Here is a 288,358-nt window from a genome sequence, read left to right on the forward strand (position 1 = left end):
AATAACTTTGATCCATGTAAAACATTTTTTATAAAACTGATATATATTACAAGGATGCCATTCTGTAAGGGCAATGGACTTTCTGATTAGCCTGGGTTTCCCTATGCTGCCTTGTGCGCAAATTTATTCACGCTGCAAGTCTAGCATGGAAACTATGGACCTTTTTTGCCCTTTAGGGAACCAATCACACAACGGGGAGGAGGCAGCAAGACGATGACGACGTCTATGCGACACAATGAAGCAGTTTTGTTTATCCAATGCGGCAGCAGATGCAAAGTTACTTTTCAAAGCAGCCTCTGACAGTGTTCGAAGTAGTTTTGAATGCAAGTTTATTTTAAAAAAGAGCAACTTTTGGTATTAAACAATTTCATATCCAAGAAGGATGTTTGAATATGGCAAGACTTTTATAGGACCAAACTGCTAGGCATCGTTGTAGACGAAGTACAATTAACTTATAAATGGTAAGTGGTATTTATTAATATCATATTTTCATTATGCCTGTCCTGTGGTTGTCACAGTGCCACTAAGTTGTGTTGCTTTTCAATATCAACATACAGCTACCGGTTTTTAGTTGCATAGCTTTCAGCTGTGTGCACACGCACCTACCCGATAATAGTTGTTTACGTTTGAATTGATGTTGCTCTACATACGTCATCTGGTATAATTGAAAGATTGGCTATGAGCTACGTATAGACGCATTTGATAGACATTCTTAGCGCCCAATAAATGGCTCTGGGCATTCGTAAACTACGCCTCAAATACGAGAAAATGAGCATAGGGTTCCCAGACCACATCTCATCCTCTATGAGACTGGTCTGGTGTTAGCCAGGCTACTTTCTGATGGGAATAAAAATGTATATCTTTTTCTGTAAGAATTTACAATATATTAAAATCAAAAGTTATATCTGATAACAGTAGTTAATAACCATGACCAAATAATAAATGTGTATTTGCATAAGAAGTTGCTGCTGGTGTCTAGACCATCACCAATTTAACACTAACTAGCAAAACCAGCTTAGATCCACATGGAAACATGATCATTTTTTTCCAGCAGAGCAGCATTTAGCATTGTCCATGTGCGATTGGATCTCTCGAGACGGACGTCAAACGTAATATATGAATGTCTGTGCGCTTGTCTATATGAGAGGGATTTGAAAGCATGGACAAGGCTTTGAATTGCTTGCTGCTTATGAAAACATGAAAACATTTTTAGAGTGGATTTTCTTCTCATCTATCATTTGTTGTGAAGCCTGAACAAAGTCTAAGAATTCACAATGAGTTTAGGTAAAAAAGAGTTTAGTATTATATTTTCTTATGCTGGTGATATGTGTCATTGCTTAAATGTGTTAAATTAAATGGTGCAATAAATGCATGCAAATGCAAAATCCTAAAAATTTCTATTCTTAGCTCAGCAAACGTAAGACTCCCATGAAGCATTCTGTAACCTTTTATTGTATCCAAACCATTTACTGTCAAATTTGTGATTCCAACATGCCGATTAGATTGACAAGGTGAAGTATTTGCTCTGTTAATTAATCTGATTGCAGACTGAAGAGACCCCAGTGCTTCAGATTCCACCCATCATGTTTGTTTCTGGGCTCTGAAAGGCACCCAATGTCAAGAGCTTTTGCTCTCCATGCATTTGTCTTTCCCTCACAGCCTCTTTGTCCAATCACGGCTTCATCAGGGCAGCGTTTAGTTTGGCTGACATGTGTTAGTGAAGCATTAACACAATTTTCTGCCTGGAGGAGAGAGAGAAAAGATCTACTGAGGAAAAAAGTTAGGACCCCTTCGAGGCGATTTACTGTTGATATGCCGGTCAGATCAGCTCACAGTTCGGTCACCATCCCCTAGTCTTTTCCCCCTTCAATTTTCTACCTTTTCTGGATGAATATTTTCACCTTGTGCTGTCACTATAGCATAAAGGAGATGTGATGGGTGTCTTAATCAATTTCTGACACTGGAAGGCGAGCCCTGCGAGAGTTGCCTTGATGGTTGCCGTGGAAACACCTGTAGAATGCAGTAATGTGGTTTGACTAATCTCCATAATCCAGTGATGCTGAAGCTGAGAGCAATGATGCGCCTGACGATAAACCTTTGGATGTAGTTATCATCACTACACTTACAGTTATGCATTTGGCTGATACTTTATTTCAATATATTATCGAATTATCTATACATCTATCAATATGCAGAAAAATTGTTACCCCAAGCTGTAACTGGGGCATATGTACCATTTAAATACAGATACAATACAGTACATTTGGTACTAATATGTACCTCTGAGGTATGAATATGCACTCTTTGTTACCAATATACCTTTGATATATTACTGTAGTATGAACTCTTGTGCAAAGTTATACTTTTTGTACTCAATTGGTTTAAACTGCATTAAACTGTTAAAGACGCTGTAGTTTACAGCGGCCTCTAGCTGTGATGTTTCAGATTGCAACCATTAAGTTTACAAGCGCGTGCTCGAACTCATGAGCGACGGCCATACTGAGATGTAACACACCGGAGAAAGCATCACACAACATGCTGAAACTCAGGTAAACTCCCCAACGTTTAATTGACTGCATTTAGCCTATGTAATGTGGTGTTACGTAGGTAAATTTACGGTAAGATAATGAAAACGATTAGTGAACTACACTGAACAATTTCAGTACAACAGTGAAGCTCGGTATATACTGTGCTATTTTAAATAGTCCTTTAGGGTTGTTGCTTGCCACACTGTACGAACAATATCGTAGTTAAGTCCATGTCACACTGTATAATCCATCAATGTCAGACTGTACGAGTTTAAAGACTTTTAAAAAGCAGACGCACGCAAACAAACGCGTCTGCAGTTTTACGTCATCGATCGACGACGGCTGGGCAAACACGCTAAAGCGAAGGCTAGCAAACCGAAACAACATCTAAAAAACTAACGCACATAATCGAAATATATTTTACATGCTTTGTAGTAATGTTAGCTTACCTGTCCAAAAGGATGAAAGCCAACTCCGGATCCGTTTTTATACCCAAAACAAAGCGTTGAGGCGAAGAGGTTTCTCCATAATTCAAATGCCCTGCCAATGTTAATACGTGTTTTTGTCCGAAGTTGATCCGATTCACGTTTGGCCTTACGAGCTTCAGCAGATAACGTTTTTTCTTCACAATCTGTGAAGTTTGTGTTGGAGTCTGTGTTTTGCTGGGAGCAGGTCGTTTCAGTCTGTTATCAAACAGTGTCGTCACTGTTGAGCGCAAAGTCAGAAGATGAGGCGAGAGGCTCGGGAAGCCGCATGCAGGTGACGTCACTGGATTTCGTGCCAAATCCGGCCCGGTACTTTCACATAAAAATAATAATCTTTTTTCATAGGTAATAGCAAAACCCGCAAAGTGGATCATTTTAATGTGAGATTACAACCCCTTCACACAAAGTAGAAACACTGCGGACAGCTATTTTAATTGTTGGGATCCATTAAAGTCCATAAAAATGAGAAAAAACATGGAATGTTTTCTTCAAAAAAACATCATTTTTTCTTGACTGAACAAAGAAAGACATTTTGGATGACATGGGGGTGAGTAAATATTCTGTTTTTTAAGAAAATGGACTAATCCTTTAATATCAATATTAGTTAATTCTACAAAGTGTAAAAATGTAACCAATTAGTTGCTTTGAAGTAACTTCTTCCAGTATGATTAATTCAGCAGGTTAAGCCCAAGGCAACTGAAAAAACCCCAAGTGACACGGGTCCTAACATCAAACAAAATGTTTTATTTTACGATTTCTACTTCAGCTGAGACGTGAGAAAGCTCATTAAAACATCTACGTATGGCTATAAGTGAAACACATTAGAGCTAATTAATCGGTTGACCACAAAGTTCTTTATACGTTCTTGAAGTCATTACTTTGACCTCATCTCTTTTGAAGACTTGGAAGGACACAAAACTGGGTTGCAAAAGTGTGTCACTTCACCATCAACTTTTTAAAGAAATTTAATGTTTTGGACAGAACAGTGATATTTTATGACTCCAAGCCCATGCTGCAAGCAACCCAGTCTAAGACGCCTTAAGAAATGTACCACTTCCACCCCTTCAGTCCCTCCAGCAATAAGAAAGGCGCCTCCGGATGCAGACTGCAGGCTTTTGTCTCAACTAATCAATCTGCGTGGTAAGCAGTCTTTCAGGCTATTAGGACAAGCTGCACTCATCCGTGGCTGGAAACCTCAGGAGCGAGATCAACAATCAGACGGGTTCACTGTAAAATAAAAGAACAAGAGGTCTCTAAAAAGACCAACCCATAGCACCAAAGGGAAGGTTTGTCGATTAATTAATCCTGTTTAAAGAAGTTTGAAATCTATTGAAGTGCAGTGTAATGTGGTGCTAAATGAATAAATGTAAATAATGTAATCTACGCCGGTTTTACACTGCAAACGTGAGCAGCGCGTAAGTGCCGCTTGTTTTTTTTTTTTTTGCCCATGTTAACAAGTTAAAACATGCACATCGTATCTGCGTCGGCTCTATTTTTGCTGCGCTGCTCACGCTCAATTAAAGTGATAGTGCGTTGTTTATGGTTTAAATGGTCCTGGATTGACGGGAAAAAGAGTAAGTCTACAATAAAATCATGAATGTGACGCCAAGTGTGAAAACAGTCATGAGTTTGAGCAATTTTAAAGAAAGCATTTAAATATTTAAAAACACACTGTAGCCAGAAGAATGCGCTGTCATTCACTTTCTGCCCAGCACTAAATGAATCCTCATCTATCTTAATAATCTTCAGAGAAATAGATACATCTATAAATCTAAATCTTATGCTTAAACTGTTGAAGGGAAACACGATCGACTGCATCATGTTGTTGTGCATCATGCAAGTGCAGCCGGTGTGAAAGCACAATGGCCACGCGCAGCAAACGCTCTCCTCATGCTACGCATATGCGCTGCTCATGCTTGCGGTGTGAAACCGCCATTAGTTACTTGCTGTTCCCAGCTAACAATTTTACGTTATAAAAACTTACGTTTTTAATCTTACCGTTTTAAGAATGTTATATTACATACACAATGGTAACGTTTTCAATGCTAGGGTGTGTAGAATGTTCTGCTAACAATGCAATTATAACGTTTTTAATGTTACCGTTTTAAGAATGTTACATTACATACACAATGTTAACGTTTTTTAATGCTAGGGTGTGTAGAAGGTTCTGCTAACAATGCAATTATAACGTTTTAATGTTACCGTTTTAAGAATGTTACATTACATACACAATGGTAACGTTTTCAATGCTACAGTTTTAAGAATGTTACATTACATACACAATAGTAATGTTTTTAATGCTAGGGTGTGTAGAAGATTCTGCTAACAATGCAATTATAACGTTTTTAATGTTACCATTTTAAGAATGTTATATAACATACACAATGGTAACGTTTTCAATGCTAGGGTGTGTAGAACATTCTGCTAACAATGACATTATAACGTTTTTAATGTTACCGTTTTAAGAATGTTATATTACATACACAATGGTAACGTTTTTAATGCTAGGGTGTGTAGAAAGTTCTGCTAACAATGCAATTATAACGTTTTAATGTTACCGTTTTAAGAATGTTATACTATATACATAATGGTAACGTTTTCAATGCTAGGGTGTGTAGAACGTTCTGCTAACAATGCAATTATAAAGTTTTTAATGTTACCGTTTTAAGAATGTTATATTACATACACAATGGTAACGTTTTCAATGCTACAGTTTTAAGAATGTTACATTACATACACAATAGTAACGTTTTTAAAGCTAGGGTGTATAGAACGTACTGTTAACAATGCATTTATAACGTTTTAATGTTACCGTTTTAAGAATGTTATACTACATACACAATAGTAACGTTTTTAATGCTAGGGGTGTGTAGAACGTTCTGTTAACAATGCAGTTATAACGTTTTTAATGTTACCGTTTTAAGAATGTTATACTACATACACAATAGTAACGTTGTCAATGCTAGGGTGTGTAGAACGTTTCTGCTAACAATGCAGTTATAACGTTTTTAATGTTACCGTTTTAAGAATGTTATACTACATACACAATAGTAACGTTTTCAATGCTAGGGTGTGTAGAACGTTCTGCTAACAATGCAGTTATAACGTTTTTAATGTTACTGTTTTAAGAATGTTATATTACATACACAATGGTAACGTTTTCAATGCTACAGTTTTAAGAATGTTACATTACATACATAATAGTAACATTTTTAATGCTAGGGTGTGTAGAACGTTCTGCTAACAATGCAGTTATTACGTTTTTAATGTTACCATTTTAAGAATGTTATACTACATACACAATAGTAACGTTGTCAATGCTAGGGTGTGTAGAACGTTCTGCTAACAATGCAGTTATAACGTTTTTAATGTTACCGTTTTAAGAATGTTATACTACATACACAATAGTAACGTTTTCAATGCTAGGGTGTGTAGAACGTTCTGCTAACAATGCAGTTATAACGTTTTTAATGTTACCGTTTTAAGAATGTTATATTACATACACAATGGTAACGTTTTTAATGCTACAGTTTTAAGAATGTTACATAACATACATAATAGTAACGTTTTTAATGCTAGGGTGTGTAGAACGTTCTGCTAACAATGCAGTTATAACGTTTTTAATGTTACCGTTTTAAGAATGTTATATTACATACACAATGTTAACGTTTTCAATGCTACAGTTTTAAGAATGTTACATTACATACACAATAGTAATGTTTTTAATGCTAGCGTGTGTAGAACGTTCTGCTAACAATGCAGTTATAACGTTTTTAATGTTACCGTTTTAAGAATGTTATACTACATACACAATAGTAACGTTTTCAATGCTAGGGTGTGTAGAACGTTCTGCTAACAATGCAGTTATAACGTTTTTAATGTTACCGTTTTAAGAATGTTATATTACATACACAATGGTAACGTTTTCAATGCTAGGGTGTGTAGAACGTTCCACTAACAATACAATAATAACGTTTCTAATGCTAACGTTTTAAGGAAGTTTATTAATTGCAGATAACGTTAGAGAAACGTTCTACTAATGTTATTGCAAGAACGTTTTTGGATAACTAGAGAACATTAGCCAAAGTTACAGGAACGTTCCCTGTTAGCTGGGTTAATGCTAAAAATATGCACAGCCTCCTTTTTAAAGGAAAGATTTACCCATATATGAAAAATCTCATATAATTTACCTACCCTCATGCCGTTACAATGTATATGACTTCATTTTTTTCAGTCAAACACAAGCAAATAATGTTCAACTGAAGAAAATAAGTAATATACTTCTGGGATGGCATGAGGGTGAGTATAGTATTTTATAAGGGGATATTTATATTTTCTCCCTTAAGATAATATGCAAATCATTTTGAGAAATAATAAAAATCTTAAAAGTGTGAATTATTACCTTTGGCTTTTCTTGGGGTGTTTATGAATCAGAATAAGAAGATGCTGTGATTGTGGGTTAGTGGCTTTCTTCTGCATTTTCATATAATCCTGGTGGTTGAAGCCAGAACATCCTTTTATCTGATGCTGCCAGTGCAGGTGGGATCAATAACATCTTGGACTGAGACTGTGAGACAGTTCCTGGATCACAGCCTCTTTCTTCTCTAACTCCTATTGATCTTCATTACTTCCACTGGACCTTGATGTCTTTCCCAAACCCTGACCAGCCTCTGCAACGCAGCATGTCTGTCCCACAAAGTTAACTTCATAATACACCAGTGATTCATGTAGTGATCATTGTGCAAATAAATATTGTTATATTAAGATATATTACTGTGTGTTGACTCTTCAGTTTATAAAACCAAAGATATTGGATATAAAAAGATTAAGCACTGCTATTATATGAATAGGGGACATTGCAACGCTCAAGATGGCCACCCTATAGTGACGCATTATAGTTAACTATTTCCCCGCCAGCGTTTTTTAAAAAAGTTGCCAGCCAGCATTTTTCATGATTTTCACAAAAGTTTAATGCCTTTAATAAAATGTTCTTCTTCAAATATATAAACATACTATATATCAAATGAAAGAACAGACCCTCTGCTTTTCAAAAAAAAAAAAAAAAAAGTTTCATCCTACCTTCAGTAGTTCTTTTGTAATCAGCTTTTGAATATGGGTAGGTTTCTGCAAAAACACCACATTTTGAACAATAAGCAGAGATAATTCCATTTTTGTGACGAACTTTTCATAGAGTTCCCATTCAGAGCGATCTTTAAAACAGACACGGACATGCAGCAGCTTGCCATAGGGCAATACTTCCGGGTTTAAAAAGTTGCGGAACGGCCCCACCTAGTGGATAATAGCGGTATTGCGGAAAGACGGAAATACTCGTCATTGGCGGGGACGCGTTTTCTCTTGGTTGCCAACATGTGCGCATGCATGCGCGGTAGCTGAAATGAACTTAAAAATTTGTTTTTTGCACAATTTAAACATAAGAAACAAAAGTTATGGTACAGTTGATATCAGGTTAAATTGTTGGCAAGAAATATTTTGTTAAATTGTGATTTTATCTGTCTAACCCCAATCGGGTAGATACGACTTTAGTCTTGCATTACTAAAATAACTGCCTGGAGGTGCTGTAAACATGGGCGCCTAGTGGCATGACTTACCTATATTTGTATATTGTGGTCACATGATGCTTGTTTTTTTGGATTTACTTGCGGCATTTTTATATTTATATATGTGAATGTCTATGTGTGTCACTTTGTAAGATTCAAAACAATCTATTTAAATAAAATTTGTAAATAAAAGTTACAAAATCTGATTCATCAATCTAAGTGATGTAAACAGGGTTCCTCCGACATACTGCCATATCGACAAGGTGACTTTCAATATGTGAAATTATTTATGCATTCACAAGGTGGGCCAAATATAAGATCGTACTGCACATAAATCTTGCTTAGTGGGCCATGACTGTCTGAATTATCATGCTCATTTCTTCTTTCACCGTTCATTCAATACACCAGACCCCACTAGTTCAAAATTGACCTAGTTGATAGTTGTACCAAGGCGTGATGTATTGCAGTAAAACCAACACAATGTGATTTTGGCCATTTAATAGCACGGATGGCACCTCGACTTCGCAAAGCGAGAGATATGACTCCCGGAGAAACTGATTAAAATTATGATGACTTTCAGCTAATAAGCGATGATAAACTAGTCTGCTGTGTCTTCAGATTAGTAGTGGGCTCATTCTGTAACCGTCTACTGTATATTCTCCACCCCTGCTATTCTCTTTCTCCCCCGTGCCGTACAAAGACTGCAGCAGTGAACTCACAAGGTGAAATAAAATGGCCGGTTAAAACACAAGAGTGATAACCAGAAGGCAGAGCAAGTAAATGAGAGCAGTTTATTGAATGGGAAAGCTCTAAGGTGCCATTCTGCTTCTCAATGTAAGGCTAATTCAATTCCCTTCGCTGTCCTATCAAAGAGTGCTTAAGACCGCGCCGCATCAAAGCCATTCCGGAAAACACAGAATGATTGTAACTCAATTGTTGCTGGCCTGTCATTGATTGCATGCTGGCATAAAGTCGAGAACAGAGACAAAACACTTGCGTGTCCTTCCCTGGACTTTGTAATCACCCTTGTGATGTTTCAAGTCTGTGAATCATCTGCTAATGCAAATAGAGCATGATGGGAACCCTGAGCGGGTCAAAATCAGCTCTTAGAGAAGAAATAACTAGACATCACATGAATGGAGTCGGTGTAGTTAGCCAGTTCTGAATTAATTGGCATGTTTTACGGTGAATAATAAATGGTGTTATGGTTTATGATATCTCTGGAGTACTACAGTTTTTCCTTTTTCTATCCTTTTTTCAGACCTTTCGAGATGTCCTAAAGCATCATAATATTTTTTTCTTGAACATAAGGCTAATTTTCTTACAAGGTCCTCATGTTTTACCCACTTGATTTAATAACAACTTGCAAAATCCCAGCACGGATGAGTGGATCAGAAGCAGAACTCTTTGACTTTGCACTTTATATTGATCACCTTGGAGTTTTCCATTACTTGAGATTCTACTTAACATGTTGCATGTCTGAACCTGTCTTGCATTGGGATTCATGCAACAAATTATAAACCCTTAAGGAGGATAATTCTGCAGGTAGACCATCCATTTGCACATTTCTGTTATGTATGCATCAAAAGTCATGTACACTGTAAAAACACTGGGTTATTTTCAACACAGCACTGGGTCAAAAAGGGACCCGTTGGGTTGGGACTTTTCACTGATTCCTCACATATGGCACATCTTACAATTTTAATTGCATTAATTTGAAAAATATCAAGTTGTTCCACAACTAATCAGAAATGATCAATACAGCATTGCGAGTGAATCTTTCAAACATGGTAAGGAGCGGAACGTTTCCGGATGAAACACAACGTACAGATTTGCTGGCCAATCTGGGACACAGAGCTTTTCAAATCTGTGTGTTCAGGAAGAAAGTGAAATATGGAGCTACAAAAATGTACGTTGGAAAAAATATGTTTTTAACCACCATGTGAACACATTGTATTAAACGAAATACAAAAAAGAATGTTTTTCAGCAATGAAATAGGTGCTCTTTAATAGATTTATAGTAAAATATATCATACAAAGATGAATAGATGGATCTATATTAAATCTTTCTGGCTTGAGTTTTCTACTGTGACTTGATTGGATATAGCTAATAGGCATTTCAATCAGAAATTGAACTCGCAGCAGACTGATCAGTTTGGGAGGGGTTAAGGGATGCTCCGCCCAGACCTCCAACTGATGTCATTAGAGAAGGATCGCCACAAAAAATTATAGTAATGATCCACATGGATAAATTGTTTATAATAAACATTCCAATATTCTATTAAAAAAATTATCAGTTTTGATTTCATGAGGACTTTAAATATAAATGGTTCTTTCCCAGGCTGTATGGTTCTATTAAGAAGACAAGCAAGATAAGCAATAAAAAGATAAGCAAGGAATGGTTATTTTATGAAGCTTTGACTGAAAGATTCTTTAGGTAACCAGACTGTAAAAAATACTTTGCTGCCTTAATTTTTTTTGTTGAATCAACTCGGATTTACAAGTCATTTCAACTTCCTATTATTTATCTTGAGTTGTTATAACTACAGGTGAGTTGTTATAACTTATACAATTTAGTTGTCTTTTCTCAACTATATTTTATAAGATGTGACAACTCATCTCTGTTGACATGACTTGTAAATCTGAGTTGTTTTAACAAAAAAAATTAAGTATTTTTACAGTGCAAAAATTGTTCTTCTATGGTATCACTGCAAAAGAAACCTTTTAGCACCTTTATTTTTGGAAGTGTATTTCAGTTCATGTATTCATCAATGCATTCTAAAAACTATTAGGCTTGTTTAACCTGTGATTGGGAAAATATTATACAAAACTAACTGTTGGGTTAAATTGTAAATAATATGCATTTGGGTTGAAACAACCCAACATAGGTTTTTTTACAACCCAAAGTTTGTTCTCTCTATTTACCCAACCATGAATTAAACAAGCCTAATAGTTTGTTAGACTGTATGAAAGCTTCAGTACTCATTGTAACTGACAATAACAAATTTTGAATACAATTCTTTGGTAAATTCAAAGTTTTTCCACTTCACTTCTGAAGCCTGTTTATTCAATGTATCTAGAATCATTGTGCTGACTTTAATAGAGGAAACATAGATGTTTATGTTCTCACAAACCCACCCACATCACTGTCTGTCTGTGTCTTTACTTTGACAGCTGAGGGTTGCAGACATACTGAAGTTCTCTTATCAGCTGACTCGGCTGACCGTGTCGCTCTGATTGCCATAACAATTACAAGTCTGGACTCAGATTCGCTAGCTGAAAAGAGAAGGCATAAAAACGATAGTTTACACATCAAATTACAAGGCAAAAGCCTAATATAACACCTTCGAATGCAAGTCTTGTATTTGAAAAAACTTCAACTTTTATGCATATTTAGATGGTACAAAAGAGCTCACTTGAGATAATGGCCTTTCTTGTTTTAGAAATACTGCACTTTTTCACCCTTATGATTTTAGATTGCGGGACATATTAAAGATCATTATTTATTAAACATGTAGTTAAATGGCCAAATAAAAAATAACTATTAGAATTAAAAGTCTTCAAGTGGAACTAAATTTGCATTTCTTGTTAAAAAAAAACATTGCTTTAATGTAGCAAAACGTTTTTTAGGTAAGTTTGGATGCTGCATAAGTTCCATGTTGCAGTTAATGCTACAAGTAATCGCTAAAATGCATAGAAACCCCAATTAAAATGACCAAACATATTTCACTATACAAATATTAATCTGCCTGTAATAATTAAACGCACTTATGTTTCATCTTAAGAAATCTTACGTTTACAAAAACCAAACACAAATAGCAACAGCTGACAATATTTATAAAACAAAGGGATGCCAGATTCAATAGTATTTCCAGATGAATTACTTGCAATTAATTAATAGAGATAAAAAATATTTTATGAACATCCCAAAATCTAAGCAGTATTAAAAGCGTCTGCAACAAAACTCTGGCGCCCGGATTAGGAGTCTAAATGTTTCTTCTTTAGTCAAACATAAACTCTCACAGACCTGTGTTCTGAAAAAAGAGCCACAGATCTGTCACAAAACAGGCCAGCAGAGACATTTCTCCGTTGTCATAGCAGTTCAAGAGTAACTCTGGGTTACAGTTGGCATTTTGGGTTGCCAGGTATGACAAGTGCCTTAGCAGGACACATTCACATTCACCTGAAGTCTGCCCGAGATGCTTTGTGACAGCTTTCCTTTCTTTTCCCCCGTTGATAGAACCCCAACCATCCGTTGAATCACAAATGCACAAACTTTGACTGCTAGTGTTTACAAAAGCGTCTATCAAAAATCTGCTTATTATAGAAACCTGTTATCGTGCGTTTACATGTAACTCAATAAACCGGCTTTGTAGACAACTGCATTTACACAGGATTTGAAAATTTGTTTCTCACAGGCAATGGCAAGACCGCCTATAGTCCCCCTTGTCATTCAAAAAGCTGGTGGGAAATATTTCAAAATCCACAACGTTGTGTATCTTCTTGTGTCTGCAGAACCTGTAAATGTTACATGGGTTTTTAATTTTGCAGTTTCTTTATCAACTCCATGTACACTGTAAAAACTATTTTTTTTTGTTGAATCAACTCGGATTTACAAGTCATTTCAACTTACTATTATTTATCTTGACTAGAGATGAGTTGTTATAAATACAGGTGAGTTGTTATAACTTATAAAATTAATACTTTTCTTATATTTTATAAGTTGTGACTCATCTCTGTTGACTTGTAAATCTGAGTTGATTTAACAAAAAAATTTAAGGCAGCAAAGTATTTTTTACAGTGTACTTTACGCTTCTGCTTCTGACATTTATCTTTTACATGCGGAAACATGCGCACATAAACAAAACCGAGAGAAAGCCAGTTAAGGCGTTTACATATAACGTGGAATCCGAATAATGGGCAGTGCCGATCATATTTTTCTTTAGCCGTTTATGCCCTTTCCCTGATAAAAGAAAGCAGTTTTACATGTTTGCATGACCTTACACGATATCAGTTCATTAAGGATAATTGAAGTAAGACTGTGCATGTAAACAAACTCACTGTCTCTCATAGCCTGTTTGTTGTCAGACTTCTCTTCACACCAGGGTGGCTTGCATGAAGAAATCTTCCTTATTACCCTGCATAGTGAATTGTTTTTGATCATCTTTATCTCAGAGTCATTCTCCCAGTGCTAAGTTTAATTTGTTTAAGTTTTAATTTTGACTTCTGACAAATTAAATTAGCAGCAATAATAAACACTGGCAATGACAGTTTAGCTGCAGCATATGGTTGCATCAGAGATTCTCAAGTAACACTAAGCAGTAAAGAATGTTCGGTTGGGGTTAATACAATTTAGGCTACACCTAGTTTCCAGTTAACAGATGAATTAAAAATATCACAAATGAAATATGTAACTGTGGTTTCCCTTTCAAGGTTGAATTTTACAGTAACCTGCTGGTTTCATAGAAATGCTGATGGCGTGATAGTGGAGCTACAGCTCACTCTAGTGGAATGTTAGTGGAAATATCTAAGATAAATATCCTTGTGATCAAATGCCTTTCTAAATTCTGATCCTGGTGTTAAGATAAAACTAAGTAAAAAGTACAAAAATTAGTCATTTTTATCCACAAAAGAAGTATAAGATAATCAGAAGTCTTTTTTGTGCTAAAGTCTTTATTGAGTCAAATATTGAAATCATTGAAAAAATTGAATTGAATTGAAATACTCTTCTAATACTCAAAAAAATAGATAATGACACTTCAGGATTTTACAAGCAGGTTCACGTATCCTATATTGTTAGCTTTTTTCCATTGTGTGATTACTTTCTTGACTGTTGTTTCATGATCATAGACATAGTAAAAAAGTCATGGCAAAACCTGCTCAGAATATAATCTAAAGAATGTAGGCTAACTTAAAATACAATGACTGCCTATGGCAGGGGTTTTCAAACATTTTGTAAACATTTCTGAAATATTGTAGTGTTGTGTAATTGTCACATGACATTCAGATTAAACAAATAAAATAATTTGCTAGTAACTGTTTTATTTAGATTTTTTATTTTAATATGATTTATTTACATTTTGGGGTGGTTTCCTGGACAGGGCCTATCATAGTTACAGACTAAAATGCATGTTTGAGCTGCTTTAATTTATTTTATATGTTAATTATTTTAACATATATCCGAACCATTGTCTCCAGATGCACACCAGTATAGCTTTATGTAAGATTTGTTTGTAAAAACTACTTGAATGTCCTAAAATAACCAAGGCTTAGTTTTAATCTAAACCATGTCCGGGAAACCGCCCCTTTATGATATAATTACAATTTATTATTTTTTCATCAATACAAATCCTCTGCAATTCCTTTGCGAACCCAAATTTGGGAAACCCTAGCTAATGAAGATCTGCCTTGTGTTATAAGAGTAGACTATTTAAAACAAGCTCATTTAAAAAATCCAAAGAGACCTGCAAGTGTGACAGTGCTTACAAATACATGTTCTGCATATGACATACCTGTATGTATGTATAGATAAACACAAAATTGCTTTATATCTGCATATAAAATTTCACAGAGGGATAAAAAGACAGTCTGACAGCTAGAGCTTGTTGTAAACAAACGCATTTTGACAGCACGGAGGTAAGAGTTGCATCCAATTACGTCCAGAGAGCTTCGCAGAAGCAACATGACAAATATTTGTGAATATTTAGTCACACATGCACTGTCTTTGTTTATGGCATATAAAGAAAAAAATAAAGCATATAGCCCACTGCACTATAAGAAACACTGTGATCATGTCTTTTGTAATTAGATTATTTTTATGGCATGTTCCTTTCACTTTATTGGCCCTTTTCTATCTGTTTCTTTTAGGTCCTTGATATTGAGTGTGCTCCTTGTCAAACACAATGACAATAGGGATCCACCTTTTGGTGGAATGTTGTTTTTGGTCATACTGCATCTGTCTGATTTCTAAATATAGGTCTACCAGGTGTCATATAGATACTTTCATTTTGACTCTTTTGATGTGTCATTTTGTGTTGAAGTAACGCAAAATATGTTGTTTCAATAATAAAGCAAAGATGTGTGGATTCTGGGACAACACATGTAGTGTGTTGTCCCAGAATCAACACTAATGTGTAAACTAAACAGTGTATAACAAAAATATCTCAATTTGCTTTTTAAACTAGATTGAGAAAACTTTATTTTGTTAAATAAACAATTTGTATTGCACATAATAAAAAAATGAAACCTGATGATTACAAACCAAATATGATTGAAATAGATCTGAACACGCTTTCATTTCTTTTGATCTAAAGGTTCTGTTTTTACGCCCCGTAGATCTGATAGGACACGGCCTTTCAACCAATCAAGTCAGTCTGGATTTTCAACCAAAACAAAAACAGCTTTTCTGTTTGATTAGTTACCACTGAAGTCTTCATACAGTAGCTTACAATTCAGGAAGCTGTAAGGTAAATGGACTTATTATTTTATTTGCTCTGACTAAGAGGCTGACTTGCAGATACTGTAATAAAAAGCTTTCCTTTCATCATGTAGTTTGTATAGGTAACATTTTTATTTTTGCCAGCAGGTAACGTTTTAATGCTTGTGTTGCCACGGCCGGGAACAACATACAGTCAGTGGGGCTATAACACTTTTAGTAAGTCAATCTATATTCTGCAATATATATTAAATGTAAATGTAATGTATATACTGTGCACACGGGACACTGTTTTACATCAACAAGCACTGTGTTAAGAGAAAATGAAACTTAAGTTTTTAATTTATGGCAACTGAGGGAGTCATTGTTTCCCGTAAGAAGGTTATGCGTCAAAACAGCAACATTAAATTGTAACTATGTAAACTATTTTAATGTCTAATTTCATGTCATTTAGTTTGTCTAGAGGGTTGAGGTCTTGAACATAACACTTTCAGGACACATTCAGTGGTAGATGCACTAGAAATGCTAAATGCAAAGCTATGGGAAAAATTTATAATAATAAAATAAAGCAAAAATAAAGGAATATGTTCATGCCTGCTTTTGGAAACTTTTACTTTGATTTTCTTAATCATTGGACGCCATTACAAAATTAGTGGTTTTTAATATAAAGAATGAAAAAGAGGCGTCTTTGAATAAACAGTATTTAAATTTTGTTATAAGATGATGACAAATGTAATCTTTAAAAAGCTAAACATCAGTTCCCATGCAGTCTAACTATAGAAGAAGCTTCTTAGTATGAGTAATGAAGAAACCAAAAGTATTTTGTGTGTGTTGTTGTGCATGGCATTCTGAAATTCTTTAGAAGCTATAGGTGCCATTCCTTTGTACTGTTGTGAAATGGCTTATCACAATTACTTAAATGCCCAAGACTATAAGAAATACACAGTTTTTACAATATTAATATTTAACCCTTTGATAAATATATCAGGGTCTTTATAGACCTCTTTTAGGCTGATATGTGTAATGATTGGTGAAGCATTTATGCATTTAAGGGTTAAAGAGAATGTTACATGTCACCCCCCCAAAAAAGAAAACTGGTTAAACAGATTCAATATTTACAGTCAATATTTCCGTGTGTACTTTTTTAGGACTGGAACTCTGGAACTCCCATATTACCCGTAGCAAAGATGAACTGGATGTACCTTCAGGCCCTGTTGGGTGGAGTTAGCAAATACTCCACCGTGTTTGGTCGTGTCTGGCTATCAGTGGTCTTCACATTCAGAGTCATGGTGTTTGTGGTGGCCGTTCAGTCAGCGTGGGGCGATGAAGTCAAAGACTTTGTCTGCAACACGGCCCAGCCGGGCTGTACCAACGTCTGTTTTGACCAATATTTCCCCATTTCCCATATCCGCCTATGGTCTCTTCAATTGATTTTCATCACGTGTCCATCTCTAATGGTCGTGGCTCATGTCAAGTATCGTGAAATGAAGGATCAGCAATATACTACACTCCACAAAGACGAACACCTGTACGTGAACCCAGGGAGGAAGCGTGGAGGACTGTGGTATACCTACATACTCAGTCTGGTGTTCAAAGCAGGCTTTGATTCAGGCTTCCTCTACATTTTGTACATAATTTATGGTTTCGATATGCCAAGGATGTTCAAATGCGGTCAGGAACCTTGTCCAAATATAGTCGATTGCTACATAAGCCGTCCTACAGAAAAGAAAATCTTCACCATTTTTATGGTGGTCTCCTCTTCTGTGTGCATCTTCATGTGTATTTGTGAGATGATCTACCTGATTGTCAAAAAAGTTCACAAGTTCTTGCTCAAACAGCATCAAATGAGCGAGGCCAAATATTCCAATACATCATATAGGAGGATAGACCCAACAGCCTCATCCACACAAAACCTCAGTAACACTGAAAAGGCAAAGGCTTCTGCACAGGAAAAGACATTAGAACAGGCCTGAATGTAATGATACCAAACATGAAAAACAGTCAAAAGACACTTAAGACCATCAGCAATAAAGTTTCCACCAGTGTTGGGGGTAACGCATTACAAGTAACGTGAATTACGTAATAATATTACTTTTCTGAAGTAATGAGTAAAGTAACGCATTACTTTATAAATGCACACATTAATATTTGAGTTTTTTTTTTAAAGTAGTGCAAGTTACTTTTCAGTTTAATTACTTAGATTTAAGAAAATATATAATGCACTGAATTAAACTGAACATAGTCACGTAGAATTACGCACAATATATGCGTGTGCGCCCAAGCGGAAATAGTTTGAGTCAGAAACAGAGATGGCAGGCCAGAGCTCGACATTTGTGCGATAGAAAATGCAACTTCTGAATGCAAAACTTCTCAGTCATAAAAAAACACCTGCAATGCCTGAAAGAAGAAAAAATGTAACTTAAAAGTAACGCAAGCATTACTTTCCATGAAAAGTAACCAAGTAACGCAATTAGTTACTTTTTTGGGGAGTAACTTATTGTAATGCATTACTTTTGAAAGTAACTTTCCCCAACACTGGTTTCCACACTGCACTATGCACACCAAGGAATGTTTTTGAGACTTATTTCTGTAAATAATAAAAATACTGAAACATTTTAAACAAATAATACAATTTTAAATATGTTTATGCCAGACACTCGGTGGGAAATGTACGTACAGGGAAGTCCTATAGTGTAGAGAAAATACAGCCCCTGGAAGAACAACGTGGTTGGAGCAGACATCAGTAAACATCCTGTCATGTCACACTCAGACTGTACAAGAACATACTATTCAAACATGGACAGAGCTACCATTGAAAAAGTGTTATATTATAGCTACTCTCTATAGTATCTGTTTGATGTATATGATTTGCACAACATATATATGTATTTATGTTTGCACTATATATAAATAAAGTTTACATTATGACAAATAAAAATGGTTTAATCTAAAAAAAATTATGTGTAGAGGTATGCATTGACGTCACTTTTCCACGTGACCACGCCGGAACTTGCCCTGTTGAGTGGCAAACGTTCAACAAAATTGCTGGTTTCATAGCGGGTGCTGTGAAAATGCCAGTAAAGCTGACTATTATCAGCTTAAATTGAATTTAGTTGGACTTCATAGCAAAGGTGGACAATACTTAGTTACATTAGTTACATTTTCCAAGCATTTGTGCTTTATTAGGGTGTTTGTCTTAAGAAAAAAATTACTTCACTACATTCTAAAGCATAGAATCATACTGTGTATTCTTTAATATTGCAAATTAAAATGTATTTAATACCTAATGACATTAAAATTTTGTATTTTTACTTGAGTAAAAGCACGTTAAGATACTTAAATATTGAATGTAAACAGAAAAGTATTTATGAAATGTAATAGAGAAAAATTAATCATAATATGCTTTGGAATGTATGTTTTTTCAAAGAAAAACACTGATAAAATACAAATACTTGAAAAAATACTTTTAAGTAGAAAGTAAAACGTATGCTTGATAGTGACCCTAGCAACTTGTCAACCGACCTGTGGTCTGGACGTTGGCATGAACTATCAATTTACTTCTCCTTTCTGTGTTTTTTTGGCAGTCTGTAAAACGATAGCTCTGAATTCTTGTTAAATCTGTTAGTACAGTCTATCTGTCTTTTGCCACTCAGTGGGCCTAACCGCAGTCACTTTCGCCTAACGTCACGTGCATACCCTCTATTAAAATGTATTTAAAAATAAATTACACATAATACAAAATAAAATCCCATCTCATAATATAGTGGTTTAAGTTAAATTAAATTAATTATTCATATGTTGTAACAGTCACGCTTTTATTGTGACAAGCACACACATTCTAAATAATAAAGTCATATAATATGTATTATATTTATATATTATATAAATAGTTTTATATAACATTACTGTACTACGGCAATACTACAAAATTATTTTTTACACAGTTTCTAATGTGACTCATAGTTTCTGAGGTACGCGATTTTCCATTACTTTAACCAATCCGATTATAAAGATAAGGGTGCGTCTGTGACAGACGTTAAAATAAACCAATCAGCTCTTAAAGGCGGGACTTATTAAATACAAGCAAATCGTTCCGTTTGCTCTCAGATTCTGTGCGGAATGAGTTATCAATACGGGCAGGTAAGTGACTCTTCCGGGTTTATTTACTTATTATTTATCTATATTTCTCTTTGTTTGACTGTTTCTGATTCTTGTGTATTTGGTATACGGCGTGATGTAAGTTACAAGGGTATGATGTGTACGTTCCGATCATTCCGATTTTGTGAACTTTTTAGAAACTGCTATGATTTAGGCTAGTCGGTTAGCCGCGTAGCTACATTAGTAAGATGTGAGTTATAACACACGTATGTTTGTTTATCATATACATTTAGGGCGTGAATGCTGCTTTATTGTGGTCATGATTAGTTTGTTATATTTTTATTATGAGTATTATAATATGGGATCACTTTCAAACAGTGCAATACGCCGTTTTCCCTAAAGCTAAATCTTGCGTAAGTTATTTGCTTATTCATTTATCGTTAGTGATAGTGATGTGTATTAAAGTGTTTCTGCATATCATTAAGTAAGTTACAGCATTGGGTTAGCAACGCCACGGTCATGCGTTAGAATTCCATCATTTTATGATTTAATGTATTTAAACTATAACGTAAATAATGTATGTATTTAACGTATAGATAATGTGTAGATTAAATGCCATGTTTGGATAAAAACATCTTCCAAATGTATAAATGTTAATATCATATTACCATAATTTAAATTTACAAGAACTGTAGTAACTTAACTTTTTGTTACAGGTTAGCCAAGGCTAAAATACTGAATGACTTTTTTGATGAAATGTAGTATTTTTCTTTCTTGTTATCCAAAAGGGATATCCAGGTGGAAACCCCCAGCACCACCCTCCTCCAGGTGCACCCTATGGAGGTGGTCCTGCTGGTGGACAGTACGGTGGTCAAGCTTATAGAGGTGCCCCTCAAGGATCACAGTATGGAGGTCAATACGGCTCTTATGGAGGTGCCCCCGGAGCACCATACGGTGGGCAGGCTCCAGGTGGTCCTTACGGAGGTTATGGGCAGCCTCAAGGAGGACATTATGGTCAACAGCCTCCCGCAGGTTTGAAACTTGTTTTGAAACTTGAAACTATTGTTTGTCTGTTCAGTTGGGCTAAGTATAATGTTGGTAGCACATATAAGTATATTGATAAAGTATTTATATGCAAATAAGTGCATATTTTGCCCCCAAAATGAATGTTTACACTATAAATACTATTGCAATACATGGAAAATATCATACCAAATGACTGAAACCAACTTTGGTGGAGCAGTCCATAGGTAATATGATGAACTGCGCCTGGGGTTACTTTAAGAAATTGACTTCTTATGATCTACTGTTATGATCAACTAAAACATGTTGGTTAAAAGTAATGAAAAGTTTTGTGAGAAAACTATCATCATTTGTTATTATATGCAAGTAAATTTGTGTGGCTAAAGTTGGTATTACCATATATAGAATTTATAAATTTTTCCCCCTTTCCCGTTTTAAAAGAAAACAGGCTACATACTTCAATGATTGTCGATGATGACTTGATCTTGATTAATAATTTAAGCATCGTGACACTAAAATCAATCCATCCGACCTAAGATTAATGTTCTGCCGAAGGCCAGTGGTTTGGCATATGTATCATTTTATATCAGATTTTTTCACAGCTTCATACATCCGATCTGCTTCTGCAAACTCCCCATGGGAGATATTGGTCCGGCAGGTGAATTTTTTCCTCATGGTCTCAAAAGTGTAGACAGCCGCCCCAGGCCGGTCTGACAGATGATGTTTGAGCATCAGGGTTGGCAGCCGAGACAGCGAGAGCTGCTGCCGTTCCATCAGGCGTGAGGTGGCTACGGGCGTTGCATAAAATACGAAAGATAGGAATTTATGACTGTGCTGCACTCAAGGTCCTTGATCCTTATGTGCTGCAGCCGTGTCGTGTCCCTCACTGAGTGACTGATGCCGATACACTGCAGGATGGCAGTAGCAGCTTGTACTGATCTGGTATGGGATGTGCCCACGGGAGAATTAGAGTGATGAGTGTGATAATCCTGAGCGAAGGGGTACGAGTGTATGTGTCCGGCTGCATTTATGTTGGGGAGTGTGCAGTAATGTCCTGTGGGTAAGACTGTCAAATTTGCAAACAGAATAGTGCTTATCACTTCCTGGGGATGGATCCATCTGGGTTTTACTGAATAGCACAGTGTATTCTTGTTCCTAATGGGACAGAGGTGATGCATCGCTGATGACTTAAGCTTTGTCGCACTGCACCCAGTTTGGATTTCAAATCTGATCTTTCGGACTGACTTGTCCATGATGTCATTTTGTAAGCGATGAAATTAGTTCTGTTTGTTCAGCCAGCCATATTTACTATATATACAATAGTTGTCACAGTATTGACTCCAATGTCAAGGACATTGATGTATTTACACATTCATGCATGTGCATTGAAGCCTTGTTTTGTAATATCATTGAAGTGTGTAGTGTGGGTTTTATGGATTTATGTGCTAATTCGACCTGATTACAGTTAAGTGATTTGCTTTAAACTGATTGTATTATTTCAGTTCAGCCTTTCAGATGAATGTATCTACATTTTTTAATATAGTCTGTTTTTACATTGCAGGTAACATTCCTCCCGGTGTGAACCCTGAGGCTTACCAGTGGTTCTCCACTGTGGACACGGATCGTAGCGGCTACATTAACCTAAAAGAGCTGAAAGTAGCCCTCATTAATTCAAACAACACCTCTTTCAATGACGAAACGTGCATTATGATGCTCAATAAGTGTTAGCGTTCAAAATGCTGTAATTTTTGTAACTAGTATAAAAATAAAGCTTTATTCTGTTCTGTAATCAGTGCTTAATCCTCATTTCCAGATATGTTTGACAAGACCAGAACCGGACGTGTGGACATAATGGGCTTTTCAGCAATGTGGACATTTCTGCAGCAGTGGAGGGCAATGTTCCAACAGTTCGACCGGGACCGATCCGGTTCAATTAGCAGCAATGAGATGCATCAGGGTGAGTGAGTTAGGGATCAGAAAATGGACCCAAGAGTACGCATTTGCAGTTAGTTAAATTAAATCTGCATGTTAATGCTGTAATGATAACAGTCACAGACACTAAGCTTTAAACTAGGATAGTCCAGCATTCTATCACTATCCTGAAGTATATCAAGGTTTGACCAATGTGTATATCTACTGTAAACCAGAAGTGTCAAGGAATTTGTCAACTGAATATGGTCCAGAAATAAAAAAATAAATGCTATTAATAGTCCATTTTCTTAAAAAAAAAAATCCAGATAATTTACTCACCACCATGCCATCCAAAATGTTGATGTCTTCCTTTGTTCAGTCGAGAAGAAATTTTATTGAGAAACATTCCAGGATTTTTCTCATTTTAATGGATTTGAACTCTTTCGCCTCCAGCATATTTTAAAAAAGTTGCCAGCCAGCGCCAGCGTTTTTCATGATTTTCACAAAAGTTTAATGCCTTCCAGAAAATGTTCTTCTATAAATATATAAACATACAATATACCAAATGAAAGAACAGTCCCTCTGCTTTCATCCTACCTTCAGTAGTTCTTTTGTAATCAGCTTTTGAATATGGGTAGGTTTCTGCAAAAACACCACATTTTGAGCAAAAAGCAGCGATAATTCCATTTTTGTGACGGACTTTTCATAAAGATCCCATTCAGAGCGATCTTTAAAACAGACACGGACATGCAGCCGCTTGTCATAGGGCAATACTTCCGGGTTTAAAAAGTTGCCACCTGTTGGATAATAACGATATTGCGGAAAGACAGAAATACTCTTCATTGGCAGCGAAGCATTTTCTCTTGATTGACGAGATATTTCGTCAATGGCGGCGAAAGCGTTAATATACCCCAATACATAACAGTTTAGGTGCAGTTTGGAATTGCTTTTTCAAAGGACTCTATCTTAAAAAACACGAGGCTTAAGCGAAGCGATTGTAATTTTTGGCAAGACAAATAAAAAATATGCACTTTTAAGCCACAACTTATCGTCTTCCTCCGGTTCTGTGACGCGCCAGCGCAACCTCACGCAATACGTCATCACGTCAAGAGGTCACAGATGACGTATGCAAAACTACGCCCCAGTGTTTACAAGTGTGTTGAAAGAGGACCGTTCTGACGTTGTTGTATGTCGAATGATACTAATTAATGTCTTTGTGTCAGTTTATTGTTTAAAATGGTCCGCAAATGTGCGGTCGCGCTGGCTAATCACACAGCTGGAGGAAGAGGAGAAGTTGTGGTTTAGAAGTGCATATTTTTTTATTTTTCTTGCCAAAAATGACAATCATCTAGCTAGATAAGACCTTTATGGGTCGCTTGGAATCGTTTAGAGTCCTTTGAAGCTGCAATTTTGAACTGCATTGGGGCTTTTAAGTGTTGGGGTCCATTAAAATCCATTAAAATGAGAAAAGACCTGGAATGTTTTCCTTAAAAAACATAATTTCTTCTCGACTAAACAAAGAAAGACATCAACATTTTGGAGGACATGGTGGTGAGTAAATTATCTGGATTTTTTTAAATGGACTAATCCTTTAAAATTGGCATTTGCGAAGAGATTACTTTACCCACTGGGCAAAATCATACCCATAAGAAGTAGCAGTAGGAAATTTTTAAGGAAGAGACACTTACTGGCCCTTTGTTCTCTGCTGTAAACCCCTCATCTAATCCTATTCAACTGAAAGTGCGTTATTCGTAAGGGGCATTTCATTGTTGAGTCGCCACAAAAATTGCCTTTTGAAATAACCTCAACAATCGCAGCTGTTCTCTTGCAGTCACTTTTTTGAAATGTATTGATTTTGTATGAGAAGGCTATTCATGACTGCTAGAGCAATGTTTCATCTGCTGTGATAGTTGTAGCCATTAAGTGTGAATAGGCCTGAAAGTGCATGGATGATTATAGGTGTGGGACAGGGTGGAGAAAACATGGTGAATACGTAGATACTAATATAAACAGAGAAATTGAGAGAAAATTGGGACTTTAAGGAACCATGGCACATTAACATTAATTAAATACCCAAATCTCTCTTCTTTGTATTTGACTTAAAGCATAGCAAAACCTCAGGAATTATTTCCTTTTATTTTCCCCACACAAATGTTGCATATTAATAAAAAATAATTTGATATATTTGTGATATTTCCAGTATAAACCTTTGATTAGAGTTTTTTTTTCTGTTTTATGTAAAATGTAATCTCACAATTTCTATTCTTGTTTTTCTCATTTTTTAGCATTATCTCAGATGGGCTACAATTTGAGTCCTCAGTTCATTCAGGGACTGGTGAATCGTTTTAGTGTACGTAGTGTGAATGGAATCCAGCTTGACCGCTTCATTCAGGTGTGCACCCAGCTTCAAACCATTACACAAGTTTTCCGTGAAAAAGACACCGGTATGACTGGCAACGTGCGGATGAATTACGAAGATTTCCTGTCTGGTGCCATTACTAGACTGATGTAATATATACTGCATAATAGTTTCAGACCTGTTTTGGCTAATGATTTTAGACCACTTTGGTTTGTTGATGAAAACACGTTGCACAATACTTTCGCCTCTTGACACCCTTAACAGTGCCTTTCACTGCAGGTTACCTTGATTTTACCTTATTGTGCTACACAGCCACTTTGTTTCAAGTATTGTCGACAAGCCAAATATAGCACTCCTGTGACATGCTACCTGTAATATGCTTTGCCTATCTGCTTATATATATATAGTTTTTAAAGACTACATTAGTGCCAAACATGCCCGTTGTACATGTGAATGAGTTGCCATTAACTATACAAGGAGCGCTGTTTACAAGTTCATGAGATTATGTAATGGAAATTTGGGTATTCATTATTTCAAATCTTAATACAACTATTTCAGATGGTTTAATCGGGAATGTTGAAGTTGAACTTTCTAAATATTTGCATATAAATAGTCTTTTATCCACAATGCCGTGGCTATATGCTCAAGTTTATTTAAGCTCACTTTAACACCCCAATGCACCATCACCAGAAATTGAGTAAATGTAACTTTTGATTTTTATGTATTTATCTATTTTGTATGTTTTCATTTAAACTTTTTTTTCTATTTTAAAATAAAAAAAATTATGGTAAAATTCTGTCTTTAGTGACTGGGTGAATGTCAATGAGCAATATCTGGGTAATAGTTTGCAGAGAGAAAACAATATTTGTGTTTTTTTTATTAAATAAAGCACCATGTTTATTTAAATAATAATTTTATTACTCTTTTATAACAGTAAAGACAAATCATCCTGTCTGGACGCATAGTTTATAAATGCAGAAATTACTTTATATGTATGGTCCCTAAATTAATTATATGATTAATAAAAAATAACTTCCACAGAGTTCCTGTAGCTCAGCTGGTTATGCATAATGTTGAAAACATTGTTATTGGGCGACATTGTTGTTTTATGGGAGAAACACTTCTGTCAAAATCTTTACCTAAATGGATTGCATATCATTAACATTACATGTATGGCAGACACTTGTATCCAAAGCAATTATAATGCAATACAGACGTTATTTTTATCATAATGTATGTTTGAACCCATAACCTTTTTTTGTTGCTAACACAATGCTTTCCCTACTGAAAAGTCCAGCTAAGATCAGCATAAGCTGGTGAGTTGGTTTTGCTGGTGTAGCAAGCTGGTCTATCTTTGTTTTGGTCACTTTTAAGCTGGTCTAGCTGTGTTTTGGTCACTTTTTAAGCTGGTCTAGCTGGACTTAGCTGGTCAGGCCAGGAGGACCATCTTAAACTAGCTTCCTGCTTATGCTTGTCTTAACTGGATTTTTCAGTAGGGTTACCATTGAACTGTACTAGAGCTTTCAAAACAAGCTTTCTTTTTTATGAACATTTCAGATTTGGACAGTTTAAATGTATTGTCCTGAGATTTTTCTAATGTTTTAACAAAATATTAAAGTTTAGTACAGAAGTACCAGTAGCAAATGTTCCTGAAGACTTTGAGGTTGTACGTCTTCGTGCGACGCTGCGCAGATTGGTCGGTTCATGACATCAAGTACCGCGAGAGCTATTTAAAAGCAATGTTCTTGAGTCGCTCTCGCGGTACTTTGATGTAATACCTCAATCGTAAACACTTCTTTCAGTCGGTTTGTAATGGTATGTTTCGGCATTGGACGCTGGGTGTCAGCGTTGCTCTGACTATACAGCTTCCGTTAAGAACGCTATTTTAGACAACGTGTTAACGTCATACTGACGTTAAGACATAACCAATCAGATTGCTGATGAGGTAGAGTGACGCAATGAGGTAGGAAGTGGAGTCGCCTGGAGGTACGTCACAAGTTTTTATAAACAGATTCAAAGATATATACGGTAAATGATTTAATATGCCTTGTATCGTCAGCATGTTGTTAAGTGTGGAAATTTCGGATAATTTTGGATTCACAATTATTATGTACGAATGCGCTTTTATTATGCTAGTTCACCCCTCGTGCTTTGACTCCGGTACCCTTGTAACAGTTAACTTAACTCGTTAAGTTTCATAAGCACGTGTGGTTAGACATGTTAAAACGATGTTATGTTTACTTTCTTGAAAAAAGCGCTTTATACATTATCAAAATATTTATTTAACAATAAATGGTCATTACATTTGATTGCTTGAAAATACATATCCACTAATGTTTTCAAGCCTTTGATTTTGACCTGCGTAACGGTGATGATAAAACATGTACACATTCAGTTTGTTTAATTACCATATGGTAAACGTTTCGTCTCTACAGGTGTATTTCTGAGTTTGTAATCATGTGGCCAGTAATCTGGACTGCCATGCGCTCATATGCGCCATATGTGACCTTCCCAGTGGCCTTGGTGGTGGGAGCTGTTGGGTACCACCTTGAGTGGTTTATCAGAGGTACTCCTAATGCTCCAAGAGAAGAAAGAGGTATCGCAGAGCAACGAGAGGACAGAAAATTAGAAGAATTGACGGGTCGGGACAGCACACAGGTCATCAGCCTAAAGGACAAACTGGAATTCACCCCAAGAGCGGTACTGGAAAGAAATCGACCGGAGAAGAGTTAGTGTCAAGTCCTGCAAGATTACCACACGATGAACTACAGCTTAATCTAATTGAATCAACGTTGGACTCATCATCTTGTTTCACTGCATGGTACCAGACACGGATGTTTTGGGAATCATATAAACAAACTGAATTTGTAGGATTTGATGTCCAAGCTTATATCACATCGTTTAGCTGCCACTTATGTGGAGTCTTTCCAATATACACAATGTGAGCTGGTAAATCTTGACTGCTGTGAGACGCTTTGTAACATTGATTCATTAAGACGACTTGATATGCATTTTGTGCTTCAGGCATACAGACACATGACTATATGCTTAAGTTCTAAGTTTTTCATTTGTGGTCCCTGTCAGATGCTCATGAGACTCTTGCTGAAAGAAAGACCACTGTTGTTAAGATTTTGTATAGATAATAAAAGTGCATGCATGACGGTGTTTGAGTGGCACAAAAACTTATGATGTTTGATTTTGGGTTGATTCGGGTTTTTGAATATTCAGAAAATGTCTTCATTGCCGTTTTATGCTAATTAGTAATAACAAACCCAGTAAATGGTGCATAATGTTACCTCATGTGTTTATGCCATTTGATGCATTAGTATTTATTTGTCAGGTATGTGGGCCATCAATGCATTCTTAAGAATAAAGGTTTTTGGGGAGGTTGTACAATAAAATGAAGAATCTGTAGTATCTGTTGAACCTCCCCACTACACAAAAGGTTCATTGTGGTAGAAAAATGGCATCACTGGAAAACCTTTATTTTTGACAGTGTATCAAACTAATGAAAAACAACAGTAGTTTATTGTTGCCTTGTTTTACTGGGGGCATTGTAAATGTAGTGCTTTGGTAAGCAATACTGAATGCATTGGAATTATATGAAAACACATTTAATTAAATAAATAGTTTGCTCTTACTTTGTTTAGCACACAATTCTTTCTAACTAGAATTTTGTTGCATTGCCTTAACTGTGCCATTAATCATTAACTTACAGTATACATTATTATACATATTTACAGCAATTATTCATTTTAAAGGTGAATCGTATAATTGCAGCCATAATACTAATTGGTAAAAATATATTGTCAAATATTACATATTTGATATTAATTTTGATCCACATCTATTCTGCCCTACAAAACAAAAAGGCAGTAACTGCATTTTTGGTTAAAAAAAAGGAGTTATTATCATTTTCATGAAATTCAAGACATCCTTTGTTAATGTGACAAAACATTTTATCTCAAATGTGTGTCGTTTTGGAGAAAAATGGTAGTCGTTTGCACAGGCTGGATGAAAGGATAACTTTAAAGTCATTTTTCTCATTTCTGCACTCTGCTTAGCTACTGCCTTTTTACTTTATTTTTGTGAAATGTTTTAATGCACATGTTTTATTTTCAACATTAATCCCACTGCACAAAATTATATTTAATTGCTTTTATCAAGTGTGGCTTAAATGTCCATTGTTTGAGGTCATTGCACATTGACTATAACTTTTCAGAGCAGATGCATCTCTTTTTGGTGTGTGTGTGTGTGTGCAGCATATTATTTTTCTTGCAGTACACAGCTTGAAAGAAACCATAAAGGAGACTTCACCATTCCTCAAAGCGTTTTTAATAGAGGTAACCTTTACATTTTTTTTCAACGTACGTTTTGCTTCACTGCTGCCAACAAGCTAGGGAAATTTTTGAGTGCTGATTTAGATTTACATCAGCAAAGTGTATAAATGCTGATACCAATCACCATCGGCATGACTACACAAACAGTTTTCTTTTAAATGTTATATTTGAAGCAATATTTAAGTCGTGAAACTGAAATAATGGCTTCAAGTTGGCCCCTAAACAATGTACATTTGTTAAAAAAGTGCTATATAAATAGAATTGAACTGAAAACATTTTAACCACTTCGCATTCACAACTAAGTTGACAATACTAGTAAGCCCAACTTCTAGTCCTGGGTTTGGAAAGAACATCTGTGAAATTAAAATGTGTTAAAGGGATAGTTCACCCAAAAATGAAAATTCTGTCATCATTTACTTACCCTCATGTTGTTACAAACCTTTATACTGTTGTTTTGATGATCACAAGAAATTTTGAAAAAAGTTTGAAACCAAACTGTTTGGGGACCCTATTTACTACCATAGTATTATTTTTCCTATTATGGAAGTAAATGGGTCCACGAATGGTTTGGTTACAAACATTTCTCAAAATATCTTCCTTTGTGATCATCAGAACAAAGAAATGTATACAGGTTGGTAACAACATGAGAGTGAAAAAATGATGACAGAATTTTCATTTATGGGTGAACAATCCCTTTAAACAATATTAAAGTTTTATCATTTACTTTCCTTTATGCTGTATTTTTACCTGTAAGATATTATTTTGTTAGATGTTACAGACTGACAGCTTCAGTCACCTTTTAATTACAGTGTCTAATGTTATGTCTTTTGTGTTTCTTGGAGGAAAGTGAAGTTTGGGAACAACATATGGGTGACAAAATTATAGTTTTCATTTTGTCATCAGTTTGTTATGAATACTACACTCTGGTAAAAACATAAAAAATTAACGTGGAGTATTATGAAAGATGACTGGAGGTCTGTGGGTACAGATTGTCTGTAAATAGTTGACATATTGTAAACAGTAGCTGGTACACCAGGATGTCATTCAGATGTTATTAATATCTGCCACATCCTTCCATAGCAGAGCTTTTGGCAAAAATTGACCAGTGAAAGAGAAGTGAGCTATAATTAGGCAAACTGAATCCGGAGAGTACAATTTAGGTCCATCTGTTCAGATATAATGTCCAGATTTCTTTTGGTCAATGAAAGTATTCATATATACTGTCATCATATGTATTCATACTGTTTGAAACATCCACTCAGATCAAATTGTTTTGTATTTGATGTAACAGAAAATGCAACCTTACAAAAAAAGTACCATTGTCTATAAAAGTATAGCATTTGTATGAGATATCTCCTGTAAGCCTGTTAGATCCTGTGTTGGAGAGGATGTGGTTTAAAGATTGTTTTAGTTTGACCAGGTACACGTCTGTGGGTTTGGTGGTTAAAGGTGCTGTTTTATCCCAGGGGGCAAACAAGCTTATTGTTCGTGAGTGATGGGAAAAAGAAAGGACGCCGGCCACCCTGTTTAGTCAGGATGTGCACAGGCTCCTGCATGATTACTGTAGAATTATTCACTAGCGAGTTTCCCATCAGCGACAGAAACAATGGAGAGACGCTCAAAATCCTCCCCTTTCCCATGGGCTTCACAGTTCAGTTCCCACAACCGGCTCAGTCTGTCCCTCTTTGAACCTTTTAAGATACTGTAGTTACAAGAGTGACTTCCATATTCTTTAAAATGAGCCCCTAGAGTCTTATCAATAGCCTATTGTCCCATTCAAGATAAATTACTCTACGTTACACTACTTTTTGGCACATATGCAAACAAATACTTATCTGCTGCATCTCAAACATGTTCTTGTTATTTTTAAGTTCTAAAAACCTTGGTATACTTAAGTAGAGTATTTATGGTAAGCAGGGTCATTATTACAGAAACTTCCAGAACTGGCCGCTCATTAGCAAAGATGGCAGATTTCAAGGCGCCTTCTGAGAAATTTAAATGTAAAATGTGAAGGGGGTGAATGTAATGCTGGTGATTTTTTGTATGAGATATCACAGAATAACAATAATAATTGCCTGATTATTTTGTGTATGAGGCATCAAGCATTGATCTTCATCAGCAGTTTCATATTAATAAGCATTGCTTCTGAGAAACCACGCTGTGAGTCACCGTTTAAAGGTTAAAGATGCTGATGCACAATGAGTCACCGCTGCCCTGTATATGACCATGTCCAAACTCATCTCGGTTTGTCTTTTTTATAAGTAGTGGAGCTGTAGGCCAACATCCACCATTAGTTTTGCTTTAGTTATGCTATAATATGGGGTAGTCGTGGTGGACTAATGGTTAGAGAGTTGGCTTGTAAATCAAGAGTTGCCGGTTTGAGTCTCACTGAGGTGTCCTTAAGCAAGCCACCTGTCCCCATAGATATATACTCTAGATGTCGCCTTGGGGCTCTGAGCATGCGTCAAAACCGCCGCCATCTTGGAACAGGGGTCTTGTCATAGAAAGTATCTAGGTAAAGCTGCTATCTCCGCCTGTACTTCAAATTCATGAACGATGCCGGACTTTTATGCTGCGCATGGATGAAAGGGCTACTAGCACTATGCATTACAGTTAAAAAAAAGTAAATTTTCATAAAATCAAAACTTGTATTTTTTCCAGTACTAAATGCTAAATACATGTCTGACTGTTGAAACGAACCAAAAGAAAGCCAAGAAAACCGCGTTCATTACGATTTATGGTGATTTTATTTCCGTTACACCATTGCCTACAATGATGTGATGCGGGGTTCCCCTGTTTCAAGATGGCGGCTCTTTTTGACGCATTCAGTCCAATGGACTGCCGTAGCCAAGGCGACATCTAGTGTACATATCTATGACCTGTCCTCCAGTGCTCCCCAGGTGCTGCACTAATAGCTGCCCACTGCTCCGTGTTTGTGTGTGTGTGCGTGTGTTCACGAGTCACAACTGCCGGTGTGTGTGTTCACTACTAAGTGGATGGGTTAAATGCAAGGTCACATTCCAAGTAGGGGTTAACATACATTGGTTATTACTTCAGTTTCAGTTGATCTCACAAATTTCCGTGTTATAGTCACTGAATATTTTGCTCATTTATCCGTGTCATTGTCACGGATCTTCGCATGTTTCCGTGTCCGTACCACGGACTTTCTTTTCCGTGTCAGTTTCACGTATTGGTTAATCAATTGTTTTTCTTATTTTCTTACCATTTTCGCTTGGGTTTGGGGTTAGAATGACTTTCTCTTACATAAAATGACATCCAAACCCAACTCAAACCCTAACGTCAGGCGACGATTGTTTAAAAATCCTGAAAAAAGGTATAAACCAATAGTTAAAGTGACATACTAACCCAAACGCCAAATCTAACCCGAAACCCACGCGAAAATGGTTTAAAAATACGAAAAACCATTACGAATAAACATTATGTGAAACTGACACTGTCCGTACCACAAAGACTGTGGTACAGACACAGAAAAATGCGGAGATCCGTGACAATGACACAGATAAATTAGCAAAATATTCCGTGACTATGCCACAGAACTTTGGGAGATCGGATAAAATTTTTTATCTACCGATTGCCTCCTTGACTGTAAGTTTTGCATGCGGCACTCATAGTATTGTCATTTCATGTAATTCAAGGTTTCGGGAGTTGGTCAGGACTTCCTGAAACAGCCGCAAGTGGGATTTGACCAAAAACAATGTAACAATGCCCGTCACTGGACCATTGTAAGAGTGAACAACCACGTTAGCCCGTCCCTGGAGTGACCAATGGCGAAATAAAGGAAGTCCTATTAGCGCTTTTCCTGGTTACCTAATTTATTTATTTAACCATCTGTTTGATCATTTGATGGGAGTGCATTTATGTTTGTAAGCCTATAGACTGCAGTTTTGAAGGTTGTGACAAATATTCAGCTAAGTAACATTAAAGGCATACTCCACTTTTTTTGAAAATATGCTAATTTTCCAGCTCCCCTAGAGTTAAAAGACTAATATTGAAAGTTAACAAGGGGACTATTTTCGGATGCTGCGGAATATCATTGCCTCTGCTGCAGCCATGTTACAGCAGCAAAGTCCTTGATTCTTACGCCAGAATGAGAGTATAGTTCCTAGCCATATCGGCCTAGAAAATCACAACTTTTAATTTTCCGTCGGTTTTAGTACATGATGTAACTACAGAAGAGTCAAGTTTTAAATAGAAAAAACATAGAAACTCTTTGGTTATTTTTTAGCGCAAAGCTAATGGTCTAATCAGATTCAATGTATTATGCTAAGCTATGCTAAAAGTGCTACCGCCAGACCCAGAGATCAGCTGAATTGATTCCAAAACGGTAAAAATCAAATGTTTAACTCTAGGGGAGCTGGAAAATGGGCATATTTTCAAAAAAAGTGGTGTCCCTTTAAGTCAAGTCACTTTAATTTTATAACATAGTATAGAAACTCAGACTCACTCATTTTGTAATGTGCGTTATTGAGTATAGACTAAACATCCTTGTTATTTTTAGGCCTTTATTTTCCCGCTGTGGGATTGTGTGTGACTTCTTGTTATGGCTTTCATATCAGCTGACAGGAAGTATAAATTTGACCGTTTTAAAGCACATACATTTGCACATGTGGTGCTCCAGCCTTTATATCCCCTACAGGAAAAACATTGGCACTCAGGCATAATCCTCCACAGGAAGCAGGTTGACCGGCCATTCGAAGGCAACAAACAGCCCAATCCCAAGATGCTTCTTCATATATTAAAGGTATGTAGAATTCCCATGTTTTAATGTCCACTGTTGCCTGTATGAGAGATACATGGTATTAAGCATAAAATAGAATGCACCAGTGGTCGGCAAAACAATATCAGGATGCAGACGAAGGCCCGCAAGAGTGACAGCTCGTTTTCATTGGTGCTACTTTGTGCAAATCACCTAAGGGCAAGCAAGCTGGCAGTGTCCCTGCTGGGTTTCACAAATAGAATGACCTTTGTCCAATAAAAAAAAAAACTTGTCCTGTAAAAATGTATCTAGCAAAGTAATGACTCGAAGAGAGCAAGCGTGCAGGACTTTTTTGTTATTATGGATTTAAAATGGCACACATTCGTCTGCCTTTGTTTAATGCCTGGGTGTGCACATTAAAGCATAGTTGGCAATGCAACACAGATTTACAATTTCAGGCCGTGATTAAGCTTTTGTAGGTGTTTTCCACACCAAACTTTGTTTTCACTGTAAAACGGCTTTGCCAGCACACATAAAGAGAGAGAGTTTGATAGTGCACCGGGCAGGTCTTTCTTTCTTTGTCTTTCTCTTTGCTTGTTAACTGAAGGAAACTAAAAGGGTCAACCCTCACCAGCTGTTGACTGACCCACACATCTTGTGTAGCACCTCATAAGCTTTGTATTGGAACGAGATGACAGGCTAACGGTTTTTGCCGGCCAACTGCGATAGAGGGAACTATCCATTGAGCAAAGACAGGTTATGGTTGGCAACCCCACAAGCAAAAGACTCATTAATCTTTCATAAACTGGAGCCCAGCAGTGCAGATAACACCCCATAATAAAAACATGATCGCCATTAGCAACATACCATTTGATGAAAAAAGCACTTGTTGAGTGCTTTGCTGAAATGTAATTTTTACCATATTGTTTTGATTTGATTACTAAGTTCACTGAAATTCGCATGTCTGTACCGAACCTTACTGTAAATTCTCATCTTTTCTTGCTATACATATACTTTCTAATCATTGTGGAAAAAGCTCAAACATTGCTGGAAATGACTTCTGTGGACACGATAAAAGAAATGCAACAAGGCCTAAGTTACATACTGTAGGATGGCTGAATTGACAGTTTGATAATTTTAGAGTTAAAACAGTATCTCCATTTTTTTTAATTAATTTTAGCATTAAAAAAAAACTTTCCAGTGTGTATCATGTAATTTATAAAGAACAACTGCTTCATGTATCTGCTGTTCTAAATATGATTTAAAGCATATCAATATTAATTTCCTATTTGTATAACAAAATAGTGTGATAGTTCCCTCATAGAAATCATGGTGCTTTAAAGGTTCTTTATAAAACGGGCAGTTCTGGTTCTACATTCTGATTGGTTGAAACGCATTCTAAGCCGTGATAAAATACCCCGGTAAACCCACGGTTCAGACCGCATTACAGGAGTATCACTGCGCCACTGTTGCTGCGTACTGATTTATGAAAATAAACACCAGTCTTTAATCATATTTTTAATTTGTCTACAATTGCACAATTAATGGCGATATCAAGATAAATGTCAATAAAACATTTTGAGTCATCTCGTCGATAAAGAGAAAACGTTGTCTGAGGAGTTTATAACTCAAGTTCATACGTCCGCTATTATCCACTGGGTGGCGATTTTACCCAACTTAAACACTGACGCATTCACTCAACACTAAAAACAGCGTGTTTTGATCAGGCTCTGAATCTGATCTCTTACAAAAGTTCTTCACAAAAAATTTTTTATCTCCGCTTTTAGCTAAAAATTTGAGAGGTGATAAGAGAACAAATGAAGGTAGGATGAAACAGGGTTTTTTTGTTTGTTTGTGTTTATAAGCGGATGGTCTGTTCTTTCATTTGATATTTTATGTTTATTTAAAGAAGAAAATTTTTCTGCAAGGCATTAAACTAAAACTGGGTTGCAACTTAAAAAAAAAACAACGGGGAAAGAGTTAAGCATGCTTCCAAGCATATTTGATCATAAACGCAATAACCCCCGCGAAGCAGTGTGGTTACAGTGCATTTTATAACAGCTAACAACGGCCCTTAGCTGTTATAAAATGCACTGGTAACCCACTGCTTCTTGGGGCTTATTGCTTTATTATACCAATGCCATCAAACAATTTTTGATTCTTTGAATAAGCATTCAGCAAGGTTCTTAAAATATTTCTATTTTTTACATTTTTACAATCTAAAGATAGTTCAACTTAAAAAACTAAGTCACCTGGTTTCCATAAACATTTTGAGTTAATATAACTTAAAAATGAAGAGTTTAGTTCCAAAACGCAATAAATCAATTTTGATTAATTTGGGTAAAAATGTGTTTTCTATACCAATAAAGTGACAAGATGAAAACCACTATTTTCTGTTACAAACTTTCACATAGCATCTTTAGGTTATAACATAAATTTTCAAAGATAAATCGATTTTAAAAGATTTATTATAAAAACTGAATATTTTTTTTCCACAAAATGCAATAAATCCATGACCATGAATTCAAGTTTTTTTTTCAAAATACTATAAATCTATTGAATCAATATATGCTTACTTTGTCATATTAATAACACTGTCACTGCTGCTGTTATACTTGGGACTTCATCTCTCAACTTTTTTGACAGCGATCAGCTGTAAAATGTTTTGGTCCTGTTCGATTTTCGTTGGCTTTGAGTAAAATAATGGAAAGTTTTTCATAAGATCAATGTGTTAGCATGACAGAAGCTTGAAGCTGTCGGGAGAACAATTAACTGCCGTCATTTTTCTGTCTCCCGAGTGCCCCTCACGTAAATTATTCAGTGTTAATGGTTACGTTTATTTTCTTTAATTGTTTTTTTAAATTCTCATGTATCTTTGTTTTTATTGTGATTTTATTGTGTATCTATTATTTTTACATTTTCTTTTTTCTCTTTTATATATTGTTTCCTCATTTCTATGTAAAGCACTTTGAATGAAATGTGCTATACAAATAAACTTGCCTTACCTTGCCTATTCCCCGTCACAAAATATTAGTGCCGTTTATCGCGTATTGGGAAAAAGGGAGAAAAGATGACAGAATAACACAGTGGATATTGCATTTTGCGTAAAATTTCAGAATTTACTTTTTAATACTGACCTGATACAATACTGATTTTGGCGGTAAAAATGTTTTTTTAAATGGCGTTTATTATGTTTTGGAACCAAACTCTTCAAATATTAGTTGATACAACAATGATTTTTTTAAGTCAACTAATATTTGCTAAGTTCATTTAACTCAAAATTTGAAGGTAACCAGGTAACTTATTTTTTTAAGTTGAACCAACAAATCTTTTTTTACAGTGTACAATGAACATTTTGTGCAACAGAAAGGTTCTTTGGGTGATAAAGGTTTTATATAAAACCGTTCAGACAAAAATGGCTCTTCTATGGCATGGTAAAGCACCTTTATTTTTAAGAGTGTTGTTTAAATATGAAGATCATTAGATTACACCAACAAAGTGTTGTAATAGATTAATAAAACATTTTTAATAAAAGTAGATAAATATGAAAAAGATAAACAATATGAATTGATTTTAAATACATTAAATATTACATTTAGTTCACTTTCACATAATTCACTTTGATCTGAAATACAGTAAGGTATTAATTACCCAAGCTGTACCGTATTAAACATTTGCATTTATGCATTTGGCTGACGCTTTTATGCAAAGTGACCTGCAGTGCAGTACTTGACTTTAAAGCACCCTTCGGTTTGGCGTTTATTAATAGCCGTTGTGCTCGTTTCTTTCAGCTTTAAATATTTCTCGACTTGAGATTCTTTGATTTAATCACTGCTTGAGAGACCTTGTATCTAGTCACTCATCACGGAAGACAGTCCATCCCACTGCTCATTTCCCTGTTTATCCAAACAAAGGAAATGCCTCTCTAATGTACAGTAAACCACTTACAGTTATATACATGTGGCTGACTTTCACTGTACTGTTCCTCCCCAAAATTTGATCCTTGGTTCTCATTGTTCTGTTCTTTAAACGTAATGTTTGGCGAGTCTGTCATTGTTGTCAGTCTTATTGTGTTTTTTGTGAAAATGGTTTGTTGGGGGGCTTTTGTGCGTAGCTGGTTTCTCATTGTTTATGCAGTGTAGGTAGCTAGGGAGCATGTCCTCCATTGAGTGTGCTTCTCTGTTGTCCCATTTTAACCCTGATGCATGGTACCTATCATTGGTTATGGGTAGAAAGAGATGATCCCTCTCTTTAAATGTTGCTAACTGAACTTTAGCTTGTACAGATCGAGATGGATTCCTATCAATACGTTTACTAATGTCCTCCTGGCATTGATATTGCTTCTCTAGGCGGTAAGTTACCGCTAACCGAAGCAGGTGAAAAAGCTCAATGACATTGAGCAGAGCCGAGATCATGGCGATCACTTGCGTGTACACGGTGAATATAGTTTTTTCGGTGGGCCGTGAGACAAAGCAGTCGACTGTGTGAGGACATGGAGACCTCGTGCACTTGTACTTCGGCTCGACTACAAATCCATACAGGAACCACAGACCTACAATGAAGCCGATTTCTAGAATAACTTTCAGGGCTATGCTGGCAGCGTAAGCACACAACAGCCGTCCTTTTAGCTTTGGAGGTTCTGGAGCTCTACTTCTCTTTTCCGATGCTTTGTTTTCATCTTCTTCATCTTCCTCTTTTATGGCCTCCAGGGTACGCTCATTGGTTTTTCGATATCTTTGTCTTCTGCCCTCTTCTACTTTCTCTTCTTGCTTTCTCTTATCTGCAGCCTTGAGGGCCACGTAGCCGAAATAGAAAATAGTTGGCGTCGAGACGAAGATGACTTGCATAACAAAGTACCGGAAGTGGGAGATGGGGAACGCCTTGTCATAACAGACGGACATACAGCCGGGCTGTTTGGTATTGCAAAGGAAGCCAGACTGTTCGTCGTCCCATGCAGATTCCACCGCCGTGCCCAGCACAAGCATTCGGAAGAGGAAGAGCACGGTTAGCCACACACGCCCAATGCCTGTCGAATACTCCTGACCCCCTTCCAGCAGGTGCTCCAGAAAACCCCAGTCAGCTCTGGACATCCTCTACACCGGCAGAAACAAGAAGTATACACAAAATGAACATCTGTAGGAAGAGACAATTTTTATTGTGGGATCTGGGCAAACATCCCTACTGTAAGTAAGCATGACAGAAAACAGCAACATTATACTGAGCGGAAGGTACACAGTGTTCATCAATATTGCAAAACATGTTTTTTTCCTCTAAATTGTAAACATCATGAGTAAGACCACCACAAAAAAATAAAGTCACAGGTTCAAAGATTTAATAGGGAACAGGTTGATTCTGTTTGTAACTTTTGTCCTCCAATAACTAAAGCAGGTTGCATCTGGTAACATACGTAGGCTGTTTTCTATTTATGAGTCAAATTGCACAATTGTTATGGGTAATTTATAGTCTCTTTTTTTCATTTCAAAAGATTGAAAGAGAAGATTTGCACATTACAGTTTCCACAAATTATCCATTTGTTACATTTAAAAATAAACTTAACCCTAATGTGTTTTGTTATTTTTTAGTCTTAATTTGGCCACAACTTTCTCCGTGTTTCAGCAAATTGAATGATTTTTTTCTGACAAATCATATATTTACACATATTTTAAGATTTTTTTTCCCAAAAACTTAACAATATACCGTGGGCACATATTCTACCCTTACGTGTTGTGTACAAACCAGGGCCCTCATTTATAAAGCGTGCGTATGCACAGATTTGATCGTAAAGTGTGCGTAGGCAAAAATCCACGGCAAAGTTCATATTTATAAAAACTGTCTTTGTTGTGGAAAAGTGCTTAGCGCTACGTCAGGGTCTGAGCAGACGTACACACTTTTGCTTGTCCGATTGCTGCAGGTTTTTGGAAATATAAGCCATTCTTGCTGTTTGAAATTGGGTTTAAACATTGACAAGCGCTCTTTTGTATGTCTGACATTAAAGGCGGAGTGCACAATGTTTGAAAAACGCTTTGGAAAAGGAGACGGGCCGACTACCAAAACACACTTATAGCCAATCAGCAGTAAGGAGCGTGTCTACTAACCGACATCCTTGCCGGGTTGCGTATGTGTGGGGCGGGTCTTTTAAAAGAAGGTCCAGATTCTATTGGGGTGGGGGCGTGTTTGTTTAGGTGATTTCAAATATCAACATTGGCTTTCAAACATTGTGCACTCTGCCTTTAATTACACATCGTTTAAAGGCGGAGATCTGAAACTGCTTGGCTGCGCGCACAAGTTCAAGTTCATTTGCGATTTATAGATTTGAAAGGGGTACGTTCGGTTTATAAATCACACGTACGCATTTTGTTAAATGATCGTAAGATCAAATGTAGGATGGTTTTTACGCAGCATTTTATAAATGAGGCCCTAGAAATTAAGCTCTGTTTTTTGCACTTGCTACTAAAGGGTTAATGGTACCACATGGTGTTCAATAGTAAAACTGACAAATTTTACCTCTTTGCAAAAGGAAAAACCACAAAGAATCAAGAATGCATGATTATAAGGTGTCATTGCTTTGCAATAAATAAATGTTGTTATAATGGAAGTCAATGGTGCAAAAATGGCCACAAACCATAAATGAGGGGGGGGAATTTAAATCTGATGCTGCACAAAAACTAAAAATGCATCAAAGCTAATGGTTTTACTAATCTTTGGCATGCCCAAGACTGTGAAAAAGGTGAAAAAATCCAGTCCACAATCACTTTTTATATTGAAAATCAGGCATTTTGTGTTTTTTTTCCCATATTATGAGATTTTTTTAAAGATGTAAACTAAATCTAAATCTAGGTCTGAGCAAAAGTGTGCCGTTTTGGGTGTGTCATTTAAAATGCAAATGAGCGGATGAAGTGCAAACACTGATCACCACGATGGTGGTTTGTTGCAATTGAAACTCAATTGTGCCTTGAATGATTTTCTTTCTCTCTCTTTCTCTCTGTACTAAATGGCTGTGCTGTGGTTGGATAGTGCAGATAAAGGGGGCGGTATTATCCTATTCTGACATCACAATAGGAGCCAAATTACAATGAACTTTTTTTCACATGCTTGCAGATAATGGTTTACCAAAACTAAGTTACTGGGTTGATCTTTTTCACATTTTCTAGGTTTGATAGAAGCACCGGGGACACAATTATAGCAGTTAAACATGGAAAAAGTCAGATTTTCATAATATGTCCCCTTTAAATCAGTGGCATCACTTATGAACTTGGCAATTAAAGAGTTAAAATCATGAACTTTTTGGAAACATTTGGTAGTTTTGATCAGTACTGAGGTTGATTAACAGATTTATGCAAAAAAAATTGAAAAACAATATTAATCTGATACATTTTTACAGCCTTTTAATTTAGTGGCCATTTTTGGCCAACAACACGAAAGGGTAGTGAATTGGAACAATGTATAAGGTTAATCAGTAATATATTTCATATATTAACAAATAAATCAAGGTTTTGTTTTACTGACAAACTTAATTTATCGATTGTAGCCTAATATACAACTTTATACATAAATTATTTGAAATTACTGTCAGAGTTAACTCCAACAAGAAATAGAGACTAAATGACCCTCAAAAGAATGCTATGGAGAATGGATCATGAATCCCGGCAATGACCTGTCATTAGAAATTAAATTATCACAGACAGAAAGTGTTATAATCAGTTTTCAAGCATGAACTTCTGAAGAGAAAGCATCTGTGTCTTCTTTTTGAAGACTCATGGGACTCAGCAAAGCGTTCCAGCTCGAAATGACTCGCGTTTGTGTAAACACCACATACACTGTTCATTCCCAGACTGCTCTTATCTGTTTATTCGTTTATTTTCTTGTTTTCTTCTTTCAGCAGACCTGGTTTGTTTATGTGGTCGATTCATTCAAACATTACATAACTGTTTAAACCTAAATAATAATAGTAAAAATGTGTTATTTCAATATTTTGCCCCCTGGCCACGAGGAAGATCTTAAACAGATAAAGTTTTTGCATTGTTTGGCCCCAGGGGAAAATCAGAAGCCTTTAGATGGCTTATATAACAGAGAAATATGAATTCTCAGAATTTTTCTCTCTCTCTGCCTTTTTGTCTTTCTTCAGCTTAAATGTTTGGTTTTTAAATAAAAATAGCAAAATAATAACTAAAGGTCCTTTATAAATGTACTATATAACAGTCCAATAGTTTTTGTACATTCAATTATTAACAAAATGACTATTTGGATATATGTAAAATGTTGCTATTATTCAAAACTACTATCAAATGTTAATGTTAGTTCAGAAACTTGGTTATATATACAGTATATAGTCAGTTGTGTTAGGTTATTATATAACAGATCAAACTCTACAGGAAAGATGATTTATAAGACATAAGCTTACCTGTAAGCCCTGCGTAATGTTTATCTTTACTATCCGTGTGAGGAGATTCTGCCACTGAGACTCTTACAAGCACTTGCCGTTGAGGCTCTTAATCAGAAAAAGAAACGAATGAGGGAAAGGAAACTTTCCCATGCTTTTTAGTGGCCCTCCCACAGGAACTCGTGCAGGAAAAGGAACGGACGGGTTCAAAAATAGATTCCCTTCACTTTGGAAAGGCCAATCTGGTCATGGGCTAAAGTGCAGTGTTTGAAGACGCATACTTTGGGTGGTAAATAATATTTTTGCTTACATGGTTTAAAATAATAAGTATTATTAGTGTGGGGGTACAATCTCCTCCCATGTGCAGTCTGAATCAAATTACATCTTTATTTTTATTTATAACTATTAATATCACATTTTTTCCAATCTTATTGATGTGTACTATGTGTGTGTGTGTGTATACTCAACTTTACCTCCCTTTGGGTCCTAGGATGTAACACAACCTCTCTAGATGAAGATCTGTGTATTCTTCATAATCACCACTGGATGGCGATATAGACTAGTGATGTAATGACAAAAGGACTGTGAGAATTGTAAAGAAGACCAACTACATTTTAGCATTACCTGGTACTCCAGCCATCCCTGACTATGGCCAATGAGGAAAAAAAATGCGTTATGAAAGTGTGCTACATTAATTCACAGACATACATATTGCTACTCTCAGGCTTATTTTAGCAAATACTTTGTAAAATTTGGCATTCAAAGAAAAGCGTATTTATTGACTCAGGTTGCCTGCATGCCTCAAAGGGCTGTGATCTGTATTTTTAAAATATTTTTCTCATCTAAATACATAAGTTTATACAACTGGGAAAATATCTGTTTAAAGTGATTATTTTATTTAAACCAAGCCTGTCGTGAGCCCGCATGTGAAATTTTAGAGGAGTAATATTAATAATTCATGCGCATATGAAATATTCATATTTACAATGCTTTTCATCCTCAGCCTTTGTTTACTGAATTTTGATAACATGTTAGTTGGCTACAGTTAAAACAGACCATACAGGAGACACCAAGTTTTAAAGTATTAATGCTTAATTTTAGATAAGCCCAAAAAACGTCCCGAGTATTTATTTTATTGAACAACCTTAGTGTTTATTTCCCAGGGTCATCTTTTCCTTTTACTCAGCACTGCAGAGACCACAAGCAGTTTTCCAGCGACCACTCCAATCAGTGCTGCGCCATTAAAACTGTCAATATGCTGATAGGTTACAGACATAAAGACCAGCGTTTAATCTGGAGGCAGGTTACGGGTAAGAAAGCATTTCAAAAAGCTGCTTAAGTTGATAGTGAATCACCCTGGCCAACGGGGGGTGGAGATGCCATGGTTTAAAACTCAACCATTACTGAAATATGTTATTCATCACACGATTTTGCATTTAGTATATCACACCTCAATATTGTCATAGGGAACACTTTATAAGGGTAGTCGCAGCATTATTATATGTTTGTGCCATCTTTTCAGAGAAACATTTAGGCCTGGCGATAGAGAGGAGACAGCTGTGTGGGGGCACACATCCGGGATTGGTCAATAACTATCACTTGCTTCATGTTCGCTGATTCAGAGTACACATGCGAGGTGGAGACTGTGACCAAAAACTAAATTCAGAGGTGACCTTTAGCTGTGATATGACACAAACCTCACTGGAAATTTGATTTGTGTTTTGTTCCATCTTGTGATTGTCAGCATAGACTGTGTGATGGAGATGCGTCCTGTTGTGCATCACAAAGCCCCGTGATTGGTTGGGTAAATATCATTGCCCTCAATCATTGCCTGTCCCATATGTCATTTATGATTGTATGAAATGTGCACAATGTGGAAATATAATCATGTTTATGAATCATGAATAGCTTTGAGCATAACTCTGGTATAAATGTTGTGAGCACGGATGGTGAACACACAGATCACCATCACCACCAGTCTGGTACACGACACAGCACATACGCCGCTCTTAAAATAATTGAAGACCCAATGTCAGATTTCAAAATCGTAGTTTCAATCGCTGTTTCTGCTGACACAGAGCATCGACTACAGTCATACAGTGTGCCAGGGATCGCTCAGCTATGTAATGGTACACAGTAAACCTAACTTCTATAATTATGTGCCTATGACTTCTTTCCATGTGTTTTTCATATTATACAAACCCTGGCCTAGAAGGTAATATCACACACATTTAACCCTGGAGAACCCAAGAACCTTTATCTTAGCATCAATTAACATTGGCCAAATTTGACCAGTGGGTTCTCCAGGGTTAAATTTATTTCTCTAAATGATAATTTGCTATGTCCTGCAATTACCTTCCACCAGATGTTTTGCGCTGACGACTTTCATCCATATAAACCTGTAATCGACAATTATAGTCCATTGTAGTAGTGTTGAGTCTCATGTGACCTGCAACGAAATGAATGCATTAATGATACGTATGCAGTTGCATTGAGTCTGAGCATTGTTTATCACTGTTGCTGAAACTTACATCAGAGATTCATATTCCAAAGATGCTTATTAAAGTTTGGGAAATGGGATATACTGTAATCATATACTGTTGTTTAGTATTGCAAGATATACTGTAAATGCGTATGATGCAAAGCTAGACTTTTGGATTATAGGGACATCTGAGCAATCTACTATGTGACACTCAGCTGACTGTTTGAATCAGCTGGGTTGGTAAAATACTTAAAATGCTAAGCAGGTACTTTAGATTTTTTCAATGCATGCATTAGGTACTGTACTCAAATTTCAAGTTGATGTATGGGCTCTCTAAATCACCCTAGATTTGCATTTCCTTGAGGAAAAGTCAGTTGCATGAGAGGCAGCGAAGTGACGTTTGAACAGCTGTATACCCAAATATAGACAGATGGAGGCAAAGATACAGAGACTCGTCAATTACAGTTCAGTTTTCATCTGTAACCCAGATGTTTGATAAACCAATCACTATTAAGCATGACAACAGTACAGTGTTGTCATAAGTGAGAAGTAACACTGCAAAAAATGACTTTATATGTTGTATTTTTGTCTTGTTATAGTACAAATATCTAAAATGTTTTAAATCAAGATGTATTTTTTAAATCAAGTTTTAAAAAAAATTTAAATCAAGATTTTCTTGAAAAAAAAATATTTTAGACAAAAAATATAAAATTTAAGTGAATTTATGCTTAAAACAAGCAAAAAGAAAAAAAAATCTGCCAATGGGGTGAGACTTTTTTCTTAAATTAAAGGCGCTCTAAGCGAATCTGTGTGACGTTACTTTTGTTAATATTTGAACTGTTTTCAAACAAACGGAGAGTAGCTAACTCCTCCCCTTCCCTCCCGTGCTTTCATGAAAGCGCCCAATCCCCACCTCCAAATCCTTCTTTTCGGTTATTGGCTGGAACACTTTGTTATGATTTCTGTTTGTAGGTTTGGCCACTTTGTTTTTATTGCAGTTTGTGGAGCCTGGGCTGTCTGAGATCGCATTTTTTTACAGTTTACAGGCAGCAAGCAGATAGTGAGGAGATGTTTGCTGTATGTAACAAAAAATGTTTTATGGTCTAAAACGCGTGAATTCGCTTAGAGCACCTTTAAGTGTTTAAAGGTCCCTTTCTTTCTGTGTTTTTAAAGCTTTGATTGTATTTACAGTGGACATTGTGTTCATGTTTCACGTGTAAAAAACGCAGTATTTTTCACACAATTTACTTATTTGTATAGCCCTGTTTTCACTGTCCTCAAAACAGGCTGATGTCTTCCTTGTTATATGAAGTCCCTCCTTTAGAAATATGTATCGAGTTCTGATTGTGTAGCTTGTTTATTGTATTGTGATCATAGACAGTAAAAAAAATGGACACAGCAACCCCATTGGATTTAATGGAGACAAGTAAAGTCAATTAGAAGCACGCACTTCCTGGGGGTCGAGCGTACTGCGCAGACTCAAACTAAGCTTGATGATAGATGTGACGTGAGCAACCTGTCTGACAATTTTAAGTATTCTAATAGCTGTGCCAAGAGAAATCTGAATCACCCACCGAATCCTCAAAACATTGAACAATTTTGTCCCTAGCTTTTATGGACTTTCTATGGGCTTCTCCCTTGACTTTATGCCTCCACGTCCCCCCCGATTGCCTCATAGACAGTAAAAGATTGCCTGTGAGCTTCTCTTCCTGTTCATATGGTAATTTCTCTACTGTGCGACAGGGAGTCAAAGGTTATGACGCAATCGTTAGCCTATTTTTACAAAAACTGCTTCTAATGGTAAAGTTATTCGCTGTCAAAGTGAGGCCACAATGAATGGGAGTCAATGGAATGCTAACACCAGGTGGGGGTCCGCTAATCAATGGCAAGCTTTAATATAATATGAAACCCTGCCCCCCTGGTTGTGATTCGATAGCAGCTTAGCTTGCTGTTAGCTTAGCTTGCTGTTAGCTTAGCTGGCGACTGACGTATTCCTGTGTGCGGAGGTTAGCCAACAAACTGTTCTAGTGACGTCATTAAAGCAGGAAGTAGAGGGCTGTAGTCCAAACCGGCCGTTCGCTGTATTGAAAGGCGAATTCTGTTACAGAAAATATATCACTTGGCAGTGAACTTTCAGCTTTATCATTTTACAGGTATTATTTATGCTATTATAGCAACATTACACACTAACTAGGGTTTAAAAATGGGATCAGAAAGAATGTGACCTTTAATTAAAAAAATGACTTATTTCAAGATTTTTTTCTCACCCCATTAGCAGATGTGCTTGTTTTAAGCACAAATTCACTTAAATTGTATATTTGTGTCTAAAAACTAGACTTATTTTCTTAGGTCATTTTGCTCATTAAGAAAATGCATCTTAATTTAAGAATTTTTTGATATTTGTACTGAAAACAAGACAAAAATGGAGTGTAATGGTAAACGTGTTGTCAGTGTTAGTCAATGGGACTTGCTGTTGTGATGGAGCTTGTGAGTCGCTGGCCAAGGTGCTGAACACGATTAAATCAAGACACAGACATTCACACCTATACATCTTACTTTTCTTGAAAATTTTGTTCCCATTGGATTTTGGCAGTTGACGTATTGTTTAGACTTCCGTTTGGATAGGCATGCATGTTATTATACTGCTTACATATTGATGTCATATTTCCGTAGGCCTGATTACGTGTGCGGAGGTCTGCGAGGTTTCGCTGCATTTATTTGCAGCGAGTTTGTGAATTGACACCAGAGGCTGTGAAAATAACCAGCATTATGGTTAAACGCTGTAATCATTTCTTCTGAATATGAAACGGATAAGCCAGTGTGTTAATGTTACCACATTACAATTTTGAGCGGCGTAATTCCCATTTGGTGTTTTAATGAATGACCAAGATAGACTAAAATAAATAAAAGAAGACAAGATTATTGAAGTTTTGACCTTAAAAGAATCGCTGGTTTATTTCCTTAATCCTTTGGTCTTATAAAATGTATTTATACAATTCTGTTTAGAGTGAATGTAAGTCAGACATTTTTTCTTGTATTTTCAAGGGCGTCTGAGGCGTACGTGTTATTACGTTGAAACAGTAATTCAATTCATTAAAGCTTTTAAACTGACCTTGGTTTTTCTTAGCCCTTAAAAGGGTTAAACCCATTTTCTTTCTCAATTTTTGTAAGATAGAGAATAAAAGGACTTGTGTTCATTTCATGTATTGCATTTGTCAAACTAGCATTTTGCTTTTATCTGGAAAAATCATGAGATAGAAGCACTCGGAAGGCTTTTCCTATACCACTTCTTTGTTTCAACCATTACGAAAATACGAACATTTACTGGTTTAGTATAACCATGTTTTTATTGTTTTGTTTTATTGTAGTAAATGCAATAATACATGTATTTAAACTGTGGTAAATACAAATGATAATCAATTCGCAAGAAAAAGCATGGTTTCTTCACTTTTACTATAATATGGTTCATTTTGCTGAAGGAAGCACTAAACAGTACCAGACAGCCTCCATTGCATGCCCATACATAGGCTAATGGCGACTATTTTCATGTTTAACTTATAAGACACCATACAATGAAAACATATTAATTTAATAGGAAACACGTTTTGCTGTGGATGCATGTGCATGTTGTCGTAGCAAGAGCGCATCTCTGCGCCCCTCCTCTAACTGAGGTGCAGCAAGACCAATGGAAACGCGCGGCTGGGACGGAGGGGAATCCTGCGCGCTGCTGTCAGCATCTCAAACAGCGGCGAGTACCGGACCGTCAGCACGAACCTAATCATCAACCCGGAGGAATATTAATACTACCAGTACGGAAATGCGCGACTGACCCGTTAAACTTAGAAGCAAGGTAAGCATAATTTGGTTGCGGGTTTGTTAACGCATTGCACGAGCTAGTAAATTAGTGCTTTTGTTGCTACTGATTGGTTATATGCAAACATGACTTGGAAGCTGTCACCATGTGTGTACTGAACGAACCGGTCGGTGTAATTTTCCAGAGGTTTAATTGGCAGGGTTGAATAAGAGATCTATGCAGATGTGAACTTGACAGCACTTAGAAGTTTGGTCACGGAGGGAACCGGGCACACACCCGTGGACCCGTGACGAATCGGAGCAGTTTGAGGGCTGATCAAAACGTCAGGGACCTCTGGACCTTGGAGCAACTTAAGTTAATGAATAAATTATTGGTGACCGTGCTTCAGCACAGGGATGCGCTAAGCGGTTTCACACTCACAGTTAAACCATTACGCGTCGAGGTGGATGTTGGAGAATTGCAGATTTTAGTGGGCTAACAAAGCAAAGACTATTGTGCTATTGGCTTGCGGTCTCACTTAAAAGACTGTGTAGTGTAGCCCGCAAATGTACGCATGTGCATGGGTACAGTATGCAAACTGGGCGAATGCTGTGATTTCTTGCATGGTTATGTGAGGAACATGTGTTTATTGCATTAAATACTGTACCACTGCCACGTACTTTACAGTGTTAATGAACTAATTTGATGTTAAACCGGAAATGAGTTTTTTTTTGTGCAGATGTGATAGTGTTTTTTTCTTCAGGTTAGGTGAGATAGTTTAAGATGGACAGTCTTTACTGTGCATTAGGTCCACCAATGTCATGCATCAATCATTTGCATTGATCTCACTTTTGTTTGATGTCTTGATGTTTTGGCTTTCCATTCTGATGTGTAGTTTCAGTGTGCGCCGCCCAAGCAAGGAGAAACTGAAAAAGTAGGTTAACTAACTGCTCATTGACTCAATTATATTTCGCCCTTATTTAGAAAAATGACACACGGACGGACCACTGTGTTTGATTTATTTGGCTCCGCTCCTATAGAGACTTGTGCTTGAAGGGATAGAAAAGAAATACCTACTGTAATCGTTTGGGAAGAAGAAAAGATCAGTGCTAATTATTCGAAGATAAACGCTTTCGTTATTTATATCCATAAAATCCATTTAATTCTTCCCATTGTCACATTAAGACTTAGAAAAAAAGGAGCTTATGGTGCATACATGATTATGTGTTGATCTAATTTTTAAGTCTGGCAAAAGCCCATCCAACGGGATAGGGCCAAAAAGCATTATAGGCCTTGCTGATGGTATAGGTTGGTGTAGAGTTTCTTACATTCCTCAGGCAAACGAAACATTATATCCTTTGATATTGAATTGTACACATTACAAGAAAATGGTTTAATTTGTGTGATGCAGAGATTGTTTAAGCAAGCAGATGTTTTTAATTCATTCATAGACCATTGCCGTACCACCACCTGCCGTTTATAAGAGAAGTCTTTGGGAGCTACAGCAAGCTATCTGTCTGTGCTTACTTATTTTGAACACCAATGAGAAGTTTAAAAGACATTTTTATCGACATTTTTATATAAGGTTCTCCTTCGCTCAAATGTATATGCCCTCATCTTCTCTTAACTCATGATGCCTATTGATTTACTCCAAGTAGTCATATATAGACACACTTATTAGTGCACTTCTGGGATTCGAGGCCATGGATTTACACACTACGTTTAAAGAAGTGATTGGTCCTTACCTAGCCACATAAAAGCCACTAAAACACAATAGACCAGATTGAACATCCAGTAATAAAGAGCCCATTTGGCGTTCTGCGTATCAATAAAAGAGTTTGCTGGGAACCGAGTGCTTTATGAGACAGCCTTGAATATGGAGGGGAATGGGAAGTCCATATATGGGCAGATCATTTTCTATGGCTTACGGAGGGAATGTTAACGATTGCTAGTATAATAGCAGGAAAGGTGCTGCCATTTTGCCTCGTGTTTTAGGTGCTTTTCCATATGATTAGGTTTGCTATTCTGGGTGATGGGAAAGGCTTTGCCAATGACTAAGTGCCATTCATTGACACATCAGGAACTGGCAGCCATTGTTTAACTAATTATTATAATCATGCTGGTGGGTCATTGTGTGGTGTGTCAGGAAAAGGCAGAATACGATTATTTTGATCCCTTTACAGAAACTCATAAAAAGTGATTTCTGGGCTGTAAACTGGCATGTTAAAAAGACAAGAGCCCAGTTAGATGAAAACACCCAAATCGATAGCCTGTAACGGGATTTGTAGCATAGTGCCGTTGAAATATTGTCTAATATTTTGACAGTTTTCCATTTGTGTATTCCGTAAAAAAGCACACGAGTCTCGTACACAGCAAGAGGAAAAAGATGATGTAATATGTGGAAAGATTTTAAATAACCTTCAAACGGATCAAGCGCATTCGGGGAACATCGATACATGACTAGGAACTTAAAGATGCGGTGAATAATTGGCACAAATGTGTCTGCACAGAGAAAACAAATTACATTTTTGTCCACGTGGTTATGCTCTGTGAACTTGTTCTCTGAGAAATCGTCCCCCTTCGCCGTGCCGACACCAGTTCAGTCCAGTTCAGGGCACGTGTGAGCGGACCCAGCAGGCCTTTAGCTGGGATAACTGAGCACTGCAGTGCTACTGATGCACAGTTCAGAGAAACAGGCACATCAGAGGAAGACTGAAGAGCAAAGTGAATGGAGAACGAGTGAGGAGAGTGAAGAAAGGAGGCTGATATGCACGTGGATTGAGAGGTCTGCAGAGAAAACTGGGAGAAGAAGGCTGTCTATATATATATATATATATATATATGAATTACTTGACTTAGAAGTTGATATGCTTAATGGTCTAATTATACTGTGATTATAAAATCGGTTCTGATCCCATAATCTGAACCTTTCTTCACATGCATACAGCTTTAGGCTGTAGCTCAGAAATATGATTATAATGATTATACGGTTACAAAAGGCAATCTGGTCTTTTAGGTGATATATAGTGATGGCCAGGAGAGACTTATGAGACCACTCATAAGATTTCATCTTGTTATTCTGGTTTTGGAATATATACAAAAGTTTATGATTTCTTGCCTAAAACCTCATAAAGAAACAGATTTTCAGTGTGGTCTGAATAAATAAATAACCTAGGGCTGTCTCTGATGTTTTTGGATTTAACTAATATGGAGGTCTGATTATGGAGGTTCTCCTCCAGCTGTTTCCAGGGATGATTAGAAAGATACGGGGAAAACATAAGGGGAAAGCAAAAGAAGTGAGTGAGACATAAAAGATGAAAGGGAGCTGGTAGAGGAATAATAGAGAAGAGAGATTGGCTCAATGATTCAGAATGAAGGGATGACACGTCGAAGTAGATGAATGAAGGATTGAAGGGAACAGAGAGGCTATGAAGGTGAAAAATATGATAGAAAGGAGCATATTCAAGATGGTCCTGCTGTAGTCGTGCTCTCCATTTAATTTCCTGTCTTTTTTCTGGCTTGCTCTCCTCTCTTCCAACCAGGCCATGACAGCACCACATGCAGGTTTTAGGATGGGATTGCGCTAGGATTTAAATAGATAATGGCAGGCTAACGGTTGTTGGCTGATGAATTATTTACTGGAACCTCAAGACATTGTTGCGCAACTCTCAAGCCTACAATATTGATGTCATGGAAGACCCTCCATTTTGGTTTATGCAACGGCCATGATACACAGCTTTGCTGAAAATGGCGCTCTTTGTATTCTGAAGTTGCGACTGCTCTGTATGTTTGTTTTATGTGTGGGTTATTCATGTGATCAGACCTGTTGTTAATAGTTGCACTGAGAACATGGCGCTTCATGCACCGCTTAGTAATTAATACTTTAAATTACTGGCAGCTAGGCTACGTGAAGGTGCAGTAATGGCCACTTGGTTATTTAGAGAGGGATAATGCAAAATTGCATGGCATGTTTGATTGTTGCATTTCCCTAAAGCATCGTTAGCCAACTAACGTCGCAAGTCTATATCCTATGTCCATCATTCTAAATATATACAAAGTCCATTTTACGTCTTTTAGTTTGTAAACAAAATTAAAGTGCTGTTTTTGAAAAGTGTGCATACATGAAACCCTTGGGCTTTAGGACCTTTGGGAATCTCTGGGAGTAGTGAAGTAAGAGGGAATTTGCGCATAAATTAAATTTCTTTGACATAAAATTGATTTGAGAAGATTAATAACTTAGTACACCACCTGTCACATGACATCATCAACTATATTGATGAACCAACGGCAACATGGTTCAAATGATGAATGTTCGAAGATGTTTTTGGTAAACAGTCTTGACTAGGTAGTTCGTTTCTCCTACTATGCATCATACTAAGGTGGTTAATCAGTAAACTACGTCGTTGTTGTGTTGTTACAAAGCATTTAAGGGTGGGATACTAAAATGTATATAATAGTACAGTATAGTATATACAGTAAATATTAAGTATAGTACATTAAAAAACAGTTGAGTAAAGTTGAGCCAATCAGATTAGTTGATCAAAAACTTGGCGTTATGTGGGCATGCCATTTGAGGATAAGTCTACTGTTATCTTATTTTCCCATTTGGCTTCAGTGTTTATTTCTTGTCACTTGTCTACTATACAAGTTAACCTGTGGCATAAACTGTTTATGTTTGAAAGCTAGTTGTGGTAACTTGTGTACTGTGTTTTTTAAAGAGAGATTATTATGGTACACTGAATACCACAACACACAGTTAGGATAAGTAAAATAAGGAGCATAACAATAACAACAGAAAGTCAATTTTTACGGGGGTGTTTTTGTCCTTGGATCTTTTATTTCAGTTTTTACTCTCTTTTACCTTGTTTACAGCGATGTTTAATTCACGGTTAGTCAATATTTTTATGCCATAATAACCCCTAAAGTGCTGCATCTAGTTTTTTAGAGTATTTTAATATTCTGTTTCTGCAAATGTTGTTTCCAGCATTTTCAGTTTCATAATAAGAGTTCAGATGCAAAAACTGCTAAACGCCATCTCTGTCAAAAATGAGATGATGATATTGATCGAATGCTCTTGGCCTGTATTATACGGTCATCAAATACTTTCGCTTCAAATATGCTTTCCAGGCCATTCAGAAATACTAGTTTGATGGCAAAATCTGTTAAACACCATGTCGATTATTCAGCCAAGACCTGCACAGATGAAGAATAGGATGAACAATGGCACAAACAGTAAATCAAGGTGCAAGCGTTTATTACCCAGTTAAAGTAAGTAATATTAAATAACACTCCACTTTTTTTGAAAATATGCTTATTTTCCAGCTCCCCTAGAGTTAAACATTTGATTTTTACTTTTTTTGGAATCATTCAGCCAATCTCCGGGTCTGGCAGTACCACTTTTAGCATAGCGTAGCATAATCCATTGAATCTGATTAGACCATTAGCAGGGCGCTCAAAAATAACCAAAGAGTTTCGATATTTTTTAATATATTTAAAACTTGACTCTTCTGTAGTTACATCGTGTACTTAGACTGACAGAAAATTAAAAGTTGTGATTTTCTAGGCAGATATGTCTAGGAACTATACTCTCATTCTGGTGTAATAATCAAGGACTTTGCTGTAGTGACATGGCTGCGGTAGGCGCAATGATATTACGCAACAGCTGAAAATAGTCCCCTTAGTAACTTTCAATAGCAGGGGACTATTTTTGGGGAATAGGTAATATCATTGCGTCTCCTGCAGCCATGTTACGGCGGCAAAACGATGCTAACGGCCTATTCAGATTCTATGTATTGTGCTAAGCTATGCTAAAAGTGGTAGCGCCAGATCCGGAGGTCAGCTGAATGGATTCCAAAACAGTAAAAATCAAATGTTTAACTCTCAGGGAGCTGGACAATTTGCATATTTTCAAAAAAGTGGAGTGTCCCTTTAAAAGAAGTATATATTAGGATATTGAGCAAATTTGAGCCTTTTACCTTCATTCAGAAAGGACAGTAAAGAGTATCTGAAGACTTTTTTAAAAGTGAACATTTATGCATGTACGTTTTGCAGCTAAAGACTTGTTAAATTTGTTAAATACCAATGAAATGTCTAAAGTGACATTTGTGAAAATAATGCGTTTCAATTACTGACCTTTTCATTGGCATTGAAATGAAATTAATGAACCTAAACATGAGAAAAAAGTCTAATTTACAAGAAACATGTCAGACGCAGTGGGTTTTGCATCTGATCTCTTCATATGCTTTTTATTGTTTTTGAAAAACAATGTTTTAAGAAATGTTTCATTGCTGTAATGTCATTTCAAGCAAACTTTGGCTTGCTTTGCAAAGGTTTGGTTTTGCTGCTCTGTTGTGCCCCGCAGGCCCACTGTATTCTTCACACTAAGTTTAGCATCATGTGACTTTTTTTATTACACTCGGAGACACTCTCAGAACTCCGGAGCTCTGAAGGCAGAAATGAAATGTCACCACATTTATCCAGAACAGACCTTCTTTTTCAACAACCTGTCAGGGTTGAGATTTTTCACAATTTACTCCAGCCTCAGATACTTCAGCTGCCAAACCGCTTAACAGACAAAGCTGGGGATAGTTTTCACTTTTGACCCTCAATATGGCAGTTGTCAAGTTGTTGAAGCTGCCATTAAAATAGAGATAAATTGAGTCTGATGGCAGCCATTGTTTCTTAACCTTTCATCTGAGTGAGATCAGCTTGGAGTGCACTATGTCTGATTTTTGGGTGGTCGTGACCCCACATGCCAGAACTACAGATTGTGAGAGATTTCTACAGCATGTATCTTTTTTAAGGTTGGATTTTTTTATATTATAACCTTTTTATAGTCTCTGTATCAGGAAGTTTATAGCTGTAGGCTAGACCTATATATTATATATGCAGCTTCTTAAAATATTGAAAGAAATGTAGGCTAAAACGTGACTCAACGTACTGTGCAAGCTTCTATACAGTTGAACACAAAGAACTGTCATTGACTGAGTGCCGTAAAACCCTACTGCTTATTTGTGCGAAGACAAAATTAACTTTAAACTTTAATCTTTCTTGTATTAAGACAGAGGTGTGCGTATGCAATCATTTAAGATCCTAAAAAATGGGTCACAGAATAAAAAAGCTTAGGAGTCATTCTCCACCATCTTATTTGCTAGGAAGTATGCATTTGAAATCACATACTAAAGCAGCTGCGAGACAGATGTATACCATAACCAAGATTATGCTATTGAGAATACTGAGGTCGTATGAAAAGATGCCCCCATTAGTAACAGACACCCAGAGCAATGTGCTCTGAAAACACAATAACCTGAAAACCGGTGTGACCTCGTCCCCGGGGCTAGGCCTGTCAATCCCAATATGGGCTTCTGCAGCTCTGTTACCAGCCAGCTGATTGAAGCTTGAACCCTACATGAATAGCCAATGATGAAACTAATAGGACCTCACCTTCAGGAAGGTTGCACACAAAACCAATTGAAGCTGTCAAGATGGCAAATAAGAAAGAGAAAGGTGTGCCATCTAGAAACAGAAAGAAAGGAGAACGTTTGCCTGTTTGGTGGTCATTCTGAATTGAACAAACAAATCTAACCACTCAAAGCTGTTTTCTTGCTACAGATAACAAAGCCGGGGAAGTAGAAAGTTTGTTTTGGGATATTATCATATATTTTCTTTACTTTGTTCTATTTCTGCTCACTTTTTACCAACTAGACTTTTTAAGATATGGCCCACAGGGACACTTTTTCTTGTTTGTGTGCTGTTGGACTTTTCTGTCAGGCGTAGTTGAGTGAGAGTTTGGAGAGGGATGTTCAGTCTCTGAGTTTGATTGCTATTTGATTGGGACAGATGCTGAGTCCCAGTGGGACGGTTTACACAGACTGGTCCTTCAGCAGTAAATCACAGGCCGTGATTTCAAGTGATCTAACAGGAACATGATGAGTACTTGGTTATGATGATCTCTCCATCTTACAATCACAAACAGTTTTTCTTACACTGACACACTCCACCTGATTGCAAGGAAGTCATCTTTAGCCATTGTCTGGAGAGTAGTATTAAAAGCCAAACTGTTTGTTGCCCTTGAAGTTTCTTCACACCGTATAGTCCAATTACCTTACCGTAACTTACATTTACAGTAGTTTTATTCAGCTTTCCTCTTTACTTACACATACTCCAACTTCTTTTACATGAATATGCTTTTAACAGACTAACATTTACACCTTTATCCTGCTTTCCTTTCTTTTTGAAAGGGCAAAGGTAGAGGCCATGTCTTGCAGCAAACTGCAACACGTAGGGACAGACTGTTCTAGAAAAGCTCAAAGTTACGTGAAAACCGTACATAAGAATACATCAATTTCATCATCTGATCTAGAGGTTGGTATAAAATATAAAACATAAAACTGAACTGACTTGTTTTACATCACATATTCACTTTATTCACAAGGATATTTTTCTGAAATTGAGGACATGTCTTTACCAGCAAGAGTTCATTGGTGAAACAGCATCACCAAATAGACCATGCTGGTGTAAGCTGGTGTTTTAGCGCGCTACCTTGTCAATGAGATAGTGGATACCCTATTATCTAGCAACCGGTCTGCAAATGAGCTTAAGTGGGTCAAACTGGTGGAAATAAATGGACTCCCCCCAGACACCCTCTTTCAGTCACATTCAAATTGAATGTGATGATTTGAGTGCGAGCCAGATTTTAACTTAAATTAGGGTGTAGCTACGTCATCAGTGCTGCCAACCTTAGATGTCATCTGCAGTTTTACCAGGTATATGTTTACTAATGATGCAAAAATAATGTAAGGTTACACTTTATTTCGATAGTAGAATGTCTAGAATGTCTAGATAGTAGAATTAGAGTATCAGTAGATGGTTAGGGGTTAGGATTAGTAAAATAAGTTGACATGTAAAGCCAATATAGTGGTGGTTTCCCGAACAGGGTTTATCCTAGTCCCAAATTAAAATGCATATTTAAGCTGCCTTAATTCAAAAACACTTTGCATTGACATATCTTAACATATATCAGTGCTGTTGTTTTGTCTCAAGATGAACCTGTAATGTTTTTTGTAAGGTTTGCTTTTAAAAACGACTTAAATATCCTAATATAACTAAGGCCTAGTCTTGGATTAATCTAAACCCTGTCTGGGAAACTGCCCCTTAGTCATTATAGCCAAACAACAGTCAGTAGTAACAAAAGTTTTAATAATATGTTTACATGCTGGATTATTGTAGCTCTTTTTGAGAAAATGTAAAAAAACACAGATTTGATAAGGCTTTGATGTGATTCACTTTTAATAAATAGCCCAGAACTAAACATAATTAATGTTTTTTTTTTGTGGTAAAAGTGTAGTAACCAAGTTTTTTATTTCCGTGGCATAGTCACAGAATTTTTTGCTCATTTTTCCGTGGCATTTTCATGGATCTCCGCATTTTTCCGTGGCTCTGCTACGGACTGTCTTTTTCCGTGGCATTCTCACAGATTGGTAACTCAACTGTTTTGGCCTATTTTCTTACCATTTTCGCTTCGGTTTAGGGTTAGATTTACATAAAATGACATCCTTACCCAAACCCAACTCTAACCCCAACGCCAGGCAACAATTTAAAGTTTAGAAAATATAAAAGAATAAAGCAGAAAAATAGTATAAACCAATAGTTAAAGTGACATACTAATGCAAACACCAAATCTAACCCTAAACCGAAGCGAAAATGGTTTAAAAATAGGAAAAAGCAGTTGAGTAACCAATCCGTGAGAATGCCATGGAAAAGACAGTCCGTAGCAGGGCCACGGAAAAATGTGAAGATCCGTGAGAATGCCACGGGAAAATGAGCAAAAAAATTCCGTGACTATCCCACAGAACTTTGTGAGATCATGTTGCGTGGTAACCATTGTTTTTTTGTTGTTGTTGTTGTTTTAACTGTAGTAAAACCATGGTTAATTTTTGAAAGGGTGGTAATGGAACATGAGTATATATTGCACCAATAATCAGCCAAACCACAGAGCATTTCACCTTAGAGAAACCGTGGTGTTATGGCTTCTGCATGTGTCCTACCACAAGCAGTGCACAGCAGGAATCCTTAGTTCTGCCTCTGGGGGGGTGACATGGGAGTTGGCTGGACCAGTGAATCGGGGACGCTCTGAGAACCATAGTTGGCTTTGGAGGTGATCAAAGCATGCAAGCTGGCAGGCACCAGGCAGCAAACAGCCCCTCCTTTTCCCAGACTCCTCAGTGACCGTGAATTACATTGACTGGCTGTATCACCCAGGGCATCTGAGCTCAGTACATTAGCAGCAGCGCACAAGCAGCCCTGCCCCCATGACTCGGCCCTAATGGAATATTTTCCTGCCATGTACATGTAGACCCGAGCCAGCTTCAAGGACTGATCTACTCGCTCGTACGCTGTGAAAACTTTGTTAATTATTTAAATGAATTAATATATTCAATGTATTGATTACATAATTTCAAGGGGGGGGTATTGCTATTTCATGCATTCTGACTTATTAACACAGTTTAAGAGTTGTAACCCTCATGCTAAACATAAGCAAAGTTTCAAAAAAGCAGTTGAGCTTGTGACGGAGTATTTCTGAGCCAAACTCATGCCTCCTTTTTCCTACAAGTTTCAGAAAGTTTTTTTTTTCAAACCGGGGTGTCCGTTACAACTGATTGACCCCATATTCCTTTTATGGGCCTTTACCCCTAGAAAAACACGCCTGCCGTACACGTCAAGTGAGAGCGAGAACGAGCATTAGCATTGCTGCGTCGAGTAGAAGTCACCGGTATCACTGCACAGCACGCAACAACTTTGTTTTATCAAGATGGTTTACATAAGAAATTGGTTTGTTGATGTAAAGAGAAGAAAACCTTATTTAGCTTTCCCTGTCTTAAGACAACAGTGCATGCAGTTTGTTTTTCCCGGACAGCAACGTAATTGCAAATGGGTTTATGGTTGTTTCCTGGCTGCATTTTGGAGAGAATTGCTTTACAAACCAGGCTCTAGTGTTGTAGTCAAGACCACCTAAACCAAGACCAAGTCATGACCAACACCAAGACAGGCCGAGACCGAGACAAGACCAAGACTTTAAAGGGTCGAGACCAAGTCAAGACCAAGACAGGCTGAGACCAAGTCAAGATCAAGACCAGTGCAAGTCACTGCATTAAAACACTTATGATAAAATGTGGCATATGCATATGATTAGGCACTTCTTGTCTGTGTGTGTGTGTGTGTGTGTGTGTGTGTGTGTGTGTGTGTGTGTGTGTGTGTGTGTGTGTGCCATCAGAACAGTTGATAAAATAATCAAAGGCATTGCAGATATGTGGGAATTTATCTTTGTCTATAAGCAAATAAAAGTGAACAAACACTAAAGAGCTGAAATCAACTTAACCCTTTATACTGAACTGTCTTTCCCTGGCTTGCCATTCACTTAACACAATGCAGGTGTTTTAGTAATAAAAGTAGAAAAATTGTCATTGGGAGATTAAACTTAAACAATGCTTAAACAATCCCAACATCATATGCCAAACCTGAATAAACTGCATAAAATTAATGATAAAAAATAAATTTGTGATGTGCCATCAGTTGTGGTCTTGACCGGTCTTGAAATAAAATTCCAAGTCCTCTTTGTCTGAGACCGAGACGAGAAAATGCGGTCGATTCCAAGAAGAGACCAAGACCTTTAAAAAGTGGTCTCGAAAACTACAACACTTCCAGGCTCAGTTTGACGCCGAATTCGCCACTTGTTTACAACTGATGGAGCGGTCCCAACTTTAGGAGTCGCAACCACAGGCATAAGTAAATCAAAATCTCATATGTTTTGTTTGCAATCAGTGCATACGTGCATGTAAACAATACGAACAACAGCAAACATTTTCCACCTTAGTTGGCATCGTACTGCACTTTAGAGGTCTACACGGGTCCAAAAATTACCCGATCAGACCCGTAAATGTGCTACACTGAACTGACCCGGACCCGTCTGTTGATTTGAAAGCTGGACCCGGAACCGACCCAGACCGGTCTATTATTTAAAAGCTGGACCCGGATCCGACGCGGACCCGTCTATTATTTAAAATCTGGACCTGAACCCATCCGGGAAGACACAGACCCGACCGGCAAATATTCTTTAGTTAAATGTTATTAATACGTCAATAAACAAGTAGCGAAAATTAAACTTTTTGTCTTACCCATAGAAGTTAGTCTTCTCCCTCCTTACCTGACTGTGTGATGCACAATCCTTATTTCCAAGAAAGTTCCATCCATGTTATTCCTCTCTTGACGATTGAAATGTTCAATGCTTATTCCAGCTTTAAAAGTCCACTTTACAGTCATGATGATTAATAATGCAGGTTTACATTTGTTGTGTATCGGGTCAACTTGCTTAATAATGTTTGCCCATTTGGATTATAATAACGATTGCTCGTTCAGTGCCATGGCTGCTTTCGTTAGCTTTACTTCTTTGCTATCATCTCTGTGCTCTTTGAGCAGAGTCGCGAAAACTTTAGATATAACAGCAAGACGGTCAATTTATAATATTATTATAAAAAGTAGAGAAGTCAGTGCAAAATGCGCGGTATGGCAAAACCCGCCTTCTAAATAAAAGAGCCAATTGTCAAAGGTAAAGTCATTGCGTCTCACTGCAGAAGCTCCTGACTGGTAGCCAGAGAAACATTAAAGGGATAGTTCGGGCAAAAACGATATTAAACCCATGATCCACTCACCCCCAAGCCGTCCGAGCCGCACACGTCCATCGCCTTTCAGACAAACACATTTTCGTATTTTTTATAAAATATTTTAGATCTTTCTGTTGATTAAATGTAATGTTACGGGGTCCAGCAATAGTCCACGACCTTCAAGTCCAAAAAAAGTGCATCCATCCCCCACAAACCAAATCCAAACGGCTCCAGGATGATAAACAAAGTTCTTCTGTGGGTAATCCGTGCGGTGTTGTTGTAGAAATATCCATATTTAAAATGTTATTAACGTAACTAACTTCCTTCCGGTAGCGCCGCCATCATGGAGTCATCCGCATTCAGGATGAGAGCTTACGCAGCGTACATAGTTTCTCTTCTGCTGCACTGTCCCCCCGCCCTCCGAATTTGTCATACGTCACTAAGAAAAGTGCGTACACTACGCTAATACTCTCTCCTGAGTCTAAGATGGTGGCGCTACCGGAAGGTAAATTACGTTAATAACATTTTAAATATGGATATTTCTACAACAACACCGCACGGATTACCCACAGAAGGCCTTTGTTTATCATCCTGGAGCCGTTTGGATTTAATTTGTGAAGGATGGACGCACTTTTTTTGGACTTGAAGGTTGTGGACTATTGCTGGACCCCGTAACATTACATTTAATCAACAGAAAAATCTAAAATATTTTCTAAAATATCCGAAAATGTGTTTGTCTGAAAAACGATGGATATATGCAACTCGGACAGCTTGGGGGTGAGTAAATCATGGGTTTAATATCGTTTTTGGCCGAACTATCCCTTTAAAAGAGCACATGCGCGTTAGCTGCCTGGTTGGAGCAACCAAATATAAACTTTTTAACGCAATTTTAGCGTCATAGAAAAAATGTATGCGACAGTTCATCTAAGTTTTTGTTGCAGTTTTTGAAATATTTTATTTAAATGTGAGTGTGTGTTCTCCGAGTCCGATCGACCTATATCGACCTGTATTACCCACAATGTTAAACAGACCCGGAACCCGAAGTAATAGATTGAGACCCGACCCGGACCCGGCTTATCATTTAAAATATTAAATATTAAAAATTCCGTGTAGACATCTACGGCACTGCACATTTACTCCTTTAAAACGGGCAAATGCAAAAAAAAAAACATTTTTAATAAAATAGCGGATAAACAAATAAGGATTAATTACCAAATAGAGACTTCCAGCTGTAATCGTTGCTGTTGTTCCTGTTGATCAATTACTGACTCGTTATCCGATTGTGTCAGGCTGTATCTGACTGTAAGCCATATTTATTTAAAAAAAGTTTTATTTAAGTTTGATTTCCACCGATGTCACAGCTAGTTAACATAATATTGTATTTATTTATTTATTGCATAGTTTAATGTTTTATAGTTAAAACCATAAAACCATAATTGGCAGACCCCCTGCAGAACCGGCACTGACCCCCTGTTGTGGACCCCTTCCTTAAGCAAGGACAGATGCTATATAAATCAAACTAATAATTATTAGTGTATAACTGTACTGTATGTAATTAACCACTAAAGTGCAGGCATGATGCATGAAAAACATTACCAGTGGACATGAACGGTCATTACTTTATTCAAAACAAATGGGATCTCATTGATAGAAGAAGAAAATTGCAGGGCTTGTGTGTCAGTCTATGGTACTGAAAACTTACTGCTGAAGTGTGACGGTGATACAGTATGTGACCAGCACAGATAAACAGAGGATGTGAGTGCGTTGGTACCCAGCCATGCCTTCAGCTTTCCAAGCCTCCTTCCTCACATATTTGGGTCTGACAGGTGCCACCCTGGTCAACGCCCATCAGCGAGTGGTTTACTTCAAAGCACACTTGCACGTATAGATTTAACTGAGCAGACATGAGAAGAATAGGTATATGTGCTGAAGTTCAGGTGTATGCTTTAAAATATGAGCTACAGGGTATTAATAATTGTGGTTGGTTTGACAACGTGTACTCTATGTGTCTGGGGATAAAGTAATGGGCCCTTCTATTTCAATCTTGCTTCAGGAGGTTGTTTACAGTGAGCGGGGGACTTTAATGATAAAGCACTTCAACCTTCAAAGCGATGCAAAACTTTGCATATTGATTTGTCTCTGGGGTATTGTTCACACTGCACCCAGTCCCAGTGTTTTAGTCATATCTGTATAGGCTTGTTTGCACTGACATTTTACGTTTTGAAATCAAATTAGTTTGTTAAGAGGGTGTAATAGATGTCTGGGATATCTACATCAGTTGCCATGGTAATGACGCAACTGTAATCACAGTGCACATGTAACATTTTACATTATGGTGATATTTTTTAGGTTATGCATCAAATGTCTGGCGTTGTTTCGCTAATGTTTTATTAAAATTTAGAAGCATTTAACCTTACCTGCGACGGAACATGACACCAGAAGGCACCTTAATGGAGAAAGGTTTCTGGAGTTGAAAAATTAGGGTTAAATAATTGCAGACAGGTAACTTAACTGTTGCCCTAGAGATTTATATCGCCATTATTATCTTCCCCATCACGATTGTCCTTGTATGCAGCTCAGGGTTTCTGTATCATCGTGCTGAGTTAAGATCACTGCATTTCTATTATTGCTTTTTAAGTTCCACTCGCCATGTTTTTAATACACTTGCAGTTTTAAATTCGGTTTGGTGAAACAGGTCAGTTATAATTACCGCACCCAAATTGGAATTGGCATTTCAATTTTGATGTAGCGCTGATGAAATCAGCTTTGCCCTTACGAGGGCAGGCGACTCTCCCCGTGGAGGTTATTACGGGTGATGTGTTTACTTTGCCGAACCAAAAACGAGTGGAACGAGGGCTCTGTACGAGCCGGGGAAATGTAAGGGTGCTGCTGTAAGCAGAAGAAATAATGAATATCCCTTTGAAGTTGCGAGTTTAGTTCTTGTAGCATCGTTTCGTAGATGCCAGAGTGTAATAATCATTTCAGTGGCTTTGATTTGAACTTGCTTTTGTGTTTTAATACTTTTGGAGAGGTTTGATGTTATTTTACATGGATGGGGGAAAATCCCAATTTCCCCCTTTATGAAGGCTCAGAGGCAGATGGAAAGTAAACTCAATTAAATTTTCTCCTGTGGTTTATGTTCTCGGCTCGGTCGTGAGGGATTTAACACAGAGCTCTGATAGTGTGTGTCAACCGGTGCACAATGTCAAAGCTCAAAAACTACAAATAGAAATGTTTGAGCTGATAAATGGGGACAGTAATCACTGTGTGTCTGTGCCTCTAGTTGACCCGTCCGCTCAAACATACTTTGTCCGTCTGGAGCTTGCGTTAATGGATACTGAGACCTAATTCAGGGATTGAAGAGGAAATGTCAAGCAGCAGTTGCAAAGATGATTAGGAAGTCAAATGTCAAACTGGGTAATCGTGTTTCTCAACCCATTACTGTAATATATATGGGCAGTGGTCATGACATTTTAAGCAATGTCTTGCAGGTATGTTTTACTACCCTAACACTGCTCATTTTTGTTATTGAATAACTTGTGACAGCACTTGAAAGGGGAAAACATATTTAACTAGCATTGAAATAAATGTTAACATACATCTTGAGATTAAATATTGCTTTGGCAATTAAAGGTAGGGTTTCACATTTTGAAAAATGCTAACGGTAGCCGCCTAGCAATGAAATCCCGATCCCACCCTTCCAGTCAAATCACCATCCAAAGTCACGCCTCTTTCAAAACTCATGAAGACGCACAGATCAGACGGTCACATCTTATGTCTCATTCACCAGTGAGAAAACTTTGCAGTACAACATTTCCAAAATAACCAACATAAACTACTATTTACATCAGAATTAGTTAAAGCACACTTTCGGTTGTGTAGACGTAGTAACTATATTATTACGCTAATCCGTAAACGAACACAAATTTCATAAGCAACACAATGTTTCATCAAAGTAGAATATCTGAATCCATCTCAATACAAACATATCGCGTACCTACCTTACCAAAATAAACAGTGCAACGACCCTTTCCGACCCTTTGCCTCCTGCAGCTGTTTACATCTCGTGGTAAAGCAGTAAAGTTACCGATGTTAATTTGGGTTTTTGCTCTTTGCTGATCCAGGCAGGTTTTGCTGTTGTTGTTATAAAAGATGTCTTTCGTTGTGTGGCTCCTGTCACTTCTGCAGAAAAATTTGCCATTCTAGCTGTTTACAGACAGGAGGTGAGCGCACGTGAACGCGCCGATGACGTATGGTGTCTGCGTGGACTCGCTGCGAGGTGGGCATTCAAATTACGCTTAGGTATGAGGGACAAAAAAGGAAACGTCCGTTCGGACCGAGATCTATGATTGGTCGAACATTTTTTGGTCCTACGCCTTTCACAGATGACATACATTTCTACAAATACATTTAAACAACTTAACACAGTGATTGCTATCAGGATGTGAGGAGACTTTTAACCAGCATAACTAAAAATGTTTCAGGATCAAATCTGTTACCCTACCTTTAACCATATGTATAAAAGTATGAATTAACCTGTCGATTTTATTGTTTTATACTGTTGTCTGAGGTCAACTTATGATGTTCGCATGGTTTTTACATTAAAAAAAGTTCAAAAGCAACAAATAATAGGCTATTTCGTAACATGGTTCTGATGCTGTCTAGAGAAATGGTTCGTTTAAAGGGGTGGGCCGCATTGAATACCTGCATGTAAACGCCCACTGCTATGATTGGATAGCTTCATTCCCCGTCATTACATGTGTGGAATTGTTTTCAAAACATTAATGTGTAAAAATAGCAGCCGAACACATGTTTGAGCCTCAAAAGATTCTGGGTGCTAAAGATGAAAATGACAATGAAGTAGAAACAAAACTTGACGTGACTAAATTACTGTATACAACACAGTAAGCGCGCATCAGAATCTAAACCGTGGCTGATAAGTCCTTATCAATAACTTTTCGGCACGTTCCAGAAACGTCCGTTTACTTGACTTGGTGTGAAAAACTTATATTTCAGTAACAAGGACGTTTTCAGTTCTGAAACTTGTAGGATGTTCATTTAAGTATGATGATCTTTTATATAACAAATTATCAAGTTAAAATTGATTGTTTGATTCACCACTCCTGTAATATATGTATTTATGTATAAATGGTACTCTATATATACTGCATACATACCTCACAGCTACTTATAAACTGTTAAAGCTCAACTCCTTTTTTTAAACTTAAAAAATTATGTTATTTTATATCATTGTGAGGGCAATCAGATCAATATTGGACTGAAGAAACAAACTGCTGTGTATTCTCTGTTGCTTTAGTAAATTCACTAATTCTGTGCTGACACTTAATTTGATTTAAAAGGGACATGAATTGAGAATTTCTTGTTCTTTTGACATATAAGAAAAAAGGTCATTGTATTAAAGCATTCTATAACCACTTTTACTGAAACCCAGCTGGCAAAAAGCTTTGTGTCAGATTTTGTCTCAGTATGACATCATAGTGTGACTGTAATGATCTGGTTTTGTGTTTCCCTGGTACTGTCTCTTATTTTGAAGAGATGTGATACCCATGTGTATTTTGAATGTTGGATGTAATCGGTCTTTGTCTTCGTATTATGGATTACCTGTCGTGGATTATTTAGACCTGCATGGTAAAAACCAATGAGTGACTTATCTGGGTAGTGAGTATATAGCCCCAGTATTTCAGTTGTCTTTGGTCAGTCGTTCTGTAACGCTGGTGAGATGAAGGCAGGCAGAGGCAGCGGATCCAAGTGCAGCATTTATTAAGTGAACATAAAACAAGATAAACAAACAGAAACCCAAATAATCCATGACAGGTAATCCATAACAAGACAAAGAACGGAACCAAACCATTACATACAACATTTAAAATACACATGGGTAAACAAGACAACAAGACACACCTAGGAACAATAAACAAAAGAACTACACAAAACTACAAACATGGACCACAGAATACAGGACGCCAAAATAAGAGACAGGACCAGGGAAACACAAAACCAAGATCAAAGGCCACTTCTACATTACTGCCTATTTAGTCCTGCAAACCTACACTGTAAAAAATACACATTTTTGTAAAATCAACATATATTTTATGTTACTTTAACTTTAAAAATCTAATTAAACAATTTCAACTTGATTTTATAAGCTATGCCAACTTTTTTAAGCCAAAACTTAAAATAGTAAGTTGACTTGCAAAACCAAGTTGTGTTAACTTGCAAAACATACTGCATATTTTTTACAGTGTAGGATTACTTGAGCAATAAAACAATAGCGATGCCTGTACGAGTATTACAAGACATTGTGGAAAAGTGATTCTAGATCTACACTGTTCAAGTGTTTCCTTTATGTTACTTTCATTTTGAAAGACACAGCTCGGTGCAGACCTTTTAGAGAGACTGAAAATAGAAGATGATGCAGTGCCAACTATATTGTGACAACACACAAGTGTCTGTAACAATGTTTTCACCATGCTTGCCGTATTGCTATGTCTGTTACAGTTTAACCTATGAACAGAGTGTTTTTAAACAAAATGAGCCATACTGTTGTTCACGTCTTGAATGCAACACAACTATCACAACAGTGTCTTTTAAAGAGAGGGTCAAAACCACAATCACTTTTTACATTTAAATTATGATGTTTTTGATGTAGCAATCTTTCTAATATTATATTATTAATTATAGTATTAAAAAAATTTAAAAGAAAAAAATGCAGTTCATGACAAGTTTGCGAACTTTAAGATCTCTTTAATTTAAAGGTGCCATAGAATGTAAAACTTTATTTATCTATGCATAGATGAATAATAAGAGCTCTGTACATGGTAAGGACATATCAAGAGCCTTAAATATGATTGTTTCCTCTTTATGTAAACCTTGTGCATGCAAAAGACTGCTGAAAAACAGGCCAATTGCAACATAACACCAACTAGGACACCACAACATTAAAGAGCACCAATGGTCCGATTCACAATTTTACATTTCCTTACATGTTAACAATATGCAAAAGCTACAAACCTCAAAGTAAACAATGACGCAAGTTATTGTTTCCAAAGTAAATCTGTTGTATTTGACTACAAAAAACACACGGAATGTAGGCAACAGTTTACTTCCTGGGATTGGTGATGTAGACAAGACGACATATCATAATTCCTCCCGCTTGGACTTACAGCCTGTAAGTTAACTTCTGATAGCATTGCATTGTGACTGAATTTTTCAAACATGGTAAGGGGCGTCACATTTCTGGCTGAAGTCAGAGGTATTCAAACTTTATGCTTTGTTTGTTATGGTTTGAACTGCTCATCTGTTCATTACCATGTCAACAGCCGGTACCGCCTGTGGGCGTGACCGCATTAAAAATAATGAAGTCAGCCAGGAAAAACAGTACTCTCTTTACTTCAATGCAGATTATATAAACAGGCAATTTTTTTTCGATTATAATTAGCTTGTTTAAGGCTAATTTGGATTTCAGGCTTTCTTTGGATATGTGTATCATGTTTGTGTGAGGAGTATTCACGGAGTTTCAACAGATTTTTGTAGCGTGTTTTGAGAGACAGCTGGCGGAGACAGAAATGTCTGGATGCACACCCTGTTTATTTTCTTTATTTGACAAAAACACAAAGATCTGTTGTTATTGTGAATGTACACTAATTAAAGAGGACCCTTCACAGTTTCAAATGATGTCAAACACGTAAGTGTATGATTATTAATGATGGAGTATTTTAAGTTGATTCTGTTATGATAAGTAGAAAACACATCAAAACGCGGCGCCTTGTTATGGACCCCGGGGGGTTAATAATGTGTTTTTTAACCATAAACTACGCAAACACATTGTATTATACTAAATACACAAAATAACCTTGTTTTTTAGCAATGAAATAGGTGCTCTTTAAATTACACCTTAAATTAAGCACAATGTTGTTACAATGCTAAAAACAAAGTTGTGACTGCTGAGTTGCCGCTATATGCTAGTTAATGCTATATGCCACTGTTTAGGTGGAAGTTCTACTATTGATGTTACGTTTTGCAGGTCCATAATGAAAAAAACACAAACTTACCACTCCGTTTATTTGATTATTCATCAAATTCTGTATCTTCTATTGACACACACAGAGCTACTGGAATGAGCCGCTAGTAACAGCCAATCAGAGCAGAGCTCAACATTATTATTCATGACCCTTTCAAATAAAGTAATAATATACCATTTAATTCTAAGGGCAAATTCTAGGACTGTAAATGGACATGTAAAATGTTTCTGAATAATTTTTGCACTAATAAAGCCACATACCTCCCTGTAGGTATCAGAGAACAATTTAACATATTATTTCAATGCATTCATTGGCACCTTTAAGGTCTTTGTCTGACCTTAGATCAGCTACAATGGCATGTGATAAATATTGTCCTCTTTATCCGTCTAGTGTTGAATAGAAAATATCAAAACTTGTCCTTATTGTGCCCTGTCAATGTATCAGAAATTTTCTCATTCCAACAGAAGTCCCCAAGTGCCCCTTTTGCTGATCTGTGGTAGCTTTCGCCCATACTGATTGGCCAGTGTCGTGCTTTCAAGCAATGTTGCAACATCAATAGAGTTCAAAAGAAAATAAACCCCAACATCTAAGGGAAATACTACATAGTGGTTTAGAAAGGTGTTGCTTTAAAATTTGTGGTTGAATGAAATTTAGACATTAGTTAAAGGAATACCTGTGCAGTTTCATGAGAGACTTGAAAGAATGAAGGAAAGAATAGACATAGACAGTACGAGAGCATTAAAAAAAGTATACATTTTATCAGTATGTGTGTTCCCAGGAAATGGAACCCATGACATTTTCCTCTGCTAACACAAGGCAATGCTATACCTATTAAACAATGCTTAACCTATTAAGATAGATGGATAGATAGACAGACAGACAGACACTGTACTTGTATGTTGATCAAAAGATATCACTATGTTTCCAAAGTTGCGTATTAAATGCATTATTGGAATTTTGCAGTTGCAACACTAAATATCAGTAAGAAAAGTGTAAAGCCGCTGTAATTAACCATTTTCGCATAAAATCACCTCAGAACGTGCAGCCAGAGATGAAACACTATTCAGTAGGCTACACTTTTTAACTGATTTCGGATGTGGATTCCTGCTGTGTGAGTTGATAGTCAAGGAAGACCGTCATGTAGAGTAATATTACCGAACCATTGAGATAAAAGTCTTTACCTGTTCATTTCAGATCTTCCAAAACCGCATTCTAGATGCTGCGCATTTAGAGTTATGTAAGCTGGTTAGTCCATATGCCGTCCAAAGTTACGTGACTTTTTGATGCGCATCTAGGGATTTACGGTTGAAGTGTTTCCATTGTCCATGCACATATTTTCTTATGGGATAAAAAATTTATCAGATTGAATTATGCTCATGAGTTTTTTATGCACACTTCTTCAAAAGCAGTGAATGCTCAGAACAGATTTCAAGTTTGAAAAAAGAAATGCAGAGAGAATCTAACCGCCTGACTGCGCTTTTGAAACGCTATGTCCTCTGTTATCATCTGCCTGCGGTACCCTGCAGGCCATCTCAATCACATCCAATGCATTAATCAACTGAGCAGAATCCCCATTTCCAGTGATTCTGCCCAAATTACAATCTCCTGAAATGGCTCACACTGTCCAGCCCTCAAGTTGGTGTCAGAGACGATTACAATATCATATGCATCACCGTGCATGGGTAAAATCTAAAAAGGAATGTTTTTTTTTACTTCACTCGCTACAGTCAACAAACAAGACCTAGCATACTAAGCGATCCCTTCACTGTCAGTATGTCACGATTGTAAATGGATATGTTCAGTTTCAGAACAGCCGCAGAGAAAGAAAACATCTTTAAATAATGATGAAGATGGAGAGCAGGGTATGCTGATGTGACGTCAATGCAGTGTTGTGGATTATTTACTTATGATATAAAAAGCAAGACCTCAAAGGTATCCGCGAGATTGCAAAATCAATCACACGAGAACGCATTACTCTCCGTTTTTTAATATAAGGAAGGGGAGTGAAAGCGTTCCAAGCGCTGTTTATTTGAACATGCTGCCGGTGTTGTTAAAGCCACAAGTTTTCTATAGGATTTGTGCTAATGAGGTAGCAAATATAGCCCAAAATCTGTGTTAAAGGCTGTTGCATCAAATAGCTTTAGTGGTGGGTTGTTGTTGGGGATGCAGCAGGCCGCTGTTATCTGACACACTGTACTGGGACTGTACAGCATCCATCCATCAGTACGATCCAGGCACCTGAATTGGCTCTTTAAAATGCGCTCGACTACACCATGTATCCGGCTTGGTTGTAACACCCCTCTCTATCATATGATCAGCATTTGATGTATTACTGCTGCCACGGGTGCTGTACGTGAATATCTCTTTTGAATAAAATCAGGCTTGTTTACACTGAAAGAATGACACCTATTTTATATTTATGTAATGCATTCCCCATATAAAGTATGTATGTATGCACATTTATGTTTGAAGGGATGTTTTCAGTGTAAAGATCATATGGTTGGATTCCTAGGAAACAAATATACTGATAAAATAGACCTTCAATGGACGGTAAGTTGCTTTGGATAACAGCACATACCACATGCATCTCTTATGAGAGGTCATGGTTGCACACCATCCTTCCCTGAGTGCATTAAAGTCATTTTCCAATTCCCCCAATCCGGTGAAACATATGTTGTACACGCCCATGTGTTTATTTCACCCACCAGGTTTACTAGAAAATACGTGGTTGTTTGTTTGACCCAACGAAGACCTATACAGGGTAGAAGCGTAGTCATTAAAAGTGGAATGTCAGCAGTGTGCCAGCTCTCTTTCTGTTTTCTGGAGAGTCCAACATAATAAACCTAAAAGCTGGACTGAGAGAGAGAGAGACATAGAGCAGAAGGGAGAAAAGAAGAGACGGATGCGCGCATGCAGAGGTTAGCGGTTGAAGCTCAAAGCCAGAGCGGAGCACTGGATGACTCAGTCAGTCACCATGGCAACCTGGCGAAGACCTGTCCCCGATGCAATCTGAGTCGCTTAGGGTCTGGGGTTTAAAGGCCAAGGTACGGTAAATAATTGGAGTAAACAATAACGAAAGGAAACAAAATGTGCCTGTGTCCTATAACAGATGAAATGAGACGTCACAGGCCATTGGGGAGATACAAATTGGACGAGAGCAACAGAGGTATCCAATGAGAACTCCTTAAACCATGCAAATAGCCACACAAACAAAACTCTCAGTCTTCTTCTATGGTGCACTGCAGCAGAGATCAATATTAAGAAGCAAGATATGCTGCAGACAAATTATAACTGAAATTAAAAGTGAGGCACGCTTATATGGTGACTTGGCTCAGACTTGGAGGCGCAGAAGATGACCTTGGATTGTGGGACAGGTTTTATGGAGAGCAACAGATTAGTGGAAAGAGAGCACTGGCTTTTCACCAGGCTATTATTTTACTTTGTATTTTTTTTTGTTTATCCACACTACTGATATAATCTGCACTACCTAAATATAAGAGGAAATACAGATGCTGAGAAAAGTCTTTTCCTCCTTTAGTCTTAACCTGGACAAAGATGAGAAAAACGTCTTGCAGACATTCATCTTCTCATTGAGTGGCGACAGCACTAAATTTGTGCTGAAGTGGAGGTTTCTGACCTCTGAGGGTCAATTTTGACGCTTGGTTTGCCTTCAATCACTTGTGCACACTGACTGTATCCAGTTACCTCCTTTTGTTTTTCTCACAGTGTTGCCACAAATCTCATAGACTTCTCAAGGTTCAGGGTTTATCTCACCCTGACTGAAGCCACCTCTATGAGGAAGACCATGGCTTAACCCGTCTGACAGTGGCGGCTCGTGACTGCTCATCTGTGGGGCACTAATTCAAAATAAGTGTTCGGAGTGTCATGTGTGTTGCTTGCGTCCTATAAAATATGTGTTTGTTGTGGCATGCGAACCATGTGCATCACGTGTTTTGTCAAAATAAGTGCCTGCTGCACAAGCGTCAAAACTGTTTATGATGAAAGAGATGCTCACATTCACAAAATACACGCAAGACATTCCCTAAACAGTAAACTTTGATTATGCATGAGATTATGCGAGTATCTTGCAAACGCGAGCGTCTCTTTTATCATATACCCTTTAGACGCGTCTGCAGCAGGCACCTATTTTGACAAGACATGTGATGCACACAGGATCTCTTGATGCGGAGAACACATACTTTGAAATTATGAACCACACACATGACGGGCTACATACATGTTGTGACGAACTTCACATCGAGCGCCCTCGAAAAAGAAGTCACTGGTCGCCACTGCCATCTGAGATACAACAGTTTGGCCTGTTTTATTCTGACGGCATGCTGTTTGATTTATCATTTTTCTTAGCGTTTTTGAATTATTTCCACGAGTCTGTTCCATTCTTTGAATAGTTGCATTAATCACTTAGATTTAGTGTGTAATGCAGTGTATTTTTAGATAATAACTTTCATCACATGCAAGAATATTTGTGACCCTGCCTGTGAAAAATCCAGCTAAAGTCATTTTTAAAGTGAAAATATAACTCTTAAATATTGACTGAGTAAGGCCATGCCAAAGATTAAAAATAAAGTGAATTTAATGAGTGAAATTAAACTTTGATGCTCCTAATCTCATAATTAGTTTGTGAGACTTTAGCCTGGATTCACAGACAGAGTCATAAATTATATTGAGTTAATTGTATTAAGTCTTTTGCTTCCAAGATGGAATACAAATTAATTGATCTGTAACATATTTGCAGTGTTTTGTGTGTGTGTGTGTGTGTGTGTGTGTGTGTGTGTGTGTGTGTGTGTACCTGGTAATTATTACGTTGTGGGGACCAATTGTCCCCACAAAGATAGGAATGCCAGTGTTTTTGTGACCTTGTGGGGACATTTTGATGTCCCCACGAGGAAACAAGCTTATAAATCAAACAGAATGATGTTTCTTGAAAATGTGAAGTAGCAGACGGGTTTCTGTGATGGTTGGGGTTAGGGAATGGGGTAGGTAAGGGGAATAGAATATACAGTTTGTATGGTATAAAATGCATTACGTCTATGGAATGTCCCCACAAAACATGGAAACCAGAATGTGTGTGTGTGTGTGTGTGTGTGTGTGTGTGTGTGTGTGTATGTATATACATTCAATTTCTCATGAATGCAATTCATGCAATGCAATCTAATCAACCAATCACATGGCAGTTGCTTCAATGGATTTAGGGGTGTGGTCCTGGTCAAGACAATCTCCTGAACTCCAAATTGAATGTAACAATGGGAAAGACACGTGATTTAAGCAATTTTGAGCATGGCATCGTTGTTGGTGCCAGACCGGCCGGTCTGAGTATTTCACAATCTGCTCAGTTACTGGGATTTTTATGCACAACCATTTCTAGGGTTTACCAAGAATGGTGTGAAAAGGGAAAAACATCCAGTATGCGTCAGTCCTGTGGGTGAAAATGCCTTGTTGATTCTAGAGGTCAGAGGAGAATGGGCCAACTTAATCAAGCTGATAGAAGAGCAATTTTGACAGAAATAATCACTCGTTACAACGTAGGTATGCAGCAAAGCATTTGTGAAGCCACAACATGCACAACCTTGAGGTGGATGGGCTACAACAGCAGAAGACCCCACCGGGTACCACTCATCTCCACTACAAATAGGAAAAAGAGGATAAAATTTGCACAAGGGCACCAAAATTGGACAGTTGAAGACTGGAAAAATGCTGCCTGGTCTGATGAGTCTCGATTTCTGTTGAGACATTCAGATGGTAGAGTCAGAATTTGGCGTAAATAGTAGGGTTGCCGCGGTGACATAATTTTCCCACCGGTTAATCGGCTCGTCACAAACTCGGTGATCCCGGTATCACCGAGTGGGGGGGGGGCTTATAAATGCGCATGCAGACGTGCACATTTTACTTTCACTTTTGAATTACGCAACTGTTTAAATGCAGCGCTTGCGTAAGCTGCGTTAAATCGCCTATGAATTTGCGTGCAATGCGAGTCAATGTGCGCAGGTAATTATCAAAGAACCAGCCAGTCCCAAGCAGAGCAACCGGCTACTTCTCCATAAAAGCGCTGCTTGAATGATGGGTTTAATATTTTTCTTGATGAAAAACACAACAACAAAACGATCTCGCTTATATTAAACATAATATATGTATATTATAACAAAAATGAGCAAAGCACGCGGCTTCTGTCATCATCTGGTCAGTCAGCTCGCCTTGCAAACTCTGACAGAAATAAATGAAATCTGAAACCTGCGGCTGCTCTGTGACGTGACGCGCGTTCAGCCCCGCTGAATTCAGACAACAGACACATTCAGTTGTAAGTGTTTGCTCTCTCTAACGAAACTAAATGATTTAATTACTCGAAAATATCAAAACGACGGTGAAAGACGGTGTCGCGGTGGGCAAGTGATATAACCGGTGAGAGGCTGAAGCACCGGTTATCACCGTTTCACCGACTATCGCGGCAAGCCTAGTAAATAGAATGAGAACACGGATCCATCATGTCTTGTTACCACTGTGCAGGCTGGTGGTGGTGGTGTAATGGTGTGGGGGATTTTTTCTTGGCACACTTTAGGCCCTTTTAGCATTGAGCATTGTTTCTGACCATGTCCATCTCTTTATGAACACCATGTACCTATCCTCTGATGGCTACTTCCAGCAGGATAATGCACCATGTCACAAAGCTCGAATCATTTCAAATTGGTTTCTTGAACATGACATATATATATATATATGCAGACAGTTTTATCCCAAACAGCATTCAGTGCTTTGTGAATAAACATTTTATTAGTTTTTGTTGCCTGGGTATCAAACACATGGCCTTGTCATTTCAAGCGACTACTGAGCTACGGTACACACAGTTTCACAGAAACACTTGTAGTTTGCATGTCAGGAGCTCAGAGGAATTGATATGTCTTTACGCTAACGCTATTTTTCAGCTCTGAGACCCGTGTTAACCCCTCAGCCTTCTCTACGGGCTTCCATTTCCAGATGAATGAGAGAGCGGATATTGAACTGTCAGTCAAATGATTTTCTGTCATTCAGGACAGAAACCTTCAAGTTTCATTAGTACAGAAATCAAGCTGAATCAAGTAAAAGGACCAAAAAGACGTTTGACATAAAGTATTGGTACCTTAAAGGTAAAGGGTGTAATTTATCTGCGACTTATGCAATCTTTCTTTCTATATTTATTCTTTACGCCATTCTAGCATCTATAGCTATATTTATGGCGAGAACTGGTTAATCCATACACAGGTTTGGGGAGAGGCAATTTGCCATCTTCAATTCACCTAACCTGCATGTTTTTGGCCTGTGGGAGGAAACCAGAGTACCCATAGTAAACGCACACTGACATAGGGAACCGGAGACCTTCTTGTTGTGCTGCCTGGCTTATGCAATGAAATGGAATATACGGTATTTACAAATACAATGGTGCATTAATAGTGTATAAAGTCAATTAAAATGAGTTTTGTAAAATCTAAGCCCATGAAAAACTACAGAGACAGAGGCACACATTGCAATATGTAGCATGGGGTTAAGGAATATTAACCTTGGTGGCTTTGTATTGCTGTGTTTTATGGGTAATTATTTGTGCATTTAAATTTCAAATAATGCTGCAAAACCCATGCCAGCCTTTTCTAAATGCACATTGAGTCAACAACCGAAGCGTCTGGTAATGGATCTTTTCGCTACAAGTGAACCCTTGATGTATTCTGTCACAGCACAGACCCCACAGTTTCGCTTTAAAGAGAAAGGAAAGCTTTTTGTATTTTGCACGCGTTCCTGGCCTGCATTTTGGGTTAGTTATTGTTTATGCAGACGGTGATGGAAAAACGAGCTTATTGGACTTTCACTAAACGCTTTATGTTTGTGAGCAGTGTGTTTTCAGTGACTGCGGATTCATTTTTGTGTGAAGACACACTTCATTGAAAACCCATTAGTTGAGAGATCTCATTAGTGTGGATATGGTTTATTCAATAGAGAGCAGGGCATTGTGTACTCTATACTGTGCTACCTTTTACACTTTTAATTGCTAACGGGGACACAAACTCAAACACATGCTTGCAAACATCTTAAATACTGTTTTTATTGCATAGTATAAATTTTATATAAAATTATTGATTTATTAAGATTATATCATCGCTCATTATGTAGTCAATGTACTGTGCATGGGCCCATAAAAAATTAATTGGGCATGTAAAACAGTATAATTTTCAAGTGTACTTAGTAATAAATATCCAGATACACTTCCACATTCAAACAGGGTGTTTCTCAGTCTGTTCCCTTGTTGTGTAAAAGGTGCATTTTTCCCAGAAATACCCAGAATGCATTGCAAAAACATGCTAAGCTGCGCAAGTTTGAAGACATTGGGCTCTTTCTTACACCCGGCTCAATGCAGCGCAATGCGCGACGCAAGTGTCATTTGCTATTTTCCACCCTGCGCAATTATAATTTTCACGTTTGCCGCCGCGTTGTTTAAATAGCAAATGCATTTGCGCCCCCTTTTGCGCCCATGGGCGTTCTGGTCTGAAAACAAGGTGTGTTCAGGCGCATTGTTGGCGCGTTGCTATTTTGAGGCAACTAAAATAGACTACGCCACTGACCAACAAAAACCTGGTCTAAAGTCTAAAGTCAATGGCGCAATATGTTTTTTTGTTATTTAAAGAGCGCATTAGTAATAAGCCCCTAAACGGGACGACAACGCAGGTTTGCTTAACACATACATGAATACATCAAACGCTTGGACATAAATGAGGACTAATTATGAGACGTTAGAAGGCACAAAGAGCTGCTTCACCTGCAGCCTGGTAAGTAAATAAATGCTTTGCTTTAAACAAATGCATCTGTTTTTAAATGTTTTTTTAAATGCTACCTCACAGATTTATTGTATAGGATGACTCTGTACCTGTGGATATGGTGAGATGAGAAACATTTTTAAGTAATGCTTAAAAAATCTTGTGATGCTGTCCAAGTGCAGAAAGAAGAACCGTTTGTAAATTCTTTCTCTCCTGTTTGTTACAAATAAAGTATTTTTAGAGTACAAACCTTTTCTTACATACTTGTAAATAATTTTTTGACGATATTGGATAGCCATACATTTAAAGCAACTAAAAGCCTGCTTTTTTACTTCCATGACTAAAAGAAAACGGGTTTTAAAGGTTTTAATCCAAAAAATAACAATTTCAATACAAGTGAAAACAACACAATTATTTAACATTAATCTTAAACTGAGGACCTTCTTCTTTCGCTTAGTTTTTCAGTTTACAAAGTCCGTCATCTAAATAGGGATTAGACATAGCGCCAGCGCAACAGGCTTTTAAAGGGAATGAGAGCTGAGACTCTCATTGGTTAATTGCACGTTACGCCCGAAATACTCCCATTTCTCATTAAAAAAATTGTGCCAACCCTTTTCGACCATGCGCTCGGCGCACAAACCATTTTTCCCGTCGTTAAATTAGCAAAAGTGGATTCGGACACGCCCATTTAGACGTTGCGCTGTGCGTTTTAGACAATGCGCTTAGATCGTTAAAATAGGGCCCATTGTGTATCATGTGCATTATATATGCAAGCGATATGTTTCACCCAATAAAAAAGCAAGAGCAGTGACTATTTAACTCATTCCCCGCCACTATTTCTTAAAAAGTTACCCCCCAGGCATTTTTCACAAAATTTTCTTCAAAAAATATATAAACATACAATATATTTAAAATTGAAAGAAACAGACACTCTTTTTTTAAACAAATAAACAAACAAAATGGGAAATAGTTTCATCCTATCTCTATTTAGTCTTTATGCCATTATCTTCATCTATTTCCTTTTCATTCATCACCTCTCAAATATGGGTAGGTTTCTTCAAAAATACCAAATTTTGAGCAAAAAGCTAAAATAATTGCATTTAAGTTAAGGATTTTTGTTAGAGATCAGATTCAGAACTATGAGCAAAACACACTGTACAATGTTGTTGGATTCGTTTTTGCTTCAGTTTTTTATCATTTGGGTAATAGTGGATAATAGCGGAATTATAGATTACCAAAAAAAATCATCATGAAAGCGTCACTAACAGGGAAATGTTTTCTCTTAATTGACAAGATAACTCTTCAATGGCAGGGAAAGAGTTAAAAATTCCACTGTACTTTACTGCGACATTAAAGATATATTGGTGAAAAATACCTGCTGCGTTTATCGTTTGGCTTCATAATTGTCTTGTGTGTAATTGATTCATCCATGTATCAATGTTTAAAGAGCACATATTGTCCGATTCACTTTTTTAAATTTCCTTTGGTGTGTAAGTGTGTATTAGTACATGTTAACCATATGCAAAAGGTACAAACCCCAAAGTAAACAATGACGCGAGTTATCATCTCCAATGTAAATCTCTTTTCTTGTACTAAAACAAACACACACCCTGCTGAAAACAATAAAACCATCACAGAAAATTCTAATGGTTTCCATTAAATTACCAATAGGAACCATTAGCTTTCACCATTTAAACCACTACACTGTAGTGTATTTTGGGCCATATTCCATTAGAACCAATACATAGAACCAATAGAACCAATACATACCATTAGAGACCAACAAAAACCACTACACTGTAGTGTGTTTTGGGCCATATTCCATTAGAACCAATACATAGAACCAATAGAACCAATACATACCATTAGAGACCAACAAAGACCAATACACAGTAGTGTGTTTTGGGCTATATTCCATTAGAACCAATAAAATTCCCAATAAAATCAATAGAATTTCTGTGATGGTGTCTCTTGTTTTTTTTTTAACAGGGACAGATTGTAGGCAACAGTTGCCTTCTCGGGATTGGTGATTTAGACAAGACTCACATTTTCATAAAAAATGTACAGTAGGCTATGTGGAAAACAATTGCTGCGTCCGAAACAGCCTACTACTTACTATATAGTACGCGAAAAGCAGTAGGCGAGGCGAGTAGTATGTCCGAATACATAGTATTCGAAAAACAGTATGCGAAAAGTACCCGGATGACCTACTACTTCTGGTTAGATTTTGCAGTGTGTATACGATGGACGCTTCACTATCCCATGATGCCCCGGGAGAGGAGTTATCCAACGAAGAAGACGAGGCATGCGGTTGTTTTCGCGCTGAAATGACATGACGTAATGACGATGTATATCACGTGATGTAGCAACATGGCGGATGTAGTACGTCCGAATCTCATTCATACTACCAGGATTCATACTATACAGTGCCTACTGTTTTAACGCTAAGTAAGTAGGTACTTCATCTAATTCAGTACCTACTATACAGTATGCGGTTTCGGACGCAGCCAATGTGTTTTTAACCATAAACCACGCAAACACATTGCATTATACCAAATACACAAAATAACATTGTTTTAGCAATGAAATAGGTGCTCTTTAATGGTTCAAGTCCCATTCCACTGTCCGGATTTCTGCTCAAGATGTATAGATTCATACCATACAGCACCAGGTAGTGAAATAAGAGAAAGAGACACACACACATTCATGCAGAAGATTCATACACACACAGAAATACCATCTCTCCTATAATGAGCCTGCTGAGAGTGCTGTTTCCTGTGTCAGAACAGAGCGTGGTGGGACTTTAGATAAACAGAATCGCGCTGACTGCTGGTTTTGCTGCATTGGTGAGGCTATGGAATAGGTTATCAGGCTGAGCTCCTGCAACGCTTTCCCTCTTTAATCCACGTATCATTGCCCCTGGGTCTAATACCAGTGCTGCGTGCGAAGAGACCGCAGAGTGGGGACAATGCATCACAAGACACGGAGGGAACAAGCAATCTCTCCGCCGCCCAAACTGAACCTCTGTCACAGCTTCGGACAGGCAGCTCACATTCTTAATCCCATGATTATGCAGAGTGTGGCTCGCCGCAAACATTGGCTTACCAAGTCGTCCCCATACATAGCCATAGCTGAAAGAGAAGAAGAGAGTAAGAGCAGCGTAAATTGCAGATATGACATGGTCGCTTGTGTCTCTCTTATGAAGCTGGGAGAGACAGAGTGTGAAATATTGATGTGTCCTATAATAACAGGCTAGAGAGGAATAAACATGTAAAGGTTTGTTTTTGTACTTATTCAGGATTCGAATTTTATGTTTACATCAAGTGGTTACCCAACATTGTGTGGCATAAATGTGACCCTGCTTGTGAAAGCCCAGCTAAAGTAATATTGTTTTCTACATAAAATTGTCCTACATAATGTAAAGTACATTCTGTAAAATAAAAACATATTTTTATACTAAGATCATGTCAAATATTAAAATTAAAGTAAAATTATTGATTGAAATCAAACTTTTGTGCTCTGAATCTCAATTAGATTATGAGACTTTAGCCTGGATGTCACAGATAGGGTCACAAATGTAAAAACAAAAATGAAATAATAGTGAATCTAATAGTATTATGAACTGCAAATCAAAAAACGATATGCTAAATAATTATGCAAAATAATTTACATATGAATAGCTCAGCTGGTTAGCAGCATAAAGGTCATGGGTGTGACCCCAAGGAATCACACATACTAATAAAATTGTATTTGCCAGTTGCATAAATGTCAATGTGATGTCTTGATCTCCCTAGATGTGCACAATCTTACCATAGATAAGCCGTGAATATAAAAATATTGTAAATGCACTGACGATAGCAGTAGCTTACCCCATACCCATTTTTAAAGGTGCATTGTGGGATTTTTAGAAGGATCTCTTGAAAGAAATGCAAAGTAATATACATAACTATATTATCAGTGATGTATAAAGACTAGAGCCCAACCGATTTATCGTTTTGCCGATTTTATCGGCCGATATGAGCATGTCGCAGATATATCTGTATCGGCGTATAAGCCGCAGATATGCGCCGATATGAACGTTTGTTACAGAACACATTAAATGCAATTGAAAGATGTAAGTACTTGTTTGTCCAGCAGAGTGCACCATACTGGTTGCTAATGGCGACCCAGATCACTCACTGTAGCGACACCAGCCAATCCCCCACCCCCTTCACTTCAGTTCAGTAACATTGTTACACCTGGTATTAAGACGCGCTTTGGTCGATTGGATTATAAATGGACAAGAGAGACGCATTCCCGCTTACATTTGGTGTTTTTAATTCGTCTCTTTGTCGACTTGCGAGTTAAAACGCAAGCGGGAGAAATGACGCGAGACGGAGAAATGACATTAAACTACACGCAGCCGTGCACTTATATAACACTATATGAGATTGCTGCTTGTGTTGTTAGTTAACACACTCATTTCAGAGCAATTGATTCAATAAGCTCGCGCAACTCTATACCCTTGCTAAATAAAAGAGGCGGAGCGAAGACTCATTAGTTTTATTAAAGTCTAAAGTTTGCACGGAACCCTGGGTTTGTGTTATAAAAACGTTGTGCACAAGCACAACATTAAACATAGCGTACATTAGTATGTGCTCCGTCAAGCATTGTCTTCGTAACTGTGAGTGGCTAACTAATTTGTGAAGTACACAACTTACTGTAAAGCTAATATTAATCAATGACTTCATAAGTTTCTCTTTATAACGTTATTCTCGTCAAAACTGCAAATGATGCAAGTTTTATGTATTTTGTTCTCTTTGTGTTTTAAAGTTATTTATAATAAGTCAAGTTTACTGTTTAGTGCACTGATATCCAACTAATTTTGGATAATAAAGTTTATTGTTAACTTCTTGCCTATAGTACATATCTTTGTCACATCAATATAAGTGTTGGATCACCACATTTGTGAGTGATCACCACATTTGTGAGTGATCATTGCATTGCATTGTATTTATTCATAGTATATTATGTTAAAGTATATAGTGTATTCTATGTACAGTACTTTAGTATAATATACTGTAGTATATACTGAACTATAATGTACACATAAAGAATATCGGCCGATATATCGTTATCGGTCTTTTTTTACTCCCTAATATCTGTATCGGCATCGGCCCGAAAAAACGCATATCGGTCGGGCTCTAATAAAGACCTTACAAAATGAACTGTTTATGACCTTAGAATGAGCTGTTTTTATCTACATGTGGGTTTTCTTCCACCCCCGTCATGTTTCTACAGTAGCCCCAATGGACAAACTGTTCTGGAGATCACGTTTTGTAACTACGTTGTCTCAGATGATGACATTTGTCCTATGGCGGCTACTGTAGCTAAACTATGCGTTTCGAAAAGAAGGGTGAGCTGTGGACTGAACCGTTGGTCTTGTTACTTAACTCTTTCCCCGCCATTGACGAGTTATCCGGTCAATCTGCAATACCGCTATTATCCACCAGGTGGCGCTCTCCCGCAACTTATAAAAAACGGAAGTATTGCCTTAGGGCAAACAGCTGTATGTCCGTGTATGTTTTAAAGATCGCTCTGCATCTGATCTCTATGAAAAGTCCTTCACAAAAATGGCATTATCTCAGCTTTTTGCTCAAAATTTTGTGTTTTTGATGAAACCTACACATATTTGAGAGGTGATAAAAACAGAACACATGAAGGTAGGATGAAACAGAATTTTTTGTTTGAAAGCAGAGGGTCTGTTCTTTTATTTATTGTATGTTTATATATTTAAAAAGGAGCATTTTCTGGAAGGCATTAAACTTTTGTGAAAATCATGAAAAATGCTGGCGGTGAAAGAGTTAATGCCGCTAAAAGTCCCACATTGCACCTTTAATGTACCACACAATACTATACTTTATACCACGGGTCAGTTACATGCTTTATTCTGATTGGTTGAGAAGTGGTCCATGGGTGTTGATTATTTTTCAATAACCGCATACCTAACCTTTAAAATGTCTTAAAAATAGGCACCAGAGCAATATTTTTGTTAACCGAAATTAATGCACACCCGCGGTGAAACGGCATAACCACCTGTGCTTTATTTTCTTATAATTCAACGACCCGTCGTCAATTATTCCTTATGTATACTACATATATATAATGCATTTCCAGTAGCATTGTTTTTCCAGCAACCCAATCAGTATCAATGTCATAACCTACCAGTTAAAAAACACTCATGGGTATAGATGGATAACAATGAATCACTGGTGAGCTTCAGGTTCCACCAACGGGATGGTTTATAGCATTGCAGCATGGCGTTTTATCCCGCGTGTTACACTTGACTGTGTGCCGGTGTGTTTTCTGTGTGCATTTGGTTTGATTGTTTACGGCACAATCGCTCTGCACCCCCATTGTCCAATTAAAGTGTAAGAATCAGCGAGTTTAGCTGAAGGAGGAGGGAAGGAGAATAGGCCTCCTTCAGTCCAGCCTTATTACCGCAGAGCTTTGCTAGCATGTGTCCCCTAGGGGTTCTCTCTCTCTCCCAGCATTTCACTGACACCTTGCCTTTATTAACTTCTATCCACATCGCAGCATCTTGCCAAACATTTCCAAAACATCTGGATAATTCTCTACCTGCTCAGCAAAAGTGACATGTTATTTAGACCGAGAGGAAAAGCAAAACAACAAAATCTCATTAGGCCGGCAGTTTGTACAGCAGTTTCGAGCTTAACCATGCCTTTCGAGTTTCTCATGTCTGGTTTTCAGACAAGTCAAATCTGTTTTGCCTTTGATGTCACTTTTTGCCTCTTGAGATTCCACGTCTGATGTTACTCATAGGCCTGTGTCCTGATGAAGGTTTGAGATGTCTAGCATACTGTCTGTGCTGAAAAAACTAAATTATGCTGGTACTGGTGAGGAATGCTGGGGGTTTTGCTGTTATTACATTGCATTATAAGCAGGGGCGGAGCGAAGGGGTGGCTTCAGAGGCTTAAACCCTGAATGTTTTGTCAAAAGCCCCAAATCTTTTCAGATCTGTAAAATGAATTCATCCAGTACGCTAGGTGGCAGCATTCAGCTTTAAACTATCCAGTCCTCCACTCAAGTTAAAACGAATAAGAGTTTCAAGTTGAAGGCAAATTAATTTGCTGAATCTCCCCACAGTAAACACATTTATTTATAGTGTTTATTATTACAGTGCCTTGGTTATTACTGGAAAAGTGTATTTATAAAACGGGCAGTTCTGCTTCTTCATTCTGATTGGTTGAAACGTGTTCTAAGCCTTGATACCCTGTAAACCCACGGTTCAGACCGCATTACATAAGTATCACTGCGCCACTGTTGCTGCGTACTGATTTATAAAAATAAACACCACAGTCTTTAATCATATTTTGAATTTGTCTACAATTGCACAATTAATGGCGATATCCAGATAAATGTCAATAAATATTGTTGAGTCATCTTGTCAATAAAGAGAAAATGTATGAGGAGTTTCTACCTCAAATTCATATTTCCGCTATCCACTGGGTGGCGATCTTACCCAACTTAAACACTGACACATTCATTCAACACTAAAAACACTGTGTAAGTTTTGATCAGGCTCAATCTGATCTCTTTCAAAAGTTCTTCACAAAAATGGAATTATCTCCGCTTTTAGCTGACAATTTGAGAGGTGATAAGAGAACAAATGAAGGTAGGATGAAACAGGTTTATTTACTTATTTATTTATTTGGCGAAAGAGTAATATTTGTACTACTATAATTACAACTTATTTGTTTTTTATTTTAGGAAATCCTGCTATGCATATGAAGTAACCGTTTTTTATAAAAGCAATAAGCCCCGCGAAGCAGTGGTATTACAGTGCATTTTATAACAGCTAAGGGGGTTTTAGGCACTGAAATTCGCAATGATTTTACCTCAGAAATGCACAATTTGTTATGTTACAGTTTCAAAATGATAATACAGAGAACAATTAAGGGGGTTGCACACTGGCAGCACAGCTCAGCATCGCCCAGCGCCATTCTAAAAAACTCAAACACATCCGCCTGTCCGCGCTGCCTAGCTACGACTCAGGAAGTTGCTCAAATCCCTGTCGTGCCACAGGGTGCCAATCACATAGTTTAACATTAAATAACATCATATTTGTCCCAAATCATTAACCATTAACATTGGCTGCTAATGTATATTTTGCATTTTGAAGTAGACGCTATCTGAGATTAAAAAATTGTTTATAAAGCTGCTGTAAATGGAGAAAAAATATTAGCAGGGGACCATGCTTTGGAACCCCTAGATTTGAGTTAAGCCCCCAATGTCTACAATGTCTGGCCCGCCCCTGATTATAAGAAGCTAATATTTTGTTTTGTTTTTTGTCAGGCTGCATGGTTTCATAAACAACATTTAACATCCACAGTACCTTTCTGTTGCACAAAAGGTTGCAAATGCAAACTAGTTTCAGCTCCGTCAATCTAGTAGAAATGTGTCATTTTGTTCATTGAAGGATAAACTGTCCCCCCTCCCAGTGCACACACGGACACACACTTCAGTTGGCAGCTTCTCAGTCCAACTCTCCAATATACAAACAGGCTTAGGCTGACTGACAGCAGGCATGTCTCCATAGCATCCTTAGTATCTCACTAAAAACAGCCTGGATGGATAGCCAGTGTGCCTTTATTCGTTTAAAACCGTTGCGTGCAGTCTGTTTTGTAAGTTATTAGGTGATCTGTGTATGTTGCAGCTAAACCCTGGGCGTTTTAAGGCATGCTGAATGCCTGGAGTTAAGCCCTAACATGAATGATAACCATGGGAACATGCCTGCAGCAGTGACATGCTCCATTTGATGAGCAATTAAGTGCTGCCAATATAAAAGTAAATGATGTGGCATAAAATTGAAATGCGGCAGTCATTAACGCAGTTGACTTTTTGAAAACACTTATTTACAAGGGAGAGAGAAATAATAGTCAACGCATAGACCTGTGATTCGACGGCACCGAAATGTTTTTTCTCGTTATCTTATGGAATGCAAAGCATGCATGATAAACTGAAATGAAGACAATATGAGATGGGTTAACACTTTGGATTTTAAGATAAACTGAAATGAAGACAATATGAGATGGGTTAACACTTTGGATTTTAATTAGAAATGCAAGGTATAACAGGTATGTTTTGTAGATTGCATTCGGCATGATGACACTCACACACAATAAAGTATTTTAAATGAGCAGTTATGTGCTAGGCACTTCAAGTAGCACATATATCTATTCATAAAAAATGCTTACTCTATTGAAATGCAGGCTTGTCACTTTTCTTTGAGTAATAGAATTAAATTACGGTGTTCCAGATTTAAACTGTTACTATATTTTGGAAACCTTGGCACAGAATTTTGTCATCCATCAGTGCCTTTGCAAGTTGGTCTTGCGTCAAGCCCTGCTGGTGCTTCTCCAAATGTGTGGAAGTTGTACATGAAAGAGGGAAGTCTCTAGACGTTGGCTCATTCAGTCTCACTATAACTTGGCAGTAAGTGGCAAGTCCCCAACACAGTACATGAAAAATGTTTCTGCTGTAGTCTACTCCAGGCTTTGGCTGCATTGTGCAGCTTAGGTCCTCTACTGCAAGTAGTGCAATGCACAATAGTGCACAAGCAGTCGATTTAGCTCTTCAAATCCAATACTGCAGACCACCGCTCATTATTTATGATAAAGTAGAGTGGAACCTTCTTTATAGTAAATATAATAGAGTATTTAATCAAAAACTGGCATCAAAATTTGCAAACATATTTGTGCATTATTTACATGCATCTGATTTTCAATATCAGCTGTATTTACTTAGCACTTAGTACTTAAAGTAATGCCCTCAGGTTCAATCAGAATATTATGAAGCGATGAGAATACTCTAAAACTAATGATTTTATTTAACAATTTGTTTTCATCCTTGGCTCGTTCATGAGCAGACTACGAGTTCACCCTTTGATCTCCTGACATAGTTGCCAAGCAACGATCAAACTACGAGTTCGCGCCCGTGAGGAGGTCAGGAGGTCATGGTGTGAACTCGTATGCTACGTCCGAAATTGCATACTGTGACAGTAGGTACTGAATAAGAAGAAGTACATACTCATCAACCATTATAACAGTAAGTATTATATAGTGGTGGGCGATAAACCGCTAGGTATGATAAAACCGGTAGAAATTTGTCAGCGGGTAGAGATTTTGGACTATTGTCTTTGTCGAGGTTATGCTCGTGATTTTAAGCCATTAAAACACAAAAAACAATGCTATATGCACGCACTGTTTTTGTGTGAGAGGAGCACGCAAGTCGCCATCCGCTGTTCATTAAAGGAATAGTCTACTCATTTTCAATATTAAAATATGTTATTACCTTAACTAAGAATTGTTGATACATCCCTCTATCATCTGTGTGCGTGCATGTAAGCGCTGGAGCGCGCTGCGACGCTTCGATAGCATTAAGCTTAGACCCATTCATTCAATTGTACCATTTAGAGATAAAGTTAGAAGTGACCAAACACATCAACGTTTTTCCTATTTAAGACGAGTAGTTATACGAGCAAGTTTGGTGGTACAAAATAAAACGTAGCGCTTTTCTAAGTGGATTTAAAAGAGGAACTATATTTTATGGCGTAATAGCACTTTTGGGAGTACTTCGACTCGGCGCAGTAACACCCTCCCTCTCCCATTATGAGAGTGAGAAGGGGAGCGGACTTTTCAGGCGAGTCGAAGTACTCCCAAAAGTGCTAAAAGTAATATTTTTGCATAATATATGAGATTGTAATGTGTGTAAATATTATGTATATGTATGTATACACACACACACACACACACACACACACACACACACACACACACACACACACACACACACACACACACACACACACACACACATATACATTAGGAAATGTTTTATTTAAATATAATGTTTTTATTTATATATAATTTAGAATATATAAAATAAATATAAATAAATATATATACACATGTAAATGTTTCCTAAATGTATACATGAATGTGTGTGTGTATTTATATATACTGTTCATAATAATTACACACAGCACAAACTCAAATGTTATGCAAAGAAGTTATTTTGTTTTGTGTGAGATTAATCTATGCCCAGCTCTAATTCGGACAAAATATATCCGCCATGTTGATACATCACGTTATAAAATCATTTCATTCTGGAGTGACTATCCCTTTAAATATGTTTATGGGCCTTCTGTAGCTGAAGAGAGTTTCACTTTCACATGTATGGATTTAAGGATTGGTTTTATAAAGTTGAGAAAATGATAGCATTTCACATTTAGGACCTTTGTACCTTCTTTACTAATAAAGCTGCAGGTTCATTTGTTAAAAAATAAGTTGCGAGCGTGATGTCAAAGCAATGTAATATCTCAGCCTAAACAGAGAGTCGGAAATTAGCCGATGTGGTCAGAGACCAGTTTGCATGAAACATCGCTTCTCGCTAATGACAGCAACAGACAATAACTTTTCATTCTCCAGACAAAGAAGCTCTGTTTGTGAACCGATTAGGAGCCATATTATGGCGATACTGTGGACCATTGACGCATACTGTAGTCACCAGTGTATTATGGACTATCGTAATTGGATTACAGTGCCAGGCTTTATTACAGAACCTTTAGTAATATGATATTATAGAACAGCAAGTGGGCCTCTCAAGAACCATTAGCAAGGAGAGATACAAGGATAAATCAATTGTTTTTCGACATGTGCCACCTGGAGGTAAGTAGATATGATTAGAGGATGTTTAAACACATGGTTGTAAGGTAGGTTAAGTATAACAACATAAAAGTAATGTAGTCGGATTACTTTGGTTTGATATGTAAATTAAGTGAAAAGGAAAGCAATATTGGAAAAAGAAATGTTAATAGACCATATCTTATTAATACAGTCTACTATGTAAAGGCAAGCAGATGAGCCCTGAATATGAACATAACCAGTCACGTTAAGCGTTTATCTCCCCAACCCTGTTTAAACTACTATAGTTCGGATAGAGGTTAGAATATTATGGCATGCTGGGATGGCAAGTATGCGATACGGGAAAGCAGGGTTTCATGTGATTACCCAACGGCACTGATGGAGAATTCAGCACTTGCTGTGAGGTTAAACATCCAAGTGGTAAACAAGTAGTATTGCTGGCAGCGGCCTCGCAGCCTTTAACAAAGATACAATAGGACGCAGTGACCTGTGATTCTAGTTTTGGCTACTGAGCTTGGTGTATCTTCAGCTTGCATTTCTTAAGATCTGTCATGTGCTGTATCTATCTAGTGTGTAATTTCACCCTCATGCCCACCCTCTCAAGAACCATTAGCGATAGATGATATGAGATCTCTCGTTGTAGATCTCATATAATCCTCATCTCATCTCCTTCACGCTCTTTAACTGTTTGTGCTGTCGTTTGCTTCGGTGCCCATTTCGGCCTCTGGCTCTCTCGCTCTACCCTCATTTCTTTGCTATCCTCTCTTGATGCAAATTGCTCAGAGGTTGTGTGAACTGGAATTTTTTCGTCATTAACGGAGATTTGATGGGCAATTAAAACCCCTTAATGTCATTCTGACCGAGTTAAAGTTTTTTTTTCGCACTGAAAAGTATGTTAATATTAAAAGAGAAGAAAATAGGGGAATAAAGTGTAGAGCCAAAGTAGCCAAAGAAGTAGGTGATGATTTGAGTAAAAACTGACTTTTATTTAAAAGGTCATAAGTTTGTAACTGCATTAATAAATTAACAATTAAGAATATATTGATGTTAATGAACTCGCCTGTGATTTTATTACCTTTAAAGGTTTTTTTCTTATGCACTGCAAAAAATGATTTTCAAGAAAAAAAATTCTTATCGTAATTCTATTCGTAATTTTGTCTTGTTTTCAGTAGAAATATTTAAAAATTCTTAAATTAAGATTTTTTTTCTTGATGAGCACAACGACCCAAGAAAATAAGTCTAGTTTTTAGACCAAAAATATCAAATTTAAATGATTTTGTGCATTGAACAAGCAAAAAAATCTGCCAATGGGGTAAGCAAAAAAATCTTGAAAATTTTTCTTAAACAGTAAATTCAAGAAAAATTCAAGAAAGATTTGCTTACCCCATTGGCAGATTTTTTTTGCTTGTTCAATACACAAAATCATTTAAATTTGATATTTTGGTCTAAAAAGTAGACTTATATTCTTGGGTCGTTTTGCTCATCAAGAACAAGCATCTCAATTAATTTAAGAATTTTTAGATATTTTTCCTGAAAACAAGACAAAAATTCTAAGAATTTTTTTCTTGAAAAATAATTTTTTGCAGTGTGGTCACTCTTTTTCTCGCTCTTATTTTTACAGTCACCTTATAGAACTAATGTACTATTTTTTTGTTTTCTTTTAATGTGTGGTCATCTCTTCCTCACCTAGCCTTGGTTTAACTCTCTAAAACCCCTTTCATAGGGCACATTGATTCCAGAAAAGTCCCATTAAATTGTCAGTGTGCCTTCTGTGTGAACGCAAACACATCTTTTTTATAACCGGAGTTTTTCCTCCAAAAAAATCCCATCCACACATGCTCGGTTTAAAATAAATCTCTGTCCTCATGAAAAAGCAAAAACACGCTATTAAAAGCGCTGTCAAGAGCATGCCACACCAGCAGGCGGCGATATAACCCAAATCGTAAAGCCACCTTGGCCAATTAGAAGCCTAACATAAGTGACTTCGCAAGGCAAAAACCCTGTTTTTTCTGTCTACACGACAACACTTGCAACCGGGGTTTCTTAAAATCCTCACCCTGGCAGGGTTTTTCAAAAATTTTCAGTTTTAGTGCCCTGATACTGCGTTTTCGTGTGGAGGAACGGCCGAACCGTGTTAAAAAAGTCACGGTTATAAAAATACCCGTGTCTGTGTGGACTAGGCCTGATATCATTCGCCAACAGCACATCATGTGCTTGTTTATGATCGAATCAGAAACAAAATTGCACGTATGTGATTTCTCGAGAGAAAATAAGCAAACATAAGACGCTGCAGGGAAAAAAAATCCATGAAGTGCACGATTGCAAACACAAAACACCTCACGTTACTTGTCTTTACTGGATCTTTACCGGATGTGTGTGAACGCTCACATAGATTCCAGAAAATAATTTCTAGTGTGAATGAACCAAAATCCCCGGACACATTTTTCATGTATTTTCTGTAATCTATATGTGAAAAGGGCTTAGATTTCTCCCTGATTTCTAAGACTCATGGTCCAATGTTCCCTGCATTTGGGATTCACCCAGGGTCCTCAATAATCTCAAAGTCCGGCATGCTGGGTAATTGAAAAGTGTACGGTTGGCAGGAGTCAAGCGCCTTTGGATTTATCAGCCCCATTCTGTGACTGGCCTCTATGAGATGCTAGCTCCCCCTCTTTCTTTTAGTTTATGGCTTGCTTTTCATTTATCGCTCACTTATCGTTTCCCACATCAGAATATTTTTTTATATGTAACTCAAGAGGGGTGGAGAAGAGATAGTACTGTTGGCCAGGTCCTTATTTCATGTGCTGCTTGGTTTAAAGCTCACATAACACACGCTGTTTCTGCATTTCTGATGTTAAGAGTACCTATAGAGTGGTATTACATCCTTTATATCTTTACCAATTCTTTCCGATAACGTATGAAAAAATGAAGAAGGAGGAGTTACTACTGCGGGAGGAGCGAGTACGAGTCATGCAACACTATACAACACTGTTTAACTTATGGTTCACTACATGTTCGTGTCATTTATATAATATGTACGCTCATATTTCCAACATAACACAGAAGTCTTACTTACTACCGGTTGGGACTTTTCAATGAAATCCAGCGCATCAAACACACACCCAAAACTCTGCTGCTACCCCGGATAATAGATGATATCCAATGTTTCCATAAGGCTGGCTTTCTTCTCCTTACATCCAGAAACACACTTTTTCATTCATGCCATTGTTGAGTTTTGAAATAAAGCAAAGCTGTGTCGCGTTATGTGATCTTTGTAAGTTCTAGCGTCTCCCGCTGATTGACGGGTGGGAGGGGTTTTCCGGGGGAAGTGCCCATAAAAAAGTGGTATGTATAGAAACCCCAGAAATGTCAGCTGGACCCGTAATCGAAAAAAAAAACTTTCCGGAACTTGTACGAACCCTGGCAAAGTGCATTCGGCACAAAAAATACTCTGTAACACGCCCAACTTCTTTTTTGACACTTTGCCTACGTTTAGCATGAGGAAACAACTCTATAACAGTGTTAATAAGTCAGAATGCATGAAATACCATTGGACCACCCTTTTAAGTCTGGTTCTGATGTTTGGAAAGCAAAGAGAATTGGGAGTATGACTAAATACCCAGCAAAACTGAACTAAACAGTGTGCAGCAGGTGTACACTGAAAGTGCAAACATAAATCTTGTTGAGCAATAAGCAAGGCCCACACAAGAAAAAAAGTACAAGAAGATACATAAGTTGTCACTGGCGCGCTACATTTTCACTTTTGTACCTAAAAGGTGCATATTGGTACCTCATATTAGGACCTTTTTAAAAGGTACCATCCAAGTGACAACTTCTGTACCCTTATTTCTGAGAGTGTACAGTATCTATTTAAGTGTTCATTTTACCATTTTGTCTCATACATTTCCATATTTTTCTACATTTCCATATTTCATGCACTTTCCCTTAATGGACCTTGCCTACCATTTTCTACATGTCAATTCTCTTATCGACCATCTGCATCTCTTTCCTGGTCTCTCCGGGGGCATGTCAGCTTCAAGATGGTGTTCCACAGTGATATGATGACAGGAGTTGACAGAGAACATTGGTAAAAATGGTGTATGCATATTTGTGTGTATAAATGTTGTGCTTCTAATATCTAATCTCTAGGGAATAGAAAAGTCAACAGTAAAACTTGTGACCAGTCAACAAGGAGTTTCAAGGACAGTGGCAAACAATTTATTAAATAGCATCTCCTGACTGTTTTGCTTCTGGAGGTCTGAAGTTTAGGAGTTCACCAAGTGTAATTAAAATGACTTGACTGAAAGTGTGCAATACCATATTTAAACTCCGTGGGAACAAAACCATGAACAAACATAATAATGCTCGTTTTCCCCCGCTAGCTGGATGCCATATGTAGACATAGAAAAATAATATTTTTAAAGAGGGGGAAAAAAGCACTGGTGCAGAAAAGAAGGCTAAATAGTTTTTTTTTTGAGGCACTGCAGCCAATTAGAGAGAGAGAGAGAGAGAAAAAGAGAGAGTAGATTAAAGTGTCCATTTCTCCATTTAATGGAAGTGTGGTGTATATGAGATCAGTGACGTTTCTGTTGTGCCTGAGCGAGTGTGATTTCAGAATTAATATTCTATTGCTGGCGAAGACATCAAAGACGTCTTTAAAGGCTTTATCTCATTTAAAGCCAATATTAGCTCCTGTGGTTTGTGTTGGAACGTTTGATGAATTGTGAAAACTTTTTTTTTTCAAAATAGCAGTGTGCAAGAGAAATTATTTGGAGAAGCTCAGCTATACCACACATGCACATTAAAACAGAGTAGCAGCAAAACAATTCATTTATTGGTATTATAAATGAAACAATAATGAATAGTCAACGCAGCCTATAAGATGAAATTATTGTGATGTTACATGCAACTATGCTTCTCGGTTCTTTGAGCATATGCATCTAATTATGAGCTACTAGTACAGTAGTAATATTTGTTAGTCTTTTTTGCGCTGTGTACAAGCTCACAGAGTCTTCGTACAGTATTTACTGTACAGTATGAGATGGGAAAAGAAAAACATCAAACCGTCTAATGTACCAAAATGAACCCAAATGTCTACAGATTGTGTCTGTCATTTCTCTGCATGTAATGCTGTTTGTGTGTTGATGAAAGTGGTGAAAAAAGGTTCAGATGAGCATCACATAAGAGTGTTTTGGGATCCTACACGGTGATATTACTGCTGCAAATCATACCACCTGCAGTGTTATAGCCAACAGACTTCTGTTCTTGCTGTAGCAGGATAAAGACCTGCCAGTTGTTCTGGTCTTTTAAAGAGCACCTATGGTCCGATTCACGTTTTTACATTTCTTTTAGTGTGTAAGTGTGTTAGTACATGGTAACGATATGTAAAAAGGTACAAACCCCAAAGTAAACAATGATTTGAGTTACCGTCTCCAACGTAAATCTCTTTTTTTTGGAGTACAACAAACACACGAATTCTAGGCAACCGTTTACTTCCCGGGATTAGGGATGTAAACAAGACCGACATTATCATATTTCCTCCAGCTTCTGACTCACAGCCTTTAAGTTAACTCCTGTTAGAACACAGAGCTTTTAACATCTGTGCGTTTCAGAAAGAGAGTGAAATCTGGAGCTACAAAAATGTACGGTATGTGGTAGGGGTGTAACGGTACGTGTATTCGAACCGGACCGTTTCGGTTCAGGGCTTTCGGCACGGTGCACACGTGCACCGAAAGGCCGAATGCATTTTGTGTGCGCCTGTGCGTTTCCGCACGAACATATTAAGTGGCGGAAGTCTCCGCGTTCAGCGCAAGTCTTCTGTCAAACATATAACATAATTCGGCCCGCAGAAAGATTTTTATTTACTTAGTTGTATATCCGTTTGATTATTGATGTAAACGTTTACGTGCCATATCTAAAAGCGCTTGTTAAACGCGTGTCAACGCGCTGCTTTGTTCTTTCAAAAGTGCGTGAGAGGATGCACGTCTTTCGTTGCTACGCAATCATGAGACGCGCTTTCTGTGACAGGGAGAATAAGGAATGCGTGATCAGATTTTTCATCTGCACCTCACGTCAATCATATCATTGTCACAATGCGATCAGCTGGTCGGGACAGAGAAGAGCTGTAACCCGGGCTTACTCAGCTGTTACTCAGCTGCGGAGGGGTTCGTTAGTAAAGTCACAGGCAGCTTACATTGACAACACAAGCAAAGATTAGGAGAAACGTGCAAAAGATCAAAGATGGCTATGTATGCAACTTATAATAAGTATATCATCATGTTGCTTGCTATGCAGTTACACATAGAGCAGTAATATTATTTTATACAGAGATGGTACATAGCCAATTCAATACTGTGAGGTAAACAATCCAAAATAAATCAAAACAGAACATTTTTGGTGGCAAAAATGTAGGCTAATTGTTCATAAATGTATTCAGGAATTGAATTTGTTTTAGTAGAAAAAGTTTAAGAGAAGGTTAAGAAAAGAGCTACCTTCTGTTATAAGATAATGTAAAAAAGAACTTTGCAGTAGTATTTTATTTATTATTTTTTCATTTTATATATATTTTATATGTTATATTTTAATAAAAAGTGTTTAAAAAAGTGTAAACAAATTGTAAAAAAAGTTTATAGTAATAAACAACCTGCAGTTTAATGTTTACATTTTTCCCTTACTGTACCGAAAATGAACCGAAGCGTGGCTTGAAAACCGGGGTTCGCACCGAACCGTGATTTTTGCGTACCGTTACACCCCTAGTATGTGGAAAATAATGTGTTTTTAACCATAAATCACGCAAACACATTGTATTATACCAAATACACAAAATAATGTTGTTTTGTAGCAATGAAATAGGTGCTCTTTAAATGATTGTTCTTGCATCATTGCAAAGGAGACAGAAAATGTTAAATTTGCTTATACCACTGGTCTGTTGAATGCTGTATTCTGATTGGCTGAGAAATGTTCCGTGGCAACGCAGTCTCACACCCATGGCGTCAATATTTGACGACACTTGACCATGCGTCAATATGTTGACGCGGAGGGTACCCCTTTCGCGTCATTTTTTGACGAACTAGGGACTTCAATACTATGAGGTACGCGAAATTCTCTTTCCTATTTTCTTACCATTTTCTACCATTTTCGCGTCAGTTTAGGGTTAGATTTACATAATGACATCCCTACCCAAACCTATCCCTAACCCCAATGTCAGGTGACAACTGTTTAATTTCGCGTACCTAATAGTATTGAAGTCCCTAGTTCGTCAAAAAGTGACGCGAAAGGGGTACCCTCCGCGTCAACATATTGACGCATGGTCAAGTTTCGTCAAATATTGACGCCATGGGTGTGAGACTGTGTTGTCCGTGGGTATGCATTACTTTCTGATAACTGCACATTTAACTTGTCAAATGTCTTAAAAATAGGCACCAGAGCAATGGTTTTGGTAACCATGCTATAAGAGGAATAATTGACTCCGGTCATTTGAATTATTTGAAAATAATGCACACCCGTGGTGTAACGGCACTGTGGGTGTGCATTATTTTCTTATAATTCAATGGCCCGTCGTCAATTATTCCTTACTTATTTGTCCAGGCCCGGCGCCAGGAGGGGGCAAAAGGGGGCATTGCCCCCTCAGATCTGATTTGTGCCCCCTCTGTTTTATTTTTGTATTTATGGTTACAAATAAAATTTTCATCCTTTTGAGTTAAATAATAATTTAACCTTATCCCCATACGGGATTTTGAATGTTCAGTGACTTGACATTACTGCCAGATTCAAACGTCTTTCGCGTTGGTAGCGGGTGCACTTCTGGAAAAATCAGCCGAAAAAATACAAAAACGGCCGGTTGCCGACCGCGCAAAAACCGGCCGGTCCCGATCTCTGGCCGGTCAACCGGTGCATCCCTAGTTTCAAAGCAGCTTTACATTAAAGGTCCAGTGTGTAAATTTTAGCGGCATCCAGTGGTGAGGTTGTGAATTGCAACCAATGGCTCAGTCCACCGCTCATCCCTCACTTTTGAAAAGCATTGAGAAGCTATGGTAGCCACCACCAGAAAAACATGTAATTGATGGAGACAACTTAGTAAAAAAAGTTTGTCCGTTAAGGGCTTCTGTAGAAACATGGCGGCCCAAAATGGCGACTTCCATGTAAGGGGACCCTCCGCGTATGTAGATAAATACGTCTCATTCTAAGATAATAAAAACATAACTGTTCATTATAAAAAGGTCTTTATACAACCCTGATAATATAGTTTTGTATTTTATTTTGCATTTCTGTCAAGAGATCCTTCTAAAAATTACACATTGCACCTTTAATAGAAGCAAGGAAAAACACAGAAAATTTGACAAATAGCATAACATAATACAGATAGCATAAGCAGCAGAATTTGCTGCAGCTATGAATCAATATTATAAGCGAGCATAATTATTACTAATGTTACGTATAGAAGAGGGTGCTAAGTTAAGCCAATGGAGGCTGACTCCCCGGGTTGAAAAACCCCCATAGGAGAAAAAAACCCAGACTTTTTTTGCCGGTTCGATTGTCCTCGGGATCGAGTACGAGACAGGTAGAGAGAAACAAAATTCTATTAGCGTAGGGGCCGTTCACATGTAATGCATGTAATTTCACACAGTGATGTGGTTTAAGTCAGCTCGGTTCCAGACAGGCTAACTATTGCGGCATAAGTATATTACCCATAGTTGAGGATTTAGCAAATTTGTGGGCCCAGGGCGAATCTATGTATGGGGTCCCCCATCTGATCGTCCTGTATATGAGTCCCTGTTCCCACAAAATGACTTAAAGAGGCAACATTAATTCTTGTTCTCTTTGTACTTTATATTTTTAATATCTGTTTCATGCACAATAGAAATTGTGTTTGTTGTGGCAAAAAGTCTTAGCTTGAATCTTCATAAGAAAAAATACTCAGGAGACAAAGGTTCCAGGTGCCAAACAAAAATTACTTTATTCGCTCGAGCCAACAAAGTGAGACAATCAATACCCCTCATAGAGGCGCTAAAAGATCATCTGCCCTCCCAACATCTGACTCCATTTTTATACAGTAAGATCAAACACTTCTTATCTGAGATGACGTATGTTCTTCTCATTGGTCTCAGTCTGCCACAATTAATCTGTTTGTTTTATGTGCAGCTGAATCCTTCTTCATATCTAAAATGACAGCTGGACTTCTTAAATCTTAAAGTGACGTTCTCTGTTTATTATTTCGATTGGCCTTGGCTTTCCCTGACATAACCAACTTTTTGTTAATGTAGCAAAGTACAGCCAGACGAATTCTCTAATCTAAAATGACGTACTCTTGTTTATTGGTTGTTTGACCTTGTTTCTCAAACTAATCGTGGCGAGAACAATCGGGCTATAGTTGCAGGATAGCACCTGGTCTCTTTTAATTAGGAAACTGAGAAAACGAAAGATAACTAATCTGAAATGGCGTCCTCTTCTTTATCGCTTATGTCGACCTTGTTTCTCAAACTAATCGTGGCGAGAACAATCGGGGTATAGTTGCAGGATAGCACCTGGACTCTTTTAATTAGGAAACGAAAGTTAACTGAGAAAACGAAAGTTTAACTGGGTGTCATATAGCCTTGTGTAGAAACAACAGGCCTTAGGCCTAATATAATATTAATACAGCATATGATCAGTAATTTACCCAACAAAAACTACTATATATTCCCCCCTTATGGACTCCTGAGTCCATCAAACATGAGGGGGTACCTTTAAGAAAACATCACATAATGAGAGTGCTGCAGCAGAACGTTGTCGCACATGATGTTATACTAGCTAAGAGCTTTCATGGATCAAAAGTTCCATGCAGATCCTAACACAGACGCAGTTAAGATGCAGCACTCACTCCCTTAAGGGAACAAGAATCAAAAACCTTCCCAACAGGCACCATTCTTGTTTGTTTAAGTGAGTATATTAGCTTAAAAGAAGGAAAAAAGATTCTTGGACCCTGTACATACTAAAGGAACCCAAAAAATGAAAATGTTCAAAAATAATTAATATCTCATTATTTGTAATTAAGAAAAAGAAAGACACATGTAAAATCAAATTCAGTAATTTTAAAATGTGTAAGACTTATCATTACTAAAGAATGCTGAAAGAAAATATATCAATCAAAATAAGCCAGTAATCATGATCAGTAGTAAATATATTGATTAATTAAAGATGTTCTCAGTGCAGGTAGAGAGATACAACTGTAGTGTAATACAGCAGTAAAAATTCAGTAGTGTAGTATATCAGTAGTCAAAATATCTAGACAATCTACTTTTAATAATATAATGGTGATGTGTGTGACTTTAGTGCAACGATTATATGGACCTTCGTTCTCAGAGGAACCCCTAGCTTTTCCGGTCACCAGGGGCGCTATCTGAGACACTCTTTAGTGTATTCGTTGAGGTGAAGTTGTGCTCCGATATCTGTGTTTGGTAATACGAGTCTATGTGTATTATATGGTATATTTCACATCTTTACATTGTCCCCCGTTGTGCGGCCGAGCTAGACAATTTGTCCCCTGGATTTTATATCTAAAAAGACACCAGGACCTACAGTCACCACACAAGAGGGGAAATTAAAGATGAAAACAAAGTTTAAAAACAAAATTTCTCTAACTTCCTGCCTACTCAGGACTAATGATTTGTAACTAATACTGAAAAACAATAAAAGAAATACAATTATAAACTTGCTCCCTTACTAACCAAACATATCACAAAAAGATGGAAAACAAAGAAACAAAAAAATGTAACATTTTAATCCATAGTTTCATAAGTATTGTCAGCTGGTGGTGTGGTGTCAACTAACGATGTAGTATGTTTGTTTAGCATTAGGCCGTCAGGACTTTGGTGAACACTTAGTCCTGTTTGTACTGCCATCTGCTTGGCAGTTGCCTTAGCCACCACAGACCTGGAGATAGGTAGAACACAACAGAAGAGCAAGAAAAAAACAACAATTGCAATATAACATGAAATATCGGTTTTGGTTAGCCAAGCTCCCCAGGAAAAAAGCAAACCAGTTATCAATTTTCAAATCAGTATCATCATTAAGTCTTACTTGTTCTATCAGCTTCATTTTATCATCACTATAGTTAATAAATTGATTCTAATTGTAATAGAGATGATTAATCCATTCAGATCCAAATCAGTGTGAATTTAAATCCAAATGTGGAATTCAGATCATTTGGTATTCCTCTTGGCTGATCAATATAATCTATCCAATCATAAAAGAATTGGCAATTTGATATGCTCTTTTTATTCTATCATAAAGTGGTCAGGGCTCAACATGCTCATCAGGTTTGTCACCACCCAATTAAGGGACCAACATATTAATCTAATCAAAAACAGAAAAAACATCACTATGGCGAAGCAAAAGATAATCAATCAATCAATCACGTTTTTTCCCAAAATAAAAATGTAACCGAAACAAACTAATGGAAAATATAATGTTACTAAAGTCAAAGCTAAATACTTACATAAGGCCAGGACAGTGAGCTAACTAATCTGAACTACAAGATCTCCTGAGTTAAAACTCTCCTAACTTCCAAAAAAGAAAATAACAAACACAGGAAAAAGTCTTCCGGTTCAGCTCACTTACCCACACTTTCTCTGATCTAGTTTAACTAGACAAATTCAAACTCACTGTTTGATGCCAAAAGAAATGCAAACATACGAAAGGTTTTTAAAACAAATGGGTAGCTATCCTCTGTGGGGGGGTGGGGGGGGTTAACAGCTCTTAAATAGTTATACCTCAGGTGTCATAGATAATTGGTTTCTGTCCCCTTCCAAATGGACAACCACTACTAGGACAGAGAAAAACCCAAACTACACAAAAATAAAGAGCAGGGGTTTAACAAGGTTATATAATTTTCACATTTAAATACTAATGGCCTGGGCTAAGTTAACTAGCACACAAGCATTTTCAGTATCTGGGGAGTGTGTATCGTAAGGCATTTCTCCCACATATCCAAAAGCATTCAGCTACAACAGCGTTTTTTGTTTGTAACAGGAAAAAGTTATAGTTTATTTTACAGGTATTCCTAGTTGACTGTACTGTTGTGAAATTGTCTGCGAATGTCATTTTAGCTCACAGATTAAATCACTTCTAACATATCCTTTTTGCCAAAATATATATTTATCCAAATGTCAAATTGTGATACAATTATTATGGAATTTTTCCCACATTTATTTCCCCTGTTCCATTAGTTCAGTTAAGACATTATCATCTAGTGAGAAATCTTCATCATACACAATTGGGGCTACAGTTATGTCTCATTTTTATAATATGAATGCTGTAAAATGAAAGTAAGGCACTTAAATTTTGTTGCCTCACCGAATTATTAATGATTTTAGGGATATGCAATCTTTGTTAAATGATCTTCTATCCTATCAAATCTTAACTCTGTCATGCTTTTTTCTTTGTGGCATAAGTGCATTGCTTATGCCTTCTAATTTGCTGGGGCATAATTTCAGTCTTATATGCAATTAATCTTATCAAATATTTAACCTATGTTTAACAATGTTGGAATTTAGCTCTAGAGGCTTTGTGCCTCCCCCCTCAGATCATTTATTTAATACTTTTATAATCTCTACAGCATGGGTCAAGTGTGGGATAGTAAATTAAAAAGGTCATCCACATATTGGAACAGTGCATTGTCCAACACTAGATCTTTTCAAATCTGTTTTTAATAATTAATTAATAATATAAAGTAAATGAGGAAATTTTGCAGTAATCTAGAATAAGTGAGTTGTTTACCTTTGTAGGTAAAAGTTTCTGCATTTCTCGTCCAGTTACATACTAAAGAAAGCAGAGCATAAATTAATTTCATTGAAACAGTTTACTTCAGGAGGGATACTAGTTAACAGTGTGTGTGGATCTGGAACTTACTGTGTGCTGGCCAAACTTCAAATTCATCATTTATATTTCTTCAATCATGAACAAAAATAAAAGCTTTAGCTGCAGAAAATATTGGTGTTTTACAATAGTTTGATGTTTCTACTAAAAACTCCTAATGCCTCAATAGTGCTTCTAATACATTTTATTGTTTCCTGTCACAATGGGTACCTCTTGTTTTCTATTTTAATTCTTACAGATTTTGCTAAATTTTTGTTAAACTCACATATGTTTTAGCTTTTCCATAAATTAGTTTGAATCAGCTGCTCTATTTCTGATGTTTGGCCTGCTCTGGGATGACTGCCAAATAATCTTTATCTTATCAGTTGCAACTACTGGCAGAACCATGGTGCACACAACTTTCTTGTTTCTCCTCTCTTCCAAAATGAGCAGTATAGAATTTTACTGCATTCCCTATTTTATTTTTCATCATATGGCTAAGATCTTAATACTTAATTTATTTGCCTGCAAAATAGTTACATGTGCTGTAGAGTCAAAAATCCTTCTATTTTTTTTTTTTTTTTTTTTAAATCAAGTGTCTATCTGTGAAGCTGTAACTTGGGGCGCTATTCTATATGTGGGGAAATCAGGGGAACTTTCTATCCTTCCTTCTCATTTATTCACTCTTTTTCTAGATCTGTTCTGCATAAGGGGTCATACATCATAATACAGTAAAAATTCAGACTGTACCTTCTATGTTCATTAGTTTGCTCTTTCACAAACTTTTTCCATTTTGTAATTATCTTGTATATATTCTATTCTAAATTTTCCTATCCATTATATGTTTACTTGTGGTGTCATCATTGTAATCTTTCTAACTGCCTTACTGTTAATCTAAATTCCATCAGGGGAACAAGATATCTGCTATTTTAATCTACACAGGGTACCTCTTTCTAAAAATTAATGGGTGTGCTTAGAAACTAATATTGCTAAAATCACTTGTTTGGCTTTTTATTACAGACAGACTGGAGCAGTCAGAGGTGTCTGAGCTGGGTTTTTTTCTTAAAATCCTGCTTGTTTTTCAAAATTTTCATCAACATAAACATTGTCTCTTGGCATAAATCCATGCAGCTTGCTGTTCTTGTCCAACGTTTACCCAGCGTCCAGTCTCAAACTTTAAATCCTAGCACCCTCTCTCTCCATCCTTGAGATACCGGCTGCTTGCTTGAATTTTCCTCTTGCTTGTAGCTTTTACTGGTCTGGTTTCTCCAGCCTGCCTGGTCCCTACTCTACACTTCCTGTCGGTGTTGTATCATTTACTTTTTCTAAAATGTCATTCCTAAATTTGTCCATCCTTAACTTAGGCCTTTCTGTTCTGCCTACGTCTAGGGGTGTTATCTGATGTAGGGCTGTGGCTACACTGTTATATGTTTTATTTATCTCATGGGGGTGTTAACATCTTTCCTAATGTTTTGGCTGCATCAGCCTATGCGTTAAGAACTGGGTTGTGGCCTTGGTTTGCTGTCTATTTTTTTTTTTTTTTTATTGGGCTTGTGGGGTCATATGTGTTTGTGGCTATTTTAGGGGTTTGTAAAAGGGGTTGTGCTCTAGCCTGTGATTGGTCTGGCTCTAATTCTATCCTGTCCTAAAATTGTATGTCACCTGTAATTATTGGTAATTGGTTTTTTAAATCCCTCATCCCTAGAGGAGGCCTTTTTCCTTTGTCTACAACTTTTTATCATCTTCTTTTAGAATCTCTTTATTCTAAATCTATTTACTCTAAATTTTAAAGAGTTAAGTCCCTCCTTTTTTAATAAATTAAAAACTATTATTTTATTATTATCATCATTATTATTATTACTATTTTCTCTTCTCTTCTCATATTTTACTCTTAGGGTTTGTAATTTCTACAAATTTTCCACGTCCTCACACACTGTTACCTCAAATGTCCCATCCTCTGGCCATTTTGTCCTCAAGTGTTTGGTATGTTTGGTCCATTTGTTTGGAAGTTCTTGTAATCAAATCCGTGCTGATAGGATGTCTGGACTTCAGCCTTTCCAATGATATGGATGCCATGTCTGTAAACACACTTCACCATAATTAGAATTAATTACATAGGTCAATTTGGAAAATGTATTTCTTCAAGGTTCCTCCCTCAAATTCTCCCACAAATATTCTTATTACACTCTCTCTGTCGCAGGCAATCAAAGGCCTACATTCACAATGCACCGGTCTTATTTACCCATATACTCTTATCACGGATTACTTTTAATTATTAATTTATGTATTCATAATATTGTTTATTATTGTTTACTATTATGTAATAATTATTGTATATTCCCTAATACAAAATAAGGGGTGACCAATGAATAAATAGACAACTTCACTCACAAATAATATTTCCAAAATATTATTATTTCCAGTATCAGGCGTATGTGGCCTACTTGATCTCTGAAGGTTGTATGAGCAAACCTCATCTAAATATTCTATCAACATGACATTCCATAATTATTACTTGCCAGGTTATCTATGGCCACTTTTTCTCTACTTCTGGTAACTTTTGTACTTCCACTAATTATCTCAGATACCAGTCTATTAATTTATATTACTGCTAAATATTTGCTAAATGCTTTTACAGAAGTTATTGTTAATATCTCTTATTTCAGTTTGAATTTGATCATTTCACACTCTTTCTGCTGCTAATAGGGATGTTCATATCAGTTAATTTTCTCAACCGACAACCGCAGCTTATTAACTGAACATTAACCATTAACTTATACCGTTTTAATATTAAATTGTCATTGAGTAAAAATAGTTGACGGTTGTCTGTGTTCTGATAAAAAACAAAACATTTTATCTCATTTAAACGTGCAAACAGCAGCGACAGATCAACAACAGAATCAGGATTCATTATCAGATATTCACGCAACATTACCTCATCAAAGAGCACGCAATTAGCTCAGATGATTATTATCCAAAAAGGGCAGATTGTCTCTTTTTCATCTACCACAGAAGTCATTTCTAAAGTAGGACGCATTTCAAAAAGTTTTGCTTTTGCTAATTTGTCTCATTTAGGGGCCACCTTTGTGTCACCATGCGTTAGCAATTATTATTATATACAATACGAACATCCCTAGCTGCTATAAATACACGTCTCTTATATTTTAAGTTATTATCATCCATAATCAGGTATATTAAGCCAAAAAGAAAATGAGAAAATGAAAAATAAGATCAAAAGCTATGTTTTTAAAGATAAAATCACTCATATTTACAGTTTATATTTACAGAGGCCTCACTTTATCTTTACTAACACACACATATAGACACACACACTGATCTCTCATATGCTCTCACTCAAAACAGTTTTTCATTCACAAAAATCTCTCTCACTCTCTTTCTCATACACCATGAGCCCCTCCCTTCTCTGCTCTCTAAGCTTTTATCTCTTCACAGACACTGTTCTAGCAGGCAAACATTTTCCCACGCTGAATAAGACACAGACATGCAAAACACTCTCTCATCGGCCCGGGCCTTCACACAGAACACTCAAACTTCCTATATTACTTCTTTTTGGCAGTGATTGTTGTCTCAACACAATTCACCACAAATTGTTACAACGATTGACAAAAGCAATGTACAAAGCAACAAAATAATAAAGACCGTACCTACGGCCACCTGTCCTACAGGATTTATGAGCGCTCTTCGCTCTGGACGCCAACACGATTTATCTAAACCGTGGTCTCACTCACGCCCTGGAACCCCAATACGTTTTACCTAAAACGCAGTTTCACTCAGGTTCTGAAACCCCAAGACACCGTAACACTCAGATCTTTATCAAGACCCCAAGGTGCCGTCACACTCAGGTTTCTCGTGGGACCCCAAAATGCCGTAACACTCAGATCTTTTTAAGACCCCAAGGCACTGTAACACTCAGGTCCAACACTGGGTGCCAACACGCCTTGCCTAAGACGTGGTTACACTCACACCCTTGCAATTTCACTCAAGTTCTGAAACCCCAAGACACCGTAACACTCAGATCTTTATCAAGACCCCAAGGTGCCGTCACACTCAGGTTTCTCGTGGGACCCCAAAATGCCGTAACACTCAGATCTTTTTTAAGACCCCAAGGCATTGTAACACTCAGGTCCTGAAACCCCAAGACACCGTAACACTCAGATCTTTATAAAGACCCCAAGGTGCCGTCACACTCAGGTTTCTCGTGGGACCCCAAAATGCCGTAACACTCAGATCTTTTTTAAGACCCCAAGGCATTGTAACACTCAGGTCCTGAAACCCCAAGACACCGTAACACTCAGATCTTTATAAAGACCCCAAGGTGCCGTCACACTCAGGTTTCTCGTGGGACCCCAAAATGCCGTAACACTCAGATCTTTTTTAAGACCCCAAGGCATTGTAACACTCAGGTCCTGAAACCCCAAGACACCGTAACACTCAGATCTTTATAAAGACCCCAAGGTGCCGTCACACTCAGGTTTCTCGTGGGACCCCAAAATGCCGTAACACTCAGATCTTTTTTAAGACCCCAAGGCATTGTAACACTCAGGTCCAACACTAAAATACACCCGCACTCACATACACACACTTGTTTGAAATCTGGAACCCCCTCTTGCTTTTGCAATTCAATATTTTATCTTTATCTTAATAGAAGCAAATTAATTAGTAGTATAAGTATCAAATCGCCGTGTTCAATTTGGAGAGGCCTGGAGTATCAACACCGCTCAGGGCTTACCTTCGGCAGACCACACAAGCACTATACAGAATAAGCAAGAAAATTTATGCTCACCTCTATAGTGGCGCGCCCTTGTGTGACCTGGCCGACCTCTGCCCGTCTGCAGCCCTCCACTCCGTAGCCTCTGTCCAATCACGTCGCGGGGTCACCAAGTTATGTTGTGGCAAAAAGTCTTAGCTTGAATCTTCATAAGAAAAAATACTCAGCAGACAAAGGTTCCAGGTGCCAAACAAAAATTACTTTATTCGCTCGAGCCAACAAAGTGAGACAATCAATACCCCTCATAGAGGCGCTAAAAGATCATCTGCCCTCCCAACATCTGACTCCATTTTTATACAGTAAGATCAAACACTTCTTTTCTGAGATGACGTATGTTCTTCTCATTGGTCTCAGTCTGCCACAATTAATCTGTTTGTTTTATGTGCAGCTAAATCCTTCTTCATATCTAAAATGACAGCTGGACTTCTTAAATCTTAAAGTGACGTTCTCTGTTTATTATTTCGATTGGCCTTGGCTTTCCCTGACATAACCAACTTTTTGTTAATGTAGCAAAGTACAGCCGGACGAATTCTCTAATCTAAAATGACGTACTCTTGTTTATTGGTTGTTTGACCTTGTTTCTCAAACTAATCGTGGCGAGAACAATCGGGCTATAGTTGCAGGATAGCACCTGGTCTCTTTTAATTAGGAAACTGAGAAAACGAAAGATAACTAATCTGAAATGGCGTCCTCTTCTTTATCGCTTATGTCGACCTTGTTTCTCAAACTAATCGTGGCGAGAACAATCAGGGTATAGTTGCAGGATAGCACCTGGACTCTTTTAATTAGGAAACGAAAGTTAACTGAGAAAACGAAAGTTTAACTGGGTGTCATATAGCCTTGTGTAGAAACAACAGGCCTTAGGCCTAATATAATATTAATACAGCATATGATCAGTAATTTACCCAACAAAAACTACTATATGTTTCATATACTGTATTTTGAGGGCACTTTTGTAAGGGAAAACAACCCGTTACATTTGTTAATGTGTGCATACCTAAGTGGTTATTAAGCTAATGGACATTTTTGAGTAGGTGGTTATTATTTTGTTCAATGATTTCATACTATATTACTATCATATAGTGCCTTACTGTTTGCCTTTTTATGCAGTTAAATCAATAGCTTGATTAAAAACAGCTAGTATCCATATACTGTAGTGTACAATATTACAATGGAGTTATGCATGATTGACAAACTGTAAAAAGTTGCAAATGTTGGTGCTGGAAAATGTGTATCTGAATACTGCACATATGCCAGAAATAAAAAAACAGGAACTCCCTAGAAAGAACAGATAGAGCCTAATACAAAGACCTATACAGCATATCAGCCCTGTAATATCTCCTCATTTCTTTCAGGGCATTTTTGGTCTCGGCAAAATGACTCAGCACTACCGTAGCTTAGTAAAAAACTGGTCTTACATTCTGCACAGCATCTCTGAGCCCAGAAGCTGGTTTAGTAGCGCTGTGGGACCAGGAGAGCTTGAATAAGACAGCACACCCTATGTGTGTAGTAGTGTACGTGTGCATTTCAGTCTTGTTAATCTGACAGATGTTTACTCGAAAGCTGCAGTGTGTGAATCAGATCTGGGTGTCTGTCCGATCACTAAATCTTTCCAGATTGTTCCTAAGGGAGCCAAACACGAAATCACTTTTTTGTAAGTGGATTATTCAATAATAAAATGCCTATTCCTGAATGATGTGACACCATTTGCAATCAGCTGTTTATAGCTCTAAAAAGGTGCTTAGTGGACTGCAGTGCTCAGGCAAAGCATTTGAAAGTGTTTGGCCATGTTAATGTGTGCGTGTCTCTGTGGTATTGGTGAGGTCACACACAGCTGAGAGGAAGCTCATCGAGATTCTGTGTTGATTCATGGAGCTCAGGATGAGGATGCAGGCCAGGGGGCTGTGAAGCACATCACCAAACCCTCACACACAGAATAAACACACTTCATCTTACACAGCGCTGCTGTTTCAAACACCACGGGGACCTTCTTTATTTCCACTTCACCATTAGGTTCGGCATCACGTTGGTCCATCATTTGTTTTGTACATGCTAACTCCTTTCTCTAAAAGATTGTCCATCCAGGACACCTCAAAAAGAGTCTCAGCCTATCCAGGGGTAAATTAAACATGTCCCCTATCCATATTTCTGCCTGTTTGACATTGATTGTTTTATCTAGCTATCTGTCTAAATACACGTCTGTCTTGTCTGTTTGTGTCTTTGTATGTCTGTCGGTCTAAATAGCTTATCAGTCTATATGTGTGTGTGTGTGTATGTATATATATATATATATATATATATATATATATATATATATATATATATATATATATATATATATATATATATATATGTGCCTGTCTGGGTCTTGGTCTGTCTGTCTACATATCTGCCTTCCTGTATGTGTTTCTAAATATACGTCTAAACATCTGTGTGTCTGTCTGTCTTTGTCTATCAAAAAAATACCTGTCTGTCTCTGTCTTTGTTTATCTGTCTAAACATTAGTCTGTCTGTCTGTTTATCTGTCTGTCTGTCTAAATATTGGTCTAAAATCTCTCTGTCGGTTTGTGTCTAGTCTATCAATAAATATATTTGTTTGTCTGTCTGTCTAAATGTCTGTCTATTTGTCTAAATATATCTCTGTCTGTCTTAGTCTATCAAAAAATACCTGTTTGTCTCTGTTTGTCTGTCTAAACATTTGTCTGTCTGTCTAAATATTGGTCTAAAAATCTGTCTGTCTGTTTGTGTCTAGTCTATCAATAAATATCTGTTTGTTTGTCTGTCTGTCTAAATGTCTGTCTGTTTGTCTAAATATCTCTCTATCTGTCTGTCTTTGTCTATCAAAAACACCTATCTGTCTATCTTTGTTTGTCTGTCTAAACATCTGTCTGTCTGTATGTCTGTCTAAAAATCTGTCTGTCTGTTTGTGTCTAGTCTATCAATAAATATCAGTTTGTCTGTCTGTCTAAATGTCTGTCTGTTTGTCAATATGTCTCTCTGTTTGTCTTTGTCTATAAAAAACCACCTGTCTGTCTGTCTGTCTGTCTGTCTGTCTGTCTGTCTGTCTGTGTTTGTCTGTCCAAAAATCTGTCTGTCTGTTTGTGTCTAATCTATCAGTACATATCTGTTTGTCTGTCTGTCTAAATGTCTGTCTGTATGTCTAAATATCTGTCTGTCTTAGTCTATCAAAAAACACCTCTCTGTCTGCCTCTGTTTGTCTGTCTAAACATCTATCTGTCTGTCTGTCTGTCTAAAAATCTGTCTGTCTGTCTGTCTGTCTGTCTGTTTGTGTCTAGTCTATCAATACATATCTGTTTGTCTGTATGTCTAAATATCTCTCTATCTTTCTGTCTTTGTCTATCAAAAAACACCTGTCTGTTTGTCTCTGTTTGTCTGTCTAAACATCTGTCTGTATGTCTCTCTCTCTCTCTGTCTGTATCTCTGTCTAAATATTGGTCTATTAATCTGTCTGTCTGTTTATGTCTAGTATGTCAATAAATATCTGTTTGTCTGTCTGTCTGTTTGTTAAATATCTCGCTTATCTCTCTGTCTTTGTCTATCAAAAAACACCTGTCTGTCTTTGTTTGTCTGTCAAAATATCTGTCTGTCTCTGTCTTTGTTTGTCTGTCTGAACATCTGTCGGTCTGTCTCTGTCTTTGTTTGTCTGTCTGAACATCTGTCTGTCTGTCTCTGTCTTTGTTTGTCTGTCTAAACATCTGTCTGTCTGTCTTTGTTTGTCTGTCTGAACATCTGTCTATCTGTCTGTCTTTGTTTGTCTGTCTAAACATCTGTCTGGCTCTGTCATTGTTTGTCTGTCTAAATATCTGTCTGTCTGTTTGTCTGTCTAAATATTGGTCTAAAAATCTGTCAGTCTGTTTGTGTCTAGTCTATCAATAAATATCTGTTTGTCTGACTGTCTAAATGTATGTCTATTTGTCTAAATATCCCTCTATCTGTCTGTCTTAGTCTATCAAAAAATACCTGTCTATCTGTATGTTTGTCTTTCTAAACATCTGTCTGTCTAAATATTGGTATAAATCTTTGTCTGTCTGTCTGTCTGTTGGTCTGTCTGTCTAAATATTGGTCTAAACATCTGTATATCTCAGTCTAAATGTTGTTGGTCTGTCTGTCTATCCTAATATATATATAAATGTTTGTCTGTCTAAATATCAGTCTAAACATCTGTCTGTCTATCTTAGTCGGTCAATAAATATATGTCTGTCTGTCTGTCTGCTGTCTATCTAAATATGTACATGGTAAAAATTGAATTAACTTTATAAAAAAGTCAACATATTTTAACTATATTTTATAAGTTAAGTATAAGTATTCATGTGTAGTCAAAATAAATAACAGTAAGTTGAAATTACAATAAAATATTTTTTACAGTGTATCTATCTATTTGTCTGTCTTTGTCTGTCAATAAATATCTGTCTGTCTGTGGCTGTATGTCTTTGTCGGTCTGTCTGTCCCATCATTTACTTCTATCTTCTGGTGTCAGGCTCCACTGCGTGCACCTTCCAGTGAGCTGGTTTAGTAACACAGACTGAACATTTCTATTCATTTCGCCCGCACTGACTCCTGCATTGGTTACAGCACTATTGATTTGACCATGGGCTACAGTCATTTGCGTTACGACCAGGGAGCCGAAATAGAAATATCAGCATTTGGCTCTTGCTACAAACATAGAGGCAGGACCATCTGCACCCTAATGGCTGTATAATTGTTTCATACTGAATTGCATAGTTGTAGTACTCATGCGTTGTCCTTCCCTGTGTTTACACTGCTGTATCTCTTACATTCAGTAAATAGCTGTGTGTGTGCGCGGTTGTAGGGGTCATCTGTTTCTCTTTCTCTCTATGTACTGTAATTTGCAATTTGAAAGAGATGCACGCTATTATATCATAATAAGTGTTAGTTACACACAGTGTTATTTATACAGCCCACTCTACTCTGAAATATATCTCATATACAGTACACACACACTGTATACTACACTACACACGCGTGTGTTTGTACCGTTTAATTCCCTCTTTGTGTAAATTATTCAGCTCAGGACGTTATTGTTGAATTCAGCTTAATTTTTATTTCGACAGTATATTTCTCCCCCTCTCCTTTAACACAATTTCTGTCAGACTCCTCTCGTGAGTACAGATGAGGTTTCACAGTAAGGATTAAGCTCGCTGAGATACAAGAAGGATCGAAAACATTAGCAGAGTCTGATTAATTTAAGACTTTTTCTTTCGGTTGCCATCTGGAGCAAGCTGGGTTAGTGTTGCACATATATACTCTCGCTAACTGTGTGAGCGTGCGTTGTGTCCAATTCATGTCGTGCTAACACATGCCAAACCCATACGAACTGAGTTTTCCTCTTATTAGCCACGGGTCATAATTAGCAGCGCTGGGCAGTAGCATCATTACAAATGAAGCTTTTGCTATTTGTAACTATTCTTCTTTGTAGTGAGATGGTAGCAATGCTATTTTGATAATGCAGATTTTCAGTAGCAATTATATTGGTTTGATTTAAGGAATAGTTCACCCAAAAATTAAAATTCTCCCATTATTTAAACTACCCTCATGCTGTTACAACCCCGTATGAATTTCTTTGTTTTGCTGAACACAAATAATATATTTGTAACTAAGCAGGAAACAGGAGCACCATTGCTTCCATTATATAAAAGAATTGGAAGTCAATTTGGCTCAAAAACGGTCTGGTTGCTAACATTGCTCAAAATATGTTTGGAACAATTTCAGAGTGAGTAAATTATGACATAATTTTCATTTTGGGTGACCGTCCCTTTAAGTAGCAGGTGTAGGGTTGTTTTTGACTTTTCTTACATTTCTTATTTTCACATTATGCTACATTTTATGAACTGTCAGGAAAAATTGTCAACTTTGTACCACATAATAATACATCAGAGGTACATAGTGGACCAAGAAGTGCAATACTGGTACCAAATGTATACATATCATTACTAAATGGTACAAATTAAGACCTTTTTAAAGGGTACTGCACCAGCTACGATACATTTTATAATACATAATACATTTTTCTGTGTAATATCGCATATACTGATAGAGTATATTTTTTAATAATCAATTATATTATTACATTTTAGCATCTTCAGTGTGTTCGTAGCAGTGCTGTGACAGATCGCAGCTGATCCGTGAACCGAACTCGCATGCGATTCGCTGATTAATCGCGGGGAGTCAGCTGACATTGGCTTAACTTAGCACCCTCTTATAGACGGTTTCAGCAGTAACAACATAAACAAGCGGCTGTCGCGATTCACATGTAACTTCCGGTAAACTCCGCTAAGAATAAATAACAACAAAGTTCTTTAAACGTAGTTTATTTATATAACAAGCACAAAAAACAACACACAGATTACCTAGGAAACCAAAACATTTGTTATTTTCGACGAGGCATTTGTTCAAGAGATCCGTTTAGCAACTAGTCAGACCATTAAAAAAATGAAACCGGAAGTAAGGTTCGGATCCAGACGTGTATTACGTGGGTCCGATGAAACCGTCTATATATGTTACATAATTACTACGCACGCTAGTACAGTTTATTCTTTGCTGCTGTATTCTGCTGCTTATGTTGTCCATTAATTTTTCTGTGTTTTCTCCTGCATCTATTAATTTAAAGCAGCTTTGAAACAATCAACAATTGTGAAAAGCGCTATATAAATTCAAAAGGGAAAAGTTTTAACCATAAAAAAGGAGCTAAAGTGAGCAGTTTTCTGTATGCACAAACACACATGCGGTTGAATGTGTCCGGTCCAGCTCCCTTCAAAGATCAGAACGCTTGACTCTTGTAAACTTTAAAGAGAAATGTGCTACTGTGTCTTATACTGTAGTACATTAAAATACATTTGGTGGATAAAGCAATGAAAACAACGTAACGTTTTTATGTGAAGCGATGTGAAGTTTATGTTGCGCCGTTTGGAATTCGCCCTCCGTCTGTGTGTGTGCACGTTTAAGTACACTCAAAACTGGACACACGGAGAGACGTGTTGCGAACATGAAATCTTTATGTTCTTGACAGGGCTCATACAAACAAAATTATCTCCACATATACATAATGGGATATAGTTCCCATCTATACTGGGCTTTCATTGCTTGCTCAATATATATATTTTACTCAAGCCCAGTATAGATGGGAACTATATCCCATATCTAAACTATATACATCACCCGTTGTATCGATCAAAAACTTCTCTGCCTTCCTTTCTCAATTTCTCACACACACACTGAAGTTTAATCTTGATTTCATGTTCGCATTGAGAACAAGAGCTGAAATCTAAACAGAATCATTCATTCCCTTTTAAATTCTCATAGCATTACATGCATGACTTCCAGTCTATATCTGCAGTGACACGCAGCAGTGCACGGAGCGGAAACGCACATGATTTATCTGTTCATTTTATCAAAAACCATTCATTTAAGAATTGGCGCAGAACCTTTTAAATACAACTGAATCAAGCTGCAGTTTTGAGTACCACCCAGTGAAGTATATATATCGCAAAACCTCTACCCAGTCATGAAACCACGTCTAATGTGTTTCTTATCATGCGGCAGTTATGATGCTACATATTAAAAAGCAAATACTGCAGACAGGTAAGGCGTCTTATCATAGAGACAGGCACGTCAGAAGATGAGATCTGTGCTTAAAGTGGAAACAGAATTGCATTTCATACACAAATGTATGACTAAGACACATCATTCCCTATTTTGCAAATGGTCACAACAAATTTGAGATGTCTAACCCTCACACCTGCTGCAGTAGATTGCTTACAGTACGTCCCAGCCTGAAACAAATGCTTTTTACAGTGCCTTGAAACAACTGTGCACTTACACACAATACTTCTTACAGAGACAATAATTGTACAATGCAGTAATTTGAGCAATGATTTAAAAGAATCATTTTCCAAGCCGTCTGAACCCATACAATTGCTTTGTTTGAGGAACAGACTAAAATTGAAGTCATTTATTACTAAACCAAGACCTTGACGTTTCACCCCAGTTTTTCTACAATAGATGCACTCATTAGAGAAGTAGTGTAGTAAATAATGTCTATGTGCTTGTCATAGGGGCTACATTCAGTATATTATATTTTTGGGGTGCTTTTGCAGATGCATGTATTTGTATGTGTACAATAACAATAAGGTACATTTAATAAAGTATGGAGTGTGCCAAGTAAACGTGACTGGAATGAAATATCACCACGTCACGGAGCATGTGTACTTAATGCATACGCTCCGTGACGTGGTGGTATTTCATTCCAGTCACGTTTACTTGGCACACTCCATACTTTATTAAATGTACAGTGGGCTCTTATTGAATTACCTGGGCTCATTTAGGAGTACTTTATTCAATGTGGCTGTGGAATCACTCAACCCTTTTTTATCAATTCACCATTATTCATAAAAGCGATTAAACAAGGTTTCATCTGAAATGAGGTTGGAGTCAGAACAGGGAGTATGTTAGGTGAATAGTTCATTTCTCTTTGTTTAACGCAGTCTGTCACTAATAATTGGTTTGGTAAAGTATATCAATTTGCCAAAGCTTTGTCTTATTTGGGGCAAGTTTTTATCTGAAAGCACATCGAGTAGTTGTATGTGTACTAAAAATTAAGGCATGAACAGGAACAGCTGAGAAACTGCTCATAATAATATTAAAACATATTAATTATCATTAAACATAATAAAAACATAATAAAAAATAATAATAATATTAAAACAATACGATATGATTTTACTTGCCTTTCAGTTCAGATTTATGACATCATGAGTTTAAGTTTAGAATGAGTTTAGCCCATAGCACAGTTCACAGTCGCCCCAAAGCTATACTGGAGATAATATAAAGATGCTGTGGGATTATAGGATAGGTCATATTGGATTGATGGAGTGTCATAAATGGAACCTCAATCAATGGTCGAGGCTTTCTGAGTGCCATATCATGTCGATCAATTTGTTTTCTTTCAATTTTCTTTGGGGAGGGGGTAAGTTTTAGAAGCAGCCATGACCTTCCTCTCCCCTGAGAATATAGTAGGACTATATGTGAAAATTAAATAAATAAAAAGGGAATAAATTACCTGACCAGCCAGAGCCAAAGTTCACATCTTCTTCTGAACCTGGATCCCAGGATAAGAGCCCTATCTTTTTGTAAAACGCATCACAGACAATTTGGATAACATCAGTGGCGGCCGCTGACTTCTTTTCTGTAGGGCGCTCGATGCGAAGTTTGTCACAACATGTATGTAGCCCATCATGTGTGGTTCGTAATTTCAAAATATGTGTCCTACGCGTCGAGTGATCCTGTGTGCATCAGATGTCTTGTCAAAATAAGTGCCGGCTGCAGACGCGTCCAAAGGGTTTATGATAAAAGAGACGCCCGCGTTTGCCAGATACTCAAATAATCTCATGCGTACTCAGAGTTTACTGTTAAGGGAGTGTCTTGCGTGTATTTTATGAACGTGAGCATCTCTTTTATCATAAACTGTTTTGATGCGTGTGCAGCAGGCACTTATTTTAACAAAACACGTGATACACATGGTTCATATCATATGACGCCACAAACGCATAAAACACAAGCCCCTTGGATGAGCAGTCACGAGCCGACACTGGATAACATCCTTTGTGGTGCTTAGAGATGTTTAAACATTTTTTATACATATTTAAAAAAAATTAATAGGTGACTTGCAGAACAATGGGTGTTTAAAGTTCACCAAAAAATTATGTCATTATTTATTCACCCTCATTTCGTTTAAACTCCCAATGTTTTTCTTTGTTCTTCAGAACCCAAATGCAGATGTTGTCTTTTTTCAGTGCTAATAAGTAATAACTGGAACAACAGCGACATCCACAACAAAAAAATTAGAGGAGTAAATAAAAAAAGTCTTTATGGCACTTAAAATATATCACATAAGTCAAGTTGAGTTATTAATGTACACTTTTTGGGTCATTTTAAAGCTTAAAGGTTAATGCCAGGTGTAAACGGTGTTCAAAACGTTTTGAGCTCGTCCACTTTTGACCACTTTCAGAGGTAGTCGAAAACCCTTTGGATCGGATTGCTTTTGTTGTGTAAATGCACATGTGGTTGACTGTGTTCGAACAGCCACAGTACACCGCCTTCTCTCCGCCCATTTATCTAATCTGAGGTACTGAGCACAATGTTTTACGTCTTTTCTGACTTCTGGCGCGAACACACGGTGTACTATTTTTAGCCTTTCGTTGATAAAACTAAAGTGGCTGATCTCATTTTTCATTTTGCAAGCGTGTGAAAGTTGTGCGATGTTATTTCATTAATTGCCCTGAAATATCAGAGAAAGCTTTAACATATACACGTACAAAACACTGTGCAGCATGTTTACTTACAACACAAGCAGGGGACTCTGACATAATATTAGTTTGCGTCCATTTAAAGTCATTACACCTGCTCACGTTTAAATGACAACAGGGAGACACCCCCACAGTCTCACAGACAACCCCCTCATATTCAGGACAGAAGCGGTCAAAAATGGACAAAAGAGACAAATTTAAATACCAAGTGTAAACGTGATGTGTCTCTCTCATCCACTTGTGATCTGATCGGCGAAAACACATCTTAATACCAAGTGTAAACAAACCCTAAGGTGATCACATCAACTTCAATAATAACCAGAAAACCCCACATGTTTGGGTCATGAAGATCACCAAAAGATATTGGGGATTCACACAAAATGAGGGTGTGGGTTGACTATTTTATTTAATGGTATCTTTTGTATACTCAAATATGTCATCTTTGACAATCATCGTTCTTTTTTTGTAGCTTTGAGTTTGTGGACCATACAATTTCTTTGAAAAGAAACGAGATGATCTGAGATGAAACAATAAATAAGTACTGAGGAAAAAAGAAGCCTTATTCAATATTAACACTAAGATCTGTTTTAAGATCAAATACATATCTGGCTAGGCTGCCCATGCTGAGCGTTTCTTTTCAGCTGTCCATCCAAGCATTTGCAAGGGACGGCACAAGAAGACATTTCAAATAAAATTTTGTGGTGAAGAGTAAGTGCTCATCCTTGTTAACTCCAAACCCTTCAGTACCTATCTTATCCCAGCTGGCGTGTCATAGTAAATCAAGCAGATGCAAGAAACCAAAAACCGCTAACATGCTGCGATGATGCGCTAACAAAGTGCCGAAGTGAATTGGGGGCAGTAACAGGGCTCAATCGTAACAGCCTGTGGAGAGCAGATGGTCCCTGTGCTTTTGCCTTCAGCACTCTGAACTCAAAAATCTGAACGAGATAAAGAGTGGAAAGAAAAACTGAGACTGGTAACAATACCACGACAAAAGGCTCAACACACCAGACATGACAACTATTGTGTGCACGTGATTATTCTCTGTCAAAATCCATCAGAGGTGCTTATAAAATGAGTTTCATTGGTGCACATGCATACAGAGCTTGAATGCTTAAACCACACGGTTGCCCATTTATAACCTACCCGTACAACCTGATCTGAAGTCGCTCTAAGTAAGTGAAGTGCTTGGTGTGTAGTGATGTTGTTGCAGGGGGATAATTTTCCAAAGGGTTTAACAAATTGCCTGGCAACCAGGGATGAAACGAGTGTAGTGTGTCATATAGATTTTTTTTCTATCAGATCTGCAGTGCATTCAGTATCTCAGGTGCTAACCACTCCGATTTCAAATAATGAACCAACCCGTGAAAAGATGAGGAGCACAGGTATCTAGCCATTAATGGGGTCAAGGCTGTGACCATTTTGTACTGTTTCAATCTGTCTTAAAGCATGAGCTGTCCGAGGAATGCTGACATTCAGATCTATAGCTGCTGTACACAGGCCAAAAAGTGCTCTTTCAATTATAACATGGAGCTCTTTCATGCTGCTATTCGTGTCTGTAGCCCATGAGTCCTGTACTGTAACTTCATTCACTTAGACTTGTTAAGGCTGGGCTCTGGGCCCTTGACCTGTGACGCCTGTTTCTAAAATTTCTATTAATGAGATTGACACATGTACAGTGTCGCTGTTCATTATATCAGCTGGCAGTGAATTATTCTGGCTTTTTACACCAAACAAGAAAGTAAGCAGTAGGCAAAGTAATGTTTAATATGACCGGAAAAACCTTTTAAAACAAGCTTGTTTTATGGTTAATACACAATAACTACATTACTGTATTAATTTACTAGGGGTGGAACGGTACACAGAAGTCCCGGTTCGGTTCGTACCTCGGTTCAGGCGCCACGGTTCGATTCACTTTCGGTACAATGGAGGGAAAAGCAAAACAAAAATGAAGAAGGCATTTTTTTGTACTTAAGATAATTTTAAAAACATAGGTGTCCTTATCAGTGTTATTTTGAGATGTCATGAATATGAACTGAAATGCATTTAACATACTATCTCGTATTCAAAAATGTATACCACTTTAAGTAATCTTGTACTCATCTTTCATACAAATTTGGGTTCAAATGTATTAGTTACCTAAATACATTTTAAAATTACATTTTGACCTTAGTTCATATTAATGTACTAAAGAACAAAAAAGTAGGCTTGTAGGATGAATTAATAGGTATGTACGACTAAACGAGGCAAGAAACGACAAGTGGATGACGTCAGAGTAATGCTAGAGCGGTTTGAAATCAGCCTCCTCCGCAAGATTTCTCGCGGTACTCTGACGCTGATGGCGCTGCGTAAAGTTGAGCACACTTTAAAAAAGCAGCTGAACTCGACAGAACTGCGCCTCGTCCATTAATTGTATATTAGCAGGACAATTTATCTCCTACTTCTCAGCGTGAGAAATACAAAGTGTGGCGTGTGAGCGTGTGAACTGACTGAAATGCGTGTGTGTCAAGGTGAATGAGACTTGAGAGCCCTGATTAGATGTATTTCCACTCACATACCTAACAACTGCTGAACAACGCTGACGCACTGTCCTCGTCTTTTCCACCACTCTCTCGCCTGTACTATTGTAACTGACTGGAAAACTGAAGTTTGCCAAACTTGCGATCTTAAAGAGGCTGGCGGAGCGTCTAACTCTTGTGGAACACCACTTGCCATCCTCGCTATCGCTGCTAACTGACTGGACCGGCGGCGTCGACCTGACAAAAAACTGCAGAGTGCCAGAATGTAGACGGGCTCTGATAGAGCGCATACATAGGCGGAGCTCGGCTGCATCGGCGCCAATCAGAGCTTCAGAGCTAAAGCGGGGCAACAGATTAGCTGTCCATAAAGAACTAACAGTAGTTCCGCATTACATTAATTATTTTGCACGCAAGTTTTTTTTCATCCGTGTATTTTCTGTTTAAATTCATGCACCGAACCGTGACCTCTGTACTGATTTGGTTCGATACGAATGCATGTACCGTTCCACCCCTATCATTTACTGACACCCACAGTCTGTGAAAACCTGGCTAAAGTCAACATAAAATCATAATGTAATCAATAATGTAAGAACATTTTGTGAAAATATAACCTTGAAATCTTTAATATTGACTAAGGTCATGTTGAACTAATGTGAAATCAATGAATGAAATCAAACATTGATGCTTCTAATCAGAATTAGATTATGAGTCATTATCCTGAATTTCACAGGTAGGGTCACATTTTTGCTTAAGTAGCATAATGCATGATTGATGAGATTTTGGTGCCACTTTATGTAAATAAAAGCTGTACCTGTATGCATACAGTATTACCTATATATAGTACAAAATACCTGCCTGACCAATATGGCCGAAAGGATTTGGCTTAAAGGGGACCTTTCGTATGACTTTTTGTGTCGCCAGAGTGCCTATGTGAAGTTTTAGCTCAAAATAGCATATAGATAATTTATTATAGCATGTTAAAATTGCCACTTTGTAGCTGTGAGCAAAAATGTGCCATTTTTGGGTGTGCCCTTTAAATGCAAATGAGCTGATCTCTGCACTAAATGGCAGTGCAGTGTTTAAATAGTGCAGATTAAGGGGTGGTATTATCCCCTTCTGACATCACAAAATTTCAAAGACCTATTTTTTCACATGCTTGCAGAGAATGGTTAACCAAAACTTAGTTTTTGGGTTGTTCCTTTTCACATTTTCTAGGTTGATACAATCACTGGAGACCCAATTATAGCACTTAAACATGGAAAATGTCAGATTTTCTTGATATGTCTCCTGTAAAGGGACCTTTTGTCAGGGGTTCTAGAATTAAAAGGTAAAGAATGGTTAAGTCAATCAAAGAGAGATAATGGGTAAATAGAGCCAGGGGTCAAAGGTGAAGATAAGTCATTTCTCATAGATGACGTTCAGCAAAGACATAAGGTCAGAGGTCAAAGAAAGAGATTAGATAGAGACAAATGAATGAAGGCAAACAGAGATAATTACATAGGACTCTGTGGAAGAGATTTAACAAAGGCACCGAAGTACCGAATATGCCTGTCGTATTAAAGATGATATCAGCAGCAGGTGGTTCTTGTATTGCTGCGTCGTGTTTGGGGTTGTGCCCATGTCAAGAAAGATGTTTTGTTGACCAAGATCTGAACGTGTCTTTTATTTCATAACCATTGCAGACATACAGTAGTCTTTCGTTATCTCTCTCTATTACTCTCTGCCGTCCACCACGGTCCCTTAAACAAGCAATTAAAATCGATCCCCTCTGTTTTCAAAGCGTTTGCCTGTAGAAATATGGGGTGGGGTGTCTGTAGAGCTGGATTTCCTGTGTGCCGTGGACGATTATTTCTTCATCATCTTGTCTTACTGCTTGGACCAATAAGTAGGTATTTGTTAAATTGCATCGTATTGAATTTATTGCTGTTTTCACCTACCAAGGTATTACAGTAGCATAGTACTGCAAAGTGCTTTAAAAATACCATGACATTACTATTGTAATATGACAGTACTTTTTTGTAAGAGTGTCATTTTCTGGTTTTAACAGATCTTGAGATGCTATAATGAAATTAGCATGCAGAAACAAGAGGGACAAGATTGTAAAAAATTTGGGAATTTGTCATTTTTTCTCAAAGCTTAGGGGTTCATAAAGTTAGCTTAAGATTTACTGCTTTTAAGGCTATTGAATATGGGTCCCAAACTAAAATAACTATCAGCTTTTTATTTAACATGCCACTAACTCAAACTTTGAGTATATTTGACAGAAGTGTGAAATGTTGAATGCCGTGATAATCCTACATCCTAAATCCTATTACTTATGGTCACAGGAGACTCCTATAAATACCACGTGTAAATGGTAATGTAAGGCATCACCTGAGAGATGTGATGATACCAGGGGCACACCATACTCACAATGTGACCTTTTCCAGACGATCTAACCTTTTATTGAGATTTCTCCTTCTAATCTCTGTAAAAATGTCTTCATCTAATGCGTTTCCTGCATGGTTTATATAACCATGGTCACTACTTTTATCCCCAGACACTTGGCCAGGCAAAGAATGTCTTCACTAGAGCAAAGACTGCTCGCAAAGAATAAACCATCAAACGGTATCTTTATACCATTTCTAATGGCTCGTCATCCCATGCGTGTCTTCGTCTAGGGAACCGGTGCATATCCACTGAGTCATTCTGTAATGAGACGCCGATGTCTGATCTCTTCACAAACCGACTGAAGACAGATAATCAGGCTGTTTGTAAGCAAATTACAGCACGGCAGAGAACGCTAACAAACACTGCCATAAAAATGAAGTGCTTTCTCAAGATATCCATCGCTGTGTCCAGCTCTCATAAAGACTGTTACTGCCTGTCACCCGTAGCAGTCACGACTCAAGACCCGTGTGGCAGATTGCCCAATGCGGTGCTGATTTGTCACCGGTTGCTTTTATTGTAAACACCTGGATTTATTCTAACAAGTACAGCTTTTTTATGTGTATATCTTATGTTTAATTTTTTTTGTGGAATTATACAACAACTTGTCCTGTGAATACTGTATGTGTTTGCTCCTTTAATTATTTGACCCAATTTTAGTTTTAAAGAGCACCAATAATCCGATTCACAATTTTACATTTCCTTTGGTGTGTTAGTGTGTATTAGTACATGTTAACGAGCTGCAAAAGGTACATACACAAAAGTAAACGATGACGACATAATTTCTAACTTAAATCTCTTTTCTTGTACTACAACAAACACACGAATTGTAAGCAAAAGTTTACTTCCTGGTATTGGTGATGTAGACAAGACCGACATTATCATAATTCCTCTCGCTTGGACTCACAACCTGTACAGTAAGTTAACTCCTGTTAGCATTGCATTGTGCACAAATCTTTCAAACATAGTAAGGAGCTTCACATTTCCCGCTGACTACAGAGGTATTCAGACCAATCACAACATACAGATTAGCTGGCCAATCAGGGACTTTCATGTTTAAGTGCTATAATTGGGTCCCCAGTGCTTCTATCAACCTTTAAAATGTGAAATGGTCAACTTAGTTTTGGTAAACCATTCTCTGCAAGCATGTGAAAAAATAGGTCACTGAAATGTGGCTCCCCCTGTGATGTCAGAAGGGTGAATACCGCACCTTAATCTGCACTATCCAACCACGGCACTGCCATTTAGTGCAGAGATCAGCTCATTTGCATGTTAATGGACACACCTACAAAGTGGCAATTTTAACATGCTATAATAAATGATCTATATAGTATTTTGAGCTAGAACTTCACATATGAACTCTGGGGACATCAAAGATGTATTTCACATCTTTAAAAGCCTTGTGAAATGTCCTCTTTAAGGAATGGTTTACTGGTTGCACATCGGCTTGGTATTGTGGAAACATTTCCACCCCCCTAAACATGAATCGGCACAAAGCAAAATGTGATTGGTTGCTTTACATGTCAGTCATATGGCCTCTTAGGTGCTTCTTGGCTGTTCAAAGGGGCAATATCCACAAGAGGCATCCTTTTCTTGAAGACCTAATGGAGTGACTTGAAATCTTGCAGGTCTGTTGTTAGAGCATTGTGTTAGCACTGCAAAGGCCATGGGTATGATCACCTTTGAACACAGATAATGATCAAATGCACAGCTAAAAGCATCTGCATTTATTCATCCAGGTGAATAAATGTGAAATACGAAGCTTTGTTTGGTGTGTTGATGTAATTTCCACTGAAAAAGGAAGTTAGAGCAGGATGTATTGAGCGACCCCTCCCTCTTTTAAAACAGCCAATTGCATTTAGTTTACCTCGCAGCCTGGAGAAGCTAAAGTGCAGAATGATGTCATAAAAATCTTTTATTCGTACTGGAGGAAGTAGGAGTGCAAGTTTGAATGCGTATATCTTCTAAATTAAAATTTTGTTTCGGAGCGCACTATTTTAGATATCAATGAGGAGAACATATTCATATAAGCCAGAAAATGTATTTTTAGATTTCATAGGGACTTTAAAAAAACATAATCCCTGATACCAGTTACGGTGTATACAGTAAGCAATCTACAAAAACTATTAGAACCAGCGGGCACTAATCTAGTTAAAGCTTGTTTTCGCTTTGTTTACTGTACGGCGTGCTGCTCCCTCGCAGACAAAAAATCAATATGAATCTTAGTTAACTCATTATAGCAGAATCCAAAGAGCACTGTAATAACATTTCCATGTTCCTGCTAGTCACATGAGCGTATCTTATTAGATTTATCCACATCCTTCATTTCTGCATTCATCCTGCATGCCTCAAATGTTATTTTGTGTCTATCTAAAGGTGACAAGCCGGGTTTTGGCTAACTGCAGGTGTGGTAAAGATCAGGGTGTTGTATCTCTGCGTGCTCATGTGGACACAACAGCAGGCATCGTTGATCACACAGCTGTGCCAGACTCTCCCATCAGCCATCACTAAGAGCAGAGTGTCCCCATTCGCCGTTGCCTCATCTATCAACACACGCTGTTTGGCAGGAAAAAAGCCTTTCATTACTACATGATATTGTTGCATGGGGATGTTGCATTCATTCATGCGAACCATGTATGGTTCCACACGGCGAGTCGACGAGAGCCATCTCTGCGAGCTGAAGAGAGCTGGGATAGTGGGCTTTAAAAGCTGCTGTCTTTTTAAGGTCAAGTGGATTTTTAAATGTTAGATGGTTTTAATATTGTAGTGCTGCTTCCTCGAAAAGGTTTATTGCATCATTTCAGTATTGGCAGTTATGTGTGTCTGCTTCTTTTCCTGCAGCAGGTACAGTACGAATGATCTCGGCTTGTGTTTGTTTATACAGTAAGGTCCAAAAGCCAGAGACCACATTGAAAATCTGGCATTCCAAAGCTTGGAAATGGCACCCTGGATGTGTACTTGTGGTTTTGTGGATTTAAGATGCCGTGACTTGTACATTTCTGTAAAGCCTGTTACTTTTCCATGATTTGGAATGGGCTCACAAGTACCCCATCATGCCGGAATAACATGCATCAGGTTGTCTGCAAACAAGTGCAGTCCGGCAAAACGATCATTCCAATTACTCGGAAATAAGAAATATGTTAATTTTCACTCAGGTTGTTTTGCTCATAATATAATTTGTAATGAAAATACATGGTCTCAAACATTTGGACCCTATAAAGTGTGTGATAAGACATGGCAAGGTGGCATATATAATGCATTAACACATGACTACTCAGGGCTTTGGAGACCCTTTTTCATCTCACTTCACTTCCCACTTACAGTAATTGTACATTTTCCAAGTCACAGTCTGGTTGGACTTCTCCCTTATATACAGTCTCTGTACTAATCCATGTAAACCTGTGACACACACACACAGACACACACACGTTACCCGGTATTTCTTTCTGATTTTTACACTGCGAAAAATGATCAAGAAAAAAAATCTTAGTATTGTTGTCTTGTTTTTAGTAAAAATATCTGAAAATTATTAAATTAAGATGCTTTTTCTTGATGAGCAAAACGACCCAAGCCATTAAGTTTTTTTGACCAATAATATAAAAAATGAGTGATTTTGTGAATAAAACAAGCAAAAAAAAATCTGCCAATGGGGTAAGCAAATTTTTCTTGAACTTTTCTTGAATTTAGTGTTTAAGAATAATGTTCAATATTTTTTGCTTACCCCATTGGCAGATTTTTTTGGTTGTTTTATGCACAAAATCACTTAAATTTGATATTTTTGGTCTAAAAGCTAGACGTATTTTCTTGGGTCGTTTTGCTCATCAAGCATCTTAATTTAAGAATTTTTTGATATTTTTACTTAAAACAAGATAAAAATACTAAAAACATTTTTTATTAAAAATGACCTAGGAAAATAAGTCTAGTTTTTAGACAAAAATATAAAATTTAAGTGAATTTGTATTTAAAACAAGCAAAAAATCTGCAAATGGAATAAGAAAAATTTCCTTGAAATAAGTTTACTTTTTTCATAAACACTTAATTCAAGATATTTTTTCCTTATTCCATTGACAGATTTTTTGCTTTCTTTAAGCACTAATTCGCTTAAATTTTATATTTTTGTCTAAAAACTAGACTTATTTTCCTAGGCCATTTTGCTCATTAAGAAAATACATCTAAATGTAAGAATTTTTTGATATTTTTACTGAAAACAAGACAAAAGAAAGTCAGAATTAAGTCTAATTTTTAGGCCAAAAATATCAAATTTAAGTGAATTTGGGCATAAAACAAGCAAAAAAAATCTGCCAATGGAGTAAGAAAATTTTTCTTGAATTTTTCTTGAATTTACTGTTTACGAAAAATGTTCAAGATTTTTTGCTTACCCCATTTACTTGTTTTATGCACAAAATCACTTAAATTTGACATTTTTGATATATTTAGACTTGTTTTCTTGGGTCGTTTTGCTCATCAAGAAAAAGCATCTTAATTTAAAAACTTTTTTTTAGAAATTTTTACTGAAAAAGTAGTGGACTAAAAACTGACTTTTAAGAATTAAAACCAACTAAATTATTTGACTCAAACCAACTTCTAGTCAATAGTACAAAGATTTGTGAGTGATGCAGCTTCTTTAATATAGCGGTTATACCCAGCCTTTACTGCATTTGCATCTGTTAAAATGACAGGCAGGTACTTTGTGACTTTGGCTGCTCTCCATTCTGTAAGAACGTGAAACAAAAGAGATTTTATCTGAGACGGCTTGAGGAAATGACAGCATAGCTACTCGATGCTGGAGAAGCTGACAAGGAACTACAGAATGATGTATGACAAAATTGACAGAGAAAGAGCGAACGAGAGGAAAGAACAGGAAAAAATAGATATCGCATTTGTCATATATCATATATCCATTACTCTAATAATGACTTGCGGGCAAGATTGTGCTGAAAATCATACAGATAGCTTAATAATTAGAGGGCACCTCATTATAGGGCACATGAAACAAGCCCTGATCCAGAGTGGGCACTGGAATGCAAAGCACGATGGGACTGATGAGAGTGATATTTTCCCCAGCAGCGAGTGGGGCCACCTTCATATTTTGATCTTTAATGAAAAGGGTTTAGTATGCAAAGCGATATACTGTAGCTGGAGATGCTAGCAGTGTGTTTGATGGCTATGCATGCTGACGTTGACTGTATCTTCTCTACTGCGGGCTTGAGTACGCGCGCATGTGAGATCTCTAATTTGATGAAATGCAGAGGATTGTCTGTCCTATCTGTCACATCGTGAGGATCTCAAGCAGACCTGGAGCATATGTTGGAAACAGATGTAGGCCTCTTCCTCTCTCTCCACGTTTACACACACACTTCTCATCACATCAGGAAAAGTAGGTTGATTCTTCATAAGCTGAGTGGGGAAATTACTCCAGCCCACCATAAAATCCAAATAGCCTGCTTCCTCTATAGCCTCAGCTGGCAGATTTCTTTGAAGCTTTGTGTTTCGGATTCATCTTTGTCAAACATTAAGAGTATTTGTGCAAACACTTCTAAGCGTTCAGTAATCTCAGCACACTTATTGTGTGGGTACATGTGTATGTATTTCAAGAAAAGGAAAGGAAGTGGTCGATTTAGACATTCATGAAGTATAAAAAATACACTCTTGATTTTGACAGTAATGTAATGTTATTATCCCTCAATTCTCCTTGGAGCTAAGTTTAGCAGAGTGATTCAGAATAGTAGGACTGCCAGCTAATGTATTTTGTTCATTATTAGTAAAAACGGTCCTTCTTATCTTCACCTCACTTATCAGTCAGTAATCACTTTCATTATAAAATTAACTGAAGGTGGTTTGATTCATTTAAACCGACGCTTATATTTACTGTTGCATAAAACTGTCTAGATTACTATTCGCTTTTACTCAATAGCAAAGTGCATCTATTAGACTTTAGATATGTAATCTGATCTGGATCACTTACCTGGTAAATTATCATAATTCATTTCTAACTGTTGTGTGTAGCTGAGGTCTGTTATGCAATACGTAAGGAATAATTAAAGTCGGGTTGTTGAATTATTCAAAAATAATTCACACCCAAAGTGGTAACTAAACTGCGGGTTTGCATTATTTTCAACATTTTTAAAGGACCCGGAGTCCATTATTCTGCTTATACCACGGTTATGACAGACATTCCTTTAGTGGTTATTTGAAAGGGGACATATAATGAAAATCTGACTTTTTCCGTGCTCAAGTGCTATAAATGGGTCCCCAGTGCCTTTATAAACCTAGAACATGTGAAAAAAAACAGTAACGTAGTTTTGGTAAACCATTCTCTGCAAGCATGTGAAAAAATAGATCATTGAAATTTGCCTACCCTTGTGATGTCAGAAAGGGATCTTATTTTAATAATACAGCCCCTTAATCTGCACTATCCAACCACGGCACTGCCATCCAGTCAGTCGTTTTTTTTAAGTTGCCCCCCCAGCATTTTTTGTAATTTTCACAAAAATGCATTCCAGAATTTTTTTTTTCTAAAAATATATAAACATACAGATATATCAAATGAAAGACCCTTTGCTTTCAAACCAACAATAAACAAACAAAATGGTAAGAAAATGTTTCGTCCTATCTGTATTTTCCGTCACAAAGCTTTCTGTGTTTAATGTTTATTTTTCATATTTGTTATATTTTTTTCTCTGCTTATAGACGGTTTCATCGGACACACGTGCGCTGACGTGATACACGTCTGGATCCGAACTTTACTTCCGGTTTTTATTTTTTGAATGATCTGACTAGTTGCTAAACTGATCTCTTGAACAAATGCCTCGTCGAAAATAACAAATGTATTGGTTTCCTAGGTAATCTGTGTGTTGTTTTTTTTTGCTTGTTATATAAACTACGTTTAAAGAACTTTGTTGTTATTTATTCTTAGCGGAGTTTACCGGAAGTTACGTGCAGACCACGACAGCCGCTTGTTTACGTTGTTACTGCTGAAACCGTCTATAAACACTTAAATATGGGTATTTTTTTGCAAAACGCTGAAATAATTGCGTTTTTTTTTTTTTAAGGAATTTTGTTAGAGATCAGATTCAGAATTCGATTATCAAAATATACACAGAGTTTAAAATTAGTTAAAAAATTGGTTCAGTTTTTTGTATTGGGTAAGTGGATAGTTGCGCTATTACAGATTAACATAAAACCTCATCAGTTTTTTATGCAAATGTTTTTTCGAGATAACTCGTTGAAACAGTGAAAAAGGACACACCCAAAGTGTCAATTTAAACATGTTATAATAAAATATCTATATGGTGTTTTGAGTTAGGGTTAACCCTAACCCCTAACCCTAACCCTAACTTCACATATGTACTCTGGGGACACCGAAGATTTATTTTACATCTTGAAAAAGTCTTGTAAAATGTCTCTTTTAAGACATTTGACAGATCAGATGTTTATTTATCGAAAATAATGCATACCCATTGAACATTTTTCAACCAATCAGAATAAGGCATTCATCAGCCCCATGGTATAATCACACATATCACACAATAATAGCATAAGCTTCCCATTCTTCAGCATTTGTTATCTGGGGAAAATTTATATTTCAGTTATATTAGCAAAGGATGTCATGGGGTGGGGTACAGAACATGCTTTTTAAAATCTAGTTTGAGCGGGGATGGTGTATCTGCTTGTGCATGAACTCATATCTATTCCAGTAACAGATAAGGTACGGCTTGCACTTTTTCAAGCTTGAGAAACACTCAGACAGCATATTAAATTGCACCCTTGTCAACAGCTAGATATCTAACATTATGTCATAGTGCAGTGAAGTTACATCCCCACAGATTAGCTAACAGAATAACAGACTCTCCTTTGCCCCCCATGCCTTCTTTCAGTCCCAGTTGTTGATGCTCTCAAATTGTGATAGTCTGAATTTTCTCTGCAGCTCTTACACAAGAACCAGTCAGATTTTTATGTTCTTCTTTGTGTACCGAGTGTCCTCTATTTCATTATTTCCAATAACTTTTTCTCCCTCCAGCTCTTTACACCTCAGATCAGATGGATTCTGTCATACTGCAGTATGACTCTTTTAACAACATGTTAAATTCACACTCTCTTCTGCTGTTGTTGTGTAGGATTACTTCATCCTGCTGTTTTCTTCTCCCCTGTGTTTGTGTGAGTGAGCATATCTGTCATCGGTTGGGTCCCTGAGGGCCCTTCTGTTTCCCAATGGATGTTTTTTTTAACGCTCCTGCATTTTCAGCTACTGAAAGATTTACACGACAAGTATGTTACACAATAATACCCTCTTGGCTTTTTGATTCACCTCCAATTACCTACACTTTCACACAAATTTTGCCACTGCTAAACTTGTTCTACTGTACAGTCAAGTTACTCTTGACTCTAATAAGCAAATGTCCAATTACTCTTTATATCTATTAGTATTTATCTACACTACATGATATAAGCAGATAGTGACTTACCGTACTATAGCTATTTAAAGGGGACATTTCACAAGGCTTTCTTAAGATGTCAAATAAATCTTTGCTGTCTCCAGAGTAAGTATGTGAAGTTTTAGCTCAAAATACCATATAGATAATTTATTATAACATGTTAAAATTGGCACTTTGTCGGTGTGAGAAAAAATTTGACTTTTTTGTGTCCTTTAAAATGCAAAAAATTGATCTTTGCACTAAATGGCAGTGCTGTGGTTGGATAGTGCAGATTAAGGGACGGTATTATCCCCTTCTCACAGAGCAAATTTCAGTGATCTATTTTTTCACATGTTTGTAGAGAATGCTAGAGAATATTTTTTACCAAAACTAAGTTACTATGTTGTTCTTTTTCACATTTTCTATGTTGATAGAAGCACTGGGGACCCAATTAAAGCACTTAAACATGGAAAAAAGTCAGATTTTCATGATATGTCCCCTTTAAAAGGACAGTTCACCCAAAATGAAATTCTGTCATCATTTACTCGCAATCAAGTTTTTACAGACCTGTATACATTTCTTAGTTCTGCTGAACACAAAGGAATATATTTTGAGCAATGTTTATAACCAACTGTTTCAGAACACCATTTACTTCAACCCATTCTCACCCCATGGCGTCAATATTTGACGCACTTGACCATGCGTCAATATGTGACGCGGAGGGTATACCTTTCGCATCATTTTTTGACGAACTGGGGACTTCAATACTATTACGTCCGTTGCATTCTCTTTCCTATTTTCTTACCATTTTCGCGTCGGTTTAGGGTTAGATTTACAGTGGGGCAAAAAAGTATTTAGCCAGCCACCAATTGTTCAAGCTCTCACACCCAAAAAGACGAGAGAGGCCTGCAATTTCCGTCAAAGGCACACGTCAACTATGAGAGACAAAATGAGAAAAAAAAATCCAGAAAATCACACTGTCCGACCTCCCAAGAATCCATTTGCAAATCATGGTGAAAAATAAGTATTTGGTCAATAACAAAAGTTTATGTCAATACTTTGTTATATACCCTTTGTTGGCAATGACAGAGATCAAACGTTTTCTGTAAGTCTCCACAAGGTTTTTACATATTGTTGCTGGTAGTTTGGCCCATTCCTCCATGCAGATCTCCTCTAGAGCAGTGATGTTTTGGGGCTGTCGCTGGGCAACACGGAATTTCAACTCCCTCCAAAGATTTTCTATGGGGTTGAGATCTGGAGACTGGCTAGGCCACTCCAGGACCTTGAAATTATTCTTACGAAACCACTCCTTCTTTGCCCGGGCGGTATGTTTGGGATCACTGCCATACTGAAAGATCCAGCCACGTTTCATCTTCAATGCCCTTGCTGACGAAAGGAGGTTTTGAGTCAAAATCTCACGATACATGGACCCATTCATTCTTTCCTTAACTCGGATCAGTCGTCCTGGTCCCTTTGCAGAAAAACAGACCCAAAGCATGATGTTTCCACCCCCATGCTTTACAGTAGGTATGGTGTTCTTTGGATGCAACTCAGCATCTTTCTCCTCCAAACACAAGAAGTTGAGTTTCTACCTAAAAGTTATGTTTTGGTTTCATCTGACCATATGACATTCTCCCACTCTTCTTCTGGATCATCCAAATGCTCTCTAGCAAACTTCAGACGGGTCCGGACATGTACTGGCTTAAGCAGGGGGACACGTCTGGCACTGCAGGAATTGAGTCCCTGGCTGCATAGTGTGTTACTGATGGTAGCCTTTGTTACTTTGGTCCCAGCTCTCTGCAGGTCATTCACTAGGTTCCCCCATGTGGTTCTGGGATTTTTGCTCACCATTCTGGTGATAATTTTTACCCTACGGGATGAGATCTTGCGTGGAGCCCCAGATCGAGGGACATTATCAGTGTTCTTGTATAGCTTACATTTTCTAATAATTGCTCTCACAGTTGAATTCTTCACACCAAGCTGCTTACCTATTGCAGATTCAGTCTTCCCAGCCTGGTGCAGGTCTACAATTTTGTTTCTGGTGTCCTTTGACAGCTCTTTGGTCTTGGCCATAGTTGAGTTTGCATTCTGACTGTTTTAGGTTGTGGACAGGTGTCTTTTATACTGCTAACAAGTTCAAACAGGTGCCATTAATACAGGTAACAAGTGGAGGACAGAGTATCCTCTTTAAGAATTAGTTACAGGTCTGTGAGAGAAAGAAATCTTGCTTTTTTGTTATTTACCAAATACTTATTTTCCACCATAAATTGCAAATAAATTCTTAAAAAATCAGACAATGTGCTTTTCTGGATTTTTTCCCTCATTTTGTCTCTCATAGTTGAAGTGCACCCATGATGAAAACCACAGGCCTCTCTCATCTTTCCAAGTGGGAGAACTTGCACAATTGGCGGCCGACCAAATACTTTTTTGCCCCACTGTACATAATGACATCCCTACCCAAACCTAACTCTAACCCCAACGCCAGGTGACAACTGTTTAATTTCGCGTAATCTAACCCTAAACCGACGCGAAAATGGTAAGAAAATAGGAAGAGAATGCAACGGACAGTATTGAAGTCCCCAGTTCGTCAAAAAATGGTCAAGTGCGTCAAATATTGACGCCATGGGGTGAGAATGTGTTGCTTACTTCCACAGTAATTTGTTTTTCCTACTATGGAAGTCAATGATGCTCCTGTTTTCTGCTTTATTACAAACATCTTCCTTTTGTGTTCAGTAGGCACAAAGGAAATTTGAACCTTCAGGGTAATTGATGACAGATTTTACATATTTGTGAGAACTATCCCTTAAATATATTTCATCATAATTAGTTTTCATAATCAAATTAATATTTTTTATGTGCCAAAAAACAATAGGTGAACAATGATTAAACAAATAATGAGTATAATATAATATAATATAACTAATAAAAGTACATTTTATATGCATTGAGTATATTAGTTTGGCATTTAAACAGCAGCATTTAATTCCATTTTTTATTTATTCAATATAGCAAACTCACATAACATTTTTTAGAATTTGTTAATAATTACTATAGTTTACTGTAGTATACTGTAGTGTAGTCAGTGCTGTAGTCCATGCTGTTACATGCTGTTTATAACAAAGGGCGCTTATCTATTGCTGGGATGCTTTAAAAAAATTGGGAGAAAAATTAAAGTATACCCACTTCTCCAGGCACCACTACACCACTGAGTGTAGTCTATTGTAGTACTGTTACTACACTTTAACAGCTATACTATAATATTCTGTAGTGAATTAATAAACTGTTGTAAATACTGTAATATGACTTTTATTTAAAATTTACTATGATAGGTTACAATAACTGTAGCATCGAGAAATTATACTACAGTAGGCTATTTATGCAAATGTGTAAGATCTTGGTAGTTCAACTCAGCGAGTGAATCAGTGAGTAATTTGTTTAAACAGTGAATCACAACTGTTGGTAAGGCCTCTAGCAACAGAAAGTTATGTGGTGAACTGTTATGGTTCACTCTTGTAGCACTGTGATCAGTGGTGTCTATTCACAGAGAGTTCAATAGCAAAAGCAAGTGCATCTCATTTGCAGTTTTACCAAAAAGACGTTGTGCAACTACTTCATGAAATATGAATGCTATTGGACGCAGTGCATTAGCATTTGTTAAATAAGCCTTGACAAGTGCTGGGAGAGAGTAAGAACTTTCCAATACGTATATCCCCGTCAGACTTTTAAAAAAGTTGCCAGTCAGCGCCAGCATTTTTTATGATTTTTACAAAAGTTGAATGCCTTTTAGAAAATGTTCTTCTTTAAATATATAAACTCAAAATATATAGCATACAACAGACCCTCTGCTTTCATACAACAACAACAAAAAAATGTTCATCCTATATTCATTTGTTTTCTACCCTCTTAAATATGGGTAGGTTTCTTCAAAAATACCAAATTCTGAACCAAAAGCTGAGATAATAGGTCAGATTCAGAAAAATGATCAAAACATACACAAGTTTTTATTGTTTTTGGATCAGTGGATGCTTGTATAAGTTGGGTAAGAGTGCCACCATAATAGCGGGAAATATGGATTGGCATAAAAACTCGTCATTGGCAGGGAAGAGATAACTCGTCAATGGTGGGGAAAGAGTTAAAATAGGATTAGACATAGTCAATGCTGCATGTTTGAAATAACAGATGTTAAATAATTTCTGCTTGCCACATACAGTATATGGATGCAAATAGTTTTGATTTCATTGGAACTTTAAAGGGCCAATATTATGCACATTTTTACAAGATCTAATGTACTGTAAGTCTCAGGAAGTTTTAACTCAAAATACCCCACAAATTATTTATTATAGCATGTTCAAAATACCCCTATTTGGGCTAAAAACTTGTGTTTTCATGTGTGTACTTTTAAATGCAAATGATCTACTGCTTTTGTTAAAAATAGATCTGATTCCTGTGAATACAGTCTTGGGCAAAAGTATAGTTAGCCACATTTGTGCTATAACATGTTTAGTTAAGCTTTTGGGTAAAGTTAACCAATCAGTCAGTGGCTGCGGGTGGGGCTTTGTTAGTGTGACCTCACATTAACAAGATAATCAAAACAGTGTGTAATGAGACTGCTCTGGGGTTTAATGAGGATTAAAAAGGAGTAGTGGGTGGATTTGTTTCAGTGTTTAGTGGCTGTTTTCACACACTACCAACACACATTTATCCCCAAGTACCTTGTAAAAGTGTATTTTGAATAATATGTGCACTTTAAACACAGTCCCACAGAAAACATGGCATTCATCTTTCTTGAAACGAGACGGTATTAAAAAGAGTCATAAATCATATGGAAGTCGGGCTGACGGATCTACGTGTACGCATGTGTTTGTGACTGTGAAAATAACAGGCACTGGAAGGACAGGCTGTGATTGGATGGAAACTGTGTTCACAGGATGGATATGATAGGAAGAGTTTGTTCTTCTCACGTTTAATTAGGGCTGACACAAATCAAGTGTGGTTGAGAGGGAGATAATGAGAACATGACAGAGCAGAGAAGAGCAGGAGGTATTTTGTTTTAACTTTGTGTATGCATTTTGTGAATAGAAAACATATCCCGTCACTTCTTTCAACTTCGATCCCATAAGGCCGTTTTTTAAATTAGCACCCCTACTGGGAGCAGGCAATGTCTCAGAAAGTTTCACCTTAATGCTTTGTGAGGCTTCATCTACCGTACATGGTCATATACTTAAGCATGGCATCGTTATCAACTTACTGATCCCCACACACTGATGCTGACGGACAGCCACAGGCCCACTTTCCCAGTATGTCATCTTTAATCTGCCGCCTACGCACACAAACATACTTTCACGCATCGTCATACAGGGTCTTCGCTGTTTATTTTTCACTTTCTTGTTCAGTCACTACACACACAAGCTACTATCTAGTTCACATCTTTTGATCTGGCGTGTGATTGAACAGTGGTGAGCTGGCCATCATTAGCAGCGTATGCTGTGTGTGTGTACTAGCTTGCAATGGAGTACTAACCTATTTGTTTGTGCTTACTTCACTATGTTACATAGCATACATAGGGGAGAGCGATGCGCAACCTAACGCTTTTTGGCGTTCAAAAAATATTTGAGTTTGATTAATTATATATTTACACAAGCAACACACACATCTCTGCTACAAATGAACATTTGAAGTTTCTAGTATTTACCATTCTTGGACAATTACACCAAACGTGACAGAAGTGCAAACATTACAACTTACACCATAGGTGGTGTTAATTATAACAGGCAGGGGGTTAGTTGTAACATTTGCTAAAAATTAAGTTTGCAGGCAAATATTTCAATACTATTTGGTCTATATACTTGAAGTGGATATTGTTTATATATCTGTCTATACTAGACAGGTATCCACACTGTATTCATTTATCCAGCCCTTTTCTAACAATAGTTCAATTATAAATGGATAAATATGTGAGAAAAAGCAGCACAATTATTACAAAACTTTTTTATATGTGATCCAGTCTGTAATAACCATACTACAGTTTTAAAGTCAAATTCTGAGATAATGAGCATCAAAGTCTGATTTAAGCCATTCATTTCATTATGATTTCAATCTTTGAAGTGACCGTATTCAATCAATATTAAAGATATGAACAAAAATACATTTGACACACGATTTTTGATAAGACAGGCACATTTATTTTGTTGGCAGCCAACAATCATTCATGTAAACACCGGCAAGAATTACGCTAACGTTAGTGGTTTTACATATCGTAAGTGCTGAGGTGTTAGGTGTGACACAGCGTTACAATTAACTAGGGCTGTGTATCGCCAACAATTCCCCGATACGATACGTATCCCGATACAAGGGTCCCGATACGATGTGCATCACGATACAAGACTATTTTGAATTACGTTTTTTGTTCAGACTTTTGTAACATAATTATTATTATTATCTGTTTATTGTACATTGAATAAGCAGTGTTGTAACAGTTGTGTTTTTGCCATTCATTTATTAGCTTTTGGGGTAACATAGAAATGCTTAAAATCCCAGAGTTAGTACTTGTGTTTTTTAAAGCAGTTTTACAAAGGTAGTGCCTTACTCTAGGCATTATATTTGTCTCTCATTTAATTATTTTATATCTTTGAACATATCTATAAACATCCAGTCAGAGTTAATACTATTTAGTAGAAATCAGATTATTAATGTGACAGCTATAGTTTGAAGTAGCTCTGTATCTCTAGACATACACTTTTCAAATGCAAATCTTTGTTCTTCTCCAATGGGTTAGGACTGTTTGATAAGAGAGTGGCTAATCAAGCCCTTTGCTGTAGTATAGGCTAAGATATCTGCGCTTTCATACTGAACTCATTGATTTTAAATATGCGCGCGAGCGAGAAAGAGAGAGAGCGTGAGTACGCGGCTCGCTATGCAGACACGTGCGCCAGCGAGACAGACCCGCAAAGTGAAACTATACCCCGCTACCTTAACTCTACGTACTCCACGGGACACATGCGTCCTTTCCATATGGATCAACAGCGTTTCGTCACGTTACTTTCAAAAGTGCATCCGAATCGATACGGAAGGTGCTGTATCGATACGCGCATCGTCATGCGTCCATGACGATGTATCGTCGTATCGATATTTTGAACACAGCACTACAATTAACCCCGCTGGGTCAAAATATTTTCAAGCCCACCAAAAAAGTTGCTAAGAGCTGCAGACATATTTCAAAATGATGCTATGTTTTAGTCAACAAGACACTGATTGATATGACATAGCATTGGATTTGGTATCTTACACACAAAACCCCACTTACTTACATGCCACCAAAACACTCGTTCATCAATAACTCTCTGAAAAAAACATTGTACATTTTCAATAATTTGCGGGAGATCGTTTTTTGGTAGCATGAAAAAATACCAGAAAAAAATTCTCAACCTTGTGCAACAATGTAAACAGTCCGTGTTACAACTAACCCTGCGTTAGTTTTTGCCCCGCGCAGCCCTACATACCTGTACTATATTAAAAAATAAGATGTAATATGGTACGGTGTTGTCTACGTTGGTTCATTGTGGAAATAATCCAACTTTCTACCTTGCAATAAAAAAAAAAATAATAATAATAATAATCAGTGGAGTACAATACATGAAACCTTAAAGGGGCAATAAGTAGGATTTACCCCCATCTAGTGGTGGAATTGTATTTTGCATTCAAACGAACAGTGCTTTCTAGCGCCTCCCCTTTCCAAATGCGTGTTGCAACTATGGTAGCCGTTATGTAATCACGGATCTCCTTGTCCGTTGCAGCTGCTTCACATATTCTGAATGAAAACGTGTTGGTAGGCAAGTGCTTTTTGTCCCTCTCTGCTATTATAGTTTATCAATACAGCGGAACGAAATGGAAGCCGTTCATTGTAAGTAAAGAGGAGAAATTCTAAGCTTACAAAGAAAAGTCAGATCACTGGCAGAGGTCATTTGACACCAAAGAGGAAATATTTATGAATAAAGACATTGATTTTGATTAATAAAACAATTAAAATCCTACTTATTGCCCCTTTAAAGCTGACCAGCAAGTCCAAATACAAGATTGACTGCTTGGATTTTCTGTCACTTCACTAATACAAAAATATTGGATTTTTCAACATGGAGAAAAGAGTGTTAAATGTCATAGTTGATATCACAGCGTTAACAGAAATGTTTCAATAGTTCTGTATTGAACATATTACCAAAGGTAGGAGGCAGTTCATGCATTCAGAAAACTGAAATACTGTGCACACACCCACTGGCGTGAAAATGGTCTTTTTCTCTACCAGTCGGCACAGGGCCATGAAGACAACTTATTCCCCTTACTCATCAAAATTGCAGATGATGAATAGATACTTTTAACAAGTTGATGCACCTCCTGTTCTTCCCTGTTCATTACCTTCCATCATGTGATACACTACACTTCAAACCATCTTCTGGTCACCAGCCACATTTCTTCAGCCAATACAGTTAACCAAAAACCATCCTGATCAACCAATCTCCCCAGTGCACAACATATGCTGGTCTAAGCTGTTTTTCGGCACCTCAAATATTCCTGAGTTCTGTATCTCGCTAGCTTCCTTCTCTACATGGCTTAGATCAGAGGTGTTGAAGTAATGTGGGCAGACATCAAAAGCCACATAAAACATCTGCCAGTGAGTATGAACGATGCCAGAGTCAAGCATCCCTGTGAAGACGTGCTCCGCCTATGCATATGATATGAACTTTTGAAGGTTGCTGTTAGTCACTTGTATATATTCAGTGCATGAATTCGAGCCACTTCTGTTATGTGTAATCTTTCATAGTCAGATATTTGACCCTGACAAAAGGTCTGGTGCTTTTGCACCCTAAATTGACAAAGAGCTGCATGCTTAGACGGGCATCTGACTGACATTTAAAGTGATCCGTCACAATTGGTTTTGTCTCAGACTGGGTTGCATGTGGCAGCACCTCTAAAAACGAGACTGGCAGCTCCCATCATTCTTAGCTTTGTTTATTTTTATCATTGCTACATTAGCTGTTTGTTTATGTTCTGCTGGTTTCATTTAAACAGTCATTTGTGAACATAAAGGCAAACCACTGAGGAATAAGCTTAGCTTTTTACTCTTAATTTGCATTTATTTGCTAGACAGTTTAGTGTAAGGTTGAAGGCCTACCATACAGCACAAGCAAAATGGCAAACATGTATATGCAAATGCATTATTCCTTTTTCATAATATTATTTGATTTTGTTCAATTATCTCATCTTAATTGCTCATATCTCCCACTCATTGTCTTTCTCTGTGTCACATATATGCCCCCGGCCTCATGTTGAAATGCCAGGCTATGCAAAACAGCAAATTTAGCTCTTTAACACATATGAAGTTTGAGAATAAAATCCTCACTTTTGGTGCAGTGTCAAAGCCAAAAAAACAGAATAATAAGCATGCGTTATTGATCACACTTCTGTCCAGTCGTGGGCTACATCCAATTGTAACAAGTCATGCTTAACGGCAAGCTGCTAACAGAGCTTAAATAATGAGGCGATGAAAGAGTCAGGCCATGACACAACATTTCTCTTTCTTCAAATCCTCTCAAGTATCCAGCGTTAATTACTGTGTTTTTCATCTGAAGACCCTGCTGATGGTGGAAATTGACTTGCAAGTAATATGTTTCTATGGTAAAGTTATTACTTGTATACTTATCTATTGTTGAATGACCTGTGTTGTGTGATTTTTGAGAAGGGTTCAGTTTTGGATGGTGAACAGCAATGCCCACAAACCACCCACAATCCATTCACAAACTGCTTAAAGGCGGAGTCCACGATGTTTGAAAAACGCGTTGGAAAAGGAGACGGGCCGACTACCAAAACACACTTATAGCCAATCAAATCAAATCAAATGCCGGGTTGCGTATGTGTGGGGCGGGTCTATCAACAGAGGGTCCAGATTCTATTGGGGTAGGGGCGTGTTTGTTTAGGTGATTTCAAATATCAACATTGGCTTTCAAACATCATGGACTCCGCCTTTAATAGCGCACACACACACACAATCTTTTCTGTGAAAAGATTAGACCTTCTAAAGCCACCATCCATTTTCTGTAATTTTCTTCAGTATTTTCAATATTGCTGTTCTCTGAAAATGCTTCACTATTATTGCATTTTTTCTAGTTTTGTTTATTACATTGTATAATGAAATACATTTCAGATTACTCATTTGACCACCCTTAAATACATACAAGGGTCAGTGATAAAAACTGTTTGGCAAGATGAGAAATTCAAAAATCTTTTTAAAAAACTTGTTTTAAAGGCACACATCAGGTTTATTTCAATGCACATAGTGTATTTATGTTAATTTTATGCAATAAAAATTACATTTGTATGGAGCCCCTAAGGGGACATGACGCAAAAATTAGTTTCGCGTGCGCACGTGAAACTATCGCATGCTCACGTGAAACTATCGCGTGCTCACGTGGGTCTATCGCGTGCTCACGTGAAACTTTCGCGTGTGCACGTGAAACTACCGCGTTTTGTTTCACATGCACATGATAGTTTCACTTGAGCGTGCGATGGTTTCACGTGCGCGCGCGTGAGCACATAAAACTAAACTTTAGATTTTTTTTACTCCAATGTCACCTTAGGGGCTTGGCACATTTGCACCATTTTTATGAAAGTTAAGACTGAATGGACCTGAAAATGTCAAATGGTGTAACCGCCAATTGCTCCAAAGAATGAGAAATATTAAATATTTTATCCATCTCGATAGCATGTAAGCATAATTATCAAAAAAAGTAAAAATTTATTTTAAAATATCATTTTATTAGTTATTTCTTAATGTAAATTTGAATGCGTTTTTGTAATATTTGTCCTGACATATGCTGAAAACAGCTCTGTTTTCTAAATAATATTTAACAAATGTTCTAAAAATGTAATTAAAAAAATCATATTACACTAAACTAGATGATTATATTTAATTCCACATTTTTTATTGAATATATTTAGATTTTCATTAAAAAATATTAGTTACACCAATTGACATTTTTGCAAGAATCCCCCAAATATTCTTTCCAAATTAAATAAAACCAGAAATTTAAGGCTTGGTCCTCAAAAAAGAGAATGTATGCAAGTAATCTGCAAATTTATTTTGAAATTTAACCCTTTTACATTTAATTGAACCATGTGGACACAAAATAATTAACGTCACGTCATTGACCCGCAAACCTAAAACTATTTGTGGTTGGTAGCAGCAAAATGGACCAGACATTATGCCAAATAAAGTCTTCCTATCAGACTCTAGGTGGTGAATAACTTAGCTCTATAGTATATGGTAAAGACCCCACGACTTCCCGTGTGCTACAATTGAACGCATAGATAACACTTCCCAGACACGACTAAAATCCATCATGTGGCTATTGCTGCTTATATCAGCCATATTGACAGGTCTCAGAGCTTTCCACCCAGCTCACCCCCTGCTGATGTCCAATAAGTGCGCTGAGTATGGTCAATATCTCTATACTGTATGCTCCACAAAAGAGTGCCAATATGCTCTTGTCATCATCCCCAGAGATACAGTCTTTCTTGTCACACAGTAAGAGACCATTTCACAAAACTACCAAAATATGTGACTCCAAAGATAACTTCAATTAAACATCCTGGAGAATTAATTAGTTTCAGAGCTTTTAGCTCAGTGTGGTTTTGTATCTTTCAGTGGTGTCGTAATCACCGACTATGAAGTAGTAATAACTTGCAGTGCAGATTCCCCGCTGTAGTCTCGGCTTGCAACTTCTTCATATTCCATAGAGCTCTTTTTATCACTGCGTTATGCCTCAGTTCTTCCAATTAGATGGCATTACTCCTTTATTAGGGGGGTGAATTAAACTGAGTAAGAAAAGATTCAAGGCAGAGCAACAATGGACTAAAATCTCTACTTCACGCTGAATCATATAAAACATCAAGGTCGACACACAAAAAAAGTTTTTTTTTAAATAAAGGTAAAGTCGTTATTACATGGAAGTAGCGATTACCTTATTTTCCACATGGTGACGTATATCCGAATGAGACTGGCTTCTGAAATAAAATAGGGCAGGGCTGGATTCTAATTTGTCCATCGAGATCTGATTGGATCATTTGAAGTTGTTGCTATTTGCTAATCGCAGCCATCGACATTTCCTGGACCCCGCCCACCTGGCATACCATATGAGCGGAAGTAAAAAGAGATCATTTGGAGGAGGGAAGGAGATTTTTGATTAAAGATTATGAGGGGGCACATGAATTAAAAAATAATAATAATGAAGCTCATAGATAAGTCATTTGTAAAAAAATACCACAATATTACACTGCAAAAAAAATGACTCTCTTAGGGCCAGTCACACCAAAAGCGCTTTAAACGCTTGCAAACGCAAGGCGCGACGCACTGCCTTTTTTAAAAAAGAGCAGTGCGGCGCGGCTTTTCGTATTGCTAAGCAACCACCGAGTCAGCTATCTTGTCAATCAAATATTGAAGCGTGAGCGCTCTTTTGCTGTTAACTGTCATATTAGCAGAAACTTTAAAAAGAGGGCGCTTGCTCTGACCTTGTTTGAGGATGAGAGGTGCACAAACACGCAGGAGAGAGTGAGCGAGTGGAGTCCGGTTCTTCAAAGCAACTGTAAACTTCCCTCACCACAACGTAAGGCCCGCCTCTCCCCTCATTCGATTGGACAATGGAAGACGCGAATGACGTCAGGCGCTTCTCTGCTCTCAGCGCTTCAAAAACGCGTGCGCGGCAGGCGGCAGAAAACCGCAAGGCGCTAGGCGCGCATAAACAGCGCGCAAACGCGCCCTGCCCATAGAATATCATTCAAAAAAGGCGCCTGCAACTGCCATAAACGCTTTTGGTGTGACTGAGCCCTTACTTAGTATTTTTATCTTGTTTTCACTAAAAATATAAAAAATCTTAAATTAAGATGTATTTTCTTGATGAGAAAAACAACCTACGAAAATAAGTCTAGTTTTAGACAAAAAATATAAACTTTATTTAAATTAGTGCTTAAAACAAGCAAAAAACAAATCTGCCAATGGAATAAGAAAAAAATGTCTTGAAATAAGTTTACATAGTTCAAGAAAATTTGCTTAAATTTGATATTTTTTGTCTAAAAACTAGATTTATTTTCCTAGGTCATTTTGCTCATCAAGAAAATACATCTTAATTTAAGAATTTTTAGATATTTTTACTAAAAACAATACAAAAATACTGAGTACGAAGGTCATATTTTGCAGTGCAAAAAATGATTTTCAAGACAAAAAATCTTATTATTTTTGTTTGTTTTAAGTAAAATTATCTAAAATTCTTAAATCAATATGCTTTTTCTTGATGAGCAAAATGACCCAAGAAAATAAGTCTAGTTTTTAGACCAAAAATATCAAATGTAAGTGATTTTGTGCATAAAACAAGCAAAAAAAAAAAAAAAAATCTGCCAATGGGGTAAGCAAATTTTTCTTGAATTTAGTGTTTAAGAAAAATGTTCAAGATTTTTTTTTTGCTTACCCCATTGGCAGATTATTTTGCTCATCGAGAAAAAGCATCTTAATTTAAGAATGTTTAGATATTTTTACTGAAAACAAGACAAAAATACTAAGAAAATTATTTCTTGAAAATAATTTTTTGCCGTGTGCAGTATACAAAACAAATTACAGTTTTTCATTTTATTTTAATGGGGAAAAACCCTTCAATTTACAAATATTAGTTGACATAGCAATTTTAAATTTTTTTAATTTAACTAATATTTTTAAGTTGAATTAAATCAAGATTTTATGGCAACCAGGTAACTCACTTTTTTAGTTGATCCAACAATTTTTACAATGCAAATTCAACCACACATACAGGCCTTAAAGGGATAGACCACCCAAAAAGATAAATTATGTCATCATTTACTCACCCTCATGTTATTATAAACCTGTATGAGTTGATGTATACCCATTAACTTCTATGGTACGAAAACAAATATTATTAAAGTGAATGGTGTACCGTCAACTATGTGCTTACATATATCAGAATATCTTCTCTTGTGTTCAACATAATAAAAAAAACTCATACAGGTTTCAAACAACATAAGAGTGAGTAGATAATGAAAGAATAAAATTTTTCGGGTAAACTGTCCCTTTAAACCCCTGCTCAGGATGTTTGGCAAAGCAGGATAATGTTATCTGATATGATGAGCACAGACACTGTATTTACCATTTTACTAATCTACTCATATTGTTTTTCCACATCTTTATTGCCATGATTTTGTTGTTGTTGTTTTGCCTCAAGAAAATGAAAACAGTCATTACCATGCACCCAAAAACAGTCATTCGTCGCTAAATTCCTCTCGTTCACGCGGCAGGCTCCGAATCATTGTTTATAATAAATAACTGTAAAATGTTAAATCAAGCAGACCATACTGAGACACCTTAATCTGTAATTAGCCACACAAACATATGCGAATATGCAAATCTGAGAGCAGCAGGCTGGGCGGACCTCGGCGGAGCGTGACGAAGTCTCCGCCAAATCTCGCTCTGTTCAAGTGGAGTACAGATGTAGTCCAGCTGGGAGGGTTTAGATGGATCAACATTTCTCAAGCTCTCTCCAGTAATGTGTTTACTAAAAATAATGTCTGTGCCAAGTGATGCATGGCTTAGCTGAAGGTTCCAGTAAAGAGCAAATATTTTGCATTTCTTTTTAAATGTCACAAGGGCTTTTTAAATTAATTCCATGTTTCATCCTTTTGTATTAGTTTTTATGATAAATTTGTGCAATCCCTACTAAGTAGGCGCTGTTATTAGGGGGTTATTTACGGTGGCCGTCAGGGGTCACTGCCTTGCAATGAAAGAAAACACATGCAAACAGAAAAAACACCAGCAAATCAAGAAAACATCCCCACCAGCCCGACAACACACGCGCCGCAGACACCGCAACACATCCAAACACAGAAACGCGTTGCAAATATCACAACACGAACAAAAACAGAAACGCGTTCCAAATCTCACAACACATCCAAATACAGAAACGCGTTGCAAATTCTTACAACACGACCAAAAACAGAAACGCGTTCCAAATCTCACAACACAACGGAAGTGTTTCAGGGGGGGTCACAAAAAGTGATGCACCGGTCTGAGAAGTGTTTTCGGTTTACATTCAATTCGTCCGTGGAGCTTTTGTGAGTTTACATCGATCAAATGTAAGTTTTTCTTGTTTATTTTAATATCCTAATTGCATATTTTTTTAGCCTTTCCATTATTATTAGCCTATAGACTCAAATAACTTGACGAAATACATAATAAACTGTGAAACGTTGTGTTAGCTGGCTTAGTTACACAAATGTCACTAGATAGTGTTCTAGGAGGACAATAAATACCACATTCTTCATTAAAACAAGTAAAAATAACGTGTGTGTGTGTGTGTGTGTACACGTGTGTTTCTATGGGAGGTTTTTGTGCTAATAATAGCTTATTGAACGTCTAACCAAACGTCTTGTGTGTGTGTGTTTTATTTTCAGGCAGCAAACATACTGTTTATAACTATATACAATAGTGTTAATTCAAGTTGTTTTTCATATTTTATTTGCACATTTGTCAGTTTTATATCATCTCTTTTGTTGTGTCTCAGGCTTGTTTGTTTTGTGTTGTGTGCTGTGTGATTTTACGAGTGGTTGGCGTAATTGTTCTGTGTTTTGTCTTTTTGTTCTTCTGGGAGAGCTGGAGGACCTGTTTTAACATTGAGGGAATCCTGACCAGATGCATAGTGTGATATGGTAGCATGATTTAAATGAACTGCAAGAGCCTGTAGAGAGGGATAAAGTCTACTGAGAGGAACACAGTACAGAAAGGAGCCGGTTCCATTGTTAAAATGCCCACTTATACCAAACTGTTTCCACCTACATCCTCTGGCAATACATACAGAAGTGTAAGCTACAGGACGTAAAGATTGAGGAACCGTTTTATCCAGCAGCCCTCAGTGTTCAATATGTCAAAAACATTAATTGACCCCAATATCACTGTCATTATTTTAATCTCTACACAAACATTAGTTTAATACTGCAGGTTTTGATACACATAGTCATAGCCTAGTGGTTAGAGGGTTGGACTTGTAACCCGAAAGTTGCCAGTTCCAGTTTCCGTCTCTGCCGGCAGGTTGCGACTGTGATGTCCTTGAACAAGGCACATTAAACCCAATTGCTCCCCGGGCACTGAAGGAATAGCTGCCCACTGCTCCGTGTGTGTTCACCATTTACTGGGATGGGTTAAATGCAGAGGTCACATTTTTGAGTATGCGCTGCATACTTGGCAAGCATGTCACACTTACACTGCACAGACAACATTATATTGTATAACAGGTTTCTTTCTAGTTTATTATTTTAATGACAACCACAGTTTAATGTAATGTGGCAATAAAAAGGAAGAATGTCATTGTACAGGTATCTATACATATGAAAATAAAGGCTTTAAACTTCAAATGCATTTTTCATTTGCATATTTAAGAGAGAATATTTAAAAGAATTTCTTTGATTCCTTTAAAAACACTCTTTCATTTTAGGGAAGAAAAGGAAACAGCAAGATTTATAATCTTAAAATGTAAGTAATTTGATAAAAATAGAAAATAACCTACCAAGGATGATAGAAAAGAAACAGTTTTGTTACTGTATTTGCATATAGCCATGGTATTTGTAGTAAACAAATAGGCAATCAATCAGCTTTACTGCAAGTTTATTAACAGCATTGTCCTTTCCGAGAAGTTCTAAGCAGGAACTAAAAAGAAGTATCAACATTGTAAGATGTTATAGTATTATTCATTCAAATAAAAGTCATACAGTACATGTCAAAGCGATAAGATTGATGTTCTGGTTGTAGTTAGCTTCACTACATTTAAGGTTTAGCTGGTTGAGGTGGCTAAATATGGAGCCGATTCCAGTAAGAAAATCAGGAGAGGAATCTTTGAACAAGATGTTTAATGTCAATCCAATTTATGCATCTTCATATGCAGCTGATATGATATGAAATACAATGCAGTGGTCTACAAAGAATCAAGAGAAATAATTACAAATAATCACCATTCTCAGATTAACATTAACATTGTAAATCTGTATGACCAGATTATCACCTACCAGCATCCAAAACTGTCAGAAGTTGAGCTACAAAACATAAGCTGTTACTAATGAAAAATACAAATTATGGCCCTGATGCTTAACTTTAACTTAAAATTGTGTTACAATTAGAAAACGTGTTATTTGTTATATGTTATGTTGTTTTAAGCTAGTAAACAAATGTTTTTTTTAATGCAATTTAATTTTTATTTAGTTTGCAGTAGAAATCTTGCTCTGGAATAGATACAATGATAGACCAGTCTGACACAAGCCCCAAGCTCAAATTTAAAGCTACCTAACAAAACTCTGGTTAATTTTGGTGCGTTAGTTTGTCAAATGTGAAAAGGAAGGCAGTGGTGTTCCTCTCAGTAGACTTTATCCCTCTCTACAGGCTCTTGCAGTTAATTTCTATCATGCTACCATATCACACTGCATCTGGTCAGGATGCTCTCAATGTAATAGCAGGTCCTTTAGCTTTCCTAGAAGAATATAAAGACAAAATACAGAATAATTATGTTAACTATTCGTAAAATCACATAGCACACAATATAAATTAAACAAGTTTCAGACATTAATAAAAGAGATGATATAAAACTGATAAATGTGTAAATAAAATATGAAAAACAACTTGAATTAACACTATTATATATAGTTATAAACAGTATGTTTGCTGCCTGAAAATAAAACACACACACACACAAGACGTTTGGTTAGACGTTCAATAAGCTATTATTAGCACAAAAACCTCCCATAGAAACACACGTGTACACACACACACACACACACGTTATTTTTACTTGTTTTAATGAAGAATGTGGTATTTATTGTCCTCCTAGAACACTATCTAGTGACATTTGTGTAACTAAGCCAGCTAACACAGCGTTTCGCAGTTTGTTATGTGTTTCGTCGAGTTGTTTGAGTCTATGGGCTAATAATAATGGAAAGGCTAAAAAAATATGCAATTAGGATATTAAAATAAACAAGAAAAACTTACATTTGATCGATGTAAACTCACAAAAGCTCCACGGACGAATTGAATGTAAACCGAAAACACTTCTCAGACCGGTGCATCACTTTTTGTGACCCCCCTGAAACACTTCCGTTGTGTTGTGAGATTTGGAACGCGTTTCTGTTTTTGGTCGTGTTGTGGGAATTTGCGGCGCGTTTCTGTGTTTGGATGTGTTGTGGGATTTGGAGCGCGTTTCTGTTTTTGGTCGTGTTGTGGGAATTTGCGGCGCGTTTCTGTGTTTGGATGTGTTGCGATATCTGCAGCGCATGTGTTGTCAAACTGATGAAGATGTTTTCTTGATTTGCTGGTGTTTTTTCTATTTGCATGTGTTTTCTTTCATTGCAAGGCAGTGACCCCTGACGGCCACCGTAGTTATTATTGTAATGTGTCATCGTAACAATGTTTTTGTATGTTTGGTAAGCCTATAAGCTATATTGTGATTATAAATTAGCCTTAGATCTCATAAAAATGGTGCTGTTATTGCACCATATATGGTAGTTGGATATATATCATGAAATCCAATGATTATACTTTGATATTTGTCTAAATAGCCATCGTAACACCATGATACTTTCTGATGTTTTTTTGTTAGTTAATAAGATTTTCCTCTAGATGTTTTACACAGCAGTCTAATGAATTGTATATAACTGGCATTTAATATCTCACGTCTTGAAATGCTAACTTGATTTCATGTTGTAGACAGCAGAAGTGCACTGAGCTGAGACAGATTTTCCACTTGTTCTGAAGTGACCTATTAACCCTCCTTGATGCTGTAAGCCAAGGCTTTTACCTGCTTTAAGCAGTAGTGTCAGATTTTCAATATTCTGTCACTAATGCCTACACAATCAATTTCTCAAACACCATCCACACAAAGTTAGGCCACTGAAGACTAGCATCTCACAGTTTAAGGGACATTTAATGAAATTTGGAAAGTATGGCTGAGAGATTGTCATTGTTATTGACTTTTGGTCTGTCACGCGGTCTGTAAAGTCGTGAAGAACAACAACGAATGAAATAATTTATGCCTTGTGATGTGGCTTTGTCTTTGTGAAGTCCAAAATCTGATTTATTCCATTATGGGTGAAGCAAATTCAGTTTGAGGCAAACTGTGTGTTGTGAAAATTGCATTGTTGAAAAGAAAAAGTCAATGTGTTTGCTGCCTGAATTTGGGTGTTTTCAATGTGGAAAAGAAGGAAATTAATAAATCACTGTTTTGTTGCTGCCTAAATTGCCTGTCTGTGATTGCGAAACAGCGGGTGGTAATTTTCAGGAAATAAGACTTCTTGGCATTAAAGGTTTGATTTCCTACTGATTTTTGCTTGTTGCCAGACCACTTTTTACAACCTTAGTAATAAAATGGAGAAGAAAATGCAGGGTCCAGACAAGAAAATGAAGGGCGCATATAAGAAATGCAATGTGCAGAAGAAGAAATGTATAGTATAAAATAGAAAATGCAGACTGCCTCAGGTGAAACTAAAAAATTCAACAGGTGTCAGAATTCTTATTGACAGGCAGTCTGGATTAGACAAATGTGTGTAGGGTCAGGTTTTTCTAAAAGGTTTGTTTAAGATAGGTTTAAGGGTATGGGTTTAGAGTATAGAAAATATATTTAGCTTAACATTAAAACAACAGATGTCAATAGATGACAGTCCCCACAATGGCTTAAAAAAACAAATGTGTTTGGTTCCGGTTTTGCAACCAGTGGTCCACACAAGGACAATTAATTTCCTACATGTTTTAAAAAATGCTGTGTGTGCGTGTGCATTTGTACATCATGCCCATATACACTCTTAGAACAACAACACAGTGTTAATTCTGTGACAACACACTAAATGCGTTGTTCCAGAATCCACCAATCTCTGTGTTATTATTGAAACAACACTTTTTGTGTTAAAAACATAAATTGTGTTTTATTTTGACGCAAAATCAACACAAAATGACACATATTGTGTTAAAATGACACATAATATGTTAGAAGCTTAACACAAAACGATTAACACATCTTTTCTAAGAGTGTACTCATGATATGGTGATTTGGTTTTTTTTCCTATATGTAGCATTTTATAAGTGTGTGTCCCTTCCTTTAACGGTGCAATTTGTAAGATATTTGCAGTAAAATGTCCAAAAACCACTAGGCCAGTGTTATATATTTTGTCCAGCTGATTACTATCAATATCTGTAATGTTTTCAACTACTTGTAAACCGTGAGAAAATTTCCATTCAAAACATTGACACGGGGCAGTGCAGTCTCTTGTCAATGACGTTAATATCCATGTGACCCTTTGTCACCGCCTTTACTGATGTAAAAACCACATGACAACAGTGGTCGAGTTCGAAAAAATAAAATGGCGGCCAAGAAAGCGACTGGAACACAAATTTAGTGTAAATAAAGGTATATTTGAAGAGTTTGGTTCCAAAACGCAATAAATGCCATTTTTGAAAAAAATTAGTTACTATCAGTATTTGAAAAGTAAATTCTTAATTTTACGCAAAATCCAATATCCGCCGTATTATTCTGTCATCTTTTCTCCCTTTTTTCCCAAAATGCAATAAACGCCACTCCCCCTTTTCTACAGAATGCTATAAATCCACTCCACAGATTACAGCGCACCATTCACGCAATGTAAACAGACAATGGCGGCGCGTTGAGTACACGGAATCCTAGTTTTCCACATCTAATATGTACTTCTTGATCACCAAACAAACAAAAACAAAATAATACTTAAATAGCATTGTTAAACCTGTGATGGTTTTCTGTGACGGGAAAGAAACGTAAGCCATCAACATCTAGAGGCACTCGGGAGACAGGTGCTTGTTTGCCCGGGCCGACAGCATCAAGTTTCTGTCATGATAATACATTGACCCCAGGGGATCTTATAAAAAACTTTCCATAATTTTACTCAAAGTCAACCATATTTATATTTTTAATTAGTATGTACAACTAGTCAACTAAATGAATATAACATGGCAAAGATGAATGCACATTTTTATAGGCGATTGATTCAATAGATTCATAGCATTTTTAATAAAAACTTGTCATGGATTTATTGCATTTTGTGAAAAAAAGAATCAGTTTCTATAATAAATCTTTGAAAATCAAATTATGGATTTGAATTTTTTATGTTTTTATAACCTAAAGATGCTATGTGAAGATGCTAAGTTTGTAACAGAAAATAGTGGTTTTCATCTTGTCACTTTCTTGGTATAGAAAACACGTTTTTGCCGAAATTTGCCAAAATTGATTTATTGCGTTTTGGAAGCAAACTCTTCATTTTCACTTTTTACACATTTTAATTGCATTTCTAGCAAGAAATTAGTATTGTAGTTTTCAAATATGTGATTAGTTATGACAAAAGGCACTCTCTGTTTATATTTCAAACACGCTGCCTTTGAAGTGCGTCCGAAAGCCTTTCTCTGAGCTGCCTTCATGCCTCCGAAGTCATTTCCTCATGAGGCAGCGAAGCAACAAGTCACTGCCTTAGTTTTAAGATGCAGCCAGTGTCGTGGACAAATGCGGAACTATGCGTTAGCGCCTGTCGGGCTACGCGCTTGCTTATGGACTTATGGATTACTCTTTACCGTCTGCCGCTGGTTGTTTCAGCAAAGACAGCTCCCGTAAGCGTACGGGCCAACCAAACGACCCAAGAAGAGTTTGAAACAAAATGAGAGTAAGAATCAGGATCAATTTGGTGTTGCATTATCTGGATAGAGAGAGCTTCACGACAACATTTAACTAGACAGCAATTCTGATCCTGCTTGTGTTTTACGCGATGGGTGAGTTGTTTTGATTCGTAACCCTTCAAAAAACGTATGCTAATATATTGATCACAACATTAGTGAGTAGATTGTAATCAGCGCATCTTCCCGCGGACGATATGCACATCAAGAGGTATTGTACAGCAATATAAATGGTCATTTTAAGACACTTCCCAATAAGATTTGTACTGTCAATACATTATGTGAAAAATCATTGTAGATTGTAAGTTGAAAACTTAATTCTGTGCTGTGTTAACCATCGAATTTGGACTAATACTGTAACATCTATGACTAACAATTTCGTTTTGAACATCACATATAAACTTACATAATGAAATAAACAATGTCATGAAACGCAACATTTATAAGACTTGATTACCTTATCCATCAACGTGATTTCTCGTTCGCGTCTGATTGATGGCCATCAGTGGTTGACTTAAAGACTACAAATCCCATAATTCCACGCTGCTTCAGAGCATCATTAAACAACGTCATTGTTATTAACTTGATCTGGCGCCATGTAGCGGCGCAGATAATACAAATTGCATCTTTAATATTCGAGTAACACTTGACAATAAAGTTGTATTTGTTAACATTGGTAACATGGTATTAACTAACATGATCAAACAATGAACAATAAAGTTTTCAGCATTTATTAAAAGGGACATTTGACAAGACTTTTTTAAAATGTCAAATAAATCTTTGGTGTCCCCAGAGTGCGTATGTGAAGTTTTAGCCCAAAATAGCATATAGATAATTTATTATAGCATGTTCAAATTGCCACTTTGTAGGTGTGAGCAAAAATGTGCAATTTTGTGTCCTTTTAAATGCAAATGAGTTCATCTATGCACTAAATGGCAGTGTCGTGGTTGCATAGTGCAGATTGAGGGGCGGTAATATCCCCTTCTGACATCACAAGGGGAGCCAAATTTCAATGAGCCATTTTTTCACATGCTTGCAGAGAATGGTTTACCAAAACTAAGTTGCTGGGATGATCTTTTCACGTTTCGATAAAAGCACTGGGGACCTAATTATAGCACTTTAACATGGAAAAAGTCAGATTTTCATAATATGGCATCATTAAATAAGGGATCACACTGAAGGGGCTTATTTTACGATAAAAACCGTCTGCCTGTACATGATCCTACTTATTACATCGCTATTTACCTCATAAGTAGGGCAAGGGGCATTAAATATTGATTTGATATATTTTATTTGCTCTTTATGTGAAACTAGTACAGACCTTCTCGTTTACTTTCGGTTTTAAGATAAGACAAGATGTTCAAATGTCAATGTATTTAGATAAATTATTTGTAAATATAATGTCATATATGTTATTAAAAGACATATTTATATTCATTTTTGTGTAATATTAAACTGTTCCTATCAAAATTATTTGCTGCATCCAGGTTGCTGTGTTTTATTAGTTTTGAGCGGTTGATCTCTGGAAACAACCAACATGTTGCGATTGGCAGAATCAAGCATTCCAACGAGCCATGTAATGGTTAACAAATACAACCTTGTTGTAAAGTGTTAGCAAAACTTTATAATGCAGTTGCTTTGACACCTTAAAGGTTAAAAATAAATATAACAAGGTGTGCTTCTAGCCTACAGATATAACTATCTTCTATCATAAACTCAGTTGTGCACACGTGTTATGTAAATCGCAGAATGATCCTCCTGAATATTGAAATACTGTAAAAATCTGCTCTCTTACATGTGCCTGAGATCAAAGTAGCTCTGGTGGAGCATGTTGATATTCATTAAAGATCCTCTTTGCCAGGACTGAGCTGTACAGACTTTCAGTAAAGTGGCCTAAAATTGCAACATAATTGGGCCATCTTGGAGAGTGAGGCTAAACATTCATTCCCTATCTCCCAAAAGACAAGGACTCTCTCTCTCCGGGTACCTGTCTTTCTTTATATCAATTCCTAGTTAATTTGGCATTGCAGTTCTGCTCAGTAGAAACAGCAACTACCTACCTGAAGTAGTACCTACCTGAGGTACAGTTGACAGTTTGGGTGTACTGGGACTCGATGTGGGAACAAAATCTGGGATCTCTCGCTTATCACAGAGTGGGAAAGTGATGCGAGAGGTGAGACAAACAATGAACGGGACAGTGTACTTTAAGATGGTCTAGACTTGTTTCTGTTCAATGTCCAATGAAAAGGTGTTTAATGAGAACTCAAGGAGAGAAAAAGAAAGGAGAAGATGGTAGACTAGAAAAATTGAATGTGAAGTGTAAGATGAGTTTGGAATATAAAACTGGTAGGGTATTAAATAATAATCTTCTTCGTGTTTAGAATGGCTGTATGCCACAAGCACATTGAAGGATTTGGTAAAGGATCCACTGCAATTCACCGGATGTAATGTAACTGAAACTCATAAACTACACAACACACATATGGTGCTTTTTCATTGCATAGTACCCCACGGTTTGGTTTGGGTCTGGTCGGGTCAGCTCACCTCACTTTGGCTTGGTTTTTGGCTTTTCCATCAAGTTTAGTAACACTTCAGAGTGGGAGGGATTATAGGCGTGTCGTTATATTTGCGCTGCCTACTGTTGTGACATCATACAAGTGAGAGCGTCGTTGTACTGTACGTTCCCATACATTCATTTATTTGTCAGTTCACCACAAAATTAAAATTGACCACCACAAATAGATGTTTGCACATCGCGTTTATCACTACCTCTATCTCACATGACAGATTCTGTACAAACACCCATGGCGTCAGTCGACGCGCTCCGCTGAGCCGCATTTAAGTTGCATTTAAGCATATAAGCGGACGTGCGTGTTGCGAATGTGCCACCACAAACTGTTTGTCTGGTATGGTGTTCCTGATTGTCAACCTGTGGATGTTTTTCACTGCTTAAAGGCAGTTTGGAAACTTACAGCAAAGAACAGATGACAACAGGTTTGCTCGAGACAACGCAAGCTAGCATGAAGGTAAAGCTAATCTTTACATTATAGCGATGACGCTGGTAGTGAAGATTCTCTCAGACCAATCAGTGATCTACAGTGTTTTCGCATCACGTTTTTGGTATTAGCTCGGGTCGCTTGGAACCCCAGCAGAGGTGGTACTAAAAAAAGTATTGGGTACTATGTACTGAACCCAGTGGAAAAGCCCCCAAAAGTGAGCTGACCCGACATGGCACAAATCAAACCGTGAGGTATTATGCAATGGAAAAGCACCAATACACTAACAGAAAGAAGGCATGAAGCAAGCATAAATATTTAAAATCAGGACACACCTGTGTCCATGAGCATAACACACACACACACACACACACACACATTTGTAGCTATTACATTCACATGCAAACTCATAGTATTACATCATGTTTAGCTCTTACCTCAGTCACTGAACCAAAAACCTGCACCTGACTGTATTGCCACGTGTTTTGAGAATAAGCACATCTCCCATCTATTCAACTACAAACACCTTTTGCTCATTTTTCTTCCTGCATTTACCTCTGTGTCTGCATACTTCAATAATGCATGAGAGAGAGAGAGAGAGAGAGAGAGAGAGAGAGAGAGAGAGAGAGAGAGAGAGAGAGAACAACACATGTTGTACTTTTTTCACCACCTTTTTATTTAATTCATAACCATTTTTCACAGTATCTGTACTTGAAAGCTTTGCCAATTTTGTAATCCTTTGTAGTCGGGCCAAAAAAGCTTAATTAACTCCCTTTTCACTTGTGTTCTGTAGTGATGAATAATTTCTATACTATGCCCTTTAGCACAAAGTCTGTCTCCTTATACTGACAGTGGATTGGTCAAGAAAGCCACGTGGAGGTCATATTAAAATGTTATTGCCCTGGACGAACAATAAGAGTTTCTCACCCCCTCTAACAACACCCCAAATCTCCAGGAACTTTTTTTATTGCTTATGTAATGTAGAATGTAATTCAAGCAGAGTCAGTTCTGTAATAAAAGATAGCCTCGTGGATGCAATGCAGTTCAAGGATGGAGCCTGACCTACATTAATGTCAAGCAGTACATGCGGTGAATGGGAGATGAGCTGAGCTCTGTACGTGCCAGAAACTTTTTTTTCTCTTCTCAGTGTTAAATTAGCATTGTAATTATGTTTTAGGTCTGAATATATGTATTCAAGGTCAAGTGGATCATGGCAGTGTGTGTACAGTATATTGTCCATTGCTCACCAAACTGCATTAAAACCAGTGGCCGTGTTCTCTTCTCAGCTTGGAAAACATTAAAGATGTTCACACCGTTGTATATAGTGTGCGCTTATAATATTTGAAAATTAAACTCCATACATCAAGCGTGTAAGAGTCAGCATTTTATATACTGTATTTCCCCCGTCAACAATTGGTACATCCTGCTCGGCCTCATGGGAAATCCCTATGGTTTAGCTGACCCCTAATTAAAAAGACTCTGCAGTCTCTCATTAGTGCCCTGCAAAACAAAGGAGAGTCAAAGCCAAAGATATTGATCGCATTAGCATAAAAACCCGCAGTGGCAGGTGAGCTGAACTGATCTACACAGCAGCCGAGCGCAAGCAGCAGATCCAACGCAGGGTTACAACCTACCTTTGGCTCCATGAAAATTACATTATTACAGTCACCTGTGTTATTATTGAATAGGCTGTGGGTTAGTGATGAAAGGATAGTGTAATATTCAAAGATACGCTATTTCTACTCTCTGTTCTCTTATTCACGGTTCTTTCTCTATTATGTAAGAGCATAAATCATGGTCAGATCTTCAGCAGTGGTGTGGTAAAAGGGTTGCCACCTATTTAACACAAAGAGCTATTTTTAATTTTTTCTTATTAATCTTTATTTTAGTGTTAAGCTTACCTGCCTACACAGTTCCTTTTAATTTCTGCTTGTGCTATATATTCATCTACATAACAAAATATATACTAGCATTAATAAGACACATGGAATCAATATTTACATTTACTATATGCATTTGGCAGACAGTGCATTCAACATATATACAGCAGGTGAAATAAGTATTGAATACGTCATTGTTTTTCTCAGTAAATATATTTCCAAAGGTGCTATTGACATGAAATTTTGGTAACACTTTACTTGAAGGGGTGTTCATAAACATGACATGACACGTGCCATGAACATGAAGGATATTTTATGCACGTTTATGACAACTGTCATTAAGTGTCATTCGTTCAATTATGTCATTTTTAATGCAAAGATGACATTGTTTGAGATGTCTTTTTTATGACAACATGACATTGAGCAATATATCATAACTTGTCATTTCAACTTGACATTACCAAGATAACATAACTGACCACTTTTTACCAGTGATACAAATTGAATTTGTCATTAAAATATCATTAAGTGTTAATACTCTATCATATAGTTTTATAACAGCTTTATGAATATTTTTCTTGACCTCAACTACAGTGGTCCAAATTAGTTTGTAATTAAAATGTCATTAAGTATTAATACTTTTTTAAATAGTTTTATAACAATGCCATGAATATTCTTCAGTTCATATATTTTTTTAAAGTTTCCTCCATGTGTTTAACAAATACAATAAATCATTCAATAATAATAATAATAATAATAAAAATAATAATAATTCATTTTATAATTTCTTCTTTGTCAGAAACTTTCAGAACCCTCTGTGTGAGGAAGAACAAGTTCTGTAAGTTGTCAGTTTGTTATGGATTGTGCACATACATAAAGTTAAGAATAATATTTTGATGTGTATGTTGAATTTTGTTATGGTATTTAAAATTATTTGACAGTATTAACACTTGATGATATTTAAATTACAGTATAATGTAAGGTTAACCCATAAAGCTAGGTAGTTTCATAAGTTTGATAATTATTCTGCTATGTAAAGTTTATGACAAATTTATGACAAGTTATGATGTATTGTTTTATGTCAAGTTGTCAAAACAAAGAAATTTTAAAACAATGTCATCTTTGCATTAAAAATGACTTTATTGAACGAATGACACCTAACGACAGTTGTCAAATACGTGCATAAAATCTCCTTCATGTTCATGACACATGTCATGATTCAACCCTATATCACAAAATTATGTACCTATAGGCACGTATGGACCAACGTGACAATGTCACGTTTCGCCGCGTTTGAGCGTGAGCATGTCACGCTTTTCTGTTTCACTGTCACTTATTGGTTACTCAACTTTTTGTCCTATTTTCAAACCATTTGGTTTAGGGTTAGATTTGGTGCTTGCATTAGTATGTCACTTTAAGTATTGGTTTATAAAAAAAAGATACAAGAGTTATTATTTTATAATTTCTAAACTTTAACCAAATGTCGCCTGACGTTGGGGTTTGAGTTGGGTCTGGGTAGGGTGTCATTTTATGTAAATCTAACCCTAAACCGAAGCAACAATGGTAAGAAATTAGGACAAAAAAGTTGAGTAACCAATACGTGACAGTGACACAAAAAGAAAAGCGTGACAGCTCACGCTCAAACGCGGCGAAACGTGACATTGTCACGTTGGTCCATATGTGCCTATAGGTACATAATTCCGTGATATTGGGTTGCATGATTATGAAGGTGTCATGTAAGGCTTATGAACACCCCTTCAAGTAAAGTGTTATCAAAATTTTCACCAGGTGTTGGTAACTACCCAAGTGTCCATTCATACAAAGGAAACAAAATTAAGTAATATGTAATAATGTGAAATGACATAGGGAAAACTTATTGAACAAATGAAGAAAGGGTGGTGCAAAATGGCATAGAGAGCAAAGACTACAGGTGAAACTATCAGCAAAAAAAGCAATCCAGTCAGTGCAAATTAATATCAGCTGGTTCAGTCCCAAATGATGGCCTACAAAAAGGTCTCATTGCCAAGGTGTCCCACAAGACACATCTCATGATGGGTAAAAGCAAAGAGCTGTCTTAAGACCTTTGCATCCTAATTGTTGCAAAACATAATGATGGCATTGGTTGTAGGTGCATTTCAAAGCTTCTGAATGTTCCAGTGAGCACTGTTGGGGCGGTAAAACGAGTGAAAAGACAATCCTTTCTCGCTGTATTTCATAAACAAGTATATTCCCTCGGAATTGAACCCATGACCTTTTGTGCTGCTAACACAATGCTTACCATTTAAGGTACAGGAACAATTTTATGCGAGTAATTATGCTTTAATTTTAACAGCATCGACCACCTTGTTCTACACCACTTTTACTGTACATACATGCTTATTTAATCCATAATAATCTTTCGAAACATCTGCATCATAAGCCTTTCCATGCATCGAACAGGTCCGCAGTTTATGCTGTGATAAAGAAAGCGGTCATATTTCAAGTCTAACATGTTTACCAGTGGGACAGATAGATGTCAATCTCATTTTCAGTCTTTATGAAACCGTGAGACTAGGTAAGTGGTTCGGGGCTGTTTATTGCTTCTCATTACCCAAAGGAAAAGGGGCTGAGCCGCTAAACAGATTTAGGAAAGTACCAGTAGCTGTATTTAAAGCTGAAGCCGTAAAAGATTGGTAATCTGCAGCAGATGCGCACAGTTTGTGAACCGTAGCAATGTGATAGCAGAAAGGAATAGGAAAGAGAAAGTTTGTCCTTTATTACAGTCTGCAACTTTTAAGGACAAACTTAAAAAAAAAAATGGGAGAATAAAGAAAAATGAACCAGTTGAAAGTTAGAGGTCAGAAACAAGAAGGGCAGATTTTTTTCTCTGCCATTTTGAATTAAAGTTAAAATCTAGTGGCAAAAATGATAAGGAAGGCAAAAGAAGAATAGGATGTTAATTCAACATTTGTAATGCAAAAAAACTCTCCCATAACACCCAAGGGAACACAAATGCCAAACCTCCTCTCGATTTGCTGAGCACCCATCTGCACACGCTGATGATTACCAAACGTTGGTAACAAGCACATGAATTCTTCATCGTTTTTCTGGAGTTTATTTTTCATAGGAAGCACACGGCCTGTATTTATTTATCGGTCTGGCTAGTGGCTAAACTCATATTTGAAACAAATACCTTGTTGGAAATAAAATGTTTTGGTTTGCTAAAGACGATGGGAGACGGATCACTACTATACGAAGAGAGGTTTTGCAGACAGGCAAGAATTCAAGGATCTGTAGTTAACATTGTATACACCCATTTTACACAGTATTGTTAGCTTAGTGTTTGCTTGTCTACTTTGGAAAGACTGAAGTCTACTAAAAAGCCGTTTGTTTACGTTATTGCAGTTGAAACTGTCTATAATCAGATTCGGAGTAAACTTGTGGCAGCACAAATGTCTTTTGTGACCTATATTCTTTGATTGCTGTCGCCTTTCTCGAACAATGCAAAAGTTGTGTTCTAGTTATTCTGAATCTATGCAGTCATGAATCAATGGGAGCTGCTTCAAGTTTCCCTTTCATCTATTACTGCTACATCAGTTTCTGCTCCCTTTCTTCTTTTCCACTGTTATAATGTAAACCATCCATTGTGCTTCCTCATATTAACTGCTTCTAACTTTTATACGACTCAGGTCCATTAGAGCATCGAGCCGGGATTGCATTAAATGAATCACAGTGCCAAATGCAAACCCCACAGTTTGGTTGCAAGGAAAGCATTGTAATGAGGTTAAACAGTGTGCTTGAGGTTCCCTTTAGACTATCGTGCATGGTCCATTACCATGACTCATCGTCCCTCAGCTTTCTTTAAACCCCATCATGCATTCTGAAAACAGTTCGAAGGTACCTGGAAGATTTAGATAGACAATTAAGCCTTGACCCCAGCTTTATTTTCTTCCTTTATTTTAACTTCCTCTTCCTGTCTCCTACTTTCCAGCCTGGAAACACATTATAGGCTGATTGTCTGATTCATGTGCGATTTCCCATCTTTGGCACATTAGACAGTCATTGCAGCCAGGGAAATGCTTTGAGTGTTGAAAGAGACAATGTTTCCCTCGACAGCGTGTAAGCAAAATAAGAGTGTAGGATAAAAATACAAACAAGCATTGATGTTTTGTAATTTAATCTGGTGCTCTCTCTCTTTCTCTTCAGATTGCTGAGTGGAATCTGTTTGCAGACAGCAGTAGCGTGCAGTGTGTGTACAGTGAAGACGCCGTTTCCCTCCGCTGATAATGAAGCACCATTTCCACATGAGGAGGCAGTGAGTATTTCATCTCCGACTTCAGCCACATCCGCACGCCGCGCTGTTAATTCCCTCGGTTTGGGTTTAAAAGATACCTCTCCCTCGCTTTATGGAAAGCCGTTCTCGATTTCAATCTTCTAGCAAATGCCTGGCTGGGATTACACAAATGTCATTGTAATGCCCTCAGAAAACCTCACCTCAAAGGTTTCCGTTCATCCAATGCTCTTTGAAACTGTTCTTTTCATTCTTGCTGTGTTTGATGTGCACTTTTTCCATCCTTTTCAAAAAAACATAAAAACTGTTTGGCGTACAAAAAAGATACAAAACTGTACCTGGCGTGGTACCCTCAAAGGTTTATTTTTGTATCCTTATGGGTATACAACACATTGAAATGCTGTACGTTTGGGGTACAATAATATATCCCAAGGACCTATTGTGTACCTTAAAGAACAATTTTGTAACAGTTAAATTTTAGGGGTACAAAACAGTTAAATGTACCTTTAAAGGTAAACCGTAGATCCTTACACTGTAAAAAAAAGCTGCATGGTGTTAAAACAACTTGGTTTTGCAAGTAAATTTAACCTACTTTTTTAAGTTTGGATCCGTGAATAGTGACATAACTTAAAAAAACAAGTAAAAAAAAACAAGTTGAAATGGTTTAACTTTTTTTCTAAGTAGCATAAAAATATATGTTGATTTGGAAAAAAATGCTGCATTTTTTCTGTACAGTAATATCCCCAAAAGATACAACATTATATACGGCTGGTTTCTCAGACAGGGATTAGCTTAAACCAGGACTAGGCATTAGTTTAATTATGTAATATAACTAGTGTAAGTGCTATAACTGGGTCCCCAGTGCTTCTATCAACCTAGAAAATGTGAAAAAGATCAAAAGTTCTGGTAAACTATTCTCTTCAAGCATGTGAAAAAATAGGTCATTGAAATGTGGCTCCCCCTGTGATGTCAGAAGGGGATAATACTGCCCCTTAATCTGGACTATCCAACCCAGACACTGTCATTTAGTGCAGATATCAGCTCATTTGCATTTTAAAGGACAAACACAAAAACAGCACAACAGCACACCAAGAAAGTGGCAATTTTAACATGTTTTAACATGTTATAATAAATTATCTATATGGTATTGTATTATATTTTATATTTATTTAAAATCTTAAAAAAAACATGCTTTACTAAAAACATTACTTGTGTGCATTTTGAGGCAAAACAAAGGGTATGGATGTGTTTTAAGATATGTCAGTGCAAGTTGTTTCAGTTTGGACAGCACTTATTTTAGTCTAGGACTAGTCTAATCCCTGTCCAGGAAATCGCCCCATTATGTTTCACTCTAAACACAAACAGTGCTAAATAGCACTAAAAGTGGTTCTTGGCTCATAATCATAGAGGGACCATTTTAAGTGCTATATAGCACCTATGAAGTACCTGTGTGGCACCTGTATAGAACCATATTGTGCTATAACCATATATGGTGCTATAGTGGTGCTATATGACCCCCGTATGGTTCTTCATGCTTCACTGGTGCTATAAAGCAGTAAAAACGGTTCCTCTATGATTACAAGCAAAGAACCACTTTTAGTGCTATTTAGCACTGTTTGTTTTTAGAGTGAAACATAATGAGGGCGGTGTGTAGGCTATAATGTACCTGTAAAGGTACAAAACCTTGGGGGAACCACCCCAGTGTACCTTTTTTGGCAATACTTCATTTAATGGTCCATGTTACTTGAAGAAAATTAGGGTGGGGTGTGGTTTTGTGGTTGGACATAAGGGACAGTGGTGGACAGTGGCTTGACTAAGGTTTGAGCATTATTCAACTGTGGCCTGTCAATTATTCATGAAACTGACATAAAACCACAAGAAACTGCTGCCTTTTCTATGAAATTCACAGTTTGAGAGCAGATAGAAAATAAAATGATATAATGTAAAGATATAAGTCTATATGTTAACTGCATGTTTCTTATTCATTATTAATGGAGATAATACAGGACCGCCCTCACGTAAGGCACAAATGTAATGCACCATTACAAAAAATGTGCAAATAAACAAGTTCCTGTAGGCAGGCTTATTTCACAAATACCTTTAAAGCTGGAATTCGTTCGCTTTTACAACTCCATTGCCTTCATAAAACTTTAAATAGACTGCAAACTAAAAGAAGATAGCAAAGTTTTTAGACTTATAAAAACATACATATGGGGGAACCCTTAATTTACTTTATATATCCCAGTTAGTTGAACATTGAATATTTGGAATTTTTAAGAAATTGTAGTATATCTTGTCTGGTTATGTTGTTTTCTTTGAAGGGACGTCAGGTAAGTCTTCTATATTTTTTCATGTAAGAAAAGCACACTTACTCAAACGCACTCTTTTGGCTATTATGCTTCACTCAAGTGTTTCTGTATGACAGCTTTTCATCAGATTCTGCACTGGTTGATGTGCTGTGCTTCAATGGCAGAGCATGACGTTCGTGCAGACGTTAATACGGGTCGGTGAGAGGATGCTGCTATCATTTTTCTCTTCACAATTTTTCTAGGTACATGATTCGTTAATGTAGCACTGCGTGTTTCCTGTCCTTTATTGCTTTTGTTACAGGCCGCTTTTTGTCATTTGTCTGTTGTAGAAACATAGAGACCAACCTGGATGAGAAATGTATCCTCATTAGCTGATGCTTGTAGGTGCATTGCTGTGGCCATGCTCAGTCTCACCTCTGCTGTTGTCTCCAGTCAAATACATGTCATAGTGATCAGACCTGGAGAATACAGAAAGGACCTTTTAACATTTTAGGGACAATGTACAAGCAGTCAGTCTTTATGGTAAAATTAACCCTGATCGGTGATCAGGACTTCAGTGTAGATTTGGTGTGCGGTGGTAACTCTGGAAAATTAGACTGCTGTATGGAGTGTGTTTAGCATTCTAGAGAGCCGTGCAATAAGCTACTGTTATACCTTTAACAAAGCTTTGAATTCATGTAATATAACTGAAGATCTTGCCATAGTTTGGCCCAGTTTGCTTTACTGTCTAGAAAAAATTCAAACTATTTCCTACTACAGTATATTAAGATATTTTGATTGAATTTTCGAATCTTTTACCTTTATTCAGAAAGGACAGTACATAGTGACTAGAGATAGATTGGGTGGTATTGGGATGACTGTGGATCACAACACACTTGGGTCAAACTTGGGTCCCTTGTGGGTACATGGACCTAAATACAATCCTATTCATGAATATCAGCTGACGGCGATCACATCTCAAACTTGTCTTCCACCATTTTGAGTACCTGAAGTGGTCACAAAAGAACTAGAAGCTATGCCTTCAATATGTTGTGAGCTTCAAAATCGCTATTTTTACAACACTAAGAAGGTGCGACACAACATGATACTTTGCTCGAAGTATCACCTGTGTCTCTACACGTGAACTTGAGCATTGAGAACATTGTTTGTGTACACAGAGTTTACTAAAAAGAAAGGTTTTGAACAACTGACTTTGGTGGTTTTGGTGTCCGCTCGCAGCCATCTTGCCAGTCAAAATGTATCAATCTCCGAATGCGACGTAAGGAGGGAGGAGAGTAAAGATGGGTATGTCCTAAAGCATAGTTCCATATAAATGCACAGATAATTTGTTTGTTTTGTCGCAAGTGAAAAACAATATTGACCTTCTAGTTGAAAAGGAGTCTCATATGAGATACAGGCCTAGTCCACACGGACACGGGTATTTTTATAACCGTGAGATTTTTCACGCGGTTCGGCCGTTCGTCCACACGAAACCGCAGTATCAGGGCACTGAAACCGAGCATATTTGAAAACCCCGGCCAGGGTGAGCTTTTTAAGAAACCCCGGTTACAGTGGTGTCGTGTAGAGAGTAAAACGGGGGGTTTTGCCTTGCAACGTCAGAGTATGCGTCATTATCCGCTGTGTTTGACATCAAGATTGTGTGCCGCTGACTGCTTTGTTGATCATTCTGTGCAATGGCGGATGTATCTTGCTAATAATAACTGTGCTAACAGGGCTTCTAACATGTATACAGATAGATGCTCAGTTATCTCACTATTTTGCGGAACACAATTTGGGTTATATCCCCGCCTGCTGGTGTGGCATGCTCTTGACAGCGCTTGATAGCGTGCTTTTGCTTTATCGTGTGGATGGATATTTAATTTAAACCGAGCATGTGTGGACAGGATTTTTTTTTTAGGGAAATATCTGGTTATAAATATACCCGTGTCCGTGTGGACTAGACCTCATTCATTCGCATTCGAAAATTGATTCTTTATGTCTGGCAAGGATGGCGAGCGGACACCATAACAGCCAAAGTCAGTTGTTCAAAACCTTTCTTTTTAGTAAACTCTGTGTACACAAACAATGTTCTCAATGCTCACGTTTGTGTGTAGAGATCCAGGTGATACTTGAGCAAAGTTTCATGTTGTTCATGTCGCACCTTCTTAGTGTTGTAAAAATACTGGTAGTTCGGTAGCAGCAGACAGGGCTGGAAGAACGCATCAGGGAACAAGTAAGCATCACACCCTAACCAAACCAGATGTTTTGTTTTGAGTAGCGTTTCTTTTCATGACAGTCGAGTTGCGAAATGTTGTCTTTCGTAGTCATTTCCCGTATCCGTAAGAATCATAGACAGTAAAAGATAAGAAATCCGTAAATCGTAGCAAGCTAGCCAATGCTCGTCAGTAGCCTACTGGTACTCAGTAGGTACTCAAGATGGCGGCAGGCAACTGGAATGACGTAAAAGTCACATGACTGATATTCATTAATTCGGGCAGCTACATGCATCACAGCGCCCCCTTATGTGTGGTTCAGTTTCTTTATTTTTACATTTTGAATCATGATTCGCAATGTTTCTAGTTGCATCTTTAGTGATTTTGCAACTCTTTTATTATGTCTTGTCCAACTAATTTTATTTTTGCACTCAGATGGTTTTGCAGCAAAATTTGGTAAATACCAGCCTGATCTCACAAATTTTTTTGCATATTTTAGATGGTTAATTCATATGAATTTGTACAAAATAAAACGTGCAAAAACTTACGATTCTCATGAAAAAAACAACAACAATGAAACCAAACCCCTAACCCCGCACCTAACCCTAATGTCACAGGGTTCAAGGCAAATTGTACAAAAACTTACGGATGTGGTTGTATGAATGAATACGAATTAGCCAACTCATAAAATATGTACGGATTCTCGTGAGATAGCTTGTAAATACCAATGAAATCCCTTGTTTATATTATTTTTTGTGACATTTGTGAAAATAAGGCATTTCAATTACTGACTAACAACCTTTTTGTTTTAATTAAATTAAAATTGAACCTAAACATAAGAGCCTGGTAAAAAATGCCAAGTTACATAAACACTTGTTTATTTGCAGATTTTCACATACCCCCAACAACTATTCAAATTTGGTGTTTGTTGGAACATTTGGAAAATTGAAACATTTGGAAATTATCTGTATACAGGATGAAGAAACCTTTAGCATAAATATTTTGGGGGACTTATAAAACCTCTGTACCCAGAAAGAGTACAGTTGAGCACTCTGGATGAAAGTTGGATTTTGTAACGTACATCAGATTCCCAATAAGCAGACTATCTGTGGCTGACTGACATCACATTTCTGTGCTGTGTCATTGTGTAGGGTTATTTGTCAAATGAGCTGTTGTGATATAGAGGATTGCAGTAAATATCTGGTGCTAGCTGCCCCCATTTTGGGATTGAACCGGCTACCTTTATGTTGCCACGCCTTTTCTTTAACCACAGAATGGTTTGTTTGTTCCTCTGTGCTCAAAAATCAATTTGAAACACTTTGCAGCACGGCTTTAAAAAGAGATTCATCTATCCAGGTCACTCTATACTGCACAATGGTCATCAAACACCAGCACTCAATTTAAAAACAGCTTTATGAGATATCCTTGTGTTGTTGTTTTTTAAAAGATGTTTACCGTATCTCCTTCAAGAATGGACGTCAGCTTTCAATTTTTTTTCTGAAGTTTTTTTTCCAGACATACATGATCATAAATTACTTTATAAGCATTGGAAGTCCTAGTGTTTAATTATTGGAGGCATTATTTTCTTTTTATATAGCTTGCTGTAATGCCCACACATTAAAAATGTCACTCAGCATGTGGCAAAATGCTTTGGCTTTTAGATATAAATACAGCACATTCGAAAGTGTTTTGAAGCTCTTTAATATTGGTATGTATAAAACAAGAGCAATAATATTCTAATGTTTCTTAGTATTTTAGTCTTGTTTTCAGTAGAAATATAAAAAATAGGTATATAGTAGAACATGTTTCTTGAATTAAGTCTTTAAGAAAAAAGTAAACTTATTTCAAGATTTTTTTTCTCACCCCCTTGTTTAAGCACAAATCCACTTAAATTGTTTTTTTTTTTGTCTAAAAACTAGACTTATTTTCTTAGGTCATTTTGCTCATCGAGATTAATTTAAGAATTTTTAGATATTTGTATTAAAAATAAGACAAAAATACTAAGTAAGAAAGTCATTTTTTGCAGGGTACACATACTGTACAAGATGTACAGTTTAAAAAAAAACTAGTAGGTACTTCATCTAATTCAGTATGTACTGTCACAGTATGCAATTTTGAACGCATCAACTTGTGTCTTCTCAGTTATGAGCTTTTTGAAATGTTCAGATAAAGTAGTTATTTTTAAGGTCCGAATGTGGTTTGAGTATTCACATTTTGGACCCTGTTTACACCTGTATTTAGTGCTGTCCACTTTTGATCTGATCTCCTGACAAGGTGTAAAATGGTCTCTGTAGTGCCACGTCAAAATGCAGGATTTATGCGTTTTGTCAAACACGGTCCCTCGGCTAACATTCACAATCTCTTCACTTGCCCAGACAAACAGATATTACATCTGACCTTCATGACTCCGGAATGCCACGGGAGCATTTTGACCTTATGTGTCCGATTGCTGTCCGCTTCTGATGAAAGACATGTTCCTGTACCAGAGTTACAAATCAGATGATGGGAAGACATGATTCAGCAGTCATATCTGCAATGCAGAAGAACATTTAGGCATAATGCTGATAAATTATGTTTGTTTTATTTTTAATTATTTGTTTTTTTCCCTTATTGACGTTTGAATTGCAATCTTAGTGCCTCCATTTAGATTTATTCAATGTGGTTAATTATGTAATTGACTGCTGGCACCTCAGTTGATTATATTAACCAAATAGATTATATATATTGTCAAACCAAGAACACATTGTGCTGTGCAGTGATACAGTGTGATCTTCAGAAACATTCTGGTTTGAATTTAAGACACATATAATTATTTCAGATTTATTGATCCGTACGGATCATGACCCACGGTTCCGCTCGTATGCGATTTGTGGATTTAAAACGCAAATTTAAGTAGGCAAAGTTTATCATTTGCATTCAAATAATTATCATTTGTTTCAAAGGCTTGCAAATGTCAACATTCAAGTGATTTTAAACAATTTAACCGCAAAAAGGCAGTAAAGCGAGCAGATTTTTGTACGCAAAGACGCACATGCAGTCCGTTCCAGTGGTGCATACACGGAGAGACGGGTTTCAAAAAGCAAGCGAACATAAAATCTTTCTGTTATTGACAGGGCACATACAAACAAAATGATCTCCACAGTATTATTTTTTAATAAGTGTGTATGTATAGATTACAGTCAGAAACCAGTATGTGCTTATTTGTTCTTAAAGAGACAGTAACCTCAATTAACCTACTTTAATCTGTGTCATTAATGTTAATCAAACAACCCAAGACAAAGAGAAAATCACATCTGTAGCTCTAAAAAAATAATAATTATATTTAATTTATACAATAAATACAGTGTTATGATTCATTTAATTTGATTTCTCTACCTATTGCTAATTTCAGACCTTAGTTAGGGCTCAGTCACACCAAAAGCGCTTTAAACGCTTGCAAACGCAAGGCGCGACGCACTGCCTTTTTTTAAAAAAAAGCAGTGCAGCGCGGCTTTTCATATTGCTAAGCAACCACCGAGTCAGCTGTCTTGTCAATCAAATATTGAAGCGTGAGCGCTCTTTTGCTGTTAACTGTCATATTAGCAGAAACTTTAAAAAGAGGGCGCTTGCTCTGACCTTGTTTGAGGATAAGAGGAGCACAAACACGCAGGAGAGAGTGAGCGAGTGGAGTCCGGTTCTTCAAAGCAACTGTAAACTTCCCTCGCCACAACGTAAGGCCCGCCTCTCCCCTCATTCGATTGGACAATGGAAGACGCGAATGACGTCAGGCGCTCCTCCGCTCTCAGCGCTCCTTCAAAAACGCGTGCGCGGCAGGCGGCAGAAAACCGCAAGGCGCTCGGCGCGCATAAACAGCGCGCAAACGCGCCCTGCCCATAGAATATCATTCAAAAAAGGCGCCTGCAACTGCCATAAACGCTTTTGGTGTGACTGAGCCCTTAATGTGCAACTTTGTTCTTTTTTATAAATATTTGTAATTTTTTTATTTGTTTTTAGATTTTCCCACCCCTTTTTTTGCTGATCCAAAAAATAATCAGATCCATGCCTCAAAAACTGTTATGTGATCTGTCACACCCCGAATAAAGAAAGGAAAGTTTTTCACATGGTCCGAAAGAGATGACAGGAGTCAACCCAAAATAATCTTGTACAAGCGCATGACATAGGTTAATGAGAGAAGGTGTCTCTGTAAATACTCTTGCTCTTAAGGGCTTGACATCAGATGTTTCAGTGCATGCAGAAGGTTGCATGGATTGCCATGGAAGGAATATTATTGGCTAACAGAGGTTCAAAGCAGTGCTGAATATCTCGCCATTATACACGTTGCTCGTTATGTGGAAAACTTGAGTCATCTTTGGTAATGAGTCCTTTTGTGTTGCTTTTTATGCAGAATGACCAGAGCAGGAAATGAGAGAAGGCTGATGAATGCAGTGAAGACCCAAAAATAAAAGGACATATAGTCATTAAAGACAAAGCAGCCATACAGTATAAATGCAAGAGACAGAAATCCAGTTGCCAACACACAAGACTTTATCAAGACAAAGAGTATTCATAATATGCCTAATTGCATAGCCTTTGATTCAGGTGTGAGGTAACTATGGTGACAGTAATTAGAAATATGATGAAAATGCCCTCTACTGACTAACATCTGTGTCTAGAGTACACAAGTGGATATGGGAGTCTCTTGAACTCTTAAAGCAAAAGGCCATGCGAGGTGTGAATGATCACCTTGGTTACAAGGCAAAATAATGCTGGTCAAAGGAAAAATGCTGAGTGGTTCCCAAGACAACTGACCTCAGGTCAGAAAAAAGATGTGGACTTGAGTGCATATACATATATGCACAGTATATATCATCTGTGTCCGTATATATATGTAGAAAAAAAATATCATTCCATTCCTTAAATAGTTGCCATATAGACCTTGGAAATTATTTTTTATTAAATGAGTACAATAGATCAAATGATTTGTTAGCATTACAAACACCCATCACATCACTGTACCAAAAATAGATGTGTCATATCAGTTATATCCACAGAAGTTAATTATAATGATGTTTGCAAAAGGTGTTAAAAGTAGCATTTTTGACAACATGCATGAACTATCATGCTGCTCTTCTGCTAACATCACTTACATCAACCTTAATATATTCACGATAGTGTGAAGCAATGATTTAAATTTAGACTGATGTACAACTGGCTCATATCTTAAAATGAGACCAATGCTTTAGCATACAAAACATGATGTACTGTAACACACATGCACACTTACATAAGGACAAACTCATCTTTGGTTTATTGTGATACCGTGTGTCTCAATTCGTTCCCTAGCTCCCGAGGTCGTGAATCAGTATATCGTGTACACAGGTTCGGGCACTGGTAAGGACCCTACACTCTAAAAACAAACGGTGCTATATAGCACCAAAACTGTTGCTTTGGATCGTAACCATAGAAGAACCATTTTTAGTGCCATATAGCACCGGTGAAGCACCTGTGTAGCACCTGTGTAGAACCATATAGGGGCCATATAGCACCACTATAGCACCACATATGGTTCTACAAAGCACTATATGGTTCTACACAGGTGCTTCACCGGTGCTATATGGCACTAAAAATGGTTCTTCTATGATTACGAGCAAAGAACCACTTTTGGTGCTGTATAGCACCGTTTGTTGCTCACTTCACATTGGGACAATGTTCACTTATTTTTCTGTCACGTGGCTGCTTAAGCGCGTTGTAAAACTGAAAATTCTTCATAAAAAATAAACACAATTGTCTGAAAAATAACTAAAAAATAAAATGCAATCCGCTTAAATAGAGGCCAATTTTACTAAGGTCATATTAGTACTGGACCAAATGTCTGCAGTGCCTTCCCTAAATTTGGAATTGCTGTTTTGGGAATGTATGTTTTACATGGCTGTTCATACTGCTTATCAAAGTTTTGCAGCATTTCTTTAAATGCTGTTTTTCCACTGTATTAAATGGCTATGGCTTTCACGTTTGACTGTCAGTTAAGGATCGCCATCTTATACTGTCTTGTTTATACAGGCGCTGCAGCTCCCCCTTGTGTTTGTTAAAGAGATGTGAAATCATTGCGGTGATCTGAAATCATCGCGATGAGTTCAAACTATGATTATTTAATCATTGTGACAGCCCTACTCATGCCAAGGTTGTATTGTGTATGCTTTCCATGTTTCTAGGACCGTTATAGCCTACAGTATAAGAAAAACAGACATTTATGAATGAATGCATTAGTGAGCACTCTAAATCTGTTGGGATTGTGAATGTGTCTTTATTTACCGTCATAACTCATTAGACAAATACACTTACACATGCTTTATGTATGATAATAGGTAAAGCATCAGCTTTTAGTTTTTTGCTGCGTCAGTTGAATCATCTGGGCTTTATTTCTCCCTTCTCTGTTGTTGGAAAACAACTTATTTCTTCTCCATTGGCATACAGATGCGGAGAGAGAGAGAACCCTGAGATGTCCTTAATGAAAATGGCTTTACTTGGGCGAGCAGGAGCAAATGCAGGAGTATTGATTGTATTCCCTTATTATCATCCCTTCAGCTTGGCTTATCTGTGACAAGCAAGAGCGAAGACCTGGCCTCGCAAATATTTTTCTCATTGTTTCTATCGTTTTCATTGATTTCTTGTGGGAGAATAAACTTAGGTGTAATATTCTGTAACTCTTAGATAAGCATTGTGATAAAAGTTATATGATTATCTTGCAATATTTTCCTGTTGGCCTGGTTCGTCCATTACACAACTAACTATAGTAGATTCACAGAAAGGCCGTGTATTATTACAAACATTCTTCTCTGCCGCATAAGTACTTAAGTTTTGCCACTGTATCGTTCAAGGATCAGTGTTGGGGAAAGTACTTTTAAAAGTAATGCATTACAGTATTAAGTTACTCCCAAAAAAAGTAACTAATTGCGTTACATAGTTACTTTTCATGGAAAGTAATGCTTACATTACTTTTTAGTTACTTTTGCGTTACATTTCTTGGCTGAGGCTTGATCTCTTTCAGGCCTTGCAGGTGTTTCCACATAGGCGTGTACGCATAGAGTGCATAATGTGACTATGTTTAGTTTAATTCAGTACGTATATTTTTTAATCTAATTAATTAAACAAAAAAGTAACTTGCATTAATTTTTAAAAAAAGTAACTCTAATATTATTGTGTACATTTAAAAAGTAATGCGTTACTTAACTCGTTACTTCAGAAAAGTAATATTATTACATAATGCACATTACTTGTAATGCGTTACCCCAACACTGTCAAGGATGATGTTAAAAAAAATGCTCAAATTCAAAACTGTTGTTATGGTTGCATACGTGTCAGATAATCAACATTTTGTAAAACACTGTGGCAATGTTAGTCAGCCATCAACACATCACCATAACCCAGCCAGAAACAGCAATAAATTCATGCTAGTTTGAGATGGGCTTTTAGTAGCATTCAGCAGCAATTCTTTGTCTTCCTTTCTTCTTCTTGTCATCAATGCCAGCTTTTCTTATTCTGTCTTGTCAGATGTTGCGTTAATTTGACGAAAAGGATTAATTGCCTTGCCATCTCTTTCTCTCTTTTTTTCTTTCTCTCTCTCTCTCTTTCTGTCATTTGAACTCTGTCTGTGATGATTTATATTTCTCTTTATCCTGATGTGTGGGCTTGTCTAGTCTTAGCCCCTAAACATCTATCTTATTCTACCTAGTTCACATCGTGTGTTTGTGTGTGTGTAACTTGTGAAAATCATAGTTGTTAGGAGCTGCTCAGATGTGAGATGTTGTGAACTGCTGAGCTCTAATCAAAGCGATCCATCATTTTGGGGGTAAGTGAAGAGAACAAAAGCACTCTCTAGTTTTCTCATGCTGGGAGAGATTTGAGCACACAGTTCTTCCACTTGGGATATCAGACTTTGATAGGTTACAGATGTTTGCCTAGATTGTGTCACATCATTTAAACAATGGTTGTTTAGCACCCCATGCATTCTGAACATATTTGGATGTTATAAGCAGCGGTGGCCGATGACTTCTCTTCCGAGGGGCGTGAATTCAAAATATGTGTTCGTTGCGAACCATGTGCATCATGCGTCATTTGAAGAAACGTGCCTGCTGCACATGCATAGAAAGGGTTTATGATAAAAGAGACGCTCACATGCACAAAATACATGCAAGACACTATGGGGCTGTTTACTTTGTTTATGTGTTTTCATTGATCGGATCACAAGTGGACGAGAGAGAAACATCACATTTACACCTGGTATTTAAATCGGTCTCTTATGTCCACTTTCGACCGCTTCTGTCCTGTACACTGTGAGGAGGTGGTCTGTCGAGAAGGTGGGCGAGTCTCTCCGCTGTCATTTAACCGTGAGCGGGAGTAATTACGAGTTTAAATGGACGCAAACTAATATCATGTCGGAGTCCGCTGCTTGTGTAGTAAGTAAACATGCTGCACAGTGTTTTGTATGTGTATATGTTAGAGCTTTCTCTAAATTTCAGCGCAATTGATGAAATAGGATCGCGTAACTTTCACATTCTTGCAAAATGAAACTGCGGAGATCAGCCACTTTAGTTTTATCAATAAAAAAGCGAAAAATTGCGCTGTACACCATGTGTTCATGCCAGAAGTCAGAAAAGACGTAAAACATTGTGCTCAGTACCTCAGATTAGATATATGGGGGGAGAGAAGGCGGTCGCGTGTGGCTGTTCGAACACATTCAACCAGATGTGCGTTTACACTGCAAAAGCAATCCGATCGAAAGTGTTTTGACTACCTCTGAATGTGGTTGAAAGTGGTCGAAAGTGGACCAACTCAAAACGTTTTGAACACTGTTTACACCTGGCATTAACGTCATCCACTTGTGATCCGATCGATAAAAACGCATGTTAATGCCAAGTGTAAACAGCCTCTAACTTAACACTAAACTCTGGTACACGTGAGATTAAGCAAGTATCTGGCAAACGTAAGCATCTCTTTTATCATAAACCCCTTTGAAGTGGACATGACACATGATGAAAGTTTACATAATGCGCCGAAGTATTTTACGAGGTGGCTAACTCCTATTAATTCGTACAACCCCACATTTCCACATTTTTGTATGATTTGCCTTGACCCCTGTGACGTTGGGTTACCGTTAGGGGATGGGTTTCGTTAATTATAAACTTTTTGGCACAAATAACTTCGTATAAATTCATATACGAATTTGCAAAATTGTAAAATATTTACCAATTCTCGTGAGATCAGGGTGCGAATTTCCAATCAAATAAAAATTTGTATGGAAGGTGTGCTTTTATTTCTTCTGTCTCATATTTTTTCATACAGTATGTTTCTACTGTCTTTACCAGTATGTATTTACTCTAATGCTGCTTTGCGACAACAGAAGTTGTGAAAAGAGCTTTATAAAATGGATTTGAAATAAATTGAATTTGTAAAAATTTGCTTGCTTTGTATTAAAGTGTCAAATAAATACATGTAAATTCGCTTGCAAAAATATTGTCAGTGCTCTAAGATAATTGATTCAATATTAATATTCTGAAGCAGTTGTTGTCTTCTATCAGAAGTGGTGAAATAGCATCTGAATGTATTTCATGCATTTTTAGCCTCCTCGTGAGAGAAATAATGTTTGTGGGTTTAAACAAGCACCACAGTCAAGCACTACAAACAACTGTACTGAAACTATATTGCAATCATTTTTGTCAGAGGTTTGTAGTCCAAAATCTCCTTTGTGTCACATCTTAATCTCTCCAACACTCCCAGACTTCTATACGGATTTGCAGGCCGTAAATATTTTCTCGAAAATGTCCCTCGTTCCTGTGCCTTGTAAATAAAGAAGCTTAAGTTCACAAGCAAGTGAAGCTAGTTATCAGAGAATAAAGATATCACTGCAACAAACACAGTCAATTACATACTAATTACACCTTAAACCTCTACTGATAAAGCCAGAGACGCCCATTACCCTTCATATGTGACATAATTATACACTGGAGCCGGGAATTACGAGTGGGACCTTCCGGAAACAGTCCAATAATCCTGAATCACGATATCTCGGATGTGTCAAACCTTGTGATGGTCTAGGGATAAATTACAAAATTGACTTTGGGTGCTAATTATCTGTCCATTCATTGTGGATGTGTTGGATCCGTTCATCTGTTTGGTGCTGTATGTGCATGCATTGAATTCTGGGAAGGCGAAGCTTACAGTAAATCATTTTTATTGGAAAGCATCTCGCTCCTGCTGTTGTGAAAGAAGCTTGCAAAACGGGAATATTGTTTTCTCCTCTCATTTTTCTCCGCTGTTGTTGTTTTTTTTTTAATTCGAGTCAGTGCTGCAGTACAGTTCATTCAGCAGTTATTCAACCAAGCATCACTGCGCAGCTTGCGAACACACTGCGAAGACGACGTTTAATGAATCATCCTTCTGAAACATTGCAAAGAAAATAGGCTTCAAATGGCATCTCATCCAAACGTAATGATGGGAGTCATGTGCCGAATGAGTCAAAGACCAATTATTTCAAGCATCCGTAATGGATTCTATCACAAATCGTCTAATAAAATCAGACGTACCTTAATTTAGAGAGTTTGTTAAGCTTTCCATTTGCACTATTTGCACATGAATGACTGTGCAATGAGTATGCTGTGTGTGTGCTTGCACATGACTTGTTTTGAGTCCTAAGGGTGCTGGCAGATTTTCATCTGTGTATGTTTTTTGCAATGTCCGTTAGTCGCATTGCCAGCTGATCCTAGCACATGCAAAACATGCACATTCACTCATACTTTAATATAAAATAAATTACATTTACATTAGTATGAGATTCGCAAGGAGTTTGATTATTCTGGTTCCAATTCTGTTTTGACTTGACGCTTATTGCTCTTGTATTTGCATTTAAATTTAAAGCAGTATGGCTGGGTCCAATATGGACATTTTTTAGGTTAATTTAACTCAGCGGTTGGGTTTTAATCAACATTTATAAAGTGCACTGATGCACCTCAAAGCTCTGTATTACTCACCCAGACACACTGTAGTAAGAGTAAATGGAGGCAAATGGAAATGTGGGAGTGTGTGTTTCTGTGTGCAGTGTTCAGTCAGCAGCACTTTGACGCAGCATTGAGATGTTGTACGCAATGTGTCATACAAGAGAAGTGTGTTAAATGTCACGTGGGAGGACTCCAACTGTTTTCTCACTGCCGTCAGAGAGGGAAAGAGCGTTGATGTGGAGTGCGCAAAAATACTCAGAGAATGGCGTGAATTATGTATGACACCTGTCTCTGTCTCTCTGCCTACTCTCTGCTACACACAAACACACACAGACTCACACGCATACACACACACTGCCAGAGGGAAAGCAGCCTGAACTTTTTGATCTTACAGTCGTCATTTTTAATTGTGCCCTCTGTTGTTTGGAGGCTATATTGCATGCATCAACAACAACAAAATCCAGCATAGACAGCATTTAAATTATGAAGCTTTTAGATAGATCCATTTTTAAGTATTTTACGTGCAAAATGTACGTTTATAGTATTGAGATTGTAGTCATCATATACCAACAAAAAATGTACAAACACTAGAAGCATTTGTAGTGTAACAGTCTCATAAGGATAGGTTATTGTTTAATATTTCCCATAACAATTTCTAGAGTAAACAAGACAAAAAGGACTTATGTGGTCTTAAAGCGTAAGGTATGTTTTATTCATGTGCTTCAGTGTATCAGTAGCCTTTCAACTCAGTCCCCCCTCTCTACATCTCTTCTCGCTTAGGAAAGCACACGCATGCACACACACACACACACACACACACACACACACATAAACGCACACACACACACACACACACAGTTTTCTGAGCTGTTGTTTGGAGCATCTTCAGGTCAGAGATTGAAGGCTTGGTTTCACTGAAAAAGAGATGAAGTGCAAGAAACTAGTGCTTGAAGTGGCACCTCAGATATCACTCTGCTTTCACATCCTTTTTGCTATTCCCAACGTCAGCTCCGGTACAGAACAAAATCAAAATGTTCCCCTTATTAATCCTTTACATAGAGAGATGATGATGATGATAACTGGCCTAAAGACATGAATAAAACATAAGCGTAAGTGACATCCTCTCACAGGTTCATGAGAACCCTTGATCCATCATTCATTTCCTGTTTCGCTCGAAATGTTAAAACTGTTGAAAGAATACAGATGCGGGATTTGTAAATGGTTAACTAGGTCAACTAGTATGCACAAATTCAATAATTAATTAATGTGATCGTTTTTGTCAGTTTAATGGAAATACATTCAGTCAGGATTTAGTTCATGTATGCAGTATATGTTTTTTAGGGTGTTTTCACACCTGCCTCATTTAGTTCGGTTGAATTGTACCAGAGTTCGATTGCTCATTTGGTGCGGTTCGTTTGGGCAGGTGAAAATGCAGCAATCGAACGCTGGTGCGCAACAAAAGCGGACCAAAAAAGCGAACCGAGACCTCCTTGAAGAGGTGGTCTTGGTTCGCTTTCAAACGAACTCAAGAATGGTTCGTTTGTAGTGAGAACACGATCTGAGATCGAACCGACCTAACTGCAAAAGTACTGCGCATTTTGGACCAAACCAGCTGCCGGAGTCAGCTGCGCAGTGCATTATCAGATGAGGAAGTGTTTGTTGACAGTTTCTATTAGCAATATTAGCACAATGACAGATCTGTACATACCTGGAGTTGCGAGGAGGTGCGGGCGGAGCCTCAGAAATTTGGTGTCTTCGCCATTTGTAGTGCATTTTCAAGACGCATCCACGATTCATTCTGGAAATGAACAGTTTGTCTAGAGCACTGTATACAAACTATGTAAACAACCATGAATATAATTACAGCACGCAGTCATATGTCCACAGTGTCTGCTGTATTTTCCTCCTTCCTACTTCTGGGGTTTCGTTGGAATTTCGTGCACATTTGGTTAAAGCCAAATACCAATCGAGAAGCAGTTTAGGAAATACGTTCAAATACATGTGGCCAATGAGTGATGTGGATGTTATCACATGACTGAATGTTGGTTCGTTCCAACTGGTGCAGACCAGAGCGATCAGTGTGGTGTGAAAAGGAACCAAAACTGCTAAAAAAGCTCCAATGTATCATTTTTTGCTTTTGGTCCGGACCAAATGAACCGAACTACAGATGTGAAAACACCCTTAGATTATAAGTGTAAGTTCAAAATGAGTTTGTTCATATAATTCAGTCAATCATGTTTGATATAAACATCCGCTGGTTATCATGTTCAGGATTACATTTAGTTCTTGTAGGTGTGAGAGAGGCATGCTGATTTTATGCAAGGTGTTTTAGATGTAGGATGGATGCCGTCACGAACATAAGATCATGCAGTGTGGAAATGAGATGCAGCGTATAGCACAGCGTATAGCCTGCAAATGGGTCCCAGTGTTACTGCGGAGTGATTCACATGAGATTACATACTGCGTAAAGTGATTAAGAGAAAACGATTCATACGTGAGATGATTCAGAGATGACTCCATTGAGCAGTACAGTAAACACTAATGTTCTTTTGAGATTGACTTTCTTTCCTCTGACTTTTGAGGTTATGTAAAGATATTATTATTTTCAAATAGTAATATTTTAAAATGTAACCTTTTTGATCCCTTTTTGTCTTTAAAATCGTTTCTTCTCATCTTATTAAATGTAGGCCAATAGATGTTAAAGCCATATACACATAGACCTTTGGCGGGCTTGCACTGTTATTGTGTGCACCGATCCTGCCGTGTGTAAATTCACTGAATGATGATATCATTGTAACACATGGCTTGCTATTGGCTTGGCCACTGCAGCCCAGAAGTGCTGGCAGTGCCAGTGACTATAACATTTTACCTCCCCCTTCACACAGAATTAAATATGGAGAATATGGAGACATGGGCAGACTTGTGCAATAAATTAAACATTAGACTGAATCCAGTGCATTGTCTTTCTCACTCACTCTCTCCGTCTCTATTTCTCTCTTTCCCACCATAAAATTTGCTTAGATTTACAGATTCAACAAAAGATAACGCAAGCATTTCTCCTACCTTGTTGATAAGCTAATGCATTTTGCGGTCCAAATAATATGCGATTTTAAGGATAGTCTTATAAGCAGTTAATTTATCTACTAAACCCATATCAACCCACTCAGCTTCAGGCTTCACTGAACTATGGTTGTACATAAATTATGAACAGATCCCATATGTCCATGCTTGTAAAACTAGATCATCGACTGTGGATGTGAGGATCTTGGGATGCCTGGGGCCGGCCCACATTCTCTTGGGCAAAGGCAGGCCATACTGTCAGTGCCGAGAACAGAGATGTCCTGGGGCCTTTTTGAAACATGCATTGTTTTGGGTCTCTTGGCATAACAGTCAGTGAGCGATCAACACATTAAAGGTACTCGTGTGAGGTGTATAATAAAATATAAATATTAACAGGCACATAAAGCTCTCATGGGACAGTTTTTCCTGATGTTGGCTATTTCTACAAAGCCCGAATCTATCTCAAAAAGCCTCTTATTTCTCATGCCCGCGTTCCAGTTGTATAATTATTATTTGATTTGCTGGTAGTAAAGAGTTTATCTTTCTGTTAAAATGTGTAATTTTCTCTGAACTTGATTGCACATTAAGGCCATTTGCTATAAATAATACATTTTTAAAGGTAAATGCTGCTTGCTTTCTCTGCGTGAGCAGATGTGATGTCATTTACAGCAGAGTAAATGAAGCAGCGTACATTGAATTTATCAAAGCAGGCAGTTTGGGTTTGATTCTGTAAATTCTTGCACTTAGACAACCGCAATCGAATAGTCAAAGATCACATTTGTAACTGAAGCTTTATTGAGGGTTATAAACTTATGTTTATCCAAAGGACAATATAATATGCCATAAAGCAACATTGTAGCTTGCCATGTAGTTTAGCTGGTAGAGCATTACCTTAACAGTGCAAAAGGTCATGGGTTTGATCCTAATGCTGCATTTACACCAGTTGCGTTTCTACCGCGCCTAGTTTGCCGCTTGAACAATTTGAATGCATTTGCGCGTCTAGAGTTAAGTAGACGCGCGAAAAAAGCAAGCATTTGACGCACGTCAGAGGCAAAATCCGCTTCTTGTGGGAGGGGCAAGTGCTATGCCGTTGTCTGTTTGCAGGATAGCTGATGTTGATTGTGCATTTATCGACAGAGGTACCGGTTTGTATTTAGTCACCTTACTATAGGGGGGAAATAAATGGCGCGGGTCGATAAACGTCACGTGACTCAAAAGTGAAATGTGTATTACAACTTAGCAGGTTGCCCAATGTCCTCACTGACACTCTTCCAAGCGAGGTCCTTTGTATTCGTGTCTCTATAGAAATAAGAACTTGTGTCGTATAGCTCCGGGTGACTGCTCACCGACAATATCAAGCGTTCCTTCATGTTGAATGAGTGACTACGGGCAAGGCTGCCGCCACAGCAGCAAGCTGGATCCTGTTTGGTTAACGCTGCGCAAAAATCCACCAAAGTTAAAATTTTTCAACTCGGGCGTCAGCCGCAAATTCGCATCAAATGCAAAATGCACAAAAAGCACCATTCGCAAACTAGACGCTCGAATGAGGCGGAATTGCGTCTACTGTGCTGCGCCAAACGCCTCATCCGCGCCGCGAGACATTGACTCATTGAAATCACTTGCGCTTGACGCCTCTACCGCAGCTGGTGTAAACGCAGCATAAGGCACAAAAAGTGTCTGCCAAATGCAAAAATGGCCAAGGTGGTAAATCCAGACTAAAGTCTCAACTAATTATGAGATTAGGAGCATCAAAGTTTGATTTCATTCATTGATTTTAAATTGGTTTTAATCTTCGACATGACCTTACTCAGTCAATATTAAGAGGGTTTAACAGACTGGTTTACAAAAATTAAAAGGGATTGGATGTTTATAATGCTATTGTAGTGACCTGGGATGTTTGGCTTTTTTATTCATTTTAAATTTAATAAATTTTAAAACTAAAATAAAAATACAATAAATGTGTTTTCTCATTTTTAACTGTTCAGGAAAATATCCAATAGTAAATACTCTAATGCCATTAAACTTGATTCTTAAAAATACAGCAATCGTAGACATAAGACTTATGGAAATGAGTGGATATCACTGCATGCTCTTATAGAGACAAAGTAATTTTATTCACACTAATGTGTATAACCACAGGCCTCTTGTGTGTCTGGGGTAGCATAGATTATCCCGAAAGCTAATATCCTAATGGACGGCAGAACGCTGATCTCATTCGCTTTTGAATAGACTTACCGTCTACATTCTCATTTCTGCGATGTAACCCAATTTTGCTTGTTCTTCGTTCTTTATTAAGATGAAAGATCAACTCGAAACAATTTCGAGAGCAGCAAAAGATTATTGCACTCATCACATTGAGTTGCAATGAATGCTTTATCAAATATGGTCTTTTGTGTGTTGCTCTGTGTTATTGTGAAACAGACAGATTTTTTACAATACCGAATTATCTGTGTAATTGAATCAATTGTAGACTTTTGAAAACCGTCACCTTGTAACAATGGAACGAGTCTCTCTTATTGGGTCTTATTGAAATGACTGGCAAAGTCATTTAGGTGGGCATTGTCACATTTGTAGGTCTATTGTATTGCTCCACACGATTCAGTTGTATGGTACGAAATGAATGATGTGCTCTAAAGGGTAAATGGTTCACATCTATCATCTAACTGTGCTCAGTGAACGTGTATTAGGTTTCTGCACCACTCCCTAGCTACCAAAGTACACTAGTATACATTATTATAAAATAGGTTTTTTTAGTAATAAAGAAGTAAGACAAAATGGTAATAAAGCTTGTAAATGAAAAAATAAGAGCAAATGTAACAATTTCCTGCAACGGTTTTAGTTGATTTTGAAAATGTGAGCCTCATTGAATTTGAGCCCCTATGGTGAGAACAGTATTGGGCTTGTTAGCAAAACTATAATGCTTTAAAGACTACAATGAATTCAGTCACTTGGGAGGTGTGGTTTCACCTTACATTATAAACTTCAAAAAGCCACATGCAAATCAAAACATACTGTACATGTGTTAATTTTTTCCTTTAAAGGAAAACTAAGTGCTCTTCCGCCATACAAAATAGTTCTCATTTTTTATCCGCTTTAAAAATTGCCACGTTTTATTTTGTGCCATCATGTAACAGTCTTTAAATAGGGAAAACATGGAAGTGTTTGGTGGCTTCCAAAGTCATCCCCGTTCGGATCCCAAGGAACAAATGGGGCTAGGCCAAATGCTTACACACTGTACAAAAATTAAGTCCACGCATTGAAAAAAGTAAGGTATGTATTGATAAATCTAAGTTTAGGTAAGAACATAGTAAAATATTGAAAAACTGTGATGTTTTGCTTTAAAAGTGGAGTTTGCTTGCACTTAGAGGGTTTTGCAAAAAAAAAAAAACAGTAATTTGTTAGATATGTGACTTATAACGTTTTCATTGCCACTAAAGTAAAATTACTGAACCTAAATATAAGATCATGTTAAAAAATGGTAATTTACTAGCAAACAAGTCAGACTTTCGCATATGAACTTATCATTTAATTTAGCAAATTTGGTAGGTGACATTCTTCTGCTAGAAGATGTTTGGCTGATATGTTAACTAATGTAAGGCAGCATAGTTATACGCACAGTTGCAATGTGCTACATCGTATCTGTTACTACACTAGTCAACATTTGAAGTGGATCAAAACCTTTCCTAAAAGTTGTCTTAAACTAATACCCAATACCCGTTCATGTCTTAGGATTTGTTTTGTTTTTCACTTTATATGTTAACTAGTATATATTATCAGTATCAGTATCCAGACCCAGATCTGTTATAATTATGCAATAAGGTACAAGAGACTGTGCTATGATGAACATAGTCATGGCTGAAGAGTGCATGAAGCCCCTATGGCCATGACTTCATAAACAATACGGAGATAAAACTAGAAGCGTTCTTTTATCTGTAAAAAAGTAACGTTTCTTTGAACTGTAAAAAATAAAAGGTTGTTTATTGTTTTGTGGGATATTTTAAGAAACTGAAACACATCTCAGCCAGTCACTTCTGAGCATGTACACTCGTGCAATCAGAAACCTAATGCCATTATTATTTAGATTGCAATTAATTAGATTATGATAAGTGTGCGATGACAAGCTGTTTGGTTTGATTAAAATTCACTTCCCAATGAAAGACACAACTAATACCCCTGTGGTCCGAGACAAAAATATCCTCTACGTATCCTCCTCATCACCTCAACTCTTCATACTGTGTTTGTTACCACAATCATCCTCATATTGAATTTTTAGTACGTCTGCTCATTAAGATTCAGTCCAGACAGTCAATGTTTATTACTACTTGTTGATGTGAGGCAGACAAGCTCCAGTATGTGGCCACTGATCATTACGATCATTCCTTTCATAACTTACTTTCTCATTTTAAGGACAATGAGGCTTTAGAAAATGTGATTCTTCGGTCTCACTCCAGCAAATGTGTAAAGTAATGAAAGTGGTATAAATAGTCTAAGAGCCATAGTGTAATATCACAAAAGCAAATATAAAATCATTTTGAAAGTGTACGAGTCCTATAGTTTTCGGTTCTCCTCCTTTGTATCATATGCATTGTACGTGTCTTGTCCTTTAGGAAACCATGACAAGAACTGAGAGTGGTGGGGTTTTTTTTACCTGTACCTATTCAATGCATGCCACTTGATCTGCTAGGATTTGGTTTCTATTCTGCTCTTATTTTGATGTCTTACAGCATGGGTCTCCAACCCTGTTCCTGGATGGCACCTGTCCTGCAGATTTCAGTTCCAACCCCAATCCAACACACCTGAACCTGCTCATAAAGTTGTTCATGGCTACCTAAAAATTGCAGGTGGGTGTGTTGGAGTATGGTTGGAACTAAAGTATGCAGGACAGGTGCACTCCAGGAACAACGTTGGAGACCCAGCCTTTAGCATTTCTTTGTTGACTCTGTGATTGACAGCTTCCTCCTGCTTAGGCACACAGATCTATAAAGCACAAGATCCAGACACTGGCATTAAACACAGCTCGGACACGGACACACACACTCTAAATCACTTCTGTCTGTCTTGTCTCAACACCTATCTCTTTCACACATACACACTCGTGCACGCCTATAAATGCATCTCTTTTTGCACTGAAGGCTTGGGTTTTGGAGCTCTATTTATACGTAACCCTCATTGCTGTGTAGTGCATTCAGAGTGCATCTCTTTAGCTGGTGAGTGGCAGCTAAGCTGTATATCTCTGAAGAGCGGATCTGGTAATAAGAAGTCTCTTGGGTTCGCTCGCCTTTCACGGTTAAACCTATTATGGCACATCCGTGATATCACATAAACAGTCATTAAGAGCCGAGAAGATACGGCTGCGGGTTTTGATAGTAGAGACAGCAGGGAAATATATGCAGATAAAAACATTCAAGTTAACCTGGTAAAGAGTTTTCTGGCAATTCTGAGCCATTTTGTTTAAAGTACTGGAAAATATTCTTGCGTATTGAATATTGGTGCTATATATTGTAATTTTTTTCTGATTATTATTAAATTGTACTGTGTAAAAAAATACGTCATCCCTCCAGCAATCTATTAAGCTACTCGTGTCCTATATTATGTGTATTACATGTTTTATATTTGGAAATAGAGGAGGTACACTGTTTTTATTTAAGCACTGATGCTTTGAATGCAGTTTTATTTCCACACTTTTGTACCCTGATTAATAGTTTGACATCAGCTCTACCTCCGATTTTTGATCCAAAGGCTACAACAGAAAGGCCATTCGGTGCGCAACCCAAGCCGTACAAGCGTTTCAGAAACACCCACATATAGCTGTTCTGTTTATTTATTCATGAGAGAATCGATCCTTTTGACTCCTGAGCATAATGTTGTAATCTTTCATTAGAAACTTGAGAAGAGAGCTTTTACAGGGGCAATTTGTCACTTAAGGGGCATACGTGTTTGTCTGCGAATGTGAGTTTATGTGCACGCTAGGGGAGGGAAAATTATCGCACGGTAATGGAGGGGGAAAAGGACAAGAGATGAAAAGTGGAGCATGTAGAGCTAGATAATTCATACTCGAGTGTGCCAGAGAAGCAGTGACCTAGTTCTGATATAGGACTGAAGGATGTGTGTATGCGTTTTTTAATCGGTTTTTCTCAAACCAACCCCAAGCGAGATGCAAACTAGCGATCAGTTCGGAATGGGGGACATGGAGGCTAAGGAACATGACTACTAGCATCTGTTGCTAGCATCTCTTGAGATTGGGGATTGAGGCTTACTGTGCATGTGCGTTCACACCGCCACCGGCAGGGGCGTCAAAAAAGCTCTGGATGCCCTGCTTACGACACTATAGAAAACACTCTGATGCTCGAATGCATTCTCTGGAATCCTCTTAAAGGTATAGCAGAAGATTTTCCCTGATTTTAGAAAAGAACCGCCCTCTCCACTTTAAAAAAAATTACGCAACACTCTACGTGCTCCCGAGAGGGAACGCCTAATAAACGTGTGCACGAGAGCCTAGTTCTTCTTGTGCACGCTCTGTTTACAAGTTGCTGTCGGCATACATTGAGATGTTTACCGTGTCTGTGCGGTTCGTGACTTGTGCCAGGGCTAGCACCGCTAATCATAGCTTACATAGACTTTTACTAGCATTGATTTTAAATGAATTTCTCCAAATAGCATGCCAAACTTTACCTGTCAAAGTAGAAACTTCGTGACTGAGGCATCAGTGGGAAGCCCAATCTGTGCTTTTAGCGCACGCCAGCGTGTGAAATATTCTCCCAAAAACACTCTGGTCCTGTTTCTTTCTTCAGAGGCCTTTCTCTTCTTGTCATACAAGTCATAGACACTTTTTCTCTTACGACCCTCAGACATAAAAAAACACGGTGAGAACAGAAGCTTCAATGAATGGCTGAAACGTAGCTCACCACACATATACACCTAAAAGTGCGCATGTGAAGAAAGAAAACCTAGGGATGCGCACGTATGACGGCCTTACGTAAACATATCACCAGAATGATTGACAACTAGGATGACCAATAGTCTTGATGATCCACCCAGAAAAAGTAAATCTTCTGCTATACCTTTAAGCAGAGGTTTCCGCTTTCCGATTCCGCCGAACCACATCATAGCTCATTACGATAAAGTTGAACTGATTTCAACTCTCCTGGATGCTCAGACTGTTGAAGATGCGCCCCAATGCTGCTCGCAGCCGGCTTTCATTGAAAATGAATAACTTCCGGTCACTTTGACGCTCTCGCCGGTGGCGGTGTGAACGCACAGTTAGAGACTGCACTTCACTTGTTGTTATGACGACGTACTATATGTCACGTGATGTATCAACATGATGGATGTAGTACATCTGAATTTCATTTACACTACCCATATTCATACTATATAGAACATACTGTTTAACTGTCGATGAGAAGGTATTTCATCTAAAGCCCGGAATACACTGCAGGATTTTTGCCCTCCTATAAGATCATTACCTTATCACACTGTGCGACATGGATCGTTGAAACTCGGGTACGACAGGCATGTAGACTGTACGATGATGACACGGAAGCTTCGGCGGCTATGTCACACGTTAGCGCAACGTCACCAGCATGCACTCCTGGTAAACAAATACCAGCGCGCAGGTCGTAGCAGCAAACACGAAACACGAATGCCGAATTTCTGACACTGTCAGAAAACTATTGTAGGCTATCTTTGGACGCAAGACCGGGAAAATGGCCGTCTTTGAACCTCTCACATTGTACAACATAGGACCATCGAAGAAGAGCCACGATCACAGAAATCGCGACGATTGTTTCACAATGGCAATCTTTCGTTTGGGAGAGCCAATAATCAGGCAGTGTATCCCGGGATTAATTCACTACGTATTGTCACAGTATGCGGTTTCGAACGCAGGTCATTTTTCATAGTGCAGGACTCTGGCTCCTATGAGACATTCTTCTATTCTTTCTTTTCACAGTAGCTGGGTTTCCATCCAAATGTGAAGCAAACCTTTTAAAATTCGCAAATAAAGAAAATTTGATGCTTATTCACATTACTATTTTTCGCATAGGTCAAAAACCACCTCAAGTGAGCGTAATTTTTTTGGGCAAATTTAGGGATTTTTAATCAAAATTGAACGTTTCAATCACTCGTTTCTTATGCGATACTTTAAAATGTGCATAATTTCATTGTGATGGAAACCCAGCTAGTAAGTCACTGACAGTGTGTCAACTGTGATTTTGTAAAGCAATCTTCGCAAATACTGTACATGATCACCAGCATTTGTATGCTTGCGACTATTGCCGTCTTTTCTCACAGCCTCTTTTGAAATAGTTTGTAACTGTCATGAAATCCATTTCCCCCACTATTTCTCTGCCCGTTTCAGAACAAATGTCACAAAGATGTTCTGTGTTTAATGACCATACATCAGCCATGAAACTCAGTAAGTTTTAAAACTTCATTTTGCACTTTTCCTGAGAAATGATCCTCTGTCGTTCTCTCTTTCTCATGGCTGGCACAGCTGGAGTCGCTTGTTTATTAGCAGATGTGTCATCAGCGCTGGCACTTGACAAAAATGATGATTGTTTTAGAAAGTCTGATATTTTCTTTTGATGTGGCACGGATAGATGATTTTCACTTTACACGTCCATATTTTAGCACTCTAACTCTGTAAAACTTTCATGTGCAGCGTCACATTTTATTACGTCATCACAACAAACAACATGATAGGCTACTGCTGCATGCAGAACATGCACATTAAAAGTTAAAGCCTGCAAATTTTACAATCAAAATGTGAAAAGATATTTTTTTCAAAAATAATATATTTTTTGTCGTGATTTTACTCTGCCTATACAAAAAGCTCAATTTTTTTAAAGGGTACCACCCCATCTACGGTGCATATTTTGACCAATTTATTTTCTGACAGTGCACTTACAGCATTCACAAAAATTAAGGAGGGCCTAAAAGAGAGCTTGATACTTAGGGTGCGTCTCATTTCTCTGTCTTACCCCTTCCCCTTACCCCTTCACCTCGGTTTTGCGCATTCATGCGAGGCGAAGTGGTGTCTCAATTTTTAGTTTGATCAAGGGCTAGGGCCAAGGCGTAGGGATACATAGCCCTTGAAACGAAGTGTGATAAGGACCACACTTGAAAGAGGGGGTAAACGTTAACGTAGGAATATCTCAGGAGAGCCGGCATCAAGACGTTTTATTGATGAACGTCAAACTGTCAAGGAGTCGCACAAATGAAAGTAACATTATTTTCTGCAGTTTAATTGAGATTATATTATGACACTCATGTTTTATGATACTTTTAATAAAATGTTCAATCGGTTTTAATTGTAATGTTTTTGTTTTGAATCGCTAGTTTAGGCGCTAGCTAGCAGCTAAGTTATGTGCTATTTGTTGAGCTCCGCTCAGGCAATCGATACCACAACCTGAGACAATGGCATCTTCTTTGTTTGTCAACGCTTGTCTGTTTACGTAGCAGCCAGTTAGCGGCAAGGGAAGGTGACGCAAACGGTAATCAAGTGGTGTCTCATTTTTTAGACGAACGATCTGTCTTACCCCTTTCCTGGTTTCGAGGGGCAAGGGGAAGACGAAGACAAAGGGGAAGGGGTAAGACAGAAAAATGTGATTGGCCCTAAGATCTCACGTTGGACACTTGATGGATGTGCATGTTTAATGAATGTTAAAGTAGGTATTCAGGTAAGTTGGCTCATTATACTGATGGTTAGATTAAGTTAATTATCTGTGAAAAGAGAAGTTTGAGAGATCCTGCCTAATGGCCGTGCTTGTCTTTAGTGTCTCAGTGACAGTGATCTGTAATTGATATGTGTTTTGCTGGTTGAGTTCCAGTTAGTCTGTTATGACAGAATGAGCATAGTGTGTGTTTGTGTGTGTCTGCTTTTCAGATCACATTGCTGAACACAGATTTGCTTGGAAACACCCTGTATTTACTGCCGAGTTTACACCCATAGAGGCTAATAAAGCAATAGATTACCATGATCTGGTCTGAAATACTTACAGTGAAATGTTTTATTCCCATATTCTGCCCTGATTTGTAAGTTTACATACTTAGGTTGACAAATGCTACCTACTTTGAATTTCATTGGTAGAAATTTGTTTTTAAAATAGATTTTTCCTTGCAAAGTTGTGTTTGAATCAAAATTTATACTTATATTGACTTTACAGTCCTTCCAGAAAAGGACTGTAAAAAGTTTTTTTTTGTGAGTGTTGCGGGCAAAAATCCTTGACACGTTTTCTTAAAAAATGCGATGGAATATGTGGGATATTAATGCAATTTTATGCAATGAAAAAAGTCGGCGTTTAGTGGTTTTTCCACGCAGCGTTGAGAGTTCTATTTAAGGGGTAGTGCACACCAAAACTTTTAAACGCGGCTGAAAACGCCTGGAGGACGGCGAATGCCAGCTGTTTTTCAGCTGAGTGCCAGCTTTCTTCAGATGAGCGCTTTGGTAGCTCTAATACGTCAGCTGTGAGACGGTTGGTTGCTTTGATACATGTCCTGCCCCTCCTCCACTGTGATTGGACGGCCGCGTGAGAACTGACATTGACGAGTGGAGCTTTTCATCCAAAGTTGAACATTCTTCAACTCTCGGCGCTCAGCGCGGAAAAAACGCCTTGCGCCGGTTTTCAGCGCGGAAGAAAAACGCTAGCTGCCGGCTTATTTGAAAAACGCCAAGCTTCCATTGGAAACAATTGAAAACATGCACCGGCCGCGGGCATAAAAGCTTTGGTGTGCACTCCCCCTTACTTTGGTTGAAAAGCTCAGCTTGTCAATGTCAGTTCTCACACGGCCGTCCAATCACAGTGGAGGAGTTGCGGGACAAATATCACAACAACCAACCGGCGCATTGCACAACAACTGATAAAGTATCACAGCAACCAAAGCGCTCAGCTGAAGAAAGCTGGCAGTCTGCAAAAAAAGTTGTCAGTCTGCATCCGCCAGGCGTTTTCAGATGCGTTTAGAAGCTTTGGTGTGCACACCTCCTTAGTCTGTCAGAAAGTGAGAACACTGTGGCAATGAAATAATGGACCGTTATTTGTCATGCCAATAAACCACAAGCCTGTGAGGATGAGAAAGTACCTATATCAGCATCATCTCAGTATACTTCACACATCCAAACTGTCAAATATTTGATGTTTCCTGCCTGTAGACAACAGATTGATATAAACAAGAATGATTACACAGATCATCTGTCTGTCTGGTCATAAGCCAGTTGAGCCAGTTGTCGCAAAATATTTTTATTTGTGTGGTCTATCCGAGCTACAGACTTCAGAAATGTGGTATGTAATACAATTAGTGGTTATTATACACTACTTGCACATTGCTGTGTGCCGCGGTGTGTCTTTGTATGTGTGTGTGAGTCTTTCATTAGCATTTCTAGCATTTTTTCACCATTGGTTCTCCAAAGAAAAGTTTCAGGAACCACCTCTTTTGAAAGTTTCTAGAATATTTTTCCACTCCAAAGAATATTTTTGGAACTTTCATGTAGAGAAACTGCTGAGATATTAAAGAAAAATGACTAGAAATCTCACTAATCGACTGGTCGGTTGTTGGTCAATTAAAGGACTACAGGACACAATCTCTGAATGGCAAAACCCAACATGAAATCATTATGAAAATGGTCCCTGTTGTACGTTAAGTATAACCTAGTTAAGAGTGTAGCCTAGCAACCCACAGATGATTTGTTGGCGTGTGTGCGTGAACATGCATGTTTGTGTGTGGAGAGGAACATGCTTCCCAGGACTTCTGGAGACCGAGTGGCTTTGATGGAGTGAATTTGAATACCATAGGATTGTTGAGCATCACCCTTCCCCCTTCAGAGAGATGACGTGGCTCAGCGTCCTTGCATCGCCACTACTAAATGAGCATTTGCTCAGTAAAGCAGTCAGTTAAAAGAGCAGAAGGCTGTTAAAATCTCCCTTAACCATCCATCCCACTCACACCGCTAATAGTGCACAGGCCCGTAACATGAATAATGAGCTTAACATCCATTAACACAGGAGCACCTGGGCTCATTGTACTTACATTGCTGGATAACATTGTGTGTGAGAGAGATAGAAAGAACGGCAAAGAGGAAGAAAGAGATGTGCGTGTGTGTGTATGAATATTCAACACCAAGGCAAAAAGCAAAGCAAAAAGATCAAAGAGAGCAAAACGGGCCGGTCACGTGCTTGTGGACTTGTCACATCACGCTCAGAAACACGTCACTTTTAACAGTATTTTTTTTTTTAAAGAAAGAGTATTTGATTTTTTTGGAAGTAAAACAGCAGGCATTATACCACAATAATCTTTTCAAACATTATGCCTAGAACTGGAAATAAAATGTGAGGACCATTGCATAGCATTGTTGGATACAGCATCCAGTAACTCTTTTTTTGGCACAGGTAGTCTGGATATTTTATATTTTATGCATACAGAACATTACCATAATGTGCACAGTGTGTACTACTATACTGTATATATACTGCATACATGCTGCAAAAAATAATAAAACTTGTAAGGTAGCATGCTGTTTCCAACATTATTCCTATTCGCAATGCACGTTCCTGCACTCCCTGCAAGCCCCCTCCTTGTCTTTTTACTGTTTTCTCACCATTTTCCCTTTGCCTAGTTTTTGACCTTCCATTTTGTCCTTCAATGCCTCCGCATTTCCCATTTTTCTTCAGCAGCTTTGTATCTACTCTCGGCTTCTACGGGTGAAAGGCCGGAGGGGGTGGGGCGTGTTCGCATACCCCTTTTAACCTCTTTTTTCTTTCTCTTGCAAAGGGGAAAATGTTCTTGTGTACAGTATATAGTATACGATAAGGAACAGAGTTTAGTCATGGGCAATGGATGGAGTGGTGGAACTTCAAAGCAGCAGCATAGTTTGCTTTGTAGTGCAGAGCTGACACCTTTTTTTCTGTCAAGCTCTCTGTCTCACTTTGATTGTCTGTCTGGAGAAGGATTGATAAATGGCTACATTCTCTCTTGTTGAGCTCTGGGCTCTTTGAAAAGAAGCATTGAAAGAAGCATTGAAGCATTGAAATTGGCATTGAAAGAAGGGAAGAAAGGTGTTGGATCAGTTACTGAAATTAAAGTTACAGTTCACCCCAAAATAATAATTACCTTTTATTTTTTTCTTGCCATGACTTTAAATAAACACATCATTTGACATATTTAGGGTTGCTAGTTGTTTTTCCATGCCTTTCCAAATGGGTTATTAAGCCCCATAGATATGTACACTAGATGTCGCCTTGGCTACTGCAGTTAATTGGACTGAATGCATCAAATAGAGCCCCCATCTTGAAACAGGGGAGCCCCGCATCAGCATCATTGTAGCCAATGGTGTAACGGAAATAAAATCACCATAAATCATCATGAATGCAATTTTCTGGGTTTTCTTTTGGTTTGTTTCAACAGTCAGACATGTATTTATCATTGAGTCCAGAAAAAATATTGAATCTTTCAAACATGGTAAGGATCGTCATATTTCCTGCTGACGTCAGAGGTATTCAGGCCAATCACAACGTACAGATTAGCTGGCCAATCAGGGACACAGCGCTTTTCAGATAAGTTTTGTACAAAATCAATGTGTTTGAATAAGGCTAGATATTTGGGGCTTCAAAATATACGGAATGTGAAAAATAATGTGCTTTTTTAACCATAAACCACCCAAACACATTGTATTATACCAAATACACAAAATAACGTTGATTTTTAACAATAAAATTTCAACGGAAATGTGTTTAATAGCTTTAATTTTAGTTAATAACCCTGATTTACAACAAATAGGGCCTAATCATACCTAAAAAAAATCCCTTTAAACAAATTGTTTGGATCAGTTCAAGAAACATTCGGTGGCCACTGCCGAACAGAAATGATGCTACAGGCAGGAGAGGATCTTTTTGTCACATCTCCTTTAGCCTTCAGTTTGATTGTTCAAAATCTTACCCTCTTTAGGGTGCCACTCTTCCTGAGATACGTGGGATTTCAAAGATTCCTCACAAGAATATCCAGCCTCACCTGCAGAGAGTAAAGACGGAGAATAAAGTCTGAGGATAGACAGAGGGAGAGAGAGACTGGACTCAGGGTGTGAATTCTAATTTATCTGCTTCTGTCCATGCTAAAGGTGAAGGCCAGAGCGGACCAGGGAGGGGATGAGCCAAGAGCTTATCTCTTTGAAAGAGAGGGAATTCATATCAAAACTTTTCACCCGTGTGGAGTATATGCATGTAATGGTTTGTGTGCAGTCTGCAGGCAATGCAACTTTGTATTTACAGCAATTTGTTAAAGGAATATTCCATTTTCATAAAAGAAAAATCCAGATAATTTACTCACTACCATGTCATCCAAAATGTTGATGTCTTTCTTTGTTCAGTCGAGAAGAAATTGTGTTTTTTGAGGAAAACATTGCAGGATTTTTCTCATTTTAATGGACTTTGATAGACACCAACAATTAATACTTAACTCAACACTTTTTTTTTCAACTGAGTTTCAAAGGACCACACACGAATCCAAACGAGGCATCAGGGTCCCATCTAGCGAAACGATTGTCATTTTTGACAAGAAAAATTAAAAATATGCTCTTTTAAACCACAACTTTTCGTCTAGGTCCGGTCCAGCGCGACCTAACGTAAATGCGTAGTGACGTAGGGAGGTCACGTGTTACATATATAAAACGCACATTTGCGGACCATTTTAAACAATAAACTGCCACAAAGACATTCATTAGTATCAGTTGATATACAACAACGTCGGAACGGTCCTCTTTCTCGACACTTGTAAACACTGAGGGGGAGTAATAATAATAATTTCTTCTCGACTGAACAAAGAAAGACATCAACATTTTGGATGGTGAGTAAATTATCTGAATTTTTCTTTTAAGAAAATTGAATATTTAAGCAATACTTGTAAAGAATCCGTGCAACCTAAACAACACTTATCTGTAACATCCGATCTTACTGCATAAGGATTTCTGTACTTGAAGGGATAGTTTACCCAAAAATGAATATTCTGTCATCATTTCTGTCATGTTGTTCTATACCTGGATAAGTTTCTTTATTCTGTTAAACACAAAAGAAGATATTTTGATTAATGATGCACCGTTGGCAGTACCAAATGAATTTAAACAAGTCAATGGGTACCACCAACTGTCTGGTTACCATCATTTATCAAAATATCTTCTTTTGTGTTCAACAGAATAAAGAAACTCATATAGGTTTATAACAACTTGAAAATGAATAAATGATGACAGAATTTTCATTTTTGGGTGAACTATCCATTTAAAAGCCAACACAAACTAAAAGCATTTAGCATGGCAAAGACTACGGGAATTTATTTCCCCTTGCTGTCTTTATATCTTTGAATTTTTTATTATGTTTCTCTTTAAAAGCATATGGTGGCTCCCTGTGTAACCTCCACATGATAGAACTGGATTGAATGGTCTTGTTCTTCAGTAAAACCTCATTCAAAATGCATGCAATATCTTGCATTCCTTATGCATCTGTAAGAAACATTTTTGAAAGACTAAGGCATTACATTCAACCATGCGCTTTTTACCCAAGGGCTACAGTAACATTTCACTGCAACCAATCACTGATGACCATTAATGCCATTGGGAAATAACTGTGGCATATCATAGGGAATTAACCAATACAGTAAACATAATTTCTGTCAGGCTATAAAGTTAATTTCAACCCTTCATCCATGCATTCATTAATGCATCCCACCATGTACTTGAAAAACGTTTTCATGCATGTTTTCATCAGTGCTGTGAAGAGCGCCATGCTCAGAAGAAGTATCACGGGATGGTTAGTGCAGATTTCTGCAGTTTAAGAAACTCCAGGGTGACATTTACAATATATCTAATACCTAACCTGGGTCAACAGTTCTCCCCCAGCTGTTTTATAGTTCTAGTGAATTGTTCCATTTTCTCCTATCAGCCCTGCAATGTTCTCACCTCCGTAATACCAACCTCCCAATCCAATTACAGAAAATTAACAAAGCCCTCTATCTGTCCAACACTTCTAAATATTTAACGAGAGAGATCTCTGCATGCTCGCAGGGCTGAATGAGACCATCATTTCAGCCCATGTGTATAAGGTTATGTGAGAATAAGATAACATTTTATAATAGCCTGAATTCATTTGTTTTACTCAGCTTAATTTAACCATAGACACTGTTGGCTATTATGAGGACACTGTATGCATTCATAGCTGGCGATGCGGAAGTCTCACATCACTTGTATTGTTTCTGTATTGAAAGGGTTTAATTTAAATAACATTCGCCAGAACAGACACCAGAACTTGGAACGTCTGCGCTTATTCATAATAAAGTCCTCAACCAATGTGCTGCTGTCTGATATTATTGTCAGTTTTGTCATGATTGTTGACCCGTACAATGTATTTTGCCTTTGTAGTTTTCTGCTCTGCCTAAATTGGTCTTTCATGTTATGGCATAACAGTTTTCACTTTTTAAACCGTACAAAGATACTGTAACGATGAGCAAGTGAGGAAGAAAATGCAAGACTGAACCCAGATTTTGAAGTTTTCACACTCATTGGCTATTTAAAGCAGCTGTAAGGCTATATAGTACACTGGCCTGAATGGACAATTTAGAGTTATCTCGTCAATTAAGAGAAAACATTTGCATGAAAAAAAAACGTGTTCCTGGTGAGTTTTTATGTTAATCTGTAATACAGCGAAATCGGTAGATGGCGCACTTACCCAATTAAAAAAAAAAACTGAAGCAAAAAATGATTTATTTCTGATAATCATTCTGAATCTGATCTCTAACAAAATTTCTTCACAAAAATTCAATTATTTCAGATTTTGCAGCCTGATCTCACAAAATATGTTAAATATTCACACATTATTTTGCTCCGTTTTTTGTGGCATTGTCACATTTTCCACCATTTTAATTGCCCATGCCACGCCTTTTTTTTCCCGTGTCAGTTTCACACATTGGTTACTCAACTGTTTTTCCTATTTTCTACAATTGTCGCTTCGGTTTGGGGTTAGAACAAATTTCTGTTACATAAAATGACATCCAAACCCAACTCTAACCCTAAGGTCAGGTGACAATAGTTTAAAAAGCATACGAAAAAATAGTATAAACCAATACTTAAAGTGACATCCTAACGCAAACAGCAAATCTAACCTCAAACCGAAGCGACAATTGTTTAAAAATAGGAAAAACTGTTGAGTAACCAACACGTGAAACTGACACGGAAAAGAAATGTGTGGCATGGGCACGTAATGGTGGAAATACGTGACAATGGCACGAAAAACTGAGCAAAATAATGGGTGACTATTTCACGGAAATTTGTGAGTTCAGGTTGGATTTTTGCTTATAAAATTGTATTTTTACCCATATAAAGTTTATAAGCAGTGAAAAAAATATAGAAAGGATTAAACGTTTTTTCCCGTTTTGTTTGTTTGTTTGAAAGCAGAGGGTCTGTTCTTTCATTTCATATATTTGTATGTTTATATATTTTTAGAAGAAAAAATTTCTGGAAGGCACTTTGTGAAACTTTTGTGAAAAGCACAAAAAATGCTGGCGGGCAACTTAAAAAAAAAAAAAGAGTTAAAGGGCACCTATTATGCCCATTTTCTCAAGTGTGCCCAGAATATGTATGTGAAGTTTCAGCCCAAAATAACCCACAGATCATGCCCAAAATGCGCTGTTTTTGTGTTTGTACCTTTAAATGCAGTGAGCTACTGCTCCCTTATCAAAAGAGACAATGAGCGCTTTTAGTTAAAGGTAGGGTATCTAATTTTGAAAAATGCTAATGTTAGCCGACTAGCAATGAAATCACGATCCCACCCTCCATTTATATCGCCATCCAAAGTCACGCCTCTTCCAAAACACATGAACACGTCCACAGATCAGACGTCCACAATCTCATGTCTCATTCAGCAGTGAGAAAACTTTGCAGTGCAAAGTGAATAACATTACCAAAATAACCAACATAAACAACTGGTTTACCTCAGAATTAGTTGAAGCACACTTTCGGTTGTGTAGACGTAGTAACTATATCGTTTCGCTAATCCGTAAACGAACACAAATTTCATTAGCAACACAATGTTTTATCAAAGTAGAATATCTGAATCCATCTCAATACAAACATATCGCGTATCTACCTTACAGACCCTTTTGCTGTTGTTCTTATAAAAGATGTCTTTTGTTTTGTGGCTCCAGGTTGTCAATTCAGCAGGAAAGTTTGTCATTCTCCCTCTGTTTACAGACGGGAGGTGAGGGCACGTGGACGCGCTGATGACGTATAGTGTCTGCGTAAACAGGCTGCGCGGTGGCATTCAAATTACGGATGAGGGACAAAAAAGCAACGTCCGTTCGGGCCGAGATCTATGACTGGTTGAACATTTTTTGGTCCTACGCCTTTCACAGATAACATAAATTTCTACAAATACATTTAAACAACTTAACATAGTGATTGGTATCAGGATGTGAGGAGATTTTAACCAGTATAATTAAAAATCCTTCTCGATCAAATCAGATGCCCTGCCTTTAAAATAGATCTCATTTCTGTGAATACAAACTGAGACAATAGTATCTCACTATGGTAATGCAGGACTGTCAGTCAAAGGCCGTGGGCTTTAACAGTGTGAGGTCACATTATCAAGAGAATCAAAATCGCATGTCTAATAATGACACTGCTTGGTTTAATGAGATTAAAAAGAAGTGGATGGATTTTTTTCATTGTGGGGTTGTTGTGTTCACACACTGCCAACACACATGTGTCCAAACACCTTGTAAAAGTGGATTTTGCGTAATAGGTCCCATTTAATGGAAGGGTTTGTGGCTCCATATGTTTGGGCTATCATTTGTTGGCAACGCTGCACCAAAAGGCTGCAAGTCTTTGAGGCAGACATAGAGAGTGGCATAAAAACAAGGACAGAAAGACAAATCAAGAAACCTATACTGGCATTTCAGCAGCTGGCGATGAAATACACAGACAGTCCATAAACTAGATTGAAAGAAGTAGGTCAGAAACAAAATCTAGAGAGAGAGAGAGAGAGAGAGAGAGAGAGAGAGAGAGAGAGAGAAAGAGAGAGAGAGAGAGTCTGGAGAGACTCGGAACCGGTGAAGACAGGCAGAATGGAAATTATGAGATGGGTTTCATGCCCTTCTTTGTTTCCAATAATCTCAATTTTTATGTCAGATTCAAGGAGGCAAATAGAGGCCAACTGGCACCTGAAGTGACGTTGAGTGACATTGATTGACACCAGGCTCAACTAAATTACAAGTAAACCCAGATGCTGTGTTATTCATGTGACAGCACCATGCAACTTGTTATTATCTTTTTCTATACCTCTCTCTCTCTCCTCCTCCTCTCTCTCTCGCTCTCCTCTCTCTCTCGCTCTCTCTCTCACACACACACACACACACATTCTGGTTTTCATTTTTTGTGGGGACATTCCATAAACGTACTGGTTTTTATACTGTACAAACTGTATAGACGGTTTCAGCAGTAACAACATAAACAATCGGCTTTCGTGGTCCACACGTAACTTCCGGTAAACTCCGCTAAGAATAAATAACAACAAAGTACTTTATATATAACAAGCAAAAAATCCATGTAGATTACCTAGGAAACCAAAACATTTGTTATTTTCGACGAGGTATTTGTTCAAGAGTTCAGTTTAGCAACTAGTCAGACCATTAAAAAAACTGAAACCGGAAGTAAAGTTTGGACCAGATGAGTATCGCGTCACCGCACGTTCGTCCCCTGCGTTTACTCTTAGTTTAATTTGTTATGTTATTTTGGTGTCTATTACATTTTCCCTATGAAAATGTTTCCCATACTCCAAAAAATTTCAAATGTTTGAGATGGGCGGCAGTGGCTCAGTGGTTCATGTAGGTTGTCTACAAATTGGGTTGGTGGTTCAATCCCTAGTTCCACCTGACCAAGTGTTGAGGTGTCCATGAGCAAGACACCTAACCCCAGCTGCTCTCGACGAGCTGGATGGTGCCTTGCATGGCTGACACCGCTGTCAGTGAATGGGTGAATGGGAGGCAAAAATTGTAAAGCGCCTTGAATGGCCATAGGTCTGTTAAAAGCGCTATATAAATGCAGTCCATTTGAGCTCGCTCACCTCCTATATTGTCCCTTTTAAAACAAATCTGTTTGTAATGTGACCAGAGAACGTGTTTTTATGGTGTTATTACCGAACCCCATTAGGATTAGTAGCTTGCATTAAACAAGAACACACACTGGCTTGGTATTTTGAGCTACAGTATGAGATGATGACATAAATTTAGATCATTTAAAGTAACAGGCTAATTCCATCTAATGTTCACCTTAACATCTGTCAGCAATAGCACCACCTGCCTGAAAGACCAAGACCATCTGAAAGCAGCCGGCTGACAAGCCTTGCTTGACAAGCTAAAGCTTTTATTTTTTTTATTTTCAGCATTTTCCCCATCCTACGTTATCATTGAAATCACAGAATGGGCATAAAATGAATTGTGAAACAATAAGCAGATTTATCAGCTGTGAACATAAACTAGATTATGGGTTGAAACCGTAGAGATTGTCCTGCTCTGCCAAATGAACAGATTTTGAGAGAGATAATGACACAATGACTCACTCCAGCACAGAATTGAGAGCGAATAGAATGATAAATGGATAGAGTCAGTTTGACACAGTGTTTGCCCACCCTCAGTCATCTGTGTTCAGGGTCAATGGCGCCACTACTACGGCAGACGGATAAGAGCGTGCTTGTTCTGCTCCGTCAGCTACCTGAGTTGTGGTCGTCACATTGTTAGAATACACATGAGCACATTGCTGAAAAGAAAACAGTTTAATTTGTTTTGAAATTGGTTCTATAAAATACTGTCTGCCAAAATGTGTTCAGTTTACTAATCAAAATGTGTTTTTTCTGTTTCTTTTTATAGTTGACTCCGGCGCAGCCCTGTCGCGCCCGCAACGCCCGCTCTCGGCCCGGGCGGCCCACCACGCCCCGGCCATAAAGAGCTACCAGGTGAGTCGTAGTCTGTCGCAACACTCCACCGGGCCATGCTACTGTATGCCCGAGGACTGCGACACGTCGCGGGACTTTATGCATCACCCTGACCACTACCAGGGCCACAACGACCACCCCTACTTCCCACCTGGCGGACCGCCCGAACCCCTGGCCATGGTTCCATCTGGTGGAGGCACCTTTCCCCGTTCACACCCCAGTCAACCGCAAGCCTACAACCCCAATTGTGAAGAATGCCTATCCTCAGCAGGACACGGCCATGGCCATGGGGGGAAGATGCACCGCATCCCACCCAACCTCTTGGATCAGTTTGAGAAACATGTGCCCTTCCATCCTGACGGATTCCACACGTTGCAGTATCAGCGCACAGCCAGCGGCGAGCAACGCAGCGAGAGTCCAAGTCGCATACGGCATCTGGTGAACTCGGTTCAACGTCTCTTTGCCAAGTCTCATTCACTAGAGACACCCTCCAAACGAGAATTCAATGGCACTCGTGGGGGAGAACATCGGGAAAGAGGGCACCGAAGTGGAGGGGAGGAAGGCGCGGGTCATCATTATTCTGGAACACACCAATCCCGCTCCACCCGGCGCAACAAGAGCCGCGAACGCAGCAAAAGCGGAGACTCCCGTCATGATTCTCGAAGCTCCCGACATCGTAGCAAAACGGCCGGGTGGTGGAGTTCCGACGACAACCTGGACAGTGACAGCAGCTTTCTGGTGGGTGCGGCCAGGGGGGCTCGGGGGTATCCCACTGGACACGAGACCCTTGATGCCGCTATCCAAGAGCTTACCTTAAGGAAATCTAAGGGACCACCTCCAGGAGAGTGCATGGCTTGCACCAACATTGCTATGGTGGGAGACAGCGGACACTCTCTGAAGAGAAGCACATGGTCAGCCATGACGGTCAGTCAGGCTAGAGAGGTCTATCCATCTTCTCGTGGAGGTGGAGCAGTGGGAAGTGGAGGAGGGGGATACGACAAGGCATTGGTTCCCATGGATGCCAAAATGAAGGAACGATCACTTCACTATCTGCAGGCAAGTTTGTGTGTATATGTTGGCCAGATCATCACTGTCATAAAAACAATTGTAGTTGTGTGTGTGTGTGTGTGTGAGAGAGAGAGAGAGATGCACATTTTTACAACATGCAAAGCCCATTATCAAGTGCAATGACCCCAACATGGCTTCCACTGAGATTTCAATATTTATGTGGAGTCTCTGTTCTCAAATACAATCAATCAGCTCCCCTTATTGACTTGCAGATTCTTTTCTTTGTCAGGAGATTTAATCTGTTTGCAGAGATGGAGATATGCACTAAATGACAATTTCTCTATGTGAGCGGAAAAAAAATAACTTGATTATTATCTTTGTTATCAGCTGCTAGCTGTGAATAATGGGGGGTGATGCCATTTTCAGCCTTGCCGTCTCTTTGTGAGAAGGTGAATAAAAGTATGGGGGAATATAGAAAACAACACATTAACCCTCGGCCTCCACAAAACATACACAAACACTGCTATTGATCATGATCATCATTATCATTATCAACACAGTGGCTTGCTCTTGTTTCTCCCTCTCACACTTTTTTCAGTTAAAGGCATACCTGTCAACCCTGCCATTTTCCTTGGATTCTCACCTATTTTATTCTTTCCCGCCATCATCATATTTCTCGTGTATTTTTAGTCTTTCTATAAAAAAATTTGATGTTTGCTAAATTCACCTCCGGTAAATCAGGCGACAGTATATCTGTACATATCACTCAAACAACACCCGCCAATAAAACAAGAAAAAAAAAGGTTTCCCGAGGATGGGATGATGAGCCGCACGCAAAGCTACAACCGCCACACGCATTAACGCGCATGTCCGTCAAATGACCTGTCGGCCCAAGTACGGTTCGTTTGGGTGAGGGTGAACACAACAGCCGCACTCTTGTACGCACTAAACGCCCGCTCCGAGACCACTCTAGACTGTCGTCGAACTCTGGTGCGATCCGTCTGTGGTGTGAACGCTGCTCGACCTCGGGCCGAACCAAATACAGAAAGTTCTCCACCTGTTTGAGCCACTGGGCTAACATCGTGACATGAGCCGGGTTATATCGTGGGGTAATAACAAACAAGGCAATCTTGGTCTGTTGCAGAGACTTGCTGTCTCCTGGACGTTTGAGCTGATGATTTTATAAATGCACAGCTGTCCTCCACACACGGATGGCTCCGTGAGAAGGGCTTTTAATAGAAAAGTTGCACAATTTCGCGTTAAAGCAAACAAACTTCGCAAAGACGTGCATATCTTGCTAGCTTCAATCTTTTTGTCAGGCTGGCACATTCGACCACATGCGCGTTTACACCACAAAAGCAATCCAGTGATTTTGACCTCTGAATGTGGTCAAAAGCTAAAAACTTTTAGACACTGTTTACACCTTCAGCATCATCTACTTGTGATCTGATTGATGCAAACGCATCTTAATGCCAGGTGTGAACAGACCCTTAGTGCTATTAAAGGGATAGTTCGGCCAAAAACGATATTAAACCCATGATTTACTCACCCCCAAGCTGTCCGAGTTGCATATGTCCATCGTTTTTCAGGCAAACACATTTTCGGATATTTTAGAAAATATTTTAGATCTTTCTGTTCATTAAATGTAATGTTGCGAGGTCCAGCAATAGTCCACGACCTTCAAGTCCAAAAAAGTGCGTCCATCCTTCACAAATTAAATCCAAACGGCTCCAGGATGATAAACAAAGGTCTTCTGTGGGTAATCCGTGCGGTGTTGTTGTAGAAATATCCATATTTAAAATGTTATTAACGTTATAAACTACCTTCCGGTAGCGCCGCCATTTTGGAGTGATGCGCATTCAGGATGAGAGCTTACGCAGCGTACAGAGTTTCTCTGCTGCTGCTCTGTGCCCCCGCGTTCCGAATTTGTCATACGTCACTAAGAAAAGTGCGTACACTACGCTAATACTCTCTCCTGAGTCTAAGATGGCGGCCCTACCGGAAGGTAGTTTATAACGTTAATAACATTTTAAATATGGATATTTCTACAACAACACCGCACGGATTACCCACAGAAGACCTTTGTTTATCATCCTGGAGCCGTTTGGATTTAATTTGTGAAGGATGGACGCACTTTCGTGGACTATTGCTGGACCCCGCAACATTTCATTTAATGAACAGAAATATCTAAAATATTTTCTAAAATATCCGAAAATGTGTTTGTCTGAAAAACGATGGACATATGCAACTCGGACAGCTTGGGGGTGAGTAAATCATGGGTTTAATATCGTTTTTGGCCGAACTATCCCTTTAAGCATCATTTTTTTAAAGAGTATAGATCTGGCACAGTACATTATATAACTGGAAGTTTATGTCTTGCTAGAGACACAGATAAGATTGAAAGTTCTGTCCAGAGCTGTGCAACCTGCTGCTTTTCTAATAAATGAGCAGCACAAAATTGGACACATCTAGTGCCTTGTCTTTCTCCTCACACATACTCGTTCAGCCTGTCTGATTCACCTGCTGAGGACATCCAAGGGTGTGCTACCACAAACATAATTTTGTGGACTAAAGAACTCACAAACGGGTTTATCCAACCTGACAACAGGTTAAATGAGGATCATTTTCTTTGGCCACATTGTGCTGAGCACCTCCCATGGGTTCTCACACCACCTGCCAAGTGTCAGTGTATGGTCATGTTTCTAAGGTAACAGGATGCAGGTCTAGAAGGATGTGTTTCTTGCAAGGTTTAATGGCAAACAGTTCAGCCCCACTCTTAGTAAATATAGATTTACTGTGTTTCTGAATGCATTCTCTCGTGTTTTGCAACAAAGAAATGTAAGTTATTTTAACATGCGGAGTTAAAGCACAGTGATGAAATGCCTCAAAGAGGCTTTTAAAAAAAACACAAAGGGAGAAAAGTGTCTTGAGGTGTTAAATAGGGTCCTGTCATCATGTCAGGGCAGGTAAATGTCAGGTTATGTGGGAGGAAGTGTTATGTCCTATTGCTTGTGGTGTAGCAATCAGGTTTTTGCAGAGATGGGTTACACTGGCAATATTTGAAAAATGCAAGAAAAGTGGGCAGACCCCAATGGAGATAGAGAATAAAAACACTTTATACCCAAATGTCAAAAAAGTTACTCAAATCAATGAACAGCACTAATAATGCCCAGTTCTTACAGATCATTAACCCTTGTGCCTTGTTCCAATTCACTACCCTTTCGTGTTGTTAGCGGAATGGCCACTAAATTAAATGGCTGTAAAAATGTATCAGATTAATATTTAAAAAAATTAATTTGCATAGATCTGTTAATTAACCTCAGTACTGATCAAAACTACGAAATGTTTCCAAAAATTTCATGATTTTAACTCTTTCATTGGCAAGTTTATAAGTGGTGTCACTGATTTGGGGGGGGGGGTCACAAAATGACCGTGGCCGCTAACAACACATAAGGGTAGTAAATTTGCCCACGGTATATTGTTACGTTTTTGAAAAATTTCAAAGCATTTTCTTAAAATATGTGTAAATATTAGATTTGTCACCAAAAATCATTCCATTTGCTGAAACACAGAGAAAGTTGTGGCCAAATTAAGACAAAAAAAATAACTAAAAAGGCCCCAACAACACATAAGGGTTAACTTAAAAAAGTTGGTTTAGGGTTTAGTTACTCTTTAAGTATGTTACATGAAAAGGTAGATTGGTCTAATTTAAATCCAACAAAATGTTTAGCCCAATTGCTCATTCTTAAGATGCAGTCTTAACTTCACGGCTATGTTTAAGCAACTGGCCATGCTGAAAGACCAGCTGACCCCCCGGCTTGACCAGCTTTGCCAGGCTCCCGCCACTTTAAACCAGCTAAAACCAGCAAACCTGCTTATGCTGGTTTTAGCAGTTTTTAGTAAAAGCACACATAGTGGCATATTTCAGCAATATCGCTCGAGTAGGAGTGTGATATAGCTCTATATCATCACGGCTGTGATTAGGCCTATGGCCTCATGCCGGAGGCAATCACAGCCGTGATGATATAGAGCTATATCACACGACTACTCGAGCTATATTGCTGAAATATGCCACTATGTGCGATATTGCCTTTATACAACAGTTCGACGGCACACGTTTGAAAAACGAAAACTAGAAAACAACAACAGAGTTATTTTAAAAGCCTCTTTGTTTGAGAACTACTTCTTCTGCCACGGATTTGAGGGCGGCCAGAATGACAGGTAAAACTTTTGGCTGCTTTGAATCTCATAATAACTCAATGGACGGATAGGCGTTTCTTTATATTAACGTTTATTGGTCACAAAGTGTAGTTTTAAGATTAGTTCAGTCGAGAATATATATTTATTATATTTAAATCCACAATCGATTAGTAAAGACAGCGCCTGTTTGAACGTTTGCTTAGTGAGATTCGGTACGTATGAGAATCAAAGCATGAGCGGACGTCAGTGTTCACCCGCCCCGCTGGCCACCGCCCTCTCTGGGCTACATCTCTGACAGGGATTCCCTGGCTCTGATATTCGCCTTGTTTGTTTTTGATGGTCAAAATGAGATCAAATCAGCAGTATTTGGTGTCATGATAAAACTATTACTTGTTTTCTTATTCATATTTAGTGTCTTTTGTGTTGTTATTGTTTTAGCGCGAGGTAAAAGTTAATAAAACTATACTTATATAATGTTACTATTGGTTTCCCATTTACGCGATAAGAACACTCGATTATTATTAAACTTTGTTCTTGTCAGTACTATATAAAACTGTTTTTTATAAGTGTCAGAGAGATGTTTTTGCATGCTGCTTATAAATATACCAGTGGCGATATTCTCATAACATGTTTCAATAGTCACGTCGCGATTAAATAAATGATCAATGTCCACATTTAAAAGCTGCGGTGCTTACCTGCAGTTCCACTGTGTTTTCGCGTTCTGATAAGAGATATAGCTCCAGAAAAAAAACGAGTGTTTACATTCCTCTTTCCAAGTGTCCACACGATGTGACAAGACATTAATCCCATTAAGTTTAACGTAACATCCAAAAGCGCTGATCTTTGACGGAATAATAACTTCCGATTGGGATTCACCGACTGATTTACGAGCTAGTGAACTAATAAGACGGAGAGTGTTTAAAAACAGCGCGTCTGTGTTTTTCCATTCAGAGATGAGCCTGTTTAGGACCTCCATTCACTAGGTGGCGGAATGATACGAAAGGTGAAGCGGTTACAGTGCCGTTATCAGTACAATATCGTATAGGTCTTAGCCAATCAGATTCGAGAACCAGAAAGAACTGTTGTATAATATTGATTAAAAATGATTTTTGTTTGCACAGCCTAATCTCTTTCAGTTCTGCAAATATATACACAAAATATATATTTAATGTTTTACATTTTAGATTTGATTTATATTTTAAAAGATTTAGATTTAGGGTTTAGCCAATTTTATAGCAACTAATTTGAATTTGCATTCTGAAAGTGCCTATACAACAAAATCATGTGTAAAGATTTCAAAAGAGGTACAACCATAGTGTCTCTTTTTGTTTACAAATAACCGTCACCCCACTGCCTTTGCAATACAAAGTTAAAGGGTGCTCCGAATTACTTAATATGGTCTCTTCATCCTTTATCCTCTGAAGCTGTAACAGTTCAGGAAAAGTCCTTGGGAAGGAATAAAACCATCTAAATAGACCATGCTCTGAATGACAGCTTAAATAAAAAACACAATAAGCATCAGGTGCGCACCACCTCATGGTCGCCGTATCCCCAGGCTCCTGAGAAGAAGCGCAAAGAGTCCCTGTTGTTTGATGGCTACTACTAACTGTGTCATCTCCTGCATTCTTTGTTATTGTTGCCCAGGGCAACACGATCATGCATGGAGGTCTCATCTTAACACTAATTTAACTTTCTGTAATATTAGAAGCGCTAATTACACAGAACATCAGCGTCACCGTTATACACAAACACATTTGGTCTGTCAACCCTTTTGTTTTGCTAATTTGTCAAAGCAAGACAACCAGTCAACTTGGATTCACTTTCCCTACACACATATCTGTTCTATTAGCAGTTATTTGTGTGTTATTATAGCCAGCAGTGTTGCAAAAGTAACTCATTAAAAGTACAGATGCTACACTGTTGGTTCACTTGATAAAGATCCTGATATGTACCATTTAGGTACCAATATTGTACCTTTAAGGTAATAATAAGCTTTCTTTGGAACCCATATGGTGTACTAACATCCAACTCTTTAGGTGCAAAGCTGTACTTGTTGAAAGGGTACCACCCCAGCTGTCTTGTCAATCAAATATTGAGGCGTGAGCGCTTTTTTGCTGTTAACTGTCATATTAGCAGAAACTTTAAAAAGAGGGCGCTTGCTCTGACCTTGTTTGAGGATGAGAGGTGCACAAACACGCAGGAGAGAGTGAGCGAGTGGAGTCCAGTTCTTCAAAGCAACTGTAAACTTCCCTCACCACAACGTAAGGCCCGCCTCTCCCCTCATTCGATTGGACAATGGAAAGACGCGAATGACGTCGGGCGCTTCTCTGCTCTCAGTGCTCCTTAAAAAGCATGTGCACGGCAGGCGGCAAAAAAACGCAAGGTGCTCGGCGCGCATAAACAGCGCGCAAACGCGCCCTGCACATAGAATATCATTCAAAAAAGGCGCCTGCAACTGCCATAAAAGCTTTTGGTGTGACTGGCCCCTCAATGTATACTTTGCAATGCACTATAAGTCACTTTAGATCAAAATATCTGCCAATAGCATATGTAAAACAAAATTTTTATGTTGCAGCTTAAAAGCAAGGCAAGCTGAAGAATGTTTTCTGTTTTTGTTAAATGTAGCATTTAGTGTATTTACACTGTTAGACTGAACTGTAATTTCAACAGTTACTTACCACAAAATGCCCAGTAAAATACCAGCATTTTCTTTTCCAGTTCATTACTGTAATATGCATTGCATTATGGGTATTTAATTTACAGTGATTTACTGTATGTTTTGAATTTGTGGTAGACTGCTGTAAAACAACAGCAGTAGTGCTACTGTAGCTGAATAAACAGTGTTACAGAAGCATATAAAATGGATAAATAAAATATCTCCATTTAGATAGAAACAAGAAAGAGATTATGGATAAATGCTTAACCGTCAGATTTGAACTTTGACATTAAGACTTCAAAACAGTAGTGGCGCCAAGATTTCGCTCCTCGGAGTGTTTCTTGCTGAATTAAAATGAAAACAAGCTGCTTTGCTTTTCGTATGATCTAACAGTCTTGAAAAGCTTGTGCGCCAACCTTAATGTGATCAATGTAATGGATGGTAAAGGAACAGTATGTAGGATTGTGGCCAAAACTGGTATTGCAATCACAAAACTTGTGGCTAAAACTGGTACTGCAATAAACACAACTGGTGGCCAATACACAAAATGACAACATAAACATCAGTTGAGGGCTGCAACTCATTTTTTTAAATGACAATATCCTGGCCAGACCACTGTTGTCAGTTATATAAGTATTTGAAATGAAAATGATTTCTTAATGTTTAGTGACATATCAGGGCCATTTTATGATTAATTGATATACATTTCTTACATACTGTTCCTTTAAAGTGACACTATAGTTTTTCAAGCTTCTTAATATATTTTCAAGACCCTTGTGATGGTAAATCGACTTAAAATAGGTTAAATGACATGTCTACCATAGCCTGACAGGGTTTTACTTGTACTTTTAAACTTAAGTAGTAAACCGAGCACAAAAAGAACTACAAAATTCAACTGCTTTACGGCATACGTCACTTCCTCCACTTCCTCAAATTCAGACGTAAGAACGCAACTATTTATTTTCCTGATGTTTTTGTCATGGCCGAAGCAGCAACTAAGAAAAATAAACTCAAGGTTTTGTCGAAGGAGACCAGAAAGAGAAAACGGGAGAGTGACAGAAGAGGCTACTTGGGGAGTGTAGCGAGTAACTTTTATCAAATGACTCTATGGCACTGTGGTAGTGTTACAGACCTATGACATGGGCAACCCAGGTTCGACTCCTCTCTAAGACAATATTTTTAAAATTATTTTATATATATTTTAAAACTAATAGGTTACAGTAAGGGTATTATACTGTAAAATGGAACTGCAGTAAAGGCATCATACTGTGAAAAACATGTACAGTTATGGTACTGTAATGGGGCAGTTACAGTAACTCACATATTAACCGCATATATACAATAAAAAGTCTAACAGTGTAGTATTCATTTTTGATGTATTACTTTAAATACAGTAAGTGACTTCCACCTTAATTGAGCTCTATTGATTTTGTGCCAGATAATACAGCTTTGATCGAAAAAATAATAAAATGATGTCAAATAGCTATATGTAAAGATATTGCCACTTAACCAGTCAGCTATAACATTTACTTAATGTACTGTACTTTTTACTTACCCATTGATTTTTTTGTTTCTAATAAGAGCAGCTAGCATTGAGGAATCTATGTAAGGTATAAGAGTGATAGCTGGAGGCAGGGCAGCTGTGTCACCTAACCCACTGGAGACAAAATATGATGATACTTAAGGTACAGATATGTATGTACCTCTGAGGTACTTATATGAACTCTGTAGGTGCAAAGGTGTACTTTTTTAAAGGGTGCCGCAGGACAATTTTTCGACCTTTTTTTTTCACGGGATTAGTCTCAATCCAAAATGTGGGAAAAGAAATATGGGGAAAGAATGGGGATTGATGCGTCTTCGAAAGAGGCCAGATTAACCTCAGAATTGTGTGTTGTGTATGGTTGTGTTCAGCGTGTGCGTGTGAGTGCATGTGTGTGGATTGGAAAGAGAATGGAAGAAATGGTGCCTAAAGAAACTGAGATGGATAGAGAGATCAAGTCGCATTATCCTTTGAAAGAGATGACCTTTAAATACCCACTGAGTGGTCATCTGATAGATAAGGCATGGCTTATCGTGTGTGCGGGCGTGTGTGTGTTATTTGGGCAATTTAGGGCCACCATCATATTTTCACAGCCTGTCTAGTTTCCCCATGCATTTGTGCACTCATTTTCCTGTCTTAAGTCTTCACCTATGATCTCATGTGCAGTTTGGTGACAAGATGTTTAATTTAGAAATTCAGTATTGTAATCTGTTAACCATCAGAGCTGAATGTCACTTTTGAATGGATTGAAAGAGTTATTACACATCTAGCACCTGCAAAGCCCACAGTGGCTTGTAAGACACCATTTATTATTATATGTGTACAAAATATGTGACAGAAAGCCAATACGATAGGAGAGAAACAGAAATACTACACAGCGATGCTATCAGAAGGCGACATGACTCTGGAGAGCAAAGTTCACGAAAATAAGTCATTTCGCCTCTCTCCTCCATAACCTGCTATCTCCGCACATCTGTGCTCGGTTCATGGCTCAGCCAAGGGGCCGCTCTTGAGAATGATGACAGGTCTAAATGCGCAGCTGGTGCCTTTCATCCCGTCAGCCAATCAAATTTCATTTTTCTCCGCTGCCCTCAATTCAACCTTGCATTCCCCCTGGTTACCCCACCTGCCAACAAGCCACAGCTCTAATAAGACCGACGTAAATAAATCTTTAAATGCAGTCGCATTACATTTCCTCCAATATCAGTATTGTGAGATTTAGGCCACAGCTAAAAATGTATGAATGAGTTTATCTAAGCAAAGTGGCATTTATTTTGAAAAATAATGATTTTTTTCCCCTTTTACTTTTCTAAATTGTTTAAGGGAAACAATATGAAGAGAAATGTTTCAGCCCTTATCACTTTTATTAGATTTAAGGCCAGGTTGACAGTGCGGTCATACTGTATGGATCTCTTTCAGGTGCCCTCAGATGACTGGTGTGGTGGTGGTCCATCGGACAGTGGTGGGGAGATCCCCTGCAGACGTATGCGCAGTGGCAGCTACATCAAGGCTATGGGGGACGATGACAGCGGTGACTCGGACACCAGCCCTAAAGCCTCACCGAAATCTGCCCTCATCGCCCAGCGAGAAGCCTTCCGCCGTTCCATCAGCATGGACCAGCGCTCCTCCACCACATCCAAGTCAGTGATCACACAATCTCTGTTTTATTATATGACTGGTCTGTCTTTTAAGAATTGGTCAAGAAACATGATCTACTTACAGATTCAAAAACTGTAATGTAAAACACAGGTTTTGTGTGTGCTTTGGTTATTTTTAATGCTGAAGGTTTAATAGATCACTACTCTCCTCAGGTATTCATGTAAACAGTGTACAGATGTCTACCCGAACAGCCGTACCACACCAAAAGGCCATGCCCGTTCCCGAAGCTACACTCGCTCTCTGACCAGCTCTCAGGTATGACACACTTAAAATACTGTAAAATACTTTTGTATTTACTACATTATACAGAAAATGTTACTAAACGTTGTTCATTCATACTATAGTGTCATACAGTATTAGATATCATGAATTGATAAACTGTAGGACACTGTAAATATACACTCACCTAACGGATTATTAGGAACTCCATACTAATATTGTGTTTGACCCCATTTCGCCTTCAGAACTGTCTTAATTCTACGTGGCATTGATTCAACAAGTTGCTGAAAGCATTCTTCAGAAATGTTGGCCCACATTGATAGGATAGTGGAGATTTGTGGGATGCACATCCAGGGCATGAAGCTCCCGTTCTACCACATCCCAAAGAAGCTCTATTGGGTTGAGATCTGGTGACTGTGGGGGCCATTTTAGTACAGTGAATCCATTGTCATGTTCAAGAAACCAATTTGAAATGATTCGAGCTTTGGAACATGGTACATTATTCTGCTGGAAGTAGCCATCAGAGGATGGGTACATGGTGGTCATAAAGGGATGGACATGGTCAGAAACAATGCTCAGGTAGGCCGTGGCATTTAAACTATGCCCAAATGGCACTAAGGGGCCTAAAGTGTGCCAAGAAAACCTCCCCCACACCATAACACCACCAACACCAGCCTGTACAGTGGTAACAAGGCATGATGGATCCTTGTTCTCATTCTGTTTACGCCAAATTCTGACTCTACCATCTGAATGTCTCAACAGAATTCAAGACTCATCAGACCAGGCAACATTTTTCCAGTCTTCAACTGTCCAATTTTGGTGAGCTCGTGCAAATTGTAGCCTCTTTTGCCTATTTGTAGTGGAGATGAGTGGTACCCGGTGGGGTCTTCTGCTGTTGTAGCCCATTTGCCTCAAGGTTGTGTGTGTTGTGGCTTTACAAATGCTTTGCTGCATTCCTCGGTAGTAACGAGTGGTTATTTTAGTCAAAGTTGCTCTTCTATCAGCTTGAATCAGTCGGCCCATTCTCCTCTGACCTCTAGCATCAACAAGGCATTTTTGCCCACAGGACTGCCACATACTGGATGTTTTTCCCTTTTCACACCATTCTTTCCCTAGAAATGGTTGTGGGTAAAAATCCCAGTAACTGAGCAGATTGTGAAATACTCAGACCAAGCCGTCTGGCACCAACAATCATGCCACGCTCAAAATTGCTTAAATCACCTTTTTTTCCAATTCTGACATTCAGTTTGGAGTTCAGGAGATTTTCTAGACCACACCCCTAAATGCATTGATAGAACTGCCATGTGATTGGTTGATTAGATAATTGCATTAATGAGAAATTGAACAGGTGTTCCTAATAATCCTTTAGGTGAGTGTATACTACAATACACTACTTTATTAAAAACACTGTATTATCTACAAATGTTACTGCAGTTTACTATAGTAAATACTACTACATGTGGGTATATTCCCGTTGCTAGCTGGGTGATACTTTGAACCTGTTTGGAGAGGTGGAATCCCAGGCTGTCGAGGCTCTAGATCTACCCGGATGCTTTCGCACCCGCAGTCACAGCTACGTACGGGCCATCCAGGCCGGATGCTCGCAGGACGACGACTGCCTCTCTGTCTTCTCCATGTCGGGCCCACAAGGCAGCATGAAGGGCGAGACGGGTGAGTCATCAGCATGTGTTTATGCCTTATTTGTGTCACGATGCTGTCACAGGAATTAGTACCGTAATGAGGTTTGGGATCCGTCTCATAGGAAATACACTTCTGCCAAGGGATATAGATCAAATCTACTTTCGTTATATCGTTCCTCTTTCAGTATACGAAGACTGTACATGGTGAACACCGTAAACACTCAAATTCCCATAAGGTCGTTTCGTCGCAACATAGCGATCGTGATTGCAATCACACTTTATTCCCCCTCTCTCTCTGTATCATGTGAATGGCTTTTCTGTCTTTCTCCATTGTCTCTTATTCTCTCGTTTATAGCAAAGAATCTCACAGGAGATTTATTAAAGCCCTTGTGAAGTGTCAAAAGCATCCATCTGCAGTTTCCCAAGGCAACACTCGCCACATTCTGGAGGAGAGAGATGGGAGGAGAGCTTAGGCTTGCTTTTTTAAAACTCCTTTAATCTCCGAGTGTGTCCCACTGAATTTTATGTCTCTGCTCTCAGGAGCTTGTGAGTATGCGAGTGTGGATGTTACTTAAGCCATGCGGATGTCTCTGAAGCTTTTGAATAATTAAACTTTATTTAAGCTATAATTTATATATGCACTGTCCACGTTTCTGTCATCTCAATAGGCTTATGGGCGGCATATTTACATATATGGTCGTATTCACATTTACCATTTCCACATTGCGGTTCTTATAGTATTCTCAATATCTCCAGGGATGCTAGAGCCATTATTCGATACTGAAACATACCAGATTTACTCTTACCCAGAACTAACATTCAACATGCGAGTTGTCCATTGGCAAATAGTCAGTGTTGGGGGTAACATATTACAAGTAATGTGCATTACGTAATAATATTACTTTCCTGAAGTAACGAGTAAAGTAATGCATTATCTTTTAAATGTACACATTCATATTTTAGTTACTTTTTCAAAAAAGTAATGCAAGTTACTTTTTAGTTTAAATAATTTGATTAAAAAAATTATGTACTGAATTAAAATAAATGTACTCACATTATACTCTATGCGTATGCGTATACGCCTGTGTGGGAACAGTTTGAGTCAGAAACTGAGATGGCATTTCATTTTTGTGATGAAATATGCAATTTCTGAATGCAGAATTTTTTAGTCATAAAAACACCTGCAAGACCTGAAAGAGATCAAGCCTCAGCCAAGAAAAAGTAATGCAAAAGTAACTAAAAAGTAACGTAAGCATTACTTTTCATGAAAAGTAACTAACTAACGCAATTAGTTACTTTTTTTGGGAGTAACTTAATATTGTAATGCATTACTTTTAAAAGTAACTTTCCCCAACACTGCAAATAGTTATTTTAACTTGAAGTTATACAGGGGAACTGTATATCAGGTAACCATTAAAGGCGGGGTGTAGGATCTCTGAATGCCAATGTTGACATTTGAAATCACCTAAACAATCACGCCCCTACCCAAATAGAATCTGGACCTTCTTTTGATAGACCCACCCCACACATACGAAAACCAGGCAATGATGTCGGTTAGTAGACACACCCCTTACTGCTGATTGGCCACATGTGTGTTTTGGTACTCGACCCGACTCCCTGTTCCAAAGTTTTTTTTTTAAATCATGCCTCCCGCCCTTTAAAAATGTCCTTGTCTCTTCTCTGCCATTGACAACATTTACCATCATTTATGAGACGCTTTCCCACCCTCGATGAGTTGTTCTTCAGCGTTTTCAGGTTTTCACGATGGGGGGCGCTGTTAGGCGTCTTCTGAAAAAGTACAGCATATCCTTTCATTTAATATCTTTTATGTTTATATATTCAGAGATTATGAACTTACCATCAGAGAGAATAAACATACCATCAAAGTTTTGTAAAAAAAAAATATATATATATATATAAAATGTTGGTCCTGGCTAGCAGAGAAAGAGTGAAAGTATTTTACAATTATAATTATGTCATGCCTACACTAGTTTATTTGGAGTGTCTAGATGTATGAAAGTGTCTAGATTCTGTTTTTTTTTCATAATACATCTCAGTTCATAAACACTGTGTGCAAAGTAGGAACAGAAGAATGAGAAAAAAGCTATTTTAAAATAGTTTGCCCTCAGGCAGTTTTTGTGATGTTGTAAGTACGTGCATCCTCATATTTTCCTCAGCCATTGTTCTCCTCACCTGTGATTAAAGCTAACAGTTTACCTTTTTCAGCACAGTCTTCAGTTAACTGAAGCTGTTTTAAGGTCAAACAGCCCTTTATCTTTTAAAATCCTGTCTGTCTTTGTTCGTCTAGTGTTCTCTTACCGAAAAGGTCCACCTCCTTTGCCACCACGTATGTCTAAACCAATGATCTCTGTGACCGCTCAGAGCAGCACTGAATCCACCCAGGATGCTTACTTCCAGAGCACAGGACAGCCTGCCTTGGTTCGCCCCAGACAGCACAGCAACTCAGTAGACCTGACAGAGAGCGCCAGCGGGCGTACCTCCAGAAGCGGGCACTACCTGGCCGGAGGCTCTGGGCGGGTCAGACAGAGCAGCAACTCGGCGGAGAGCCTAAATGGCAGGCCGCTTCAGAACATCAGCTATGCTGGTGGACCCGGTCCGATGAAACCGAAACACAGCAGCTCGGCCGATAACCTGCTGGAGGGACCCAGGGGATCCAGGGAGCGTGCTGGAGGCAGCCTGGGAAAATCGGCCTCTCTGCCACAGAACAGTATGTCCCTGACTAAAGCCTTAACTGGGGGAGAGGAGTTCAAACAGGAAGGAAGAGGGAGGAAGTGGAGACCCTCTATCGCAGTGCAGGTATAAAAGGGCACTGTCCCGTGAGCAATGCCCACAACGGACCATTGCTTTTGAGTGATAATAATATCACTGGGTGTGCTGCTCCATGTTTTGTTAAATGTCTCTGTGTGTTTTCCAGGTGGACAGCTCGGAGACATTGTCAGACTCAGACCCAGAAGGCAAAGTCCTGAGAGAGGTTCACTCCATAGGAGTTCAAGTGGAGGATGACAAGAGGTAGATTTTTTTGTGTTCAGTCTTAGAAACTCATTACATTTCCTGTTGAAACAGGAATTTGGGACGGATACACAGAAAGTATCATCAACATTAAACATTAAAGACTAACAAGTCTTTTTCTTCACGGTACAAAACACACAATACTTTGCTAATGCAGTCCCATGCAAAGCATGCTGGGAACTGCGCAGTGGCTGCTGGTGACTGCTCCTCCGAGGAGGGCAAATTTAAAATATCTGTTTGGAGTGTCGTGTGTTGCTCGTGTTTTCAAAATATGTCTTTGTTGTGTCATGTTTACCACGTGCATCACGTGTTTTGTCAGGGTGGGTGCCTGCTGCACACGCGTCGGGACCGTTTATGATGGGGGAGACGCTCACGTTCACGATATACTCGCAAGACACTCACTTAACACTAAACTTTGACTACGCATGAGATTATACGAGTATCTGGCAAACGCGAGCGTCTCTTTTATCATAAACCCTTTAGACGCGTCTGCAGCAGGCACTTGTTTTGACAAGACACGTGATGATATTTCATTCATTTAACTTAAAGGACCTGTGTAAATTTGTCAATTTACTTCAAAACAATTGTTTTATTTTAATGCACAGACTTAAGTTTATTATTTCATTTAAACGTATTAACATTATTTGGGCCAATAGCAGCCATGTTCCATTTTTTTTAGTATAACTTTAAAATTCAGATGGCTTTAAGAGAATGGGACTTTCTTATTCTAAAGAGCATTTTATTGGATATAAATTAGATTTTTCTCTTATTCAAAATAAGTCATCAATTATTGTTGGAAAAAAATTTAAATGGATCTGCTAAAGTTTTTTTTTTTTGAGCAGACTAGTATGGTCTTACAGCTAATATGCACTACCATTTTATACTTTCTCCACATTTTAGTAAAATAGTAAACTTATCAAAACAATGGAATAGCCCAAATGTAACTATGGGAATTATGTTTAAAAAAATCTACATTAACATGAAACTACTGTAACTCAATTATCAAGCAGCATCCTGAGGTCTCACCCTATTCTTTAATAATAATAATAATAATAATAATAGTGTTTAATTTTTATAGTGCCTTTCCCATGCTCAAGGACACTTTACTTAATACAGCAAACATACACTTATAGGATTAGTCCATTTTCTTAAAAAAATCCATATAATTTACTCACCACCATGTCATCCAAACAAACTGTTGATGTCCTTCTTTGTTCAGTCGAGGAGAAATTATGTTTTTGGAGGAGAACATTCCAGGATTTTTCTCATTTTAATGGAGTTTAATGGACCCCAACACTTAACAGTTTTAATGCAGTTTAAAATTGCAGTTTCAACGCAGCTTCAAAGGACTCAAACGAGGCATAAGGGTCTTATCTAATGAAAATATTTTCATTTTTGGCAAGAAAAAAAAATGCAATTTGAAACCACAACTTTTCATCTTCCTCCGGTCTCTGAAGCATGTATAACAAAATGGTTGAGTATAGATGGTTTCAGCAGTAACAGCATACACAAACGGCTTTCGTGGAACAAACGTAACTTCCGGTAAACTCCGCAAATAAATAACAACAAAGTCCTTTTAGAGTATTTTTTTCTGATAACAAGCAAAATAATCGAGTAGATTACCTTAGTTCATATTTCATAGCTAAAGCGTATAAAAAACGACACTGAGCTCCCTTCACATAGCGATGATCCATGATCGGCATCTCCTCCTGTCTTTAGGAAACCAAAACATTTGTTATTTTCGACGAGGTATTTGAGTCCATTTTAGCCACTAGTCAGTAGGGCTGTAACGAATAATCGTGTGTCCCATTAAAAATGCCTGTCTGAAATGGATTCTGAATCGTTAGGTTGCGATTATGTGTTTCATGCACAGCTTGTGTGTGTACTACGGCATTTGGTCAGTAGAAAGTCCTTATCAATCTAAAATCATTATGAGTCTGAGTCGTTTATAACGTGCATTTAAAAAAGCAACACTTGTCAAACACAATGATTAAAAATATTCTTTATTATCATGAAAACTATTGAAGAACAGCGATATAAATATTCCTGTAGACATTTCCTGAAATAGCATTTGTAATGCTACTTCTTCTGTGGCACAAAGAGAGTTTCTGCACGAGAGCGCCCCCTGGCTTTTGGATGTGCCGGGATTTCACTGTAATTCATTCAAACTCATTCATTGAGAAAATGTGCATTTGCACGGTTAATCGTTACACCCCTACTAGTCAGACCATTAAACAGAAACCGGAAGTAAAGTTACGACCAGACATGTAGCATGTGTGTCCGATGAAACCGCCCATATATGCACAGAGATCTACAGTATAAAACTTTCACTGTATCTTTAACTCACAGATATTTTTGAGGTATAGCTGATAAAGCAGTCAGGGGTGATTGATTTATTTCTGAGGCAGGTGGGGTGTGAATGTGTCACAGTGTTAGATGAACAAGAGGTGCAGGTGGGAGGTTAACACACACACATACACATTCAGGGGGTGTTGATGTGCTAAGAACAGTGAGTGAGATGAGAGAGGATAAATATACAGCCAGTACGCAACACTCCACAACTTGTGAAATGATGTCATTGTCACTTATCCATCTTTTAGTCTTGTGATCACCATTTACCTCTGCATCTCTTTATGGAGTTGACAGAAATGTTGGCTTGGAGTTTGGTGTTTAATTAAACTTAAATGTTTCTGCTATTGCAGTGTTGCAGTTATTCATTTAGGGGATACATCATTGTGTTTTGTACTTATAAAATCATTTTTGAAGGTGTTGCTAGATGTGTTGGTCTACTTTATGAAATACTGTCTTTGTGTATAATTCTTAGGCACAATATTTGTCAAAAAACACAAAGCCTTTAGTTCAAAATGGTTTTATGATCATGAGAACCCAGCTGTATAAGAAATATACACTGAAACCCAATTACTGGTATTAATGGTGTTTAGTAGACTACTTAAGTACTACTATGCTTTTAAATAGTATGTTTGTAGTGTATAACATTTACACTTTTATTTAGCACATAATAATAACATAATAATTTTAACATAATTTAAAACAAACAAACGTTTGACAAACTGTAAAAAATAAAGGCACAAAGTTCAGATTTCAAGTTTAGATTATGGTATGGCCAACAGACATGCTTATCAGCCAGTGACGCTGATCTCGAAATGTCAAATATCATCCGGGTGTTATCTATTCCAGACGAGCACGTTTCAAACGCTCCAACAGTGTAACCGCAAGCGTCCAGGCTGATCTGGAGACAGAAGGCTTCGGCGTGCTGACCGTCCCCACTCAGGACAAGGGTCTGCAGTTTGGCTGCTCGTTTCAGCGCCACTCGTCCGAACCGGAATCGGCCGGTCAGTTTGCAGAATACCGCACGGTGCACACACAAGGCCAGTGGGCCTACCGCGAGGATTACAACACCGGTTACACCAATGAGCCTGGACCCCCAGAACTGAGAGCCCTTCCTCGCTCACACTCCCCTCTGCCCTTGGCCCCCGACCGGGGAGGAGTGGGAGGATGGAACGAGGGCCCGCGGAGCCTCCCCGACTCGGGGCGAGCCTCGCCCTGCGTACGGGATGGAGAGTTTTTCCTCCGTCTCCTGCAGACAGAAGTGGAGAGGATAGAGGGATGGTGCCAGAATATGGAAAGAGAGGCAGAAACAAATGAGCTGCCAGAGGAAGGTACGTGAGAAGGAGCTTTAGTGGAGAATAAAGATGTTGATTTTTATTATGCAGTGATGTCAGGTTAGCACGCTGATTTCTCAGGTGTATGCAGCGATGAGAACACACCTGTGTTGATTTGTTGTGTATACGATTTGCTCCCAGTCTAAATGCTGATGTTTATGCCGAGTATTCTTTCTTTCCTGTGATGGGTGGATTAGTACTGGAGCTCATCAGAGGAGCTGTTGGCAGTGCACAGATGCTCATGTCCCAGAGAGTTCAACAGTTCTTCAGGATGTGCCAACAGAGTGTGGTGAGTGTTTTTAAATTACTGTTTATCTGCATAGCCGTGAAGTTCATCTTCACAATAACTTGATATATACCCCCTGAATGGTTTATTATCTTTTTACATAAACACTGATGAAAAGGTTCTTCACAACAATGCCATAGAAGAACCATGCATCTGTGAAACCAAGCTAAAGTCTTTTTGTGGTTTTCTTTTAGCTTGGTTTTCTTTTTGCAATTGAATGTTTTCTACATAAAATCATCCTACTATACATAATGTACAGTAAAGGTACATAAAGGTGAAAATTACCTTTTAATTGTTTAAAGAGCACCTATTACATTGCTAAAACAATGTTATTTTGTGTATTTGGTATAATACAATGTGTTCACGTGGTTTATAAAACACATTATTTTCCACATACGTTTTTGTTGCTCCATAAACCCTGTCTTCCTGAAATGCTCATTGTTCTGAAAAGCACTGTGTCCTCCAATTGGCCAGCTTACCAGTACGTTGTGATTGGCCTGAATACCTCTGACACTCCTCACCATGTTTTGATGATTAGTTCACAATGCCATACTGACAGGAGTTAATATCGTCTTTACTACTTTATCAATACGAGCCGAATCTGATCCACATGTACACACCAAAGGAAATGTAAAATGGTGAATGGGATAATTGGTGCTCTTTAAAGTAATCTTTTCACTACATACATGGATATTAAATGTTCTTTATGAAACCATACAGCCATGTTTTAAATTCTGCTGGGTTATGTTTTAACCCAATGCTGGGTAAATATTGGACACAGAACACATGTTGGGTTGTTGTTAACCCAACCATGAGTTGAAACAACCTAGCATTGCATTGAAACAACCCAGCATAGGTTTATTTATAACCCATATATTCTATCCAATATTTACCCAGCATTGGGTTAAAAATAACCCAGCAGAATTTAGAGGGCAGAAAAAACTTTTTAGGAATCATATACGTTTATTATATGTGACCCTGGACTACAAAACCAGTCATAAGTCGCACAGGTATATTTGTAATAATATCTAAAAATACATTGTATGGGTAAAAATGATGCCAAAAATCATTAGGAAATTAAGTAAAGATTATGTTCCATGAAAATATTTAATAATTTTCCAACACTATAGAAAAATGCAGCATTTTTGTCAAATCAACATATATTTTTATGTTACTTTAACCATTAACTGGCACTGTCCCTAGAGTGGGACACCCGAGTTTAATATTTTTCATATAAATGTTAATCTTTCACGACAGACTATATATTGTTGGAAAGGTCCATGAATGTAGTTTTCATATTTCAAAACCTTTTAGCAGTAAATAGTACAGTAACTGTAATTTATTCATTTGTGACAAGAGTATGCAGCAAACCAACACAAACCACAGTTATTTGATAATTTTATGTATAATAATTTTATTTATTAATAAATTTAAACTGCTATAACAATTTTTTCTTATTTAATATTTTCACCTCCAGACACTTCCGTAAAAAAAACCCGTTAAAGTGTCTTCTTTAGAACAAGACCAAAATTAGGCTTCTAGAACAAAAAAAAGCCAGTTTTATATCACCTTTTCACCTCCCACTCAAAAAGGCCTGTGCCAGATAAAGGGTTAACTTAACCAACTTATCACAGGTCAAAACTTAAAAAAGGAGGTTAAATTGACTTGCAAAACCAAGTTGTTTTAATTTCATACTGCATTTTTTCCAGTACCGTAAATATATCAAAAATGTATTTATTATTAGTAATATGTGTTGCTAAGGACTTCACTTGGGCAACTTTTAAGGCGATTTTCTCAATATTTTGATGTTTTTGCACCCTCAGATTCCAAATTTTCAAATTGTATCCGGGATAAATATTGTCCTATCCTATCAAACCATACATGAATGGAAAACCTATTTATTCAGCTTTCATATGTATATGTGGTCCAGGGTCACGTATAATACTGTGCCAAAGTCTTAGGTACATTCGATCCTTCCCCAAGAAACAAATGTTTATAAGATGTTTAATTATATTTTGCTTTATTTCGTCAGTTGGAAATATCATTATAGATTTTAAAACATTCATCACCCAACTGAAGCGATGAAGAATCATATTTACATTTTCACTGAGGCATTTAGCAGATGCTTTTATCCAAAGCGACTTAAAACGTATTTAACTGAGAATTTATTTTCCTTACAAAAATCACAAAGTGCTGCGCAGAGACTCCTGAGAACACAATTCAAATTAATCCGTTTTTGTAAACCGCTTCATTAAAATGAATCATCCGAACAAACTGATTAATCAAAATGAATCTGACCTCATCAAAATTCACCCTATTCTCATTCTCTCTCTGCGTGACTTCTGAAAATCTTCTTTGGTCGTAGGATCCCTCATCATACCCTCAGCCCACCACACAGGATCTGACCAGTTACTGGGACATTCTGCAGCTTGCCATCGAGGATGTTAGGGTGAAGTTTCAGGATCTTCAGCGCCTGAAGGACTCGGGCTGGAGGTTGCTTCCCGAGAAGAAGGTGAGGGTGGACATGCGCTCTGCTCCGGTCACTGCACGTCTCCGCTCCAGTGCCAAAACAGCAGTAGGCGGGAAAACTTTTCATATGTTGGTCCCCAGCAACTGTCTCCCATCAACTAAACACCATAGAAACAAAAGGAACTAAACTGTAGAGGCTGATTTACGGCACAGAGAGCTGTTCATTTGCCCTTAGATAGCCTAACAAATCTTTAACCTCTGTTGTGTTGTAATACTAATTTATTTTCTGTTGTCTTTTCTTTTTACTGTCTGCTGCTTCCACAATGTCATGTCACATCCTAAACAAACTAATTCAACATCACTATCATTTGCAACTTCATGCTGCTGTCCTTATCTATCACGGTCTCCATCCTCTCTCTGACATACCCTCTGCTTTTACGTGTGCGTTTCCGGCCTCCTTCCCTACGTTCGTCATTCATCCCCCAATAACCATCCATAATGTCCCACCACTTTCCTTGCTAGGAGGACAAGAAAGTTCCACCTCCGTTACCAAAGAAACCGGCTGGCGGTGTGACGGGTAGCCTACGGGCCGAGAGCATGTCCGAGGTTGCGGTGGGAGGTGGCGGAGGAGGCATGCTGGTGGTCTCACGAGGGCGTAGCGTGCCCGAACGGGACAAATCGCTGGACATGGGCGACCGTCAGAAATTGGAGATGCGACGCAGGTTACTCCAGACAAAGCGCTCGGCATCTTTCCGACAGAATTCGGCCACGGAGAGCGCAGACAGTATTGAGATCTACATCACAGAGGCTCAGACAAGACTGTAGTACGACCCCTGAACAACTCTTCATTGATTCACACCTCTGCACAGACGTCCACATGGTCAGACAGCGAGTGCGAACTTCAATGATGGCCTCCAAGTATGCTGCTGGTACCTGTGCTTTTGTTTGTTTGGGATCTTTGGATGGTAGCTTGCATTTTATTTATTCATTTATTTCGAGCAAGTGTTCATATTCTAAAAAGAAAAGGGCTCATCTAGCACAACCACATGGTTCAAGATTGAGACTTTATATAAATATACAAAAACCTTAGGACTGTTTGAATACACCACACTCTAACACACACATACGGGTGCAATATCATTTTTTGAGAGGATCTCATTATTTGAAATAATAGACCTTCTTTTGATATTAATGACAAGTGGTGACTGTGTACGTGTTTCCTAAATGTTTCCACAGTGCAGCCCCTTTCACTGTGACACAAGCCCACTCTTGTGGCCATAGTAGAGCAATGCATACTGAAAGCTCAGACTAGATCTGCTTTATCTAAATATTAAGTTAAAAAAGTATAATAAATGCCCTTTTGCCTTTTATCAAATTCTAACAGGGATCCGTCTCCTGTATATTGCAATATTATTTTACATTTGCATTCAGGCTTCTTGACACCCCTCAATGAGAAAACCGGCACACTCTTTATCAAATTAAAGGATAAATATTCAGTTTCCAATAGCCAAGCTTCCTGAAATAAACAGCAGTGGATGGACCCAGGGGTGAAGAAGACAATCTTCAATGTCACACATGACCTGCACACTGAAGAATTTTCATTTAGAGAGGAGGTTAAGCGTCTTATTTATTTCACCCCTCTGCCTTTTTCATAACAGATGAAAACTAGCAAACGTGAAATCAATGTAGCTCCATCACTTTGGCTGAGTGCTTTAATTTTATTTTCTCATTTTTTAATCTGGGTATTACGGAGCCCCTTAGGGGACATGGAGAAACTATCGCGTGCGCACGTGAAACTATCACATGCACACGTGAAACTAACGCATGCGCACGTAAAACTTTTGCGTGCAACATGAAACTTTCGCTTTCACATGCACACGCGATGGTTTCAAAATATCGCATGGGCACGTGAAACTTTCGTGTGCCACATGAAACTTTCGCGATAGTTTCACGTGCGTGCGCAAAACTAAACTTAAAAAAATTTTTGCACGTGAAGGTTTCGCTTGAGCACATGAAAGTTTCACGTGAGCAAGCGAAAGTTTCACGTGAGCAAGCGAAAGTTTCACGTGAGCAAGCGAGGGTTTCACGTGAGCAAGCGAAAGTTTCACATGAGCATGTGAAAGTTTCACGTGAGCAAGCGAAAAGTTTTACATGCGCATGCGTTAGTTTCACGTGTGCACGTGATAGTTTCACGTGCTCACGTGAAACTAACGCATGCGCATGTAAAACTTTTGCGTGCCACATGAAGCTTTCAATTTCACGTGCGCACGCGATAGTTTCCATGCGCACGCGATAGTTTCAAACTATCGTGTGCGCACATTAAAGCGAAAGTTTCTATCGCGAAAGTTTCATGTGGCACACGAAAGTTTCACGTGCGCGCGCGATAGTTACACGTGCGCACGTGAAACTTTCGTGTGCCACATGAAACTTTCCCGATAGTTTCACGTGCGTGCGCGACACTAAACTTTAAAAAAATTCTGCACCTGAAGGTTTCACTTGAGCACATGAAACTTTCACATGAGCACGCGAAAGTTTCACGTGAACACATGAAACGAAACTTTAGATTTTTTTTACTCCAATGTCACCTTAGGGGCTTCGTAGATTCTAGTTAGAAAAAGGATGAAATTATTCAAATAAAATGACTTTCTATTATACTGTGTGTTCGGCACTGGTCTGGCCCACATTTCCCCCTCACAGTAACTTGTTACTTTAGGTTATATTTGTATTGTGTTAACGTATTTGACGTCCACACTTTACACCAAAACGTAAATTTGTTGAACGTTACTAATACAATGTGCGAAAATGTTGTATGCGCTCACATTAGAACAGAAACATCCATAGACACAATGTGGTGGATCGTGTGTTTGTGTGTAAACTTGGATTCTTGCGAAATCCTCTTTCTGAACTATATTGCCATCTGTTAGTTTAAAAGAAGGAAACGTTGTTTGCATAATTTTTTTTCTCTTTAAAAAATGTATGTTCAACCATGGAAGCAGATGGGAAATATTTTATTGTGAGATGTATATTTTATAAAGTACCTTTTTAGATTAGAGATTGTCAAAGTGGTGTTATAATATTATTAATATAACATTATTCAGTCTCAAGAAATTGGAGAGGCACTATAGCTCTGTGGACTTACATATTGTAGTTGGACTTAGCGGAGTCCACTTTGTGTGCTTTGTGTCATGGCTAATAATTTAAAACAAGAAATAGGTGACGGCTTCTTGCCACGCTGTCCACAGGCAAAAAATATAATCTCTTTTCTATATCTTCACTATCTACACGTGCCTAACAGCACTATGTGTGGCTTTTTTTAAAACCTAACTATTCAGTATTATATTCAATATGACTCACAATATGTGTTGCTCTAACAATATCATTTGTTCAAATTGATCCAGCTAATAACCACCTCACACTGGATGTTTCTATGTAACCTGCATGCTTTTATTAATCCATAAAAACAAACAAACTCTTCTATCCAAACTGTAGATCTTTATTCTCTGTGTATTTATCTATATATTTATTTAAAAATGACCACACTCACATTTTTGTAATTTTTCTAATGCCATCTCAATTTGGTCTAACAGTTATTTTATATGTATGCAGTATATATAATGTTACCTAAATCATTTAATTTAGTTTGGTTTTATTTATTTATTTATTTATTTGTTTTCATAACGTCAGGTCCTACGCATTTTTAAAGCTTGAAAACAGTAGTAAAAGACGCATTTTGTAGATGCAGCAAGTCTACGAAGACGTAAAGCACAACAGACTATATTTCTTCCACTGTGAAGGACTCCTGCCTTCCTGTCTGTATGACACGCCGTTGGAATTTCCAGTGAGCGTAATAGGTTGATCTTTCTCAAGGCCATATGTTTTTGATACACCAAGAAAAAGATTTTGAGAAAGACTGAACGCATTTTCCCCACCAAGCTTTCTGAAGGGCGACTCGTTTACTTTTTCAGGCACCTGCTGATACAGAAATCAATATTACACTCAAGGACTGCTCAGAAAGAACATGTTTGATGTTTTCCATATAGAGTTTATCTGGGATGCATATTACCCCAGGTCATGACCCAGGTACGTGAAGTCTCTTAATAGGTCGGATGGCTCAATGTTGGCGAATATGACTATACTGTATATGCCATAAGCAGATTTAGCTAGAATAAGTGATGAATATATTTTAGTTGCACAGAGGAGCTTGTAGCTGTGTATATGGGGCACTGTGATGTAGACCTTACATTGGATTCTACTGCATAACTGATCACTGGATATTACATGGGTCATAGACTTACAAACAATTACTGTGTAATTACAAAATAATACCTTCTCACGTTCTGTTTTTATGTACAGTAAATATATCTGTTGCAATTTAAGTTATTCATATTAATACTCGGATTGTTATGATGATTACTTGTATATTATTGATTTCAGATACAATGAGAAAATGTTATTGCAAATATTATTATTATGATGAGAAAATCTATTCTGTATTCTCCAGGGTGTTAATGATGTATGAAAGCCACCCTGGTTAGATTCTATTCTTTTGTTTGTAATTGCTGCTAATGTAGAAAACAGACTGGAGGAAGATGGGACGTTACTGAAAATGAATAACTTATTTAGCAGTGCATGCGAGGAATTACATGCCAGGACAGAAAATATAAAATGAACATGTAGACTCGCAACTGAGCATACTACTTCCCCTCTTTAATGGAAAAAGAGTATATATATATAAATATATAAATGTGGGCAGTTTGTGATGTAGCAAACATGTTAAGTATTGAGTTGCTCATTCTGATATAAGAACATTGTGGAAAATATTTACTACTGTTATCAAGGTTTTTTTGCTTGTTTTGTAAACACATTATGTTTGAGACAGTGCCAAGGTTAAAAAGTTAATTTTGTATCTATGCTTTATACATTTAATGTCACCTTTTTATCAAGCAGAGCAAATTGCAATAGTTTACAGCAATTTCACCCTTTCCAGTATTTTTTTCTAGACTTAATCACTTTTACGGATTTGTTGAAACCGGGTGGAAGCCGGATTTATGGCACAGGTGACGTATACATCGATCATGTGTTTAGTCTATAGTTTGTTCGTTTTCTTGCTACTGATATGTACAGTTCAATGTCTGCTCTAGCATTAATCGGAGAGATGGCACACTGTGATGTGGTTAAACTAAACACAGAATGTAATATTGTCAACAGTTGTAAACATTTTCTAAACAATTATAAAGCTATTTTAGCAAGGTAAAATATCTGCCGTCTTTGTAGTATTTGATTCTCTTCCAATTCAAAGGAAAGTACATTTCTTATAATACTGAAATAACGAGTTTTAAAATCTATGATGTGCAGTCGTATGCGATGTTGGGGAAAGTTACTTTTAAAAGTAATGCATTACAATATTAAGTTACTCCCCAAAAAAGTAACTAATTGCGTTACTTAGTTACTTTTCATGGAAAGTAATGCTTACTTTAAAGTTACTTTTTATTACTTTGCAGGTGTTTTTATGACTGAGAAGTTTTGCATTCAGAAATTGCATATTTCCATCCCAAAAATGTCAAGATCTGATCTGCCATCTCCATTTCTGACTAAAACTGTTCATGCATAGAGTATGTAATTCTATGTTAATTGTTAATACATTCAGTTTAATGCAGTACATTGTTTTTTTACATCTAATTAATTAAACTGAAAAGTAACTCGCATTACTTAAAAAAAGTAACTTAAATATTAATGTGTACATTTATCAAGTAATGCTTTACTTTACTTTACTTGTTACTTCAGAAAGTAATATTATTACCTAATGCACATTACTTGTAATGCGTTACCCCAACACATGTGTGACCATGGACTACAAAACCAGTCATAAGTAGTAAGGATATATGTAGTAATAGCCAACAATAGATTAGGATATGAAGATCATGTTCCTAGAAGATATTCTTAAATATCGTACCATAAATGTCAAAAAATGTATTTATCATTAGTAATGTGTTTATATGGACTTATATAAACCATAAAAATATATTTTTCTCAGTATTTTGCATCCCCAGATTTAATTTTTACAGAGTTGTATCTCTGTAAAATACCGTCATTGGATCAATGGAAAGTTTGTTTGTTTATCTCATTGCATAAATAAAATAATTTTTTTTAATTACCCTTATGACCATTATGGTTTTGTGGTCAGGGTCACATATAAGTTATAGTCTGATAGCAATTTTATTTTACAGTCACCTCATGAGAACTATTGTGTTAAGGTCATGTGACCAAACAATACATTTTAGTCTACACAACAATTACTTTGCTTTAGCGACAAAAAATTAAAATAAGAAAATAGGCGACACAAAGTAAAAGTGGAAATAAAATTTAATTCACTGATAAAAAACAAACCACAGGTACAAAACATGAAACCAAATTGAAATTACTTTGAGTCCCTAATAACCGTATCAGAATGGTCAAGGTGAGGAGAAAAATTAGGACAGTCAATCGCCTTTTGGTCCTTATTGAAATTAGCTGTTAACTGCCATAGGCTTAAAGGGATAGTTCATCCAAAAATGAAAATTCTGTCAGCATTTACTCACTCTCATGTTGTTACAAACAATTCATTTCTTTGTTCTGCTGAACACAAAGGAATGTTGTTAACCAAACCGATCAGAGACCCCATTGACCTCAATAGTATTCTTATTCCTAATATGGAAATCAATGTGGCTTCTGATCGGTTTGGTTACAAACATTCCAAACAAAATTTCTTCCTTTGTGTTCATCAGAACAAAGAAATGTATACAGGTTTGTAACATGACAATGAGTAAATGACAGAATTTTTGTTTTTGGGTGAACTATCCCTTTAACTCTAGGAAAGGCTAGACTGAAGAAGAAACCAAGTATTAAAATTCACGGTAAGATGACAAAAGGATCAGTAATAAAACAAAATTAAATACAACTATCTGTCCAAAAGAGACAGAAGTATTATTCCTGGGTCTCCATGCTTTCATCTTCCCCTTCTCCTCCTTCTTCCAAAGCTTCATCTTCCTCTTCCTTGCGCTCTGGAGGTTTCTCATAAGCTTTTTCAGATGGGGTAACGATTACTCCATCCCAGGTGGACATCTCAGTGGTGAGATCTGCATTGACATAAAAAAATTAGCCTCAGAGATGTGCAGGACTTAATTTTATTTCAGTTATGCATTTAAGACACTTACAACTAGCATCTCCTTCGAGGCCCAGGATTTTGCGGGATCCGCCATGAGACAGAACTCTTACCAGCGTTTGAGCCGTGAAGCACACCATGTCCTGCGGACAAAGATCCATCGGGTTACCAGTTCTTTAGAAGACATAACACTGTATGTTTTAAACACAAGCTACATTACTCCAACATTACCTGTTGTTCCAAGGTCATGACAGTGTGCACACGGAAGTTTCCACTCTCACACGGATCGGTAATTCCGACAGAACCTGGCAAGAAAAGTCCTGCGGCAAGCATCTGAAGACAGCGCCTGCAACACACACACACACAAAGTTTATATCAATAACTACAAGAAGTTGGGTAAAAGCAAACATGCAGTAACTTACCTGTAGGCAACGTTAAGCGGCAAGGGCTGTCTGGAGGGGTTGTTCATGACCGCAGAATGACCCTACGTACGAACAAACAAACATGAGGTAAGTTTATAGTGCTGTGAAGAAAAGATAACCAGCAGTTAAATTCCTATAAATAAAACAATGCTCACCAGCAGATCCAGAATCCAGGGTGTGAGAGGCTCAAATCCAGAGAATCTGACTCGCAGGTCTTTCAGTAAGCGGATCAACACTTTCACACTAAAAACAGAACCCAGAGTGAGTCACGGGTGGAAAGACATTCAAATTAACTATGGCCATTAAGACAAAAAGTGGCACTTACGTTGAATGCGAGGCATTCTCCTCAAACCAACGAGCGTGGCGAATGGCAGCCAGAGCACTTTGCAGAACCTTGATGTCCACTGTAAGAGTAAGAGGATATTTAATAAGCCAAATGCTTCGAGGAACACGCTGTAAAAAATCATCAGTGTTTGAGAGCCGACATACAGTGTAGCTCTGGGTCCAGTTTGCGCAGGTTTGGTGGGACCGTGGTGATGAGGATCTTCACTGTGGCATCAGCAGAGCTGATCTCAAAACCAGTCTCATTGGTCAGCATGGAGAGTACTGGGAGGTGGAAGATTTTGAAGAGAAACAAAATAAAGCAATTTCCAAATGCAAGTTACATTTATGATAATAACACTTTTTAACTTATAAACATGAACTAAAAGCATATTCAAATAGCTTATTGGCTTAACTTTCACACTTACCCTCAGAAGGATCCTGTGTACGCAGGGTATCCACTACTTTATTACCTAAAGCAGCGACGGCTTCCACTGAAAAACAATTGTATATTAGAAAATTGGAAGTGACCCATTCGGCACTCCTTTAATTACCAAATATGACACTTAAGGAATAATGAGACTTACAGGTGGGCAGGATCTTCAGGATAACCACAAGATCAGCTACATTGTGTCCTGTGGTCATGGTGCCTTTTTTATAGGAGCCCACTTGCCTTACTTCTTCAATTTGCTATTAAATGAATTGTTAAACATGAATAAAGTGTGAGCTAAAAATCTGAATTTCCTATTTCAGAAGAGCACGTCTTTGAGGAATCTCAAAAACAAATTTATAATAAAGTGTCTTGATTAAAATGTATTGCTTACCACTTCAAAGCTTCCAGGAGCAACGATTAGATTATCAATGACGTTGTTTATCTTGGTGACCAAAGACAAAATTGAAGCCTGCAGCAGAAAAATTGATAGGAGTAAATTTAGACAAGAAACTATTATTGTAAATAAATATGGGATAGGATTGCAAAAAGCCTACAACGCCATAAATCATAAGAATCTAAATCATATTCATGATATGACAGCCTACATGTACAAGTGCCTATGTCTAGACTATTCCTTTTTTTTGGCTATTCATTCAATTTAACTCTTAAACGCATTAATGTTTTCATTATAACATTATTACAAATGTAGGTCTTTAGTTATCTGAAATGTATACCAAACCAGGGCTCCAGACTAACTTTTTTCACTAGGAGCACAGTGGCCCCCAACTGAAAATTTTAGGGGAGCTACCAGAAAATTTAGGGGCACACACTGTAAATCAACATGCTAACGAAATATTCACATTTTTACTAATTTCCACTGTTTTACTAATAAATATTTTAATGATAGATGCAGAAACTATAATGCGCCGGTTTTAAATTCAGTGTCACATCACAAAAAAGGTCAAATTTACTGGTCGCACATGTGCGACTGGATGTAAAATTCATTGGCACACTCTTAAATTTGGTGGCAGTCTGGAGCCCTACAAACACTAATCCTTAAACTTCCTTATTAGTATTAAACTGTCCTAATACTTCAATAATGACAAAATGATCAAATAAACCATATGTTGTTATATTTCAACATGATACACAACATTAAGATTATGCACTAATAACATCATGAGTCTCTAAAGACACGAGGTAACAGGTTAACAGTAGACTACTGTACCTGTTCAGCTGCAGTAGGAGTCAGATCTTGGTTTCTCTTCAGCAGGCATTCACTGAAACCAGTCTCATCAGGAGCTGGTTTAACTCGGGGGAAGGCCATCTCACACTATAACAAATAATTCAGACTATAACACACTACAGACAAATAAATTACTAATATCATTTGCCAAAGTGTGTTGGGTTGTTTCGTAAGTAATTAAATGCACGTACGACATAGAAGTCAAACGGTATATGAGGAACAAATGGCCGGTACCTGTAAGTGCATAAATCATAATCAGTGATGTAATGCGAAAACATTTGTAGTAAAAATACACATTTTATACAACCAAAGAGTATAGAACCACAGAGGCGAAACTCTGATGCTTTTTTGGTAACAGCCACTAGGTGGCACTTTGGTAGCGCGACCACCATTTTGGGGTGAGAATGCCAACTGGACAACAGCAGAGATACACAGAATCACAACAAAAGATGTTCAGCAACACACTGCACAAACTATCAGTGTGACAGGACCAATCTTGCATCTTCCATAGTTTTCAGCTAACTTCAACAGTTTTTTTTTGAGAAAAAGTAAACTTAATTTCTTAAAGGATTGGTCCATTTTCTTAAAAGAAAAATCCAGATAATTTACTCACCACCATGTCATCCAAAATGTTGATGTCTTTCTTTGTTCAGTCGAGAAGAAATTATGTTTTTTGAAAGAGCCCAACATTCAATACTCAACTCAACACTCGACAGTCTCCTCCAACGGAGTTTCAAAGGACTATAAACGATTCCAAACGAGGCATAAGGGTCTTATCTAGCAAAACGATTGTCATTTTTGACAAGAAAAACAACAAATATACACTTTTAAAGCACAACTTCTCGTCATGTAGATCCGGTCGTGATGCGCCAGCTGACCCCACACAATACGTCATGACGTCAAGGTCACAGAGGACGAACGCGAAACTCCACCCCAGTGTTTACAAGTGTTGAGAAAGAGGACCGTTCCTACGTTGTTGTATGTCAACTGATACTAATTAATGTCTTTGTGTCAGTTTATTGTTTAAAATAGTCCGCAAATGTCCGTTTTATATATGTAACACGTGACCTCCCTACGTCACTACGCATTTACGTTAGGTCGCGCTGGACCAGATCTAGACGAAAAGTTGTGGTTTAAAAGTACACTTTTTTTTCTTGACAAAAATGACAATCGCTTCACCAGACAAGACCCCCACGCCTCGCCTGAGACCGCCCAGTGTCCTCTGAAACTCCGCTGAAAAAACTGTCAAGGGCCGAGTTAAGTATTAAATGTTGGGTTCTATTAAAGTCCATTAAAATGAGAAAAATCCTGCAATGTTTTCCTCAAAAAACAATTTCTTCTCGACTGAACAAAGAAAGACACCAACACCCCGGATGACACGGTGGTGAGCAAACCATCTGGATCTTTCCCCCAAGAAAATGGACTAATCCTTCAAGCCATAGAAAACATAATAATGATTTATATGGATGTGACACAAAGAAATAATTAGCTTATTAAATTTATTTGCAGAATTAATTAATCTTATTGATTACTTATTTTTGTATGTAATGTTTAGCACTTGGGAAACAGTCTTACGGTATTATAACTCGTATCACCTCATTCTTACCTGCCATACTTAAAGTCGCAATGAAATTGAAATGAAAAACTATATAATATATATTATTAAAGTACAACGAACGTTGTGTTGTTTGGTCAATATCTACATTCAGGTTGGGATTTCTGCATTACTGTACATTTATTATATAGGTAGCTAATAATGTCTTAGCTACAGCAAGAAGCTATTGGACTGCGGAGTTGCTTTCACCCCAAAATGGCGGAGGCACAGGATTGGTGTTGCAACGGAAAGTCCTATTGAGTTTCGCTTCTTGTCAGTATACGTTCTTTGATGCAACTTACCCCTGGACTAAACCTCCACGGGAGCCGAAGCGGCCGCCCCTCCCCCTGCCGCGATCTCCTCTGGAGACAACAAGAGAAAACATTTTCAATAACCGTTTTACACTGTTGCAAGCAAATTACAAGAAAAACTCCAACACAACCGGAAAAAAATCCAAGAAATATCAGAGAAATTAACCTCTTAGAAAATAAAAATGTCGTCTACTACTACTACCGAGCATTCACATGAACAATACAGATCATTCATTGACCGTTCACAGAATTACTACAGATTTACTACACATTATTTTACAAACAACAACATAAATGTTAGTTTAGTGTCACGACAGTTTAAAACATTTAGTTTGATACCAAACACATTATTTTATCTAATACGCAGCAACAATATATCGGCTAGCATAGCAACATGCTAACAAGCAATGAATCAAACGAGCTAACCTAGCAACAAATTAAAACCAGTTTAATATTTTACACGAATTTCTATTTGTAACATATTTCATCATGTGCAAGGTTAGTTAAATACAAGTAAATAAATTAATTACCTCATTGCGTAAGACGTTTTGGCAGTTTTATTAAACACGCGCTGGTGAGAAATGATCTCCCTCCGACTGCAGCTTGCACCGGGCTCTAGTCTGCGGCTGCGCTTGAAGCGCTTCTTTTGACCGGATGATTTTCAGTTTAAAAGTCCTTAAGAACGGTCTATAATAAAAGTCCCAATTACCTTATCGCTTTGTCCAACTAAATCCCCCCTTCTTTTTTAGACAGTTTAAAAAGCTTTCGTTTTAATCTTACGCACATTATAATACATTACGGTCACTAATATGCTTATATAAGTCCTTACATAAGTCCCTGTACATAACATCTAATATACACAGGCTATATCACTCTGTACAACAGTGTTTTAAATTGTAGTATTTTTTATTTAAATTTTATTGTTATATGTTTGATGTATTGAAACGAAAGAAAATTGCCCCACTTGACAATAAAGCCATTTTTATACAGATAAGGTTTTGTTTGCATTTTTACATATTTTTATTTTACTTTGCTTTCCAACTTTGTCTTTCAGTGAGGACACCAGAGCCAGATATTCGTGATCATTGTCTTGTGATGGCATAATGTCAAAAACAGATCAGGCTGTTTGCACAGGTTGCATTTTCAACCCTGCATGACACAAATTTTATGTATTATATGCCAAACCAGTTTGTACAGTGTGTTGCAGTGGGTTTTTGATATGACGGCATGTCAGGGGTGGACCTGGTTACCGCCTTTATCAGAGAAAACCAGACAAAATACATTTAACTCCCACAGCCAATCAAACGCACTGAAATCCAAAGCCATCCCATTTTACGTAGACTATGTAGCCATCATGCATGTGCTAAAGTCAGATAAAATTGTTTGTGAACAAATTCATTAGGCTCGCATTTGGACTCATTACTCCAATGTGACTCCACCATCAAAACACAGAAATTTACAGGATTCATCCAGTGACTCAACACCAGGTAAGATTACATTTTATAAAATCCACTTTCTTGTGACATTTTAAAGCTACATGTTCTACCTACCTAAGAAAGTTGAGTATTAAAGTCTGCAGAATTATAATGATAAGACCTGTACGGATAGGTGCGATGCACAAAGTATAAGTGACATATAACCATTTTTTCTTTCTTATTTTAACAATCATTTTACATTATATTCAATTAAAAATGTATAGGTTGAAAGGATGATAAAATGCATTACACTGCAATGGATTTTTCCAATATATTTAAAAGAACAGACACAATTCTTGATCCATAATTGCTGAGCCAGTGTTTTCCTACTGATACAAAAATACTGTAGCTATACTATGTACAACAATTAATTTGCATACGTTTCAGTTCACACTTCACATAAAACAGTTGTTTCAACGAAACATGTAGCAAGCAGACATGGAAGAAACCAGAGATTACGGTAAGATTTTCTACACCACACAATGCAATAAAGTTTAATTTTAATAAACGTGTTTATTAATTTGATTGTAAACCACTATTTACAACTGTTCTGTAACAAAACAGTTGGAGATTTCCTAAAAGAATTCAAGGATCTAATAATTGCGAGAGCAACACGTGTCAGTGAAATTGCAGAGGCAGTTATTTCCCAAAGTCTGATCCATGAAGTGGCATCACAACGTTTGCTGGCCGCTCCAACCCCGCAGGAAGCAATGCGGCTCCTGTTTGAGGCTTTGGAAAGAGAGCCACCCCGACACAGAGTGTCATTTCATTTGATCCTGAGAATGACAGAGCCTGAACTGATTCAAGAATTAGGTCAGAATATTTCTCTCCTTGTATTGTGAATAACAATCGTGATGTAACATGTTACCCATGGACCACAAAACCAGTCAAGTAGCAAGTCAAATTTTTTTTATGCAAATATCATGTTTCATGAAGATATTTTGTACATTTCTTACCGTAAAAATATATTTAAAAATATTTATAAGTAATATGTGAAGAGTTTGGTTCCAAAACGAGATAACTCTGTGTAAAAAAGTTTTGTTTATTATTATGTTATCATGCTTTTATTGTGTTTTATTGTGACATTTAGCTGTATTTTTTAGTTATAAAGGCTTAAATAAAAAAACAACAACTGCAGTTTGATTGATACTAATTTGAATACAAAACATGATTTTTAAAATATTAAAAAATTGAGTTATCTGGTTTTGGAACCAAACTCTTCATGTGTTGACCTAATTTGGACAACTTTAAAGATGATTCTCTCAATATTTCGATTTTCTGCACCTTCAGATTCCAGATTTTCAAATATTTTTTAAATATTGTCCCACCCAAAGTAAGCTTATTTATCCAGCTTAGATGATATATAAATCTCAATTTTCAAAAAAAGCCATCTGTTTGTTAACACTTTACAATAAGGTTCACTAGTTAACATTAGTTAATGTATTAACTAACATGAACAAACCATGAGCAATACATTTGTTACAGTATTAATTAATCTTTGTTAATGTTAGTTAATAGAAATAAAGCTTTTAATTGTTCATGTTAGTTTACAGTGCATCAACTAACGTTAACAAGATTTTAATAAAGTATTAGTAATTGTTGAAATTAACATTAGCAAAGATTAAGAAATGTTGTATAAGTGCAGTTCATTATTAGTTCATGTTAACTAATGTAGTTAACTAATGTTAACTAATGAACCTTATTGTATAGTGTTACAGACTGTTTTTGTGGTCCACGGTCACAAATGTGATTCTTATAAAACTAATTTCTGAAATCAATTTCTTGTATTTTATATTTTATTATATTTTAGTATTTTACTATTTTCATGTTAACTAATGTAGTTAACTAATGTTAACTAATGAACCCTATTGTAAAGTGTTACCAACTGTTTTTGTGGTCCAGGGTCACAAATGTGATTCTTATAAAAATACAATTTCTGTAATCAATATATTGTATTTTATATTTTATTATATTTTACTATTTTTTCTGCGAAATAAAAAAAGCAGAGTTTTTAAAACAAAAGTTTGTGCCAAGGAAAAACTTATAATAAATATTAAAATAAAACATAATTCGAGGGTTAGTTAATCATACATTTTTGCTTTTATTTTTTTTAAGCATTATGTTGCTTTTTATCTATACAACTATAGAAACTCAGCATTTATAATTACAAGCATGTAAAGACTAAAAAACTCTTCTTTTTCAGAGTGTATACAACGCAACAGCAAGCACACACAGACAGAGATAGGCAGTCCCCCCAGTCCTCCTAGAGAGAAAAGGCGACAGGAAGACAAAAACGGACACGGCAGTGACATCCAGAAAAGAAAAGACTCACTGAAGAGGCGACGATTTGAGACGATGCGTGCCATCGAACAAATTGAAAAACTCTGGGAAGGAACCAAGAAAGAGCGAAATGAAATAGACAACATGAGGCAGAGGATACAGAGGCAGCAAGAGGAGATAATCAGTATAACTATGGAGAAAAGACATCTTGAGAAACGTATAACAGACATGAAAGCTGAGGTTGACCACGCCTATGAAAGAATGAATCTGAGCAAAGAAGAGATAGACAGAGAAAGGGAAAGGGTTGAAAAAATGAGGTCTGATCTCCAAATGGAACAAAGCACCCTGGAGCAAAAGCGTGATGAAATCACGAGGGAAAGACAAAATTTGGAGATGCTCAGGTATGAAGCTCAAAGGGAGAAGGCGGAGCTGGAGAGCGAGCGTGAGAGCAACAAGCATGAGATGGAACAAATGGAACAAACGAAAAGTGCCATACTGATCCAGATTAATGAGATTGAGATGAAAATTGAGGAAACAAGAAAGGGCAAAGATCAAATGGAGCACATGAAGGCTGAAATAAAGGAGGAGAAAAATGATCTAGAGAGAAAAAAGGAGGATATCAAGAGGCAAAGAGAGCAATTTGAGCAGATTAAACTTGACATACAGCAAGTGAAGAAGGAAATGGAAGAAAGGTGGCATGACATGGAAAAGGAAGGGATGGAACAGAGAGCTACGATCCAGAGAGAGAAGGATGAGCTACAATATCTGCAAGATGAGATTCAGAGAGCAAAAGAAGAGGTTGAAAAAAACAAAGCCGTGTCAAAACAAGAGAACGAGAAAATAATTCAGCTGAGAGCTCAGGCGCTTGAGGAAAAGGATCTCATTGAGAAGAAATGGCAAGAGGTGTTGAGAAAAGAGAAAGATTTGGAAGAGTTAAAACATAACATTAAGATAAGCAGAGACGAGTTAATTTTGAATGGAGAGGTGGTTAAAAAGGAATGGGAGAAGATTGAGCAAGCAAAGTTAGATATACATGGTCACATCAACTCTATGGAGGCCAAGGTTGAGGACGCAAAAAGAGAAACTGAGAGACTGAAGCATGTAAAAATGGAGATGCAGAGAGAAAAAGAGATTCTCGAGAAACAAAAGGAGGAGACAAGGAAAGCTAAAGAGGAAATGGAGAAAAAGAGGTATGAGATAGTTACAGAACAGTTAGAGCACAGAGCCGGACTGCAAAGAGAAAGAGATGATCTGGAAAGGTTGAGAGTAGAGATACAAAGAGTAAATGATACAGAGAAAGCACGAATTGTGAAAGAGAAAGAAGAAAGCATTCAAATAAGAGATGAGGCCAGACGAGATATGGAAATAACAAAAAGTATCAAAGCAGAATTTGAGGCTGAAAAAAGACAACCTGAATAGAAGACAAGATGAAATGCTGAAAGAGACACAGGAACTCGAAAGAATTAGACATGAGATAATCAGAGCCAAAGAGGAGATTGAGAAAAGCCAGGAGGTCACAGTCCTGGAAAATGAAAAAATTGAAAAAATGAAGGCCGAAATTCAGCTCCAAATTGAGGATATTGAGAAAAGGGTTGAGGAGACCCAAAAAACAAAGGAACAGATGGAGGACATGAAAGCCGAGTTGGAAGAAGAGAAGGAGGAATTGGAAAAAAAGAAAGATTTTGTGAGAAGTGACATGGAACAGTGTGAGTTTATCAGAGGGGAGATTGTTAGGATAAAGGAGGAAATGGAAAGCAGGTGGCAGGAAACAGAAAGAGAGGAAGTAGAACTAAGAAGAAAAACTCAGCACGAGGTGGAAAGATTGGAACAACTACGAGATGAAGTTCAGAGAGCTCAGCGAAATGTTGAGGGGGACAGGGTGGAGCTAATGAAATGGAAAGAGTATCTTGACAAAATGAAAGTTCAGACAGAAGATGAGAAAATGGCTGCCAATGTAAAGATGGATGAAGCTAAAGCAAAGCAACAGGAGTTAGCCAAAATAATGAGAATGATGGAGAAAGAAAGAGAAGAGATTGAGAAAAGCAGAGATGAGGCTCAGCAAGAAGCACACAATATCGAAACCATGAGGGCAAACTTAGAAAACTGGATGATAGCAGCAAAACAAGAAAAAGATGAAGCGAGCCGAGCCAAACTTGCTGCTCAGGAGGCTGAGTTGCTCTTAAGAAAGCAAATGGAAGATTTAGAAAAAAGAAGGTATGAAACTGTAACAGAGGCACTGGAGCAAAGAGACGAAATGCATAAAAAAACAGATGAGTTAGAGCAATTAAATGCACAGATACAGAAAGCCAAACTTGAGCTGGAAAAGATTGGGGATTCTGAAAGAGAGCGTTTGCAAAAGATGTTGGAGGATGCAAAGGCAGACAGAGAGATGATTGAGCAAATGAAAACAGTTTTGTGGAAAGAAAAGGAAGTTCAGGAGAAGCGTTCAGCTGAGATATACATTGAAAGAGAGGAACTCAATAAGATTAAATTTCAGATTCAGAATGAGAGAAAGGATGTAGAAAAAATCAGATATGAGATGGTGAGATATAGTGCAGAACAGAGTGCTCAGTTGCAAAGACAAAAAGAAGAACTTGAGACGGTAGAACGTCAGCTAGTTTGTGACAGAGAGTTGGCCAGACAAGACCGAGAGAAAGCTGAGATTCTTATGACTGAGATCCAGGAACAGAGAGAGGATATCAATAAAAGGTTGGAGGAGACAAAGCGAGAGGAGGACACTTTGAGGCGTATGAGAGAGGAGATGCAGCACGATAGAGAGGATCTTGAGAAGATCCGTGTGGATACGTATGAGGAAGTCAAGGATGAGATTAACCGAGTTAGGGCAGAGATTGAGCGACTGTGGGATGAGGCTGAAAAAGGAGAACAGGAGGAAAGAGAGAAGATCAATAGGGAGAAAGAGGAGATGACGAAAAAGATGGAGGCAATGAAGAATGAGATGATTGAGATTGAAGACATCAAGGTAGAGCTGAAGAGACAAAAGGAGGACATTGATATAAAAATGGCAAAGACAAGGACGGAAATGACGAAACTGGAAAATATGAAAGCAGAACTGCAGAGACAGAAAGACGAGATTGAGAACAAGATGGCAGAAGCAAAGACTGAAAGGGATCAGATGGAACTCATGAGGTCTGAGATACTGAAACAAAAAGCAGATGTTGAAAGACAAATGGAGCTCGCAAAAGCATAGATGGAAAAAATGCAGCGAGTCAAAGATGAAATACAAAGACAAAGATTGGAGCTGGATGAAAGGATGCATAAGACCAAACGAGAGATTGCAGAAATGGAGCTGATGAAAAGAGAAATGGAGGGCAAAAAGAAAGAACTTGACCAAAGGATGAAACTGACCATTAGAAAGAAAGACGAGATGGAACGGTTGAAGATGGAAATACAAAAAGCGAAAGAAGACATGGAACGTAAAAGAATGGAGACACAGAGACAGAAGTATGAAATGGAACAAGTCAAAGCTGAAATCCAAAGCGCAGAGAAGAATTTGAACTTAGGATAGAGGACAGAGAGTCAGAAGAAGAGAAAGAACAGATAAACCTCACAATATTCAACCTGATACAGCAGATTGAGACAACAAGAGAAATGGTGAGGAACACGAAATTCCAGATACAACACAAAATGTCAGGGAGTCACATGGAGACAACAGACCAGGACGAGATGATTGCTGAAATGCAGAGGCTCGTTTTGGAGATTGAACACATTCGAGAAATGCTACGAGGTCTGAAAAAAGAGGCGGAGCAGAACAAAGATGAAATGAAGAAGGAAAAGGAAGAGATGAGGCTTCTGAAGTTTGAAGTTCAGAGAAGAAAAAGAGAAATACAATACAGAGAAGAAAAACTAATGAGAGAACGAGATGAGATAGAGCTCTTGAGATCAATGATGCAGCGGCAAAGAGATGAGCTGGAGCAGAGGTTGGAGGAGATCATCAAAGAAAGCGATAGGGTGGAGCAGATGAGAGAGGGTGTGGAAAAGGCTTTGAAGGATATAGGACAGGCACAAGATGAAATTAAGAGAGAGAAAGAACTGATTGCTCAAAAAATGGCAGACAGAGAAAAGGTAAGTTATTATCTACCTTTACTTGATGGCAAATGGCTCATAATATGTTTTGTATTAACACTATTTTAGAGACTGTCCTCCAAAAATAACGACCTAATAGTTTTTTAATATTACAACATCAAGGTACGTGTAAGGCATAAAGTGCCCTCTAGCAGCCAGTAACTTATACAACCTGTGGTTCTGTTTTAATATTTTTTTCCCTTCATATTACTGTAGATGCATTTTATTTTCTGCATTTGTAAATGTAGAAATGGTTTCATAAACATTTATGGTTTAAAAGATATTTTGGAGCTTTGTCTTACTCCACCCTTACCCTAAATCCAACAATTTCTCAACCAAACACAGTATGCAAGTAAAAGTACAGTCATAGGTATTTATTGCATAAATTGGCCAAAAAACCAACAGTATAAAAATATTACAAACAATATTACAAACAATGCGTTGCAAAGCACCAATAGCGCTTGACATTCTTAGCACACCTAATGATGCAATTGGTCACGAGACATCATGATATTTACAGCTGATCATTATTACTTTTGCATATTTTCTTCATATAAATCGATCGTTTGACCTTGGTAAACTTGGAATATTTTAAGTACTTTTTGAAAAAATGTATGCTGTGTTTTATACCATGTAATAAATGGGTAAGTTATATGCTCAAAATGCCTGAATAGCGCAATGTGTAATATAAATACAATTCATCTTGGCGGTTTAATTTGAAAATTACAATACATGTCATCATTGCAAAATTATAACCCAATATATAATTTCATACCATAATAAATTAAAGTGCCAGTCAGATCCAAAATCGAAAATTACCTGTATTGCAGTGTAGCATGTAGCTGTCCATCAATGTAAACAATGTGCAAAGTAGTTAAACAAAAAATGCATGATTAATAAAGTTTTTGGCTTCTAAAGTAGGGAGAAACGAAAAACGGCGAGAAACGAAAACTCTGACCTGCCCACAGACACTTCAGCTAGTTAGCGTGTAAACATCATTTCGAGAAGACACTGTGTTTTCAGCTGTAGAGGCAAGTTTTTGTTGTTTTCACTACCAAAGGATGAAGATGTAAAGAATCAGTGGTTAAAGAGATAGTTCGGCCAAAAATGATAATAAATGATATCTTTCATCTGCTAAACAGTACAGTTACGGGGTCCACGTCCTTCAAGTCCAAAAAAGTGCATATATCCTTCCCCAAAGAAATCCAAACGGCTCAAGGATGATAAACAAAGGTCTTCTGAGGGTAATCCGTGCGGTGTTGTTGTAGAAATATCCAAATTTAAAACTTTATAAACGAAAATAACTACCTTCCGGTAGCGCAGCCATCTTAGACTCATCTGTATTCAGGAGAGAGTATCAGCGTAGTGACGTATGACAAATTCGGAGGGCGGGGGCACAGAGCAGCAGCAGAGAAACCTCCGTAAGCTGCGTAAGCTCTCATCTAGAATGCGGACGCGAATAAGATGACGGCATTACCAGAAGCAAGTTATTTTCGTTTATGAAGTTTTAAATGTGGATATTTGACAAACCCGCGCAGATTATCCTCAGAAAGCCTTTGTTTATCATCTTGGAGCCGTTTGGATTTATTTTCTGAAGGATAGATGCACATTTTTTGGACTTGAAGGACGTGGACCCCATAAATTCACATATGATTAACTGAAAGATCTAAAACATTTTCTAAAATAACTGAAAATGTGTTCGTCTGAAAAATGATGGACATATGCATCTCGGACGGCTTTGGGGTGATTAAATCATGGGTTTAATATCGTTTTTGGCCAAACTATCCCTTTAAAATGACTTTTTCAAGGAGGGATTTACTAAATGTTTGGCAATGAAAGATGGTTCAGTACGCACTTTTTTGGAACAACATGCGTCTCCTAACCAAGTATGTAAGTATGATTATTACATTATGTGTCCGCTCCGGTTACCTTACATACTTGCTTAAATGAGCGTAAAAATGTTAGTGTCTGTTGTCTTTTCATTGCTTCGATTAATGATAAATGATGTGTATTGCTAGTTTATTGGGGAAACAGATGGCTTTTACATAAGAATAATATTATAACAAAGATATTTATTTTGTGTGTAATACCATTTGATTTGTTTTATAATGTATATTTGAAATAAATTAGGTGTGGTGTAAATATGGTAAATTCTGGCAGAATTCTGTCTTTTGGTCTGTCAGCCACATTTGGGCCACATAAGGACGTCAATCTTTTACTAAAGTCTGTCATACAATTTTTACATGCAAGGACCACATGTGGGCCACATCATTGTTTATTATATTTCTCACTCCTGGTAAAAGTATGATTGAGATTTGGTTCTGATGTGGCTAAAAAGAAGTGGGCCAGATTTAGGCCGGGGAACACTTTCTTAAGTGGGCCACAGGTTAGGTGTTTATTTGGGCCAGGTCTTTGCCAAAGGAAATTTGCTGACTGGGCTGTCAGTGTTTAAACTCTTAATATTCTGTCAGTGAATTAATTACGTTAGCAAGCGGCTAACGCATGTTTCACTACAGATTTGCTATGGCCTGGTTAGCTTTCATACTTGCTTAAATGTGTGTTAAAATGTTTAAAGTGTCTGTCGTCATTTTTATTGCTTGGATTAATGATGAATGTGTGTATTGATGTCGCTAATGTCTTCTCAGTAAGTCATGTTAGCACTAGGTCAATGCATGTTGCACTATTGTTGGACTGTGCGGAGACTGTGTCAGTTGACCAATCAGAGCAGAATAAGCTACCAGAAGGTGTGGTTTAGGCAGATTGAGTCATTGAACGGCTTCACACGAATTGTTTGGGGATTTCTGGGAAATGGGGTAATGGTAATGTTATATTTTGAGAAAATGACCCTAAGTTTTTTTTATCTTGTATGCATTTAAACATGTTGTTGGGGACTCCTCGACATTATTAGGAAGCTTAGAAATTGCATCTGACTGGCACTTTAAGTTTCATCTAAGACATTAATTTGGTAAACACATCTGTTGGTCGTATTTGAGGGGAATGGACAAACAATCAAAATCGTATGGGTTGGAGGATAGGTTGATTTTTCAGCAACTGGATTATTTTTTATTAAAGGCAACATAAAATAACATTAGCAAATAAAGTTGACTTCTGTAATGTTATGTATTACATAGTGAAGGCTGGAAGTTATTTTAGAGACTAAGCGATTTTGTTACAAAATGAGAAAATTAGGAAACAACATGCAGTAATAGATTGGGTACAATAGGACCAGGTATTAATGCAGTAAATAAAGTTAATTAAGAATTCATGTTGACTTTAAAGCTAATTTGAAATAAACATTATAAAGTCGAAGTTCCAGGGGCTTTAAACTGATTTTAGACAAAGTCTTCTAAAACATTCTCTTGAAAATTAAGTTCAAATGTAATCAATATAAAAATGTCTGTATCTAAATCATGTTGGGAAAAAGAAATGCAAATAGTTTTTATTTCAGGTTCAACCAGCCATCAGCACAACCGAGAGCCAACAGGCCACAACAACAGGAGTACAGAGAGAAGCATTTACATTAGATGACTATGAACCCAACTTGACTGATATACAGAACGAAAGAAGAGAATTGGAACAATTTAAAGAAATCATTTTCATAGAGAAACAAGAACTAGAGAGGACAAAGGAGGACATACGGGCATTGAAGGATGAAGCTGTAAGGCAGATGTCTAAACTACAAGAGGAAGAGAAAGAGATGGAAAAGAAACAGGTCAGTCTAGAAAACTGGGAGAAGAAATTGCAGGCCGAAAATGAAGAGAACCAAAGAAACATAGATACAATATGGAAAGAGAAGCAAGACCTAAATCAAAGAAAACAGGAACTGGACATGATGAGATTAAATCTACAGAGTGAAAAACATGAATGGGAAATGACAAGAATTAAAGATACTAAAGAAGTTGATGTCCAAACTGATGAGCTGGATAGCAAATATGATGATTCACAAGAATATCAAGTCATTTTGACCATGGAAGACCTGCACAGAGAGCAGAAAGCTCTTGAAGGTATCAATCAAGACATACTTGCACAAAAAAATACAATAGATAAACAAATGGCAGAATTAACAGTGAAAGAAGATGAACTTTTGCACAAAGAAGCTACATTACAAAATGCAACTAAAACCGCAGCAGACATGCAGCTGCAACTAGGGCTGCAAAAACAAGAGCTGAAACATACAAAAGATGCCCTCAAAAGAGAACATGATGAGCTGGAGAGGACAAAGGTAAATATACAGAAAGGATGGGATGAACTACAAGCTCAAATATTAAGAAACAGAGAAAAAGAGGAGGTTGTGAAAAAACAATTAGAACAAGAGAGAGATGTTCTGAATCAAATTAGATGGGATATGGAAAAACAAAAACAAAATATGGAGGCTGACATAAACGCTCAAAGGCAAATGGTGCAAGATGAGAAGAGTAGATTGGAGAACATGAAATGTGAGCTAGAAAGAGAATCTGACGATATTCAGAAAATAAAACAAAACTCACATGAAGAACAGCAGAGGCTGGAGAAACTGGCAGAGAAGCTTAAACAAGAAAGGGAAACACTTGCCGGTCTTACTGAAGAGACAAATCGAAGGTCTGAGAATTTAGAGAAACTCCAAGTTGAAATACAAAAGCAGAAACAAGAAATTCAGTACGATAAAGACATTCTAGAAAAGCAAAGGTGTGACATCAAACAAATACAAACAGAGATAGAAAGTGAAACGGAAAAGAATGAGTCAACATTAAAGGAGATAAAAACAGAACGAGATTCTCTTGAGAAGATGCATGAAAACATTTCGAAACAAATGGATGCTATTGATAAAGAGAAAGGAGAAATCAATCAAAGAGAAACGTATCTTCAGCAGATGCAGGCCGAGCTATATAAACAACAACAAGAGATGGAGAACTTGCAGAACAATATCTTTATACAAAAGAGTCAACTTGAGAAAAGCCTAGCAGAAATATCAGAAAAACAGAAAAAAGTGGATGACATTATGCAATCCACAAAGAATGAAAGAGAAAATCTTGACAGAGCGAAAGCTGCTTTAATGAAACAGAAAGATAAAATGGAGAGTAATGTGAGAGACACATTAAACAAAGAACTTGAAACTGTGGGACGTATGAAAAAAGAGGTACTAGATCAGAAAAAAAATTATTGAAAATTGCAGAATAACATTAAGAAAAGATATAGAGGATTTGGAACAGAAGAAAGCTGATTTGGAGAGTGAGGCAGAAGAGTTGAAATTGCAGAGACAGAGTGTTAAGAATGAGAAAGGCAAGTTGAAAAACATTAAAGATGCCCTTCAAAAGGCAGCTGAATATACTGAAAAGCTTAGACAGGATACGCTGGCTGAAAGACAGAAACTTGAGGAGACTGCAGCACAACTCCAAAAAGAGAAAGATGTCATTGGGAGTCTGGCAGAAGACACAAGGAGAAAGAAAGACGAACCAGACGAAATGCAAGCTGAAATCGAACACCAGACGAAAACAGCAGAAATGTTGAGGGAAATGAAGGCTGACCTGCACAAAGAAGCAGGTGTTATTGAAAATCTAAGGCAAGCTGTTCACAGCGACATGCAGAAAGTAAAAGACATGGAAGTCCAACTACAAAAAGACAGATATGACACAAACAGACTTGCTGAAGAGATCGAAAAAAGGGCTAAAGCACTGGATGAGATACAAGTGGAGATTCATAAAGAGAGACAAGCGATTGAGTCTGAGAGAGAGATGGTAGAAGAAGAAAAGTCTAATTTGGAGAAAACTAAGGCAGAAGTGACTAGACTCAAAGATCTTGAAAAACAACTTGCTAAGCAAACAGAAACAAACACTATTAAACTGGCAGAGATACATGAAGAAAAAGTGAAACTTGTGCAGATGAATGAAACCATCTTGAAACAAAAACAGAGTCTTGAAGATGAGAAAGAAAAATTAAGACTTATAGAAAATGAGCTAAATCACAGGGAAGCTGAGACTGAAAACCGGCGAAAAGAAACAGATGACATAAGGAACAGCTTGAGGATGGAAAAGGATCGAGTTGAGAGGTTGCTAACTGAAATAGATCAAAACAAGAAAGATTTAGAAGTAGAGAGACAGAAAATGGAAAAGAATGCAAGGGAAGCTTTAAGGAACCATGAAGATATGGAGCTTCAAAGAAAAAAATTAATTGAACAAACTGAACTATGTGAAAGTCAAATGAGATCATTGGAAATAGACCGGGAAGACATACAGCACCAAAAAACGAAACTGTTCAAGGAATTTGAGAACTTACAATTTCAGAAGGAATCTTTTGAGAAGGAGATGCAGCAGATGAAAGGTGAGCTTCAAAGAGAGGCTGAAAATGTTGAGAAATTAAAGAAAGAGTTGCTGGATGAAAAGCAGAGTTTGAAAGACATAGCGGACCAAATTCAAAATGAGGAAAATGAACGAAAAGAGACCCTGGATAGACTGTACTTGAGCCTAGAAAAACAAAATCAAGCTATTGAGAGTGAAAAAGATAGAGTAGAAAAACAGAAGTCTGAACTAGAGAAGACCAAAACAGAGATTGATAGAGTAAAAGAAGATCAAGAAAGTAAGCAAAAGTCTCTTGAAGAAATGAATATAAACATCTCACAAAAGGAAAACGAATTGAGAGTTAAAGAAAATGAACTGAATATACGTACTTCACGAATTTACACGCAACAAAAAGAAATAGAAGAGATTCGGGATGCTATTTTGAAGGAGAGGAACAGCTTGGAGAAAGAGAAGACTACGATTATGGAGGAAAGGAAATTAGTGAATCACATGCAAATGCAACTACAGAGAGAAAATAAAACGGTGGAATTGATGAAACAAGAAGTTCTTAAAGAAAAGAAAACTATTGAAAACAACAGGGCAATACTGAACAGAGACCTGGATGAAATGAAACAAAGAAGAAGCATGTTAGCGGAGGACTTTGAGAACTTAAACTTCCAAAAACAAGCAGTTGACAAAGAACAGCAGAAACTGGAGGAGATGAAAGCTGAGCTCTTGAAAGAAACTGAAACGATTGAGAAACTAAGGCAAGAGATGGAAAATGAAAAAACGAGCGTTGTGACAATGGCAACTATGCTTGAAAAAGAAAAAGAAAACATAGAGATGCATGTTGCAAGGATTAGAGCAGAGGAAGCGGATCTGAAAAAACAAAGACAAATGATTGAATCTGATAAAGTCACTTTAGAAAAGGAAAAGTTTGATCTGGAGCAAACCAAGATGGAGATTGCAAAAGACAAAGAAGATTTTGAAAAGCAAGTTAAATCTCAGAAAGAGATAAATCTGATGGCATTGGCAGAAATGCAGAAGGAGAAGAACATTCTTGAGGAGCTGAGCATGGACATCTCAAGCAAAGATGATGACTTGGAAAAAGAGAAGGAACAAAACAGACACAAACAAACAGTGCTGCAAAGACTGCAAATGGACATTCAGAAACAACAAACAGAAATAGATGAAGAGAAGAAGATGATTGATATGGAGAAAAGGAAACTTGAAGGCATACGGGCCCAAATAGATCAACACAAAAAAGAGGCAGATGAAGCCAAGAGGCATTTAATGAAGGACAAGGAGGATTTTGAGGAGAAAGGAACAGAAATAATGAATCAGGTGGAGACAGATTTGAGAAAGGAGAGTGATAAGTTAGATCTACTAAGAAAGCAGCTGAATGATAAAAAGGAAGAAGTTGATAAGAGCAGGAAAAAAATGGAAATGGATATGGATGATTTAGCACAAATGAAGCTTGATATAGTTAAAGAACTGAAGAGCATTACGCTTAAAAATCAAATGATTGAAGATGAGAAAAACAATTTAGAGCAGGAGAAAGCTAAGCTAAAAAGAGAAGCCGATGAGGTTGAGAAAATAAAACAAGAGGCACACAAAGACAGACAAAAGCTTGAGGAAACAGCTGCCAGACTTAAGAAAGACAGAGAAGAAGTTGACGGTCTTGCTGAGCAAATCGAGAAGGAAAAAATGGCTCTAGAAAACATGCATCAGGAAATTGAAATGCAGAGGAAAGCCAATGAGTCTAACAAACACATGCAAGAAAGAGCTCTGCTGGAGCTGAGGAAAACAATGACCGAAATAACAAGCGCAAAGGAGGATCTTGAAAACCAGCTTGCACAAGAAAGAGAGAAAAACAAAAATGCGAAAGACGAAATGGAGAAGGAAAGAGATGGGCTTTATATACTGAGAGAAAGTATTTTAGAGCAACAGGATGACATTGCAATCGAGAAGGAAAAAATTAGACTCAGTGAAAATGAACTTAAAAAACTCCAAGCTATGATTTACAGACAGCAAGAAGAAATTGAGGGCACAAAGAAAGCGATCACAAAGGAGAAAGATAAACTTGTACAGATGCAGACTGAAATTGATGTAAAATGGAAAGAAGTGAATGAAATCATGGAATTTGTGACAAGTGAAAAGGTCAATCTTGAAATAGAGAAGTCACAGAAACATCAGCTGGAGAGTGAAATGAAAAACTTGGAGCTATTGAAAAGCGAATTAAACAGTGAGAAAGAAGAAATTGAGAAAATGGCCCAAATGTTAAAAACAGAAGAGGCTAATGTGGAAGAAAAAAGAGCAGATTTAGAAAGAGAAATAAATAATCTGAAATACCACAAACAAGCAATTCAAGATGAGAACAACAATTTAGAAAAGATGAAGACTGAGCTGCAAAAAGAAATGGATGATGTGAGAAAGCTAAAAGAAGAAACACAAAATGAAAGAAGTAACTTAGAAAAGATGGCTGCACAACTTCAGAAAGATCGAGCTGATATTGCCATACTTACTGAAGAGACAAAGAGAAAGAATGAGATTCTGAATGAAATGCAAGTTGCAAATGAGTCTGCAATGGAAGATCTACAGAGAGATAAAACCTCTCTAGAGCAAATGAGAGTGAACATTTCCCAACAAATAGATTATACTGAAAATGAAAAAGAAAGTATAAGAATCAGAAAAAATGAACTAGACAAATTGCAAGCAGAGATTTATGATCAACAAAGTGAAATTGAAAATCTCAAACAAGTCTTCACTACTGACCAACAACAGCTTAAGAAACATCAGGAAGATCTACAAGAAAAGAGAGTCAAGATTGACAAAGATTTGGAGAGACTTAAACTAGAGAGAGAAGCTTTTCAGAATGAGAAGGAAGTGATGGAACAAATGAAAACCGAGATGCACAGAGAAGGACATGAGATTGAAAAGTTAAAACTTGAAACCCAACATGAAAAGCTAAAGGTGGAGGAAATGGCAGCTCGACTTTATCAAGCAGAAGAAGACCTTGAAAAGAAACTCGCCGAGCAAAAAGAGAAGAATGAGATCATGCTGGCAGACATGCAGAAAGAAAGAGAAACTGTAGAGGAGATGAGTGTGAACATCACAAAACAAATGCATGACATTAAAAATCAAGAGGAACAAATAAAACTAAAAGAAAATCAACTTGAACAACTGCAAGCTGAAAGTCTGACTCAGCAAAGTGAAATGGAAAACCTCAAACAAGTCTTCACTACTGACCAGAAACAGCTAAAGAAAGATATGGAGGATCTACAAGAAATGAGAGTCAACATTGACAAAGATTTGGAGATACTTAAACTAGAGAAAGATAGTTTTGAGAATGAGAAGGAAGTGATGGAGCAAACAAAAACTGAGATGCAAAGAGAAGCACATGAGATTGAAAAGTTAAAACTTGAAACACAACAAGAGAGGCTAAAGGTGGAGGAAATGGAAGCTCGACTTCATCAGGAGAGAGAAGATATCAGTAATCTTGTAGAAGGAACTCAGAGGAAACATAAGGTTTTGGACGAAATGAAGGCTAATATTGAGGAGAAATTAAAACTGATTCAATCAGATAAAGACATGATTGAGAAAGAAAAACATGATCTGGAGGAAACTAAAAAAGAAATTACAAGAGCCAAAGAAGACCTTGAAAAGCAACTTGTCGAGCAAAAAGAGAAGAATGAGATCACGCTGACAAACCTGCAGAAAGAAAGAGAGACTTTAGAGGAGATGAGTGTGAACATCACAGGACACATGCATGACATTAAAAATCAAGAGGAACAAATGAAACTAAAACAGCTTCAGCTGGAAAAGAAACAGACAGAAGTGAATGACATTATGCAGTTAATGAGGATAGAGAGAAGCCGACTAGATAAAGACAAAGAAGAGCTGAAAGAAGAGAAACAGAAAATGGAGAACAATCTGAGAGATGCCCTCAAAACAGAGACCGATAACTTGGAGCTTCTTAAGCAAGAATTACAGAAAGAAAGAGAAATAATTAATAATGACAGAAAACTGCTGAAGAAGGAAAAAGATGATGTAGACAAAAGTCGGAAGAGTTTAGCTGAAGACCTAAAAATGCTAACACTACAGAAACAAGTATTTAAAGATGAGAAGGAGAAGTTAGAACAGATGAAAACTAAGCTGCATAGAGAAGCTGATGAGAATGAGAAACTGAAACTACAGACACAACATGAGAGACAAATGGCGAAGGAAATCACTACACAACTTCAGAAAGATAGAGATGATATTGCCATACTTACTGAAGAGACAAAGAGAAAGAATGAAATTCTGAATGAAATGCAAGTTGCAAATGAGTCTGCAATGGAAGATCTACAAAGAGATAAAACCTCTCTAGAGCAAATGAAAGGGAACATTTCCCAAAAAATAGATGAGATTGAAAATGAAAAAGAAAATATAAGAATCAGAAAAGATGAACTGGACAAATTGCAAGCAGAAATTTATGATCAACAAAGAGAAATGGAAAACCTCAAACAAATCTTCGCTACTGACCAGCAACAGCTAAATACAAATATGGAGGATCTACAAGAAAAGAGAGTCAACATTGACAAAGATTTGGAAAGATTTAAACTAGAGAAAGATATTTTTGAAAATGAGAAGGAAGAGATGAAACAAATGAAAACTGAGATGCTAAGAGAAGCACATGAGATTGAAAAGTTAAAACTTGAAGTCCAACATGAGAGGCTAAAGGTGGAGGAAATGGCAGCTCGACTTCAACATGAAAGAGAAGATATCAGTAATCTTGCAGAGGAAACTCAGAAGAAATGTAAGGTTTTGGATGAAATGAATGCGAATGTTGAGGAGAAATTAAAATTTATTCAATCAGATAAAGACATGATTGAGAAAGAAAAACATGATCTGGAGGAAACTAAAAAAGAAATTACAAGAGCCAAAGAAGACCTTGAAAAGCAACTTGCCGAGCAAAAAGAGAAGAATGAGATCACGCTGGCAGACCTGCAGAAAGAAAGAGAAATAATTAATAATGACAGAAAACTGCTGAAGAATGAAAGAGATGATGTAGACCAAAGCCGAAAGAGTTTAGCTGAAGACCTAAAAATGCTAACACTACAGAAACAAGTATTTGAAGATGAGAAGGAGAAGTTAGAACAGATGAAAACTAAGCTGCATAGAGAAGCTGATGAGAATCAGAAACTGAAATTAAGGACACAACATGAGAAAGAAATGGTGAAGGAAATCACTACACAACTTCAGAAAGATCGAGCTGATATTGCCATACTTACTGAAGAGACAAAGAGAAAGAATGAGATTCTGAATGAAATGCAAGTTGCAAATGAGTCTGCAATGAAAGATCTACAAAGAGATAAAACCTCTCTAGAGCAAATGAGAGAAAACATCTCCCAACAAATAGATGAGATTGAAAATGAAAAAGAAAATATAAGAATCAAAAAAGATGAACTGGACAAATTGCAAGCAGAAATTTATGATCAACAAAGTGAAATGGAAAACCTCAAACAAGTCTTCACTACTGACCAACAACAGCTGAAGAAACATCAGGAAGATCTACAAGAAAAGAGAGTCAAGATTGACAAAGATTTGGAGAGACTTAAACTAGAGAGAGAAGCTTTTCAGAATGACAAGAAGGCGATGGAACAAATGAAAACCGAGATGCAAAGAGAAGGACATGAGATTGAAAAGTTAAAACTTGAAACCCAACATGAAAAGCTAAAGGTGCAGGAAATGGCAGCTCGACTTCATCAAGCCAAAGAAGACCTTGAAAAGAAACTCGCCGAGCAAAAAGAGAAGAATGAGATCATGCTGGCAGACCTGCAGAAAGAAAAAGAGACTTTAGAGAAGATGAGTGTGAACATCACAAAACAAATACATGACATTAAAAATCAAGAGGAACAAATAAAACTAAAAGAAAATCAACTTGAACAACAGCAAGCTGAAATTCTGACTCAGCAAAGTGAAATGGAAAACCTCAAACAAGTCTTCACTACTGACCAGGAACGGCTAAAGAAAGATATGGATGATCTACAAGAAATTAGAGTCAACATTGACAAAGATTTGGAGATACTTAAACTAGAGAAATATATTTTTGAGAATGAGAAGGAAGTGATGGAGCAAACAAAAACTGAGATGCAAAGAGAAGCACATGAGATTGAAAAGTTAAAACTTGAAACACAACAAGAGAGGCTAAAGGTGGAGGAAATGGCAGCTCAACTTCATCAAGAGAGAGAAGATATCAGTAATCTTGTAGAAGGAATTCAGAGGAAAAATAAGGTTTTGGACGAAATGAAGGCTAATATTGAGGAGAAATTAAAACTGATTCAATCAGATAAAGACATGATTGAGAAAGAAAAACATGATATGGAGGAAACTAAAACAGAAATTACAAGAGCCAAAGAAGACCTTGAAAAGCAACTTGCCGAGCAAAAAGAGAAGAATGACATCACGCTGACAAACCTGCAGAAAGAAAGAGAGACTTTAGAGGAGATGAGTGTGAACATCACAGGACACATGCATGACATTAAAAATCAAGAGGAACAAATGAAACTAAAACAGCTTGAGCTGGAAAAGAAACAGACAGAAGTGAATGACATTATGGAGTTAATGAAAATTGAGAGAAGCCGACTAAATAAAGACAAAGAAGAGCTGAAAGAAGAGAAACAGAAAATGGAGAACAATCTGAGAGATGCCCTCAAAACAGAGACCGATAACTTGGAGCTTCTTAAGCAAGAATTACAGAAAGAAAGAGAAATAATTAAGAATGACAGAAAACTGCTGAAGAATGACAGAGATGATGTAGACCAAAGACAAACGAGTTTAGCTGAAGACCTAAAAATGTTAACACTACAGAAACAAGTATTTGAAGATGAGAAGGAGAAGTTAGAACAGATGAAAACTGAGCTGCAAAAAGAAGCTGATGAGATTGAGAAACTGAAACTACAGACACAACATGAGAGACAAATGGTGAAGGAAATCACTACACAACTTCAGAAAGATCGAGCTGATATTGCCATACTTACTGAAGAGACAAAGAGAAAGAATGAAATTCTGAATGAAATGCAAGTTGCAAATGAGTCTGCAATGAAAGATCTACAAAGAGATAAAACCTCTCTAGAGAAAATGAGAGAAAATATCTCCCAACAAATAGATGAGATTGAAAATGAAAAAGAAAATATAAGAATCAGAAGAGATGAACTAGACAAACTGCAAGCAGAAATTTATGATCAACAAAGAGAAATGGAAAACCTCAAACAAATCTTCACTACTGACCAGCAACAGCTAAAGAAAGATATGGAGGATCTACAAGAAAAAAGAGTCAACATTGACAAAGATTTGGAAAGATTTAAACTAGAGAAAGATGTTTTTGAAAATGAGAAGGAAGAGATGAAACAAATGAAAACTGAGATGCAAAGAGAAGCACATGACATTGAAAAGTTAAAACTTGAAGTCCAACATGAAAGGTTAAAGGTGCAGGAAATGGCAGCTCGACTTCATCAAGAGAGAGAAGATATCAGTAATGTTGCAGAGGAAACTCAGAAGAAATTTAAGGTTTTGGATGAAATTAATGCGAATGTTGAGGAGAAATTAAAATTGATTCAATCAGATAAAGACATGATTGAGAAAGAAAAACATGATCTGGAGGAAACTAAAAAAGAAATTACAAGAGCCAAAGAAGACAATGAAAAGCAACTTGCCGAGCAAAAAGAGAAGAATCAGATCATGCTGGCAGACCTGCAGAAGGAAAGAGAAATAATTAATAATGACAGAAAACTGCTGAAGAATGAAAGAGATGATGTAGACCAAAGACAAAAGAGTTTAGCTGAAGACCTAAAAATGCTAACACTACAGAAACAAGTATTTGAAGATGAGAAGGAGAAGTTAGAACAGATAAAAACTGAGCTACAAAAAGAAGCTGATGAGATTGAGAAACTGAAACTAAAGACACAACACGAGAGACAAATGGTGAAGGAAATCACTACACAACTTCAGAAAGATCGAGCTGATATTGCCATACTTACTGAACAGACAAAGAGAAAGAATGAGTTTCTGAATGAAATGCAAGTTGCAAATGAGTCTGCAATGGAAGATCTACAAAGAGATAAAACCTCTCTAGAGCAAATGAGAGTGAACATTTCCCAACAAATAGAGGAGATTGAAAATGAAAAAGAAAATATAAGAATCAGAAAATATGAACTAGACAAATTGCAAGCAGAAATGTATGATCAACAAAGAGAAATGGAAAACCTCAAACAAATCTTCACTACTGACCAGCAACAGCTGAAGAAAAATATGGAGGATCTACAAGAAAAGAGAGTCAAGATTGACAAAGATTTGGAAAGATTCAAACTAGAGAAAGATGTTTTTCAAAATGAGAAGGAAGAGATGAAACAAATGAAAACTGAGATGCAAAGAGAAGCACATGAGATTGAAAAGTTAAAACTTGAAACACAACATGAAAAGCTAAAGGTGCAGGAAATGGAGGCTCAACTTCATCAAGCCAAAGAAGACCTTAAAAAGAAACTCGCCGAGCAAAAAGAGAAGAATGAGATCATTCTGGCAGACCTGCAAAAAGAAAGAGAGACCTTGGAGGAGATGAGTGTGAACATCACAGGACACATGCATGACATTAAAAATCAAGAGGAACAAATGAAACTAAAACAGCTTGAGCTGGAAAAGAAACAGACAGAAGTGGATGACATTATGAAGTTAATGAAAATTGAGAGAAGCCAACTTGATAAAGACAAAGAAGAGATGAAAGAAGAGAAACAGAAAATGGAGAACAATCTGAGAGATGCCCTCAAAACAGAGACCGATAACTTGGAGCTTCTTAAGCAAGAATTACAGAAAGAAAGAGAAATAATTAAGAATGACATAAAACTGCTAAAGAATGAAAGAGATGATGTAGACCAAAGACGAAAGAGTTTAGCTGAAGACCTAAAAATGCTAACACTACAGAAACAAGTATTTCAAGATGAGAATGAGAAGTTAGAAAAGATGAAAACTGAGTTGCAAAAAGAAATGGATGATGCGAGAAATCTAAAAGAAGAAACACAAAATAAAAGAAGTAACTTGGAAAAGATGGCTACACAACTTCAGAAAGATAGAGATGATATTGCCATACTTACTGAAGAGACAAAGAGAAAGAATGAGATTCTGAATGAAATGCAAGTTGCAAATGAGTCTGCAATGAAAGATCTACAAAGAGATAAAACCTCTCTAGAGCAAATTAAACTAAACATCTCCCAACAAATAGAGGAAATTGAAAATGAAAAAGAAAATATAAGAATCAGAAAAGATGAACTGGACAAATTGCAAGCAGAAATTTATAATCAACAAAGTGAAATGGAAAACCTCAAACAAGTCTTCACTACTGACCAACAACAGCTAAAGAAAAATATGGAAGATCTACAAGAAAAGAGAGTCAAGATTGACAAAGATTTGGAGAGACTTAAACTAGAGAAAGATATTTTTGAGAATGAGAAGGAAGTGATTGAACAAACGAAAACTGAGATGCTAAGAGAAGGCCATGAGATTGAAAAGTTAAAACTTGAAGTCCAACATGAGAGGCTAAAGGTGGAGGAAATGGAAGCTCGACTTCATCATGAAAGAGAAGATATCAGTAATCTTGCAGAGAAAACTCAGAAGAAATGTAAGGTTTTGGATGAAATGAATGCAAACGTTGAGGAGAAATTAAAATCAATTCAATCAGATAAAGACATGATTGAGAAAGAAAAACATGATCTGGAGGAAACTAAAAAAGAAATTACAAGAGCCAAAGAAGACCTTGAAAAGCAACTTGCCGAGCAAAAAGAGAAGAATGAGATCACGCTGACAAACCTGCAGAAAGAAAGAGAGACTTTAGAGGAGATGAGTGTGAACATCACAAGACAAATACATGACTTTAAACATCAAGAGGAACAAATGAAACTAAAACAGCTTGAGCTGGAAAAGAAACAGACAGAAGTGAATGACATTATGGAGTTAATGAAGATTGAGAGAAGCCGACTAGATAAAGACAAAGAAGAGCTGAAAGAAGAGAAACATAAAATGGAGAACACTCTGAGAGATGCCTTCAAAACAGAGGCCGATAACTTGGAGCTTCTTAAGCAAGAATTACAGAAAGAAAGAGAAATAATTAAGAATGACAGAAAACTGCTGAAGAATGACAGAGATGATGTAGACCAAGGACGAAAGAGTTTAGCTGAAGACCTAAAAATGCTAACACTACAGAAACAAGTATTTGAAGATGAGAAGGAGAAGTTAGAACAGATAAAAACTAAGCTGCAAAAAGAAGCTGATGAGATTGAAAAGCTGAAACTAAAGACACAACATGAGAAAGAAATGGTGAAGGAAATCACTACACAACTTCAGAAAGATAGAGATGATATTGCCATACTTACTGAAGAGACAAAGAGAAAGAATGAGTTTCTGAATGAAATGCAAGTTGCAAATGAGTCTGCAATGAAAGATCTACAAAGAGATAAAACCTCTCTAGAGAAAATGAGAGTAAATATCTCCCAACAAATAGATGAGATTGAAAATGAAAAAGAAAATATAAGAATCAGAAAAGATGAACTAGACAAATTGCAAGCAGAAATTTATGATCAACAAAGTGAAATGGAAAACCTCAAACAAATCTTCGCTACTGACCAGCAACAGCTAAAGAAAAATATGGAGGATCTACAAGAAAAAAGAGGCAAGATTGACAAAGATTTGGAAAGATTCAAACTAGAGAAAGATGTTTTTCAAAATGAGAAGGAAGAGATGAAACAAATGAAAACTGAGATGCTAAGAGAAGCACATGAGATTGAAAAGTTAAAACTTGAAACCCAACATGAAAAGCTAAAGGTGGAGGAAATGGAGGCTCGACTTCATCAAGCCAAAGAAGACCTTGAAAAGCAACTCGCCGAGCAAAAAGAGAAGAATGAGATCACGCTGACAAACCTGCAGAAACAAAGAGAGACTTTAGAGGAGATGAGTGTGAACATCACAGGACACATGCATGACATTAAAAATCAAGAGGAACAAATAAAACTAAAACAGCTTGAGCTGGATAAGCAACAGACAGAAGTGAATGACATTATGAAGTTAATGAAGATTGAGAGAAGCCAACTAGATAAAGACAAAGAAGAGCTGAAAGAAGAGAAACAGAAAATGGAGAACAATCTGAGAGATGCCTTCAAAACAGAGACTGAGAACTTGGAGCTTCTTAAGCAAGAATTACAGAAAGAAAGAGAAATAATTAATAATGACAGAAAACTGCTGAAGAATGAAAGAGATGATGTAGACCAAAGCCGAAAGAGTTTAGCTGAAGACCTAAAAATGCTAACACTACAGAAACAAGTATTTGAAGATGAGAAGGAGAAGTTAGAACAGATAAAAACTGAGCTGCAAAAAGAAATGGATGATGTGAAAATCCTAAAAGAAGAAACCGGAAATGAAAGAAGTAACTTGGAAAAGATGGCTGCACAACTTCAGAAAGATAGAGATGATATTGCCATACTTACTGAAGAGACAAAAAGAAAGAATGAGATTCTGAATGAAATGCGAGTTGCAAATGAGTCTACAATGGAAGATCTACAGAGAGATAAAACCTCTCTAGAGAAAATGAGAGCGAACATTTCCCAACAAATAGATTTTATTGAAAATGAAAAAGAAAATGTAAGACTGAGAAAAGATGAACTAGACAAATTGCAAGCAGAAATTTATGATCAACAAAGAGAAATGGAAAACCTCAAACAAATCTTCACTACTGACCAGCAACAGCTAAACAAAAAAATGGAGAATCTACAAGAAAAAAGAGTCAACATAGACAAAGATTTGGAGAAACTTGAACTACAGAGAGAAGCTTTTCAGAATGAGAAGGAAGTGATGGAACAAATGAAAACTGAGATGCAAAGAGAAGCACATGCGATTGAAAAGTTAAAACTTGAAACACAACACGAGATGCTAAAGGTGGAGGAAATGGCAGCTCGACTTCATCAAGCCAAAGAAGACCTTGAAAAGAAACTCGCTGGGCAAAAAGAGAAGAAAGAGGTCACGCTGGCAGACCTGCAAAAAGAAAGAGAGACTTTAGAGAAGATGAGTGTGAACATCACAAGAGAAATGCATGACATTAAATATCAAGAGGAACAAATAAAACTAAAAGAAAATCAACTTGAACAACTGCAAGCTGAAATTCTGAATCAGCAAAGAGAAATAGATCATGACAAAGCCATTATGATAAAAGAAAGAAGTCAGTTTGATCTAAGACAGCTTGAGCTAGATAAGCAACAGACAGAAGTGAATGACATTATGAAGTTAATGAAGATTGAGAGAAGCCGACTAGATAAAGACAAAGAAGAGCTGAAAGAAGAGAAACATAAAATGGAGAACAATCTGAGAGATGCCCTCAAAACAGAGACTGATAACTTGGAGCTTCTTAAGCAAGAATTACAGAAAGAAAGAGAAATAATTAAGAATGACAGAAAACTGCTGAAGAATGAAAGAGATGATGTAGACCAAAACCGAAAGAGTTTAGCTGAAGAGTTGGGGGTGATAACACTTCAAACAAGAATGTTTAAAGATCAGGAGAACAAATTAAAACTGGTGGAGTTAGATCTACAAAGAAAAGCAAATGATGTAGAAAAGCTTAAAGAAGAAACACACAATGAAAGACAAAACTTGGAAAAAATGGCTGCAAAACTTCAGAAAGAAAAACAGGACATGGTAGATGAACTTAGGATGAAGACTGAACATGTGGATCTCCTCATGAAAAATGTATTAACTCAAAAGGAATCGGTAGAAAAAGACAGGCAGATGTTGGCAAGAGATGTGGAAGATGTACAACAAAAAAGAGCTCAAGCAGAGAGATACTTAGAAAGTCTCAAACTTGACAGAAAAGCTTTTGAGAATGAGAAAATAGTGATGGAAGAGACAAAAACAGAGATGCAAAGAGAAGCACATGAGATTGAAATATTAAAACTAGAGACACAACATGAAAGACAGAGGTTGGAGGAAGTCACAGCTCAACTTCAAAAAGAGAGAGAAGATATCAACAATCTTATTGAGGAAACAAAACAGAAGAGAGACGATCTGGATGACATCTATACTGAAATACAAAGGCAGCAACAAGCAACTGAGAGTGATAAAGATTTACTACGTAAGGAAAAGTCTGATCTGGAGTACAAGAAAGCTGAGATATTTCAAGCTAAGAAAGAACTTGAAAAACAGCATGCTGAACAACAGGCACAAAATGAGATCACGCTAAGGGAGATACAGAGAGACAAAAACATTCTTGAGCACATGAGAGAGGAAATATCAAGAGAAAAAATGAACATTGACAATGAAAGAGAAGAGTTAAGAATGAAAAAGGATGAACCTCACAAAATGAGAGCCATGATGGAGCAAACGCAAAAGTCTGATTTTCATTTGAAAGATGTATTAAGCCAGGACACCGAAAGCCGAAAGCTAAGCTCACCCCATCGCAAATATGACTTGCCTGAAGAAGAGAAGCAATTCATGGAAGATAAGAGGAACATGTTGGAACAGATGAGAGCTACAGTAAAACGAGAAGTTGATCACATTGAACAGCAAAAGCAGGACATCCAGAACGAAAAACAGGTGCTAGAAGAAATGAAAGCTCAACTTCAAGAAGAGAGGAGGAGCATTGAGCGTCTCAGCGAGGAGATAAATGTGCAGCAATACAATCAACAAAGACAAGCGGCTGAGCATGAAATTGAGAAGGCTGATCTTGAAAAAAACAGAACAGAAATTGCTAAAGCACTTGAATGTCTTGCAGAAGAAAGAGAAAAGAACGAGAAGACAATGGCAGAGATGCAGACGCAAAAGGACACTCTTGAGGAAATGAGGGTGAACATCTCAAGACAAATGGAGACTATTATGAATGAGAACGAAACCCTGTCACGCAGAGAAAGTGAACTTGCACAAATGCAGAAAGATGTCCTAAAACAACAGGAGGACATGGATGAACTGAAGAACACTGTTATGATGGAGATGGATCAGCTTGACCAAAGACAGACTGACCTAGATCACTTACAAAGAGAAGTCGATGAGCTCATGGAATTCACAAAGACAGAAATGACCAACACAGAAAAAGAAAGAGTTGAACTGATGGCACAGAAAATAGATTTTGAGAATGAAATGGCCATTCTAGAAACAATGAAGGAGAATAACGACCAACTGAAAATAAAGTTACTTGAGGAAAAACATCTTATTGATAAAAACAGAGATCTGCTGACAAGAGATTTGGATAAGATGGAGACACAGAAAGCATATATAGAAAGAGAATTAGATAATGTTAAAACCGAGAAACAAATAATGGAAAATGAGAAGAAGGAGCTGCAGAAGATGAAAACTGAACTTCAAAGACAAACTGAAGATCTTGAAAAACTAATTGAAGAGACAACAAACGAAAGACAGCAGCTAAGTGAGATGGCAGCCCAACTTAAAAAACAAAGAGATGAAATTAGTCCTCTTGAAGAGATCATAGCAAGACAAGAGCTCCCAGATGAGATAGAGAAACAATGGAAAGCAATTCAGTCTGAAAAAGACCTGCTTCAAGAAGAAAGATCTGAGCTGGAGAAAACTAAGAAAGAGATATGTGAAGCCAGTGAAGATTTAGATAAAAGAGAAACAGAGATACTGAAAGAGAAAGACATTCTTGAGCAGATGAATAAAGACAACTCGAGACAAATAGCTTATATAGAAAATGAGCTTGAAAATATAAGATGCAAACAAAATGAACTACATCGAGGAACAGTGGAACTTGAAAATCAACGAAAGGAAATTGATGACATGAAAATAATAAAGGAAAGAATTAATATGGGGCATCTGGAACAAAAAAGAGCTGAGCTCGAAAGAGATTTAGAAAACTTCAGGATTCAGAAAGAAGCTTTTGAGAATGAGAAAAATGACGAGGCAGAAAGACAGAAACAAGCCACTGCTGCTGACAAAGAGATGATTACAAAAGAAATAATAGATCTGGAGAAAACCAAAGATGAATTTAAAAGACATTGCATGATCCAACGGGCAGAGTTTCAGAAAGAAAGAGATTATCTAGATCAAATGAATATGGAGATCTTAAGGCAAAAGCATGATCTTGAGAAAGAAAAAGATGAGCTGTCTGAGCAGCGACGGCAGATGGAGATCAATTTGAGGACAACATTAAAGGAAGACATGGAAAATGTGGAGCAACTTAGGAAAGAGGTTCAGAATGAGAAGGAAATGATTGAGAAAACCAGAAAGCAGCTGGAACAAGACATAGATTATATTGAACAAGAGAAATCTAATCTGGATAAAGAGCTAGAAGGGATAAATATCCAACAACAGAATATTCAAGATGAAAGGGATCAACTACAGCAAATAAAAGCTGACCTCCAAAGGAAAACTGATGATATAGACTCTCTACAAGACATATTGACTGCGAGAGAGAAAAATGAAATTAAAAGAAAGTCTGAAGAGAGCAAAATGATTGCAGATCTTGATGAAGCAAACACTAAAATACAACAACAAAAATTAGATTTGGAAACTTATACCAGAGAGCTAGAAAAATCTAGGCTTGAACTAGAAGCATCAAGGGCTGAGATAGAAAGAGTCAGTGATAGCGTTGCACAACAGGTGGAGGAGCATTTACAGAAAGAAAAAGACAATACTGAAGATTTCAGAAAGAGTCTGCTTAAACAAGAAGGCGCCATCGAAAAGGAGAAGACAGAATTAAGATCAAGACTTATTGAGCTACAACTTCTACAGGCAGAAATACAGAAAGAGAAAGAAGAGATGGAAAAGCTAAGATATCGAGAATTTCAAGAAGAGAGAAGGAAACTACAGATGCAAGCAGAGGAATGGAGTCAAAAAATGGACAAGTTGCAGAAAGACATGGACAAAATCAAGTCCCAAAAAGCTGAATTAGCAAAAGAAAGCGAAGCAAATGATGAAAAGTCGAAAGAGATTAAAAGAGAAATGGCTAAATACGAGGACATTAAAACAAATATTCTAACCCAAAAAGAGGAGCTTGAGACTACAAGGCAGTCAGAGATTGAAAAACTCAATGACATGAAAGCTAAAATACTGAAAGAGAAAGAGGAATTAGATGATAAGTTGCACAAGACTAAACGTGAGATGGGAGAATTAAACCTTCTTAGGGATGAAACTGAAGCCAAGAAGAAAGATCTTGATCAAAGAATGAAACAGATGGCAAGGAAAAGAGATGAAATGGAGAAAATGAAGGCTGAAATAGAAAGTGCAAATGAGAAACTAGAAATGGAGAGGGTTATGTTAAGTGTAGAGTGGGATGAGGTAGAACGTACAAAAGCTGAGATTCAAAGAGCAAGAGAAGAGATCCAGTCCCATGTGGAAGCAAGAGGGGAAGATCTGGGGAAGAAAGAACAGACGAATACAGAGTTACAGAAGCTAATGCAAGATTTCCAAAAGACAAAACATGATCCGGAACAAAGAATGGAGAGAGATGCTGATGTTGCAGTAGATGTAAAAGAAAAGCAAGAAATAATTGCTTACATGCAGAGGCTTATCCAGGAAATTGAGGATGTTAGAGAGGATCTGAGAAGAATGAAAGATGAAGTCAGAGCCACTAGAGAAGAGAGGCTCAAACTGGAGAACATGAAGTTGGAGGCTGAAGCTATGAAAAAGAAAATGAAAGACACTTATGACCAGCAGAAAAATGAAATAGAACAGCAGATGGAGAGAAGTAAAGACTTGTTAAGTAGAGAAAGAAGTGATCTTGAACAAAACAGGGCTGCTTTAGAAAGACAAAAACAAGAAATGACATTGGAGAAACAAAAACTCCACGATGAAAATGAGCTGCTGGAGAAAGCAAAGGCTGACATAAAGAAAAAATCAGAGATTCTGGATAGCCTTCTTGAAGAGGCAACAAGAGAGAAAGCAGAAGCAGTAGGAAAGAGCATGGCAACACCATGGATGGATGACCAACAAGATGTTGCTACTGAGAAGAACAAACTCACAGAGATGAAGGCGGAGTTGCTTCAACAGCAGGCAGAACTTGAGAAGAGCAAATCAGACATAAAACGTCAAAGGGACGAGTTAGACGAAATTAAGTCTGACATTTCTCCTTTGGGAGAGGCAGAGCTGATCAAAATACAGACACAGAAAGAAGAACTTGAAAAAGTGGTTCAAAAAATGACACATGAGAAGGGAGAACTGGAAGTCCTTAAGTCTGAGATGGTCCTAGAAAAGAGGAGTCTGGATCAGAAGATGAGACAAGTAATAAGAAAAAGGGATGAGATGGATAGAATTAAGACTGAGATAGAAAAGGCCAGAGAGGAGATTAACAGAGAGAGGCAAAATCTGGAACTATTAAGAGACAATGTTCAAAGTGCAAGAGAGGATTTTGAACTCTTGGTGGAGAAAACTTCAAATGTAGAAGATGAGGAAAGTACAAACGCTGATATCCAAAGATTGATTTTAGAGGTTGTGAAAATCAGGGAGATGGTGCGGTCTTTGAAAGTTGACATGGAGAGCAGAATGAAGGAAAGTAAGACAGAGATGGAAGAAAAGGAAAAATTGAAATTTGAAATGCAGAGGCTAATTCAAGATATTGGACAAATACGGGAAAATCTCGGAAGCCTTAAAGAAGAGATAGAAACCACCAGAAGGGACAAAAATGAAGTGGAGAAGTTAAGGGTGGAGCTTATAAAGAAGAAACAAGATGAAGAGAAGATAAAGGAAATGTTGCAGAAAGAAAGAAAAGAACTGGAACAGCTTAAATATGAGATAAACCAAGAAAAGGAATTTGTAGAGACAAAGAAAGAGCTGGTTAAGGTAGAAATGACCAAAGAGAAAATGTTTAAGGACCCAGAAGAAGTACCCGTAGCTGTTAAGAAGCCAAAAGAAGAACTCCAAAGGGTCACTGAGGAACTATTGAGGAAAATCATGGATCTCGAACAGGTGGGGAAAGATATCCTCAACCAAAAGCAAATCATGGAAGAAATAAAATTACACCTTGAACAGAAAAAGACTGAACTAGAAGCAGTAACGTCTGAAATAAATAGAAGAGAGCAGATACTAAAGGAACAGTCAAATGAGTTAAATGATAAAGATCAAACATTACAGATGAAGAAAGAGATTCTGGAGAAAATTAATATGGAGATAGTAAGTAAGAGGCAAGACATAGAAAAAGAGAAGAATAACGCAAGGCAAGAGTTTGAAATCCATAGAGGTGAATTACAAAGACAAAGAGATGAAGTTGAATCTTTAAAACAAGCTTTGATAATAGAGAAGGATAGGTTAAACGCTGAAATCAATCAACAAAGGCTTGAGATGAGTGATGCCATAAAAGCCAATGAGACAGAACGTGAAAAACTAGAAAAGATGAGGTCTGTACTAGAAAACCAAAGGGGTGAACTTGAAGCAAGCATCCAAAATGTCACAAAAGTGGAGGAGAAACTGGAAGAGATAAAGAGAGAACTAAAGAAAGAAAATGAAGATGTAAAAGAAATAAAACGGATGGTCAGCAAAGACAGATATCTGATTGAACAAGAGAAAAATATTATCAGAATACAAACACAAGAGCTAGACATCATAAAGCAAAGCATTGAAAAAGAAAGAACTGAGCTAGAAGATGCCCATGCTGAGCTTCAGAAGAAATCAGATGCCATTGACAGCACCATACAGGAAGCAAAGAATGAGAAGGACAGATTAACAGACCTCAGTCTTACTCTTCAAGCTCAAAGAGAAAATATACAGAAGACAGTTACAGAAATGGAGAATAGGAAGAAAGATCTTGATCAAATGAGTGCGAAACTACAAGATGACAAGGATACTTATGAAAGAAATAAGACTGATCTGCAGCTGAAGAAAGAAGAGTTAGTGAGAGAAATTAATGACCTGGAAAGAAACAAACAGCAACAAAGAGAAAAGGAAGAGGTGGCAAGACAAGAGATTCAAAATCAAAGAGAGGCTCTAGAACACATGAGGGTGGATATTCAGAAAGAAAGAGAAAAAGTTGACAAAGAGAAGGAACAGTCAAATTTAGAAAGGCAAAAAATGGCCAAACTTCGAGCAGAATTACAAGAAAAGGAAAATGAGCTTGACAACAGAATGCAAACGCTCAAGAATGAGAAACAACAGCTGAAACAGACTCAGGATGATTTTTGTGAAATGGAGAGAGATACTAAAATTAAACTGGAAGTAAAGGAAGCTGAAATTAAAGAGCAGGGACAACGAATTATGGAAATGGGTGAAGCACTGAATGAAGAAAGAAACGAATATAGAAAGCTGACTGAACAGTTACGGAACGAAAAAGAGCAGATTGACTTGAGCAAAAAGTGGATTGATCAGGAAAAGAAAAACATTGAAAACACCAAAAATTATTTGGAAAAGCAACTTCAAATACTTAGACATGAACAGCAGAATGTAAAAGAAGAGAAGGAAATGCTAGAACAAGTCAGGACAGAATCCAAGGAGATCCAGAATATGATAAGAAAAGAGAGAGAAGATCAGGAGAAATGTTGGTTCGAGATTGAAGGGGAAAAGCAAAGAACGGCAGAAGAAGCAAGACTATTAGAGGAAAAGAAGGAAGAAACTGACAGACTGCATAAAGACCTTGAAACCAGAAAATATCAGATTGACAAAGAAACAGAAGAACTGTTGCGAATGAGGGTGGAACTGGACGGAAAGAAAGAAGAAGTGGAAAAAAATTACCAAAGCATTCAAGTTGCCAATGAAGAACTTATAAAGGCTAAAGCTGAGGTAAAGATGGAGACTGAGAAAATGAAGGACATAAAAGATGCTAACCTAATGGAGAAGAAACATATTGAAGAAATGAATGCACAACTCCAAAAAGAGAAAGAAAAAATTGAACTAATGATGAGAGAGGTAAAAAGACAAATGCACGAAACTGATCAAACAAAAATCATGTTTGAGAAGGAAAAGAGTGAGATGGAAAACATAAAAATGGAAATTGAGAGGGAAAAGAAAGACCTGGAAAAACAAAGAATTTACCAAGAAGAGCTTGATTTAGAAAGGAAGAGTGAGATACAAAAAGAAAGACTGGTCCTTGAGCAGATGAAGGGTGAACTTCATACAGAAAAAGAAATAACAGAAAAAGAAAAGAATAACTTAAACACAATAATGCAGCAAATAGAACTTTTAAGGGCAGAGCTAAAAAACGAGCAAGATGAAAATGAAAATATAAAGAAAAACTTATTTATAAAGAAATTGAATCTTGAGAAACAGCAGGTTGATGTACTTAACCAGCAGCAAGAAAATAATAAAGAAAGAGACCTTATGGAAAAAACTAAGATTGAAATTGAAGAGCAAAAACAAGAGCTTGCTAATTTGGCACAAGACTTGCAGAAAGCCAAAGAAGAAATTGACACCATCAAACACATGACCAACAAAGAAAGAGATGAGGTAAAGCAAATACAAAATGAGACACAGAGTCAGATCCAGTCAATTAAACTTGAAAGAGAAATATTGCAGGACAAGAAGAATGCTTTTGAGGTAAAGGAGATAGACATACAGACCAAAGAAGAGGAAGTAAATAAACTTCTGCAGGAAACAGAAAGGAAAAATATGGAAGTAGATGGAATCACTGCTCAGCTTCAGATTAAACAAAAACATTTAGATAATCTTCTTGATGAAACCAACAGGAAACAGAGAGACCTTGAACAAATACAGATTGAAATAGAATTGCAAAAACAAAAACATGATGCTGATTACAAATTGCTTGAGAAGATCCGCAATGAAATTAAAAACGAAGAGGAAGAAATGAAGCAGAAGAAAGATGATCTGCAGACCTGGATTAAACAACATAAAGATGAAGTTCAAGTCCAATTAGATCAATTCGAGAAAGAGAGACAAAGTCTACAAAATATGAAGGGAGAGCTCATTACACAGAAAGAACTTGTGGAAAAAGAGAAAAAAGATTTGACACTTCAAAGGGATGAACTGGATCTCATTAAAGCTGAAATAACAAGGAAACAGGATGAAATGGAGAATACAAGGCAAACAATTATTATTGAGAAAGCTGAACTGCAGCTGAAAGAGGCTGATATTACACAGCTACAACAAATAATAGATCACAATTTAAGAGAAACACATGAAGAGAGAAGTGAAATAAATAAGATGAGGAGGGAACTCGAGGATGAAAAATATGAAATCGATAAAAAAAAGAAAATGACAAATGCATTAACAAGACAGTTAGAGCTCATGAAAGCAGAGTTGGAAGAAAAACAGCAAAAGATCCAAACTGAAGTAGAAAAACTCCAAGAGGAGAGGAACCTGGTTGACCAGCTGAAAGCTGAGGTACAAAGTGATGCTGATAAAGTCTCTGAGGAGATCAAGAGGGAGAGAGAGACACTTGAGAAGAAGCAGTCCCACTTAAAGCTAATGAAGGAACAGTGTGACATTACAATGGAGGAGGCAAACAGGAAGAGGAATGAGCTGGAAAAGACTGCCATTGACATGGCAGAGCAAAATCAAAAGATTGAGACCAAAAAAGACCTTCTAGACAAAGAAAGAAAGGATGTTGAAAGAGAAAGATTGGAATTACAAAGAAGAGCAGAAGACATAGAGCTGCAAAAGACATATCTGAAAGAAAAGCAAGAAATAGATAAAACAGCGATAGAGGAGGAGAAGAAGTTTCTTGAACAAAAGGGTACTGACATATTGAAAGAGAGAGGAGAAATTGATAAGGAAAAAGAAGAAGTGATGAAAAAGTGGAAAGAGCTGCACATTCTTCAGCAGGAAATACAGAAACAAAAAGATGAAATGGACGAAATCAAATATGAGATACAGACTGAAAAGACAAAAATGAATCAGCAGCAGCAAAGACTGAATGAGAGTATAACAGCCATAAATAAGGAGAGGAGTGATGTGGAAAAGATGAAGACCGAATTTGAAACACGCAGACAGCAAGAGGAAATTAGACTAAAAGAAGAGATCGAGAAATTTGATCAGGTGAGAATTGAACTGGAGAGACACAAAACTGAATTAGATCATGAGCAACAGAAAATAAATGATGAATGGAAGTCGATTGAACAGAAGAATAATGACCTGCAGGAAATGAGTTCTGAAATAGTGCATAAAAAACAGCAAATGGAAGAAGACCTCAGAGAGGCAATAAAACAAAAGAGATCCGAACTTGACCAGAAAATCAAACAGATTGATTTAGAAAAGACTGAAATTGAAAAGAGCAAAGAAACAGTACAGAAGTTAATGGATGAAGTGAAAGAGCAGAAAAAATATATAAAACTACAGCAAGAAGAAACTGAACTTGAAAGACAAAATATTACCAATGAGAAAGATCTTCTGGCACAAAGAAAGACTGAACTGCAAAAAGACAGTGAACAAATCAGGACAGAGAGAGAAACAATGAAAGAAATGGAAGCAGATCTACAAAAAGACAAAGAGGAAATCGAGAGTGTCGTTAAAGAAACAAGAAGACGAAAAGAAGATTTAGAAAAGGTGACCACAGACATAAATGAACAAAAACAGGAGTTGATGAATAGCAGAGAGCTTCTATAAAAAGAAATAAATGATAAATGGACAGAGTTACAGCAGAAAATTGATGAATTTGAGACTCAAGTCAGAAAACAGAAAGAAGATGAAAAGATGAAACAGACAGAAATGGAAAAAGAAAGAAAAAGTCTAGAGCAGTTTAATACTGAGATCCTGAACCTGAAGACTAAAGCTGAGCAGGAACAACATGATATAAACATGAAAAGACAAGAGTTAGACTCAATGCAAGAACAAATTAATAAAGAAAAAGAAAAACTACAAGAAATCAAAAACAAAGCCCTGACTGAAACAGCAACACTTGAGATGAGATCTGCTGAGATAAACAAACAACAACAAAGTGTGGATGAGAATCTGAAAAAGATGATGGAGGAACGAGCAGAGCTACAGAAAAGATCTGATGACCTGGAGCTTACAATCACAAAACACAAAGAAAATGAAGAGATGAGTAAAAAAGCAATGGAAGAAGAGAGGAAGCTTCTTGAGCAGAAGAGAGATGAAATCTCCAGACAAAGAGATGAATTAGAGAAGGACAAAGAGAATGTGATGAAGAAGTGGAATGAACTGGACATTCTTCAGAAGAAAATGCAGGAAGTCAAAGATGAGTTACAAACTGAAAAGACTGATATCAATCAACAAAAGCAAAAACTAGAGGAGAGTGTAAGAGCCATGAAGGAGGAAAGAAGTGATCTGGATAAGATGAAGATTGAATTTGAAACACACCGACAACAAATGCAGGAGGAGATCAGATTAAAATCACAGATGGAGAGGGAGGAACTTGATCAGATAAAAAATGATCTGGAAAGAGAAAAACAAGAAAACTATAGGAATATTGACATCTTAAATAAAGTGAAAGAGGAGCTTGAACTAGAAGATCATAAGAGAAAATATGAGATGGAACAGAATAATTTGAATATCAAGAAGGCACTGGAAGAGATAGAGACAGACAAAAAGATGATTGCTGAAAGGAAGGCACAGCTTCAAAGTGAGAAAGATGAACTTGTTCACATCACAGAAGAAACAAAGAGGAAGAGAGCAGACCTGGAGAAATAATTGGCATCAATAGAGGCAGAGAGACAAACTTTGGAAGAAAAGAGCAATAAAATATTGAGACAAAAAGAAGAAACAGAAATGGAGAAAGAGAAAATATGGAGAAAGAAAGATGAACTGGACAACTTCCAAGTAGAAATCCTGAAACAAAAAGAAGAAAATGAAAACATGAAAAACAATATGATGATGGAGAAATCTCTGCTTGAAGATTTAAACAATGAATTAGATAATAAACAACAGAAAATGAATGATGACAAGAAAGTGATTCAACAAGAAAAAAATGACCTTGAGAAGATGAGATCTGAAATAATAACTCAACAAGAGCAACTGAAAGAAGACGTCAGAGAGGCAATAAAACAAAAGAGATCCGAACTTGACCAGAAAATCAAACAGATTGATTTAGAAAAGACTGAAATTGAAAAGAGCAAAGAAACAGTACAGAAGTTAATGGATGAAGTGAAAGAGCAGAAAAAATATATAAAACTACAGCAAGAAGAAACTGAACTTGAAAGACAAAATATCACTAATGAGAAAGATCTTCTGGCTCAAAGAAAGACTGAACTGCAAAAAGACACTGAACAAATCAAGACAGAGAGAGAAACACTGAAAGAAATGGAAGCAGATCTACAAAAAGACAAAGAGGAAATTGAGAGTGTCGTTGAAGAAACAAGAAGACGAAAAGAAGATTTAGAAAAGGTGACCACAGACATAAATGAACAAAAAAAGGAGTTGATGAATAGCAGAGAGCTTCTAAAAAGAGAGAGAAAAGAAATAAATGATAAATGGACAGAGTTACAGCAGAGAATTGATGAATTTGAGACTCAAGTCAGAAAACAGAAAGAAGATGAAAAGATAAAACAGACAGAAATGGAAGAAGAAAGAAAAAGTCTAGAGCAGTTTAACACTGAGATCCTGGACCTGAAGACTAAAGCTGAGCAGGAACAACATGATATAAACATGAAAAGACAAGAGTTAGACTCAATGCAAGAACAAATTAATAAAGAAAAAGAAAAACTACAAGAAATCAAAAACAAAGCCCTGACTGAAACAGCAACACTTGAGATGAGATCTGCTGAGATAAACAAACAACAACAAAGTGTGGATGAGAATCTGAGAAAGATGACGGAGGAACGAGCAGAGCTTCAGAAAAGATCTGATGACCTGGAGCTTACAATCACAAAACACAAAGAAAATGAAGAGATGAGTAAAAAAGCAATGGAAGAAGAGAAGAAGCTTCTTGAGCAAAAGAGTGATGAAATCTCCAGACAAAGAGATGAATTAGAGAAGGACAAAGAGGACGTGATGAAGAAGTGGAATGAACTGGACATTCTTCAGAAGAAAATGCAGGAAGTCAAAGATGAGTTACAGACTGAAAAGACTGACATCAATCAACAAAAGCAAAAACTGGAGGAGAGTTTAAGAGCCATGAATGAGGAAAGAAGTGATCTGGATAAGATGAAGATTGAATTTGAAACACACAGACAACAAATGCAGGAGGAGATAAGAGAGAAATCACAGAAGGAGAGAGAGGAACTCGATCAGATGAAGAATGAATTAGAGAGAGAAAAGATTCAAATGCTTAATGAACAGCAGAAAATAGATGATTACAAACAGCTGATTGATCAGGAAAGAATTGGATTAGAAGTGGAAAGATTGAAACTTGAGCAGAAAATACAAGAAACTAATCTAGAAAAACATGAAATTGAAAAGAGCAAAGAAACATTACAGAAGTTTATTGATGAATTAGAAGAGAAGAGAAACAATATAAATCTCCAAGAAGAAGAAATTGAGTTTGAGAGAGAAAAGATCACAAATGAGAAAGATCTTCTGATTCAAAGCAAGACTGAACTACAAAAAGAAATTGAAGAAATCAGGAACAAGGAGGAGGAATTAAGGACAGAGAGGGAAAGACTGAAAGAAATGGAAGCACATCTACAAAAAGACAAAAAGGAAATCGAAAGTGTCATTGAGGAAACAAGGAGACGAAAAGAAGATTTGGAAAAGATGAGCACAGACATAACTGAACAAAAACAGGAGTTGATGAATAGCAGAGAGCTTCTAGAAAAAGAGAGAAAAGAAATAAATGATAAATGGACAGAGTTACAGCAGAGAATTGATGAATTTGAGACTCAAGTCAGAAAACAGAAAGAAGATGAAAAGATGAAACAGACAGAAATGGAAGAAGAAAGAAAAAGTCTAGAGCAGTTTAACACTGAGATCCTGGACCTGAAGACTAAAGCTGAGCAGGAACGACATGATATAAACATGAAAAGACAAGAGTTAGACTCAATGCAAGAACAAATTAATAAAGAAAATGAAAAACTACAAGAAATCAAAAACAAAGTCTTCACTGAAACAGCAACACTTGAGATGAGATCTGCTGAGATAAACAAACAACAACAAAGTGTGGATGAGAATCTGAGAACGATAATGAAGGAACGGGAAGAGCTACAGAAAAGATCTGATGACCTGGAGCTTACAATCACAAAACACAAAGAAAATGAAGAGATGAGTAAAATAGCAATGGAAGAAGAGAGGAAGCTTCTTGAGCAGAAGAGAGATGAAATCTCCAGACAAAGAGATGAATTAGAGAAGGACAAAGAGGACGTGATGAAGAAGTGGAATGAACTGGACATTCTTCAGAAGAAAATGCAGGAAGTCAAAGATGAGTTACAGACTGAAAAGACTGACATCAATCAACAAAAGCAAAAACTGGAGGAGAGTTTAAGAGCCATGAATGAGGAAAGAAGTGATCTGGATAAGATGAAGATTGAATTTGAAACAAACAGACAACAAATGCAGCAGGAGATCAGAGAGAAATCACAGATGGAGAGAGAGGAACTTGATCAGATAAAGAATGAATTAGAGAGAGAAAAGATTCAAATGCTTCATGAACAGCAGAAAATAGATGATTACAGAAGACTCATTGATCAGGAAAAAGAGAGATTAGAAGTGGAAAGATTGAAACTTCAGCAGAAAATACAAGAAACTAATCTTGAAAAACAAGAAACAGAAAAGAGCAAAGAAACAGTACAGAAGTTAATAGATGAATTAGAAGAGAAGAGAAACAATATCAATCTCCAAGAAGAAGAAATTAAGTTTGAGAGAGAAAAGATCACGAATGAGAAAGATCTTCTGATTCAAAGCAAGACTGAACTACAAAAGGAAACTGAAGAAATCAGAAACAAGGAGGAGGAATTAAGAGCAGAGAGAGAAACACTGAAAGAAATGGAAGCACATCTACAAAAAGACAAAGAGGAAATCGAAAGTGTCATTGAAGAAACAAGAAGACGAAAAGAAGATTTGGAAAAAATGAGCACAGACATAACTGAACAAAAACAGGAGTTCATGAATAGCAGAGAGCTTCTAGAACAAGAGAGAAAAGAAATAAATGATAAATGGACAGAGTTACAGCAGAAAATTGATGAATTTGAGACTCAAGTCAGAAAACAGAAAGAAGATGAAAAGTTGAAACAGACAGAAATAGATGAACAAAGAAAATGTCTAGAACAGTTTAACACTGAGATCCTGGACCTGAAGACTAAAGCTGAGCAGGAGCAACATGATATAAACATGAAAAGACAAGAGTTAGACTCAATGCAAGAACAAATTAATAAAGAAAAAGAAAAACTACAAGAAATCAGAAAGAAAGTCTTCACTGAAACAGCAACACTTGAGATGAGATCTGCTGAGATAAACAAACAACAACAAAGTGTGGATGAGAATCTGAGAAAGATGATGGAGGAACGAGCAGAGCTACAGAAAAGATCTGATGACCTTGAGCTTACAATCACAAAACACAAAGAAAATGAAGAGATGAGTAAAAAAGCAATGGAAGAAGAGAGGAAGCTTCTTGAGCAGAAGAGTGATGAAATCTCCAGACAAAGAGATGAATTAGAGAAGGACAAAGAGGACGTGATGATGAAGTGGAATGAACTGGACATTCTTCAGAAGAAAATGCAGGAAGTCAAAGATGAGTTACAGACTGAAAAGACTGATATCAATCAACAAAAGCAAAAACTGGAGGAGAGTTTAAGAGCCATGAAGGAGGAAAGAAGCAATCTGGATAAGATGAAGATTGAATTTGAAATACACAGACAACAAATGCAGCAGGAGATCAGAGAGAAATCGCAGATGGATAAACAGGAACTTGATCAGATAAAGAATGAATTAGAGAGAGAAAAGATTAAAATGTTTCATGAACAGCAGAAAATAGATGATTACAGAAGACTCATTGATCAGGAAAGAATTGGATTAGAAGTGGAAAGATTGAAACTTGAGCAGAAAATACAAGAAACTAATCTTGAAAAACATGAACTTGAAAAAAGTAAAGAAACAGTACAGAAGTTAATAGATGAATTAGAAGAGAAGAGAAACCATATAAATCTCAGAGAAAAAGAAATTGAGTTTAGGAGAGAAAAGATCACAAATGAGAAAGATCTTTTGATTCAAAGCAAGACTGAACTACAAAAGTAAATTGAAGAAATCAGAAAGAAGGAGGAGGAATTAAGGACAGAGAGAGAAACAATGAAAGAAATGGAAGAACATCTACAAAAAGACAAAGAGGAAATCGAGAGTGTCATTGAGGAAACAAGAAGACAAAAAGAAGATTTGGAAAAGATGAGCACAGACATAACTGAACAAAAACATGAGTTAATGAATAGCAGAGAGCTTCTAGAAAAAGAGAGAAAAGAAATAAATGATAAATGGACAGAGTTACAGCAGAGAATTGATGATTTTGAGACTCAAGTCAGAAAACAGAAAGAAGATGAAAAGATGAAACAGACAGAAATGAAACAACAAAGAAAAAGTCTAGAGCAGTTTAACACTGAGATCCTGGACCTGAAGACTAAAGCTGAGCAGGAACGACATGATATAAACATGAAAAGACAAGAGTTAGACTCAATGCAAGAACAAATTAATAAAGAAAAAGAAAAAATACAAGAAATCAGAAAGAAAGCCCTGACTGAAACAGCAACACTTGAGATGAGATCTGCTGAGATAAACAAACAACAACAAAGTGTGGATGAGAATCTGAGAAAGATGACGGAGGAACGAGCAGAGCTACAGAAAAGATCTGATGACCTGGAGCTTACAATCACAAAACTCAAAGAAAATGAAGAGATGAGTAAAAAAGCAATGGAAGAAGAGAGGAAGCTTCTTGAGCAGAAGAGAGATGAAATCTCCAGACAAAGAGATGAATTAGAGAAGGACAAAGAGAATGTGATGAAGAAGTGGAATGAACTGGACATTCTTCAGAAGAAAATGCAGGAAGTCAAAGATGAGTTACAGACTGAAAAGACTGACATCAATCAACAAAAGCAAAAACTGGAGGAGAGTTTAAGACCCATGAATGAGGAAAGGAGTGATCTGGATAAGATGAAGATTGAATCTGAAATACACAGACAACAAATGCAGGAGGAAATCAGAAAGAAATCGCAGATGGAGAAAGAGGAACTTGATCAGATGAAGAATGAATTAGAGAGAGAAAAGATTCAAATGTTTCATGAACAGCAGAAAATAGATGATAACAGAAGACTCATTGATCAGGAAAGAGAGGGATTAGAAGTGGAAAGATCGAAACTTGAGCAGAAAATACAAGAAACTGATCTAGAAAAACATGAAATTGAAAAGAGCAAAGAAACAGTACAGAAGTTAATAGATGCAGTAGAAGAGAACAGAAACAATATAAATCTCAGAGAAGAAGAAATTGAGTTTGAGAGAGAAAAGATCACGAATGAGAAAAATCTTCTGATTCAAAGCAAGACTGAACTACAAAAGGAGATTGAAGAAATCAGAAAGAAGGAGGAGGAATTAAGGACAGAGAGAGAAACAATGAAAGAAATGGAAGCACATCTACAAAAAGACAAAGAGGAAATCGAGAGTGTCATTGAGGAAACAAGAAGACAAAAAGAAGATTTGGAAAAGATGAGCACAGACATAACTGAACAAAAACAGGAGTTAATGAATAGCAGAGAGCTTCTAGAAAAAGAGAGAAAAGAAATAAATGATAAATGGACAGAGTTACAGCAGAAAATTGATCAATTTGAGACTCAAGTCAGAAAACAGAAAGAAGATGAAAAGATGAAACAGACAGAAATAGATGAACAAAGAAAAAGTCTAGAGCAGTTTAACACTGAGATCCTGGACCTGAAGACTAAAGCTGAGCAGGAACAACATGATATAAACATGAAAAGACAAGAGTTAGACTCAATGCAAGAACAAATTAATAAAGAAAATGAAAAACTACAAGAAATCAGAAAGAAAGTCCTGACTGAAACAGCAACACTTGAGATGAGATCTGCTGAGATAAACAAACAACAACAAAGTGTGGATGAGAATCTGAGAAAGATGACGGAGGAACGAGCAGAGCTACAGAAAAGATCTGATGACCTGGAGCTTACAATCACAAAACACAAAGAAAATGAAGAGATGAGTAAAAAAGCAATGGAGGAAGAGAGGAAGCTTCTTGAGCAAAAGAGTGATGAAATCTCCAGTCAAAGAGAAGAATTAGAGAAGGACAAAGAGGACGTGATGATGAAGTGGAATGAACTGGACATTCTTCAGAAGAAAATGCAGGAAGTCAAAGATGAGTTACAGACTGAAAAGACTGATATCAATCAACAAAAGCAAAAACTGGAGGAGAGTTTAAGAGCCATGAATGAGGAAAGAAGCAATCTGGATAAGATGAAGATTGAATTTGAAATAGACAGACAACAAATGCAGCAGGAGATCAGAGAGAAATCGCAGATGGATAAACAGGAACTTGATCAGATGAAGAATGAATTAGAAAGAAAAAAGATTAAAATGTTTCATGAACAGCAGAAAATAGATGATTACAGAAGACTCATTGATCAGGAAAGAGAGGGATTAGAAGTGGAAAGATTGAAACTTGAGCAGAAAATACAAGAAACTAATCTTGAAAAACATGAACTTGAAAAAAGTAAAGAAACAGTACAAAAGTACATAAATGAATTAGAAGAGAAGAGAAACAATATCTATCTCCAAAAAGAAGAAATTGAATCTGAGAGGGAAAAGATCACGAATGAGAAAGATCTTCTGAATCTAAACAAGACTAAACTACAAAAGGAAATTGAAGAAATCAGGAACAAGGAGGAGGAAATAAGAGCAGAGAGAGAAACACTGAAAGAAATGGAAGCACATCTACAAAAAGACAAAAAGGAAATCGAGAGTGTCATTAAAGAAACAAGAAGGCGAAAAGAAGATTTAGTAAAGATGAGCACAGACATAAATGAACAAAAACATGAGTTGAAGAATTACAGAGAGCTTCTAGAAAAAGAGAGAAAAGAAATAAATGATAAATGGACAGAGTTACAGCAGAGAATTGATGAATTCGAGACTCAAGTCAGAAGACAGAAAGAAGATGAAAAGATAAAACAGACAGAAATGGAAGAAGAAAGAAAAAGTCTAGAGCAGTTTAACACTGAGATCCTGGACCTGAAGACTAAAGCTGAGCAGGAACAACATGATATAAACATGAAAAGACAAGAGTTAGACTCAATGCAAGAACAAATTAATAAAGAAAAAGAAAAACTACAAGAAATCAAAAACAAAGTCTTCACTGAAACACTTGAGATGAGATCTGCTGAGATAAACAAACAACAACAAAGTGTGGATGAGAATCTGAGAAAGATGACGGAGGAACGAGCAGAGCTTCAGAAAAGATCTGATGACCTGGAGCTTACAATCACAAAACACAAAGAAAATGAAGAGATGAGTAAAAAAGCAATGGAAGAAGAGAGGAAGCTTCTTGAGCAGAAGAGAGATGAAATCTCCAGACAAAGAGATGAATTAGAGAAGGACAAAGAGGACGTGATGAAGAAGTGGAATGAACTGGACATTCTTCAGAAGAAAATGCAGGAAGTCAAAGATGAGTTACAGACTGAAAAGACTGATATCAATCAACAAAAGCAAAAACTGGAGGAGAGTTTAAGAGCCATGAAGGAGGAAAGAAGTGATCTGGATCAGATGAAGATTGAATTTGAAACACACCGACAACAAATGCAGGAGGAGATCAGATTAAAATCACAGATGGAGAGGGAGGAACTTGATCAGATAAAAAATGATCTGGAAAGAGAAAAACAAGAAAACTATAGGAATATGGACATCTTAAATAAAGTGAAAGAGGAGCTTGACCTAGAAGAACATAAGAGGAAATATGAGATGGAACAGAAGAATTTGAATATCAAGAAGGCTCTGGAAGAGATAGAGACAGACAAAAAGATGATTGCTGAAATGAAGGCACAACTTCAAAGTGAGAAAGATGAACTTGTTCACATCACAGAAGAAACAAAGAGGAAGAGAGCAGACCTGGAGAAAGAATGGGCATCAATAGAGGCAGAGAGACAAACTTTGGAAGAAAAGAGCAATAAAATATTGAGACAAAAAGAAGAAACAGAAATGGAGAAAGAGAAAATATGGAGAAAGAAAGATGAACTGGACAACTTCCAAGTAGAAATCTTGAAACAGAAAGAAGAAAATGAAAACATGAAAAACAATATAATGAGGGAGAAATCTGTGCTTGAAGAGTTAAACAATGAATTAGATAATAAACAACAGAAAATGAATGATGACAAGAAAGTGATTCAACAAGAAAGAAATGACCTTGAGAAGATAAGATCTGAAATAATGACTCAACAAGAGCAACTGAAAGAAGACTTCAGAGAGTCAATAAAACAAGAGAGATCAGAACTTGACCAGAAAATCAAAGAGATTGATCGAGAACAGAGTGAAATTCAAAAGAGCAAAGAAACAGTACAGAAGTTAATGGATGAGGTGGAAGAGCAGAGGAAATATATAAAACTACAGCAAGAAGAAACTGAACTTGAGAGACAAAATATCACCAATGAGAAAGATCTTCTGGCTCAAAGAAAGACTGAACTGCAAAAAGACAGTGAACAAATCAAGACAGAGAGAGAAACACTGAAAGAAATGGAAGAACATCTACAAAAGAACAAAGATGAAATCGAGAGTGTCATTGAGGAAACAAGGAGACGAAAAGAAGATTTAGAAAAGATAAGCAAAGGTATAACTGAACAAAAACAGGAGTTGATGAATAGCAGAGAGCTTCTAGAAAAAGAGAGAAAAGAAATAAATGATAAATGGACAGAGTTACAGCAGAGAATTGATGAATTTGATACTCAAGTCAGAAAACAGAAAGAAGATGAAAAGATGAAACAGACAGAAATGGAAGAAGAAAGAAAAAGTCTAGAGCAGTTTAACACTGAGATCCTGAACCTGAAGACTAAAGCTGAGCAGGAACAACATGATATAAACATGAAAAGACAAGAGTTAGACTCAATGCAAGAACAAATTAATAAAGAAAATGAAAAACTACAGGAAATCAAAAACAAAGTCCTGACTGAAACAGCAACACTTGAGACGCGATCTGCTGAGATAAACAAACAACAACAAAGTGTGGATGAGAATCTGAGAAAGATGATGGAGAAGAGAAATGAACTTGAAATGAGGAAGATAGAAACCAAGGACACTAAAAGTGAAAGGACTGAAGTACAAAGAAGAATTGATGACCTGGAGCTTACAATCACAAAACCCAAAGAAAATGAAGAGATGAGTAAAATAGCAATGGAAGAAGAGAGGAAGCTTCTTAAGCAGAAGAGTGATGAAATCTCCAGACAAAGAGATGAATTAGAGAAGGATAGAGAGGATGTAATGAAGAGGTGGAATGAACTGGACATTCTTCAGAAGAAAATGCAGGAAGTTAAAGATGAGTTACAGACCGAAAAGACTGATATCAATCAACAAAAGCAAAAACTGGAGGAGAGTTTAAGAGCCATGAATGAGGAAAGAAGCTATTTGGATGAGATCAAGATTGAATTTGAAATACACAGAAAAGAAACGGAGGAGGAAATCAGAGTGAAAACAAAGATGGAGAGGGAGGAACTTAATGAAATGATGGCCAAAATATTGAAGGAACAACAAGAAACTGAAAGGAGCAAGAACATGATTGACAACCTAACCAAGGAAATACAGCAAACAAGGGCAGAACTAAATGCCCAAGAGGAGGAGATCAAACTTGCAAAGCAAACAGTGCAAAATGAAAGGATAGATATAGAGCGCTTCAAAGCTGAACTCATAAAAGAGGCTGAAGAAATAAAGACCATCAAAGAGCAGGCCATGAAAGATAAAGAGAAAGCTCAGATATTGGCTCAAGAACATGAAAAAGATAAAGAAGAGTTTGAAAAATTAAAAGAGGGTGTTCAATACCAACCAAAAGAAATGGTCTCTCAAAGAGAACAGATACAGCGAGAAAGAGATGAAATTACCAAACACCTGTTTGAGATTCAAAGAGAAAAGGAGGAGCTTGAAATAAACAAAAGGATCTTGGAAAGTCAGAGAGAGGCTCTAGAAAAGATAGACAGTAAACCACTGATAAAAGAAATAGAAGTCAACTTAGTTAGTTCTACTACACAAACATTACTATCTGATGTAGAAGAGATAAGAGACATTGAACTGGACAAAGAAAGGACTGATGTCCAGAAAGAGACTAAGAAAATGAGTCAAGAAATAGACAGAGAGAAGAAATATCTAGAAGAACATAAAGCAGCTCTGGTGAAACAACATGAGGAGATGGAGATATGCAGACAAAATATAGAAAATGATAAATCTGAGTTAGAAATAACCAAAGAAAAGATGGAGAACGAGTTGAAAAGATTTGAAATTGAGACAAAGAGCAAACAGGAGAGAATAAAGGATATGGAAGTAAAACTTCAAGAAAAGACAATAGAAATGAGAATTGTCTCAGATGAAACAGAAAGAAAAAGAGAGGAGTTGTATTTCATAAATACAGAGATAAAAAGAAAAAAAGAAGAGACACAACAAATGGCAAAACATGAGTTTGGTGAAACAAGCACTGACACAGTTGAAGAACCAGAGGAGGGTGAAAAAGGACAAGAGTTGCAAAAGCTTGACATGGAGGAACTACAGAACCAGACGGAGGCTTTGCAGAAGGTAAAATATGACGTTGATAAAGTACATGCTGAATTGGGGATCCATCAGGCAAAGCTGGATTTAGAAAGGGCTGAACTAAGTCAAACGAGAGCTGATCTGGAGACACAAACAGAGAAGTTAGAGCTTATTCAACAAGCCATACACACAGAAAAAGAGAAGCAGAAATCAGGCTTAAGGGAAGAAGAGGACACAAAAAGCATTTTGGAAATGGTCATGAAAGAAAAGGAAAGGGTGGAAGAAATAGCAGCCCAACTTTCCAAAGAACAGAAAGAGTTTACAAACATTATGGAGGAGACATATCAATGGATAGATAAGATCAAACTGGTTGATCAGGATATTAAAACCAAGCGAGAAGAAATTGAATACCTTAAAAATCTGACACAGGAGGAGCTGGATGAACTACAGATCAAGAAAGAAGAAATTGGCAAAATGGGGAAGAAAATGTACATTGAAAGTTTAGAAATACGGAGAGAGCGAAATGAATTGGAACAAATGAAAGCAGAATTATGGAAAGGGGAACAGTTCACACAGAGAGAAACAAAGACACAGCAAACTGATGCAGAAGTCCAGTATACTGAACCTCGGGATTTGCAAAAGAGAGAAAGAGAGGAAATAGAGAGGATGAATGCTGACCTTGAGAACAAGCAGAGAGAAATTGAGACCATGAAAGAATTGATAACAAGAGAGAAAAATGAGCTGGAATATAAACGAGCTGAAATGGTTGAAGAAACGCTGAAGACTGAAACAATTCTTAGTGAAACCAGGAGACTGAAAGAAGACTTGGAAAAGATGAATACTGATTTAATCAGAAAAAACACAGAGCTGGAAAACAACTGCCAACTACTAGAAAGAGAAAAGACAGAAGCGGACAATAGATTGTTTGTGTTACAGGATGTGATAAATGAACTCCAAATTAAGTTAAAGGATGTAGAAGATCTTGACAAGTCAAAGATGGAGGAGAGGGATGCAGAAAGGAAGAGTCTGGAGAAAGCCAAGGATGAAATATCTAAAGAGCGAGCAAAAATTGATCGAGAAAGTCAAGTTTTGGGAATGAGAAGAGATGAGCTGCTGCACATTGAACAAGAAATTCAAAATCAGACACAAATCCTGGAAGAACTGAAGAATAAAGTGACTATGGAAAAGAGTGCACAAGAGAGGGCTGAAATATATAAACAAACACAACAATCGGAAGACATCTTGAAAGATGAAAGAGAAGAGATTGTATATCTGAAAGATCAATTACTGAAAGAGAAAGAGGATGTTGAAACCATGAAAGAGAGAATTAATAGAGAGATGGAGCATGTGGAAAAGATTCGGTCCCAGTTAGATGAAAGAAAAGAAGAGATTGAGTTTAAAGAAGAACAACTGGACGACAAGAGAAATGAGCTCAAACGAAAAGAAATGGAGATTGAAGAAAAAATGGAGGAGTTACGAAAAGAGAGAGACATCTTAAGTGCCATAGCAATTCAACAGCAAAAAGAAAGAGAAGATATTTATTTAGTAGCAGAAGACAACAAAAGAAAACAAGCTGAGGTACAAAAACAGCTGCAGGATGTAGAAAACACCAAGATCAAGCTGGAAAAAGAGAAGGATGAGATTGATGAGATGAAGACAGAGATACAATTCAAAAGAGAGGAATTAGAAGAAATAATCAAAAAGTTTCAAATCAAAGAGAACAACATGCAAACAGAAAGAGAAGTTTTGGAGCAGGCAAATTTTGAGTTAATAAGGCAAACCACGGAAATGAAAAATGAGAAAGAAGATTTACGACTCCAGAGAGAGAAAATAACAATCTGGGAAGCAGAAGTACAGAAACAGAAGGATGAGACAGAAGAGCTAAAGAAAGCCACAGAAAGAGAGAGAAGTGAGCTCCAGAGGGAAATACAACAACAAAAACATGATAAGGAAAGCATTTGGGAAAAGACAGAGGTGCAGGCTGTTGAGAAACGTCGAAAAGAAATTGAAGAACAGAGGAAAGAAATTGCAAATATTCAAGAAAGACTTACAATGGAAAAACACGAACAGGATCAAATAAAAATCGAGTTACAGTTAGAGAAACAAAGAGTTGATGAAGATAAGCAGATGCTGAAGCAGCTCATGAATGAAACAGAAAATAAAATATCCCAGTTAAACAGAGACATAGAGAAGATTAAGGCCGACAAACAAAATATTGAAGATAAAAGATCTTCCTTGGAAGAGTTTAAAGCTGATTTACAAAGAGAGGCTGCCAACATTGAAATGCTTAAGGAGGAAATAAAGATAGAAAAGCTGAAAACAGAGCAAATCAGTAAAGACAAAGAGGAGAAGATGTTGGAGGAAATGAAAAGAAAAGAAGAAGAGCTCAGCACCATGCAAGCTGAAACTGAAAGGCAGAGAACGGTGGTGGAGTCTGAGTTATTGCTACTTCAAACACAAAAAGACGACTTGGAAAAGAGCAAAACACAGAACGAGATTCTAAGAGAGAATCTTGAAAAACAAAAGGTGAAGAATGACTTTACAATGCAAAAAGAGAGACAGGCACTGGAACAAATGATGTCTGATGTGGCAGAGCAGAGAGACACGGTGGAAAGAACATTGAATGAAATAAGATGTAAAGAAACTGAACTGAAAAACAAAGAAATAGAACTTGACACACAGCAGAAAGACGTGGATAATATAAGAAACACAGTCATGGCTGAGAAAATGCTACTGGAAAAGAGACAAAATGCTTTGGATCAACAGCAGCGAGAGGTTGATCGACTGACTGATGAAAACAGGACCATAAAAACTGATCTGGAACGACAGAGACAACAACTACAAGAGAGCATCAAGGAGTTTGAATGCAAACAGATTGAAGAAACCAAGACAGACAAGGAACATGTAGAATTGGCACAACATTTTGAAATGGAAAGAGAAGATAGTCTAAGTAAAGAAATCCAGAGACGTAAGGAGGAACTGCAAACACTAAACGCTGAGATAGAAAAGTCCAAACAAGAAGTGGAATTCAACAAAAAGATGATTGAAAAAGAAATGCAAAATCTGGAGCAGAAGAGAGCGGATTTATTGACAGAGCTTGATGAACTCGAATTCAAGATTGATACAAAGAGAAAAGAGGTAGAAAGTACAATGACGGAGGGAGGAAAGATGAAAGCCACTTTACCAACAGTCAGAGATGACACTGAAGCAGTGAGACAGAGAGAAGCTGAACTCGAATTGCAGATTGATCTACAAAAACAAAGAGATGAATTACATGAACTGAGAAACAAACTTGATGCAGAGAAGTACCAGCTTGAAAAAAGGAAAGTCTTGTTAGATCAACAGCAACATGAGGCGGAAGACATCATGGAAGTTATAAAACGAGACAAAGAGATGCTTGAAAAAGATAAGTCTGAGCTCGATCAAAACAGACAAATCATGAATGAAAACACGCGAAGAGAACAAGCAGAACTCAAAATGCTTAAAGATGACATACAAAAAGACAAAGAGGAGAGTGAACACAGCAAGCAGATCATTGAACATCATATCCTAAAAGACAGTGATGATTTAAATGTGCTGAAGGAGGAGACGGAGTTCAGCAAACAGAGTGTACAACAAAAGAGAAGTTTGCTGCAACAAGACAAAGAAAAAGTAGATCTGGAAGGAGAAAAAATGAAAACAAAGCTGGAAATAGAGATTTCGGAGTACAAAACAGAATTAAAAACTCTGGAGGAGCAAACAAACAGAAAGATATCAGAACTGAAGATGTTAAACAAGAAAATTCAAGAAAAGAGACGGGAAGCAGAATTGAAACCCCTAACATCAGGTGACACGTCAGAGAGAGATGCTGATGTCCTGACAGACAA

At 37.4% G+C, this 288,358-nt stretch overlaps 6 protein-coding genes and 3 long non-coding RNA genes across 13 annotated transcripts; 4 read left to right on the top strand and 5 right to left on the bottom strand.

The window, feature by feature from the left end:
• Positions 1 to 15,886: 15,886 nt before the first annotated feature.
• gjb9b (gap junction protein beta 9b) lies at positions 15,887 to 18,897 on the top strand. Of its 2 annotated transcripts, none has more exons than XM_055220076.2 (3): positions 15,887 to 16,037; positions 16,154 to 16,225; positions 17,155 to 18,897. In XM_055220076.2, the coding sequence occupies exon 3, from the start codon at positions 17,194 to 17,196 to the stop codon at positions 17,977 to 17,979; it is 786 nt and encodes a 261-aa protein (XP_055076051.2). In that variant the 5' UTR covers positions 15,887 to 16,037; positions 16,154 to 16,225; positions 17,155 to 17,193; the 3' UTR covers positions 17,980 to 18,897. The 2 variants fall into 2 exon arrangements, with proteins under 2 accessions (XP_055076051.2, XP_055076052.2); XM_055220077.2 differs by having other exon boundaries at positions 15,898 to 16,037; positions 16,157 to 16,225.
• A 1,111-nt stretch (positions 18,898 to 20,008) lies between these two features.
• pef1 (penta-EF-hand domain containing 1) lies at positions 20,009 to 26,188 on the top strand. The gene is made up of 5 exons (XM_073858245.1): positions 20,009 to 20,146; positions 20,893 to 21,136; positions 22,689 to 22,844; positions 22,941 to 23,084; positions 25,324 to 26,188. The coding sequence occupies exons 1-5, from the start codon at positions 20,126 to 20,128 to the stop codon at positions 25,548 to 25,550; spliced, it is 792 nt and encodes a 263-aa protein (XP_073714346.1). The 5' UTR covers positions 20,009 to 20,125; the 3' UTR covers positions 25,551 to 26,188.
• Positions 26,189 to 27,231: 1,043 nt separating this feature from the next.
• smim12 (small integral membrane protein 12) lies at positions 27,232 to 29,037 on the top strand. Of its 3 annotated transcripts, none has more exons than XM_073858248.1 (2): positions 27,232 to 27,383; positions 27,833 to 29,037. In XM_073858248.1, the coding sequence occupies exon 2, from the start codon at positions 27,855 to 27,857 to the stop codon at positions 28,128 to 28,130; it is 276 nt and encodes a 91-aa protein (XP_073714349.1). In that variant the 5' UTR covers positions 27,232 to 27,383; positions 27,833 to 27,854; the 3' UTR covers positions 28,131 to 29,037. The 3 variants fall into 3 exon arrangements, with proteins under 3 accessions (XP_073714349.1, XP_073714350.1, XP_073714348.1); XM_073858249.1 differs by having other exon boundaries at positions 27,322 to 27,425; XM_073858247.1 differs by lacking the exon at positions 27,232 to 27,383 and adding an exon at positions 27,436 to 27,507.
• An 8,818-nt stretch (positions 29,038 to 37,855) lies between these two features.
• On the bottom strand, positions 37,856 to 42,985 carry gja4 (gap junction protein alpha 4). 2 transcript variants are annotated; one of them, XM_073858251.1, is made up of 2 exons: positions 42,856 to 42,985; positions 37,856 to 39,547 (listed from the first exon to the last, which is right to left on the bottom strand). In XM_073858251.1, exon 2 carries the CDS (start codon positions 39,542 to 39,544, stop codon positions 38,480 to 38,482), a length of 1,065 nt encoding a protein of 354 aa, XP_073714352.1. In that variant the 5' UTR covers positions 39,545 to 39,547; positions 42,856 to 42,985; the 3' UTR covers positions 37,856 to 38,479. The 2 variants fall into 2 exon arrangements, with proteins under 2 accessions (XP_073714352.1, XP_073714351.1); XM_073858250.1 differs by having other exon boundaries at positions 37,856 to 39,587; positions 42,856 to 42,972.
• A 6,040-nt stretch (positions 42,986 to 49,025) lies between these two features.
• On the top strand, positions 49,026 to 226,213 carry dlgap3 (discs, large (Drosophila) homolog-associated protein 3). Its single transcript, XM_055219804.2, has 12 exons — positions 49,026 to 49,166; positions 162,470 to 162,578; positions 201,984 to 203,104; positions 212,872 to 213,092; positions 213,264 to 213,366; positions 214,812 to 215,001; positions 217,279 to 217,787; positions 217,906 to 218,000; positions 221,199 to 221,680; positions 221,881 to 221,972; positions 224,335 to 224,481; positions 224,961 to 226,213. Exons 3-12 carry the CDS (start codon positions 202,115 to 202,117, stop codon positions 225,261 to 225,263), a joined length of 3,132 nt encoding a protein of 1,043 aa, XP_055075779.1. The 5' UTR covers positions 49,026 to 49,166; positions 162,470 to 162,578; positions 201,984 to 202,114; the 3' UTR covers positions 225,264 to 226,213.
• Positions 99,241 to 100,258, bottom strand: LOC129435167 (uncharacterized). Its single transcript, XR_012359717.1, has 2 exons — positions 99,835 to 100,258; positions 99,241 to 99,694 (listed from the first exon to the last, which is right to left on the bottom strand). It is a non-coding gene; the product is annotated as an uncharacterized lncRNA (long non-coding RNA).
• LOC141351456 (uncharacterized) lies at positions 108,111 to 108,854 on the bottom strand. The gene is made up of 2 exons (XR_012359718.1): positions 108,705 to 108,854; positions 108,111 to 108,564 (listed from the first exon to the last, which is right to left on the bottom strand). It is a non-coding gene; the product is annotated as an uncharacterized lncRNA (long non-coding RNA).
• Positions 148,570 to 150,088, bottom strand: LOC141351457 (uncharacterized). The gene is made up of 2 exons (XR_012359719.1): positions 149,716 to 150,088; positions 148,570 to 149,200 (listed from the first exon to the last, which is right to left on the bottom strand). It is a non-coding gene; the product is annotated as an uncharacterized lncRNA (long non-coding RNA).
• A 4,570-nt stretch (positions 226,214 to 230,783) lies between the features above and the next one.
• On the bottom strand, positions 230,784 to 236,572 carry ilf2 (interleukin enhancer binding factor 2). Its single transcript, XM_055220440.2, has 14 exons — positions 236,437 to 236,572; positions 235,898 to 235,957; positions 234,193 to 234,235; positions 233,984 to 234,088; positions 233,147 to 233,224; positions 232,910 to 233,012; positions 232,751 to 232,816; positions 232,491 to 232,607; positions 232,327 to 232,405; positions 232,157 to 232,244; positions 232,002 to 232,063; positions 231,811 to 231,925; positions 231,632 to 231,722; positions 230,784 to 231,553 (listed from the first exon to the last, which is right to left on the bottom strand). The coding sequence occupies exons 1-14, from the start codon at positions 236,439 to 236,441 to the stop codon at positions 231,402 to 231,404; spliced, it is 1,164 nt and encodes a 387-aa protein (XP_055076415.1). The 5' UTR covers positions 236,442 to 236,572; the 3' UTR covers positions 230,784 to 231,401.
• Positions 236,573 to 288,358: the final 51,786 nt, after the last annotated feature.

This window comes from Misgurnus anguillicaudatus, chromosome 20 (genome assembly GCF_027580225.2).
Source record: "Misgurnus anguillicaudatus chromosome 20, ASM2758022v2, whole genome shotgun sequence".
Lineage (NCBI taxonomy): Eukaryota > Metazoa > Chordata > Actinopteri > Cypriniformes > Cobitidae > Misgurnus > Misgurnus anguillicaudatus.

Coding starts and splice junctions, on each gene's coding strand:
- gjb9b (XM_055220076.2), top strand. CDS start 17,194: ATGAACTGGATGTACCTTCAGGCCCTGTTGGGTGGAGTTAGCAAATAC.
- pef1 (XM_073858245.1), top strand. CDS start 20,126: ATGAGTTATCAATACGGGCAG. Junction 22,845..22,940: donor AACGTGCATTATGATGCTCA/ATAAGTGTTAGC, acceptor CCTCATTTCCAG/ATATGTTTGACAAGACCAGA. Junction 23,085..25,323: donor CAGCAATGAGATGCATCAGG/GTGAGTGAGTTA, acceptor CTCATTTTTTAG/CATTATCTCAGATGGGCTAC.
- smim12 (XM_073858247.1), top strand. CDS start 27,440: ATGCCTTGTATCGTCAGCATGTTGTTAAGTGTGGAAATTTCGGATAAT. Junction 27,508..27,832: donor TTTGGATTCACAATTATTAT/GTACGAATGCGC, acceptor TCGTCTCTACAG/GTGTATTTCTGAGTTTGTAA.
- gja4 (XM_073858251.1), bottom strand. CDS start 39,544: ATGTCCAGAGCTGACTGGGGTTTTCTGGAGCACCTGCTGGAAGGGGGT.
- dlgap3 (XM_055219804.2), top strand. CDS start 202,115: ATGCCCGAGGACTGCGACACGTCGCGGGACTTTATGCATCACCCTGAC. Junction 213,093..213,263: donor CGCTCCTCCACCACATCCAA/GTCAGTGATCAC, acceptor TACTCTCCTCAG/GTATTCATGTAAACAGTGTA. Junction 213,367..214,811: donor GCTCTCTGACCAGCTCTCAG/GTATGACACACT, acceptor TCCCGTTGCTAG/CTGGGTGATACTTTGAACCT.
- ilf2 (XM_055220440.2), bottom strand. Junction 232,817..232,909: donor CCTGAAGATCCTGCCCACCT/GTAAGTCTCATT, acceptor ATTGTTTTTCAG/TGGAAGCCGTCGCTGCTTTA. Junction 232,064..232,156: donor CCTGGATTCTGGATCTGCTG/GTGAGCATTGTT, acceptor GTTCGTACGTAG/GGTCATTCTGCGGTCATGAA.